The sequence below is a fragment of the Muntiacus reevesi genome, chromosome 1, assembly GCF_963930625.1.
Source record: "Muntiacus reevesi chromosome 1, mMunRee1.1, whole genome shotgun sequence".
Classification (NCBI taxonomy): domain Eukaryota; kingdom Metazoa; phylum Chordata; class Mammalia; order Artiodactyla; family Cervidae; genus Muntiacus; species Muntiacus reevesi.
Genome location: NC_089249.1, coordinates 175,363,917 through 175,642,560, shown reverse-complemented (window position 1 = coordinate 175,642,560; position 278,644 = coordinate 175,363,917). Strand labels below are relative to the sequence as shown.

General features: G+C 48.3%; 3 protein-coding genes across 43 annotated transcripts; all 3 read right to left on the bottom strand.

The window, feature by feature from the left end:
* Window positions 1-30,166: 30,166 nt before the first annotated feature.
* On the bottom strand, window positions 30,167-70,775 carry RAMP1 (receptor activity modifying protein 1). Of its 2 annotated transcripts, XM_065930808.1 has the most exons (3): window positions 70,641-70,775; window positions 61,340-61,478; window positions 30,167-30,776 (listed from the first exon to the last, which is right to left on the bottom strand). In XM_065930808.1, the coding sequence occupies exons 1-3, from the start codon at window positions 70,690-70,692 to the stop codon at window positions 30,521-30,523; spliced, it is 447 nt and encodes a 148-aa protein (XP_065786880.1). In that variant the 5' UTR covers window positions 70,693-70,775; the 3' UTR covers window positions 30,167-30,520. The 2 variants fall into 2 exon arrangements, with proteins under 2 accessions (XP_065786880.1, XP_065786887.1); XM_065930815.1 differs by lacking the exons at window positions 61,340-61,478; window positions 70,641-70,775 and adding an exon at window positions 53,907-54,115.
* Window positions 70,776-77,777: 7,002 nt separating this feature from the next.
* Window positions 77,778-106,506, bottom strand: RBM44 (RNA binding motif protein 44). 4 transcript variants are annotated; one of them, XM_065917154.1, is made up of 16 exons: window positions 106,374-106,506; window positions 103,162-103,252; window positions 100,524-102,127; window positions 100,183-100,238; window positions 98,178-98,354; window positions 97,149-97,332; window positions 97,031-97,053; window positions 96,817-96,898; window positions 93,846-93,959; window positions 92,833-92,962; window positions 90,903-90,982; window positions 90,730-90,803; window positions 88,581-88,869; window positions 83,221-83,366; window positions 82,951-83,095; window positions 77,778-78,658 (listed from the first exon to the last, which is right to left on the bottom strand). In XM_065917154.1, the coding sequence occupies exons 2-15, from the start codon at window positions 103,232-103,234 to the stop codon at window positions 82,972-82,974; spliced, it is 3,156 nt and encodes a 1,051-aa protein (XP_065773226.1). In that variant the 5' UTR covers window positions 103,235-103,252; window positions 106,374-106,506; the 3' UTR covers window positions 77,778-78,658; window positions 82,951-82,971. The 4 variants fall into 4 exon arrangements, with proteins under 4 accessions (XP_065773226.1, XP_065773228.1, XP_065773227.1 ...); XM_065917156.1 differs by having other exon boundaries at window positions 100,524-102,124; XM_065917155.1 differs by having other exon boundaries at window positions 106,283-106,377.
* Window positions 106,507-113,406: 6,900 nt separating this feature from the next.
* Window positions 113,407-274,391, bottom strand: LRRFIP1 (LRR binding FLII interacting protein 1). 37 transcript variants are annotated; one of them, XM_065917138.1, is made up of 26 exons: window positions 274,231-274,391; window positions 186,150-186,236; window positions 179,501-179,518; window positions 175,390-175,437; window positions 173,783-173,827; window positions 173,130-173,180; window positions 170,007-170,045; window positions 165,829-165,888; window positions 162,699-162,761; window positions 159,835-159,912; window positions 158,485-158,529; window positions 157,269-157,385; window positions 151,960-152,049; window positions 143,203-143,238; window positions 142,645-142,770; window positions 141,095-141,166; window positions 139,003-139,173; window positions 135,265-135,357; window positions 134,106-134,198; window positions 132,855-132,947; window positions 131,180-131,321; window positions 121,029-121,078; window positions 118,805-118,922; window positions 117,651-117,730; window positions 116,040-116,144; window positions 113,407-114,267 (listed from the first exon to the last, which is right to left on the bottom strand). In XM_065917138.1, the coding sequence occupies exons 1-26, from the start codon at window positions 274,324-274,326 to the stop codon at window positions 114,157-114,159; spliced, it is 2,127 nt and encodes a 708-aa protein (XP_065773210.1). In that variant the 5' UTR covers window positions 274,327-274,391; the 3' UTR covers window positions 113,407-114,156. The 37 variants fall into 37 exon arrangements, 36 of the variants coding, with proteins under 36 accessions (XP_065773210.1, XP_065773220.1, XP_065773211.1 ...); XM_065917148.1 differs by having other exon boundaries at window positions 157,269-157,334; XR_010660797.1 differs by lacking the exon at window positions 117,651-117,730.
* Window positions 274,392-278,644: the final 4,253 nt, after the last annotated feature.

Below are 278,644 nucleotides of genomic sequence, written 5' to 3'. Positions count from 1 at the left end.
AGCTCAGCCCAGAGCTTCTGGCTGAAGCACGGAGGGGGAGATATCCCCTATCTTTTCAGCTATCCGGTCTTCTGGACACAACTGTACAGGCTGCCCCAGAAGCTGTCCTGGCCAGTCTGGGACTCACTTTCCTGGTAATATGGTACCACCAGGTCTGAGCTCACCAGGGCTCTGGGCACTCTTCAGCCTGGGGCATCCTGCAAATTGGTTAATGTCACCTGGGATGAGGGCCCGGGTGCCTGTTGGGTTAAGGCCAGGCCTCCTGGGCAGGGAAAGCCTAGGGGAGCCCTAAGGGGGGTGCTTTCCTTAGCCGTTCACTTACTTTTCCCTCCCTCACCCTCTGTGGATAGAGCAGAGCTCTCTCATGCCAGCAGCACCCCATCAGGATAGACATTCCTGGCTCCTGGCTTCATTGGAGGATTGTTCTGCCCACCCTGTTCTGTGAACTCCAAGCCTTTGCCAGGGCAGGACCTCAGCGATATTCCCAACCCAGCCCCTTGTGTGGATTGGGACACAGCCCTGGCAACACTGGATGCTGAGGAGACATGGGTGGAAGGGTGCACCCCGGCCCTCAGCAGGTACCTGCTCCAACCTGTTCTCTGGTTATTCCAGGGCATGCATCCTTTCCTCTAAGAAGACCTGTGCTCCTAGGAAACAAGATCCAGGGCACTAATGAGCAGGCCTGGACACACACAGGTCTGTGTCCCTACAGGGGCCCCTGAAATCTATCTCAGCAAGTCAAGAACCGTGTGATGGGCTTCCCTAGTGCCTCAGTGGGTGAGAATCAACCTGCCAATGCAGGGGACCCAAGTTTAACCCCTGGTCCAGGAAGATCCTACATGCCGCGGAGCAGTTAAGTCCATGTGCCACGCTACTGAGCCACGTGGTGCAACCACTGAAGCTGCATGCCCTGGACCCGTGCTCCTCAAGAAGAGAAGCCGTCGTAACGAGGAGCCGGTGCCCCTACCGTAGTCTCTGGTCACTGGCCGCACACAGAAAAAACCCACGCACAGCAACAAAGACCTAGCACACCGGCTAAATATAGAAATTAATTAAGTTAAAAAGGAAAAGAACTGTACAGTGAGCATCTGTCAAGTGCTGACTGCCGGAAGGAGACAGAATGTTTAAAGCGCAGACCCTGCCCTCCGAAACCCTGAGCTCTGTGGAGAGCTAGTCCTGGTAACTCACTGTAGGATGGGGGGATACAACTGTGACTCAAGTTTGCCCCCACACAGGAGGTCAGAGTCTCTGCAGTCTCACTTGAGAGACTGCTGGAGGAAGGATGAAGGAAGGGCAGCTATACTGACCACAGCCCTGGCCTTAGAGTCCAACCGGGGAGGCTGGAAACAAAAGCCAAGGTCCTCCTGGTGCTTTCTGTTGTTAAAAGTGGAGATGGCACATTGTCATTGTTAGGAAAAGATTGACTGGGCCTTTTAGAGTAAAGGGCAGTGTGCTACTTTGGAGAGGGGAGGAGGAGGCAAAGATTAAACCACAGAGTGGCCGGCAGTGCTTCTAGTGTCCTGGCGGGGATGTTGTCTTAACCAAGACCCGTCAGCACGCTCAGCCAACCACTTCTGGGATCCTGTGCAACATAAGGAAGGCACAGGCCCCTTGTGTAATAATTGGGCCTGCTCAGGGTGTGGCTGGTGATGGCTGTGGTGCTGCTGCTAATGGAAGTAGCTATCCAGGAAGCAGACAGTTGGACTCTAACTAGTGTGACTTTAATTACTTATTGAATATAGTTAACTTTTGACTAGCCCCCAGGGAAAGCATCATGTTTCCTTTTATTCCTTTAAAAAATAGTGAAATGAGCTATGACAGCTCTCCTGAAAAGGGACTGAATCAAAGTGATGTTTTAAGTATTACAGGATTGAGATTTTTCTCACTCACCCCAAAGCCACACGGGGCACATTTTAACAGGGGCTGCGCTTTGTAAATGGAGTGCAGATGTCCGCACAGTCAGCGCCCTGTGGTCCCCGCCCCCCTGCCTGCAGGCTGCACTTCTGTGCTCCTTCCCATCAGATCAGGCCCCCATGTGACAAAGCCCTGGGTGAACCTTACACAGGAGAGAAGCCGCCTTCCTCTGAGCCTTTTGCTCTTGCTTTCGTAGGGAAATATACTAAAATCATCTGCCTTTGTCACACCCTTGTTTTGCATTGCATATTCTTTAGTATGACTCACTGACTAAGGCCCATTCATCTTTTCAGGTGTTTTTAATGCTACTGATGAAAAATTTTTTATAGTTTAGTTCTGGTTGGGGGCATAAACACTGTGGATGTTTGTGTGACTACACGTGTTAGGCTGAATAGCCCCTTGAAGATGTCCTTGAACTAATTATTGGAACCCATGAATATGTTACTTTACATGGCAAAATGGACTTTGCAGATATGCCTAAGTTAAGAATTTTTAAGGTGGGGGATGCTACAGATGGAATGTTTATGTCTCCTCATTTATTGAGATCCTAGCCCTCAAAGTGATGATGTTAGTTTAGGATGTGGGGATGTTGGGAAGTGATGAGATCATGGGGGTGGAGCCCTCAAGAATGGGATTACTGCCCTCCTAGAAGAGACTCAGACAACTCCCCTGTCTGTCCTGCTGTGGGAGAACACAGGGAGAAGGCGGCCGTCTCTGAATCAGAGAGTGGAACACATGACCAAATCTGCTGACACCTTGACCTTGGACTTCCAGACTCCAGAGTGATGAGAATTACATTTCTGCTGTGTATACCCACCCAGGCTGTGGTTAGTGCAGCCTAAATGGACTAAGATGGAGAGAGGGTCCTGGATTGTGCAGGGGGGCCGTCACAGTCACAGGGTCCTTCCAGGAGACTCAGGACCTCAGAGTCAGTGGTGGTAGACGTGGCAGCGGAAGCGGAGGCGGGGTGACTGAGGAAGGGGCCCGACCCAAGAAGTACACGTGGCCTCGAGAAGCTGGAAACAGCAGGAACACGAGTCCCCTGAATCCTCTGGGAGCAACGGGGCCCTGTCAACCTCCTGATCTTGGATTTCTGACTTTCAGAACTGCGAGAGAATAAATACATGTTTTAAACCCCTGTTGGTTATGGCACCCATAGGAAGCTGATGCACAGTACCTCCAGGAAACATGCCAGGAATGGTGGCTGGGGGCTTCAAGGGCAGCCTGGGATCTGGGCATTCAGGAAAACTTCCTGGAGGACTTGGCAGGTGCCGTCAGCCCAGGGCATGTTCACAGGGATGCAGGATGCTTGGACTGTGATTGTGGGAGGCTCGGCTGCCTATGTTATACATGTTGTGTAGCGCCTATCGTTTTCATTGTTCTAAGTATCTGACCATGTGCACTTCAGTGAGTGCTATGGGGGGTTGGGGGCGGGGAGGAGCCACAAAACACTGTTTTCCCTTAAAAAAACCAAAAAACAAAACCATGGCTGGACATGTATATCCATGAGAGTTTATGTAAACACTTGAGGGGAGAAGGCAGGGATGCAATCTGGAGTGGCCACGCTGTGTTCCGAGCATCTGTAGCAGTCCAAGGTGATGTCCATTGGTCTGTGTCTTGGGCTGCACCCCACCCCCCACCTCCGGACCACACTGGGGTCACCTGAGGCAGTCACCTGGCTCATCAGGGCAGTCCCACCTCCAGGGACAGCCACTCTCCTGCAGCCATGGCGCTCTCACTAGAGACTGGGGTGAAGAACCAACATTCCAGGAGCTCCTCTCCACACCCTCAATGACTGACGTCTGATGGCAGAACTCCAGTGACAGCCACGCTGCGGTTCTTGCTTCTGAAGAGGAGGAGCCTCCGTTCAGAGCGGACCTGGGCCACTGCTTGCTCTGCTGGCATTAGGTGACCCAGCACAGCCTTACCCAGCACAGCCCTTCAGTAGGGCAAAAAAAAGATCCTAAAAGCCTTCAGATCTTTTGACCCAGTAATTCCACTCTAGGGACTGATGTGGTGAGTAATCCAAAAGCAGAAAAAGCCCTGGCACAAAAATACCCATTGTTACAGAACTTGGAAGCAACTTCAAGCTCAGTATTGGGGGAAGGGTAACTAAATGACCGCTCATTTGCTTACAAGAATATGACACTGTGATTACATTTGATTGTTAGGCAGATTATGTAGACCCTGAACATACTTATTAAATTAAATAAACAATCAACATTCAGATTGTATAAATTCAATGACCATCGTTCTGAAAAACCAACAAATGGGCAGAGACTGGAACTAAATGAACAAAAGTGAACACAATTTTTGTGTCAGACTGGTAGGATTTTGAGTGAATTTTCCTCATTTTTTCCTTCCAAACTTTATTTTGTCTTCAGGACAATACAAAGCTCTCTTCTAAACATGATTGACCCTTACCTTGAGCACAGGTCATGTGTCAAATAAATTATTTTAATGCTGCTACTCACTAGAGAAATAAATATGAAGCAGCATAAGGCTTCCTTGAACAGATGGTTTTAAAAAAACAGGAAACACAGGGACTTTCCTGGTGGTCCGTGGTTAAGACTCTGCGCTCCCAAAACAGGGAGCACAGGGTCAATCCCTGGTTGGGGAACTAAGATCCCACATGCTGCACCCAGAAATAAATAAAAAAGAGAAAATTGTTCTGAAGTAGATGGTGACTAGTAGAGATCATATATTAGTTTTATGCCAAGTCTACATGATCGTTTGAGTGCTCCGCCTCCATCTGCAATGCATACTGTACAGTCAAATCCAACAGAATCCTGAACGTAACGTTTTCTACAAGAAAAGACAGTCTGCAGTACCCAAACACACATTGCAGCAAAAGTGGATGCCACCTTCATCTGAGAGGCCGGGAGAAAGACTCGGGGAGCACTGGGGCTGGTTACAATCAAGAGGGAGGAGGGAGAGGACACAGACAACAGGATGAAGGAAGATGCAAAGACACCCACGCTCACCATCAGTATTACCTAATATTGTTCTGGAAGTTCTGGCTGACTCCATACCAGAAACAGAAGACGGGCGATAGAAAGGACCAGGCAACATGATCAGACCACGTGATCAGCTCCCCAGAACAGATCCCGAGGCAGCTGAAAACCGTAAAAAAGTAAAACCGAACTGCCGACGTCCAGCCCCGGCGGGTCCAGGAATACCTAAGGGATGAGTGGCATCAGCGAGAAGAAGCGCACAGACTCTGGTTGCAGTACAAGAGCTTGTCTACCTTAATTTGTTTAACAGCTCAGATTATATAGAATTGTTTTTCTTGCCTCCCCCTTACCATTCCCCATGTTACATCAGATGTTGGTTTCATACTTCTGTAATATTTTTCCCTCATGTCTTTCCCAATGATTTCACCTGGAACAACCCCGATTACAGGGTTTTTTCCTTGAATGTTCCGTACATTAGTACTCTTGCCTCAAAGGTCTAACATTTTCACTCTGCCAAAAACAAAGTTCCATAGAATCTAAATATAATATAAATTCTTTGGACAATAAAACAATACATGGGAAGGGTTATGAAAAACATGTTCGACATTTCTGAGAATAGTACCATGAGAAAACCTTGATATTTTTCTTTGTCTAAGACCACAAAACCTCAGTCTACAATCTTTAACTATGAAGCAGCAAAACAACTCTGAAGCAGCAAAACACCTCTATTAACAGTGAGGTAATGGCAGTGAGGCTGGTTAATATAAATCTTCTATACTACTGAAATCGTTTGCTACATATTTTCCAATTCTACAAAAATACCCATAATATTCCATGTTGTTTAAAGGAAGGGAAACAATGGACAAATAGCAGCACTGAAATAGCAATAGTGAAAACCCTCCTGACCAAAGAACATTAACCTATCGTACATTCACTTCTGAATCTAAATGCCTCTACTCTTTTCTAATCTAGAACATTATCATCTTCTAAGCAAGCAGCCAATCTATGCCTGTGGCCTTTTCCTTTTTGGCTTGGTACAGTGCTTATGGTCATGTCCTGGGCCGAAGCAATTGTGAGCATTTTTATACCGTGGAAAACTACACTGACCAAATCCATGGCTACATACCATCCTTTCATATCTATTTGTTCAATGAGGAGGATCTGTGAGGTATCTAAATAAACCTTTCATTCCTGGCTGCTCATAAGGCTCTCAGTGACCTGGAGGCACGGTGGATCTAGGCTTTGGGGGATAATTCCTAATAGGCTTGGGCTATTCCAGGGAGGCCTGATTACTACATATTGCATTTCCAAGATTTAGTAGAAAGCACAATAACAGTAAGACAGAAAGAGAAAGGGGACAAACTGGGTCCCCGGGGTGACCCCGAGGGGAAGAGCTGCCTTGCAGGTTCCTCTCTTGTCTCGTAACCTTGTCACGGCCTGGGCGTGTCCTGGCGGCTCCCGACACTGAACACACTGATTTGTATGAAAAAAATCAATAAGTATGTTTTATGTACCAACACCAGCTGATAAGTTACCAAGAAGTTCTTTTCACAATGTCATGGGGAAGGAGCAGGGAGAAAGACATGTGAAATATTTAAATAAGCTTAATGGCCAAGAGGCATGACTTGGGTAAAGGAAATTACCAACTTTCTGTCTCTCAGAATGTAGATGTCTGGATCAGGGAAGGGTTCAAAGAGATGGTCTGCACGGAAAAGCCCACATTGCCAGAAGGAGCCACTGAGAACCAGCTACCAGGGAGGGGGTACCCAAGGCTGGTCAGAGGCCGCACCAGATGTCAGATGGAGAACAGGTTAACACCACCCCATCACTGCTGGTCTGTTCTCAGCACCATCAGCCTGGAAGCCACGCACGTCTCCACCCACAGGTCCTCGAGGAAATAGGGGGCGTCAGCAAGCCAGCCTGGGCAGCTGCTCACAGAACCAGCAGACAGGCACCCCCTGGCACGGAAGAGTGTCCATTGTCTATCACAGAATGGGAAACTCAGTGGCGCAATTGCCTGAATAGTATAATGACGTTGTGTCAAAATGGTCTGTTTAGATAGAGATAAGTTTAGAGAAGGAAACGGCAACCCACTCCAGTATTCTTGCCTGGAAAACCCCATGGATGGAGAAGCCTGGTGGGCTACAGTCCATGCAGTCACAAAGAGTCAGACACGACTGAGTGACTTCATTCACTAGAAAGTATTCAGGAGCATATTGTATTAGTTTTTCTAGAGCTGATGAAACAAAGTTCTGTGAAAGGAGTGGCTTAAACAGAAGAAATTTGCTGCCTGTCCGCTGGGAGCCGGGAAGCCTGGGACGCGGGGCGTTGGCAGTCGGCTCCCTCCGTCCCAGCTTGTGTCCCCTCCCCGTGTCCTCCCATCACCCCTCTGGGCCCGACGTCCCCTCCTTGCAGGGACACCACGCACGCTGGACTGGGCCCCACCCCAGTGGCCTCATTCTATTTCAACTAGCTCTGGAGAAGCCCTATCACTAAGGTCACATTCTGAGGCCCAGGGGGTTAGGACTCAACACGAATTTGGAGGGGACACAGTTCCACTCACGACACTCCCAGCAGCAGTTGCTCTGGGCTATGGTGTTGGGGGAACACACTGCCTGAAACCGCCCACCCTGGCCAGGCACCAGAGTAACCATCTGCGTGAGTCATTTTATGACAGGGGCTCCTGGTAAGGAACACGGAACTAATAAGCCACCACTAACTAACTGGAAGAGTTCGGGAAAGGTCAAAAGGAGACACCCCATGTCTGACCACTTCTCAGAATCCTTATCGCTAGCTTCCATCTTAGCTGAGCAACGCGTGCGCCACCAGGAAGGACTCTGAGTCAGAATGAGTGGCCAAAGACAATCACGGGGCCGACAGAGGATGAGATGGCTGGATGGCATCACTGACTCAGTGGACACGAGTTTGAGCAAGCTGCAGGAGAGAGGGAAGGACAGGGAAGCCTGGTGTGCTGCAGTCCACGGGGTCACAAAGACATGACTGAGTGACTGAACAAGGAGAGGAGCAGAGTCTTCTGAGGCAGGCCATCATGCATGATTAGAAGGCTGCTGCTGCTGCGGCTAAGTCGCTTCAGTCGTGTCCGACTCTGTGCGACCCCACAGACGGCAGCCTACCAGGCCCCTGTCCCTGGGCTTCTCCAGGCAAGAATACTGGAGTGGGTTGCCTTACCCTTCTCCAATGATTAGAATAACAAAACAAAAACAATGAAAAACGAGTCAAAGGAACAGTTTCAGCATGGAGTCAGAATTGACTTCTTTTCTGTGCTTAACCTCTAAAGAACAGTCCACTAATAAAATGAGCATTCTCCGTGCCTTTTAAAAATGAATAGTGTAGGTCACTGGGCTGAAAAGTGACAGAGGAACTCTGAAATTCTGCTGCTTCTAAGAGCAGCAAAAAATTAGCCCAAACAGTCACAGTACACTTTTTTGGACTCTGGAAATTAACCAAAGACTGGCAAAAGTCTGAACAAGACTCAACAACAAAGCGATGTCAGGAAGCGCTGATCCCAAGGAGCAGGTGAATCTCAATGAGAACAGTTGGAACTTGTGGGGTCAACGTGTGCTGGTCCTATCCCCTGCTCTCCAGCTCCGCAATAGCCGGAAAACTAGAGCAACTGAAACACAAACAGACAATGGCCATCCTGTGTAAAAAAATAGAACTCTGGCCACAACCTGCAGCAGCGGCCCAGGACCCTGATCCCCTCCCCACAATACACGGCCCAGGAAACAGCCTGCTCTAAGTCAGACTTGCAAGGAATGGGATTGTTTTCATTCTAGGAATCTAAACAATTACTTCCATAACAATCTGCCTCAAATGGCCAGGACCGGATGAATAAATGACAGCGTCCCTAAATTTTGTCCCCATGTCCAGTTCAGGACCAACCAGAGAAAGCCAAATACACTCATCACGTGGGCCACCCCAGGCCCACGGCCCCAGCAGGCACTCTGGAGGCTTCCTGTCTCCCACCAGAAAGCCCTCTCTCCTCTGCCTGCCTTTGTGTGTGTGTGTTTGTGCATGCTTGTGTGTGCACACTCAGCCATGTCCAACTCTTTGTGACCCCATCGTCTGCAGCCCACCAGGCTCCTCTGTCCATGGAATTTTCCAGGCAAGAACACTAGAGCAAGTTGCCATTACCATCTCCAGGGGATCTTCCTGACCCAGGGATCGAGCCTGTGTCTCCTGCATTGGCAGGCAGGTTCTTTGCCAGCTGAGCCACCCGGGAAGCCCTGCCTGCCTTTGAGTCTGCAAACACAAGTAATGGCGGCTGGCCCTCTTGCTACAGCCAGCTCTGAGTAGATAGGTTTTTGTTCTTTTTCTAGAGATGTTTAAAACATAACAACTTGCACTTAAGGACTTCCCTTGAGATCCAGTGGTTAGGACTCAACGTTTCCAGTGCGTGGGGTACGGGTTTGATTCCTGGTTGGGGTCTAAGAGCCCACAAGCCTCTCAGCATGGGCAAAAAAAAAAAAACCCAAACCTTACAATTATTAATAATTACACTACATATTCCTAAATATAGCAGAATATAATACTATGGAATGGACACATGTGTATGTGTGTCTGTTGTTATCCGTCTTTACTATCTACTTATTGTATACTTTAATGGATATGAGTGGATAGGCTTTGCTCTTCTCATTGGTTGGTCTTTCTTGATTTCTACAAAAATAACAGCCCATGTTCCCGGCAGGGGATGAACAGATCTTCATAAAAAATTGTCATCTTTTGACCTGTCTGGTAACTAACTCCCTGGAAGACAAGTTCAAATGATTTATCCTTATTTCCTGACTTGCACCTTGGCCCTGGGGTTTAAGGCACCATGTAGGGGGCATTTGTCAAAAATATTCACAGGCAAATTGTTCCTGCCTAAGGCAATAGTTAACACCTGGGGCAAAGGATGTGTGTACTAAATCATTTCAGTCATGTCCGACTCTGTGGGATCCTATGCACTTAGCCAGTCAGGCTCCTCTGTCCATGGGTTTCTCCAGGCAAGAATACTGGGGTGGATTTCTATGCCCTCCTCCAGGGGATCTTCCCGACCCAGGGATCTAACCCGTGTCTCCTACATCTGCTGCATAGGCAGGCATGTTCTTTACCACCAGCGCCACCAACCAAAAAGCTTTCTTCCTTTTCTTAGAGAATGGTATCAGAAATCCACATCTCGGTGCTGGGCATACCTGTCGCTACTGGGGTTCGGACCTGGCTGGAGAAGTTGTAGGTGCAGCCCACTGGATACCGGAGAGGTTTGCTGGTTTCTCCTTGGCAGAACTGGTCTGTGGTCACAGGGCGAGCAGGAAGCTATCCTCCAGAGGTCCGGCTGAGGATAGGCAGCCATCAGCTACGAATGGCCAGGCACACAGGCACACGGAGCGAGAGGGGCTACCGGGAATCCTCCAGGGTGCGGGTGGGCACAGGGAAAACAAGGTGAGGGGCCAGAAAGTGAGAAGAAAGAGTCAGGGCGCTGGTGGGGCAGGGGGCCTGGAGCTCAGGGGGACCACAGGGAAACTGTCACCACGTCAGGCAAGGCTGTTGAGCGTCCATGTGTTCTCAGGACACGCTGGGGACAGAGCACCACCCACCGACCCGTCCATCAGCCGTGGCAGGCAGGCAAGCTCCCCTTCATGTGTCCCTATAGCACCCTCTACTGGGGGACTTAACACTGTGTTCACTGTTAGAGGGGAAAGGCTCCAAGAATTCTTCCACCATCGCAGAGCCGGTACTGAAGGGTGAATATGGAGCTGGGAGGGGATAAATTGATCACTGGCATCAATCAGGACAACTCTGTAAATATTCCTGCCTATTAATTCTAACACGTGCATCAACTCTCCATCAGTTTCAATTCGTTGGTTTTGTTCATATCACAGTCATATTTTCCTGTTTCTCTGCATCCCTGGTAATTTTCGCTTGGAGCCTGATACAGCGAATTTCAAGCTGTCAAGTGGTAGATACTCTGTAGTCCTAGAAATATCCTTAGCTTTGTTCTAGGATGCACTGACACCCCATGCTGGAAACAGATAGATTCTCCTGGGTCTTGCTTTTAAGACTTGTTAGACAGGATCAGGGGGCTTCCCAGGTGGTGCTAGTGGTAAAGAATCCCCTGCCAATGCAGGAGATACAAGAGATGCAGGTTCGATCCCTGGGTTGGGAAGATACCCTGGAGAAGGAAATCTCCAGTATTCTCGCCTGGAGAACCCCATGGACAGAGGATCCTGGTGGGCTACTGTCCATAGGGTCGCAAAGAGTCGGACATGACTGAAGCGACTTAGCATGCAGACTGGACCAGAGCCACGCTCAGATCAGGGTAATTGTTTCATTACCGAGCTAACCCCTCAGGGTACTCTACCCAGCATCGCTGTCCGGGTTTGGCTGGTGGGAACTGGCGACCCCCAGGTTGATGTGAGCTCCAGGCACCAGTCCCCCTTTGGCTGTTTCCACTTTGGGGGCTTACCCACACCCATGTGCTGGTCACTGCTCTGCAGTATGCTCTGTAGGTCTCCGGGACTTCCTCTGCGCTCTCCCCTCCCCAGGGCTCTGTGCTGAGAACTCCAGTCTCCCTGGACTCTCAGCTCCATCTCCTCAGCTCTGGGTCCCTCAGGCTCTGCCTCTGCCTGCAGCACAGACTTCCCTCTGTGCTGCAAGTGGAAACCCTCCAGGCAGAGAGCCAGGGCCATGGTGGGGTCCCCTCTGTCACCCACCTCTCAGAGGCTACTGTCCCCGTTGTCTGACATGCAGTGTCTTGAAAACTATCTTTTGTATTGCACATATTTTGTCTGGTTTTATCTGTCAGTATTCCAGATGGCTGTGTAAATCTGGTCCCTGTGACTGCATTGTAGTTGGTCGGAGTCTCCTGAGATGCCTAGCAAACACCCAAGTGGAGATACTGAGGCCATAGTTAGACATGTGTATTTGGAGTTGAAGGAAGATGTTCAAGATGGAAGAATAAATTTGGGGGTCTTTTAGAAATAGATGGCATTTAGATCCGTGAGAGGGCTTCCCAGGTGACTCTAGTGGTAAAGAACAACCCTGCCAATGAAGGAAACGCGAGTTCAATTCCTGGATCAGGAAGATCCCCTGGAGGAGGGAATGGCAATCCACTCCGGTATTCTTGCCTGGAGAATCCCATGGACAGAGGAGCCTGGCGGGCTACAGTCCAGGGGGTCGCAAAGACTTGGGTACGACTAAAGTGACTTAGCATCCATGCATGCAGATCTGTGAGAACAACAGAGATCACTACGGACTGAGTGTGGATCCACAAGAGGATCAAGGACCAAGCCTTGGGTCACTTCGAAGTTTAGAAGGTGGTAAGATGAGGAGGTTCCAGGAAAGGAGACTGAGATGGAGTGACCAGTGAAACAGGAGGAGAAACAAGAGGCTACGACGCCTTGAAAGCTTCACAGAGATGAGAAAACTGCATTGGAAGTGTCTGATTGGTCAAGTCAGGTGATGTGATAACTGACCACAATGAAATCATTGGTGTCCCTGCAGGAACTATTTCAGAGGAGTGGTGGAGATGCAAGCCTGCCTTATGTGGCTTCAAGAGAAGACAGGGGTAAGGAGTTGGAGACAGTCAGGTTAGAAAAAGCTTCAGAGGAATTTTCTATAAAGAATAGAGGAGGTCTAGGGTAACCAAAGGGAGACATAGGGGTTTTCCAAGGAGGGTTCGTTAAGAGTGGGAGTTTTTGCAGTTTATTTGTAGGCTATCAGTAGGAATTGTCCCATTAGAGAGGGAAATGCTGGGGGTGCCAGAGAGAAGCAGAGGGTTGTTGATTGTGGGATGTCCTTAATAGGAGAAGGTGAGGCTTTACACAGAAGCGTGGCCAGCCCACTGCAGTGCCGGGGAGGGCAGGGCACGCGGCACGCAGGTGGACCTGTGTGGGCATGTGAATGTTCCCTGCGTGTGTCAGTGACCAGGAAGCCAGTCATCAGCTGAGTGTGAGGTGGGGGTTTGGGGAGTGCAGGGAGGAGCAGGGCTGAAGAATTCAAGGGCACCCGAGACAGGGCTGGTCCCCCGATCATGGCCCTGGAAGGCACAAAGGACCCTTTGTGGCATCACGGGTTTGTAGGACTGGACACATGGCCCTTCGCGGGATCACGGGTTTGTAGGACTGGACACATGGAGCTTCATGGGATCACAGGTTTGTAGGACTGGACACGTGGCCCTTCGTGGGATCACGGGTTTGTAGGACTGGACACGTGACCCTTCGTGGGATCATGGGTTTGTAGGACGGACACATGGAGTTTCGTGGGATCACAGGTTTGTAGGACTGGACACGTGGCCCTTCGTGGGATCACGGGTTTGTAGGACTGGACACATGGCCCTTCATGGGATCATGGGTTTGTAGGACGGACACATGGAGTTTCGTGGGATCACAGGTTTGTAGGACTGGACACATGGCCCTTCGTGGGATCACGGGTTTGTAGGACTGGACACGTGGAATTTCGTGGGATCACGGGTTTGTAGGACTGGACACATGGCCCTTCGTGGGATCATGGGTTTGTAGGACTGGACACGTGACCCTTTGTGGAATCACAGGTTTGTAGGACTGGACACATGGCCCTTCATGGGATCACGGGTTTGTAGGACTGGACATGTGGAGCTTCGTGGGGTCACGGGTTTGTAGGACTGGACACGTGGAGTTTCGTGGGGTCGCGGGTTTGTAGGACTGGACACGTGGCCCTTCGTGGGATCACGGGTTTGTAGGACTGGACACATGGCCCTTCATGGGATCATGGGTTTGTAGGACGGACACATGGAGTTTCGTGGGATCACAGGTTTGTAGGACTGGACACATGGCCCTTCGTGGGATCACGGGTTTGTAGGACTGGACACGTGGAATTTCGTGGGATCACGGGTTTGTAGGACTGGACACATGGCCCTTCGTGGGATCATGGGTTTGTAGGACTGGACACGTGACCCTTTGTGGAATCACAGGTTTGTAGGACTGGACACATGGCCCTTCATGGGATCACGGGTTTGTAGGACTGGACATGTGGCCCTTCGTGGGATCATGGATTTGTAGGACTGGACACGTGGAGCTTCGTGGGGTCATGGGTTTGTAGGACTGGACACATGGCCCTTCGTGGGGTCGCGGGTTTGTAGGACTGGACACGTGGTAAGAAGTTTTGAGCAAGAGAGTGCATTTCTTCTCTTAGGCCAGGGCTCAAGGAATTGAGTCTTTTGGCTCCTCACCTTCCTGAAATGAACCCCAGCACTGGGGGCCAGGCTTCTCAACAGCCACACTCCCGCACCCGCTTCTGCCTCTGCCAGGGGCACTGAAAGCAGGTAGTTTCTTGATCTTTTTTACTTGTAGGGTCCCTGCGAGTGTCCCCTCTTTCTTCCTCAGAAGTAGGACAGGCAAGAGTGAATGGAGGCCAAGGGTTGGGTAGGTTTGCAGACCGAGGAGAGAGCACAGTGCCCCAGCCAGGAGGAGGAAACCCTGGGAGAGGAGACATGGTGGGGGCAGCGCCCTCAGCCAGCAGTGCCCCTGTCCTGGGTCAAAGGTGGCCGCGTGAAAGCTACGGGAGAGCAAGACTCCATGTGAGCCAAGTCACAATGGACATTTTGCTTGGGAAATTGAGAGCCACTTTTTTGCTCCGTCTGTTTCCATTTGGCATCACGTATGTCAAAGAAAAAGTTAAAGCTGGCAGAAATCATTGTGCCAGGGAGTGCAAAGCAGGTGGTAGATCGACCATGGAAACCAAAGGGGTCCCGCCTGGTTTTCCGCCCATTGGTGATGAACCGTGTGCAAGTCCCAGTGGCCCACGTTCATGCAGGTTGGAGAGAGGAGTGTCGGTGTTAACCAGGCACCAGAGGATGGAGGGGACCCCGAGGTGCTGCCCATGTGGGCCCAGGTGAGGGATTGCACTCATAACACACAGGTATGGGTGTCCTGCAGGTGGAGCAGGCTCTGGGCCAGGCAGACCTCGCTGTCCCAACTCAGCCTTCCCTTCACAAGGGTTTGAGCCTCTCCAGGCCAAAGGTTGTTGTTTTTTCATCTGTGAATTGGTATTTATAATAGTGACTGCCTTAAAGGACCATGGGTGGGGGGGAACACGGAAAACACGGTAAGCGCTCCATAAGTGGGTAGCATTGTCATGAATTAAAGAATTAAGGATGACACAAGAAAATGAATCGCTGTCTTGAAATTCAGTTTATTGTTAATTGAAAAGCAGTCTTGGGTTGTGCCCAAGATGTTTGGGGGCTTCCCAGGTGGCTCAGCGGTAAAGAATCCGCCTGCCAATGCAGGACAGGCAAATTTGATCCCTGGGTCGGGAAGGTCCCCTGAAGAAGGAAATGGCAACCCACTCCAGTATTCTAGCCTGGGAAATCCCATGGACAGAAGAGCCTGGTGGGTTATGGTCCGTGGGGTCGCAGAGTCAGACACAAATGAGACCCCAAGGAACAACAGTAAAGATGTCTGGGAAATAATTTAACAGTTTGAGGCTTTATGTCGTAGTATCAGGGTCACAATATGCAACTGTGACACTGTAGCTGAAGCGTTTTATGAGGGTGGGCCATCCCCACCATGTCACGGCTGTGATGATCAGTCTCTGGAGAGATCAAAGTTTTCAATGGAGACTCCAACTCACGGATGCTCCATTTCTAGAGACTGACCCAGGAGTGTGAGAAAATAAACAAACTCCCAGAAGCTGTGTTTTGGATTGCCTCGGGTGAAAACAGTCAAAAGTTCCAGAGAAAATATTTCAAGCTTTCTGGATGTGTTGGAGGAATAGAAAAGTCAAGGACTAGCTGGGAAAGAGGGTGTAGTGTTAAGTAAACTCAGCTGCACAGACATATGGTCCGTTGGTGGAACTGGAGTCAGACCAGACATTAGTGAGGTACCGCTCTGAAGAAGCCTCTCACCTACAGATGTGATTCAGGGCTGCCAAGGACAGTTGTGCAGGTGTGCACTGCCCAACTCAGGGCCACCATGAATACTGCGCATAATCGTACGTGGCAAAAGCGGCCGTGGTGCAGCTTTTTGATCTTACCATGCCAGATGTCTTTTGCCTTTCTGAGCAAAGTGACTGTGAATCTGAGAGCCTACCAGGGCACAAACTCTGCAAGTATCCCCTGATCTTGACAGTGTGGCACCCCAGAACTCTTCCTCAAGGGCCCTCCCTGCAACAGCTTCAAAATCTCCTTGCGGGGAATGTGGCAGGCAGACCCTAGTGTGCCTCCAGTTCATGCATTGTTTGAACTTGAGAATGGGTGGAGTTTGTAACTTGCTTAGAACCCACAGAATATAGGGAAGGGGTGGAGTGTTACCCCCATGACTACAGTAGGATATGTGTCTAAGACTGTCTTACTAGCACACACTAGAGCATCTCCTTGCTGGCTTGATAAATAAGGAGCTGTATTCTGGAAGTTCACCTAGCAAGGAACCTAGCAAGGACCGAGGGGGGCCGCCAGTTGACAGCCAGCAAAATGCAGCATCTTCAGTCACTCAGCTGAACGGAGATGAATTCTGCCCACAGTCTGGATGACCTTGGAAGCGGGTCCTTCCCCAGTTAGGCCTCTGGATGAGAAGGCAGCCCGGCTGACACCTGGATTCCAGGCTGGTGAGATGCTGCAGCCTCAGAGGGCCCAGGGGGGTCATGCCTGGACTACGACCGGGTAAGAAACGTCTGTTGTTTTCATTGCTGAGTTGCTGGTGCTTTGTTACACAGCAATAGATAGCTGATGCAGGGGGTCTGTGCAACACAGTTCAACTGGAATCGGAAAACAGGTGAAAGAGGGGAGGGGGTGGGATGGATTGGGAGACTGGGATTGATGTGCATACACCAATATGTATAAAATAGATAACTAACGAGACTGATGGCAGAGCACGGAGAATTCTACTCAGAGCTGTGTGCTGGCCTAAGTGGAGAGGACATCCAAACCAGAGGGGACATATGTATATGTTTAGCTGATTCACTTTGCTGTACAGTAGAAATTAACACAACATTCTAAAGCAACTATACTCCAATAAAAATTAATTTAAAAAATAAAGAAAATAGGTGAAAGACACAAGGAAGAAACTTTCTTCAGGTGGTAAACATGTTGTTTTTTTGTTCAATCGTCTGTTTATTTGGAGTGGTGTTGCAGTGAGGATGGAATTGTGGTAGGTAAGGTCCCTATGGGCCACCCTGGGACGCAGAACTGGGCCCAGGAACCTGGAGGAGGGGGAGGCGGAGCTGGAACCTGGCTTGTGGATGAGTGTATGTGATTGGAGCATTCTTGTACCATTAACTGGTGTGAAAAGGGTCGTTGGTATCATTTTTACCTTTTGGACCCAGTTTGGTTTGGTTTGGTCGTTGTTGCTGTTTGGTTGCCAAGTTGTGTACGACTCTCTGTGACCCCATGGACTGCAGCACGCCAGGCTTCCCTGTTCGTCATTAGCTCCCTGAGCTTGCTCAAATGCATGTCCACAGAGTCAGGGACACCATCCAGCCATCTCATCCTCTGCTGCCTCCTTCTCCTTTTGCCCTCAATCTTTCCCAGCATCAGGGTTTTTTCCAATGAGTCAGTTCTTCTCATCAGGTGGCTAAAGTTGGAGATTGGAGATTTAACTTCAGCATCATTCCTTCCGAAGAATATTCAGGACTGATTTCCTTTAGGATAGACTGGTTGGATCTCCTTGCAGTCCAAGGGACTCACAAGAGTCTTCTCCAGCACCACCATTCGAAAGCATCAGTTCTTCAATGCTCAGCCTTCTTTGTGGTCCACGTCTCAGCGCCAGAGCTAGTTCTGTGTGAGACCAGGGGTAGGTGCTGGGAGGTAGGGGGTGGGAGAATCTTGCTACTTGCACACAGTGGACTGCCCCATCCTTCCCACCCATCTCTCCCCGCCCCCAAGCACGCGTGCGCGCGGGCACACACACACACACACACACACACACACACACACACACACACACACATTGTCCAGCCCCTTCCTTGCTTCAGGTGTGGGGTGCACCTGCAACCACAGAGGCCCCCCTGCCGTGCACCCCAGGAGAGCCTTAAGAGACACGACAACAAAATGTCACGTAGCGTCCTAGGTGGGATCTTGACTATAAAGAGGACTTAGAGGGAAACCAAGGAGATGTGAATGAAGTATAAACTTTAGTTAATAATGATTTGTATCCATACTGGCCGCGAGGTCTGTGTTCTTCAAGTTGCAGCCGTATATTTGGAGCCTGGAGCTGTTCTGGAGCTGTCTTGGAGCTGTTCTGGAGTTGTCCTGGAGCTGTGGAGGCCTGGGGCCCTGGTGTGCCTCCTCATCCCTCCCAAGGAGCCCACGGTGGCTTCCGGGACCCAGGCTGCTGGGCCATCACAGGCTGAGCTCCAAGTGCAGCTTCAAGGGAACTCTTAGAACAAAGATTCCATCACGCATGGACTGGGTCTCAGCAACCATGAGGTGAGCTAGCGTGATGTGACGTCCCACCCAGTGGGCTTGACTTCCCCAGCAAAGAAGGGAATGTTTGGAAAACCTCTCCATCAGTTTTCTCAGCGCCTCTCTCAGACCTTTGATATTTAAGTCATCCTCTTGAACCGCCTCCACACTCATTTTTGCATGGTTTGTAAATTGCTGCGTCAGATATTTCCATTTAATAATCTACAGGGACGCTGACTCACAGAGAATGGTGGGAGAGGGCCAGCCACTGTTTCTGTCTTTTTCTAAATAAATGTTTTTACTTCAAGATAGATTTAAATTTACAGAACAGATGCAAAGAGAATGCAGAGTTCCCACACAGCCCGCACCATCAGCCCTAGTTTTAACATCTTACATCAGTATGGTACCTTTGTTAGAATCAATGAGCCAGTATGGATACACATCACCATTAAGTAAAGTTTACTCTTTATTCGGATTTCCTCGGTTTTCCTCTAAGTTCGTTTGTATAATTTTTTTAGATTCCGTATATAAGAGATGTGTGTGTGTTAGTCTCTCAGGCATGTCCGACTCTTTGCAACCCCCTGGACGATACAGTTCATGGGATTCTCCAGGTCAGAATACTGGAGTGGGTAGCCTTTCCCTTCTCCAGGGCATCTTCCCAACCCAGGAAGTGAACCCAGGTCTCCCGCATCGCAGGCAGATGCTTTACCAGCTGAGCCACGAGGGAAGCCCTTTGGAAAGTGTGTACACACTCCAGTTGGGCAAGCAGAGTGCTATTGTGGCGTGTAATCCATAAATGGGTAAAGCGCCTGGGCAGTGATTTGCCCCAGAAGTCTCCTGTGGGCAGTACTGCACAAGAGGCTGGCCACGAGGGAACCAGACACGGACAACACCAACAACAGTACATGTGAATGCAGACTCCACTAGATGCTGAGGAGTGGGTGATGCAAGTGTTCGAAATGGATCTAGCAATATTCACAGAAAGCTTGCCTCCTCTTGCCCCGCAAATTCTATTTCTAAACATTTGTTTTAAGGACTAGAATAAGGACATGCACATCAGAACACTGCTTATAAATATGTATAAACAAAACAGACAACACCCCTGCCTGTAGAAACTTATAACTGTATAGTCATTTTGTTGAATAACGCCTTAAACACTGAAACCTTCATTTACAAAACAGTATGGGCCCATTTTTTTTCCCCCTTTGGTTTATCTATCATTCATGTGCTCAGTCACATCTGACTCTTTGTGGCCCCATGAAATATAGCCCTCCAGGCTCCTTTTTTCATGGACTTCTCCAGGCAAGAACACTGGAGTGGGTTGCCAGTTCCTTCTCCTGGGGATCTTTGGACCTTGGGGACTGAAATTGCGTCTCCTGCATTGGCAGGTGGGCTTTTTACCACTAGTGCCACCTGGGAAACCTACCATCCATGGATCTAAGTACAAATTGAAGTTTGGACGATTATATGCAAAACCTGTGTTAAAATTACCTGAGTGGTAAGAATAAAGACCTTCTATTTTTCTTTTTTTTTTTACATATTGTAGAAAATGTGCAGATTACTTCCCTAACAAAAGTGATTTATTACTGGCACGACAATGTGAAATAGAGGGATATTGCTAAACTGTTAAACACCTGACAGTACAGGACTGGCTGATGAAGTCGCGATTCACTGATACTAATTCAGTTCAGTTCAGTCGCTCAGCTGTGTCCGACTCTTTGCAACCCCATGGACTGCACCACGCCAGGCCTCCCTGTCCATCATCAACTCCCGGACCTTGCTCAAACTCATGTCCATTGAGTCGGAGATGCCATGCAGTCATCTCATCCTCTGTCGTCCCCTTCTCCCCCCACTCTCAAGAGTCTTCTCCAACACCACAATTCAAAATTTGATTCTTCGGTGCTCAGCTTTCTTCATAGTCCAACTCTCACATCCACACACAGCTACTGGAAAAACTATAGCTTTAACTAGATGGACCTTTGTTGGCAAAGTAATGTCTCTGCTTTTTAATATGCTGTCTATGTTAGTCATAGCTTTACTTCCAAGGAGCAAGCGTCTTGTAGTTTCATGACTGCAATCACCATCTGCAGTGATTTTGGAGCCTAAAAAAATAAAGTCTGTTTCCATTGTTTCCCCATCTATTTGCCATGAAGTGATGGGACCAGATGCTATGATCTTAGTTTTCTGAATGTTGAGTTTTAAGCCAACTTTTCCACTCTCCTCTTTCACTTTCATCAAGAGGCTCTTTAGTTCTTCTCTTTCTGCCATAAGGGTGGTGTCTGTTACTAATTACTGTTACTAATTACAGTGAGTCAATTGGATATGGATTTTTTGAGAGCTGACCATTTGCTGGGTACTGTTTTAAATACTAGGAAGTTCTTTAGCTGTTCTTTACTGTACATATGACTGAACCTTTAGTTAAAAAAGAAAGGGACTGCAATAAGGGAGAAAAAGTAAGCAGGCGTCCTGGGCAGATGCAAGGCGCTCTGACTCAGAGGACGGGTCACTTCCGGGCTTGCCCCCACTCTCCCCTGCCGCGCGGCTTCCGACTCGCTAGCGCCTCTAGTGGTGGGCTGAACACTCGCGGCAGCGTTTCTTACCTTGTCGGTTAAACCAGGCAACCGCCAGCCGGGCATGGCCTCAACTGCAACCATTGTCTTTCCAGGCCCTGGCCCTCCAGCTAGCCACGTCAGGACCCAGCCAGTGGCAGCGAGGTGTCCTCCAGGCCGATGAATGGGTAGGAAAGGCGCCGGGCACAGGCCGCAGTTAGGTGGAGCTGATCCAGCCTGTCTCTCCTGATCTGTTAGATCATTTTCAGGCTGTGCGTGACCTTCTGCAGGGCCAGGACTTGAAAACTGGAAAGCAGTTATCTTCTTAAAGTCACAAGGAAGGAAACAATGAATTATGGAAGCCCTCCATCCAAACCCAACAGAAATTCACTGTTTTTTTGGTACCAGTTTTTTTGGGAAAAAATTGCTTTAATTGAAAATTGAGGATTGAGAAGAAAGAAGGGTGATAGAAAGGACTTGGGTTTGGATGGGGGCTGGGAGGCCTAATAGGATGTGGGGGCTGAGTGAGGCAGCAAGGGGTAGGGGCTGTGGGAGGGCCCGTGGGAGGGGGCGCTGTCTGCCTGGCCCCTGCCTGCTGGGGCTACAGAAACATTCCTCCCTCGGACATTCTGCCTTACGTTCCCAAAATTTAAGGACAGTTTGCTCTGGTTGAGGGGCCAAGCAGTCATCCTTTCTGGGGGCACAGGCGTCTGAGAGGCAGGGAGACTTACAAAGAGGTGGCGTGGGAGAACCAAGAGGCCTCCCAGTCTGTTCCTCCAGGCAAGACGTAGCGCCTTCCTCCAAGCTGCTGGGCTATGGAGAGCCAGGGCACCTCGTGGGCTGCAGAGGCCTGGATGGGGCTCCCCACGTTGGTCTCCACCCCGTGGCTTCCCAAAAGGATCAATCTGAGGCTGCTGTGTGTGGGGGGGGCACGCCCAAGGGCAGAGGTGGCCCGGGAGGGCTTGGGGACGCAGGGGTATGAGTCCTGCAGAAGGGGGCCCACCTGGAGGTGCACACACCCAGTAGTGACCCATGCCTCCTTGCCCTCACCCTCCCGGAGCCCCCAGTTCCTGACTGGTCTCCCTCCTCCTGAACCAAGGGAGGCGGCACATGTGATAGAACTGGGTGTCTGGGAGCCAGAAGGCCCCCGACTTCAGACCCTGGGTTCAGCAGCCACACTCAGGGAAGCTGGCCATGTGCTGGCGTCTCTTTGTGCCTCAGTCCCCTTATCTGCAAACTGGACCCCGCGTCTGGGGCTGATGAGGCTAGGAGAGCAGAGGTGAGTTGAGTGAGCATCCCGAACAGCGGCTGGACACACGTTCGGTGCTTCCCCGGGCCTGGCCTGCTGCGGGTGGCTGGCTGGCATCTCTCGCCCTCACCCTCAGGAAGCAGGCCCAGGCTGCCCTTGCCCTCCCTCCTTCCCTCCCCTCACAGCAGGCTGATTCTGCCGGCATCTCTTTAATATTCTCTAACAGTCTTCCTCTTCTCCCTGCTCTCCTGATGCGTGACCCAGTTAGCTCAAGAAAAATATCTGTACTTTTCCCTCCTCTCTCCTTAACCCTTCATTTCTTTGTTCTGTTTCTAGGCCCCAAGAAAGGGAAAAAAAAAAAGAAAAAAAAAAAGAGAAGAAACATGATTGTGCAGGAACACCAGCAGAAGGCAAGAAGGGAAGTATCTATTTTTCAAGAAATGAGACAAGATGAAAAGTCTATGTTGCCAAGCTGCCAATGCCCTTGAATGCAGCAGCTCTGGATACCTCTTAGGAATCCCACCACGACCCTCCCCTGCCCCTGCAGCCTTGCTCTCCCCGAGCATGAATGTGATGCATCTTAAAGCAGGTTTTTATTAGATCTTGTGATGTTTCTGTAGCAATTGCCTTGCTACAACGCTCTTTCCTCCAAATTTTCATGGTGAATTACAGCGCTTTCTTTCCATCACAGCTTAAACTGGTTGCTGTGGCCCGCTGGGAAAGCCAACCACCATCTACTGGCAGTTCAGTGGTTGGGGAAGGTGGCCTCTTGTGAAACCTGAGCCGTGTGCCACTTGCTGCAGTTCATGTGTTGAAGTCCTGGTCCCCAGTTCTTCAGAATGTGGCTAAATTTGGAGACGGGGTCTTGAAAGAGGTAATAAAGTGACATGAGGCCATTGGGGTGGGTCCCAACCCCACACAACTGGTGTCATAAGGAGAGGAGATTAGGACACGGTTATGCACAGAGGGACAGCCACGTGAAGATGACCATCTACAAGCCAAGGAGGGTGGCCTCACGGAAACCAACCCCATGACGCCTTGACCTTGGATTTCCAGCTTCCAGGACTGGGAGAAAATACCCTTGTGCTGTTTAAGCTGCCCAGGCCGTGGTGCAGTCTTATGGGAGCCCCAGCAGACTAATACGGCTCTGTTCTGCATCGAATGCGGTGGACCCCAGCAGTGCGGGGGGAGTCCCTAATGTCACCCCTTGAACTGTCATCATCATCATGATGCTTGTCCCTTCCACACACCTCCCGCCCTCCATGCGCTGGGGCCGGAACCACCCAAGAGACAGAAATGGAGCCCAGGACGTGGGTTCAGGCACACCCGCAGCCCTCGGCGCCCAGATCCTCCATGAAGGTGCAGCACCATGGCCAAGTTAAAGAGTACGTGGGAGGCGTAGGACTCAGGGCCGAGGACTGTCTACACGACTCCCCTAAGTACCTAGAGCCGTCCATTTACAGGTGGGGAAACTGAGGCCCAGAGGGGCCGAGCACCCTGCCACACTGGTTTTACTGCACAGAGCTGGGATTCAACCCCATCACAGGCAGTTTGGTGCCATCGCCTCTATGCTGTGCGTGCTAAGTCGCTTCTGGCGCGTCTGACTCTTTGCGACGCTATGAACCGCAGCCCGCCAGGCTCCTCTCTCCATGGGATTCTCCAGGTGAGGACTGGAGCGGGTTGCCATTTCCTCCTCCAGGGAACCTTCCCAACCCAGTAATCCAACCCATTAGCAGGCGGGTTCTTTACCACTAGGGCCACCTGGGAAGCCGTTTTCTTTTCCAACATGGACTGTTTGTGGCAAGTAGAGGGTGCCAGGATGAGTGTGAGTAGCCTCCTGGTGTGACCTCGGGCAGCCTGGATGGACACTGGGACGCGGCTGCCTTTGTGATGATGGTTCACTGACCTGCAGAGACGTTCCCCCCCACCTGCCTCCTGCCCCCACTCAGAGAACAGTCAGGGAGCAGACCATCTGGCCTCCTGCGAGTAAGTGTGTCTGCTGGGAAGGGGATTCATCTAGGGGGCGGCCATCCACAGCCCAGGGGTTGTGGCTAGGGTGGGTGAGTGGGGGATGCTTTTAAGGTTGTACAGCAAAATGTTCCTCAGGTTGCCATCAACCTGCTGTCCTTTCTCCCTGTCCCACCTTTAGAGACCCGAGTCTAAAGGCAGGGAAGCCCCCAGGGAACTCGGCTCAGGCGGTAAAGAACCTGCCTGCGATGCTGGAGACCTGGGTCGATCCCTGGACCAGGAAGATCCCCTGGAGAAGGGATTGGCTACCCACTCCAGTATCCAACACACCTGTCTCTTTGAGGTTTTATGGACATCATCATGTGATCTACATACAATGGGCTTTCCAGGTGGCTCAGTGGTAAAGAATCCACCTACCAGTGCAGGAGATGCAGGAGAGGTGGGCTCGACCCCTGGGTGGGCGAGATCTCCTGGAGAAGGAAATGGCAGCCAGCTCCAGTCCTCTTGCCTGGAGAATCCCATGGACGGAGGAGCCTGGTGGTCTACAGTGCACGGGGTTGCCAAGAGGAGGACGCGACTGACATAAAAGACAGGCAACCTCCCAGCCCCTCTCAGCATGGTCCCGTGAAGAAGAAACCAGAGTCAGATCCAAGTTCACCTCCAAAAATAGCCTTGAAAAGTACCACAGATCTTTCCTAAAGTTATTCTGCAAGGAACCAAAGAGCAGTTATGCTCATAAAAGAGACAAAAGTGGCTTAAAACCTTTTTCCTCTCTCAAAGGCCCCCAGCCACAGCCTACCTCCACCTCCCCCCACAAACATGTGGGTCCTCTGGCCAGGAGCCTGCTCTCTGGTGCTTAAACACAGTCCTTTGATCATCTTTTCCAAGCACAGAAACTGGTCAGAGAGTGAAGAAGCCGCTCAGAGCCACACAGCTTGGACAGAGGTCCAAACAGACCCCAACAAGCTGGAGTCTGGCCCTGAGACTCCCAAACCACAGCTCTGAACAGACTCCCATCCCGGTGCCTGCAGCCTGAGGCTCTTCTTATAAGAAGAGAAGACACAAAGACACACAGAGAAGGTCGTGAAACTGGCGGGCCGAGCTGGGGGACACTGAGGGATGCCCACGATGACCAGAGGCCAGAAGGAGTCTCCCCTGGAGCCCTCAGTGAGACTGTGGTCCTGACAAGACCTTGGCCCTCAGACCTCTAGCCTCCAGAAAACTGTGAGGGAACACATTCCGTTGTGTTAAGCCACCTGGCTCAGGGAAATGTGCTAAAGACAGGCCTAGGAAATGACGGTTGTCACTGGGTGCCCACGAGGGATGGGGTTTAGGACCCCTGCACACACCCAGAACTGCAGAGGCTCGGACTTGGTCCTCCATATCCGAGGATGCAGAAGGGCCAGCCAAAATAAGAAAGTCATTTGTTTTTGCTTACATGATTATTTATAAGACAACCTCAAACTAATAATGCAGAAATTCCATTTTGGTTTTTCAGTTCTCACTAAGCACCTTATTTGCCGGTTTTGGGTTCTTTGCCCTCTGCCCTGTGATCTGCAAACACTTGACCATGAACCTGGACTAGATGAAAAGCCCCCTGGTGAGGGCAAAGTCTGGCCTCTATTCCAGTCAAGACCAGTGAGCTGATGAGGAAGAGAACCCTGAAAGCGCTCTGGTTCCCCCTAAACCTTCACAGCAGAGCTGTGTCACCAGCAGGAAAGTTCTAGTCAGGTGCACATGGACCCAAAGGTACTTACAAACACCCATTCCAAAGTCAAACCTAAACGTTTAGAAAGTACCCACATAGCCAAAGTGTGCAAACCAACCTGCATGTCCATCGAGAGATGAAGGGATAAAGTGTGGTTTATCCACACAGTGGAGTGTTACTCAGCCTTAAAAGGGAAGCAGTCCTGCTATCTGTGACAGGATGGATGAACCTTGAGGGCATTATGCTAAATGAGATAAGCCAGCCACAGAAAGGCAAATACTGCAGAACGCTATTTACTATGTCACTCAGTTATAAGAATGAAATCATAGCATCTGCAGCAACGTGAATGGACCTAGAGATGATCACACTAAGTCAGACAAAGACAAACACCATGTAATATCACTTATGTGTGGAATCTAAAACAAATGATATAAATGAACTTATTTACAAAACAGACTCACAGACATAGAAAACAATGTTTTGGTTACCAAAGGACAAAGAGGGGGGAGAGATAAATTAGGAGTTTGGGGTTAGTGGGTACAAACTACTATATATAAAGTAAGTTAACAAGATCCTGCTACATAGCAAAGGGAACTATATTCAATATCTTATAATAACCTATAATGGGAAAGAATCTGAAAATAATGTATATACATATTTATAACTGAATCACTTTGTTGTACACCAGAAACTAACACCACAGTTGTAAATCAACTACGCTTCAATTAAAACAAATTTGTCTCTAAAGTCAAAACCAAATTTCTGTGTACTTTAAGACATATTAGGGACTTCCCTGGCAGGCCAGTGGTTCAATGCAGGGGACGCTGTAAATGCAGGGGACGCAGTTCAATCCCTGGTCAGAGAACTAAGACCCTACATGCCACATAGCACCACCAAAAGATAAAAAACCAAACAAAAACAAAATCACTTTTAATAAACCTGAAAAATACTTAAAAGTTATCACTCTTCCATCGTTGTTGTTCAGTCACCAAGTTGTGTCCAACTCTTCACGACCCTGTGGACTGCAGCACACTAGGCTTCCCTGTCCTTTACTGTCTCCCGGAGTTTGCTCAGATTCACGTCCATTGAGTTGGTGGTGTTGCCATCTAACCATCCCATCCTCTGCCGCCCTCTCCCATCAGCCCGGATAATTTTAAAGTAATGACCGTGTTTAGTGTTCACACCGTCTGTGCTTTGAGGGGATGGTTCCTGAGGATGTTTTCTCCCAAACCATCACCAGAAGCGGGGCTGCCCTGGGCCCACTGACGGCTCTGGGACCCACCGGGGCTTTACCTCGAGGCCACACTTCACAGGGTTGCTCCCAAGACAGGAGGCGGGTGGGTCAAGGCAGGCCTGCTCCCCGGGACTCCAGGACACAGACATCGGTGCAGAGAGCCCTGTGGCTTTGCCGACCCTTCTTAGGTTATGTGGCATCTGGGACCTTCCCCAGCTCCTAAGTGCCGCCCTGACAGACAACCGCCTCACGGGGAATCCAGTCTGGGTGTCTCAGAAAGCCGGGGCTAAGACATTCTACTTAATCACTGCCTCACCCTTCCAGGAGGACCCCACCACCCTCCCCACTTTATGGAGGAGGAGTTGGAGGCACAGAGCCCCGGTTGGTGGGGACAGCGAGGAGGCTATCCTGAGGCTGAACTTGGCCTTCTCTGTCAGGGTTAATGTGATTATTTTTCACAGGCCATGATGACAGGAAATACACTTTCAAAGGTTTAAAAATAGATCCACAGTCGTTTCTCCAGAACACGTGACATTCTGACAACGAAATTAGGTGACAGCTTTCAGATTAGACCTTTCAGAGGCAAGTGCTTGGAAAACCCATTCTTCTAATCGAGCCATCCTCTGACCTGTAGTGACCAGTTCCCCGCAGTCGTTTTCTCCTAAGGGAAAATGGTCCTCAGGGGCTGCATAGGGCAATGTGAGGGACAAGTGGCCTGCCGTCCTGCAAAGGTTCCTTCCCTTGGTCAAAGCTGGAAGTCTTATTAATCGGCTGGCCGTCAGTGGTGCAGAAGTGAGCAGCCAGTTAAGGATGAGGCCTGTCCACCAAGTGGGCCCCTCTCCACACCCCTACCGGCCACCTGCCACCCCAGCACCACCCCATCACCCACTCCACCCCACCCCAGACTTCACACCTCACATCCCACACACCTCACACCTCCCCCATCTCCCACTGCAGCCCACCCCACACCTCACACCCCACACCACACCTCACACCTCCCCCATCTCCCACTGCACCCCACCCCACACCTCACACCCCACCCCACACCTCACACCACACACCACACCTCACATTTCCCCCCATCTCCCACTCCACCCCACCCCAGACCTCACATCTCACACCCCACACACCTCACATCTCCCCCCATCTCCCACTGCACCCCACCCCACACCTCACACCCCACACCACACCTCACACCTCCCCCATCTCCCACTGCAGCCCACCCCACACCTCAAACCCCACCCCACACCTCACACCCACACCACACCTCACACCTCCCATCTCCCACTGCACCCCACCCCACACCTCACACCCCACACCACACCTCATACCTCCCCCCATCTCCCACTGCACCCCACCCCACACCTCAAACCCCACCCCACACCTCACACCCACACCACACCTCACACCTCCCATCTCCCACTGCACCCCACCCCACACCTCACACCCCACACCACACCTCACACCTCCCCCCATCTCCCACTGCACCCCACCCCAGACCCCATACCTCACACCCCACACACCTCACACCTCCCCCATCTCCCACTGCACCCCACCCCAGACCTCAAACCCCATACCACACCTCACACCTCCCCCATCTCCCACTGCACCCCACCCCACACCTCACACCCCACACTACACCTCACACCTCCCCCATCTCCCACTGCAGCCCACCCCACACCTCACACCCCACACCACACCTCACACCTCCCCCCATCTCCCACTGCACCCCACCCCACACCTCACACCCCACACCACACCTCACACCTCCCCCATCTCCCACTGCACCCCACCCCAGACCTCAAACCCCATACCACACCTCACACCTCCCCCATCTCCCACTGCACCCCACCCCACACCTCACACCCCACACTACACCTCACACCTCCCCCATCTCCCACTGCAGCCCACCCCACACCTCACACCCCACACCACACCTCACACCTCCCCCCATCTCCCACTGCACCCCACCCCACACCTCAAACCCCACCCCACACCTCACACCCACACCACACCTCACACCTCCCATCTCCCACTGCACCCCACCCCACACCTCACACCCCACACCACACCTCACACCTCCCCCCATCTCCCACTGCACCCCACCCCAGACCCCATACCTCACACCCCACACACCTCACACCTCCCCCATCTCCCACTGCACCCCACCCCAGACTTCAAACCCCATACCACACCTCACACCTCCCCCATCTCCCACTGCACCCCACCCCACACCTCACACCCCACACTACACCTCACACCTCCCCCATCTCCCACTGCAGCCCACCCCAGACCCCATACCTCACACCCCACACACCTCACACCTCCCCCATCTCCCACTGCACCCCACCCCACACCTCACACCCCACACCACACCTCCCCCCATCTCCCACTGCACCCCACCCCACACCTCACACCCCACACCCCTCAGGCTAGCAAAGCACGCGGGGACAGGTGGGGCCTGTCCTTGAGGTCACCACAGCCCCAAAGCTGCCTCAGGAAGGCTCCCCGGGCCAGGGGGGCTCCCTCGGGGAGGGGCGCGCGCTCTCTGGAGCCGCCCTCCCGAGCCCCGCCCCCCTGCTCCGGGCCATCCTCCCCCCCACCCCGTCTCTGGCGCCTTCGCTGGACACCAGTGTCAGCCTCCGGCACCTAGTCCTCCCCGGGGCCGGGACTGTGGACGTGAGAGCCCAGAGGCCGTGGCCTTGGCCCCGTGCCTGGGCGGCTGTCCCGCTGGGCAGAGGGCCGTGGGCCTGAGAGGGTGCAGTTCCTGGGCTGGAGGCCCTGCGGCCGGCTGGGGGCTGTGGGGACCCCGGGGGAGCGGGCTGGGCTCTGGGGACATCTGGGAGGGATGGCGCAGGGCGCTCGCTTTGGGTTTCCAGAAACTTCTAGAAGAGCGGCAGTAAGCAGCAGCCTGGGAAGCACGTGCTGCTGCAGCCTGAGGGGAGCAGAGGACATGGCCGCTGAAAGCCTGGGGCCAGAAGGGACCTGGAGGCTGGCGCCATCCTCGGGGAGGGGCCTCTGAACACCCAGCAGACCCGGCCCCTCGGGGTGGATCCCAGCTCCCTGAGATCGGGTGTGTGGGGGCGGGCAGGGGTCACCCTCCCCCACTAGGTCCCTGTGAGGGCCCCTCCTGTCAGAGAAAGTCCAGAGGGGCCGGAGTGTCTGCCCGCTCCACTCCCGCTGGTCCACATCCAGAAAGAAGGACGCTGCTGGGATTCAAGGACGTCTTTTAATCACAAATATGTCTCCACAGTCTGGCCACAGGCAGGAAGCGAGTGCGGTGGGGGTTATTGGGAGACAGCTCAGACTGTCCCCAGCAAGACCAACAGCTGCGTCCGCTCCCTCCCGGCAGCTGGGCTGCCCTTCCCAGGCCAACGCCTATGCTTGACCACTCTGGCTGGCATCCCAGGGTGAGCTCTTCTCGGTAGAAGAGGGGATTGGGGGGTCTGCTCTGCCGTTGGGGCTCCAGAAGCCTTGGTCAGGCTGGGCCTCCATGCCTGCCCCCCCACCTGCTCTGCAGCTTCTGTGATCGGGGAGCCCTCCCCCCACCCCCCCACACAGACCCCGGCCTACACGATGCCCTCCGGGCGCTTGCTCCTCCAGACCACCAGCACCGTCACGAGCAGGGTCACCAGGATGGGGACCACGATGAAGGGGCAGAGGACGCTGCTGGGTGGGTCCTGCAAGGCCCTGCCTGAGACGGGGCAGTTTCTGAAGTAGTGCTGGTGGACGGCGAGGAAGAACTTGTCCACCTCCGCGTTTGGCCAGAAGCAGTCCAGGTTTTGCGCCACATGCCTGGTGCAGTTGGAGAGCTCCTTGTAGCTCCTGCAGGTGGAAAAGCAGGTCGTCAGGTCCTGAGGGGCAGAGGACCCAGGTGGGGACTCAAGCCGGGGCTCTCCAACCCACTCCCAACGTGGTGAGCTCCACCGAAGCCCAGGCCCTGAGGCGGTGACTCTGGTTCTAGAGGCAAGGGTCCTGGAAGGCTCCTGGGGGTGGGGGGAGTGGGGGGAGGGGTGGGAAGCGTGTGGTCAGACCACAGGAGGCAAGCTGGAGCTAAGGGATTCTAGGAGCTACGATGTCACACCAAGGGCAGACTAGAAGGTGGACCAGCTAAGCATCTTTAGAAGTCTGGAAAAACGAGCTTCAGCCCTTTGAGCGCCTTGCCGTCTCCACCACCCGTGCAGACCACCCCAGCCTGGAAGCTCCCCCAGCGGTACACAGGACTTGTCGTGAGGCCTCCCGCCCTACCTTCACCCCAACCCCTCATCTTCCCACTCTCTCTGGAATTGAGCCACAGCACTGTCATCCTTCACTCTAGTAGGTTATGCATTCTTTTTGCTTATTGAGTGTAAACACCATGAGGACAGGGATGTTGTCGGTCTGGTCACCTCTGTAATCCCAGTGCCTGAAAGAGTCCCTGGCACACGCCAAGAACTGATACATTTTGTTCTAAATAATGCTAAAATATTAATAACATAAAATTTACCATTTCAACCCTTTTTAACTGTATAGTCCAGTGGTATTAAGTATAGTGGCATTGTTGTGCAACCGTCAGCACCATCCATCTCCAGAAGTATTTGATTCCCAAACAGAAAATCTGTCTCCATTAAACACTCACGCCTGTCTTCCCTCTAGTCTCTGGCAACTCCTGCCTTCTATCTCTGTGAAATCTGATGACTCCAGTTAGCTCACATAAGTAGGCTCATACACTCTTTGTCCTTTTGTGATTGACTTATTTTACTGAACAGAATGTCCTTGAGATTCACCTATGTTGTTGCACATGACAGAGTTCTGTTCCTTTTTAAGGCTGAATAATATACTGCTTGTGCATACTTTATTTTGTTTATCTTCTCATTGATGGGTATTTGGGTTGCTTCTATGTTTTAAATGTTGTGACAAGTGCTGCTACTTTGAATATGGGAGTTCATGTAGTTCAATTACCTATTCAAGTCTCTGCTTTCAGAAGAGCTGAAAAATTCAGCTCTTTCAGCTGCATAATCAGAAGCCAGAAATTGCTGGATCATATTATAAGTTTGTGTTTAATTTTTTGAGTCAATTTTTTTTTTTAATAAATGAAGATTCAATGTTGGGGAAATGAAAATGTAGTTTCCAGAAGGTATCACTTCTGCTTCTGCTTAGGATGGAAAAAGCAAAACAGAGTGCTGATTCCTCTTGAATGACAACCAACAAAGCTGAAGAAACTACAGAGTCATAGATGTTCTTGACTTTATCAGAGAGCTGAGACTGCAAGTCAGCAATGTAACTTGGGTTTCAGGGAAGAGCCAGGCGGTGTGAGGAGGATGCAGCTGCTATAGCAGCTGCATAATAATGAGCTGCCCAGGGTTCAGTGTGGGCTGGGGGGAGGGGGCTCAGTCTGGAACTCCTGGGGCCCCAGGTGCACGGTGGTTCCGTGACTTTTTGCTCTTTCCCATGAGGCTCTAGGGGGAGCTCGTGAGAAAGGTTAGGGGCAGGCACAAACACCACACACTTCCCAAACCCTTCTCACAGAAACAGCAACACTGCCTTGGGCCCCTGGAGGATGAGAAACGCTGATCCCAATGAACAGATTCTGCTGCTTTGAACATGGGAGCGCATTTACCTATTCGTCTCTGTGACTGCAGCTAAACAGGACTGAAGCCCTCCCAGACCCTTATCTCCAGGAAGCAAAGCCTTGAGCTGCCGACTGTCAGCCCCAGGGCACAAGACAACACACCATGGCGGGGAGAAGGATGGGAGAAACTCTTTTCCCTTGGGAGAACAGCAGGAAACCATCCTGGACCTGAGAATCTGCATGATACCACACCACTGGAAGAGGGACAGGAATCTCCCACCCAAGCCCCCACAGATACAGGGCAGAGTCTGGCTGCCACCGGGAGGAGGCCGGCGGCATACAGCTTTTCTGAACTGAGACTGGACCAGAACAAAGGAACCCCTCTACCTCTCTCCCAAAACAAATCTGGCATAGAATAACAAGCAACAGTACTCTGCCGAAGGGAGCGGGAGGGGGACCTACCCTGTGGCACAGGTGTGCAGGCTGGGACAGAACACAGAGAGAAATTCTCTAGCCCCACCCTGAGCACAAGGCAATGGGAACCCATTGCCAGAGTTCTTCAAAGTCTATCGAGCTCTGAAGGAAACCACAGCAACAATAAATCCCAAACCCAGCTCAGCTCCTCACAAGATCAACTTGAATCCCATAATAACAGCCTGACACAAGAGGCTTAACAATTTCCAGATGTAAATACTATTTGTCTCAATCTCTTCCCTTCTACACATGCAAGTTCAGCATCCAGTAAAACATTAGGACTCACTGTCAAAACATAAAACAATCAATAGAATCTGACCCAGAGATGACCCAGATTTAGTAATTATCATACAGGGATTTGAAAATATTAACATGGTAAAGGGTCTAGTTGAGAAGGTAGACAATATGCACCAACAGAGAATTTCAGCAGAGACAGAAAAGTAAGAAAGTCAAAGAGAAATGCTGGGGGAGGGAACCCCACAGTATCAGAGAGTCCATCTTCGATGAGGTCATCATCAGACTTGGCATCTGAGGAAAGAACTAGTGAACTTGAAGATGGGTCAATAGAAATTACCCAAGCTGAAACAAAAAGAAAAACATAGAGCATCTAACAGTTGTGATAAATTAAGAGCACTGTCAATGATGTCATCTCCAACTTGTAACTGGAGTTCCAAAAGGAGAAGGGACGGGGCAGAAGAAATATTTAAGAGATAACGGCTGAAAACTTTCCAAAAATAATGAGATGAAAAACCATAAATCCAAGAAGGTCAGACCACCCCCCCCCCCAAATGGAATAAAAAAGCAAACCAACAGCAGCAACAGTCGCCTAGATATTAAAGTCAAACTGCTGAAGACCAACGGTGAAGAAAAAAATCCAAGAAAAAATCTTGGAGTCATTCAGGAAAAAAAGACATCTACAGAGGAATGTGTGGTGTGAACTGCAGCAGACCTCTTCCTGGGACTATGCAAGCCAAAAGACAATGGGTGGCATTTTTCAACTACTAGGTGGGGATGGGGGGAGGGGTAGAGGGAAGGGCCACAAACCCCTGTCTGCCCAGAATCCTTTACTCAGCAAAAATATCTTTGAGATATGAGCTTGCAATAAACACCTTTTCAGAAAAAAGCTTATAGATTTCATGGTCAGCAGACCTGTGCTACAAGAAATGTTAAAGTTCTTCAGTCAAAAGAATATAACAGAAGGAACTCTGGACCCACACAAAGAAATGAAGAGCTGGACCCACACAAAGAAATGAAGAGTTCCTCCCACTAAAATGAAGATTTACAAAATGTGCTTTTCCTTATTTTAGGCCAGGAAATGAGTACACAGAGCAGAAGCCATAACTCAACATTGAGGAGACACTCAGGCATGTATTGAAAAACCAAAGGGAAAAGGTTGGGGTCCCTCCAGCACCCAAGCACCCGTCTACCACAGCTCCTATCATATGGTCTCTCAATCACTAGGTCACTGTTTTTTCTGGACTGCTTACCCTTTGGGGCATGACCCCACATGCACACAAGGCCTCCCTCAGTCCACATGACCATCTAAATGGATGGAGAGAGTGGGCAGAAGAAGTGGAGGGTGTGCAGGAGCCATGCCCACAGGGGTGTGTGGTTTTTCTAAGAGAACAAGGACTCATGTTCCAAGTAGAAAATGGAAGTGGAAAAAGTCACAGGAAGTTAGGACAGACTGGGTCTCATTGTGAAAAAATGAATTAGTACATGTCTGAAGCCTGGTACAAGGTAAGTGAAAGTGCGTCAGGGATCATGAAAAACCAAAGACTTTGAGCTTGTGGTTGGCCAACTACAGGGCTGCATGTTACAAACCCTGGTTTGAATGGTTGTCTTCTTACCCACCTCAGACCCATCAGATTGACGGGTAGTTTTAGGTGTGGTACAGACAGTGACACAGTCAGTCCTAAATGTTGTCCCCTATGCTCTGCCTGAGGAATAGAGCTGGGATGTCCCTTGAAGGAGGCATTGCCAGAATGGGAAGAGCCCCTGACCCAGGAAACTGTGACATCAGGGACCACAGACCGGGCACACGTTGAGGCTGAGCCAGTGGTGGGCCCTTCTGGGGCCAAGCACTTTCTCCTTGAAATATCCTTCCAGTTTGCAAAGCCAACCCCCCACACCCGTCTAAAAATATCCCTCATGCGGAGTCCACTGCCCACTTCATCCTGTTTATTTATACAGAAGTGACAGCTGAAACTCTCAATAAATATTGTGAGCTCTGTCAGCAAGGATGTGATACAAGAATTCCCTCCAGAGTACAGACATTCTTCTGTTCAAAAGAACACTGTACCGACTGAAGGGGCCAAAATAATCATGAGGAAATATTCTTGCTTTAACCCTCTACTTTCAGTTCTCATGTAATGGAATCATTTTCCTTTTTTGGCCAGGACTTTCTATTCTGGGCCCCCACGTGAACTTTGCTTGGAATGTTCCTGAACACTGTGGTGGGAGTTTCCAGTATGTCTGGGTCCCACCAAGTCAAGGCTCCTGGCACTGCACTTGATGATTATTTACTTGTTGACAAGAAGGTGCCCACCACTGCCCACAGAGGGACTTGTCTGCTCTGGGGACACCCACCATCATCAGGACTGACTGGTCCCGACTGTGGAGTATCAGTATGGGCCCTGGTGCCCCGCAGAATTGGGTTCGAATCCAGCTCCACCTCTTAGGCTGAGTGATCCCGGGGCCTCATCTCTCCCATCCAAGCCTTATTGTGGTTGTTCAGTTGCTAAGTCATATCCGACTCTTTACAACCCCGTGGACTGCAGCACGCCAGGCCTCCCTGTCCTTCACCATCTCCCGGAGCTTGCTCAAACTCATGTCCATTGAGTAGGTGGTGCCATCCAACCATCTCATCCTCTGTGGTCCCCTTCTCCTCCTGCCCTCAATCTTTCCCAGCATCAGGGTCTTTTCCAATGAATCAGATCTTCACATCAGGTGGCCAAAGTATTGGAGCTTCAGCTTCAGCATCAGTCCTTCCAATGAATATTCAGGGTTGATTTCCTTTAGGATTGAGTGGTTTCATCTCCTTGTAGTCCAAGGGACTCTTATGAGCCTTCTTCAGCCTTGGTCATCCAAGCCTTGGTCTCCTTATAATCAGTGAAGAGACAGGTCCTGACCTGACAGGGTTACTGGGCAGATCAAGTTAAATGAAGTCAAGGACCTGATGGACAGCAGGTGCCCAGTAAGTGGAGGACTTCCGGACAACTGGTGTGTGGTCCCTGAAGGGGACATTTCTTGTTCTATAAACTCGAGTAAATGTTGACCAGGCGGTGTGTGTCCAAGTTTTCAGAGTATCTGAGGAGGAACCACTAGTGTGGTTCACTTTCTCTGGACCAGCATAGGATTCCATCTCCCCAGGACAGTTCACAGCCTGGTGGCTTTCGGCGGCTTTAAATACCTGCTGGCTGTCGGGGAGGTGGCACCACCAGGCGCTCGGGCAGCTGGGGCACGTGAAGGAGGCTGGGCCCATCTGAGGCCGGCCTGGGGGGCCTGTCTAAATGCTAAACTGACATGGTGTTGTTGTTCGGTCACCAAGTCCTGTCCGACTCTTTGCCACCCCGTGGACTGCAGCACGCCTGCCTTCCCTGTCCATCACTCTCTCCCAGAGTTCGCTCAAATTCGCACCTATCGAGTTGGTAATGCCATCCCACTGTCTTATCCTCTGTTGTCCCCTTCTCCTCTTGCTCAGTCTTTCCCAGCATCAGGGTTTTTTTTTTTCCCTCAGACTGATGTGGGGGGTGGTTAGATAGATAGGGAGGTGTGTGGGTGAGTCCAAGATACAAATAGTTCTAGAAATACAAATGGTTAACAAGCATCTGAAAAAAAAAGTTTAACCTCACTTCTAAGGAAGAAAGAAGCAAACATCCAAACAGAATCCATTTTCAGAATGAGAATATGCAATGCTGGTGAAGGTACAGTGACATGAAGCAGGTGTTTGTATCTTTACTAGTAGAAGATAAACTAGTAACAGTTTTCTGAAAAGCTATTTGGCAATTATGTCTGGAGAATTTCAAAATCATGGATACCCTTTGAGTCAGGAGTTCTATTTCTGGGAATTTTCCTAAATTAATAACATGAAATGTAGACCAAAGTCATGTAAGAAGATGTCCCCAGCAGATTTATAATTATGAAAAAGAGCAAACAATAGGGCAGTGACTAAAATCGCTTACAAGAGCCTCTGCTATGTAGCTATAAAAATGATATTCAGGAAGAAAATATTTATAAATGTTGAACAGAAGAAGCCGTTGAGACCAAGATACAGACAGTGTGGTTTCAGCAGAAAGTGGTCCATGCAGGAGGGGAAGACCCCAGAACGTTAAGAGTTGTCACCACTAGAGGTGGTGGACTTTTATTCTCCTATCTCTGCTTTTAGAAGGATTTTCCCACGTTTTCTCTACAAGCACATGTTATTTTTATGATTGTATTTTTTACAAGGCCTGTAGAAAGCTGGACGCTCAAGCGTCCTGCATTTGTAGCCGCGGGGAGCACGTCTCCTTAGCCTTTGGCACAGGGAACACTCTGAATCCCAAGCAGCTGGGAGGACTGCGTGCCAGCCGGGAGCAGGCTGGCGGGGAGTCGGGGGTGCGGGCACCCTCAGCCCCCCTGCCCGGCGAGGGGCACCTTGCTGGGGACATGGCCGCTCCACGTCTGCCACCCACCAGACTCAGAGGGGCTGCGGTGGCCCCGGGCTCCTCCCGAATCCTGCAGACCCCGCCCTGTCCGGCAGGCCCGCAGCCTGCGGCCTTCCTTCCGTCCACCCGCCTAACCTCTGCCCCACTTGGGTGGGGTCAGTCCCGGCCCGGGGACCACCTTGGGGACGCCCCCTTTCCCAGCCTCTGCTTCCAGCACGGGGGTTCTCCCCTCCCTGCCCCCTCCCAGGCCGCTCCGCGGTGGGCAGGAGCTCCGGGACACCCCTCCTCCCTCCGGGGGGTGGGCAGCTCTGCTCCAGGCTGTAGTCGGGGTGGGGGGCGGACCCCTCGGAGAGACACAAGGCGGAGGCAGTTCCGGGGCGCGGCCGGCCACTGGGCCCTCGGCTCCTCTTGGGTTCCACGCGGATGCTGCAGGGATGAGCAAACCAGTCTCCGAGGGGCGTCCGGACCTGAGGGCTGGGAGGGCCCCGAGGGCAGGACCCCCTTTGGCATCCATCCCCCCGCCGGCTCCGCGCCCCGCGGCGCCCAAGGACCCCCTGCTCCCTGGACCCTCCTTGCCGGAAGGACGAGGCCACCAGATGGCGCCCCCTCCTGGGGACTGCCTCTCCTGGGTCCCTCCTCCCCTCTCTTCCCCAGAGACCCCCTCCCTCGCAGTCAGCACCCCCACCCCGCCCTGTCCCTCGGGGCTCTCTGTCTTCTCGCTCCATCAGCGGCCTGGTTTGTTGGCCCGCCCGGCCGCCGGCCCTCCCCGCCCAGTGAGGGCCCTCTGCGCTCCGTCGCGCTCTATCACTCCTCTGTCGGGCCCTGTGGGCTGCAACCTCCGACACCCCTGACATCCTCACCCCCATCTGAAGCCTTGGTCCTGTGCACAGCGGGCTGTCCACGTACCTCACTCTCGGGGTGCCCCCAGCCTAGCCCCATCGCTCATGCCTGGCTGGCTGGGAAGCCTTGCCTTCTCTGAGTTGCCTTGGATTCCCCCCCCATTTCCAGGGGTACCCTCCCCTCCTGCAGCCCTGTCACTGTGACCAGGTTTCATTTCTCTGCACTGATCGTGGGCCAGGGGCATGGGCATCTCTGTGCCTCTTCTCCTCCCCCTACTCAGCTTAGCAGTTCAGTCAGTTCGGTTCAGTCGCTCAGTCCTGTCCGACTCTTTGCGACCCCATGGACTGCAGCACGCCAGGCTCCCTTGTCCATCACCAACTCCCAGAGTTTACTCAAACTCATGTCCATCGAGTCAGTGATGCCATCCAACCATCTCATCCTCTGTCATCCCCTTCTCCTTCTGCCTTCGATCTTTCCCAGCATCAGGGTCTTTTCCAATGAGTCAGTTCTTCGCATCAGGTGACCAAAGTGTTGTAGTTTCAGCTTCAGCATCAGTCCTTCCAATGAATATTCAGGACTCATTTCCATTAGGATGGACTGGTTGGATCTCCTTGCAGTCCAAGGGCAGCCATCAACTCCCTCCTCCACTTTCCTCTCTTCTGTAGCCTGGGCTCTGTCCACCATGGGCTCTTGGGGCCACAGCCCTGGCCTCTGTGCTCTCCAGTCTCAGCCCACTGCCCACACCAGGTCGCCCTTGCTTCATACGTTCAATGCTCCGGCCCCCCCCTCCACCCCATACCTGCACTGCATTCAAAAGCGCTCAAGCAGCCCATACCTCTCCACTCTCACTGTCCCCCTCCCTCTCCCTGGCCACCTGCCTGGCTGGTGTTCCTGCCTCAGGACCTTTGCACATGCTGCACTTTCTACATGGAAGACCGTTCACCCAGTCGTCACAAGGCTAGCATCTGCATGTCCCTCAGATGTCACTTCCTCAAACAGGCCTTTTTTCTGATGCTTCAACTCGTTAGGATCCCCAGCAAAGTAGGGTTTTCCTTCACAGCTGTGTCCTTCTTTGTATCTGAACTTTTAACTCGGGATTGTTCACTCACTGTTGGTCTCGGTGACTAGACAGCAAACACCACAATGGCAGGGTGAGTGTAGGCAGAAACAAAGCCCCACTCATCCTGTTCACAGCAGTCATCTCAAAGGCAAGAGAAACAAAAGCAGAAGGAAGAGAAAGAGGCAGCGCTGGCTGGAGACGTAGGAGGGTGGCAAGGGTGATGGAACACAATCCAGCACAGAAGACGGTAACCTGGTAACCCGGTAACCTGGTAACGCGGTAACCTGGTAACCAGGAAGAGAGGGGCGTTCACACCAAGAAGGGCGTTGTCACAGGTCCACAGGGTCCACACAGCCTACTGCTGTGAGTAATCATGACAAACTCTTCTTGTGGGGGGCTGTAACACACCTCTTCAGGTCCAGGGAATAGTAACTAGTATAAAAATGAAAAATAAGTTTAATAAACCTGATTTCAGTGACTACATGAGGAAGTTTCTATCCTGCAAAGAATCAACAACCTTTTTAAAAGTCCCAGGATCCTATTTAGGCCGCAAAGGAAAACCTGATACATTCTTGAAGGGCAGATTTTAAGTCTTTGACTACAATATTAGCTCAGATGGTAAAGCGTCTGCCTACAATGTGGGAGACCCGGGTTTGATCCCTGGGTTGGGAAGATCCCCTGGAGAAGGAAATGGCAACTCACTCCAATATTCTTGCCTGGAAAATCCCATGAACTGAGGAGCCTGGTAGGCTACAGTCTGTGGGGTCGCAAAGAGTCGGACATGACTGAGCAACCTCACTTCACTTCACAATATCAGAAACTAGAAATTAGTAAGAAAAGGATAAAATTTTTTAAAAAATGAACCCCAGGAAATGAAAGATCACTCTTATATAATTTCAGGGTCAAATGGGGTTTAAAAATTCAATTATAGGTTGTTAAGAAAAAATAATGGCAACATTGCATGTAAAAATTAATGAAATCAAGGCAAAACTTAATTTTGAGAAAAATCTACAGTTGTAGTTTATCTTATTATTACTAAAAATAAATGAAAATAAATGAAGTAAGAATCCAAATCAAGACATTTAAATAAAGAACCACAAAATAGATCTCTCCAAAGGGCAAATAATTTAAATGCATTACTAATTATTGAAAACTAATATTTATTGATATTTTTAAAAAACATAAAAATGAATAAATAAATTCAGCAGTTGATTCTTTAGAAAAATAGCTACAATGAAATGATCACATTTCTGGATAATCCAGAAAAAAAGCAGAGAAAACACCAACATACAAAACCACAGATAAAAGATTAGAAAAAGTATAAGAGACTGACATGCAAAACATGTATGTTAAAAGTTGGAAAGTCTTTGATGAACGGGAATGCTCTGGGGGAAACTACAAATGATGAGATCTTGACTTATAATGTAGAAAATTTGAGAGGAAAAAATTGCTAAAGAATTACTTTCACAAAAAGTACTAGACTCAGGCAGTTCTTTCAGATTCTTAAGGTCACAGAAAAAGATGTCAAGCGTCTCAGTTCTTTGAAAAAGTTAACAAAACCCTGATCCCAAACCTCTTACGATGGCCCGCCCACGTGCCTCGGAACAGGCAGGCTCATGCAACAGATGTTCACTTTCACTTATAAATAGACACAGATGTCCTTTTTCAAACACTAGCAATTTTAAGCTAGCTGTATAGAATAAAGTGGGTTTATTTCAGGAAGGCTTCAGTGCTATTACTATAAAGTCATACTTCAACTTGTCAAAGGAAAGCAGCAATCGTTTTGATACATGTTGCAAAGGAGTTTGATAAAACTGAACATTCATTTCTGATTTAAAAAAAAAAAAAGCCCAACTTTGTAAAGCACAAAGAAGTTCTTTCTAATGTGATTAAAAAAAAATCTCTCAAACGAATAGCAAACATCACATTTGCTACTGAGGCACTTTCATCACTGTTAGGAACCTGTTTGTGTTTTAGGTGGCCAGGTCTGTCTTCCCCCTGGTGGTTTCCACCTTTGCTCCCACCCAAGGTTTCCTAGTCACTGCAGGACCCTTCCAAAATTGGGAGGGGCTGACAGCTCAGCAGGCCACTTCCTCTGGTGGCAGAAAGCCATGGGCTGGCCCTTCCTACATCAGGCTCCAGGCTCGGAGCCAGTGTGCCAGGCCAGCTCATCTCTGCAAAGGGCCTCCGACCACAGACAGGAGGGGCTGAGTGGCCCTCGGGGGGATAACCAAGCCCACCTGGGGGACTGTTCCCCGGACCCACGGTGCCTGGAGGCTGCATAGGACGGGGCATCTTTTGCTTTTCTTGATGCTGCAGGGAGCATATAAGGAAGTCCTGTTAATGGCTGGATTGAAAACATTTCACTTCAAACCCTGGAGTCACCGGCAAACATGTGCTGGGCCGGTGGGACCTGAGCCAGCAGTGTACCTGGGCTCACCTGGATCCCAAGGACTTGCTATGGGGGTGGGGGGCAGGTGGATACCAAACTGCGAAGCCCTCCCTAAACTAGGGAGATTAGAGAGATTCCACCCAGCTGGAAAAATCCCCCGCGACCAAGTGATAGGAGTCTTCATGCATTTCTGCCGGCCTAGGGCTGACCCACAGGACACCTCGCCAGGAACGCTTTGCAGTCAGCATGACCACGGCGTGCAGATGCACTCCTGCAGATGTCTCCTAGGTTCCCACGACAGTGGGTCTCTGTCTGCTGTAGAACAGGGACTCCTGACGTCTGGGCAAACCCGTCTTCCCTGGGAGCACTGGGAACCGCGAACTCCATGTCTGTCCAGGAATGACACACGCTAGGAGGTGCCCCCTAATACTCCTGGGTCAATAAATAAACAAAACAATGCGACAGGCTTCATACCAAGCCTGAATAGCAGGTCAATGCCATCTCCCGTTTTCACGAGACCAGCTCCCTGGCTAAACGGTACCTTCCAGACCACCGGCATTCGCTGAGCGAGGCAGACAAATGCCATTCTTCTCGGAAAATGAATGATACAAATAAAGCAGAGAAAAAAGCACCTTGGAAGGGGGGCTGTTTAAGGTAAGAGGAAGAAAAGGGGAAACAGGCCGGTGTTTTCTCTGTCCCTCAGGAGACACCCCCCAGCCCATCTGGAGCTTCCATCAGCTAGACAGCAGAGGAAGTCAGGTGGTTGGGGGGACTGTGAGACCCCCACCCTCTTGGACAAGCCCTCTCTGGCCCCATTCTCACCGTCCCCTCCCACCCCAGGGCCTCTGGCTTCAGCTCCTCTGTCTTTTGCACTTTCAGTCTCTCTTCTCCGGGCTGGAAGCCAGCCTGACTCTCCCACCCCTGAGACATTCCACCAAGGCAAATGCCAGCAGTGTTCTGGGGTCCATGGAGCTTGGGGGACACTGCACAGAGGGGCGCCCCACTCAGTACAGACAGGCGCTGAGTTGCCAGGATTCCCTCCGGCCTGCCCTCCTAGAGACTCTTGTCTTGCAGACACAGGGAAGGGGGACTTTTGGGAATTTCTGAGCCTGTTTCCTCTCATGCGGTCATGTTTCTGGCTGCCTCTCAGGACCCACGTAGAAATGACCTGCTCCGTGACCCTCAGGCCAGATTTTGCATCTCCTGTTCTGGAGAAAGTGGTTCTCCCAGCCCCGGTCCACAGCAGGGACAGGGACCCCTTCGTCCGATGCCCCCAGTCCCATCCCCAGTTGCCTGCAGACATTTCTGTCTCCAGCTCAGTGCTTTGGGGGTACGCCCCTAAGGGCGGCCTCCGGGCCCTGGGCCCGCTGTGTCTCCCCAATCCCTGCAGGTGCTGCAGCCGCTCATGTGCTGTCTGTCGGCCCGGGGTGTGACCTCGGGTTCCCTGCTCTACCCCGGGCCCAGCACAGGGCACACCTTGCCCCTGTGGACAAAGCTGACGTGTCTGTGACTCCAGGAGCCACTCAGAGCCCTTGTTCCCTGAGCCTGGGCTGGGAGGGAGGGGCTACTGGGGGGTCACCGTCCCTTCCTGCCTGGGCTGTCCAGGACCCCAGTGTGGACACATGAGTCCTGAGGACAGCTGGGGTTCCCACCTGGATAGGGGGTCTGCAGCAGAGAGTCCCAGGGCCCCGGTGCACGCACCTCTCAGAAGCACAGGCCGTAGTCTCTGCCCTCAGAGCTGTCAGTGTACCACTCAGACCCCGCAAGCTGGAGGCACGCCTTGGGGAAGGACAGGGGACACCCTGAGCTGAACTTCACTCGGCATCCAGACCGGTCGGGGCTGCCTGGAAGCAAGGTGTGCAGCCATGTGGGGGCCGGGCTGTGGGGGGGTGCTGGGTGAGATTGGAAGGGTGCCCCCTCCTCCAGGCAGGGCACAGGGCTTGGGAAGCCGGATTTCCACTTATGCCTCAGTCAGCTGCCCTGTGAAGCTGTTGTGTGTCTTCAGGTGAGAGGCTGAGGGTCTCTGAGCTGTGGGATCCAGCTGGGCAGAAGGCCCAGGGCTGAGATGCCACCAGGAAGTCAGTGCATGTGGGACAGTCCCCACTCCCCGAACCCCAGTGGGAAAAGCGCCCAACCAAGGTGACGCTAGTAATGTTCAAAATTCTCCAAGCCAGGCTTCAGCAATACGTGAACAATGAACTTCCAGATGTTCAAGCTGGTTTTAGAAAAGGCAGAGAAGCCAGAAATCAAATGCCAACATCCACTGGATCATCGAAAAAGCAAGAGAGTTCCAGAAAAGCATCTATTTCTGCTTTTTGACTACGTCAAAGCCTTTGACTGTGTGGATCACCACAAACTGTGGAAAATTTCGAAAGAGATGGGAATACCAGATCATCTGACCTGCCTCTTGAGAAATCTGTAGGCAGGTCAGGAAACAACAGTTAGAACTGAACATGGAAAAACAGACTGGTTCCAAATAGGGAAAAGAGTATGTCAAGGCTGTATATTGTCACCCTGCTTATTTAACTTATATGCAGAGTACATCATGAGAAACGCTGGGCTGGAAGAAGCACAAGCTGGAATCAAGATTGCCGGGAGAAATATCAATAACCTCAGATATGCAGATGACACCACCCTTATGGCAGAAAGTGAAAAAGAACTAGAGAACCTCTTGATGAAAGTGAAATAGAGTGAAAAAGTTGGTTTAAAGCTCAACATTGAGAAAACTAAGATCATGGCATGTGGTCCCATCACTTCATGGCAGATAGATAGGGAAACAATGGAAACAGTGGCTGACTTTATTTTTTTTGGGGGGGGTCCAAAATCACTGCAGATGGTGACTGCAGCCATGAAATTAAAGGACACTTACTCCTTGGCAGAAAGGTTATGACCAACCTATACAGCATATTAAAAAGCAGACACACTACTTTGTCAACAAAGGTCTATCTAGTCAAGGCTGTGGTTTTTCCAGTGGTCATGTATGGATGTGAGAGTTGGACTATAAAGAAAGCCGAGCGCCGAAGAATTGATGCTTTTGAACTGTGGTGTTGGGGAAGACTCTTGAGAGTCCCTTGAACTACGAGGAGATTCAACTAGTCCTTCCTAAAGGAAATAAGTCCTGGGTGTTCATTGGAAGGACTGATGTTGAAGCTGAAACTCCAATATTTTGGTCACCTGATGCGAAGAGCTGACTCATTGGAAAAGACCCTGATATTGGGAAAGATTGAAGGCAGGAGGAGAAGGGGACGACAGAGGATGAAATGGTTGGATGGCATCACCAACTCAATGGACATGAGTTTTAGCAAGCTCCGGGAGTTGGTGATGGACAGGGAGGCCTGGCATGCTGTGGTCCAGGGGGTCGCGAAGAGTCGGACATGACTGAGCTGAACTGAACTGAAGGTGACTGCTATCAACTGAGGACATCACCGTTTTCCTGTGTTTCTGGAAGATGTCCAAAGAGTTTGGTGGACAGCCTGGAGCTTTGCCACCACTCCGGGCAGCTCTCGACCTAGCCCTGGTGTCCTGAGCTTGGCACTGGTCAGACCACACGGCGTCTGCTCGCTCTCCAGGCTCTGCAGACAGAGCACCCCCTCGTTAGCAGCCCCCAGGCTTCCTCAGCAGAGCCCAGCCTGTGAGACGCACCCACACGGAGGAGCAGGAAGGCGCAGAGGGGACAGGGGCTGCTGCGTGCTGGGCGGGGAGACTGGGCTCCAGGGACCCGGGGCTGCAGAGACGGAGGCGGGCAGGCAGCCGCCTGTCCAGACGCCCTGCTGCAGGCGGGGCTGGTCCGACACCCACAGTGGGGCCTGGGCTCCTGCTGGGAGCATGTGAGCACCAGGCCCTGGGGCAGGACAGGCCCAGTCTTGCCCCACTAGGTGATGGACACCCTGTAACTGAGAGGGAGAACGAGGACTCGCCTAGGCCGGGGTGCATGGCCTGCGCACCCCAAAGCTGGCTGTGACCTCCGAGGGGACACGCCCCATCCCTGTGACAGCAAAACCCTCTGCTGTTCAGAGGACAGGACATGCTGAGGCCATTCACACGACGCCCAGACTCCGCCCTGCCTTGCAGAACAGGGAGCTGGGCAGGTAACCAAGCGAGTGGTCCCAGGGGGCAGTGAGGTGGCTGGCCCAGGGATCTGACTTGGGGTCTGCTTGCCTCCTCCGTGTAGACCGCTAACCCCCTTGGGGAGGGGCCTCCCCCACTGACCCTGTGCATGGGCTCCGCTCCGGGCAGGAAGGAGTCTGGGCCCCTCTGCCCAAGCTGGGAGGAGTCCATCTCTGGCTCCGAGAGCAGCCACCCTGGCACCCGACACCGGCTGGGTGCTGCCAGGCCGGGCTTCCCGTGGGCAGCAGGGCATGCTGCCTCCTCAAGATCGGGCCATGGCAGAACTCGGCTCTGGGGGTCTGCGGTGCGAGGAGGGAAACTCCAGTTTCCAAATGCCGGTGGTGTCTTCTGAGGGCCGGGCAGGTGGGGCGTGAGTAACCCAGAGTCTTGGGACACCGGGAGCGGTGCCCACTGGTGGCTAGGCCAGTGGGACCCCTCTTCCCACTGCCACCCTGGGATCTCCCGGGACCACTGCGTGGACAGGCAGGTCCAGCGGGGTGAAGTCCCTGGCTGGCCGTACCCAGCCTGCCGGGGCCCAGGACCCTGCCCTCGCCAGGACATGGGTGAACATGTCTGTCTGAGCCCAGGATTAAGCAGGACTGCCAGGGCGCTATATTTGGACTCTAACAGCCCCCGGGAAGCCGGGCTGGCAGCCGGTGGGACGGGATTTCCCCTCCAGGCCCTGCGGCCCCGCCCCCGGGTCTGGGCAGGGCCCTGGTCCCCCTCGCCCCTGCTCTAGTGGCCCTTTGTCTCCCTGATGCCGCTGGATTCTCCCGGGACCGAGAGTTTCCCAAAGCCTTGACGGACTACCCTCCTCTCCTTGGCAGGGGCCCCCCGGCATGAGCTCAGCCCCAACCACATGTCCCGTCAGCTGCCTGTGTCCATGCGGCCCCTCCTGGCTGGTCCATCTTGTCCGGAGCTCAGGGCAACACCGAGGGTGGGGGCAGGGCCGCAGAACATTCTGCACCAGGGGACAGTGACCAGCAGTGGGCTTTGAGGACTGAGGCTCTGTGCTTTCGCCTTTAAAGTGGGTACAGTGGCCCCAGGCTCCCAGTAAGGGGGCGTGACTCCCCCACCCTGCCTAGTAGGAGGCAGTCATGAGCCTAAGAGGCCCCCACTGAGATGTCCACCCCACCCCACCAAGGCACCTGGCCGCCCTGACACCCTGGCCTGGTGATACTCTATCTACCACCCCAGAAACATGTGCCCATGCAGGAGGACAAGCTCCCAGTCATCTGCAGGGGCTTCTCCCTGGCCCCAAATCACCCTGGGACACAAGCCTGGTCCATGAGCACCCGGAGGATGGATGCACAGGGATACAGGTGTCACAGGGAACCCGCAGACCCACCTGGCTTCCAGGAGAGGGGTCTCAAACCTCCCCCACCTGCTCTGGGACCTGTCAGCTCATGTCCCCAGCGGTCTTGTCTGTCAGGGTCTGAGGACGTGTGTCTTGAGAGCTGCCTCCAGGCAGCCCTGATGCAGCCACTACGGCTCCAGGCCCATGTCCTGCCTGTCCTGCACCTCTGCTGTCTCCTTCTGGTCCCCTGGTTCTAGCAAGCCACGAACCTCTGAGCCAGAGAAAAGGAGCTCCTATTTAAAGACAAAGCAAAATCTCTTCTGCTTTCTCTGAAAACATGATGAAAAGCCAGAGACAATGGGAAAAAAGCAGCTTCGTGAACCTCATGTTCATGAACTATATGAACAAGGCTGCTCATCATAGACTTATTATCCTGTCAGGCTGTCACTCAAGTGCAAAGGCAGCAAAAAGCTCCTTGGAAATTTTTAAATTCTGAGAATGTACTAATCACATGGCTTATTTCTAGGATCTACTTCAAAGAGTTGCCTGAAGTTAAAACACGTAAAAAGGAATGATGATGTTAAAAATAGTAAGACATGTTTGAATTAACAGCCTGTCTGCAAAGATTAAGTAACCAAGAGCCCTATCAGATTAATAGCTATTGCTGATAAAAGAACCTGTGACCTGTGACGTCGCTCAGTCATGTCTGACTCTTTGCGACCCCATGGACTGTAGCCTGTCAGGCTCCTCAGCCCATGGAATTTTCCAGGCAAGAGTACTGGAGTGGGTTGCCATTTCCTTCTCCAGGGGTCTTCACAACCCAGGGATCGAACCCGGGTCTCCTGCACTCCAGGCAGACGCTTTACCGCTGAGCCACCAGGGAAGCCCAATAAAAGAACAGAGAGTACAAAATAAAACCAAAATAGAAAGCAGAAAGAAAGAAATAGGTTTTAGAACATTCTTTACCATCTGAGCCACCAGAGAAGCCCTTTAGAACATTAGCTGAAATCAATAAAGAGAGGCAGAGAGGAAGAGGTAGGTATATAAAAATATAGATACATGGATAGAAGGATACCTAGATAGGGAGATAGGTAGAATTAGACAGATAGATAAAGATAGGCACACAGAGGTAGACAGGTAGATGCAATGATAGATAAGTAAATAGATGGATGGATGAATGGATAGAAAGAGATAGATGGACAGATAGATAGATATGGAGGGAACCAAAACACCAGAGTTTTGAATGTAGAGTCCCAAAGAATAGCAGGGAGAGATAAGAAAGTCTTTCTCAGTGATCAATGCAAAGAAATAGAGGAAAACAATAGGATGGGAAAGACTAGAGATCTCTTCAAGAGAATGAGAGCTACCAAGGGAGCATTTCATGCAAAGATGGGTACAATAAAGGACAGAAATGGTATGGACCTAACAGAAGCAGAAGGTATTAAGAAAAGGTGGCAAGAATACACAGAAGAACTGTACAAAAAAGATCTTCACAACCCAGATAATCATACAGAGCCAGACATCTGGGAATGTGAAGTCAAGTGGGCCTTAGGAAGCATCACCACAAACAAAGCTAGTGGAGGTGATGGAATTCCTCAATAGCAGTTGAGCTATTTCAAACCCTAAATGATGATGCTGTGAGAGTGCTACACTCAGCAAATTTTGAAAACTCAGCAGTGGCCACAGGACTGGAAAAGATCAGTTTTCATTCCAATTCCAAAGAAAGGTAATGCCAAAGAATGCTCAAGCTACTGCACAATTGCACTCATCTCACACGCTAGCAAAGTCATGCTCAAAATTCTCCAAACCCGGCTTCAACAATATGTGAACCATGGAATTCCAGATGTTCAAGCTGGTTTTAGAAAAGGCAGAGGAACCAGAGAATAAATTGTCAACATCCATTGGATCATCGAAAAAGCAAGAGAGTTTCAGAAAAACATCTACCTGCTTTATTGACTATGCCAAAGCCTTAGACTGTGTGGATCACAACAAACTGTGGAACATTCTTAAAGAGGTGGGAATACCGTAACACCTGACTGCCTCCTGAGAAATCTGTATGCAGGTCAGGAAACAACAGTTAGAACTGGACATGGAACAACAGACTGGTTCCAAATTGGGAAAGGAGTACGTCAAGGATGTATATTGTCACCCTGCTTATTTAACTTATATGCAGAGTACATCATGAGAAACACTGGGCTGGATGAAGCACAAGCTGGAATCAAGATTGCCGGGAGAAATATCAATAACCTCAGATATGCAGATGACACCACCCTTATGGCAGAAAGTGAAGAAGAACTAAAGAGTCTCTTGATGAAAGTGAAAGAGGAGAGTGAGAAAGTTGGCTTAAAATGCAACATTAAAAAAACCAAGTTCATGACATCTGGTCCCATCACTTCATGGCAAATAGAGGGGGAAACAATGGAAACAGTGACAGAGTTTATTTTTTGGGGCTCCAAAATCACTGCAGATGGTGACTGCAGCCATGAAATTAAAAGATGCTTGCTCCTTGAAAGAAAAGTTATGACCAACTTAGACAGCATATTAAAAAGCAGAGACATTACTTTGCCAAAAAATGTCTGTCTAGTCAAAGCTATGGTTTTTCCAGGGGTCATGTATGGATATGAGAGTTGGACTAAAAAGAATGCTGAGCACTGAAGAATTAATGCTTTTGAACTGTGGTGTTGGAGAAGGCTCTTGAGAGTCCCTTGAACTGCAAGGAGATCCAACCAGTTCATCCTAAAGGAAATCAGTCCTGAATATTCATTGGAAGGACTGATGCTGAAGCTGAAGCTCCAGTACTTTGGCCACCTGATGCAAAGAACTGACTCACTGGAAAAGACCCTGATGTTGGGAAAGATTGATGGCAGGAGGATGAGATGGCTGGATGGAATCAACAACCTGAGGGACATGAGTTTGAGCAAGCTCCGGGAGCTGGTGAAGTACAGGGAAGCCTGATGTGCTGCAGTCCATGGGGTTGCAAAGAGTCAGACAGGACTGAACTGAACTGAATGAAAAACTGGGCCTTTTGGTTTCCCTTTGATGAATAAGGTGGCATCTAAATGAAGGAAAACAGGGGGAGAAAAACACAAAGATAAAACAAAACTTGGGACTTCCCTGGTGTCCAGTGGTTAAGAATCCACCTGCCAATGCAGGAGACATGGGTTAGATCCCTGGCCTGGGAAGATTCCATGTGCTGAGTAGTGACTAGGCCCATGTGTCATAAATTCTAAGCCCACGCTCTACAGCCTGAAAGCCACAACTACCAAGCCCAGATGCTGCAACTACTGAAGCCCAGGAGCCTAGGGTCTGTGCTCCACAACAAGAGAAGCCACTGCCAGGAGAAGCCCACATACTGCAACAAAGAGCGGCCCCTGTTCGCTGCAAGCAGAGAAAGCCTCTGCAAAGCAGCGAAGACCTAGTGCTGCCAAACAACAACACAGGACTCGGGTGTAGAGGACAGCAACATTTAAGGGAATACTACACACCGCTGTGGTTTAGTGAGAAGACTGGAGAATGTGGACCACATAAACACTGCTGAAATACAAACAGGAAACAAGGAACAGGAAACCTACCCACAGTGGAGGAAGAAACTGGAGAGAGAACTCCCCCAACCTATTCAGAGCTGAGTCCTCCAGTGGGAAGGACTCTTGCACACATCCTCTATCATCCCCTTCTCCTCCTGCCTTCAATCTTTCCCAGCATCAGGATCTTTTCCAGTGAGTCTGCTCTTCACATCAGGTGGCCAAAGTGTTGAAGCTTCAGCTTCAGTATCAGTCCTTCCAAAGAATATTTAGGATCTCCTTGCAGGAACAAATAATGCTCCAGGTACATCAATTATTTCCTACTCTTGACTCCAGTAGTCAGGTGAACACATATATTCCATTTGGCAAATAGGAGCCTAAGCCTTTGGGCTTCCCAAATGGTTCAGTGGTAAAGAATCCGCCTGCCCATGCAAGAGCTGCTAGGAGATGTGGGTTTGATTCCTGGGTTGGGAAGATCCCCTGGAGGAGGAAATGGTAACCCACTCCAGTATTCATGCCTGGAAAATCTCATGGACAGATCAGCCTGGTGGGTTACACAGTCCACGGGGTTGCAAAAGCATCAGATATGACTGAATGACTGAGCACACACACACACACACACAGCCTAATCCTAAAACCTGATTAAGGAAACTCACATAAAGGCAAATCAGGAACTGTCAGTCAAGAAAACGCTATTAGACTCACTTCACTTCGGAGGAAACAGAGGCCCAGAGAGTTTAAGTAGTGAAAGAATCAGCAGGTTTCATGCCCGATGGGTCCCATCTCGGCTCCATGCTCCCCCCACCCCAGCCCTATGCTTGTTTTTTGTACTAATCACTAAGAGGCAGCACCCAAATGGAACAGCTGGTCAACCCAACTCCACCTGCTGCCGATGCTCAGGACACCAGGGCCCACAGTGCCTCCCTGGGAAGGGCTCCTGCAAACAGGTGATGCTTCCTAAGTTGACGGATTGATACCAGTCATCTCAGAGTCTCAATATCGAATTTTTATGGAATTTGGCAAAATGGTTCTCCAGTTCTTTCAGGGAAACAGGTGGAAAAACATCAGACGGAACCCAGCCTAATGTGAAATATAATGAAAGTGAACACACTGGGATCAGATGAGCACTTCTAACTTGTAGAAAATATCATAAAGCCATGATAATCGAAGTGCTGGAATATGACCCCAAAACATAAGTAAAAATTACCTGAAACAGACTCAAATGTGTACAAGAATGTATTAAATGTATTAAACTAAGCATAACCAAACAATTGAGGGAGGAAATATCATTCAAAAAATAACGTTAGGATCACTGAGGTAGGAAAGACATAAATTTTCATTCACGTCTTAACGTAATGATCCACTGCATTGAGAAGATAAATGTTATTTCAAAACAGAACAACTAAATAGAAACAACTTACTATTGTGTCCACATGACTCAACTGAACCTGTGGAACAGACAGGACCTCGCCGAAATCAGAGCTCTGAGGAATGAGTCTGGGCACTTGTATTAACTGAATAATTAATTAAATAAAACATGGAAAATAAACATCACCAAGGGAAACATGAAGAGTAAGTATTTAGAACAAGATGACAAACAGCTAGTCTTTACTGTAGTCAAGAGTTTGTACAAGAAGATTAAAAATACCCCCAATGACTCAAGAGATAAACAGGGAAGGTTAAGGTCAGATAATTTGCATTTGAGGGGAAAAAAAAATTGCAAACAGCTATGGGAGAACAGCTCAGTCTTCTAACAGTCAAAGATAGGCAAATTGAAACTGAAGAGGAAATCTCATTTAAATCTGCAAAAATAAAGTCTTCCCAAACTCATACACAGGAACCTATGAGGAAATACATATTTTTGAATGTTGCTGGTAATGCAAATTAGTGAAATCCTTTAACAGGGCGATGGGGCCAAACCTATCAAGAACCATAGAATGTTCATGACACATGTTGTAGCAAGCCCACATGCAAGAATTCATAAAGAAATGAGTCGAAAAGAAGTAAATCTCTACGTACAAAGTTCTTATAGCGACATCATTTGCAATATCAAACCCCAGAAATGGCTCAACGTAAGTAGAAATGGAAACATCAGGATGTGTTAACTTGGCCTTCTTGCCATTGATATAGGCTGCCTGCCCCGCCCTGGCGGTGGGGTAAGCTCAGCTTCCCACCTACCGGAAAGGAGTGTGTTTTTAAGAAAGTGAGGTCTCGGACTTCCGTGGTGGCTAAGGCTCCTTGCTCCCAGTGCAGGGGTCCTGGGTTCGATCCCTGGTCAGGGAACTAGACCCCACACACCAGAAGTGAGTTCTCACGCAGCAATTAAATATCCCACATGCGGCAACTAAGACCCAGCACAGCCAAACAAATAAATGAAATACTTTTAAAAAGTCAAAAAAAAGAAAGTAGGGTCTCCATTTCTTTTCTTTTTAAATCTTATTTATTTATTTGGCTGCACTGAGGCTTCATTGAGGTATACGGGATCTTTAGTTGCAGCACGTGGGATCTAGTTCCGTGACCAGGGATCAAACCTGGGGCCCCTGCACTGAGAGCCCAGAGTCTTAGCCACTGGAACACCAGGGAAGGCCCAGGTATCCGTTTCTAAGACAAGGAGCCGGAGAAGAAGGATCTCAGACCTAAGGGCAGTCCCGAGTGTGTCCCACTGGGCATCTTGTACATAAGTGTCCAGGGCTTAAGTCCTGTAAGATACCTGGAGAGAAAGGTGACCTCGAAGTGACCTCAAAGGGGCTCCCAGAGCCCCTCCGCCAGTAGACCCGGCACGTGAATGACTGAGGGGTGGGCAGGTCCCTGGAGACCCTGTCCCTGGACTTGGCGGGGGCGCTGCAGGGGGCAGGGTGAGTGCTGGAGTGAGGTCAGCATTAAGAAGGGACATCTGCCACGACCCCCGCCTAGCCGCCCCTGCCCCCCAATGTACCCCATCACCCCGTCATAATCTCCCATCACCAGCCCGGCCCTGCCCCTCTTCCCGGCGTGCAAAGACCCCAGAGGCTATCCAGCGTGACAAGCCTGGCCCACCGCCCCAGACAGAGAAGTCCCATCTGCTCACAGCCTAGACGGTCCTGCGATTTCCGGGGCTGTGGGGAGGGGTGTCCAGGGTAGACAGGGAGGGAGGCGAGGAGCAGGGAGCCCCCAGCCCCAGATGAGTTCCATCTGCCTGCCCTTCCGCCCTGATGAGTTCCATCTGCCTGCCCTTCCGCCCCGGCCGGGGTACGCTGAGCGCTGTCTGCTTCTGACCTTCTGCGTTCTGACACGGCCTGACTCCATCCCCCAAGTGGGGAGATTGTGAAACTGGGCCTTCATCACTTGATGGAAAAAGACGTCAGAGCAGGCGGGGTGCCAGGGCCTGGCGGCCCGTTACCGCGCGTCTGGGGAGCATGTGTTTGTCCCCCCGCCCCAGGGGAGCCGTGGAGGTGGAGGGAAGCCGAGGACGAATCCTCCTCCCCGGTTCCCGCCCATGGTTGTTGGTCTCTTCCTGGGAGCTTTCTGCCTCTGACCCTCACCCCTCGGAGCCAGAAAGCCCCCTCCTGCCCTCTCCAGCACGCCCTGCACCCACCACTGGCCCCAGCCCCAGACCCGCCCCCCAGGTCAGCCCTGGCTGAGCTCCAGAGACAGAGCAGGGGGCTGGCAGGCCTCCTGAGACCCCCGCCCCCATGCCCGACAGGCCTGGCCTGGTGCTGTGGGATCTTGTGCCCAGGGTTTCGGGGTGCCCAGGGTCATGGGGTGCCTGGGACACATCTATGCCGAGAGCTCTACCCGGATGCCACCTGGATGGGGCTTCAAGAAGCTGCCTTTGGGGGGGGAAGAGTGCCCGCCTTCTTCTGCCCACCCAGCCCACCTGGGCACATGCTGGCCCCCGTGGCAGCAGAGCCCGACGCATCCTGGGGGGGCTCTGAGAGCCCGGGGTTCCCTCCCTGCTGCCCCCCAGGCAGCAGAGTCTCCTGCCCGTCCGCGTCACGCTCAGAAGGGCGATGGGGAGGTGACGTGAAGCTGGGGAGGCAGGGACTGGCTGGGAAGGCCCGTGGCCACGTGCTCACCCACCCTGCGCCCTGGTCCAGCCACCAGAAGGCCGTGTCGACGCCTGGCGCCCGCGGGCAGGAGCCCCAGCTGAGGCCGGGCCGGGGAGAGGGGGAGGCCTCCCCGAAGGACCCCAGAGGCCCCAGGGGGTCTGCCAGCTTTCTGCACCCCTGGGCTGGAGGCTGTGGGTGCTCTGGGACACCTGGAGGGTGCCCCCATCCAGGTGGGCAGAGGGTGGGGAAGCGGACCTCTGCGCCAGGTCCTCCCGACAAGGATGTGGCCCAGCACTCGTGGGCAGACCCTCAACAAACACTCACAGGTGCCCGGCCCTGCTCCGAGAGTGCCCGGCTATGGGGGGCACTCAGGTGGGCCGGCCTCCCCTCCAGGCGTCCTGCGGGGCGCTGGTGAGGGGCCTGCCCAGCACCCTGGGTGTGGGCCCCCCAAGGCCTGGGAGGGGTGGCCCAGCACTGCAGGAGCCCTGGGCGGGGGGGGGGCGCTGACAGCCGCTGCCCCAGAGAGACCTTGGTGTTGAAGGAAGATGCTGCTCTCGGGTCCTGTCCGAGCTGTTCCACCTGCTGCTGCTGAGCCGGGAAGCATCTCCTGAACTGACTCCTTCCAAGGGACACACGGGCAGGCCCGCGGTTCTGACAGTGTAAGGGGCACCGCAGCGGGCCTGGACAGACCCCGTGGCGGGCCAGTGACCCGCCGAAACCAGGTCTGCCTGGTAGAGTGCCCGGCTCTCTGTCCTCCCCGGGAACCCTCGTAACTGGGCCGAGGCTCAGGCCAGGCTGGAGGGCTTTCATGGGGCCCGCGTGGCAGGGAGGGGTCCCCAGGAGCAGGCCACAGAGACCCGGGCCCCTCGCACGCTGAAGATTCTGTGTGTTGAGGCAGACAAATGCGTGGGTGCGTGTGCGCTCAGTCGTGTCCAACTCTTTGCAGCCCCATGGACTGTAGCCCGCCAGGCTCCTCTGTCCATGGAATTTTCCAGGCAAGAATACTGGAGTGGGTTACCATTTCCTCCTCCAGGGGATCTTCCCGATCAAGGTATGAACCCACGTCTCCTGTGTCTCCTGCGTTGGTTGGTGCACTTTTTTTTTTTTTTTTTTTAATCTCTGAGCCCCCTGGAAAGCCCCTCCTGGGAGCCGGACACAAACCCAGAGGCTTCGGGGCAGAGACGTCAGGATGAAGCCGAAGTTCTGTCCCGTGATGACCACTCTCAGAAGGCAGTGCCCGCTGCCCTGGCCCACCTGTGACGCTCCCGCCCTGACACCTTCCCCAGCTCAGAGCCTGAAGCTGCGTGCAAAGTGGACGAGCAGGGCTGTCTCCTGGCCTCCTAAACCCACCCGACATTTCTCGGCTCGGGGAAAAAAATGATCACTGTCAACCAGCCCTCGGGACCTCCCTGGTGGTCCAGGGGTTAAGAATCTGCCTGCCAGTGCCGGGGGCCCGGGTTCAGTCCGTGGTCAGGGAGCCGGGTCCCGCGTGCTGCAACTTAAGGTCCTGCAGGCTGCAACGAAGACGCAGCGCAGCCAAGTAAACAAATATTAAAAAACAAATAAACAAAACCAGCCGTCTCCTAGCTGAGTCCTGCACAGATTCCTCCCTCCCTGACCAACAGCGCAGGAGGGTCTCTGACAAGAGCATCTGACAACACACTTTCCCATGTCCTCTGAAGCTTCCCCAATTAGATTACACCCCCAGTTAATGCTTCAAATCATGTTAGGTTCCCATTAGTGAACCAGGGCTGCAGTTTAATGAGCTGACCTCCGGGACGCGGTGGACTCGGCCTGGCGCACGGACAGGAGCCTGCTCTCCTGGGCCCAGCGGACCCACAAGGACCTGGTGCGGTGATGGGTCAGACCCCTGAGGAATCTGAGGCCCCCCAGGCATCCTCACACATGGAAGGACTGAGCGATGACCCCCAAGCCATTCTCAGGACAGAGGAGACAGAGGCCAAGTGGCCTTAAATACAGGAGATCATTCTTGATGATGCAGGGCGGAGCAGCAGGGGGGTCCCCTGCCTCACTCTCAGCAGAAAGGCCTTGAAAGCAAGTTAAGGAGCTCTGCCTCGGAGTTCCCCGGTGGTCAGTGGTTAAGAATTTGCCTGCCATTGTGGGGGACGTGGGTTTGATCCCTGCTCCCACATGCCATGGGGCAGCTAAGCCCGGGCACCACAACTACCGAGCCTGTGCTCTAGAGCCCACAAACCACAGCCGCTGAAATCCAAGTGGCCTAGAGCCCATGCGTTGCAGCGGGAGAAGCCACCACAATGAGAAGCCCGAGCCCGGCAACGAAGACCCAGCACAGCTATAAATAAAATAAAATAAAAATAAATTCCGCCTTGAGGCTGCAAGCGTCAGCTCTGTCCAAGACCTCCAGCCTCAGCCTGCCCCACAGGTTTCGGACTTTGCACACCCCACAATCAGAAGCCACTTCCTTGAAATAAATAGGGTTATATATAGCCTTGCCCTACACCAAGGTTAAAGGTGGATTCACCCATGTTCTTTCTCTTCTTGGACTTGCGTGGTTTCATTGGTTACGTCTCAATCCCTCATAGGAATATATGTGTATGTTTATGTTGGCCTCTGAACACCACTCTTTAATAAAAGGAACCAGGGCTCCCTGGAAAAATGGCTGATTCCAGGGCTGGGGCAGAAAACCCACAGAATGAGCCTGGAGAATCTCATGATGCCAGAAAGTCAGAGGATGAGGGGGGCAGCCCAAAGGACATCAAAGTGACTTTGAAGGTATTGTAATCGTCAAGTGAAAGTGTGAGTCGCTCAGTTGTGTCCGACTCTGTGACCCACGCACTATAGCCTGCCAGGCGCCTTGGCCATGGGATTCTCCAGGCAAGAATACTGGAGTGGGTTGCCGTGCCCTTCTCCAGGTAATCTTCCCAACCCAGGGATCGAACTCTGGTCTCCTGCGTTGCATGCAGGCTCTTCACTGTCTGAGCCACGGGGGAAGCACAAACCGCCAAAACTGGACAATTTAAGGAGCTTTGTGAGGGTGTTGGACCCGCCCAGATAACCATGTAATCCCTCATCCCAAGGTCACCTGGTTAGAAACCTTAGTCCATCTGTGATTTACCTCCCCCCTGCCATGTAATGTAGAGGAAAACAATAGAATGGGAAAGGCTAGAGATCTCTTCAAGAAAATTAGAGATACCAACGGAACATTTCATGCAAAGATGGACACAATAAAGGACAGAAATGGTAGGGCCCTAACAGAAGCAGAAAATATTATGAAGAGGTGGCAAGAATACACAGAAGAAAAAGATCTTCACGACCCAGATAATCACAATGGTGTGATCACTCACCTAGAGCCAGACATCCTGGAATGTGAAGTCAAGTGGGCCTTAGGAAGCACCACCATGAACAAAGCTACTGGAGCTGATGGAATTCCAGTTGAGCTATTTCAAATCCTGAAAGATGATGCTGTGAAAGTGCTGCACTCAATATGCCAGCAAATTTGGAAAACTCAGCAGTGGCCACAGGACTGGAAAAGGTCAGTTTTCATTCCAATCCCAAAGATAGCCAATGCCAGAGAATGCTCAAACTACTGCACAATTGCACTCATCTCACACGCTAGCAAAGTCATGCTCAAAATTCTCCAAGCCCGGCTTCAACAGTACATGAACCATGGAATTCCAGATGTTCAAGCTGGTTTTAGAAAAGGTAGAGGAACCAGAGAATAAATAGCCAGCATCCATTGGATCACCGAAAAAGCAAGAGAGTTTCAGAAAAACATCTACTTCTGCTTTATTGACTATACCAAAGCCTTAGACTGTGTGGCTCACAACAAACTGTGGAACATTCTTAAAGAGATAGGAGTATCAGAACACCTGACCTGCCTCCTGAGAAATCTGTATGCAGGTCAGGAAACAACAGTTAGAACCAGACATGGAAAAACCGACTGGTTCCAAATTGGGAAAGGAGTACGTCAAGGTTGTATGTTGTCACCCTGCTTATTTAACTTATATGCAGAGTACATCATGAGAAACACTGGGCTGGATGAAGCACAAGTTGGAATCAAGATTGCCAGGAGAAATATCAATAACCTCAGATATGGAGATGACGCCACCCTTATGGCAGAAAGTGAAGAAGAACTAAAGAGCCTCTTGATGAAAGTGAAAAAAGAGAGTGAAAAAGTTGGCTTAAAACTCAACATTCAAAAAACTAAGTTCACGACATCTGGTCCCATCACTTCATGGCAATAGATGGGGAAACAATGGAAACAGTGACAGACTTTAGTTTTTTGGGCACTGCAGATGGTGACTGCAGCCGTGAAATTAAAAGATGCTTACTCCTTGGAAGAAAAGTTATGACCAACCTGGATAGCATATTAAAAAGCAGAGACATTACTTTGCTGACAAAGATCTGTTTAGTCAAAGCTATGGTTTATCCAGTAGTCACATATGGATGTGAGAGTTGGACCATAAAGAAGGCGGAGCACAGAAGAACAGATGCTTTTGAACTGTGGTGTTAGAGAAGACTCTTGAGATTCCCTTGGACTGCAAGGCGATTCAACCAACCCATCCTAAAAGAAATCATTCCTGAATATTCATTGGAAGGACTGATGCTGAAGCTCCAATACTTTGGCTACCTGATGCGAAGAACTGACTCATTGGAAAAGACCCTGATGTTGGGAAAGATTGAAGGCAGGAGGAGAAGGGTTGACAGAGGATGAGATGGTTGGATGACATCACCTACTCGATGGACATGATTTTGAGCAAACTCTGGGAGCTGGTGATGGACAAGGAGGCCCGGTGTGCTGCAGTCCATGGGGTCACAAAGAATAATACACGACCGAGTGACTGAACTGAACACCATGCAATGTGTCATATTCCCAGGTCTCACGTTAGGGCACACACATCTCTAGGGGCCTTTATTCTGCCAACCAGCTCGCTAGCCCCAGCTGACTTGCTGAGAAGCTCTCACAACGGGGACTTCTGCGTCTTCCTCCTTCAATGGTCTTGATTTCCTTTTAAAATAAATAAATTTCCTAGCAACCTCACTCCCACCCCCCATGCCGATTTCCAGCTGAATCATGCCTGGATCAGCTGGGAGGATGGCAGACTCTGGGCCCGGTGATAATGACTTCTGTTTGCACTCTGACTACAGTCGGGAGCCATCCGCGGCGGCTTCATTTCTAGGAACCTGTCACCACTGCTTCGTTCAGAATGTCACCTGCCACTTGCGCTACCTCTTCTGCTAGGCCACTGGTTTGCAATCTGTCTACACAAGTTACTTGCACAGAGCTGGGTGGTGGTGGGGGGAGCGCAGATCCTCAGGGACCCCCTCGGCGTCTTCTCTGCATCTTAATAATGTGTGACCTTTCATTTAAACACAAATCCCTTAGAGAGGCGGGAGGCCCATTAGCCTGAAAAGCTGATTTTTAATAACCTGCCACCCCCTTTGATTTCTAACTCATGAGTGATTTCTCAGCTCAGAACTGGAGACCCTGAAGGCCGTGGAGGAGGAGGACGGGGAAAAGGCCCTGCTGGGGTGGCTGTCGCTGAGCCTCTGCTCAAACCCTGGAGGGACGTGCGGGCTTCACGTTAACTGCAGGAGGTTGAGGATCCCGCGCCCAGCTCCTGTGTGTCTGGGCCATGCTGTAAACTGAGCGGCAGACCTTGTACTGAAGACGTTGGAGCCTGGCCCGTAAACCCGCACACACACTGGGGACCCCGCGTGCCTGGCTGGGTCATCCACCCCGCTGCGATCTCGGTGTTTGGAGGATGTTTCTCTTTGCCTGTATTTGCCCACTGGAGCCCCCATGGTAGCAGAAACACAGCCTAGGAAAACTCAGCCTTGAATATCGACCACAGACAAGCTGATTGCTGATATGGCTGCCCTAGAAGATGAAGGAGCCAGGCCTGGGTGGGGGGAGACCCCAAAACCATTGAGTAGCGGGGGGGGGGGGGGCGCCAGGATGAACCCTGTAGGGCAGGAGGAAGGACGTCTCGGGAGAAGGACCGAGTCAGGAAGGAGAAGGGGCTCATGTCCAGCCGCCCTTGGTGAGGGGCGTGCAGCCACCCAGGGTTCTAGGAAGCTCCGAGCCTGAGCCCGCTGGGCAGGCAGGAGAACAGCTTTGGCTGGGCCTCGGGGATGGTGGGAGTCTGAGGGGACAGCCCTGCACTGGTGGGGGGAGGGCTCCTGTCACAGGGACCCGCCCCTGGGCATTGGACCTTGCTCCCACTACCAGCATCCCAGACTGGACCCAGCCCGACAGAGCCCTCTGCCGCCTGCCACCTCTGCCCTGCTACCCAGCTTGAGCCTGGTCATTGAGGTCACGACCCCCACCCTCCCCATCCACACCACCCTGGGGCAGCCCCTTCGCCCTCTCTCTGGCCCCAGCCTGTGGTGCGTCCACACGCTGGACTTCGGGGAAGAACGGCTTTTGGGGTTCGAAGGAGACCCTCTCACAGCACCCCCGCTGCCCCCCGGGACACACCAGACTCACCTGATGGTCTTGCCCCAGTCGCACCACAGCGTCCTCCCGACAGCCTCCATGTGCGCCTGGAACTGGAGCAGGCAGGACTCCCGGAGGAGAGCGCCGTAGTCAGCGTGCTGGCAGGCGGTGGCCACGCAGAGCTGGGTCACTGCAACGAGAGCCCCCGGACGGGTCATCCGCTCGGCTCGCCAGTCCAACCCGCCCATCCCTGTGGGGTCAGGGGCTGGCTCCATCCTCCACGGCCCACACCCGTCAGCACCGAGTGGCCCGTTCGACTCCGAGTTCCCCCGGATGCCCTGGGCGGGGGGCGCCACGATCCCGGGAGGGGGCGTCCAGGCTCCAGTGGATCATTGCATTATCAGTCGCTTTGGGGCCCAGCAAAGGCCCACCTGCTGATGCTGTGTCCGAGACCGCCGTCTCCCTGCTCCGGAGCAGGGACTGCACGTCCTCTGGTCCGGGGGACATGGACTGACATGCACACATCGTTTCGGCCTCACGCACCCCCGATCTGGTTCCTAAGCCTGCACTTCACAGACGTGGAAACTGTGGCAGCGAGAACAGCCTGCCGGGACTGGATGCAGGCTGATCATGCACGAGGCCCCTGCGCATCCGCCCGGGAGGGAGGGGAGGAATCAGCCTGCCCCAGGGAGGCTGGCGAGCAGCACAGGGTCTTGGAGACCCCGCCCCCCCTCCCACCAGCGTGTGCCGGCCCAGAGGACAGCTCGTGTCCTCTGGGTCTGGATGTTCATCGACTAGAAACCAAGCTGACAAGCTGTCGCCTGAGCTCTTCCTACCCTTCCACTCGTGAGGACTGGGGAGAGGAACAGGTGGACAGTGGTGATGGCTCCAGGTAACGAAGCCGATGGGCCATCCCAAACAAAGGCCAAGGGCAGACTGCCCCAGGGGCCAGGAGGGCGGCCGGGCAGAGGGCCCCTGGCAAGCAGGGGAGCAGACCCTGTCTCTGATCCCCCAGAGCCGGGGGGCATGTGGTGGCAGGGGCCCCACCCTCCTCTCCAGGGTCCACGTGAGCCCCCAAGTCCGCGTCGCCCGTCAGGGGCGGGAGACTAATGACTCCACCTATCTAAGTGACAGAGATCAGGCCGGACACATCTTGTCAGGGGCCCGAGCTAACAAAGTGACACTTCACAGCAATACAAGGACAACGCTGAGATTTGTTTGTTCAGTCGCTTAATCGTGTCTGACTCTGCGACCCCATGGACTGCCAGGGTCTGTGATTAACTCTGTGATTAATCACAAATAAAAAGCCAAACAACAGGCAGCCCACGGCACATGGAGCTAGAGGTGAAGCCGGAGGCAGGAGCTGTAAAAAGCCTCGGGCTTCACCTCGTGGCTCAGCTGGTAAAGAATCTGCCTGCAATGCGGGAGACCTGGGTTCAATTCCTGGGTTGGGATGATCCCTTGGAGAAGGGAAAGGCTACCCACTCCAGTATTCTGGCCTGGAGATTCCCACGGACTGTATAGTCCCTGGGGTCGCAAATAGTCAGACACGACTGAGCGACTTCTTCACTTCACTTCACCTGCCTGAGCGCCGAGGTCCCGGTCCTGCACCGGCCGCGTGGAGGGTGTCCCTCTGTCCCCCAGATCTGGACACGCAGGTTGGGCACCTGGAAGCCAGTCAAGCAGGGAGGACCCGGGTGGTTTTCAGCCAGAGAAACCAGGAGTAATGGGAGGTGGGTGGGGGAGATGAGAGGCTGGGAAGAGGAACCCCTCCTCCCCACCTCGGAGGAGCCCCAGGAGAGGACCTGCAGGCTGGGTGGCAGGCCGGCCCACCCTGGGTGCCCTGGGATGGGCCCCCCGCTGGGTCCACCCTGCGCAGCACTGTGCACCCGAGGACCAGCTGGGGGAAAGGGCTGCTCCCAACCCCGGCTCCATCCAGATGGCCCCCCGGCCCCAGGGAAAGCCCACCTGCGTGCACAGGTCACTCGCTCGGGAGGGCTGACACTGGCTCATGGAGGAGCTCCAGCCGCCTTCCGAAGGCCCCAGCCCGGTGCCCCGCCCCCTCAGCACTCTGCACATCCACCGGGGCTAGGCCCGCGGACTGCCTTTCACCCCACAAAGCCCAGACCCAGATGGGGCCCATTCTCCTCTGCAGCCTCCTCCCCGAGGTCCCCGCGCCCGTCTCTCCCTCCAGGCCTCATTTAGGGTGGGCAGGGGGATTTTCCTTTCCTTTGGCCACCCTCTGATGGCCCGTCGCCCTTCCAGGTAGCCAGCGGCTCTGCGCGTTATTATTTGTCCAATGAACAAGCCCGCGACACCCGCCTTTAGCAGAGCGCACTCTGCATGGGTTGCAGCGAGGCGCCTCAGAGCATCCCCAGGAGGTCAGGAAGGGCGCTGGGCTCCCCTTCTACGCTGGGAGGGCCAGGTTAGGGAGAAGGAAGACAAATGTGCATTTCCGTCAGGGCGCCGGGGGCAACCGAAAGCCAGGCGCAAATGTGGGCGCTGGAGGGGTCCCACAACGGTCCCCCACCATCGTTCCGGGCCTCAGAGGCCTCAGAGGTCACGTTCTAGCCCCCACTGTGGGTGCGAGGCCCGCTGTAGGGCCGGCCCTGTGGCCTTGCCGTGGCCCGGCTCTGGGCTGGCCCACGGTCAGCCTCTCTGGGAGCCACTGTCTGTGTCCCAAGGGTGGGCCCTCTGCTCCGGGGGGACAAAGTCTGCCCCTCACCACTACCCTTTCTTTCCTGCCTTGCAGGAGACCAGAGCTGGCTCTCCCGGCCTTCTGACAACTGGAATGAGGTTGGGCAAGCTGCTTGGGAATCTGGAAACCAGGTTCATTATTAAGCACAGGAGAAGGACGCTGGGTTTGTTTTTTTTCCAATAAAAAATGAGCCTGATAAAGTTTTTTTCATTGCAAAGAGAGACCACATCACAGCTTTAAAACTGAATACGCTGCCCAAAGTTTTAAAACCAGCTGTTTGAGACCAGATGGGTTCCATTCCTGGGTGACTGCGAGGTTAATCCTTCACAGTGCATGTCTTAAGAGACCAAGGGTGAGGCTGCCAGGCAGACAGCAGCAAGTCGAGGCAGGATTTGCCCTCGCATCTGCATCCATCAGCTCAGGGGGGGTTGGTTGGGGCTGGAGGGGCTCAGAGAAAGCACGGAGAATGCCCCTGGCCCCCACAGGGAGATCGCCATGGCAACAGGCCTGGGGCCAGAAAGACAGGGTGGCCGGCACCCCAAGGGGGCACTTGGGGCTTGGGGGCTTTCTAACGAGCGACAAGGGCCTAGGGGAGGGCCCGCCAGGTCTCTCTTCTCGCCCGTGCCCTTGGCCTGCGGCTGCACGCCTGCAGGACCGACCTGTCTTGCTTCCATTCATTCCACGCCGCAGTTGCAGAGACAGAGCCGCAGACCCGCACAGGCCTCCCAGGGCTGGGGTCACAGGTCGGGGACGAGCTGTGGGAAGGGCCCCTCCCTTGTTGGAGTAGCCGGCCGGGGAGCTGAGCTCAGAGCCTCCCCTGCAGAGCCTGTGGGCCTCCGGGCCCCGGCCCACCGCCCCCACCACCCGGGCTGGGCCCCCGGGCCCCGTCACCTCTGGGCCAGTTTCTTTCTCTGTGAAATGAGACCCTCCTGCACCAAGCGGGCCCACAGGGCTCGTTTCCTCGTGTCCACAGGATCAGCCCCACAGGATCACCCTCCCTGCAGGTGTGCGGTGTGAGCGGCCCTTAGCGACTCACAGGGTGTGGAGCCCCGAAGGGGTGGTGGGAGGGGGCAGGAAGGGGAGGCGACAGCGGCACGCTTTGGAGGTGGTGGGTACACATGCTTACAGTCTTCAGTCCACGTGGGTGCATACACATCCCAGGACCTTCTAAGTCACACACTTGAAATGCATTGTTTATTCTATGCCAGTTACTCCACTGAATTGAAGAAGTGAAGTCGCTCAGTCATGTCCGACTCTTTGCAACCCCTTGAACTGTAGCCTACCAGGCTCCTCTGTCCAAGGAATTCTCCAGGCAAGAGTACTGGAGTGGGTTGCCATTCCCTTCTCCAGGGGGTCTTCCCGACCTAGGGATTGAACCTGGGTCTCCTGCATTGCAGGCAGACGCTTAACCGTCTGAGCCACGAGGGAAGTCACTCCTCAAATAAAATCAGTAAACCTGAGGTAAATCGAGAGCGGGCGATCCGAGTGCTGTGGTTACAGCTGATCATGCTGCCTTCTGCTCTTCCGTATTTTCTATGGGTTAGGGAATGGGGTTTCTAAAGCGCCGCCTCTATACTGCCTGGACCTTCTCCTAAGAGCTGCGGGAAAAGCCTTGCTCGGAGTGCTCCAGCTGAATCACCTTCTCTCCCAGCTGGGCCCAGCACACTGGGAACCACCCACTCCCAGGACTCCGCTGGTTACAGACACTTGGGAGCCAGATGCCCAGGAAGCTACCTGCCTGGCCAGTCGCTAAATGCCCCAGAGGATGACGTAAACAGCACTTGGTTTGAATATGTTACCTTTAGCCTTTCTCCGTCTACTCTGGAAAGAAAACAAGAACCCAAAAGACAAAATGAAAAAAAATATAAACTCTGTGTGACCAGTGAAAACTCCTACTCAACCCTCGAGGCCCGGTGAACCATCACCTCCTCCGCCCTGCCCGGCACAGGGCCCTATCTGACTGTGTATCATGCCATCTTCTAACTGCTACCAGGAACCCTTCAACAGCCAACCACGGAAGGGGAGGGGAATTCAGAGCCTGTGCCTCCTCCTTACTTAGCGCCCTGCCTCAGCAGATCAGCTGGGAGACTCCTCACTCCCGGCCAGGGACGGCTCTCTCAACGTTCCAGGTCTGTTCTGGCTTCTCGAAAGCCCCTTGCAGGCCTGGCACCATGTGACCCTACTGTTAGGTACCAGGGGGATGTCACCAGGAGGGAGTGCTTCCCTCATCTGCGCTTCTACCCAGCCCACAGCATCCTTCCGCACAGACAGACCCTGGAATCTGCTCGAGGCAGTAATGCCACCTGCAGAGGGGCCAACCTCTGTTACCTCACCACGCCTTTGCCTTTCAGGCCTCTTCCCCCAAAACATGAGGTTTGCTAATGTTGCTGTTCAGTCCCTCAGTCGTATCTGACTCTTTACAACCCCATGGACTGCAGCACGCCAGGCCTCCCTGTCCATCACCAACTCCTGGAGCTTACTCAGACTCATGTCCGTGAGTCGGTGATGCCATCCAACCATCTTATCCTCTGTCGTCCCCTTCTCCTCCCGCCTTCAATCTTTCTCAGCATCAGGGTCTTTTCCAATGAGTCAGTTCTTCACATCAGGTGGCCAAATTATGCTGAGTTTCAACTTCAGCATCAGTCCTTCCACTGAATATTCAGGACTGATCTCCCTTAGGATGGACTGGTTGGATCTCCTTGCAGTCCAAGGGACTCTCAAGAGTCTTCTCCAACACCACAGTTCAAAACCATCAATTCTTCACCGCTCGGGCTTTATGGTCCAGCTCTCAAATCTGCTATCTGATTCATGAACTGCTTTCGTTCCAGTTGACAGTGGGCTGGAGTGTGTGACTGTGAGGCAGGCCTTATCACCAGGTCATTTGCCAGGTAAACTGCTGTCTTTGATCCTCCCAGGTGAGGTCTGGCTTAGGAGAATCCTTGCTAGTGATCCTCTCGGCTGTGGGGGTGCAGAGCCCTGGCAGCACACACAGGTGGGGGCTGCCTAGGTGGGTGCAGGGGGCGGCCTATGGTCCCTGGTCCCACAGAAATCAACGGAGAACTCCACCCGGTGGGAGGGGGGTGGGAGCGCAGAGGAACATGAAGGAGACACTGGGAGGCCTAATGAGGAGGAAATGAGGGCGGGCTGGCTGTGATGAGACGCCTGGGTCCCCTGCTCCCCTGCCGAGACTTGGCCACGGACCCTGCTTCAGTGAAGCTGCTCAGCATCCGTGTTTCGAATGATCACTGAAGTGATGTCTTTCGATGTCAAAGAAAATACTAACATAAAACAATCTTAGGGAAACTTTTTTGTTTTTTCTCCATGGACAACAATACCGTCATTATGTCACCAAGAATAAGCTCTTGTTTAGCTTGGGAGCCTCCTCTCGCTGCTGTGTTGACATAACCCTCCTGGCCAAGAACAGACGCGTTCTCTAGAAACGTTACCCAGCCCAAGGTCATCCATCCTGGAGCGGGGAAGGGCTGGTGCTGGGACATCCCTGTGGGCGCTCCATGGGGGGGGGGCTGGGGGACAGGGCAGAGCCCCAGCAGCGTGCTGTGGTCTCCACGTGCCAGGGGGACGCTGCAGAGCAGGGGCAGGTGGGCGGGGGGCACACAGGGTCAGCGGGGGTTCTGCCCTTCCCCCGGCCCCGCCCCAGGCTCCCTGCCTCCTCCTCGGGTCTCCCCTGAGTCCCCAGCAGAACGAGAGGTTCTCGGGCAGGGATCTCGCAGCATCCCCCCCACCCCAGCGTGTGCCCGCCATGAGTCCACCACCCTGCAAGGCACGCATCCGACTCAGATGCGACGGGTCACGGGCTGGAAACGTTCACCTCTCGGGCCCACTCGGGAGAGGTCTGTCTGTGTGTCTGTCTTGGAGAGGTGCTCTGCCCGGCCCCCCTGGGGCCCCTGTGGCTCCCAGGATGGAACCTGGATGCACGGCCCCCACGTCCAGCTGAGAGGACAAAACAAGCAGGACGCATTGGGCCTGCGTCCCGGGTCCCTCCCCGAGACCGTCCCAGAGGCAGGCGGCCCTCGGGAAAGATGAGCTCCGGGCCTGAAGGCGGCCAAGCCCGAGGGGCTGCCCTGCTGACGCCTCAGCGTCTTCACTGGAATTTAGGTCACATGGGGCGGCGCCATTGCACACTCTGCCAGGCGCCATTTCTGAGGAGAAGCTGCGCGATTGCTTCATCCTGGGGGAAAGCAGGAGCAACCGACTTCCCCCAGCTAGCTGTTTGCCCTGAGTAAGGATTTCTCCTAAAACTCTCCCTTGACATGTGGTGACCGCTGCTTCCGACGCGGGCATAAACGTCTCTCAACAACCCTGGCCTGGCACTGACCATGTGCAGACCAATGGGCATGCACCTGTGGACGGAAGACGGATGCCCAGAAACGTCTCCCTGCCACTGCACACACAGCAAGGGTGAACAGACACTGCGGACTCCAGGATGAGAGCCGCCTCCGGGCTGAGCAGCATGGCAATCCGAAGCAGTCACGTGGACTGCATTTCCTGGGATGTCCTGCTCGGTCCCAAACAGCTTCCCTTGTATTTATACAAAGTCACATATTTCAATAAACACAGTGTTAGTCACCCAGCGTCTGACTCTCTGCGACCCCATGGACTGTAGCCCGCCAGGCTCCTCCTCTGTCCACGGGATTCTCCAGGCAAGGATAGTGGAGTAGGTAGCCATTCCCTCCTCCAGGGGATCTTCCTGACCCAGGGACAGGGCAGCCTTGCAAGAAGCACCCCCCCACCCAGACGCCGGGGGGGTTGCTGTTTCCCAGGACAGATGACAGAGGAGTCCATACAGGCCAACGTCGGCCAGCACTGTCGAGTCAAGGTGGGCGTGTAGAAACAGGAGCTTACAACGAAGTCATCATACAGACTCTGGCTCCTCTGGAAATGTCCTTCTTTTCTGACTGATGAAAAATAAGAAATTCCACCTTTCTATTCTGGGTAGCAAAATCTTCATCACCAAGGGACTCTAGCTCACACTACCCCTTGGGAAGAAAAACATGTGCTCTCCTAATTCTTCTGATTACTGCTGGGCTCCAATGACACTAATTAGCTGATAACCTCATAAAGCTGTGTTTCTTCTTCCATGATATAACATTAGCCAGACCTCCCAGAATGTTAGGGTTCCAGGACTTTGACCTTCCACCAGAACATGTATTATTTTCTTGGTAAACAAGGAAGGTCTTTAATATGTGATCATGATAAAGTGTTTTATTTATATAAGCTTTAGAGGGTGCAGCTTGTGGACGGTAGGAATGAGAATTTATTTATGCTTAGGAAACTGACTCAGCCCAGCTCTCTACCTTGCTGAAAGAGAAATGCTCATTTCTTAAGAAACTAAAACAGTACGTTCCAGGTCAAACCCACAGATCCTAATGCAAAAGAAGAGAATAATATTATAAGATTCTGCTTTTCATATAACTTCAGCAAAAACGCTTAAGTGGCAGGATCAGCTTTCAGAGGACATTCTGTTGAAGTAGATGCTAAGGGTTTTCGGCAGATACAGCACTCCTTGGTGAGGTGTGGGAACTGGAAGCCTGGAGTGGCAGCCTCCCGCCTCCCAGACAAGCCCCGAAGCCCTTGGCTGCCTCTTGAGCAGCTACGCAGTGTGGGGTCCCCCTTCCCCAAGGGCGGCATCACTGCTCAGCGGCCAAGACACAGCTACCAAGAAGAACCATGCGGGCCTACCTGGGCCACTGGATTCTTCCACTTTACATGACTGATTTGGTTTTTATTAAAAGGTAACTAAATACACGAAATGAATACAATAGTTGAGGCAGTTCAGGAAGGTTGCTTAGCATTTTATGAAAATATCGGGAAGAGGGAACTGAAGACGACAATTATTGCTAAATTTTGCTAAGTCAGGTGCAGGTTCCTGCCACCTTTGTATCTCAGAGCAGAAAGCCAGGCGCGTTCCGCCACCTCCCCAAGAGTCCATCTCTGGACTGCTAGTAGACATACACACACACACACACACACACACACACACACACACCCAAGTCAACGCACACCCACCCACACACAGAGTGGCAAGTCAACACACACACACACACACCCAAGTCAATGCACATCCACCCACACACAGAGTGGCAAGTCAACACACACACACACACACACACACACACACACACACACACACACACACACACACACACACACACACAGAGTGGCAAGTCAACACACACACACACACCCACAGAGTGGCAAGTCCACACACACACACACACACACCCCCCCAAGTCAACGCACACCCACCCACACACAGAGTGGCAAGTCAACACACACACACACCCCCCTGTGGAAATGCCCCGAAGAGAACTGCCAGCCTCACTTCTGCAAAGGAGGCTTATCTACAAATCAGCAACCGTTGGCTGTGAACGAGTCAGATTTTCAGTTTTAGCCAGCTTTCTAGGTAAATGGTGCGTGGTTCTGATTCTGGAACCTGAAACGGCCCGCAGCGGGGGGCCAAGGTGCACGAGGGCGGTCACGGTTTCCTCCGGAACCTGAGCGCCCGGCGGCGGCTGGGGAAGCGCCCGCGCCCCGCGCCCCCGCGACGCCGCCGAAGCCGCCCCTTCCCCGGAGGGAGGCGCCCTCCGCCCGCGGCCGCGTCCCGAGCCGGAGCCGGGACCCCAGCCTACTCACCCAGGAGCAGCCAGAGGCCGCGGCACGGGAGGCCGCGCAGGCCCGGGGCCATGGCCGCAGCCGAGCCGAGTCCTGCCGCCCGCCGCGCGCCCCGCTGAGCACTGAGCACGCCGGCCGGCGCACCGGGGCGGGGGCGGCAGCGGAGCGGCGGGAGGCGGCGGCCGCGGGGCCCGGCCCACTGCGGCCCGCGGCGGGGGGAGGGGGGCCCGCGCGGGGACGGGGCCCGCAGCGTGCGAGCCGGGCTGGCCAGCACCTGCCGGCCAGGGCGCGGGGGCAGGCGCTGCACCAGCGATGCAGCCCGGTCCACGGGGCGCGGGGGCTTGGCCCGAGAAGAAGCCGTGCGCAATGTCTCCAGGACCCTACCCAGGGGACCCCACGCTCCGGCGGCGGCCTCGGTCGAGGCAGGGATGCTCCTGAAGTGTTGGCCGAACAAACGGACAACTTGTTTAACTGGGGCGGCTCGTCTCGACAGGGCCTCTCGATGCCAACCCGGGCACCCTCTCTCCTTCGCTCTGTGGGTTACAACCGCTCTACCTCGGGGGTCTACTTTGCAGAATACCAAGGCCACCCTGGTCCGTCCGCCTCGCCCGAGGTGCAGGCACTGGGTTTTCTGAGAGGACAAAACCAGCCCTGGCGCTTGGAGACATTCAGAGTAACCAAAAAAAGGCACCCACAGGTCCAGCGAGGAGCTGGAATGGAGCTGGAATGACGGGAATGGGGAGGTGTGGGTGCAGGGGAGGAGGTGCCTGGCAGGCATGTGTAGGTCCTGGGCTAGCGGGAAGAGGGCTCCTGGGGGTACAGAAAGGTGGCCCTTGTGGACTTCTTGCCTGACATGGGGGTGTGAAAGGAGGCTGGGAGGGCGTTTCTGACTCTGAACTGGTAGGAAGAGAAGGGCTCCCTGGCCGGGGGGGGGGGGAACACATGAGAGCCCTAGGAATCCGGGGAAGTGCAGGTTACCCGCATGCTTCCTCCTGACCCAGGAGGCACAGCCGGGCCTAGCTGAGCTGACCTGGGCTCTCTGAGGTCTGCTGTTGGCTGTGCTTCACTTTGCAGAGGTTCCTGCTTCTAACAGCCTATTCTGAGAACTCTCAGCAATTGAATACATTTATGCTCATGCTAAGGAATCAACCACTGCCCTTGGGAGGAGCAGGAATCACACCTTTGTTACCAAAGCTTCTGACGCCTAGCAGAGTGCCTAGTGCAGAGTTCTGTGGTCAGTCCATGTGTACCAACTCAACATACCCCTCTGCTGACAGCTCTGTGAACAGGCAGCAGCTGACAGCCGGCCGGGTGGGAGGCACCGAGGACCTGAGTGCCTATGGCCTGGAGCCCGAGGGGCCTGTGTCCCATGGGGGGAGAGCATGCGCTCGCTCGAGCCAAGCCCCTCTTCCCCAAACTTAGGAAGATACCCCAGCACATGGCCTGGCCTCCCTCTCTTTATTCATTTAAGAGACAGATGAGTCCCAACTACATGTTAAGACTTTGCTGGGTAAACAAGGCAGGTTGTTCTGCCCTTCAGTTGGTGAGTCCAGTGAGGTGCCTGCAAAAATCTCAGTAACACAGGAACCACAGGCCTGGGCCTGATGCGGCTGGCTCAGCGGCAGTGTGAGAAGCCTTGAAGGCTGGGCGGGCGAGTGTATGAGGCTGCAGGCCAGAGTGAAGAGCCTGCTGGGAAAGGCACAACTGTGGGGTGGGGGGTGGGAGTGGGGGTAATAAGTGAGGTCCCAGCCCCTCCCCGGGAAGCGCGGGATCTCTGCTCTCTCAGACTCCCCCTCCACTCACCCTTTCCCCTGTGGCTTGTGGGCCTCTCTGCATCTGCTTATGGTTGGGCTCTTTCTTCATTACCCAAGGCACCTGGGACCCCTCTCCTTTCACTGTTGGGGTTGGCAGGAGGCAGGGTCTGGGTGGGAAGCCCTCTGCCATTTCTCCTCTCCATTTTCTCATGCTCCCCACACTGACAGATACATGTACCCGACAAGACAGAGTGTACTTCTCAAGTCTGTGGACTTAGGAAACTCACAATTCTCTTGGGAATGCCATAGTTGGGGGTGTACCCACCACGGCACTTTCTCCCCTAATGGTTTTATCTGCACTTGGGTCTGGGTAAGAGATGCGCCAGTAATTACTGTGGGTTTTCCCTTTGGCAGAGGTAGGGAAGTGGGACAAACTCTAATGTCTTTATACCTATGATATCCTAAGAGTTGCCAGTTTTGCCCCAGTCATATTTCTTGCTGGTAGCATGGACAATCTTCTCCCTGGGCACCTCCATCTGCATGAATGTTAGGTTAAGCAATGGAAGAGTTGAGAAGATGGCCAAGTGCTTTACTACATGCACAGCAGGGTTAAAGACACAATCTAGACAGATCAACAAGACCTGGTCAACATGACTAAAAATTCAAAGTTAAAAGAAGACTTCAGCTTCCATCCATGATGAAGTAACAGGGACTGGATTCACCTTCCCCGCTTAAACTAAAATGTTGGACAAAACAGATCAAGAAACAGTTGTCACCCTGGACCGCCGGACAGAGGCCCCAAGAGCAGGGAAACAAGTGAGGCAAGCCGTATGACCGCTCACTGCCCAGTTTCCAGCCACAGTCTAGGGGCTCCCAGGGTTGGGGGTGGGGTGGCCAAGGCAGCTGGAGCTAGCAGGGTGCCAGAGTACCAGAGAGGAGAGAGCTGCACAGAGAAAGCTGCAGCTGAATACTGATCAGAGTATGCATGTAAGGACAGTATCTGAGGCAGGAAAACAAACCCCTGGCCAGGAGCAGGTTAGAACAATCTCTCAAGAGCTCACGCAGGGCCTGGAAAAGCTCCAGCTCCACCAACCATAGTGAAAAACCCTGAGATAAGTATAAGAGTAGTGAGAATTACTGCCTTTAGTCAGAAAAAAAAAAACCTATAAAGGCTGCCCTGGGGCCACCTGACAAGGCTTCAAAGCAAGAACTGACTAGATCTAATAAACTCTAAGTAACTACCACATCTCAGAACAAAGACTTAAGAGCACAAAACAGCAAAGAACCATGAGACAACTTCAAGTGGCTTAATATATGTGCAGCTGGAGTTCAGACAGAAATATGTGAAGTACTGTGTAAAAATCTTGATAAATCTATAAATTCAATAATATCAACAAACCCCAAGAACAAGAATGGAGAAATATACATCAAGGCACACCACAATCAAATTGCTTACAACCAGTAATAAAGAGAAAAGCTTTATTAAAGCGACTGGAGGAAAACTATGCTATGTACAGAGGAGCAGAGAGAACGGCCACAGCAGGGTTCTCGTGGGAAACGATGCGACCCAGACAGGATGGAGCAACGGTGGCGAGCAGAGAGAAAGCACACCCCGTGCTCTACAGACAGCTTTTCCGTCGTCTGCTGATAGAGGGGCAAGGTTTTGCTGGACCCCCACGCCCTGCGTGGCAGTTCAGAGGTGAGGCTCTAGTCGTCCTCAGTGAGGACGGGGCGTCCCAAAGACGTGCCTGTAAGCAGCGACAGCGCCGCCCAGTGGCTTGCTCACACAGCACAACTGTTGGACACACAGGAAACATAACCAGCGGCATCGTGGGAGCACTCAGCGTCAAGTTTGGGCACTCAAACCTCAGCACTGCTGTGTGCCTACTTCCCAGTTCTCAGTGAGCACTGTAACCATTCCTGCATACTCAGGAGTGTGTGTGTGTGGAGGTGGAGGGGTGGTAGGGTGGGGGAGGAGAGGAGGGAGAAGTAAGATGAGAGAAAAGAGGAGAGAGAAAATGGGAAGAAAGCAAAGGCTCTTGATCCAGTTACATCTGAATTCTTTTCTGGAGGTGTCAATTACGTGAGTTAAATTTTACTTTTCTGTGTGCTTTGGCTAGTTTGAGTTGTATTTCTGTCATCTGTAATCAGCTGCCCCCAAGTAACATACTAACTTATGGCCTGCTTCATTCTAAGAAACTTTAAGGCCGTGTACAGGCATTTATAGAAGAGGGAGAAGAAAAGAAAGTGGAATGAAAGCAAAGCGGCAGGACAGCACAAGTCGGGGTAGTCACTGCACAGAAAGACGCATCCCTGCACGCTGCTTGCAGAGGCCCTTCCAGCAGCGGCAAAGCTTGAAAGGCTCGTGTGCTGCGACAAGTACTGAGGCAAACGCTCTACTCCATCCCTGAGGGCAGCTGCTTCCATCTTCATCTGACACACCAGACAACTGAGGCACAGGGCTGTTACCTAACTTGTCCAAGGTCAGACACAGCTGACAAACTCAGCCAGGAATCTGAATCAAGGAAATCTGGCTTCAAAGCCTGCCTTCTTAAACAGTACACTGTTACAAGTGATGCAGGAGTTTGGCTCCTAGCTTCCTGGCAGGAAAAGCCAAGCCATTTTAAACAATCAATGTCCATAATATACATATTAACGACATTCTCTGATCTGTCAGGGGACTATTACCATCAACCCTAAGTATTATGATGTCATTAAGATCTAAAGTGTTAGCGTTAGTCACTCAATCGTGTTCAACTCTTTGCGACCCCATGGACTATAGCCCACCAGGCTCCTCTATCCATGGAATTATCCAGGAAGAATATTGGGAGTGTGTAGATATTCCTTTCTCCAGGGGATCCTCTGGACCCAGGGAACAAACCCAGGTCTCCCACATTGCAGGCAGATTCTTTACCATCTGAGCCACCTTAAGATCTAAGTTCTGTATAAATACTAGTAGCTAAAGGGTAGCTAGTCAAAGCTATGGTTTTTTCAATAGTCATGTATGGATGTGAGAGTTGCACCATAAAGAAAGCTGAGCACTGAAGAGATGATGCTTTTGAACTGTGGTGTTGGAGAAGACTACTAAGAGTCCCTTGGAAAGCAAGGAGATCAAACCAGTCAATCCTAAAGGAAATCAATCTTGAATATTCACTGGAAGGACTGATGCTGAAGATGAAGCTCCAATCCTTTGGCTACCTGATGTGAAGAACCAACTCATTGGAAAAGATCCTGATGGTGGGAAAGCTGAGGGCAGGAGGTAAAAGTGATGACAGAGGATGAGATGGTTTGATGCAACACTGACTCAATGGACATGAGTTTGAGCAAACTCCAGGAGATAGTGAAGCACAGGGAAATCTGGGGTGCTGTAGTCCATGGGTTGCAAATAGGCAGACATGACTTAGCAAGTGAACAACAAAGCTAGGGGGTTATTTAATACTCACAGCTCATAACTGCTTTATCCCCAAGAATCAAAATTCAGGCAGGAATCTTATCTTGTTCCCAGCAGCTCTTGAGAGATAACCCTTATAGCTGTATTAGTTTTCTATTGCTGAGGTCACACACTACCACAAGTTTGGTGGCTTAAACAACACAGATCTACTATCTTATACTTCTAGAAGTCCAAAGTTGGAGATGGGTTTCACCAGGCTAAAATTAAGATGTCTGCAGGGCTGCATTCCTGCTGGTAGCTCTAGTGGACCAGCCCTTTCCAGCTTCCAGAAGCCACTTGCAATCCCTTGGCTCCTAGCCACCTTCCTCCATCTTCAAAGCCAGTAACAGTGGTGGAGCCCTTCTCAAAATGCCATTTCTCTGCTTCTCTCTTCTGCCCGCAGATAATCCAGAATCATCTTCCCATCTATAAAGGTCAGCTGATTAGCAATCTTACTTGCTTCTATAACCTTAACTCCCTTTTGCCATGTGACACATTCACAGGTTTGGGCATGAAGACTGGTCAGTTTGGAGGGCCATTACTTTGCTAACCACAAGAGCTAACAGTATTAAACATTTTACTATTATGCCGGATAGATACTTCGTAATAAGTAACTGATCAATAATGAAAAAGAAGTTAAGTCAACATATACAGAATTTTGGCTGAAAAACTTTTTTTTTTTTTAAAAAAGAAACCACCTGAAATATTGAGCTTCTCAGTTACACATATTATCACTTTTGACCAGAATTAACACTGGCATTAGGCAGAGCCAATTTAGAATTTTCAGTCTCAATTTAGAATTTTTGGGGGCTAGTCTCAGGGTGTTTTACAACATTCTAGATCTCTGGTTATCTCTAAACGTAACTACCTATATATCCTAGCTGATATAGTTAAAGTGCTCTTTGGTGTCCCAGTAATACAGTATGAAACAAAAAATGATTCTGAGCAACAATTAATCATATTGAAATTATCTGAAACTTTGCTGAAGATATTTAGAAACTTGGATAATCTGACCAGTCTTTAAAATTCTCTAACAATTTTATATAATTAACCAATATCAAGTTAGAGAACTTAGAAAATAAATATTGCTTTTTCACTTGTAGTTCTAAAGATTCATGAATTATTTTAGTTTCTACATTTTACTTGGGAAGTTTAATAACAGGGATCAATTTACATGGTCATTGTTAAAAACCTTTTAATCTAAAATAAAAGCTGCCTGATCTTTCCTTTATGTTTTGAAGAGTACATCTTTATTCCAAAAAATCTCAATTATAATTTCAAGTGATCCTTTCTATATTTCCCCAAAATGAATTCATTAATTTGGTCTCTATGTTTTTTAAAAGGGAATTCCACTTCATTAAATCCTTTTAGAAACAAATGACTAGAGGCAAAAATTCCATGGACAGGGAGGAGCCTGGTAGGCTACAGCTATGGGGTTGCAAAGAGTCAGACATGATTGAGCACACGAGCACATACATATACTCCTCACTGCCACTAGTATGTTAAAAATAATGTCTGATCCATGTTTCAACCTTATCTAAAAAGGTTACTCTGAATGTAGCCTTTTAATATAAACAGTCATTATAGGAAGCAATTTGCATAATTCTAGGATTCTACTAACTTGATGTACAGCCCAAAGGAGAGAATCACTTACTAACCTGATGGTTATCAAATTTCATTTAATAGTGTCCTTTTAAATCATTATTATTACTTTCTGCATCCTGGAACTCAATTTCTGGTAAACATTTGGAGTGGATCTGGTAATAACTTGAGACAAATCAATATATGAAATAAGCCCAAAAATTCCATGGAAGAGAAAAAATTTGAAACCCAATAGTTTGATCTATAGCCTTACTGTCCATGTATATTTCATATAAACACTGGTAGGTTAATTTACACTTGGAATGCTGTCAAATGTGCAGAAAGTATTAAAGTTTACTATAGATTCTACTTTTATTAAATATAATACACCAATTGTAAATGTTAAATAGGTAACTTTTAATCAAGCAATACCAGCTACATATTGAATGCTATAAACATTTTAAACATTTGAAGAAAATACATATTTAAGTGTTCATCTTACTATTAGTAAGACTCTAACTTTATACAATATTACCTTTAAAAGTAAGCAATTAAATAAATTTATGTTATCAGATAAAGCAAAAGAATAGGTCTTGAAAAGTGTTCCAATGTATACTCTAACCTAACAGAACTTCTTACAAAATGAACATAATCAATACAGTGACCATTTTATATTTAAGTAAACAGTTTACCAGAGCACAAACAGGTTCACTCTTCCTAGTGAAAACAGGGAAAATACATCTAAACCTATTAATGCATCACAACAGTAATTATTTTGGAAACTTAAAAACAACATACACATTACAAAATGTGTATCTGCAGATCCAGTTTATCTGTTATCCTATGGTCCAATATAAGAGTCTTAAGACAACTGAAAACTGAAAATAAGAACTTCAGATAGATTATATTCTTCACATATAAAATAATACTTTCTATTGGTCAATATTTAAAAAACTGACTTAACACAGATTTTTTAAATTGACACCATTTTTGTCTCTGCTCCAAAACATGCAGCTTCAAGTCTCTAAGTGAGAAGTTTGAAATACAAAGTCTATAAACATTAAAAAGTATCTTTTAATTTATATATAGAGATCTTTATATTGTCAAAACAACAGTTGCTAGATTTTAAGAGATGGCTATATAAAGTAGAACATTGTAACAGCTAACCCCATTTATCGAGCCTATTTAATTATATCATTTTGCTATTACCACAATTTTTTCTAAGTGCGGAGAACATTCTCTGTAGGAAGGAACTCATGCTTTCCAAGGAAATTCTAGAGGTCAAGAGAAGAAGGAAGAAACCAACAATAAAATGTTACACTAAATCCAAAATTCCGTAAAAGTACGTAGTTATCAGTACACTTTACTACTAAACCAATCATTGTCAGTTAACTCATTTATCATATCAATTAATACCATATTTACTTATACACTTATATATGCTTGCCTGGTGGCTCAGGCGGTAAAGAATCCACCAGCAATGCAGGAGACCAGGGTTCAATCCCTGGGTCAGGAAGAACCCCTAGAGAACGGAATGGCAATCCACTCCAGTCTTCCTGCCTGGAGAATCCCATGGACAGAGGAGCCTATCAGGCTACAGTCCATGGGGTCACAAAGAGTGGGACACGACTGAGCGACTAACACTTTCACTTTTCATACTTATTTGCCATTAATTTCTACCCCTACTAGGCATATCACTAAACTCAGTAAATACTGAGATGTGGAAATACTGGATCAAATAATTCTATTTTAATATTTGGAGGAACAGTCATACCATTTTCCACAATGGCTGCACTATTTTACCTTCCTATCAGCAATGCATGGGGAAGTTTCCAATTTCTCCACATCCTCACCAACACATGTTATCTTCTGGTTTTGGCAGGAGGATAACAGTCATTCTAATGGGTGTGGAGTGAATATCCCATTGTGGTTTTGGTTGTATTTCCCTAATGATTAGTGATAATGAGCCTATTTTCATACGCTTATTGACCATTTGCATATCTTCTACAGAGAAATGTCTATTCAAATCCTTTGTCCATTTTTAAACTGGGTTGTTGCTGAGCTGTAGCTATTCTTTATTATATTTTGGATATCAATCCTTGTCAGATAAATGATGTACAAATACTCCCTCCTACTCTGTAGGTTGCCTTTTCACTGTTGACAGTGCCGATGCACAAAAGTTTTAAATTTGATGCAGGTTATCTATCTTTTCTTGTCTGTTTTTGGTGTCATATCCAAGAAATCAATGACAAATCCAACGGTGTGAGGCTTTTCCTCTATTCTTAGATTTTAGTTCTAGCTCTTGGTGTGGTGCTGGGGACCCCCAACACAGTACATTTTACTCTCTTCCCAAGTTACGCGGTGCTTAGAACAGTTGGGAGTACTTAATTCTCTCTCAACTTACATGCTACTATTGTCTTATATTAATTACATTAGACCCTATAAAATACCATTATTCTTGTTTTATATAGTATTAGTTGATCTATACACTTTATTGTTCAATTTGTCTGCATCTCTGATCTTTCATCAGAAATAAGTTTCCTTCTTTCTAGAAAACACTCAGTATTTTCTTTACTACAATGGGTCTTCTAAGTAACAAATTATCTTAGCTTTTAATTGAGTAAAAATAAATTTATTTCACATTTACTCCTGAAGGCTCTTTTTGTGAGTACAGAATCCTAGGTTGGTAGAATTATTTGACAGGTTCTATTGAAAATCAGATGTCAGTTTAATTGCTGTACTTTTTTTTCTCTAGTTGTTTTATGGCTAGCGTTTCTTTTTGTTTTTCAGTTTTCCTATGTGTATGTGTCTGGATGTGCAGGTGAGCACTGCTTTTTTTATTTCTCTTGCTTACTCCCTTATTCATAAAGCTTTGGGGCTCATTAAATGGTTTTGATTGACTTTCAGCAGCTTTGCATGGTGGTCACCAGGATCACATTCAGGCAGTTTTTCTGATGTACTGAGGTCTTTTTATTTTTCCTGATTAGCGTTTAAAAGTTTTACTAAATTTCTAATGTGTTATCATTTACATTTTTTTCAAATATTGCATCTGTTCTATTTTCTCCCTCTTTTTATTTTTTGGTTAAAATTCCAGTTGCACAAATTATTAGAGGTTTTCTTGGTATATCTTTGATTCTTCTCTTTTGTGTTTTTCACCCCTTTATCTCTGTGCTTCATTCCACAGTTTTTCTGACCTTTCCAATTGTCTAATATGCTATAGAACTTGTTAACTGAATTATTCATCTAAGTTATTCTGTTTTTCATTAATGGAATTTCCTTTAAAATATTTCCAGTTCTACCCTAAAATTCTTAACCCTGTTTTCTGTCTCCTTGAACATAGTACATCTGTATTAATTAGCTTTTGCTGTGCAACAATTAACTTTCACAGCTTAGTAGCTTAAAACAATGAGCATCTGTTTAGCCTCTGATTCTGCAGGCAGCAATGGGCTGGACTCCTCTGGGTGATTTGGCTCCCCTTGGTTGGGCTCACTCATGCCTCCACGGACAGCTGCCTGGTTGGTAGATTATCTGCTCATCTGTGCTAGGTTCTGTCACGCGTTCAGGGGCAGCTGGATGCAGGATGCCATGCCTCGGCTAGCCTCCATGTACAGCTGGCCCTCCATATCTTCACGTTCTGCACTTGCAGATGCAACCAACAATGGACTGAAAATATTTGAAAAAAAAATTCCAGGAGGCTCCAAAAAGCAAAACTTGAAATCTACTGTGCTCTGGCAAATATTTATAGCATTTATATTGTATTTACAACTATTCATAGTTACTTAGAATTATATTATTACATATTAGAAATAATCTAGAGATGATCTGAAGTATACAGGAGGATGTGTGTAGGTTATATGCAAGTCCGTGGGAAAGCAAGGACAGCAAACCAGTCCATCCTAAAGGAAATCAACCCTGAATAACTCAATGGAAGGACTGATGCTGAAGTTGAAGCTTCAATACCTTGGCCACTAATGTGAACAACTGACTCACTGGAAAAGACTGGGATGCTCGCAAAGACTGAAGGCAGAAGGAGAAGAAGGCAATAGGGGACGAAATGGTTGGATTGCATCACTGATTCAATGGACATGAACTTCGGCAAACTCTGGGAGATGGTGAGGGACAGGGAGGCCTAGCATGCTGCAGTCCATGGGATCACAAGGAGTTGGACATGACTTGGTGACTGAATAATGCTATTTTATATAAGAGGTTTGGGTGACCTCTAATTTGGTATCTACAGGGGTTCCTGGAACCAATCTCCCACGGATGCTGAGGGGTGAGGGGTGACTATAGTCTCTTGTTCTCTAGCAGGCATCCTGGGTATCCCTATGTGGCTGCAGTAAATTTCCGAGAGAGCACAGTGATCAAAGTCTCTTGAGGGCTAGGCTTGGAAAAGGCACAAGCAAGTGAAGAGGTCAGTCTAGATTCAAGTGGTGGGAGAAGAGACTCCACTTCTTGGTCAGAGGAGCGTACAAGTCACGTGGCAGAGGGGGCATGGTTACAGGGAAGGAATACTGTGGCCGTTTCTGCAAACCACCTACCACACGCTGTTATTGTTCAGTCACTCAGTCGTGTCTGACTCTCTTCGACCCCATGGACTGCAGCAGGCCAAGCCTCCTTGTGCATGGGATTTCCCAGGCAAGAACACCAGAATGGGTTGCCATTTCTTTGTCTAAGGATCTTCCTGACCCAGGAATCAACCCTATGCCTCCTGCATTGGCAGGCGAATTCTTTACCACTGAACCATCAGGGAAGCCCCAATCTTCTCTTACCCTGGCCCAATAATTCATAGTATCTTGATAGCTCTCTTGTGTCTTCAAGCAGGCACAGTCTTTATATTTATTCAGCTTTTCTAACTATTCGCTGTGGAAAGTTGGCTTTACTCACTCAGAGAGCTATAAATAGGAACAAGGCCTCATACATTATTTTATAAACAGGGATTCTATGTTTGTATGTGGTAATTTAAAGTACATACACAAATTCTTTGAAACACCTTTCTTCAAGAGTGTGGATTCACATAGTGACTTGCCCCTGACAGAATGTGCTAGAAATGATGGAGCATGACTCTTGAGGGTGGGGTCACAAAAGACACTGCAGCTTCCGTCTTGCTCTCTCTATGATGGTTCTTGCTCTGAAGGAGCCAGAGGCCATGCTGTAAAGACACTCAAGCAGCCCTACAGCAGGGCCCACGTGGTGAGAAACAGAGGCCCCTGCCCACAGTCATGGGAAGAAGCTGTCTCAGGAGCAGGTCCTCCAGTCTCAGTCAAGCCTCTTGATGACTACAGCCCATGCCAGCACTGTGATGCAACATCACAAGTCACAAAGCTAAAACCACCCAGCTATGTCATTCCTGAATTCTGACCTGCACACTAGGTGATGATAAAGATTGCTTAAGTCAATTAATTTTGGGGTAGCTAGTTTTGCATTAACAGTGAACTAATACAGTATGCTTGTTTTAGCTTTTGTAATATTATCTTATTATTTTCAATATAATTTTTATTTGAAAAGGAAATGGAATCCACAGCTTAAAATGTTTACTATTTAAATATGAAAGATATGACTGACTTACCTCCTATTGCTTCTTTTATTCCTAACTGGAAGCAGAGTTTTCCAAAACAGAGGAGGTCATTTCCACAATCATATTAATAGATAATCCATTCAGAAAACCTTTATGATTTACTCTTACTTCCTGAAGAGCATCTATAATGTGATCTCTATGCCAAAGGAAAACATACATGAGCATTTGTCTTTTCCAAAGTAGCACATTCTAAAGTTATTGAAAGAACTGTAGTTTTATACAAACTTTTAAAGCCAGTTAAAATATAACTGTAGTCATTACCTGCTAACTTCTGGATGTAGTTCAGCCAGTCTCTTCATGATCTTGGTAAAACTACGCAGGTTCAATGTATTTGGAGGTATGAATCGAATAGGTGTATCAGGTAATAATTTAGTAGACTCAATCTGTTTACAATTCTTCTTTACACCCTAAATAAACATTTTAAAGTTTTATTTAAATCAGTGATGATTACAGAGGCAATTCAGCCTATTCTGAATTTAAAAGTTTCAAATAGTAAAATCAAAATTTCTAAAACATTTGAGATTATTTTTTTTCTACCAAGTATATTTACTTGAAATGTATTCAGGGCCACTTATTTTAAAAAATGCCAAACACATGGCAAGTATATGGGCTATGTTGAAATTAGCCTTTTTCAAAAAGGATTACTCATCTGATCCACAGGACTCAGAAAATGTTAACTATTTTCTCAATTTTCCCTAAGATAGGACATAACCAGTTCTAGATGCATAGGAGAGAGGTTCATTCATTACATACAATGGATATCTTAGGCTTAGGGCATGAAGGCTTCATTCTTTTACCCAACCTGACAGAGAAAGGATAGTCTACATGGTAATTATATATACATATTTATGTCTTATAACCTGTGTCTTATTTACTAAACATTTAATGAACAATCTATATGCCCAGAACATGCTGGGGAGGGGGGAAACTAGTGCTATAAAATAGAACCATCAGTTATGTATCTTATAATTAAACTGAAGAGACAAAATTAAAATGATCATTTAATTACTATTAACCATCCAAAATATCAACTACTTCTGCTTCACTGACTATGCTAAAGCCTTTGACTGTGTGGATCAAAACAAACTGTGTAATATCCTTAAAGAGATGGGAATACCAGACCACCTTACCTGCCTCCTGAGAAACCTGTATGCAGGACAAGAAGCAACAGCGAGAACCAGGCATGGAACAACTGATTGGTTCAAATGTGGGAAAGGAGTACGTCAAGGCCGTATATTGTCACCCTACTTACTTAACTTATATGCAGAGTACATCATGCAAAATGTTGGGCTGGATGAATCACAAGCTAGAATCAGGATTGCAGGGAGAAATATTAACAACCTCAGATATGCAAATGATACCACCCTAATGGCAGAAAGTGAAGAGAAACTAAAGAGTCTCTTGATGAGGGTGAAAGAAGAAAGTGAAAAGACCGGCTTACAACTCGACATTCAAAAAACTAAGATCATGGCATCTGGTCCTATTACATCATGGCAAATAGATGAGGAAAATGTGGAAACAATGTCAGGTTTCATTTTCTTGGGTCCAAAATCAATGTGGATGGTGACTGCAGCCACAAAATTAAAAGAAGTTTACTCCTTGGAAGAATAGCTTTGTCAAAAAAAAAAAAAAAAAAAGAAAAAGAATAGCTTTGTCAATCCTAGACATTGTTTTAAAAAGCAGAGACATCACTTTGCCAACAAAGGTCCATACAGTCAAAGCTATGGTTTTTCCAGTAGTCATGTATGGATGTGAGAGTTGGATCATAAAGAAGGCTAAGCACTGAAGAATTGACGCTTTCAAAGTGTGGTGCTAGAAAAGACTGTTGAGAGTCCCTTGGACTGCAAGGAGATCCAACCAGTCCATCCTAAAGGAAATCAACCCTGAATATTCACTGGAAAGACTATGATGAAGCTGAAACTCCAATACTTTGGCCACTTGACTCGTAGAGCCAATTCACTGGAAAAGACCCTGATACTGGGAAAAATTGAGAGCATGAAAAGGGGGCAACAGAGGATGAGATGCTTGGATGGCATCACTGACTCAACGGACATGAGTTTGACAAAACTCAGGGAGATAGTGAAGGACAGGGAAGCCTGGCAAGCTGCAGTTCATGGGTTGCAGAGTCAGACACGCCTTAGTGACTTAACAACAACAATGCAAGTAGGCTATAAATTGTATGAAACCACTGTACATCCCATAAAAGTTCAACAAGGAAAGAGCTGACACTTTCAATCTAGATGAAAATTCATGGTAAGATGTATAAAATATTAGATCTCCCAAATCACAATGTTATATATTTTAAATATCTGCCTATTGCCTTATCTCCTTCATTAGATTTAAGCTCTTTGAGTTGATCAGTCGTGTCCAACTCTCTGTGACCCCATGGACTGCAGCCTACCAGGCTCCTCTGTCCATGGGATTTTCCAGGCAAGAATACTGTAGCGGGTTGCCATTTCCTTCTCCAGGGGATCTTCCTGACCCAGGGATCGAACCTGAGTCTCCCGCATTGCAGGCAGACACTTGACTGTCTGAGGCACGAGGGAATCACCTTAAGCTCTTTAACAGCACAGATTTTTGTCTGTTTCGTTCATTGCTATTTTCCCGCTGCCTGCAATAGTGTACACAGTTGGTATACTATTTGCTAAATAAATAATTCTGATATAATAGTTTAGATAGCAGTTGAAACCACAGAGAGGATGGGTTTTCCAAGAAAGCCAAGTTACTAGTAAATAACAGTTTGTGGTGGTGGTGTGTGTTATTCAATGTCGTGTCCAACTCTTTGCGAACCCATGAACTGTAGCCTCTGTCCATGGAATTCTCCAGGCAAGAATACTGGAGTGGGCTGCCATTTCCTTACGGACTGAGTAGACTCTCCATGACAGGTATTGTTCTGAGGAATTTTCTGTATTAAACTCATTTAAAGCTCACAACATTTGTGAGGCAGGAAAACATCCCCATTTTAAAACAAGGACGCTCAGACACAGAGGGTGGTAACTTGCCCAGTCCATGATGAGTAGGTAGTAAAGCCAGGTTATGAATCTGTTCTTCTTAATCATCAAGCTCTAGCTCTTGTTATAGACAATAAATACTTTATAAATGAATGAATATAATGAAAAATTGTTAAGAATCTGAGAAGAAAGGTGACAGGAGGCTGCTAGAAAAGTATGAGTACAGTTTAACAAAGACGCAATAAGAGCTGCCCTGTCCATAGACTCGAGGACAGCAGACTTCTGGCCTAGCCCACGGTGCCCTATTTACAACACATGACCTTCCCTCTACCAGTTCCAATGCCTGATGCCTCTGCTGACAGGACCAACAGTGCTGTTATTACCTGAACCCATGAACACCAAAATCCGGCTGGATCAGATTCCCTGTCTAAAGAATGTGGAACTGGAACAAAGAGCAAATAAGTTAGTTAAATGATGACAGGAGCTTGAACTGAAAAATACTGTAGTCAGAACTAAGCAAAATAAAGCCTCCCAGAGAGTGAGAGAAGTCATGAACAGACAGAGAAAGCCAGTGTGCAGAGAGAAGCAGAAGAAAGGCACTTACAGGGATGTAGAGGCAAGAGACCAGGTGAGGGGCAGGGAGGAGCCACAGCTCCCAAAGCCCCAGCTCAAGTCCCCCTGTATCCCAACTGTAGTCTGTTTCCTTCCTTCCTATTATGGATTGAAGTTACGCACCAAAAAAACCCATCCTAAACACCAAGTGTCACTAAATGAAAGGAAAAGAGTTTAAAGAAAGGAATGACCAACATCAAATGGGCTAAATGGTCAAAATGAAGGAAGACAGGGAGAAAGACCAATGATAATGTCACTAGTGACTACAGAAAGAGCACTATAAATAAAATTTTAAGAGACTGAAGTCAGATTATTATGATGAAGAAAAGGAATAATCAAAGAAACCCAGACATTGGATAGAACTACTTGTTTGGGAGGTTTGACAGGAAAAACACAGAACAAATAAGGACGGTCATGTCAAAAGAATGAAAAGTCAAGTGGAAATGTTGGCAGGATTAGGAAGAGCTGTGCATAACTCTAAGTGGAGAAAGGCCTGTGAGTAGAAACAGAGTCACTAATGGTACAGAAAAACAATGGCATAACTCCAGGAATTAGTGGAAAGGATGGGATACAGACACAGGGAGAAGAGATCCCTTTATCTTACTTTCAAGGGAAAAAAAACTAAATTCATTTACTCAACAAATATGTTTTCCTTTCATCCATTTATTAAAAAGGGATTTTCTCTGATCTCTAGAGTCCAGCTAACTACAGTAAAAATCCAAGTAGGATTTTTTAATGGACAGTGACAAGCAGAATTATGAGATTTATGGGCAAAGACCGTGGAATAGCCCAAAAAATTCTGGAAAAGAATAAAGTTGGAGGACTAATTCTACTTGATTTCAAGACTCACTGAATGCTATAATAATCAAGATATGTAGTACTGGTGCAACATTTGAGAAAGAGGTAGAAAAGACCACTCTAGAAATAGACCCACCCAAATATGGTCAATTGATTTTTGACAAAGGCACAAAGATAATTCAGTGGAGATCAGCCATACACAAAGCAAAAACACAAACCAAAAGCCTCCTCAATTTATATCTCATATATCATATAAAAATGAACTCAAAATCTTTGTGACCATGGATTATGCAGAGGTTTACGTAGAAATGTAGAAGCAACACTAAAAACACACTTTAAAAAACCTGATAATTGCAATTTGTCAACATTTGAAACTCCTGCTCTGAGAATACACTTAAAATAATGCAAAGTAAAGGCTGGGAAAAGTATTTGAAAATTTCATATCTATCTGATAAATGATTTCTCTTCAAAATATGAAAACCTCTTAGAACTCAGTAATAAAATGCATTAAGCTAGGTGAAAGAAGCCAGACTAATAAGGCTATATAATATTCTATTCATAGGATATTCTATAAAAGGTAAAATTATATTAAAAGGAACAGGAAACAGAGCAGAGCACAAGACTGTTTTGAAATGATGGAACTGATCTATATCTTGATTGTGGCAGTGGTTACATGCCTATGTACATATGTCTAAACTCAAGACAGCAAAAAGAGTGAATTTTACTGCATGTAAATTAAAAAAGAAATCTATGGCATGCCTATAGGATGCCAGGTATTTTCTTGAGCAGTACAGAGATAAGAATGAATAAGCCTCAACTTTCTCACCTTCCATGTGCCATTTAAAACCTCAACGAGGTAAAGAGGAGAGCACACATAATATAAATGACTGTATTTTATGGTTTTAATAATTATGAGATAAGGTTAGCTATGAAAAAAAGAGAATGACGAAAGTGTAAGTAGCCACTTACAGAGTAATACTGTCCAAGATAAAGAGATAAAAAGACTGCACAGAATTGACAAAGAGCCTAGTTAAGGAGAAATGAGTTTCTCTGCAACAAGGTCTGCAAAGATCTGTTTCCTGCAAGAGCAACTGGAGTTGTACAGAAGCAGCCTAGTCTGGAGTCAATGTTAGAAACTATTCAGATTAATGTCCTTATTCCCATTTCATGATGCTGTCCTAGAGTTATTTGTCTACAGAGTTACTTATTGAAATATAGCATACGAGACAACCACTTAAGGGTTAGGTCAAGAAAACTAACCTTTTGGTCAAAAGGGAAGAACTCACTGTCTTGCTCAGACCCCAGCTGTCTTGGCCGAGTTCTGGGCAGTCTAGCAATAGAGGAGGGTGAGCTGATTTCTTTGCTGGTGCTTTTTTCCCAATTACTGAAACTAACTTTATTTCCATTTTTGGAGGAAAGTGGTGATGTATATTCTCCAGGAGTTTTGACAAGCCGCACATTTACTGATTTCCCATTTATTTCTATACCATTCATTTCTTTCACAGCCATCTTTGCATCACTGTTTTTTTTAAAAGCAAGAGATGCATATCTAAAACACAAAAGCAGAAAACCAAAAGGTTCTTGTTAAGGACTTTAAATGGCCTTAACCATCATTCTGTAATAATTGGCTAGCGTGTATCTTTCACAATAACTACTGCTCTTAAAAATAAAAAAGTCACCACACTTACCTTGGGATCAGGAAGAATCCTTAAAAGACAACTAAATAAAAAACAACTCAAAGATGGAAAATAAAACAGCATTTCTTCTGAATTATCGATTAATTTTATATAAAAATTTAATGTAAAGCATTTGCAAAGTTCATACATGACAGAGTTACTACACAGATTAGTGTTCTCAGGACAATTAGTTATCCACATTAAAAAATTAAAATTAATCCCTATATACATAAATGTGTCTGAAAGATACATTGAATACATTGAAGGCTTGAATGTGAAAGGAAAAATTTAAAAACATTTAGCAGAAAATAGAAGAGAATGTCCTATGGTCTTGTACTGAAAAAAATACGTAGTCCAAAAAGAGTTGGAAAATCTAACCAGAATTTTAACTTTCTAAGTGAGAAGGCTGGGCAAGAGCCCTCCTTCTGAAAGTGCCAGCTCTAGACAGTGTAAATGCCAGAATATATATCAACTCTGAAGGGCAGATGTCTTCAAAAGATGGGACCATGATAAATCTTTGTAACCTCCTTATATTTTTGTATTTAATTATATTTCTTAAATTTTCATACAGAATGTATAATACTTCAAGGAATAAAAATACATAGTTTCTCTTTTTCAAAGGATTCAATAAGACACTAAAAGAATCTTTCACATCAAGTATAATAGTAATAATATTCCTAGGAGCACATCACTACTTTTAATATACTGAAATATATTAACATATTAATAGGTCAAAAAAAGCATATGATCTTAAGTCTATACATTTAAGACAAAATGAAACACTTACTTTTAATAAATTTCAACCTAACTACAAATGGAATCCTTTTAAAAAGTATTTTAATTTTTCATATCAGAAATAAAAAGCTATACTTTTTTGTGATAAAACACTAAAGCCATTTCCATTAAGCTATCACCATTCTTATTTGATACTTTTGAATGCTCTGATAATGTCACAAAAAAGGAAGTAGCAACATATGTATTAGAAATGACTATCTGTAGATAATATAGTCGTCTACCTAAAAAATAAAGTATCAACTGAAAAGTAATTAAAATAATAAAATTGAATATAATTTTCTGAGTGCCCATTACATGCCAGGCGTTATTTCTAAAGGCTTACTTATTTACTTCATAACAGTTTCACAGCAATGCTATGTAGGTACCATCATTATCCTCACTTTATAGATGAAGAGTCTGAGATACAGAAAGGTTAAGTAACTTGACCAAACTTATTCATCAGGTTGCTGATGGAGCTGGGAAGTGAATCCAAGCCATCTAACTGTAGAGCTTGTTCTCTTAACTAATGTACTCTACTGCCCCCCATGAAATGGTATGAAACAAGGTAACTTCAGAAAACTCAGAAATTCTCCTCTATCTCATTAGTAACACGTTAAAAAGTATAATGAAAGAAAGACTTGATTGAGAAGAGCACCAATTAATGACTGCAGCTATCTGTCAATGTGTATTCCTCTTCTGGGCTGTGAAAGTGTTAGCATTAATCGCTCGGTTGTGTCCGACTCTTTGTGACCCCATGGACTATAGCCCACCAGGATCCTCTGTTCATGGAAATCTCCAGGCAAGAATACCAGAGTGGGTTGCCATTTCCTACTCTGGGCTGCAAAACTCCTGGTTTAATCACCAAAGTGGTTGACATTTAGTACAGAGAAGACCCCTGATTAGACCTACACAAACCAGACACCCAGTAAAGGTACATTTATTGAATTTGGGAAACATACCTGTAATTAGGAGAAGAGTCATAAATTGAAATGTCAGAAATTTCGTATTTCTGGAAATAAGACCTTAAATCAGCCTAAAAGAAGATAAATAAAAGTTTGTGAAAGGCAGAACAATCAAAATATGAACACTGATAGATCTGAAAGTGAAGCTCACAAAATAAATCCTGGCATACCTCAGACACTGAAGGGCAGAGACCACCAACATGTATCAAGTAACCTTTATCTCTTCGTAAGGGTTCCACATTCTTTATTTCTGCTTGTAGATAAACATGATATACAGCAGAAGATAATCATTATTGTATCAATATTTTTAAGAGAGAATGTAAAAATTGTTAGATTTCATTTTTTATTATCACAAAGATTATTATAAAGCTATTAGCAAATATCAGTACTAGGCTGAAGAGTAATAGCCTGAAGTACAGTTTCAAAATTTCTGGGATTTAATCATACCATGTTAAAAATAAAGAGGTTGGATTGGTTGATATTTAGTCCCTTGTGGCTCAAAAATGGATCAATAACATCTAATTAATTACATCAACCACTAAAAAAAGTATACTCCATTTATCTCTGATTCAGAGAGTGCTATCTAGGATGTTGGATGCACCCAGGATGCTCTGTGTGGATGCTGGTGAGGGCTCTCTTTACATACATTCCTTTGCTAGCAAAACATCATACCAGGGAATCATCTAAATCAGACAAAAATATCAACAGCAGGTATTATTTTAAAAAACATAAATATCGGAATTATAGATTCATTTGATGACATTTTCATGATTTCTATTTTGAAGCAAACCTGGTCTGAAATCAAAAAGAATTTTGTGAACTGAGATTCTTTCAAGTTACCACCAAAATCTAAAACTGGCGCATAGAGGGTAAACAATAAATATCTGAGGAATAGATTCTTAGAGTAGCTCTATTTGCGATTTATAACTATTTATGAAATAGGGTATTGGTAAGTTTTATTTTTTCATTAAATAATAATAGTAGCATAACACTTCTTGAATGCTTTCCATATTCATGCAATATGCTAACACTTTATATGCACCATCTCTTGTAATGCTCACAGCTACCCTGTTAAGTTGCAACCATTACTGTGTCCACTTTCCAGATAAGGATACTGAAGTCTTGGAGTTTACACCACAAATCCAATAAGCAGTGGTGCTGAAATTTAGGCAGAATCCTTCATCTTTAGGCAATTAATACCTAACCTTCTTCATTAAGTTACTTTAACTTGTTATAATCTCTTTCGTTTATAATGTACTGTATAGAGAGAATGACTTACTTATCTTTGTAATTTTACATTGGGGTGTGGAGGGAGCAAGGAGCTAAAATATAGTAGAAAAGGCAATAAATAAGAATCAGGAGACATACATTGTACCCATCACCTCACCTTCACCAGTTTAGCCTATCTACTAAATACCCCACAGGTAGAATGCTGTACCTGGCACTGGGCATAGGCAGTGAACAAAACCTCAGAGCTGATATTTTGAGTGTGGGAAGGCAGTTAAAATATCAAGTAAGCAAATTACACAGCATCTGATAAGTGATACAGAGAAAAATAATGCAAAGAAAGAAAAAAGTACTTACAATAAAACTAGGCAATATGATGCCATTTATTTTAAACTATATATGTATATTAAACATAAGGATAAAGAAACACATTGAAGAATGGTAATGAATATTAGTAGTTATTTCAGGTTAGAGACAGTTCAGATAATTTTAACTTTTATATTTTGCTTAAAAATCTTAAACATTATTTATAAAACAGGGAAAAATAAAAGTATCCTATTATGTCAAAAGAACAAAAATCCACAGAAATATATAAAAGAAATAGGAGAAAACAGCATATCATTAGAAATGACAGAGGGGCAGTAATCTCAGCTACTAGAGGAAATTCCAACCTTCACAAGCAATTAAATGCCATCTAAAGATGAAAACATTCTTGAAGCAGACTAAGTTATTAGCATGTGGCAAGCAAACGGGAATAAAATGTTAAAAGAGTGCGCGCCCCCCCACCCCCCCACCCAATAATACAGAAGAAGGTAAGCACCGTCTTATGAATGAGCTAGGTTAGGGTTTCTTAGTAAACTGTTAAGAACCAACCAAGTGTAAACTTCGGGTCCCCTTTGTCTTGTTCTATCTGATTTTCTTGTATGCCTGAGAAGTCTGCTCCAGTCAGGTTCTCTTTAGCATCAAACCAGTCTTCATTCACTTCTCGGTAATTTTTGCAGTCAGAGAAATTGAACAGAATTAGCAATGAGTTATAAATAACGTTTAACATTGGGATGTAACCTGAGTGATCTGCCTCCCAGCTTTAATTAACACGGATTCCTAGCTTATTCAAAGTCTTATTTTCCCGATTACAAAAAGTTACTTATTTATGTCTGGCTGCACTGGCTCTGGGGCTGCCTGTGGGCTTTCCCAGCTGCAGTGGGCAGGGGCTCCTCTTCACTGTGCTGAGAGCTCCTCACTGTGGCGGCTTCTCCCGCTGTGGTACACGGGCTCTAGAGCTTGGGTTTCAGTAGCTGAGGTACATAGGTTCAGCTGCTCTGCAGCATGTGGGATCCTCCCAGGCCACGGAGCAAACCTCTGTCCCCTGCATTGGCAGGTGGATTTTTAACCACTGCATATCCAGAAAATTCCCATATTTTTATGATTTTTAATTATCCTTTACTGAAGAAGAAATATCTTTATAAACAGAATAATAGTAAACATCTGTAAAAAGAGGTTAAGCAGTGCTACAGGTCTTTATTTCATTAAAAATTGAATTAATGATCTTTCTGGAATGATCATAATCTTTTCATAGAGAAAAGTAAAAAAACAAACCAAAAACCACACAGTTTACAGAGATATAAACTGGACAGAAGAAAGAATTTTTTAATTGGAAAACATGAATCAAAAGAGTAAGTCTGTATTATTATTTGGCATTGTCAGATATATAAAGTAACCTTAAAGGTATCAAGTAGATGTAATAAGAACATACTTAACATTCATAATCAGAATTTTGTCATTCAGTTAATTAAAAAGTTTAACCTAATAGATGGGCAGAAGGGATATTTTAAATTTTATTATTTACTTTCTGGCAATAACACAAGACAAACATTTTTATACTAACCTTTATCATCAAGCTTTAGTTGACTCAAGTCTACATCTATATCACCATTTTTTGAACCACCCTTTTCAGGTGATTTATCTTGTTTAGGATGAACATTGTCAAGTAACAGAGGTGTCTGAGGATTAATAACAAAAACAAAAATAATAAATAAGGACTAACAGTTATTATGCACTCTTACTATGTGACAGGTAGCTTTACTGGCATTATTTATCCCTCACAATAAGAAAGGCTGAGAGACAAAATCATTACCAACCCAATTCACAGATGAACAAACTGAACCTAAGTAACCTGTTTATTTAGTCTTATGTCTGTCACACACGAGAATTATGATTTGAAACTAGCTATACAGTGGAAGCAACAGTTAGAACTGGACATGGAACAACAGACTAGTTCCAAATAGGAAAAGGAATATGTCAAGGCTGTATACTGTCACCCTGCTTATTTAACTTATATGCAGAGTACATCATGAGAAACGCTGGGCTGGAAGAAGCACAAGCTGGAATCAAGATTGCCGGGAGAAATATCAATAACCTCAGATATGCATATGACACCACCCCTATGGCAGAAAGTGAAGAAGAACTAAAGAGCCTCTTGATGAAAGTGAAAGAGGAGAGTGAAAAAACTGGCTTAAAGCTCAACATTCAGAAAACTAGGATCATGGCATCCAGTTCCATCACTTCATGGCAAATAGATGGGGAAACAGCGGAAACGTAGCTGACTTTATTTTTCTAGGCTCCAACATCACTGCAGATGGTGATCGCAGCCATGAAATTAAAAGACGCTTACTCCTTGGAAGGGAAGTTATGACCAACCTAGACAGCATATTAAAAAGCAGAGACATTACTTTGCCAACAAAGGTCCGTCTAGTCAAGGTTATGGTTTTTCCAGTGGTCATGTATGGATGTGAGAGTTGGACTATAAAGAAAGCTGAGCGCCGAAGAATTGATGCTTTTGAACTGTGGTGTTGGAGAAGACTCTTGAAGAGTCTGTTGGACTGCAAGGAGATCCAACCAGTCCATCCTAGGGGAGATCAGTCCTAGGTGTTCAATGGAAGGACTGATGCTGAAGCTGAAACTCCAGTACTTTGGCCACTTGATGTGAAGAGCTGACTCACTGGAAAAGACTCTGATGCTGGGAAAGATTGAGGGCAGGAGGAGAAGGGGATGACAGAGGATAAGATGGTTGAATGGCATCACCAACTCAATGGACATGGGTTTGGGTGGACTCCAGGAGTTGGTGATGGACAGGGAGGCCTGGTGTGCTACAGTTCATGCGGTCACAAAGTCAGACACGACTAAGCGACTGAGCTGAACTGATATAGTGACTGCATGCGAGGTGGTAGTGGTTTAGTCACTAAGTTGTGCTCGACTCTTGCGACCCCATGAACTGAAGCCTGCCAGGCTCCCCTGTCCATGGGATTTTTCCAGAATTCCAAGAATACTGGAATGGGTTGCCATTTCCTTCTCTGGGGGATCTCCCTGACCCAGGGATGGAACCCAGGTCTCCTGCACTGCAGGTGGTCTCTTGCATTGCAAGTGTATGCTTTGCTGACTGAGCCACCAGGGAAGCCCCTGTGTGTGAACACCATCATTATTCAGCAAAGTGTTACAGCCACTCACTACAAGTGCCTGAGACGACTTTTGGAGGTATGCATGTAAGTATTTTTCCACATTGATATTTAAGTTATATGCTTAATGTATGCTTATTTATACCTTTTTTTTATGGGGAGTCTAATATTTCTTTCCCACACATAAGTTACTCTTCACATATAATTTTTTTAAAAAAGGAGAATCATTTAAAAAACACAAGCAAACAACATTATAGATAATACAAGACCAAGAAAAATTATGAAGAGGTACATAAGTAGTTGAAATTTAGAAACACTACATACTTTCATGTATAACTTAATGAGACAGAAGAAGATAGTTTCAGAATAAAAATTAAGATTATAAATGTTATCCCTGCTTCTTGTACTTTTAAAGATTGTTCTGCCCAAATAAGCAGGTTACACCATTGCTACCTTTATAACGATGAAAAACAAAACCCCTCCAGAACATCATATATCATTAAATGGACAAGTTGTTTAAGCAAACTATTTAAGTTATAAAAATCTAATTTTAGACCTGTTAACTCTTTGTGGATAATTGAGACTTTCTTTTTTTAAAGAACAGAATGATGGAATAACTAATTTGCTAATTTATTTTTAATCATTTATCTTAATAAAAAGGAATATAAACCAATGAAGTATTTATTTCCCTTTTGGCTTTGGGATGCATCTTACTGTTTATAACTACCCAAATAATAATATAACCACAGGGTTAAGACCAAAGTCAGAAAGCAGAAACAAACTTCAGTTTTCTTACTCCATTGATAATGAATATAATTCATGTTTCTCTATTACTTCAGTTTTCAAAGTACTCTTACACAGACTGTCATCTGACAAACATCAATTAAGAAAACCTATGAAAAGCATTTAAAAACTATTTTAATCATTTTAGCAAAGAAGTAATGAAAACTTAGCTCCATCTAAAATGAACTGGATATTATTTTATACTACCTCATGAGATGAAGGCATAGCATATTAGTTTTCACTACCCTGGATTAACATGATGGGGACCATATACTATGATCTGCCAGAGACAGTCAAGTTTTAAATTAATTGTCATGGTGAATTATTAACATCACTACCTTTCATCCTCAAAGTCTCCTGATTTGATGACAAACTGTGTGGTCATATTACTCAACATATGCTACTGACATCCATTTGATCAGGACATTATGTTCCTTCTAATCAGCCACAGTCCGCAAATGGTAGTATGATTCTTTAGTAGTATGAACCACCAGGGAAGCCCCAAAGTAAGCCAGCTAAGTGAAAAGAAGGATGTGAAAGCTCCTAAAAATTAGTTTACTTTGTGCAAGCCATAAAATTAAAGACTTATACTGACGAACTACTTAAAAAAAAAAAATCTCACTTGAGAGAGTGTCTTCTTTAGGCTGGAAGAACCAACATCATGTGTACTTTGATTATCTAGTTCAGAATCTGCTCCTGAAAAGCTAAACAGATTAACATTTCATTAAAGCATTTATCAATATTCTGAATATGGAATGAAACAGAAAACAAAGTTAACTGAATTAACCAATTTTTAAGATTTAATAAATTTCAAATTAAATGAATATATAACTTACATAGGTGACTCTTCTTTCATTAGCTGCAAAGAGAGAGAAGGGAAGAAAAAGCTTTTAGTTTAAAGTGTTTCCTGTCCAAACAAAGTAAAAATTTTATTTGTAAAACATAAATACATACCCTGGAAGCAAAAGTAGAGAAGGCAGATAATAATCTTGATTCTATTGACAAGGGAGGTAGTTCTTCTAGTGGTATACCCTTGTTTATCTTTTCTTTCAAATTCATGTATCTAACTTTTAAGTCTCCTAAAACTGACAGTAGTGCTGGTCCTAATTCCTTCTTAGTAGAATTACTTGATAAATTCCTGTTCAAAAGTTAAGTTCACAGAACTAAATTATTTAGGCCCAAGCCATCCATTTAAAACTAATATCAAATTACACATCTATATATATTTACTTCTAACTCTAATAGATCTCTAAAATATTTTTATAAATGTTTAATAACAGAAAATGAATCACAGAAGATATGCTTTTCTTGGGCCAGTAAAAGCAAACCTCAGTATACAAATAAGCCAGAAAGAACGTGGTAGAATGCATTGAAAAACACTCCAACTGATTTCATCCACATTTGGACTTTATAAACACTGACTCTGTCTTTTTACTGGATTCATTATCCCAACACGCACTGTTGCTTGTCCATGAAATTAAAATATACTACATTCTAATTACCCTGATGCTTTGAAAAGGTCTTTGAAAAGACCCTGATGCTGGGAAAGATTGAGGGCAAGAGGAAAAAGGATGACAGAGGATGAGATGGTTGGATGGCCTCACCGACTCAATGGACATGGGTCTGGGTAGACTCCGGGAGTTGGTGATGGACAGGGAGGCCTGGTGTGCTGCAGTTCATGGGGTCACAAAGAGTCGGACACGACTGAGCAACTGAACTGAACTGAATTACCCTTAGGCTAGTGAAAAACCCAGTTACAATCTACCCTCTTTTTGCCCTTCAAAAATGAAAACTAAAGAAATTTTCTAGAATAAATTTATAATGATAGGTTTCTAGGAAAATACAGATTTAAAATTAACAATCACCTATAACTATAAATCAAGTATAATCTTTAAAAACTGTGAATCACTATGATATATACTTGAAACATATAATATTATAAATTAAAGAACAGGTAATAAACAAAAAAGCCCTAACAGTCACCTATTTAGTCCTTCCTCATCTTCCATCACAAGTCTGTAAATATCACTGCAATGGCGACGGCACAACTGATAGTGAACATTTAAAAGATGCGACTCGGCTTGGATGGCTCTCTGCATTATCTGCTGACAGCACTTCGATGGCAAATTCTTCTCTACCTCTTTAGGAAGCTGAGGTTCCCTTTGAAACAAAAAATTGGATTAGATAAGATTGCAAATATTTTTCTGTGTTAATGACAAAGAAAGCCTCCAGAAACAGATTTTAAATTTTTATTGTTTCTCTATTAAGTTTAAATCAATTTCCACTAAAGATAGAAAGGCTGTAGAAAACAAGGATGTCAAGAGTCAAAGCTACATATATTCTTTTTAGAAGAGAGTAAATAATTCTCAAATTCATACTTTTTTTTTTTTAACCAAGAAAATAATTCTAAAATAAAGTACTAACTTATTTATCCAGAATCAATAGATTTTCAACTTAAGCACTGGTTTTTAAGTTATAAATATTCTGGAGGAAATGGTTTTTACACATTACCATTTAAACAGAAAATATAATTTACATTTTAAAAATAATAATGCTTGTGTTATTATAAGTACTTTGCCATTATCATATCAAAAAGCTCCAAAATCACTACTTCTTTTGAATGTTAACAGTTCTTCCCTTCCTACTAGCTGCCACTTCTAACTGTTCCCAAATACTTCTGTCTCTTGAAACCAACTATTTAATTTTATACAACTGGACACAGGATTAAACTCATTAGAAGAAAAAGGATAAATGAAGGAAAAAGTCAATGACCTCAGAGCATGAAAACTAATTTGACTTCTCAGAGATCTCCCCCTTTCTTTCCTCTTCCCCACCACCTGGTTCTCCATGAATGCAAAGTAAATTATACAATGAATTAAAATCAGGACTAAAACACTCCAGTACAAGTATTTATTTATCCAATATATGATTTTTGTCCAAATGTGCTATCTTGTTTTGGTCTACAGGGGATTGAATGAGAAAACAAAGTAATTAAATCAGTGTGAGTCTGGGTTGGATAAACAAAGATGACATCAGCTTTCTGAAGGAATTATTCAGACTTAAATTTCAGTAAGTGAAAAGCTTTAATGTTCTATATTATTCTAATATTTATGTGTTTCAAGACAAAAGGCTGAAGCGGATGATCTCTTCAGATCCTTCTCAGCTATGATTCTATATGGTTAAGTACCCTATGGGCTTTCCAGGTGGCACAGTGGTAAAGAATCTGCCTGCCAATAGAAGAGTTGCAGGTTCAATACTTGGGTCGGGAAGATCCCCTGGAGTAGGAAATGGCAAGCTGCTCCAGTATTCTTGCCTGGAAAATTCCATGGACAGAGAATCTTGGCAGGCTACAGTCCATAGGGTCACAGAGTCAAATACAACTCAGACTGAGCATGAAAGTACCCTACACAAAAACCAAATTACTACTTTATTTCCTCCTGTATTTTGGGCTACCTGATGCGAAGAACTGACTCACTGGAAAAGACCCTGATGCTGGGAAAGACTGAAGTCAAGAGAAGGGGACAACAGAGGAAGAGGTGGTTGGATGGCATCACCAACTCGATGGGTATGAGTTTAAGCAAGCTCCAGGAGTAGGTGATGGACAGGGAAGCCTGGCATGCTGCAGCCCATGGGGTCGCAAAGAGTCGGACATGACTGAGTAACTGACCTAAGCTGATGTATCTGCAAGCATATATTCATTGGAAGGACTGATCCTGAAACTCCAATACTTTGGCCAACTGATGCAAAGAGGTGACTCGTTGGAAAAGACCTTGATGCTGACAAAGAATGAGGGCAAGAGGAAAAGGGGGTGACAGAGGATGAGATGGTTGGATGGTATCACCAAGGCAATGGACCTGAGTTTGAGCAAATTCTGGGAGATAAGTGAAGGAGGGAAGCCTGGCATGCTGCAGTTCATGGGGTTAGAAAGAGTCAGACATGACTCAGTGACTGAACAACAACAATCTGGAAGTATATACATCTGACTTACCTTTCAGAATGCTTCTTTAACTCTGTGAACTCCAATGTTTTTAACTCCAGGGAATCCTGAAAACATTATTTAAAATCAAATTAGACATATATGACAAACAATACATGTTGTATCTGTTAAGATGTAAAATCCAACTTCTAACTGATTTTGTGGCAATAACTGCCCCCAGAGAAGAACACAGTTGGTAACAATCTAGTCACCTTTTCCCTTCATCCAGCATTTTCTCACCAAAGCCTCAGAAATCCCTGACATAATTCAATGAACCAAAAAGTCTACATTAGCATACAGTACCTTTATAAAGTCAATATATAAATTTTTATTATTAATCATATTGGTTTTACCTTATTTGGGACATTTCTGTTAGGTTTTAAACTGTCAACGGAGAGAGATTTCCCTGAAGGTCCTTTTGTCATAGCCATCTGTGGATCTTTAGTATCTTGAATGTATGACCAATCTGTGTTACAAGCCACACTTCTTTGTTTCTCACTTTGCCATTCACTAGGCCGTTTTTTATTCATCATTGTTATCTCTGTGTTGCTTGATGTGGATACTACAGAAGATCTTGCACTTGTTGCCCTGCTTGTTGTAAAACAAGCCCTAAAATCAGCACTAACATCCACCGTCTGATTAACTGTGACTGTACAACCTGCTGCATCTGTCACTGATTTGGGACACGGTCCTTCCGTATTGCAAAAGTGTGCTTTACTGATGGTATTGCCATTAGCAACTTTCAGGGAGCCACTTTCTTCTACTGCCTGATTATCTCTGATTGCAGACCTTGGTAGAGTAATAGAAACATCTAAGGCTATGTTAGGGGTGCTTTGTAGGCTTTCATAATGTGAATACCCACAGGCAGAAATTACTGAATCATCAAAAACAGAGGAAGTCTGACAATCTTTACAAGGCTGGAGTAAACTCTCTAAATCTTTGTCCTGAGGCAATGTACCTGGATTGTCAAGGTGCTGTAACATTTTGTCCTCAACAATTAAATTTCCAGTAGAATCTTTACTTTCAGTTAATTGAGGGCTCATTTTGCAAGTATAAATTTTAGTTTTTGATGCTTTCTGAGGGTTTAGAAAACCCGAAGACTGAGACTCCTTGCGCTCAGGATGACTGCTCCTGAGCACAACTTCATCCAACACTGTGTGAAGCAGTAAACTAGCCTCTTGCTCCTTACCCTTTCCATGCTTAGGTGCGGGAAATGCTCTCAACCTAACAGAATTCTGAAACTTAGAGACACGAGGTGAATCTTCTCGTCCATAAACATCAACTGAATCTGAAGAGATGAAATTACTTTCCCATTTAACTTGATTGTCTTCTAGACTGCTAGCACATTTAACTTCACAGCCTGAATTTCTTAATCCCAAAACTTCCAGATTAGGTATGTCTAATGTTTTTGCCTGGTCATATGATAAATGGTTATTTATATTCTCTTGTTCTTCTGCACTGTGATATTCCTGCTGTGAGTCTTCATCTATATCAGGCTTTTGCACATCTTCAGCAGTTTTTTCATAGTCATCATATGAAATCTTGTAGATTCTTTCCAAGTCAGTAGTCTTATTACCTTGATATTCCAAAATATCAAAAAACACATCTTCTCTTTTCTGCATTTCAGAATCTAATTCTGAATTTAAATGAATAAGACTTTCATTCTTTAGTTTTGACTCTGAATAATGTACAGTGTAGGTTTCATTCAGGAAAGCATAGTCAGTACTATCTTCAAATTCACTTGACTGAGAGTGAGCACTCTCTATGTTAGTATCTGGACTTGTGGTAAAAGATGGCTCCAATAAATCTGTTTTGTCAATATTGCTGATTTCTTTGTCATTAGCTCTTTTTTCTAATGCCAAGGAATCACAGTAATCATTAAGAAAAGTCAATTTGGCTTCTTTACAACCATTAGGAGATAACAAATTTTCTTTCTCAGGATTAGAAGGTTCATCTGTTTAAAAAAAATAAAAAACGATAAAATGTTAGCAACATCACAGAATTTAAACATAAGACCTTAGTCTGGCCCAAGCGCTTCCCAGTGGAGGAATACTGTTTATATTATTCATGACAAATATCCCTAAGTAATTGCTACTATGGACTGAATTATGTTTCCCTCAATTTCATATATGTTGAAGCCCTAACTCCCCATGTGGAGATGGGACATTGGGAAGTAACCAGGCTAGATGAGGTCATGACCCTCAAAACGGGATAAGTGCACATAGAAGAGAAGAGACAGCAGACAGCTTTCTTTTTCTACCATGTGAAGACATTGCAGGAAGGTGGTCATCCATTGATACAAGGCAGGAGAGAGCCCTTATCATATCTGACCATCCTGACACTGATTTGGACTCCCAGCTTCCAGAAGTGTGAAAAAATAAGTATCTGTTGTTAAAGGCACCTCAATGGTATTGTGCTATAAGAGCTGACTAAGTAGAATAACTAAGGTTACTATTTGCTGAAAAATCCACTATTTCCCTTCTGACTTGAAAAAGAATTTTTATCATAAAGTCCTCTTAACAGTTAAAACTACATGTATTCATAAACACTTAAAGCTTAATCATCTTGCTTTTTATGCCCTTGTTATTTTCTCTTCTACCTTCATGACAGAAAGAGAAATTTTAGATCCACATAAAGAAAAAAATCTTCCCTTGGGTAGCAGAGGTCAACCTGTCCACTTTCCACTTATTACCCTGAAGGCAGCTATACCTGTCAGTAGTTCCTGAAAGCCTGGCTGGACATAAACCCTCTCTTCTAGCTCACTTCTCTTTCTTAAATTTTCCATCTACCTGAGAGATCCTGTTTAGGTTGCTCATATTTACCAGCAATCACCTGAGTGATCTGTCAAGTTAAAAACATGCTGAATCTCACCTTACTGGTAGGAAGGCTTAACATATAGCAACACTAGAGAGGGAACTATTAATATCAAGTCTAATTACACTTAATTATTTCTCTCCATTCAGAATAAAGCCAATCAGACTCATCTCTTACCTTTCTGAATGTTTCTTCCATTATTGTAGTAGCCTTTATTAGAAGCTGTCTCAACCACTGCAGTAGATTGCATCACTCAAGGATGTATATCCTAGAAGAGGTATAAACACTGAACTATGATACTCAGCATATATTTTAAAAACTATTAGAAAAACGAGAATTTGACATAGTAATTATAGTCAAATATTCTAATATCAGAAGGCTAATAAAAGAGCAAGACATTTGAATAACTTTTTTAAAGACATGAACAGAGGACTACAATAAAAGATTATATCATTTAAATATTGTGTGTGCATGCATGATCAATCACTCAGTCGTTTCTGACTCTGTGACCCCCATGAACTGTAGCCCGCCAGGCTCCTTTGTCCATTGGATTTTCCAGGCAAGAATACTGGAGTGGGTTGCCATTTCCTCCCCCAGGAGATCTTCCAGACCCAGGATTGAATCCATGTCTCCTGCAGCTCCTGCATTGGCAGGTGGATTCTCTACCACTAAGCCAACTTGGAAGCCCATTATTTAAACAGATAAGACATACCCTTTTAGAATTTTCAAGGAACATTTGGAAAATGTATTAGGCTACCAAAAGCAGAAAAGTTCTAGGCCAAGTGAACAAAACTCTAAGCTGAATCATAAAAAGAGTCATGGCTCCTCAATCAATTCCCAGACCTGTGTAGAGACCTAGAACTCCTTAAATGAAGGGGAGGCTGGGTCTTCTTGAGGAAGAACCCCAAATACGCTACTAAAAATACTCTTCCCTAAATAGCCCCTATAGCCTTCTTCTGGAGTAAGAGTACACTGGGGAAACAGTTGTTAACCTTTGGGGTTATAGACTTTCTGCAGATATTATAATAAAAGTCTCAGAAAATGCACATACATACACATATAATTAAAGGATTTATGGACTGCTATACTACATTTAAAAGCAGAAAGTTTATAACTCCTAGCTTAAGGGATTTTAATTAAGCCAATAAAGATTCTACTCTAGGAATGCCAGGTAAATATTTAAAATAAAGAGCAGATGTAAAGAAAGCCAGTTTATCAAAATAATTAACATTAAAAAGAAAAGTGATTTCTTTGCTTAGTTTGCATTCTCAGGAATTGTTCACATTCTTAAAAAGTATTGAGAATCCCAAGGAATATTTGTTTATGTGGGTAATATCTATTAACAATTATCATATTATAAAGTAAAACAAAACCTTTCAAAATTTCAAATACTTAAAATTTATTCATAAACAACCCACTACTTAACACAGTGTATGCTCAGTTGCTTCAGTGGTATCTGACCCTATGTGACCCTATGGACTGTGGCCCGCCAGGCTCCTCTGTCCATGGGATTCTCCAGGCAAGAATACTGGAGTGGGTTGCCGTGTCCTTCTCCATGGGATCTTCCTAACCCAGGGATCAAACCTGTGTTTCCTGCACTGCAGGCAGATTCTTTATAGGCTGAGCCACCACCATGTATTCAGTTCAGTTCAGTCGCTTAGTCGTGTCCGACTCTTTGCGACCCCATGAATCGCAGCACGCCAGGCCTCCCTGTCTATCACCAACTCCCGGAGTTTATTCAAACTCATGTCCATCGAGTTGGTGATGCCATGCATTAGGGAAAGGCAAATCAAAACCACAATGAGACAACACTTTACACCTACTAGGATGGCTATAAAAAAAAAAGAGAGAGAGAGAGTTAAGTATTGGTAAGGAATGGGGCTTCTCAAATAGCTCAGTGGTAAAGAATCCACCTGCCAATCCAAGGCGAGATTGATTCTTGGGTCAGGAAGATCCCCTGGAGAAGGAAATGGCAACCCACTCCAGTATTCTTGTCTGGGAAATCCCATGGACAGAGGAGCCTGGTGGGCTACAGTCCATGGGATACAAGAGTGGACACAGCTGAGCAACTGAGCCTGTGTGCGCACACACACACACACAGGCAAGGAAATGGAGAAACTGGAACCCTCTTACATTGCTGGTGAGAATTTAAAATGGTACAGCCATTTTGGAAAACAATCTGGCAGTTCTTAAAAAAAAAAAAAAAGAATAACTACATGATCCAGCAATTCCATTCCTAAGCATATACTCCTTTTTATTCTGCTCTCCCAGCTCTCATTTACCAAACCATTCCCTCCTTCCTGTGTTTTCAATCCTAGAACCAAACCAGAAACTGCTCTCCTTTGATACCTCCCTCATCCATACCAGGTCCTGTCAGTGACCCACCAGAACCTGACATCTTTTAGTCCAGGGACTGCTGCCTCTTAACGTGGATCTGGGCAACAACCTCTACCCGGCCAGAATAATCTTTCCTAAATGCAGATCTGATCAGTTCACCCTCCTACTTAAAGCCAAGCAACAGACTGGCATCATTCCCTGGAGAATGATTAAAATCTTAGTACCGTCTTCACCCCTCCACGGGCCTGGGCCACGCATTCACCTTGGCACTTGTGGGATACACACACACACACTTCCTCACACAGGCTGCGCCAAGCACGTTCACCTTGGCACTTGTGGGTTTCACACAAACACACGCACTTCCTCACACAGGCTGCGTCAAGCATGTTCTTCTCCTGGCCTTCAATCACCTACAATTCCTGCTCAACCTTCCGATCTCACTCGCAGTAACCGTTTCTTAGGGAAATTTTCCTGGCCCTTCACACAGCAGCAGGAACTTTTGTCAGTTTGGACAACACCCCACGCTTTAGCCATCATCCCCCGCATTTTGGAGACTAACGTCCAGCGTCCACTTTTGGCTCTGGACAGTGTCTCACTTGCTGCTGTACCCTGCCCGCCTGCTCTAGAGACTCCGCTCGTGTTTGTCACAACGATAAACACACGAGTGAATTTCCACCTTTCTCCGGAGAATTCAGCGTCCGGCCCTGCCACTCGGCTCTAAAAGAGATTTGGGAGCGCAAGACCCTGTCTCCGGGCCTGCTAAGTGAGACTGGGGGCCTCACTTGGAACAGAATGCAAAGGTACCAAATTGGGGGATTCTAGAACTCCAAGGCCATCCGACGGACGCGCAAACACCGCGGACCACGATGGCACCCCCAGACCCCAGCCGCTTCCCCTTGGGGCCCGCGGGAGGAGCCCTCGACTGCCTCCTCATACCGCGCAACCCTGGGCGGGGACAGACCATCGGCGGGGACCTGCCGCAACTTGGCTTCGCTAGCCCGTCTGCTCACGCCCCGGCTTCCGCTCTGACCAGCCGCAGCCGCCCGCCGCACCTCAGAACCGCGCTGTTGCCGCCGCCACGAGTGAAGCCTCCTGTCGCGAGCGCCGCTTCAGAGAAAGTGCTGCTCCGCGTGCAGCCGCGGGGCCCGTCGGGTAACGGCCGGGGACTCCAGCCAGCCGCCTGGTGGGGCGCTCCCATTGGTCAGCGTGCATAGGATCGGCGCCGTGATTGGCCAGGCGTACGCGGGAACGAGGTCGCCCGCTGTGATTGTGCGCTGGCCGGCGGCGGGAGCGGAGGTGCCGCCCGCGGGCTCAGCTCGCAGCGACGCCCAGCGGAACCTTAACTGCTCTGTAGCCTGCGACCTTTGACTCTTGTGTGGACGGCGCGGCTGTGCAAAGCCACGGGGAGAAAGAGCTGGGCGGTGCCACACCCTCGCGCAGAGGCCCCACTGCCTTATGGTTTGGGCTCGGTACTCTCCGAGTCCCGCTCCCACAGAGTTGGGACAACCACGCCTGATCGCCCTCCTCGGGCAGCTGTCCCCACAGACCTGTGTCCTTTCGTGTCTAACTCAACCTGTCCTCCCACGGGCAGTGTTTATCATGAGCAGAAACAGGATTGGGGTGAGAGAACTTGGCCTCGGGCTCAAAATTTGCGGGGGGGGGGGGGGCGGGCATTAAAACCCTGGGTAATCAAGATAAATGATATTGTAACGAGTCGTTTAAGGAAATCAAACATAATGAAAAATCCAAATTGGACAAAATAGCCATATCAGTACTCCTAATTTTTCCTTTTGCCTCCAGCTCAAATATGGCTCCTCAAGGGACCATTATCCTGTCTTTAAAATGAGCATTTTCCCATCATTTTGTGTGTGTTGATTTTGACTTTTGCTTAAATCATTTCGTTTAAAATCGTTTAATGTTGCAATGCCTTCCCGGGTGGCGCTAGTGGTAAAGAATCTGCCTGCTGATGCAGGAGACGCCAAAAAGAGGTCGGTTGGGTCCCTGGGTCAGGAAGATCTCCTGAAGGAGAAATGGCAACCCACTCCAGGATTCTTGCCTGGAAAATTCCATGGACAGAGGAGCCTGGCGGGCTACAGTCCATGGGGTCGCAAAGAGTCAGACAGGACTGTATGCACTCCCACCCCCCACCCCCCACACACATAGATTGCATTAAAATCAGTTTTTGGATGCCACCTCCAGTTATTACCCCCTAGCCTTGGGGCAGCGGGATTTTTGCTCCTAGTAGTTTCTGGTGTCTCCGTGTGTAGCCTGCAGCACCGCCTTTCCTGTCAGGCAACTCTTATATAATCGATTTGGGGCTTCCATAATTTTGATGTGAAGTGTTACATTTTGATGAAATTTGTCAATCCATTTGTGATTTAATGTAGTGATTTTATCCCATTTCAAGTACAGAATAATGGTATTTACACAATAGTTTTTACTTGGCTTTTATGATTTGATTAGTTTAGCATTTCCTTTATTTCTTATAACTGAAACACTTTAACTTACTAAAGTCACATGAATTTAATGTAGAAAAATGTAAAGAAGAGAATAGAAAGTCCTTGTAATCCTGCTTCTCACGGAGCCTCCCTTTGATTGTTTTTTGGGAGTGCTACATAGGAAGTTATAATTGGAATCTTCTCCCATGTGGACTTTCGTGTCCTTTTGCATATTTATCTCTATTCAGGAGCTGCTAACATTTTTTTTTTCTTATTCCACAAACACCTGCTGAGGTCTTACTGTGTATCTGGCAGACCAAGGAGTACAAAACTTAAGGTAGTTCCTCTGAAGGAGCATACAGTCTAGCTGATACCAGAGAGAAGTCACTGGGAGCTGAAATGTGTGGAATAGACTGAGATACCACAAGAGTGGGGCCAATTTGTAGAGCTCCTTTAATGGCATGGAAACCACACTCTGGGAATTCTCAGGAAATGCAGTGGGAAAATATGGTAGAGAAAAACCATGTGTGCCCTTGTGAGTTAGGCTGGCTGTCCAGGGACCTGTCTGTCATTTCACCTTTGTATCCGTAACACCTGGCAGAGGCTACTCACTGCCCCAAACTGTCTTTTATCAAAATTATCTAGATTTGCAGTATAACAGACAACAATTAGAATAATTTTGTGAGAGTACCTCCCAAAAACTCAAAGTGATTTTCATAAGAAACATGTTAAATCTATAAATTTAGGAGAAAGTTACATCTTTATGATATTTATTCTTACTATACATCTCTGTAGTTTTTCATGTCTTAACATTTCTGAGCAGAATGTATAGATTTCCTTGGGCTTCCCAGGTGGTGCTGTGGCAAAGAATCCGCCTGCCAATGCAGGAGATGCAGGAGACGTGAATTCAGTCTCTGGGTTGGAAGATCTCCTGGAGTAGGAAATGGCAACCCGCTCCAGTATTCTTGTCTGGAAAATTTCATGGACTGAGGAACCTAGCAGGCTACAGTCTGTGGGGTTGAAAAGAGTCAGACATGACTGAGCACACATACAGAGATTTCCTTAATATAGGTCCTTATATTTTTAAGGCTATTACTGTTTTGTTGTGGGGAGAGTTACTTTTCACCATTATGAATGAGATCCTCAATGAAATTATCTAAATCTAACTAGTCAGTGTTGATATATAGGAAAGCTATTGTTTTCTGTGCATGCATAACTTATCTTACTATTTTAAGGAACTTTATTTTCTTGGGCTCCAAAATCACTGCAAATGGTGACTGCAGCCATGAAATTAAAAGATGCTTGCTCCTTGAACAAAAAACTATGACAAACCTAGACAGCATATTAAAAAGCAGAGACATTACTTTGCTGACAAAGGTCCAACTAATCAAAGCTATGGTTTTTCCGGTAGTCACGTATGGATGTGAGAGTTGGACCATAAAGAAGGCTGAGCACCAAAGAACTGATGCTTTTGAACTGTGGTGTTGGAGAAGACTCTTGAGAGTCCCTTGGACTGCAAGGAGATCAAACCAAACAATCCTAAAGGAAATCATCCTGAATATTCATTGGAAGGACTGATGCTGAAGCTGAAGCTCCAATACTTTGGCCACCTGATGCAAAGAACTGACTCATTTGAAAAGACCCTGATGCTGGGAAAGATTGAAGGCAGGAGGAGAAGGGGACGACAGAGGATGAGATGAGATGAGATGGTTGGATGGCATCACTGACTCAATGAACATGAATTTGAGCAAGCTCCAGGAGATGGTGAAGGATGGGGAAGTGAATCTTCCCAACCCAGGGATCGAACCTAGGTTTCCCACATTTCAGGCAGATTCTTTACCAACTGAGTCGCCGGGGAAACCTGGGTAATGCTAGAAAAGTATTAGCTTTTGTAATATTCAGCCATCTACAAACCCTGTTTGTTGAAAAGTCTTTTACTATGTTGTAGAATCTGACTTTAAAATTTTACTTATGGTTTTCCATCTATACTGATAAATAAGATTGAACTGTAGCATGTAGTAGGCCATGAAATTGTATTCTCTGTTCTGCCCCCCTACTCTCATAAGCACTGTAATGAGTAGTCAAAAGCATTATGAAGGTTGTGATCAAAGTTAGTAACATAACAAGAATATTATTTTCATTTATGATTAGAAACAGTCTTGTTAATCTTTTAAAAGTGGGGAAAATTATCTTCATAAATTTGGATAACTGGCCTTTACACTTCCTAGATGGTGCTAGTGGTAAAGAATCTGCCTGCCAATGAGACGAGAGTTGATCCCAGGATTGGGAAGATCCCCTGGAGTAGGGAATGGAAACCCACTCCAATAATCTTGCCTGGAAAATTCCATGTTCAGAGGAGGCTGGCAGGATACAGTTCATGGTGTCACAAAGAGTCAGACACAACTAAGTGACTGAGCATAGGACTCCAAAAGAAAGAAAAATAACGGAACAAGAAAATTCTGATGAATAAGATGGTGAGGAGTGAGTGGTTTGATGAATTGTTATGGTTTTGCTGATGGGCTCGTAATATGGTGACCACAGTTGAAGAACACCTGGAGATGGTCTAGGTTGGTCCCCTCAAGCAAAAATGAGCCTCAGTTTGCAGCTTGCAAGGCCTTTTGTAAAGATTGAAGAATGGAATCTTGCTCTCTGGACAGTGCAGGGTCAAGATTTGAAGAACATCATGGAAAGGGATGCTGGGCTGCCTCTGGAGGCAGGCTTGGGAGCAGACTCAGGCAAGGAATTCACATGCTTATGCCTGGTCTTGTAGCCACAGCAGTACTTTCTAAATTGTGTTCTGCAGAGTCTTTGTCCCAGAAGGTTCTGAAAAAAGCAGTTTCCATGATCAAACAGTTTGGGATATTGTACCTCGTCCATTTCTCTTTTAAGAACGCCCAATGACATTCACAAGTAAATGCTCGATAAGCAAACTCTTTGACTGTTATCACTGTTACTGAGGAATATTTATTTATAGAATTCTTTTCATCTGGAGCCCTTACTAACATTCCCAGGAATTAGTGGTTATGGCTTGGGAAACACTGGGCCTATAGGAATAGTTGTAGTCGGAATAATGAAGAAGCAACATGTGCTACCATTTGTTGAATGCTGTGCAGCAAACACATCTGAGCATTGGACCCCTGATGCTGAACTAGCCCTTGATCTCACGGTGGAGCAGAATGCTTATGGGGAGGGGCTGGAGTCTAGTTCTAATCCAGGGCCCTCCATTTTGTTGCTGTGTCCCTTTAGGGAAGGTACCTGATTTCTCAGTGCCTTGGTGCCCTTATTTACAAAATGGAGGTAGCTGGAGAACCCACCTCAGTGGATGATTGCAAAGACTAAATACGATTCTAGATGTGATGGAGGTGGTGACATCATCAGATTTTTAAAAAATTTTAGCCTAGTAGATTGGAAGTGTGAGGAAGACTGGAACAGGGGCCCAGGGAAGGGTAGGCTGCCAGTGACAATGGCTTGGCCCAGAGGAATAGCTTGGCCCAGACGGGAAAAGGATGGACTTGTGACAACCTTTGTAAGCAGAATTGATAAAGCTGGGTGCCTGAGATGAGCATGGAGATGGGTGAGGAAGAAGGAGGGATCAAAAATGATACTTGGGCCTCTGACTAGAGTGGTAGCCTGGATAATGGTGCCACTGTAGTGATTAGAATCTGGGGAAGAGGAGCAGGCGACTGGGACGGGGAGTGGAGGGGAACAAGGAATTCAGTTTATGTCAGAAGACTTGGCTTTGCAGGGCGAACTAGATTTTATATTTCTAAACTGTTTATTGCCTTTTGTAATCTCTTCAGTAAGTAACCCTTTGCTGATCCTCCTTAGTGCCCTCTGCTGGCCCCTTCTCCACTCAACCCCCATCAGATTGTTCTTGGCTCTTGCGCCCTCTAATTGTTCATACTCTCTCCCTAGGCATGTCCATAAGGAAGGCTGAGTGCCGAAGAACTGATGCTTTTGAACTGTGGTATTGGAGAAGGCTCTTGAGAGTCCCTTGGACTGCAAGGAGATCAAACCAGTCAATCCTAAAGGAAATCAACCCTGAATATTCATTGGAAGTTGAATGAATGAAGATACTGAAGTTGAAGCTCCAATACTTTGGTCACCTGATTTGAAGAGTCAACTCATTGGAAAAGATCCTGATGCTGGGACAGATTGAGGGCAAGAGGAGAAAGGGGTAAGAGAGGATGAGACAGTTGGATAGTATCATTGATTCAGTCTACAAATTTGAGTGAACTCCGGGAGATAGTGAAGGACAGGGAAGCCTGGAGTGCTAGAGTCCACGGGGTTGCGAGTCGGATATGACTTAGCGACTGAACAACAACTAGGCAAGTCTAGTCCCAAGATTTGAAAAATCCCCTCTCTGCTGATGACTCCTAAATCTACACCTTTACCCAGGTCTCTTTCCTGGGTTCCATACTCAGTTCCCTGCCATCCTGGAGCTTACATTCTAGTGGGGGATGAAAGTAAAAGTGAAAGTTGCTCAGTTGTGTTCAACTCTTTGCGACTCCACGGACTGGAATTCTCCAGGCCAGAATACTGGAGTGGGTAGCCTATCCCTTCTCCAGGGGATCTTCCTAACCCAGGGATCAAACCCAGGTCTCCTGTATTGCAGGCGGATTCTTTACTAGCTGAGCCACAAGGGAAGTTCAATGAGAGCTGGTAAATAAAATGAGATCTCTTGTTTCTTAGACAATAAGTTGAGAAAAATGAGTCAGGAAAGGGAATGGGGATTGTTGAAGGCTGGCAGTTTTAAACAGAGTGGTCAGGAAGTAATCGCTCCTCCATCACACAGTTGTTTTTTTTTGTTTCTTTAGCTTCTCAAACTTGATTAGGCCTAAATGGAACTCCTTAGCCTTCCTCTTTGACTTACTGTGTTGACTACATTTCACTTTCCCTGTTTCATCAGGCAAGATCTTACTGTTGTGTTGTAGTGTGCATCTCAGGCGTGGGGGTCATTTCTGTTATCACACATTAGCACATCTGCTTGGTGTCAACAGATTGATTCTGCTCAGATGATTTTTTTCTATGTATTCCTATAATACCTCAATGTGTTTATTTGAATATTTCATGCAGATAGCACTGTAAAATATTCTTGGCACAAGGAGACCAAATTTCTCTTACCCAATGAAATGCAGCCTTGTGTACCCCAGATCCAGATAATTCTGGGGATGGACCTTTTTTGGGAATGTTTTCTTAATTATATACACACAACTCATGTCTCCTACCTCAGCACTCTCCAACTGTCTACACTAGGGATACTTATAGATGATATTATCTTGGTTTGCACTTGCTAATACCCTGAAAGCTGGCCTGCTAAACCAGCATTATATGAAACCCAACATATACAAAGAATAACCTGAAATCAGCAAGTACCAAAATGACTTCTACTTTTGTCCTTGAAGATATTAGAGTTGTCTCTACTCTGGTCTGTAACTTCTTCAGTTTACTTTTTATCCTAAGAGTGTTGATTCTTATTGTGTTCTATTCCTATTCACTGTGAATACACCTTCTTTTTTAAAGAGGGAAAGAAATATGGGTTGATTTGATAATGCTGAGAAAATGAAAAGTTGGCCCAAAATATATAGAAAAATTAGTACAAAATAAAGATCTTCTTTCTCAGTGGGAAAAATAAAAACCATATTGCTGAAGTCTTTCAACATTTCAATTTTTAATTTTTCTAATAGTACATTCTTTAAAAGAAGTTAACAACTTCAATTTTCCAAATATAAGGATTCAATAATGCGAATGAAAAGCTGTCATTTTTCAGTTAAGCTGTTGCCTAATTACCCTGGAAAAAAGTATTCTTTTGATTGAACTGATGCAAAAATCCCTTAGAAAAGCTTCATTGTTGCCTGGAAAGAGTCTTCTTAAGGTCACTTTTACTTCTAGACCATCCACTTGTTTCTAGTGAAAGAGTTTTGCTTGGTAATGGCTTGTGGTTCCACAGTGTTTTGTGTATGAAAAGCGTAGACTAAGAGATACTACTGAAGTCGCTCAAATTGTAGCTTCAGCCACGAAAGAAAGTCCCAACACTGAAACATTTCCCCTTAATGTTCAGCAAGACACATGGAAAGAGAACTCAAGTCCCACTTTTGTCTTTACTCCGATCACCACTTTAGACGGCGTGAAGAGGTTGCCGCGCCATCGGAAACAGAGCTCCATGGCCCACTGTGCTTATTAAACAGCCTGCAGGTGCAGAGTGGCTGCCCCAGACCGGGTCTCAGTCTGCAGACGCAGGCATCTCGTGGCTGCCGGGGCTCCAGGCAAAAGCAGGGTGCTCCCCGGCGTGTTCTCTGAGAAGCAGGTGAAGAAGCAGTGCTCCTGGGCAGCAACAGACCAGCCTACGAACCCGTGGTCTCCACCCACCCATCCGTGTCCTGTTCAGAACCGGCCTTCACTGTTGGGACAAGAGGACGCTCCTGCTGGCTTTCATCTTCTCCAGACGCTTCACTAAATGGCCGTTGCTCACCTCGAGCTCTTCTGTTTTGTCCAGTGCAGAGCGAAGCTGAAAACAAAGGTGAAAGTCAGCAAGCTTTGATTCTAGCCCCACTGAAAATCACACTGATGACCCAGACCCACCAAGATCCTGAAGAGACACACATACCTACAGGTGTGTTTGTGTATATTTCTGAATTTAAAAAGTAACACAAGGCACGAGATTCTGGCCTCATGAGTAACTAAACTAGGGACCCTCCCTCAGGAACTAGACCCAGGCATGGCACAGTCTTGGGGATCCTGGTGGTCTCACAAAAGGTGAGGCAAACAAACACAATCAAGTGCTGAGCCAGACCAGCTGGAGAAGGTGCTCCCCACAGCCCTGTGCAGCTGGGTTTCTGCATTTTGCAGCCAGAAACCAAAGCAAGAATGCCTGAGGCCAGGATGGTCGTACCCGGGAGCCAGGGCCATAGAGCCTGGGAGACACAGCAGAAGCCACGTCAGTAGGGAGCTGCCTGGACCAGCAGGCAGCGTGCAGAGTGGGGGCACCCCAAGGTGGGGGTTCACGGCCCTTTGACTGTAGAGATCTGCATCGTCGGAACAGAGTCTGCAGTTCTGGTTCTGATCCAAAACCCTCCAGGTGGCTGGGTGGGGTTCTGAGACAGGTGAAACTCCCCTGCCCTGGCTTTCACCAGGGCAGACACAGAAGCAAGCCCCTCCGTGGAAATTTCCCCAAGGCGAGCCTGCAGTATTCCTATACATTCAAATCAAGCACAACCTTACGAGACACCAAAGACAGGATGGGACAAAGCATTTGAGTCACAGAAGCAATAAACAACAGAAACAGGCCTGAAAGACTGAACATGCTTTGGTTGTCAGTGTGGAAAACAGAACAGCTGCATATGAAATCTTTAAAGAAATGAGGCTATGATCAACAAAGGAACTATCAGGAATGAGTATATTTCAGAAAACAAAAGGAGGCGAGCTGGAAGATCTCTAAAAAGTGTACATTTTGCAACACTGGGAAGTAAGGAGACAGGAAATGGAAAAGACAAATGGCAGAGAAATACAGAGGGGTCCATGAGCAGATCTGGTATCCTCTGATCAGAGTCCCAGGGGGAAGGCGGTCTTGCGGGAAGAGGAGTTACTTAAGGAGATCGTGGTTGAAAATTTTCCAACATTTATTTAGAAAAGAGACCTCACGAATCAAAGAAACACAACACATCTCAAGCAGAAAAAATAGCAGTAAACCCACATATATTAGTGTGAGATGTAGAAAATCAAAGGAAAGAGAACAGCAGAGCAGCTAGACAGTGGAAAAAAAAACCACCTAAAAGCCAAAAAATACTGGGCTTCCTCAGTGGCTCAGTGGTAAAGAATCCACCTGCAATGCAGGAGAGGCAGGAGACATGGGTTTGATCCTGGGTTGGGAAGACTCCCTAGAGAAGGAAATGGCAACCCACTCCACTATTCTTGCCTGGGAAATCCCATGGGCGGAGGAGCCTGGTGGGCTACAGTACACAGGGTCGCAAGAGATTGGGAACGACTGAGTACACACTCGAGCAAAAAACAGATTGATAGATTTTTTTAGGGGAACCCAGAGGATGGCAGCATGATAGTTGCAATCACTGTGGCCAGAAAAATGACTGATGGTTGATTTAAGCTCCTAACCGACTGAACTACAGTTTCCTTTATGATGTGAGCAAGGCCCTTCAGAGTGACCTGGAAGACGTAACAATGAATGGTTTAGCAGCAGATTTCCAGGCAGCAGATCCTCACCCTGCTCTCCCAAACAGAATATCATTACCCATTCTTTTCCTAGAAATAACCTAGAAAATTTACCTCTCTTTGGAGTTTCCGTTTTTCAGCCTTAAGTTCATCTTCTATTTTTTCAGCATTTTCAGCAGCCTGTTTATAACGTGATACTTGACTTTCTAACCTTATGACCTGGAAGGAAAGGAAAAAATCACGTGTATAAATTGATAGGCCTGTTTTCTCTCCCCGACTGCTTGCTTATATTTGCGATCCAAGGGTGTAAAGTAGTAAAAGGAGAGAAGACACTGCAGCACAAATCATGATCTAGCACGTGGAGCTGACCCATAGGTTCTAGCCACAAAAGCTGTTTGTTCACACTTACGAGCAACCCAGTACTGGCACCTATCAGGGACTCATTTCCTCTCTGACCCTTGTCCCAGGTGCGGTTCCCACCGTTCTGACCCTGGGACACCACCCTCTCTGATGAGGGTCAATCCTTCAGAACAGGTTGGCAAACAACAGCTCCCTCAGGACCTCAGCTCCCGTTCGATCTCTCCCAGCGGTGGTGGGGTGAGGAAGCAGGAGGGAGGAGAGAGACAAGGGACTCAGAGAGGGGTGACAGGAGGCAGCTTTGGGGTGGCACCTGGGGCTGAAGACAGATTCTGCTGCCCTCAAAGGCATGCTTCCAAACATGCATTGCTTTGGAGGTGGGCTTCTCATTTTTGTTTCTACAAAAATTCTCAGAAGTTCCAGCCACATATACCCACGATGGAGGGGACAAGAGGACCTGTTTTTATTTTTCCCTTCAGTTAGGACACAGTCTGTCCCAGGGCCCAGTATGCTAGAGGTATGAGTGCCCCAAATCAAGAGATCAGAGTGAGCCCTGGGCTGGGAGGGAAAGAGGGAAAACCCAGGCAAGAGGGACATGCCTGCATCAAGTGTTTGGTAATTAACCATATTTTTTTTCGTTTTTTTTAAAGAACTTTCAAGAAAACTCCCCATCCACATTAGGTACTTTCTTCAACTAACTTTGTTTATAAAAGATTGTTGTTGTTTAGTCACTAAGTCATGCCTGACTCTTTTGCAACCCCGTGGACTGTAGCCCACCAGGCTTCTCTGACCTTGGGATTTCTCAGGCAAGAATACAGGAGTGGGTTGCCAGTTCCTTCTCCAGGGGATTGCCGTGACCCTGGGATCAAACCCACATCTCCTGCATTGGCAGGTGGATTCTTTACTTCTGAGTTACCAGGGAAGCCCTATAAAGGATTGACATTGATTATAAGTGTCCCACTTTGTGACCCCATGGGCTGTAGCCCGCCAGGCTCCTCCATCCATGGGATTTTCCAGGCAAGAATACTGGAGTGGGTTGCCATTTCCTTCTCCAGGGGTTCTTCCCGACCCAGGGATCAAACCGGGGTCTCCACACTGCAGGCTGACTTTTTACAGTTGGAGCCATAGGGACGGCCCTATAACAGCCCAGATCCTAGCAATGACCTTTCCCTCTCTATGTTCTCTCCTTGTGGGAAATGCTTGGAGAGTCTTGCTGCCTTGTTTATCCTCCTTTGGATGTTTTTTTGGCTCTAAAATTCTCTGCCTCTTTCTGTCCTCAGCCTTTGAAGGGTGAGTTCTTTCTAGCATATAAAATTTCAGTTAATCATCGGCTGGGCTGCCCGTGATTGCTTAAAAGTGTGCACGTACATTTTGTTCTAATGCAGTTATCTCTTGCTCAGATTTTGCAAGTTTAAATTTGAGGTCGCTGATCTGTCTGTTGGCATCCCCTAAAGGTTGAAAGAGAAGGAAAATTTGTTAAGCTCTTGGGGCTTTTAAAATGTTAAAACAATAGTTACTGGGAACCAAGCCCTTAACCTTGTAATCTTGCCTGTTGTGGCCCCACAACTGAGGAGGCGCTCTCACCTCGCAGGGAGCGCACCTTAGAGCAAAGAAGACAAAGAAATGGTGGGGGAAGGGGGAGGAGGCAGAGAGACGGGGCATGCTTTTATCCCTTTAAGCCTCTTTCTAGTTTTGTTGTTGCTGTTGTTCAGCCGCTAAGTCACGTCCGACTTTGCAACCTCGTGGACTGCAGCCCTCCATTCTTCCCTGTCCTTCAGTATCTCCTGGAGTTTGCTCAGGCTCATGTCTATTGAGTCAGTGATGCTATCTAACCACCTCACCCTCTGTCATCCCCTTTTCCTCCTGGCCTCAATCTTTCCCAGCACCTCGGTCTTTTCCAAAGAGTCAGCTCTTCACTGATATATTCACAGTATCAGGCATGCATTATTTTGTAACTCTGGGTGAAAAATTATCTTTAAGGTTGAAATTCCTCTTGAGTTCAGGAGATTTTTCCATAAATAGTTTTAGTGTTTATCTAAACTAAGCATGCGTGCTTAGTCACGTCTGACTCTTTGCAACACTTTGGACTTTAGCCCGCCAGGCTCCTCTGTCCATGGGGTTTCCCAGGCAAGAATACTGGAGCAGATTGCCATTTCCTACTCAGTTTACTGGCATGGAAAAATACCTTCTGACTTCCCCCATACAGTCAGCAGATCCGAAGACTGTATCCAGCAGAGCAAATGTGGTTTCTAGCAGCAAGTCATCTGGTGGTACCCTGGTGCTCATTCTGGGGCACCTGTTCTGTTTCCTAGGCTCAGACAGAAACATGCTTGTCCTGCCCACTGCTCTTCCTTGTCCTAGCCCACAAAGAAACAGCTTTCTGCTTCTGTACTCAAGGGCTTCTGGGAGGACATGGGGGAACACTGGCCACTCCTTGCCATGATAGTTTTCTCCGCCTGCACCAGTACAATAAAAACCGCACACAGCTAAGGGATTCCTTCTACATGAGGATTGACATTTACTCTGTAGATCCATCACGTGCACGTCCGTCCCATTTTGTAAGACACCATCTTCCGGGTGCAGAGTGTCTAATCTGATATTCTTCTGTCTCTCTTCCAGCTGCCCCTTGAGTTTCTTAATCTGAAAATATCCACCAATAAAGTATATTAATTTCTCTATTTTAAATGAGACTAGAGCCTATCAGAAAGGAAGGAGCATGTCAAGTCAAACCCCATGCCCCACAAGTACAATCTGATGTTGTCCTGCCATCATTTCGTGATTCTCTAAGGTGAAGGGTTACATAAAGAAGGAGAGAAATACAGTAAAATGTTACAACCCACTGGGAAGATGGGGAGTGTCTCTCTTTTGATTTGTTTGTCAAGAAACAAACCCAAATAATACATAAATGAAAAACCTTCCACCAGTGAGCACTCTTCTTTGAGAGTAATAGTATAATGGATGAAAATGAGACTATATTCACAGTATCAGGCATGCATTATTTTGTAACTCTGGGTGAAAAATTATCTCTAAGGTTGAAATACCTCTTGAGTTCAGAAGATTTTTCCATAAAATGGTTTTAGTGTTTATCTATGTATGCATGTGCACTCAGTCATGTCCGACTCTTTTCGACATTTTGGACTATAGCCCACCAGGCTCCTCTGTCCATGGGACTTCCCAGGCAAGAATACTGGAGCAGATTGCCATTTCCTACTCCAGGGGATCTTCCCAATCCAGGGATCGAACCTGCATCTCCTGCTTTGGCAGGCAGATTCTTTATCAGCTGAGCCACCAGGGAAGCCCAAGTATTAATCTACAAGTTCGTAAATCTGTATACAATTCTGTTTGCTTTATTCACTAAAAAGACAGCTATGCCACCAGGAACCTTCCAGGCACAGAAGCACTGTCCCCAACAGAACCCCATCAGGTTGCAGGTTTGCCTGCAACCTTCAAGGGGTTGACCTCTACATGGCTTTCTTCCCTCTGAGAGACACCTAGAGTAGTTGGGATTGCAATTAACAGCCATGTGTGTGTGTGTTGTGTGTGGAATTTTCTGTTGTGCAATGGGGAGTCTCCCAGCCCTGGTCCTGTTAGCCTCCAATCTCTGTGGACTTTTTGGAAGTCCTCCCCACCGCCACTGACAGGGGCAGAACAGAACATTGATACAGACCATCGGTGCACACTGCTTTGAAAGCAAGTACAGAATTACCACGGACACAGGTTTACAGAAGATCACAGACACTTCAAGAGAGTCCTCTCACCACATTTAGTGGTTTACCCAATTTTGAGAGAAATCTTCAAAACTTGAAAAAAGTGAGGCAGATACCGTTGATTAGGCTTACGAGGGAAAAATGAGAAGAGTCGATTTTCCTTAGAAAGTGATTGTGGAATAATTTCTTAATAATACTACCTTGCATATGAAAAAGGGCTTCCCTGGTAGCTCAGCTGTCAAAGAATCTGCCTGGAATGTGGGAGACCTGGTTTTGATCCCTGGGTTGGAAAGATTCCCCTGGAGAAGGGAAAGGCTACCCACTCCAGTATTCTGGCCTGGAGAATCTCATGGACTGTATAGTCCATGGGGCCACAAAGAGTTGGACATGACTGAGTGACTTTCACTATCCCACTATGAAAAAGACCAAGGCATACTACTGTGTAGGATTTCTTGAGGCAGAAGAGATCAAGGTAGGTAAACAGCAGTGAAAATAACTTGGATCAGCTATAAGCAGGAAATACCTGCCGGAGAGGGGTGCTGATCACTGAGAGATTACAAAACTGACCTGAAAAGATTTTTGAATATGGGACCTTAATTCCCCAACCCGGGATTGATAGTGCACCCCCTGCATTGGAAGGTGGATTCTTAACCACTGGACCACCAGGGAAGCCTCAGAACTGACCTTTATGAGCAGGTAGAAGAGGAAGGGTGTTGGAATGTTTCAGAAACACCCTTGCCTCTCAATGTTTATTCAAGGTCTTCTACCCAAATCTCTTATTTAATCAGGAATTCATGTAAAGTGTGCCAAATTCAGAACATGGCCTTGAATCTTTGGGACACATGTCCCATAAGTCTAGTATGACTTCTGATGTCTTACTTGGATAAAAACATTAAGAATACTGGCTGGCTTGATAATTATTTTCAGGCATGATGTATCAGGGGTTTCCTGATGAAGCAAGAAGCTAGAGTGGGAAGGATCCCGGTTTTAGGTGCCCCATTCCAGAACTCAAAAAGTAATTAAAAAAAAAGATTGTTACCTGTTCCAATAAGCATTCCCGTTCGTCAACAAGCTTTTTCAACCTAATATCTAAAGAAATCAGAAAGATAACAGGTTTAGGAGACTCAGTGAATGCCCCTTTCAGCAGGTGGCTAAACCGCAGAATGAGCACTGGGGTTAGTGAAACTGATGATGAGGGTATTACGCACGTACCACAGTGAATGAGGCCACAGACAGGATGGGGAGGAATTCAGCCAAGGGAGGGCTGAGCCGCGTCAACCTCCCACACATGCTTGTCTCGTAGGGCAGTATCCGGCTGCATGCAAGCAGGCTAATCTTCTACTTTGGGTTAGCATGCAAGAGCTCTAAGGCCAAACCACACTGCAACACAAGATCTCACAGGCTTCACGGTTTAACATCATTAGCAAGGTATTACAAACACACCGAGAATCATGACCAGATATAACCAGTATTTTCATCAGCCTTGACTTTCCGAGTTTCTACCCCAGACGTGTGTATCTTCTTCATTTCTCTCAAAGACGCACCCACATCAGAGTTGTTTATGGCCCCTAAGTGTGCTGATAACACACCGGCTAACCCACTTGTAAGGCGCTGCTCTTCTTTTGCGGGTGGACGAAGTCACAGCTCAGGTTTCCGCCATTCCTCCCCCCAGACACAGAAGTCTGCATGTACGTAAGCACCCAGAGTTGGAGCAAGCTCCAGGAGACGGTGGAGGACAGGGAAACCTGGCGTGCTGCAATCCGTGGGGTCGCGAAGTCGGACACGACTGAGCAACTGAGCTGAACTGAAGCACCCAGAAATCTCCCCAATGTCTCTGTGAAGGGGCATCGAGGAATACAGTCTCCAGAGTACAGAGGGGGCAACGAAGACTGGGGCGGGTTTCAGGGGCAGCACCCTACACCAGTTTTTCCAGGCAAAATCAGGACGAGCTGATGATGGATGCCAGTGTGTGACGTGGTGCGCCCCGGCGACTCGCACCGCCGCCCACGAAGCCCCAGGGGAGGCACTGCCGCCTCACTGCCCCTCTACCGATGAGGACCCCAGCCCAACAGCTTTCCTGAGGCCCCCCGACCACTGCGCTCACTGTTTGCCTAAACCCGGCTGTCTGAGTCAGACCGCCTCCTGGCCTGAGGCTCCTCTTCCCGAGGGGCAGTGCACTCACACTGCCCAGATTGGATTAGATGTGTGAAACGGAAATAATTCATAAAAACACACCTTTGTTTTCATTTTTGAAAAGTCATCTATCCTCATTCTAATCCAAATTATATGCTTTCTCAATTCTCTTCCCAACATCCTAAGTTGCTATTTTGAAAGGCATAACAACCAAATAAATGAAAGCAGAAAATGTTGCGTGTAAGATACATTTATCATCCTTCTGAGTTCTGTTTTAATTGACATACAAATTGCTTCTGACAGATCTTTTGTCCTTTCCATAAATGCACCCAACACTGAAACAAAAATTTAAAAAAATTAAAAACCTGGCTCTCGTATGCAATATCACTTTTCACTTCATCCTGTATATACTCCTATATACAATAACACAGGCGTAAGAAACACTGAATATAACAGAAAGGGATTTGAGGTTCATGGGTCCATTTACAATTTTATTATTATTTTTTCTATTAGAAGTTTTCAAATAGCAAGTAAAAACTGTTAAAAATGTAATAATATTGCTAGCAATAAAAAAAACAAGGGTAATGTGACCTTTAGTCTTACAGTGGAAACATGAAAAATAAAGAGAAATGTGAGAAATTTTAAAGCAGAATTGGAGAAGATTAAAACTAGATAGTTTAAGGAAACTGGAGAAGAGAAAGAAGCAAAATTGCCTGATATAAAGAAAATGAGCACTGTAGTCAAAGAAAGACAAACTGTGTGTTATCACATACATGGGATCTGAAGAATAAAACAAATGAATTTAACAAGAGGGAAACAGACTCACAGGTGGTTATCACTGGGGAAAGGGAAGGGAAAGGAGCAAGATGGAGAAGATGAACAGGTACGAAATACCAGGTATAAAAAGGCTAAAGGATATACTGTATAGGTCAGGAAATAAAGTGTAACCTATAAAAATACTGAACTATGTTTTCATATATGTTATACATGTGGAACTAACATAGTATTGTAACTCAACTACACTTCAATAAAAAAAAAAAAATGAGTACCACTTTTTTACAGCTTTAAAAATCAACAAGTCTAACTTGTCAAGTGAATAGTGAGGCCTGACTGGTAATCACTGTGATACTCAGCAAGAGTGTCGCAAACCTATGCTCACTAAACAATCCTACTCATCACTGGTCTGTGACACCCAAAGGATGAGCATTTAAGAAAACTAAGTCACAAAGTCTCAGACTGAGTTTTCCTTTATATTAGGAAGTTAAAAGCAATTGGAAATTAAAGTTATTTTAGTAACAGTGTCAACAGTTTACCTTTTAAAAAAATCTGGTTTTTATATTGGGTTGGCCAAAAAGTTCGCTTGGGGTTTTCCATAAGATTGAATGGAAAAATGCAAACGAGATTTTTGGCCCACTCACCCGATATATTAAATCCCAACACACTCTCTGGTGTGAACTTTAGAGGCCTGTGAAACAGGGAACAAAGTGGCAGACCATGCATGCAGTCCGGGCGGCAGCAAGCAAGCACCAGGCCCCCAGCCCTGCCCTGGGGGCCCCGAGTGCTGTGACTCCGTCTGTCCCGGCTGCAGCACGGTCGACCACCAGCAACAACCACGCCTCTCTTTACTGCTTTACTTGGATCTAATCCTCATCGCCACTCTAAAAGGCAGGTTCTAACCCCAATTTCAGACAGTACAGTGAGGCACAGAAAAGGTAAATAGCTTACTTATAATGATACACACTCAGAAGAATAATTTTCATCCTTAGGTTAATTTCTCCCATCCTTAAGCCTCCTCGCCCCCCTGCAGAGAAAAGTGATCTCCCCCCATATTTGCGAAGATAATGATCATAAGACAGGTCTCGAGAAGTCCACTGTGTGTGGTCCTCTCTGCTTCCTTCTTGCACTGACTTAGTTTGATCTTAATCCATGTGGTCAGTTTCCATCTTGCCCAGGCCTAGCCTCCCACGCTAGGATCACCCCTCCTTCCTAAAACAGGGAGAACTGGGACAGGACAGGCTGCTGAAGGCGATTCTTTTTTTCTCCTGCTTATGGGGCCAAAGAGGTCTGTACAGATTCCTCGCACCAGCCGCTGTTTCAGTTCAGTTGAACAGCTGAAGCCTTTCATGTCTTGAAAAATACGCACGTCTTTGAAGTAAGAGGGGCAGAAAGGGTGAAAGGGGTTTTTCTCCTGATAGTTTTCCCTATGTAAGACCATCACACGGAATAAGTACATATTCCGAATGTAGCACACTCACAAACACCCCTTCCTTTCCTTTTGGATCCAACACTTGGAATGAGTCTTACTGCTGTGTCCTCGTTTCGATGGTCATGCTGGCATGTTGCACAAAGGGGACGCCTAGGAAAGGGATCTATTAACAGAAAACAGGAACCCTAAACTGTCTAAACTCCCAGAAGCAGCATTCCAGGCTCACAGTGACAGTGGAAATTTAAATGCTCAGGTCATTAGGTTTTCCTTTAACTAGAAATACTCAATGTTACAGAAAGTAATTCTTAAACATTCTTTTCAAAAATTTTACTGCTTCCCAACCTGTGTATGTGATAAAATAGCCTATAATTCAAAATTCTCAGTACCTTTCTCTATCTTTTAAAATAAACTCATAATTATACTTATTTATACTTTGAAAGGAAGATTAACATTTTACACATAGCCACTATGTTCTGGTTTGAGGCTGAAAAATATCCCCGCTTTTTGATTTAAAGAATCAGTGATCCATGTTTTTCTCTGTCCTTATTATAGTGAAACCTCAGCAGTCCAGGTTACTCTGGGGATGTGTTTGGCAGGTAACCTTTTGATTCTTTTTTGAGTCTGATTCATTTGACATTGCGATCTTTCCCAAACTGCCTTATATATTAGGTTGGGCAAAAAGTTCATTCGGGTTTTTCCATAAGATGGTATAGAAAAACTCAAGTGAACTTTTTGGCCAATTCATGACTCCCACACCTTCCAACACCAAATACACCAGAGGCAACCATTTCTTGGTAATTCAGGGGCCTTCACCTGCACATTAATTACTGGGTGAAGTAATATCATCTCGTCCTCGGAGCAGAGTCACTGATGTTCATAATGAAGGCTCTTAGATGATCAAGAATCGTTTGACCCTTTAGAATCCTTGTCTTCTCTTTTGCTCCCCTTTGCAATTCTCAGCTCCTGCTCCCCCTAGAGGCTGGTCCTATGTGCTTGCTCCCAGCGCCTTCTATATAGGAGGTGACCTACATGTTCATTGATTAAATGCAGGAGTGAACAGCTGAGACTGCTGAGGGATGGGAAGTGTATTGCAAGGCCCTTAAATGTGCTGTTGAATAACATGAGAAACAGAGGAAAGACTTTAAAAGGTTTTTATGAGCTCATCATGGAGTTCGGCTCTTGAATCACTTCCCCAGAGGCCTTGAAAGGTAGGAAGGAGGGCTGCTTCAGAGTGTATTCCAGTCCGAGCAGAGCTTTGCTAAAGTTAGAGACACCGACTTGCAAGTCTGTGGAGGCCCTTGGACCTGATGGTCTAGCAGGCCTCCTGGTTTCCTATGCACGTGGCGTAAGTGGATAGAACTGGTCAGTCCCATTGTCCCCTGCTTTAGGACGGGATGCAGAAACAGTGTTTATTTGAAGTTCCCATCATCCTCTTTGAAACAGTCCAAATGTCGGCACCTGGAAGCATGCGAAAGCACGGGATGGAGCCGCTTCTCAACTGAGCCCTTCGTCAGAGCCACAGGTCACAGGAGAGTCCCTGAGGAAAAGGCCTCGCTCAAGGGCGGCCCCACACTGGCCCCAGGGTGGGTGCCGGGAGCGGAGCTGTTCACCGTCGGCAAAGGCCATGAAGCAGGAGCTCTCTCTGGAACCCCGACTGGGGATCAGCAGCCCAGAAGCAGACAAAAGTAGATTAAAGACAGCATTATGCAGCCACAACCAGAATTCAAGTCGCACGAGAGTGAAATCACAGGTGTGTAAAATTATAAAACGTCTTTATTTCAACGACATAGTAACACTTCCGTTTGCCTCAAGTTTTGTTGAGGCTTTGGGTCTTTTTTGCACTCAATTACACCTTGTAACAATAATATGAAGTCATGTGATCTCATAAAGTGTCAACAGCATTCATACTGTACATCCCCTGGTAATATTTTACAATGATTTTTATTTAACTTTACAATTATTTTAAAATGTTTCTTCATATAGAAAATATATATTTTGTTTAGGAGGATCGAAACAACAAATTTTCACTAAGAATATACTGAAAACCAACAAATGAAAATATTTATACCAAAATAACCAAAAGTGATTCAACTATTAAAAATATCCTGTTAGACTCTACTCAGCAGTTTGCACAAGGGTCCTTTTGTGTTGCTCTACTGAATAATGATTAGACAAATACAAAGAGAACTAATTTTAAGGTTAAAAAAATAAATTTCAGAAATGATTCTCCCTGCCCAAATCCTGCAGTAGGAAATGCAATTACAACATATATCTCTTTCAGAACAAAAAAAGTCTTTGCATAAAATAACTTTGGTACATAATTGGCACAAAGTCAAAATCTCCTACAAAATAAATTCAGGTATCCTCAAGAATGAGATGGAAAAGTATTGGTCTGAGATAAGATACTTTTACGAGGTAAAGGCAAGTAAGCTATTTGCTATCCCTCATGTGATAAATTATTGTCCTAAGGTGCAAATCTCATGACTCAGTGACCTATACACTGCTTTGCTGTTTATGTCTTTTTAAATAAAATACCATACAGGTTATATTATACATATGAAAATCAAACATGAACGCACATATGTTTAAATGAGACCACTTAAATTATAATGTGGAAATCTCAGGATACTATTTGGTCCTTTCAGTTAGATGCTGATACATTTGGTCAAGAATATGCACATTCAAATCAGCTTAAGGCAAAAGCTAAATGTTTGGATTTTGATTTTAAGCAGAAACAAAACAGTATACATCGCTGCCTGATACTTTTGGAATGCTCCCCATGAGAACTTACTCTGATAACAGAAGAGTCCTTCCCATCAGGGTGATAACTTTAATGATGAAACAGAAATCTACAGGTAACAGTCTATGTAGCTTGAAGGAGTACATAACCTGGTGGTCGACTGTCCTTCGGGGCATCTGTACTGATCTAGAACATTCTCTGAGTCTCTCCCAGCGGACTTGCTGTGCAGCCCTGGGCGCTCCCCAGGACCCTGCCCCAACCTACGACATGGTGCAGTCCTCTTTGCTTCTGCCCTTCCCGGTCCCACCTGTCTTCTCTTCCTTGCTTTCTGAATTAAAGTCCCCCGCCTCATCTGTTGCTGCCAGGCCATCGTTTTCTAGATGCGCACTGTCTGAAAACTCTCTGCCTGTCTGATCTAGACTTTCTGACATCACATGCCCTTCTGTGCCTTCTGTTTGGGAGGCATGGTTAGTGTCCTTTGCAGGACTTCCATCTTCGAGCAGGGCACAGCTGGGCACCTCTATATTTTCTGGACCTGGAGGACCACTGGGAGCCCTGCCATCTTCCTCAGCCTCATCTTTTACAGCACCTTCGTCTAATTCTTTATTACTGGTGCCTGACGACTGAATCAAATTATCTTCAAAATCCAATGTGTCTCCATCAGCCTTAGTGTTTACAGCAGCATCGTCTTGGTTAAGTTTTCCATCCAATTCAATTTCAGGATTTTCTGGACCATCACTATTTTCACTGCCCTCTGCTACACTGTTCTGTTTTGGGGTTTTACTAACCTCGTTTTGGGCATCTACAACCGGTTTTTCATTAGTGACTTTTCCCTGCTCTTCTTTCACTTCACTTAAATCTGGGTTCTGAAATGTTAACTCTCTCTGAACATCTTTGATCTCTGCGGGTGCCAGTGATTTTTTCTTCTTGTTTTTCTTTTTCTTGCTCTTCGTCTTCTTTTGCGACAAATCCAATGCCTCTCCCTGTTGGTCATTCTCCTCATTGGGGTCTTTCGCATCCAGGGGTTCACTTTCAGCATCTTCCACCCTTGGGTCCGTCACCTCCTGAGGACTGCTTTCGGCTTCGGGAGAACGAGGGCTGGTTTGGCCCCCTAGCTCAGTTGGCTTCACCTCCCTTGAGTTCCTTCCTTCATCCTCCTCCCCCTCGTTCTCCCCACCTGCCTCTGTGCTCTGAGCTGGGGCCTCCCTGGGCTCAGCTACCTCCTGGCTAGCGAGTTCCTCCTCTACATCCTGCCCTGCGCTGGGGTCTGGCCCCTCCAGGGCATCTACCAGGCATGTTTCATGGTGACTCCCTGGGTCCTCACTACCACTTAGAGGACCTGAGGCTGTGCTGCCCCCCTGCTCCCCCAGCCCCGTGAGCCCTGCCTCTGGCTCAGCCTTTGTGGGGCTCCCACTCTGCTTGCTAGGGTCTGCACTGCTCTCCCGTTCAGCCTCAGAGATCTGCGGAGGAGCAGACTCCTGACATGGTTTTGTGCTCATCTCTCCCAAGTTGGTCTTCAAATCTTCCTGTTTTCCTTTTTCCTGTTCTTCAGCACATTCTTCCCTTTGATTTTCGATATCCAAAGCATTACCACTGCCCCGCCCAATCCCAGGATCTGGGATTTCACCAACTAGTTCACTGTTTATGACCTCACTTGACTCAACCTGCTGGGTGTCTGCAGGGAAGGAAACAGAATTTTCTAGAATTTGGCTTTGAACCTGTTCCTCATTCTCGGATCTGACTAAAGTTCCTGGGGCGGGGGCACTGTCTTCAGAGGTTTTCTGGTCCTCGGCATTGTCACCAGGATGTAACACCTCTGTGTCCACACAGTTCTCTCCCGGGTCCTCTTTGTGCTGTCTTTGCTCAGAGTTCTGCAAGATTTCTCTTTTCCCCTCATGCTCCACCATTTCATTTTTCACCTCCACTTCATTGGCTCTTCCTAAAAGACCATTGAGAAAATTGAAGGGACCCCATGATGTGGTTGACCATACAACACAAATTACAGTGTAAACACATGTTCTCTTTCCCAGCCAACCCCGATCCTAGAGAGAGAGAGCGCCATCAGAGAAGCACGCGGACAGAAGCCTCTGCCAGTTCCGTGCGGCAAAGCGGCCATCGCGTGAGCAAACGCTGGGTCAGCGGAGGCCACTGCCGCCACGCTGGTGCCATGTGGGGTGCACGGGCTCTCAGAGGGGAACTTTTAACAAACAAGGAAGAGCTCCGGATCAGACAGCCCAGCCGTCCAAGACAAGGGGTTTCAGAATGACTCAAGTTTCGTGGTCCCCGTTCTCATTTCTGGATGCACGAGGGAGCCACGCCTACTCTTCCAGCTGTCAAACTGCATGCACGTCACCCGGCTCTAAGAGCAGTCTTCAGATGACTTTTAAAGGAAACACTCAGTTCATCTGGAGAAACTCAGCCTCGAGGTCCATCTCAAGGAAGCCACTTTGGAAACCGCTCATGGAGGTAAAAAGAACTCCAGCCTCCGTCCCTAATCCCTGTCTTCCTGGGGAAGCAGACTGTGCCCTTTACACCCCTGTTCCGTCCCAGAGGGACGAGGGGCGGCCAAAGCAGGAGGCCAATGCCTCCGATCAAGAGATACTTCATCAAACATAAACCATTCATCGATTAAAGGCTTATGAATGAAAGAGTCTGTTACTGCTTTGAAATGAAGCATTGCATTTTGGGTTCTCAACACAAACAACACCCCAGTGTTGGAGCTGCCATGTCACTGAAAATCACAGCTTGGTGACTTAGGACCAGCAGTTTCCAGGGAAAATGGACAGACAAGCAGGATTCCATTTACAGTCACCTTTGCTTCATCCCTTAAAAATCTCTGGTATTGTGCCTGTTTTACATTAATTAAATATTACACATAGAAATGAAAAATAAACATACGTATTGGGAAGCTCCCACAATTCTTTACTATATACGATCCAAAAATATGTGCATACACAAAATGCATGTTTCTAGTTCTTTAAGTGTGTGTTACACAGCAGTTATCAAGGATTTATAAAATGTATAAGAGCAGCAGGGTGAATCCTAGCTGCTCAGGTAGGAACATAAAGAGAGGATGGACAGTCATCATTTACTTTCTTTCAGTAACTTCAACACGATGAAAAGAGCTGTGGCTCTTGAATAGCCATCAGATAATGAAGCACGTTCTGGAAAGGCAGACCTGGGAAGCTGGGCCTACAGCTTTCTCCACTTCCATGGAGAACCTTCCAAATGGAAATGAAAGCCATGGTCCCTGACCTTGTCCCAGCCTTGCTGTGAAAAGCCGAAACGCAACTGATCACCGGTTGCAAGGGAGGCTTTATTTGCCAGCTACAATTTTAGGCTGTCCATCAGATGCTGACCAAAGCCCAGTATTATGACAAATATTAACTGGTGAATCTGCTCAGGTATCTGCAAATTGTATAACATATTCCTACTATCTATTGGGTTCCTCAATTTATACTCTCTCAGAAGCAAAAACATGACATACAAGGGAACATCACCTCTGCCAAATGGGCAGACACAGTCAGACTCTTGTTTGTAAGGAAAGCTGTCCACACCAACCACACTCACACCCCAGGGCTCCCTGTCCATCTCCCCACCACCCAGGGCTCCCTGTCCGTCTACCGTCCACAGGCACCTCAGGCTCTCAGAACGTTTAACGGTGCACAGACTCACAGCACCAGCTTGCACATACGGTCGGCTAACTCACTGTACAGCCGCTGCTATTCTGCTCTTTTGACAATTCTGTAACAGAGTAAGTCACAATGCCATATTTGGCACATAACTGAGGAAAACCCTAATAGAAATGTCAACACTGTCACTGAATTTTGAGATTATTTTCCGTGTATTCACAGTCTCACTGGTAGCTTTGAGAAGCAAAAGAAACATATTCTTAAGCCTTTGGTGGTGAGAAATGAACAGAAGTACACGCCAGACAACACACGTGGGTGGTGGCACCGTGTGGTGAGGAAGTTCCCATGAAGTGACAGAACGCAGGGCATGCCGGGTGATGGTTAATCGATCAGTGATGACCACGTCAGCTCTACCAATGCATGGAGGTGGCCCAGTGCTAACTGGAAGATGGGAGGGTCAAAGGAAAGCACGAACTTACCGAGGGTCCCGTCCCCTGTCGCCTGGAGGGCATTCAGCTCTTCCTTCGTCATTTTTGTGGAAGTTTGCAAGGCAATGCTGTTCAGAGTGTCTGGCATCTCTCCATTGGTAGCTATTTCTGAATTTAGTATTATTCCATGTTTCTGGGAATAAAAACAGGCTCATCGTAATACTTACTAAGTGATACAGAGTTAAGCTTTATTTTATAAATAGTAATTGCAAGAAACCTCACTTTTCCCTAAGCAGAGGAAAACTCTACAGAGATAGAGAATTGCTAGGCTCCACCCCTGCAAATATTCTATCAACACACACAGATCTGGGAAGTCTTCCTCCAAGGGCCCTTCTTTCTTACATGTTCCCATCCATGTCTTAATGGACTGGTGACAAAATGCTTTCATCCGGCATTCCTTTTTAACTTCAGGCGGCCAGAAAGTGGGACATGAAGCACATCGCCATAAAAGGGTCTTTATCTCTAAAACTCCGGTTGTGTTCTTTAAAAGGAGACACAGAGGTAAAGAAAGAAAATGTACGTGTTCTGACTGAAAGGAAGGGTGAAAGTCGCCTGGAATGTCTGTTGTATTCCAAAGAAATACAGTTTGTGCTCACTTGATAGCTTCCCTCGTGGCTCAGCTGGTAAAGAGTCTGCCTGCAGTGTGGGAGGCCTGGGTTGGATCCCCGGGTTGGGAAGATCCCCTGGAGGAGGGAAAGGCTACCCACTCCAGTATTCTGGCCTGGAGAATCCCCTGGACTGTTCATGGGGTCGCAAAGAGTAGGACACGACTGAGTGCCTTTCACACTTTCTTTCACAAAGCAAAGCACTTTAAACTCAGCTGCACTTCACAGTGCCAGGATACCCGCTTCACCCCGAACCACCCCCTCCCTCCCGCCCTCCTGCCGTCTACAGCACTTTCTCTTCTGCTTTGGAGGAATTCCCCAACCCTCCATGTGTACTCACACCCTGGTGAGGAGGAGCTCTGTGACTCTGAGCTCTGACCCTGCTGGCTTACTGTTCTGACCTTGACCTTTCATTGTAAGTAGCTGACATTGATGTTTCTGTTGGCGATGCAGGAGCCAGTCCGTGGCCACAACCCCTAGACTCAACACCTCCTCCTATGGTGCCGAGAGTCCACCCAGAGCTCTGACCCCCGCTGCTGCCGGCTTGTTTATTTCACTCAGCGTCCAGCTGGCAGCAGAAGACCCCTAGACGTGGCCCAGACAGGACACAGGACTTCCTACAGTCCATGAGATCTCCCAGTCTGACCAGTGACACCTATACACTGTCCAGCTAGAAAGGTCCTTACAGTCCAGCCTTGATATATAAATACTTATATGAAGCAAAGATCTATTCTAACTTGGAGTAATGTCCTGGAGAATTTACTAACGAGTTTGAGAAAACATTTAGACAGTTTATCAAAACAAATTCTTGGAAATCAGAATTGCCTTCAAGATCAGATATGCTTGTAAACACCTACAGGCAATGGGCATGCCCCCACAGGATGTACAGACTTTACTTGTCTCTCTGGGGTCAGTCAACCCACGCTTTGATTTTACTAATGGAACAAAAATCAACGTCATGAAGTTAATGAACACCACTACCCACGCACACTCGTCCTTGAGGATCCTGGAGCCGCTGCTGCTGCCTGCTGTTTTTTTTAAACCGTACTTGGGCTTCGTACCTTTAATTCCTCTCTCAGCACGACTACTTCTTCTCTAAGATCGTCTCGTTCACTCCTCACGGAATCAAAGAACTCTTTCTGTCTCTCTAACGCCTGAGTGTGTAGCAGAGCAGAGAGACAGAAGATAGGCACAGGTGAGCAGATGACCTCAGAAGCAGGACTAGGAAGGAGGCTTCTATGAATACTAAGGGAAACGCTGACATCGGCAAGGCATTCAACAGACTACACTTAAAGACACAAACGCAGCGCAAGTGTGAAGCTTTTCATGTAGTTTATGCCAGCCAAGAAATGTCGCTGTGCGTGCTCCCTGAAGGACATCAGTATTTTGAAGGATGCTCTCTTTTTCACGTCCTGTCCTGGCTCACTCTGTGGTTTCACAGCATCGTCAGAGAAGTAACAGAAGCACTGCACCCATTTCAGTGAGGGGTAAACGGAGATATGCTTATGAACCCCCAGTGACAACTGTTTTATTTAATAGCAATCTGACTATTTTTGTAAGTTGATTCTCGGTGTCTGTTGTCACAGGTAAGCATAGAGTGGTCCTGAAGCAAGCACAGCGCACACACAGACATGCACACAAAATCCTCGGTAAGTGTCGGTGAGTGCGTCAGAGTCAAAGCAAGGCGCAGCCTCACAATGTAAAGGCGCCGAGCCTTGCTCCAACCTCTAGAGGTGGCCGTGAGTTGCTGTGGTCTGGAAGCTGTCTGGCATCACAGGGCAGAGCCGTTCCTTAGCTAAGTGGGCTCCTCTCTGCCCACCCAGCACTCCTAAAAGCAGGTGGACTGCCTCTCTCCTTGGGGAGGGAGACGCTGACACCTCCCTGGGGAGACCCGAGGGGGGGCTTCGAGGGGCACTGCCCCTGCCACCTTGCAGCTTCCTCAAAGCCCTCTGAGAAGGAGCCCGGGCGGCAGGGCGTTCCAAGAGGTCTGAGCCCACGTGGACCCGCCAGGTGCACGTCCTCGCCCCCCTGATCTCTGTGGGCCTGGCCGCTCACAGGCAGGCCAGGGCCCAGCAGTGCCGACAAAGTGGGAGCCCCCCTGGCTGGAAGTCAATTTCCAGTCTGGGGTTAATGTCCATTTGGGTGAATTCATGCAGTCTCTCTTTTATTCATTTCGTGTCACGTGGCGGGGCGGGGGGGGAGGCGCATGCAAACTCACACAAGCCTTTTTGGCAAACCAAAGAATCTGAAAGCGCTTAATTTGCTAGGCAGACTGCCCACTTGCGCAGATGTCAAAGGCTTGGGAGTCCTACCCCTATTTTTTTGTCTTTCCACTCTATTGTTTCCTGAAGATCAGAAATCTCCCTGATATAACTCGCCTGTTTCTGCTGTAGCTGTCGGATTTCCTGAAGAATAGGGACAGATAGAAAGAAAGCAGACACGGGGTTAGATAGGAAGGCATTCTGCAGTGTGGACAGCCCCGGAGCCAGCAAGTGCCCCGGAGATCCCAGCACCAGGTTTGCTCACTGATCCTGAGTTTGTTCTCATGAGACCTGATGTCATGAAAGTTGCCTTTGAAACTGATTCACAGTTTAGGAACAGAGAGCATATTCTGAATCTCACTCAGGTGGACGAGTACGTAACACATTCTAAATACTCCTAGTATGCCCTCACTTAGGCATCAGGAAGTAGACCAAGAGACCCCTGCTCCCACTGCAGGAAGAAAACCTGGAGTGAAATTCTCACTGACAGGTGCTAAAATTCTAATCAAGTTAAAAAGGTTAAAAAAAAAATCTAGCCTGTATTAATTTCCTATTGTCACTGCACAAATAACCACACATTCAGTGACTTAGAATAACACAGGTTTATTTTCTTACAGTTCTAGGGTTCGGAAGTTCAAGTCTTGCAGTGGCCCCAAGGTGTGGGCAAGCCTGGGGTCTTTTCTGGAGACCAGGGATGGGGCAGAGTGGGGACAGAATCTATTCCCCGCTTCCTTTAAGCACCTAGGGGAGCCCACAGTCTGGCTTGGGCCCCCCCCCATGGCTCTGACCTTCAACCCCGTGGTCACGTCTCCTAATCTACCTTTGACTCTGCTTCCCTCTTACAAGGACTCTTAGCATCACACTGGGCCCACCTGGACGATACAGGATCGACTCCCTTCGCAAGGTCCTCAATCCCATCTACAAAGTCCTCTTTGCTGTGAAACATGACTTACAGTTCCAGGGATTAGGACGTGGACATCTTAGGGGGCCATTATTCTCTCTGCCACACGTCCTGGAACAAACCCAAAACCACCAAAGAAACAGAATCTGCTCAAATAAAAGGTGCTGCCTCCTTACACAGGCATAGAGAATTCGTCTTAAGTCAGTGTCCAAGAAAACTGATTAACTTTGGTAGTAAACTGACAAAATGCTCCCAAGTCACTCACTCACACACACACACACACACACATACACACGAAAAGCTACTCACCTCAAGCATTTCTTCTCTTTGCTTCAGGGCCTCTTTCACTTCAGCAAACTGAAACTGGAGTATACTGTGGGCATGCTTTTCCCTTTCAAATTCCTGTAAAAGAGAGAGGAACATTTAAGCTGCAGTGGAATCACATTTTTCTGTCCCTCTAGTTCACATTCTTATGATTGACCTTCACCTGCTACTATGTCAACACAGTTTTCAAGTCTTTTTTAATGATAGAAGCCCATTTCTCTGGATTTTCTAGGAGACCCCCCTATGATTTACTATAAAATTAACCCAAGGAGCTGATGCAACTGACAGTTATCTCCTGATTTCTTTAAGGTAAGCAGTGCCCTGGAAGAGGTCCCTCTACAGGGTGTCTGCTGAAGTCCACAGGGTTGTCTGGGCTGAAGACCTGGAGGAGGCAGCATTGCAAAAGACTGTTAATAAAATTTGTAAAAGGCTGATGATAAAAATAAAAATCATTGCGGATGGTGACTGCAGCCAACAAATTAAAAGATGCTTCCTCCTTGGAAGAAAAGCTATGATAAACCTAGACATTGTACTAAAGAGCAAAGACATCACTTTGCCAACAAAAGTCCGTAAGTCAAAGCTCTTGTTTCTCCAGTGGCCACATACGAACGTGAGAGGTGGACCATGAGGAAAGCTGAGTGTCCAAGAATTGATGCTTCTGAATTATGGTGCTGGAGAAGACTCTTGAGAGTCCCTTGGCTGAAAAGAGATCAAACCTCTTGACTAAGGAGTTCCATAGTCGATCCTAAAGGGAATAAACCCTGAGTATTCATTGGAAAGACTGATGCTAAAGCTGAAGCTCCAATACTTTGGCTCCCTGATGTAAAGAGCCAAAAAGACTCTGATGGAAAAGACCCTGATGCTGGGAAAGATTGAAGGCAGGAGGAGAAGAGGGTGACAGAAAATGAGATGGTTGGACAGCATCACAGACTCAATGGAAGGGAGTCTGAGCAAACTCTGGGAGATTGCGAAGGACATGGAAGCCTGGAGTGCTGCAGTGCATGGGGTCACTGAAGAGTCGGATACAACTTACCGTTTGACTAAACGACAACAGATAATGAAATTATCCCTGATATTGAAATAAGCCAGTGAATAATCTTTGGGATAAAAAGGGGGTAAATGTGGTCTACTTTGGCAAGCTTATCTCACTAACAGTAGACAGCCAGCTCTGTACCCTAGAGACAAAATAGGGGCAAGGGGACATAAAGCACTTGTCAACATAAAGCACTCCCCCACCCGACTCTCCCCCGCGTGGAGCTCACCCTCACAGCTAGGCACTGCGGCTCTCCTGCCTTCTGCTCAGCTCACTACAGGAGCACAGTCCCTAATGACGGCCTGGCACCCAACCAGCTGCATGTCCAACTCTTTGGCAGCCCCATGGCCCCGTCAGGCTCCTCTGTCCATGGGATTTCCAAGGATTTCAGGGACAGCAGGGGACACCTTCCCTAGATGTGTTACCTGGCTATTCTAGAAGGGACTGGACCTTAGCTCACCGTGGCATCCTGAGAACACTCGTTTACTGGAGTTCGGGGGTGACTGGACCCTCCAAACCATGACAAGGGCTATCTGTTGGGTTTTTCTTGGTTTGTGATCCCCACTTTGGGGCAACATTCCAGGGTCACTCCACTTCTCTGGAATTAGATTTGGGGTCTCTTGGTCTACTTCCTGATGCCTAAGTGAGGGCATACTAGGAGTATTTAGAATGTGTTACGTACTCGTCCACCTGAGTGAGATTCAGAATATGCTCTCTGTTCCTAAACTGTGAATCAGTTTCAAAGGCAACTTTCATGACATCAGGTCTCATGAAAAGTTTCTCCTTCATTTCAGCATTCAGCTATCAGGGTCTTCATAGACAAAATTCTTCTTTAGCTTCTAACTCAACCACAGCAGTGAAATAAAGAGGCCTTGGAGTTGTTAACAGCACCTTGGGTTTAACTCCTTGGATTTAGAGGATATTTTTGTTGTTATTTTGTCACTAAGTCAGGTCTGACTTAGCGACTTTTGCAACACTATGGACTATAGCCCACCAGTCTCCTCTGTCCACTGCATTTTCCAGGCAAGAGTACTGGAGTGAGTTGCCATTTCCTTCTGCAGGGGATCTTCCTGACCCAGGGATCAAACCCATGTCTCCTGCATTGGCAGGCAGATTCTTTACAGCTGAGCCACTGGGGAAGTCGTTTAGAGGATATAACCAGTTAGAAAAAAAGATAATGACACTCACAAATTAAATTTTCTATTTATTTCAGCAACTCTTAGAAACTGGTCAGTACTCTAGGATTTGAGAAACCAACTAATTCCTTAAAATATGAAAAACAAGTATTCGTGTTCTCTGTCTCACAAAGAACAGTTAAGTCTGGCCTTGACCAAGTCAACCTGTTGCCATTAATTTCCAAACATGCTTATGCCTTTTGTTGGTGTCATAAATTAACACATTAACAGCAGTGCCTCTTAATGAAAGCCCAAATAAGATTCTCCTCTTTTTTGAGATTGATGACAGTGTTTAATTCTTAAATGGAGTAACTGTTTTTTTCCAATCAGCAGAAAACAGGTGAATATAATTTCCTTAAAACCCTTGACACTTGCAACTATTTCTATCTGGTGTTTAGGTAACAAAATAAAAATCCAGAAATAAATATTAACAGGAAAATCTTGAAGCATCCACTTATGCCTTATCCAAGCATTCTGGGTCTTTTGGAGGCAGGTTTTTCCATGGTTATGATTTTACTTTACATGCAAAAAACACAAGTGTCCTCCTAGTAAAATTGTCTCTAGTTTACATATTGAAATTTTGCATATCAATATATCAAGTACCTCAGCAAAGAGCATGGTATTCTTATTCTTAGATGTTTGAGCTTCCAGGGCAAGTAGAGAATGACTGTTTTTTAAAAAACTATATACATACAAATATAAACATAAACATGTATATATACATATATAATATATGTATGCATATACACACCATATATCAAATATATATATGTACACACACATATTCTGATTCTTAAATATACCATATATAGTTTCCAATCCTTACATATATCATATATATATTCTCCCATCCTTATACATATTATTACCATATATATGCATGTATTCTACCATAATTACATATACCATATATATGTGTGTGTATATATATAGTCTCCCAATCTTACATAGACCATTTACAAATATACTCTATCCTTACATGTATCATTTATATATATTCTACCATCCTTATATATACCAAATATATGTATATAAGTTCTTATTGTTGTTTTGTTGCTAAGTCATGTCCAACTCTTTGCGACCCCATGGACTGTGGCCCACCAGGCTCCTCTGTCCATGGGATTTCCCAGGCAAGAATACTGGAGTGGGTTGCCATTCCCTTCTCCAGGACATCGTCCTGATCCAGAGATCAAACTCCCATCTCCTGCATTGCAGGCAGATCATTGAGCCACTAGGAAAGCCCTATATTTATGTGTGTGTGTGTGTGTACATATGTATTGGAGAAGGGAAAGGCTACCCACTCCAGTATTCTGGCCTGGAGAATTCCATGGACTCCATTTAGCCTGTGGGGTTGCAAAGAGTCGTACACAACTGAGCGACTTTCACTATACATATATATGCACACGCATATACATTCTCCCATCCTTGCCTGTATCACTTATGTGTATGCTCTCCCACCTTCACACACACCATTACACACACACAGTCACTCTCCCCCACACGGGGGGCACGTACTTTGCTCTTCTCCTCGTACTGCCGCCTGGACTCGGCCAGCTGCTCTTCCAGCTCCAGCAGCATGTCCTTTAGCGTGTCGACCTGGTACATGAAGTTCGTCTTCTCATTGTCTAGCTGAGCATTGGAAACCATAGCCTTTTTGTATTTCTCCTCAACTTCTGCTAGTGAGTCCTGCAGAAACCAGGTCAGGTTTTTGAAATTGTAGAAAGAAAACAAAAACACGGATCAGTTCAGCATTTTTTAGCAACACCCCAAAAACTCAACTCTAAATTTACATTTTATTTCTTAGAGCAAATGAATCAGAAGAAGCAACACAGCAAGTTTTGATTGCCCAGAAAGTCCTCCTTTTAATTTGCTCAAATTCTCGTGGCTTGGAAAATTAGTTATTAACTATGCCTAGAGATGAAAGTAATTTACAGTTCTTAGGACAAGGGGGACCCCGGGTGGAAAGGGCGCTGGTCATAGAGGCTGCAGAGCCCAGCTGTGGGTTCTGAACTGGGCTGGGCTGTTCAACAGGCGCCTGATATGACTGCTCCACACACGTGATCAGGACCCGGGACAGCGCTAGTGCGAGGTGGGTATGGGGGAGAGAACCCTTGCCACCAGCTGCCCACTGTTCCCATGGCAACTCAGAAACTAGGAGAGGTTTAAGTGCAATTTCACATCTGCATCTCAGAGGGAAACTCAACAAGCCCCTCAGGCCTCCCTGGGCAGGTCCTGGAAAGGCAAACACTGTTCCTTTGAAAAGACAATGAAGGAAAGAGCCTCCAAAATAAACACACTCACACCCTGGTGGGGCAGGCCACAGGGTGTAGCAGCGTGCGGTTCCGGAACACAGATCAGGGGAAGGCGACCCCGGGAGAACAGAGAGCAGCAAAGGGCCCCGAGCTGCAGAAGGGCGGGCACCGCCGCGGGGGCCTGTTGGGTGCTACACGGGGCTCAAGGGAGACACTTGCAAACCAGGGCGAAGGTTTCAGGTGGGACCTGTAGTTCCTGGGCTGCTTCCCGGGCTCCCTATCAGCCCCACCGGGAGCTGAAAGCCAGAATCTTAATCCCCACCCTAAAGAGAGGTCACAGGGCTTCCCAGGGGGTGCTAGAGGTAAAGAACCCTCCTGCAGTGCAGGAGACATACTGAGATGCAGGTTCGATCCCTGGGTCGGGAAGATTTCCTGGAGGAGGGCCTGGCAACCCACTCCAGTATTCTTGCCTGGAGAATCCTGTGGACAGAGGAGCGTGGCGGGCTACAGTCCATGGGGTCACAAAGAGTTGGACATGACTGAAGTGACTTAGCACACACACATGAAGAGAGGTCACAAACAAGCAAGTGACCAGTCATGTGGCTTGGCACCCCTGGGACACTGAACTCAGGCTGTTTTGGGGGTACTTTCCTGGGAGTTGAAAAGGAAGGCACAGATTCACCCTCTCTCGCTGCCCAGTGAAGTCAGAACAGCCCCTGACTCCCCACCTCACCTTCAGGGAGCCTGGCCACTCACTCAATTTCCTGTTGGCACAACGCAGTAACTGCACCTTCTAAAAGTACCCGGTATTTACTCAAATAAATTCAGGATGATACATATTCAGACATTGCTTCCATTAGTAAAATGGCTCAGGATGCAAATAATTTGTGTGTTTCAAAAGCACAGCAACCGAACTTCCTTACTGGGAGACATCGAGGGTTTTGAGAAGCAAATTAAGATGAAGCAGTGTTTGTTATGTGAGGTCTGTAAGTGGGGAAAACTCCAAATCCTTCTCCAGGTGGGTTGGAAGTATACCACGGAGGGTACACTTCAGTGGGAAATGAGAAGGTGGTTTTAACTCGGGTGTGGTGGTGGGAGGACAGTGAGTAAAACACATGCACCAAGAAAACGAGTGAGTAAGTTTTTCTAGCAAGTTACAATTTTCAGATCTTGGCTTAAAAGCTGCTTTTGGGTAAACCATGGACACACACACCCAGGCTTCTAGCATTGCTGCCACTTTGAGGTCTACAGTCTGAAGCCTCTTCAGAGCAAGCATGCAATCTGCAGGCTTTCTGGAGGGGTTTTAGAGTTAAGTTGGGTTAATTCCATGAGCCCACACTTCCATAAGCTGGTACCTTCATCTCTTTCAATCCCTGCATGTATTTGCCTTCTACATCCTGAATCTGGTCCTTTAACTCATTGAGTTCCTGGGGGAAATGGTGAAAAAGGCAAATGATGTCAAAGGGGAAAAAAAAAATGAACAGAGATCACAGAGAAGGAGAGATGCCTCCCTTATTTGAGTAGTCGTAGCAGCATTCTTCTCTTCATCTGTTTAAGTGTTAAAAGAAAAAAAAGATGAATTCAATACTACAAAGATGAAAATTTTGGTGTGTCTCATATAATGTTTTCACACAACTTTATCAGACGTAGATGTCTTCGTGTATTTTGACACAACTTTATAAAACAGGCAAATGAGCTTCTGAGAATGGAACAAGTTAATTTGCTTACTCACATGTAAGAGTTCATTCACGCTCTTTTGAGTTCTACTCTGTGCTACAGAGCAAGATACTGAGGATGGAAACCAGCAAAGCCTTGCCCCGCCATGATGGAGCGCCAGGACTCTGCCTTCTGGCCTGGTCCACCCCCACGTTCCTGGGGGCCGGTGTCCTGTGAGCTGGAAGCTCAGTAAATCCTTGTTGATCAAGGGGATGAGGCTCACGAGCCAAGAGCAGAGGCAGAGTATGTCTGCAGCCAACGCTACCTCGAGGCAGGGAAGGACGCCCCAGGCTGCAGGAGGCCGAGGAGGGGTGGCTCGGGGGTGGGGACATTTCAGGAAGAGCAATCGGAAACTGTCCTAGAAAGCAGGGGAGCTGGAAGGGGTCTGCAGGGCAGGGGGTCCCCTGCCAGTCCTGATGCTCTGGGCTCCCTGGCAAATGACACCCCGCCATTCAGACAGCAGGAGGGGCGGCGGGTTCTCTCACAGCCAGCTTTCATTACTAGAAAGCGTGTCCATAGGTGGGGCCAAACCTGACCTGGAAGCACCTCGCTGGCCCTGGCTCTCTCTCCGGTGGACATGAGGTCTAGTGACTCAGCCTTCCCTCGGCCCGGCCTCCTATCCAGACGGGGCGTCCCCAGTTGCTTTGACAAGCAGAGGCCCCTTCTCTGTCACACGCTCGGTGCTGAGCGCTCACAGAACAGGGCACACATACCAGCGGGAGGAGGGAAATTGCTAAAGCGGCATGACGGGGTCGACTGGAAGCCCATTACGGTGGGGGCGGGAGGGCGTGCTGCAGGCAGAGGGCGGGGGTGCTCCAAGGGCAGGGTGGGACCCTCGGGGGTGTGAAGACTCTGTGTCCAGCACCTTCCAACGCTGAGGACGGGATGTCTGCGCCTGCCCTGCGTGCAGAGGGGGCTGAGTGCATGGTGAGTGCTCCCGCCCAGGTGTGTCCGGGGAGCTGAGGAATCCCCGCACAGGTGAGCCCCGCCGGGGCGGGGAGGTCAGGGGCGGCTCCCTGCAGGACACCAGAACTGGGCTGGACCCTGCTGCTACTGGAACACAGAGCTTCGGGGAGCCAGGGAAGACCTAACCAAGAAGAAAGAGCTGGGATTTTATACACTCGATCTTGATTCACTGGAAGACTGCTTTCCACACACGGTTTCTCTCAAGGTAAGCAGAGAGCCTTACCTTGATCTCCCGGATGGAAGCCTCGGTGTCAATGGAGATGGAGGTGTCCCCACTGCCCCTCCGAGAGGAAGTCCCACCCAGGGAGGCCAGCGTGGCTGCAGACAGGCCGGGCAGGCTGCGAGACCCCTGCGACATGGCAAAGAGCAAATGGGATTTCAGCCAAAACCACAACTGCTTCTCAGCCTACCAGATGGCTCCTTTACTTGGAGTCAGTCTCCAAATGGGAAAATCTCTGGTGGGTTTATGGCGAGCCACAAAGAAAGGGGCCTCATCTCAAGGGGCCTCATGAATGCTGGAGGTTTGTCTGGATTAACTGTGAGCTCCATGCCTGGGCCCATCATTGCATTCCTTCACTGTTCTGCAAGATTTAATCACACACTGGGAGGGGAACCCCAAAGGTGACGCTGGCTGGGGAGTCACTCACTAGTCCGCTTCACTCCATGGTGAAATTCTTTACTCAAGATCAAGAAATACATTTTCTGGTCAGTTTCACACATAAATTTTGGGGCCCTCTGGTTTCTACATGACATCATATAAAGCTCTACAGAAAATCTCTACCTTTTCAGTGAAGTCTTTTTCTGGTCTCTCTTCAACCTGGAGGGGAAAATGGACACATGTTAAATACAGAAATACATTAAACGGAGAATCTAGATTTAGGCGGAAAGAGAATAATAAAATGAAGCATTGGCTTCTTTCGTGATTCAAACACTCGGTGCCATGAGGCTCTCAGACACTCTTGGTGCCACATGGGTGGCCTGTGGGCAGCTCACTGTCCCTGGCTGAGGTCCGTGTGGTTTTTCAATTTTCACAGTTTCCACAGGAAGGTGATTTGTGAATGATCTGAATCTGAACAGGTTGATTTGACAGGTTTCTACACTGCGTGCGGAACCAAGTGTAGACCAGACGGCACCAGCCTCATTCACTCACCACAGTAACTGTGGTCGGAATGTGAGGATATAACCAGGGCTCCAGGGGCTGGAAGACGCAACCACACAGGGTTTTACTTTCGGCTATCACTAACCTTGGTCTCTGAGCAAGAGAAAGCAGTGGAGACAACGGCTGCAATTTTTCCGCTGCTCATGAGTAAATGAGCCGTGTCCTACTCTTTGCAACGCTATGGACTACAGTCCACCAGGCTCCTCTGTCCCTGAATTCTCCAGGCAAGAATACTGGCGTGCTTTCCCGTTTCCTCCTCTAGGGGACCTTCTCAGCCTAGGGATTGAACCCACATCTCCCGTGTCTCCTGCATTGGCAGGTAGACTCTTTACCAGTGAGGCACTGGGAAGCCCCTACTATAGAGCACAGGGAATTAAACTATACTCAATATCCTTGGAAAACAGCATGAAAAAGAACATATATATATATGTATAACCATCACTTTTCTGTATAGCAGAAATTAACACAACAGTGTAAATGAACCACATCTCAATACAATTTTTTAAAATATAAGAAAACAAGTTTATAGTTACCAAACGGGAAATGTGGTGGGTAGGAATAAATTAGGAGGTTGGGATTAACACACACACATACTACTATATAGAAAATGGATAACAAGTATCTTCTGTATAGCGCAGGGAACTATACTCAGTACCTTATAATAACCTATAAGGGAAAAGAATCTGAAAAAAGATATACATGCATACATAACTGAACCACTTTGTTGTACAGCAGAAATTAACACAACAATGTAAATCAACTGTACATCAATTAAAGAAAGAAAAGTGGTGCTATGATTTTTCCTGTAGTCACGTATGGATGTGAGAGTCGGACCATAGGAAGGCTGAGCACTGAAGAATTGATGCTTTTGAACTGTGGTGCTGGAGAAGACTCTTGAGAGCCCCTTGGACTGCAAGGAGATCCAACCAGTCCATCCTAAAGGAGATCAGTCCTGGGTGTTCATTGCAAGGACTGATGCTGAAGCGGAAGCGCCAAAACTTTGGCCACAAAGACTCATTAGAAAAGACCCTGATGCTGGGAAAGACTGAAGGCAGGAGGAAAACGGACGATAGAGGATGAGATGGTCAGATGGCATCACCGACTCAATGGACATGAGTTTGAGCAAGCTCCGGGAGATGGTGAAGGGCAGGGAAGCCTGGGGGGGCTGCAGTCCACGGGGTCAGGGAGCGACTGAACTAGTGTGCGGCCACTGCAGCCCCTCGCGTTGCCACCAGGTGGCAGGCTGTGTCGCGTGGAGGAGGACGTGCCCAGGGAGCCTTGGTGGGGCAGGGCACCTCTGACCGCCCCAAAAAGGGACAGACAAGCAAGGAACCCCAGCAGGGAGTTTAAGTTGACGTAAAGCCCAGCACTTTACCTTTGAAAGTAATATACAAAGAAACAGAACAGATGGAGGGCTTTCAAACACCGTCGTGGCTGCTGCACAAAGTGACCCAGAGGATGTTGTGGGCAATACACACCCCAACAAGCCGCAGCCGTGGCAGCACGGGCCCGGGACAAGCCACGGGACTCCGCGGACTTTGCCTCCTTGTCCCAGACAGGGCGGCGGCACCACAGATCTCGAAGCCTATTAACCCTCTTGTTCTCACTTCGGAGCAACACTGAACACCTTAGGTGGACGTGGAAATGTCACAGGAATGGGCTTCTGAAATATGCAAATCACAACAGAGTGTATACAAGGGGATCTTTTAAAATCTATGGGAGAGCACAAACATGGACATCGAGGAAGGAAAGGGGGGTGGGAAGAACTGGGAGACTGAGGCTGGCATGTATTCACCATATATACACTCATGTACACTGCTCCCCATCACCTCATGGGAAATGGATGGGGAGACAGTGAAAGACTGTATCTTTCTAGGCTCCAACATCACTGCAGATGGTGACTGCAGCCATGAAATTAAAAGACGCTTACTCCTTGGGATGAAAGTTATGACCAACCTAGACAGCATGCTAAAAAGCAGAGACATTACTTTGTCAACAAAGGTCCATCTGGTCAACGCTATGGTTTTTCCAGTGGTCATGTATGGATGTGAGAGTTGGACTATAAAGAAAGCTGAGCGCCGAATAATTGATGCTTTTGAACTATGGTGTTGCAGAAGACCGTTGAGAGTCCCTTGGACTGCAAGGAGATCCACCCAGTCCATCCTAAAGGAGATCAGTCCTGGTGTTCATTAGAAAGACTGATGCTGAAGCTGAAACTCCAGTACTCTGCCCACCTCATTCGAAGAGCTGACTCATTGGAAAAGACCCTGAAGCTGGGAAAGATTGAGGGAAGGAGGAGAAGAGGACGACAGAGGATGAGATGGTTGGATGGCATCACCAACTCAATGGATACGAGTTTGGGTAGACTCTGGGGGTTGGTGATGGACAGGGAGGCCTGGCGTGCTACAGTCCACGGGGTCACAAAGAGTCAGACACGACTGAGTGACTGAACTGAACTGAACAGTACTGTGTATAAAACAGAGAACTAGTGAGAACCTACTGCCGAGAGCAGAGAGCTCTGCTCGGCGCTTGCTGTGACTAAACAGGAAGGAAATAAAAAAGGAGATGTATGTAGCTGATTCACTCTGCTATACAGCAGAGATAATACAATACAACACTGTAAAGCAACCGCATTTCAATAACAATTAAAAAAATCTTTGGCAGAAAATAATTTCCAAAAAATTTCTTTTAAATTTTAAATTATGTCAACTCTTTCTTCCCTGGCGGCTCAGGCAGTAAAGAATCTGCCTGTAATGTAGGATACCTGGCTTCCATCCCTGGGTTGGGAAGATCCCCTGGAGAAGGGAATGTCTACCCACTCCAGCATTCTTGCCTGGAGAGTCCCACGGACAGAGGAGTCCAGTAAGCCCCAGTCCACAGGGTCCCAAAGAGCTGGATATGACTGAGCCATTAACACTCTCAGTTTTTCCTTCCAAAAACAAAAGCTTATAGTAGCACATTAAATATTTTATTAACTCCAACCTTCTAAAACGGTGTCTAAGCGAGCTTACTATTTAGGCTCACTTAAGTACCACGTGTGGTAAGGTTTTAAATTCCAGGTTTGGCATATCACCACCTCACTTGCCCACCTTCCTGGACACAGAGTGGGTGCAGGGAGACCCGAGCCAAGGGTTTGGGGACAAAGGAACTTCTCCTCGTGGTGTCCAGCCCCCAGGCAGGAAACGGGACCACAGACAGAAGCAGGTCCCCACAGCTTCCCTCTCGAGAAACCAATGGACAACAGTGAACAGTGCTCAGAAGACACCCCTCAAACGTAAACAGCAGTGAGGCCTACCATTAGACTGGAAACTCCTGGTTTTCAATTCAATAATATTGACCTCATCCGGATGACTCATCCTTCAACTATTGTATTCATAATTCAAGACCTGTTTTTTCCACCCGGTTCCTGCCCTCACCTCTTTACAAGACTTGAACATGAGTCACTACAGCCTTTTGTTTTCCTGGCTCACAGGGGGCTGAGGTTCCTGCTCAACACTCTTGCTTCTTTGTGAGCACAATGGCAGGTGAAGCTGGGCTCCACGCAGGACACCCCGAGGATGCTTCAGAGCCCTGGCAGCTCCACTGGGTCCGTGTGGGACCCTGAGGCGTGGGGGACAGGGCTGCACTGGCCCCTCCAGGCCTGGGTCACCCGGCCTCCTGAGTCCAGCTCTCCAGAAGCACCCTCCCCACCCTTCTCCGCCCACCCCAGAGCCTGCGCTCTGAGCTCCATCCTGCATCTCGCCCACTGCTGAGGCCTGCCTTCCCGGCCTGTGTGTCCCTGCCGGGGACAGGTGTATGTATTTCCCCTGCAGTCCTGTGCCTGGAACATTCGATAAACTTTGGCTGAATGAATAGGCCCCAACTTGCTCAAGAGGAAGACTCTGGGCTCGTCGGAGAAGGAAAAACAGCCGCCTACAGAATGTGACGGTAGGCATGAGGTCCAGAAGCGTGTGCCCTCCTGAGACGGGGCGGGGTCCTCTCTGCCCCCCCCCCTCCCCGAGGCTGGAGCACTGGCGGGTGGGGCACCCTTGGGAGGCGGAGGCACCTCTGTTTTCTCAAAGTGGGACAAGCTGTCACCTCCCCTCATCCTGGTTACTTTTGCTCTTGGATAGCACTCCCCTCGCCCACCCCTCAGGGCATCAGCCTGCTGTCCACACTCAGAGCCACCCAGAGCTGCCCCTGCATGGCCCATGCTTCCTTCCTGTCGCCTGCCCTGGCTCATGCCACCCTCCCGGGACCATATTCCTGCTGGATCGCAGCTGGGGACACTCCCCACGAGCCATGGTGGATAGCACTCCCACCCTTGGAAAACTTGCCCCAGGAGAAGCACGTTATCAACTCAAATCTCTTCTTGTTTTTATGTTTCAAGCATATCAATTACCAGGTGGAGCTCAGGAAATCTACATGCCTGGCCAGGTGTCCCCAGCCAGGAATGAGAGCTGTGAACTTTAGCCTGGGTTCTTGGAATCCCTCCTCCCTTCCTGCCCTGCGTCCCTCTGAGAGGCCAGGTGGGGACGATCAGTCGCCCCCAGGGTCCCCTCCCTGGGCCCCCGCCTGCCCCTGAGGCTCCTCCCTGCCAGGCAGGAGGGCCAGGGGAGTCTGAGCACAAGTTTCCTGGCCTCTTTCCAATCAACACAGCCAAGTACACCCACTTACACTCTGCCAGTCTTGCAAGCCCAAAATACAAACACCCACCCCTTTCCAGTGCTGGTACCGCCCAGAATTCAGAAAATAGAAACGAGCCGATTCCAAGGAAAAGAGCTCTGGAAGCACAGAGCCAAGGGCTAGCTCAGCTGCATCCTCCGGACTCTGCAGAGGCCAAGGGTGCTGCCCATGTTCTGGCCTTCCAGTGGCCAAGAGCCACTGTAACCACATGGCCTGGGGAACCGCCCTGCTCAGCCAGAGTGTCTCTGCCGCCTGAGGGCTTCACACAGAGGCGTCCCCAGCTCTGAGGTCCCCCCACCCTCCGCATCGTGAGGGGCCCAGATGCTGGCCTTTGCTCACTGACTGTGCCAACTGAGTCAGTGACCTTTATAAACTAGCAGATGACTCAGGGGAGAGCGGAGACCAGAACAATGACCTGTGTGCAGTGGACTGAAGGCTGGTGCAGCTCAGTCAAGTCCCTGGGAGTCTTGCAAACCCAGGGCTTCAAGGGACCAAGAGGCGGAAGGGCAGGTGTGGTTAGGCCCCACAAGTTACAAGAGATGCCCACCTCTCATTATCAGGCCCCAGGGGCACCGGCCCGATGAACGCTCACCTCTCTTGCATCCACTAAACCCAAATTCTGAGTAAACAGTTCTCAGGTTTAGGCAGCAGATGACAGAGGAACCTGTATCTGGTTTCCATCTCTTGGGGCTTCCCTGGTGCTCAGCTGGTAAAGAATCCGCCTGCAATGTGGGAGACCCCGGTTTGATCGCTGGGTCAGGAAGATCCCCTGGAGAAGGGATAGGTTACCCGCTCCAGTATTCTTGGAATTCCCTAGTGGCTCAGCTGAAAAAGAATCTGCCTGCAGCTCGGGATACCTGGGTTCGATCTCTGGGTTGGGAAGATCCTCCGGAAAAAGGAAAGGCTACCCACTCCAGTTCTGGCCTGGAGAACTCCATGGACTGTGTAGTCCATGGGGTGGCAAAGAACTGGACACAACTGAGCGACTTTCACTTTAGGTCTCGGGTCTGGGACGCCTGACTGAACTTCTCTTCTGTGGCTTCCTCCTGAAGCCCGAGTAAACCCGAAGTGGTCAGACCAGCGCTGCTCGCAGCCGCCTGCCCCACCGAGACGAGCCGGGCAGGGCACTGGTGCGGAGCCAGGCCTCGGCCTCTTCTGACAACCGTGAAGTTTCATTTTCCCGAAAGGTGAGCACAAGGGAGTGTGACACCCGACGATGAGCGACTCCACGTTCGTCATCGTGCAAAGTGTGACTCCTGCCGGGTCAAAGGTTTCCGGGCTGTGTGTGTCTGAAACACGCGACCGCGGGCCCGAAGGTGGAGGTGGGCCGGCCCTCGCAGGCGTGGGCTGCTGACCGTGGGGCCCCGAGCTCCCAAACGCCGCGCTTCGCTCAGCATCAGGGGAAGCGACCCTCCAGGTCTGACCACTGCGCTCACGTGTCACTGAGCAGCTCAGAGTCTGCGTGCCGGCCTGACGTGCCCTGGGCGCAGCAATAAGCAGGGGGCTTTGTGCGGCGTCCGTCACCCCACGTTCCCCCTGCCCCACCTCAGCACAGTCAGGACACGGCTTCTGTTCCCCTCATGGCTGGGGGACGGGGGCTCACAGGACAGTGAAGACGGTGGGGGCGTCTCACAGAGGGGGCGGCCTCCCTGCTAGGGGAATGGGGGGATGTCTCACTGAGGGGGCGGCCTCCCTGCTGGGGGATGGGGGGATGTCTCACTGAGGGGGCGGCCTCCCTGCTGGGGGGATGGGGGGGATGTCTCACTGAGAGGGCGGCCTCCCTGCTGGGGGGATGGGGGGGATGTCTCACTGAGGGGGTGGCCTCCCTGCTGGGGGGATGGGGGGGATGTCTCACTGAGGGGGACAGGGGGGCGTCTCACAGAGGGGGCAGCCTCACTGCTAGGTGGACGGGGGGCTCACAGATGGGGCAGTCTTCATTTCCACAGAGAAACAGGCTCTCCTGTTCTAACACTCAGCTTCCTTATCTGCCTTCTGCTTCTGCACCCTCGATATGCAAACGGTGGAGTGAACATTCCTATCAGGAAAGCACCCGTACAGCCCAGTGAGGGACGCCTCTGGCCTTGGTCTTGGCAGCAGGCAGAGCCGGGCAGGCGTGGGGGTACGGAGGTCCTCGACTCAGCAACACAGGCTCGGTCTGCAAGAGTGATCCTTTGGCCTGCTCCCCCAGGAGCCGCAGAAAACCTACACAGGGTGAAGAACCTCCTGGCTTTCAGAGGCGGCCTCTCGTTTAAAAAACAAAGCAGCAGCGCCCACAGGTGCGCCTGGCCAAGGAGGTGAGTCACTCCACGTCTCTTCTTGATGACCAGGAAGTCTCCCTAAACCTTAGCCAGGTAACAGCAGGCTTGTGTGAGTGTGCAGAGCCTCAGTCAAGCTCTTCTAGGATGCAGGAGGGAGGACAGAGGTCAGCTCTGCCCACCTGCGCCTCCTCCGCCCAGGGTCTATCGGGAGGGGCACCCGAGGTGTGGCTCAGCACGCAGCCCCAGCCCCTGCCAACTGAATGCCCCTCCCCTGGCCACCGGGTCAGCCCCCACCCACATGTCCCTCGGACAGAACTGCCCTGCCAACCGCTTGGGTCAAAAGAACAACACAGTTGCCTCCTACAAACCATCAGATGCGGAGACACCGTCTAAAATTCCCAAGACCAGGGGAAAGCTGCACAACAGCCAGACTTAAGTGATGGGGGACTAGACGGCGGGGCCCCTGTTCTCTGATGGGGCCCTGGGGCCAGCTCTCGTGCGGAGTGACAGACAGCAGAGCAGCTCTGAGATCACTTTCCAGGCTCTGAACAGAGGACCCAGAGCGTCGCGGGGATGGAGCAGGGCTGGGGTGTGTGGCATCCACTCTACCCTAAAAACCGTCAGGTCCAAGAACAGACAACGTTCCAAACAGAGGTTAAAGGTGAATCCTCCAATGTAAAAGAGTGGTACAAACGAACTTACGTACAAAGCAGAAACAGATGCACAGAAGTGGAATACAAACCTTTGGTGACTGGCGGGGAAAGCTGGGCAGAGGGATAAACTGCGAGTTTGGGATGGACATATACACACTACCGTCTGTAAAACAGATGACTAATAAGGACCCCCTGTATAGCACAGGGAACTCCACTCAGCACTCTGTAATGACCTGTGTGGGGAAAAAATCTAACAAAGAATAGATGTATGTGTATGTATAGCTGATTCACTTTGTTGTAGAGCAGAAACTGACAGCACATTGTAAATCAACTATACCCTAATAAAAGTTAAAAAAAAATAAAGTTAACTGGGACAAATACAAAAAAATAAAAAAGTGAATCCTTCCCATTTTTAAATCGTAAAAAACAACACATCTACGCACACGTAAATCGTAAAAAACAACACATCTACGCACACGGCTGCCTCTCTTCCCCACCATGCAAAGTTCCCTCCTCCCAGGAAGGCCCGTCAGAGACTTCCAAGATGGTCCTTCAGAACTTGAGGAGGGCAATTCTGATCTCACTGAACCGTCCTTTTCTAAATTTGGAAGCATCTTCCCCAACCCCATGTTTTAAACTGAGACCGGACTAAAGCATGGAACGCCTTCCGGCTTGCTCGCGGGTTCAGGCATCTGGAGGTTGGCGGGGGGGGGGGGTCTTCTTGGGGGTCAGAGGATGGGGGTCTGAGGGCAGGAGGCAGGGAAGGAAGGGAGGGGACAGGGGCCAGAGAGAGACCCACTCACCACTGGGCTGGCCCGCGCAGAACTGGCTCTGGAGGAGGCGCGGGAGCTGGACTTGAAGTGGCTGCTGAGCTCCGAAGCCTGCCCACCCAGCTGGCCGCAGGACGCAGAGGCAGAAACAGAGGAACAGGTCAGTGAGGTCAGCGAGGATGCAGAGACAGAAACAGAAGAACAGGTCAGCGAGGAGGACGGAGGCCTGGTTAGCGGCGAGGTCAGCCAGGTGCAGCTCAGGGAAGAAGGAGAGGTTAGTGCGGCCAGCGGTGGCCCCCCAAAAGAAGGCAGTGTCGTCCCAGCTCCCAACCCACGGCCACTCAGAACACACAACTTAATCATCCTGTCAAAGAACGTGGGGTTCCCGCTCGGTAGGGTGCAGGTCACACACAGCACCTGCTCGGCCGGGGGTGGGGAGACACCCAGTTTCTGCGCAGAGAAGCTTGGGCGACGTGGAAGAGGCTGGTGGGGGACCAGGACAGTGAGCTCCCTCCCGGCATGGGACCAGAAAAGGGGGGGAGGGGCACAGGCCTGGCTTTGGGGCAACTGAGAAGTCTGCTTCTCTACTATCTCTGCAAGTGGATACAAAATAAGATCCAGGGCCAATACAAAATCAGCCACTGCTTGTTCAAGTGCTACAGGACCTTCTCTCTGGTTGCCTGTGTGTGTGTATCTGTTGCTGCTGTTTAGTCGCTCAGTCGTGTCCGATTCTTTGTGACCTCGTGGACTGTAGCCCCCCAAGCTCCTCTGTCCATGGGATTTTCCAGGCAAGAAGACTGGAGCGGGTTGCTATTTCCTTCTCCAGCGGATCTTCCTGGCCCAGAGGTCGAACTCGAGTCTCCTGCACTGCAGGCGAATTCTTGACCACTGAGACATCAGGGAAGCTTGTATGGATTAACGCGTATCCATCTTCCCTAAACTTTCTCTTCTAGTACAGGAAAACACCAGCAACTCGTTTATCTGGAGGCTCTGCCCTCTTAACTTTGATCTGTATTCACATTTGTTCCAGCCCTACAAGATCTTACCTGCCTCTTAAACAAGGCAGGGTAGGGGGTTGGGGTGGGGGAGGCAGGATTTGAACACCATTTAGGACCGCGGGCGTCAGCAGACTGAACAGCAGGTCCAAGAGGCCTCCGCTGACTGTCCCCTCCTTGCCACCCACCCCACCCCCACCCTGAGACCCACAGGCATTATCCCAACTGCAGGCTACAAGGAGTCATAGCTTCGGAGGTTCTCCTGATCCTTATCGTAAATACTATTGCTCCATCTGCCTGTTTTCCATCAGCGTGGAATTCTTGAGGGCAGAGTCTGTGTGTATTTTGTTCCCTGTTGAATCCCTGGCCACCAGAGGTGGCCTGGCACACAGGAGGCACTTGAGAAATATTTGCTGAACGAACCCCTTCAACTTTAGACTGTAAATAGCCTTGATCAAGACGGGTGAGTTCCCCAGGCTGGTTCTGCCTGGACTCACCCCTCTGCTGCATAAACACTTCATGTATATTTACACATAGGTAAAAGATGCTTTCTTAGATGCACAGACACGGCTGCACGTACAACACGTGTAAGAATCACTGCCACATACGGCACATACAAGAAATTCACCAGCATCACTAGCCTCACCTTTCAGCTTTCCTGTTCAAAATAAAGAAAAACACTTGACGTCAGCGCCGTAAAGCAGTATTTTGCCTTTGGGGTTTTCCTCATGTAAAAGTGAGGAAAACTTCCTCATGCAGACAAATCCTATTATATTCTATACCGTTCACATCCTGGTTTATGGTGCAGAGATGTGACGGATTATCATTAATAAGGCTTCTTTCTGACCCAAGTTTCCCCAACTCCTGAGTCAAAACCTGCTCTCAAATCACCCGAACTGACTCGGTGCAGAAAAGTCAAGTGTAAGGTCTGCGTCACGTGGTCCATGCGGCACCTTTGGGGCCGCCTGGGCTTTGGAGTCAGCGTGGCTGACTGTGTGCTGACGTAAGTAGAAAGGTCTGAGTTCAGGGTCCATTTCCAATCAGCCGGGAGGCCCTGGGAAAGTGACGTAGCCTGTCTCCGGTGGCATCAAGCAGGGCTACTGACCACACGGGTGGGGAGGATTATGCAAGAGAATGCAAGCTGGGCTTTCCCCCTCCTGCCTCTTCCAGATAAAACAATGTGCACGGCTCCCAGACCGGGTGGCATTGGGGGTGATGACCGAGGGTCAGAACAACTTAGAAGGTCATGTCACACAGGGCCAGGAGTCCCCCCTACAACCTACAAACAGCTTACCAATGGTAAGGAAGGTACAAAATAGAAAGGTTTCAAGGGATGGGATGGGGAGAGAGGTGGGGGGTGGTTCAGCATGGGGAACAGATGTACACCCATGGCTGATTCATGTCAATGTATGGCAAAAGCCACTACAATATTATGAAGTAATTAGCCTCCAATTAAATAAGTTAAAAAAAAAAACTGATCTACTTTTAAGAACTAGTCATTAAAAAAAGAATCACTTAACTGCAACCATGATAAGTCATTTATGAATAAGTGGGGTTTCCCAGTTGGCGCCAGTGGTAAAGAACCCTCCGGCCAATGCAGGAAACATAAGAGATGTGAGTTCGATCCTGGTTCGGGAAGATCCCCTGGAGGAGGCAGGGGATGGCAACCCATTCCAGAATTCTTGCCTGGAGAATCCCATGGACAGAGGAGCTGGGCAGACTATGGTGCACAGGGTTGCAAAGAGTCGGACATGACTGAAGTGACTTATGCACGTGGTAAGTCGTTTGGCTGTAAACACACCCTGTGTCTGAGGCGAACTTTCTGGGAGAAGATGGGGACTCGTCTTTCAAAGGGGGCTCAGGGCTGGCTTATGTGGGCTTGGGGCCAGCCTGGACTCTGAGGTCAGAGCACCACCAGCCAGGATAGAAGAGGCCCCAGAGGCACAGTGTCCTGACATCTCTGTAGCGTATTTATCAGCGGCCACAGCTCCTATCTGGAGGGAGAACCGGGAAAGCTGCATTCCCCCCCTGGAGGGCTATTGTGAGGGTGTGAGCGGAGCTGGGGGAGAACGAGCGGTCAGTGAGACTTCCCTCCCGCCCAGCCCGCGACCGGCACAGAGCTCGCTTCTGCAGGATTGTGTCCCAGGGTTCAATGTGTCCCATTTAATCTAGCAAACACGTGCTGTGCCCCTTCTGCAGAGGAATGCAGTGTTAGGTGCAGAAAGACGCCCTTCTATTCTCTTTTATTTCTCCTGTCTGGAGTGACACCAGCCACAGGAGCCCTGTTTGAGGCTTTCTGCTGCAACGACAAAAAGATCTTTCACCTCCTTAAGTCCCTAAAGCCATCCCCCCCGGTGGTTCCTCCAGGAGGCTGAAAGCATGAAAGTACTGCCACACACAAGAGCAATCCGCAATACTGATCGCTGCACTCTGAAGGCCAGGAATCAGCTACAGGGAAAGTCCAGCTACAGAAGTAACATCAAAGAGAATCTATGAGACGAACATCCCACCAGACAGTAGGAGTTCTGCTTCGGTGTTTCAGAAATTTCCTTCTCTTAAAGAGTTAGGATGCTCTTACTGATGAAAGAAAAGCATTTACTTTGCATTGTATCTGTCAGATAGGCCAGAGCTATTTTATCCAGCATGTATGGTCTGTGAGCTTTTTAAGGGCCTACGAAAATATTTAAGAACTGGGAAGAAGATTCCACTGCATCAAAATTTTATATAGTATAAAGGTGTTCAATGCAAGTGTTTAGTTAGATGTCAGCAAAAACTCATTCTACATGGGACTAACAGATACACAGTTCTACATATAAAACAGATGGCTGATAAGGACTTACTGCGCAGCAGGGGACTCTACTGAACACTCTGTAACAACCTATATGGGAAAAGAATCTAAAGAAGAGTGTACGTGTGTGTGTGTGTGTGTGTGTGTGTGTGTGTGTGTATTAGATTCCTTTTGCTATACCCCCGAAACTATCACAACATTGTAAATCAACTATGTGGCTGGTGTTTAGTTGCTAAGTCATGTCCGACTCTTTTGTGACCCCCCACGGACTATAGCCCACCAGGCTCCTCTGTCCATGGGATTTCTATACCCCGATAAAAAAAATTTAAAAACCCATGCTATCTCTATTAGATTTACTATCTATAAAAATTACATTCTGAAGAAAACTGTAAGTTATGCTGACTTTCTTTACAGGAATTCCTAAATATTCATGATGACTGGAGAAATATAATAAATCATAAAGTTGGATGGTTTAGCCCATCAATTAGCTAGTAAAAGTGTTAGTTGCTCAGCTGTGTCAAACTCTTTGTGATCCCATGGACTGTACCCTGTCAGGCTCCTCTGTCCATGGAATTCTCCAGGCAAGAAAACTGGAGTGGGTTGCTATTTCCTTCTCCTGGGGATCGTTCCAATCCAGGGATCGAACCCGAGTCTCCTACTTTGCAGGCAGATTCTTTACCATCTGAGCCACCAGGGAAGCCCTTAATTAAGTAGGCAATTATTTCCCAAAGCAAGTATTTCCTACACCATCCTATCCCATGTGAGGCCTGAATGCATCTTTCCAGGATTTGAGGAGGAGCCCCGGGAGGCAGAAGCTTCTGCCCTGGGGAGGGCTGAGCTGGGGCTCAGGCTGTTTCGGCTGGTCCTCAGGACAGGCCACCAGCTTCCTCACTTCCATGGGCTGATCTCACTTTTCCATTTTGTCTACCTTTAGCCTTCACTCATTCACTCATCTTTTCCATGCAACAAGTATTTCTTATACAATCACTACACCTTTATCGAGAAAGCCCATCACTTCAAATCCTTCGAAGAGGTGAAAGGACAATAAAATAAGGAGATTCCATATGTGTAAAAAACTGAGTCCTTATGTGTTCATGTTCCTCAACTATCAAGAGGTGAGAATATTCTGTGGCCTGTTGAATTCCCTCTTGTCGTCTTTTATTATTGTAAGATCACTCCAGCTTTGCTACAGGGAAAGAATGGATGCAACTCACTGAAGGTCAGTCTATCTCCTCTTGACGTCAACATACATTGATGAGTGAGGACTCCGGGACTTGGTGATGGACAGGGAAGCCTGGCATGCTGCAGTCCATGGGGTGGGGTCACGAAGAGTCGGACGTGACTGAGCAACTGAACTGACTGACTGAGGACAGAAAACTGACCACTAAAGGCTATGTGACTCATGTTATCCATGACCCTTACTAGCATGGAAAACTGGGACGAGATAGTGCTTCCTCCCTATAATTCTGGTTAGTTATCTCCCAGGGATGGAGCTGTGCAGAGTGAGTCACCCCTGGGTCATGCAGCAGAAAGCTCAGGAAACACAGAAAGTGCCTTACAGCCTGAGAACTGCACGCACTGCCCCGCCGAGCCCCACCGAGACTGCTCTCGTCGGACACAGACGCCTGTGGGAGAAACACACTCTCAGGACAGGGTGCCTTCCTCTCCATCGGCGCCTGGGAAACACTGAAACGTAAGCTAGAGAAGAGTGACATGTGCTGGGAACAAGGCCTCAAAACATCATGATGGCAGACATGCATCAAAGGCTCAAAACCACCTCCACAGGCAAAGACGGTGCAGCAAAAAACAGGGTCGTGCAAAAATCTGGGAGAGAGGAGTTTTAGTTGCTGTCAACGGGCATGCAATAGAATTTCCAATAGATCCTTTAAATTGGATTCTGAAAAATATTCCTTGTTAAGTAAAAAGTTGTTAATACAGACTTAAAATGAGCATATAGTTCAAATATTCTGAATTTTATCATGGCATCCTCATACTTGACTCTTAGGAAGTTACTCCAATATGAAGTGACTTTGGAATAAAAACAGCATGGTGATTAGAACTCAATATTTTATCATTCTTTGAGAAGTGCTAACTAAAGAACAGAACATTTCATCAACTTGAAAATCCTATGTAATTAATCACTGAGGGCAAACAGGAGTTTACAATACGATAAATGGAACTTAATTTCCCCCATTTTCCCTGGAGGACACAGTGGGTTTGCTGGGCCAGTCAGAACATCTAATTCATAAATGTGCAATTGGATGGTAATTCAGAAAGTTATTAACAAGAAGAATACAGCTACTTTAAATACTTAAATTCCCTGCAGGGTATTAATACCTTGTATTTAAAACTGCAAATTCCCCAAAGTAATGTAGAATAATGGATTCATATCTGTTAAGGATAGCAAAGCAATAAAGAGCTTTGGTTTGGCCCACAGATTAAATGTTGCCAGTTAATTCTTCCCTGCCTAACCATCTTACGCAGACACGTGTCTTCCCCAGCTATGCCATCTGTCAGAGATGTAAACCCCAGATCTGGGCAGCGAGGGCTGCACGCGTTTAAGCTCCGAGTAAAGGGGTGATTCACGCTCAGAAGGGAGGCAAAGAGGTCAGTCCGAGGCACTCGGAGCAGGTGCTCGGTGGGGGAGGGGCGCGCATGCGCGGTGAGGGCGCGGAGTTGGGGCGGGCTTGCGGGGCGGGTTAGGAGGGACGGGGTGGGGGCTTTGCGGAGAGGCCAAGGGGGCGGCAGAAGGGACGGGGTGGGGGGAACACGCACCCGGTTACTCCCCGCCGGCCGGGCAGCGCTGTACAGGTAGGAGGGCTGCAGGATGAAAGCAAACGGCAGGTTTTTAAACCCGTGAAAAAGCAGCAGCAGTCAACAGTGACAAGGTGGTCACGATGTTTCCAGTGATCATCACAGCCAAGCAGCTGTACCCTGCTTTCAGTAAATCTGGCAGAGGGAAATCCACATTTACACGGAAAATAAATAGGAGGGGATTTCTGGCTTTAAAAATAGTAAGCTTCCCCAGAACCTTGGGAACTACGGCTATTTTCTCTTCATTTCTTTTCAGGCATTCCTGGAAGAAAGGGTCAGGGAAGGAGACAGATGGTGACAAGGTCAACAGCACCCACAAGAGCCCCAACCCCGCGAGGCAAAAGTTCCAGGTGAAGAACGCGTGGGAGCCTTTGATGCACAGACGCCCCGGAGGAGGAGCGGTGCGGCGGGAAGAACCTGCTTCTTTGTGTCGGAGGATCCGTGTGACCGTCTCCAAGACAGAGGAGGAGCTGTGAGGCTCTCAGCTGCCCAGGGGTTGGGGGGGGCACGTCCTCGTCACAGGGGAGCCCACACCCGCAGCCAGGCCCACGGGCTCGCTGGGACACACAGGCGGCATGCTGGTGTGGCCTGGGCCTCGGCCCAGAAGAGCATGCTGACCGTTCGCAGGCAGACTCTGCCCAGGAGAGCCCGAGGCTCGGGGCCACCAGTGGGTCAGGGGAGGTGCAGGACTGGGGAGGAATCACTCAGGGGACATGGGGATGCGAGGACAGGGCAGCTCAACCTCCGTGACGTGATCCGTTCCTGGGGCCCTGACTCCGACTTCCTCCCGGACCACCGGCCTCCGGTACCTGGGGCTGAAAACGCCAAGCACCTCGCAGGCCTTGTACAAACAGGAAACAGGGCGGGGAGCCAGCCAGAGAAATACGTCCGGGACGGAGGAGTCCGGTTATGCACAGAAACCTTCCAAATTGCTTCCTGCACACATTTACAAGAGCAAAATGTTTTTTTAAAAAACAAAGGAAACCCCAAATGGGGCACAATTGCTGGAAAAGGAGGAGAGACCCAAGAGACCAATTTTTTGGACTAGAGCTCTTGAAAATATACATTCAGTAGATCCTCCTTTTCCCTAAGCTTCTTTAAAAAAAAGAAATGTAAGGTCTTAAATTATTTTTGATAATGCTTTAAATGGTTTGAGAAAAGTCTTCAGCAGTTAGGCCAGTGGAAACACACTACTAAGCTTGGCTCCTTGGACGTCACATGCAAGAGGTTGAAGCGTCCGTGTCCATTCACTCAGAATTAAAGTCACAACAGAGGGAGAAGGAGAAGAGTGAGGTAAAAAGCAGAACAGACCCGGTTTCCATTCTGGGCAGACAGGGGTTTGGGAACCAGGCCACGACTGCGAAGCCTGAGGTCTGAGCAGGAAAGTCCCTGGAATCAGAGAAAACGGGCTGGAGGTGGGGAGAAAGCTTACAGCTTCATTTAATCTCAAAGGCATCATCAAGGCACATCAAATCGGCTTCCACAACAACATCGGGAAGGGACATGCACTTGGGGGGCAAGAGAGAGGCGAGAAGGACACCGAGACAATTCAGTGAAGTGACAAAACTGTGACCCGGGACCAAATCAGGGCTTGGAGTCTATGTCTACGCACAGGCAGAGGCAGAGCTCATCACTTTGAACTGACAGCAAGGCCCTAGGGGCTCTGAAGGTCTTTTTAATGCAAATTCTAACATTTAACATTTGGTGGGAAAATCTCAAAATCAGGAGTTGACAGAGATGGTAATCTCCCTTCTATGCAGCCAGTTGGAGACGATCTGCAGCTTGGGAGTCCTTGGTTAGGTATGTACTTGCCACATGTGCTCAGGGCTCACAGAAGATATGACTGACTCAGTGGTACAACTCTGAGGCCAGCAGTCTATACAACATTTCTGGGGCATATTACTAGATAGATGAATAGTTTCTATCCAAAGTGTTCTATCCAGATGGAAGGATCCTTGACGAGGGTGCCAGCTGTTTCTGATCCCCACCTCAGCAGTATCTCCTGATGGTACAAACCCTGGGCAGTGCTTGAAGGGGATGAAGTGATGCTGTTGAAACAGCCTGACGTCCCTAAGATATTCCACTGGGCCTTGGGGATCCCATAACTGGAGCCTGTCGTCCATGTGCCTTGAAGAAACTACCCTAGAATGACCTGAAGGACAGGTGAGTGGAATTTTGAGGTGGGCAGGTAGAAAGTTTCTAACATTTAACGTGAATCCGAAAACTGTTTCAGAGTTGAGAGAATGCCCTGCATAGAAACCACCCTGTCAACCCCTCAGGGTCACAGAAAGAGCCCAAGGCCTACACCTGACACTGCAAGGTCACGTCCAGGGCTGGCTTCTGGCAAGTCTAAGACGAGACAGGGTCTTCAGAAGGGAAGACAGTATCACAGTACTGAAGACAGTAGCACACGGCATGATTCCTGCCCATCATTAGAGTAAAATCAAATCAAACCAGCCAGTGTGTTTGCAGGAATAGCTATGGCGGCTGCAGAGCCCAGGAATTACCAGGAAGCCTCCGAGGGTGGTGAGTAAAATGTGGTCTCAGGCAGCTTCACGGTGGGGACACAGGGCCTTTGGGAAGTTCTGATGTTTTGGGTTTCGAACGGGCCAGCTCTACTTTTTATATGAGTAAGTGTGTTGGTCAGGCGTGTCTGGCTCTTTGTCATCCTATGGACTTTAGCCCACCAGGCTCCTTTGTCCATGAAATTCTCTAGGCAAGTATACGGAGTGGGTTGCCATTTCCTCCTCTAGAAGATCTTCCTGACCCAGGGTTTGAACCCGGGTCTCCCTCACTGCAGGCAGATTCTTTACCATTTTAGCCACCAGGGAAGCCCCTTATATGAGTAAACCTTTTATTTATTTTTGGACAGCTGTACTTTCGACCTTAATACTTTGGATGTGGGTTATTTCAACTGAATTTAAAGGAGTCAGATATATGCTGAACTTTGGTGACTAAATCACATCCGAGTATTAGATTTCTTTCATTGTCTTCTATGTTAGAGAAAGTATTTAAGCTTGGAAAACGTGGAGGAAGTTAAGTTTTCCGAATGACAAAGTGCTCTTTTCCGCAGCAAAATCTCCCACTGAATTAAGAAAATGCCCCCAATACACACAAAATTCATGGTGTCAAACCCCACCAGTCCTTGGGTATTGACAGTTGATCCTGTACTCAGTCGGAATTCTCCTCCTCGGGGAAGGAGGGGATGGATATTCATCATTACAGGGGGCTGGGGGGCAGCCGTGGGGGACTGGAAGTGGGCAAGCTGACGGGGTGATGGAGGAGCTGGAACCCCTGCCTCCCTCACAGCAGGAGCAGAAAGTGGGAAGGGGCTGAGGACAGGGGTGAGGACCACGGTTAGAATACTGTGGCTCTGCCAGGTTAGTTTCTATTTATTTTTCCCCTCCCCATGTATTCTTTAAGAGTCAGTTGACATCCTTGTGTTACGACTTCCTGGCAAAATTAGTTTCCTGGCAAAATTAGTTTCTGCTCCAGTGTATCCCATACAGGGATCTGTCCTGTTCTAGAAGTAAATGTTTCCAGAAGACCTAACGCGCCTGCCTGTCTCTGTGATTGTCCCACTTAAACTAGTCCCCTAATGTTTGCTGAGTGGATACAAGCCTTACCTAGGCTAAACGAGCCTTACTCATTAGGGCTCTTCAATAATTGAGAAATATGTGCCTATCAAGGTTGATTGTGTCTTAAAGTATGGGAAGGAATGCTCCTGTGCAGACATTTGGACTGGATTTTCATTTCAAGTCTAGTCTGTTCCTGTAAAACTACCCCATGTGTACATTTGCCCTGCAGGCTCAGTCTGCTTTCAAGAACTCTCAAGGAAAGAATTTCAAGGCTTTCTTCTTTTTTTCCCCTTTGATTAATTCTAACTACTAAATATCCACCTATTTCCTTTCACTGTACCTCGCCTGACACCACAATGTGTATTCCAACATTCAAATCTGAAATCAAAAGCACGGTTAGATAAATCTGAATTAAATCTGAATTAAAGATATCATGTTAGTTACTGCTCCTAAATGGACCTTAACAGTTATGCAAATGAAGCTTAATAGAACAGACATTACAAGGGAAAGAGAGCTGAGTTTACACACACAAGAGCACATGCTACAAAACCTGCAACTTCTGAAGTGAGGATGGGAAAGATTTAGGGGGAAACCAACCAAGGTGTCCTCTCTGGATGACGACAAAGTGGAGAATCGGCTATCACCGCTGTAGCTGGAATTCTGAGCAGCAAAGAAGACAGTGTAAGTGATGAGCACTTTCTCACTCCCCGCAAAACACCACCGGTCCCGGTTAAAAGGCGACTATGCGATCACACAGCTAGACTGGTGTTAGTACTCCAGGACTGGCAGGCAGCTAGAGAACGGACGTGCTCCTCGACAGCAGAAACCCTTAACCATTAGGGGCCTAAGCTTTGTTCTACATTCCAGTGTTTATGTCTCAGTGATGTCGTGTGATGATTTAACTATTACCATTATGGGGTCACTATTTATATTTAAATGTACGCGTTTATTATTATTTGTAACTACTAACTAAATCTCATGGTGGACCATCTATAACCTCTTAGTGTAGACTTCCCATACTATTGGGTTGGTCAAAAGTTCATTTGGGTTTTTCTGTCAGATGCTACTACCTTTTTGGCCAACCCAATGCACTTCTTCATCGGTAACTGACACTCCACTTACTGCAGTTTGCACTCTCTGCTCAGCTCAGCACATCTGAGGGTACAGCTCAGCTCTGAAGCTCCAGGGAGGCGAGTGGAGCCTGGGGAAGCGGCACCCTCTTGCAGCTGAGAACCAGCCACAGAAGGCTGGGCCCTGCCGTCCCCCTGTGGGGTCTCAACACACACTTTATAAAGAGAAGATCCCACCAAGACTGTGGCTGGGGAGGTGGTGTGTGTGAAGGTTACAATGCACGCACGCAAGCTTGACTACGCCAGTCATGTCGGACTCTTGGCCCCCACAGACTGCAGCCCGCCAGGCTCCTCTGTCCATGGGATTCTCCAGGCAAGAATGCTGGAGTGGGCTGCCGTGCTTCCCTCCAGCGGACCTTCCCGACCCAGGGATCGGACGCGGGTCTCTTACATCTCCTGCGTGGCAGGTGGGTTCTTTCCCACTAGTGCCACCTGGGGGGCCCAAGATGCTGCTTTAGAGGTAGGCTATTTGGTACTTGGGTCATCCTATTTCCTGATTATTTATTAAATCGATTTTATATCCAATTTTGCTCTGCAGTGAACAGTTTGATGGTCAAGTTATTTTCTATTTAATTTCTAGAGGCATTACTTAATCATGAAAGCAGAAGGCGCACCTTTATTGTTTCAATATAAAAATCAAAGATTAAAATGTGTGGATATAATATATAATATAGAGCTTGATGCCACCTGTGCGTCACAAACATGCTGCCAACTACACGTTTGGGACGCTCTAGAGAAGACTGTGATGCTGGGTAGAAGTTGGACTAAGAAACTTCTAAAGTTAACTTCCAACTCTAAACTGTGAAGCTTTGTGATCAACATAGTGGAATAACGCCTCTAGGGTGGTAAGTTGCTAACTAGTCAGTTTAACCCCAACAAGCAGTAGGGCCATCAGAGTTCCTGTCCTGTGATGTCCGCCCTAGACAGCCTGCAGGGACGCTGAGCACAGGAAGCAAAACTGTCAACATCCCACGAAAACAGAATGGCTGCAACCTGCTTCTGTCCCTTGAGTGCTGTATCACCTAAAAGGAAAACAGAGCTGGAGACAGTCCAAGGCTGTCAGTGCAAAAAGCAACATAAACAGGAAGACAGAGCCTTCAAAGTGGGAGGATGCTTTAGCTTGGAATGAGAAAAACTTAGATGAGACAGAAGTGTATGCAATCCTTAATAGGGACGAGGCAGTAAAACCTGATCAGCTAGTTTCAGAAAGCTAAGAGAGTGCTGAGTTACCCTTTGGAAACTGAAAATGTGATTTTAAAAAGTATATATAATATTTCTTAATAAAATATAACTAAGATAAATGAAAAGAAATACTATTTTACACAACTAGTAAAATTTATTGTTAATTCACTTTAGTCGTGTCCAATTCTTTGTGACCCTATGGACCATAGCCCACCAGGCTCCTCTGTACATAGGATTCTCCAGGCGAGAATACTGAAGTGGGTTGCCATGCCCTCCTCCAGCGGGTCTTCCTGACCCAGGGATTGAACTTGGGTCTCCTGTATTGGCAGGTGGGTTCTTTACCACTAGTGTCACCTGGGAAGCCCAAAAAGTCCCTTGGACCACAAGGAGATCCAACCAGTCCATCCTAAAGGAGACCAATCCTGAGTGTTCATTGGAAGGACTGATGTTGAAGCTGAAACTCCAATACTTCGGTCACCTGATGTGGAGAGCTAACTCATTTGAAAACACCCTGATGCTGGGAAAGATTGAGGGCAGGAGGAGAAGGGGACGACAGAGGATGAGATGGTTGGATGGCATCACCGACTCAGTGGACGTGAGTTTGAGTAAACTCCGGGAGTTGGTGATGGACAGGGAGGCCTGGCATGCTGCAGTCCATGAGGTCGCAAAGAGTCAGACATGATTGAGTGACTGAGCTGAACAAGAAAATAAATGAAGTCAAGAAAAACAGGAAGATTTTAGATAATCTAATGTATAAGAGATGTGCAGCAAAAAAAAAAAAAAAAAAAAGAGATGTGCAGCAGGTGAGGAAAATTAAATTCAAATGTGCCCAGTTTAACCACCTGAAATCCCCAATGACCTCCTTGGCAAATCCTAAGACCTCCCCCACTTCTTTCTACCTGCTCTGCTCTTGGTTCCTTTCTTCTCTCTCCACGTACAGCCTTTCTCTGCTTCTCTCCTGCTTCCCACCCCAGAGCTGTGAGCACTGCAAGCATCAATGTTTAGCAAAACACAGGCTCTAGTACATGTGTCTTTGAAGTTACAAAGGATCAATGTGGAGAATTGTGAAAATGTCGAATTTAAGTGTATTCGAGAGCTGAATATATTCATATGCACATTATAGACATACACCCAGGGCAATAAAGAGAGAGCTAATATTTAATCGACCTTTTAGTACCTAAGAGATTCCTTTCAACATTGATCTCTTAAACTAACATTTAGAATGTTAGAAGACAAACAGTCCAAGACCGGTAATCAGTTGCAAAACATTAGCTTTCATTCTGTCATGCGCACACACAAAAAAAGGGAACTAGTGTAACACAGAGAAGAACCAAAGAAGCTATTAGCAGTCTTTTTAAAAAAAGCTTTGCAGCAACCTGCTTGAGTCTTGTGTCATGCACGTTTACTATACGAACCCTGCCAGATCTTCTACTCAGGGACTGGGATCCATATAAGTCTCCATCATACCCATTTGTCTGTGTCAAGGAAGAAAAGGAGAGAAGCTGACATCAGTACACAAAGGAAGCGACAGGGACAGACTGGCAAGGAAGAATCAGCCAGGTGCAGACTGAGTTTTTGGAGTGGAGCAGATGGGCACACCCACAGAGCCCGAGTCCCAGCAGGCCCCCACCGGCTCCACGCTTCTGAGCGGCTCCTCTGCAGCTCAGGAGAAGCCGGCCCTGTTCGGGAGTCAGAGCTGTCCTCTTAGGGTCAGTGGAGACTACAAGGCACTCACTCAGGGATGGGAAGCAGTGCCACGTCTTCGTGGACTGAGGCGCACCGGCGGAAGGCACTCGCGTTCCAGTTTTGTGGGGGTACTGCGGGGATCCCAGCCTTCGAGAAGCCGGAATGCCAGCCAAGCCGGCTGACGCCTCTGTCTGAGTCAACTAGTTTTCAGCTCTTGCTTTGGCATGACACCCTTAAAACTGTGGCTCATTATGAAGCTGTGCTCAGAAGACTCAAAGAGAGTGGTCTACTTAATTCGTAATTAAATGCAAACGTTCATCATGGAAAAACTAATCTATATTACGTTTATCATGGAAAAACTAATCTATATTAGGCTTTCATTCATCCAGTCTTCCTACTTTTTCAAAGTGAAATCTGAGGACGTATTTCATAATTTGTTCTCCAGTAAAAAAAAGAGAATGATTAAGAGTGTGTCTGTCTCCCTGTCCTCCAAAGGCCTAGTCAAGGTTTGCTCGGGATTCTATAGCTGCTCTCATCCACCTATAAGGATGCCTGCTGCTTCAAGATGAGAGCCGTCAGGTGTCAGGAGCACAGCCAGCTCTCGAGTCGGAAAAAGGAGGTGCAACGGCGAAAACCGGAAGGTGATGCCGGGGGGCACACATGAGTCCAGACTCCAAGAAGCAGCTCTGTCACGTGACCTTAAGCAAGTTACTTCATCCACTGGAACTTCCACCGCTTTGGCTGTGAAAACGTGTGGTGTAATAAATACTCTACAAGGCCCTTGTGAGGATTAAGTCTGATTAAAATGAGTGCCTAGATCACGGCTGACTGTGAAGGACGTGCTGATCAGATGGGTGAGCCCCAGCACACAGGGAGGACCAGGGCATGCCTCTGTGTTGGAAGGGCGTGGGTAGGCAGACACTCTATGCAGCTGTGATGGGAGGACCAGGGCATGCCTCCCTGTTGGAAGGGCGCGGGTAGGCAGACACTCTATGCAGCCGTGATGGGAGGACCAGGGCATGCCTCCGTGTTGGAGGGGCACGGGTAGGCAGACACTCTACGCAGCCGTGATGGGAGGACCAGGGCATGCCTCCCTTTTGGAAAGGTGCGGGTAGGCAGACATTCTATGCATCTGTGATGGGAGGATCAGGGCATGCCTCCCTGTTGGAAGGGTGCGGGTAGGCAGACACTCTACACAGCCGTGATGGGAGGATCAGGGCATGCCTCCCTGTTGGAAGGGTGCGGGTAGGCAGACACTCTATGCAGCTGTGATGGGAGGACCAGGGCATGCCTCCCTGTTGGAAGGGTGCGGGTAGGCAGACATTCTATGCAGCTGTGCTGTTGATGAACATCAATACATGGATTTCCAGATATTATAAATCCAGGTTCAGGAAACCTTAACTATAAAACTATGTATTTACTTGTGTTACAACTCAAAAACAAGTCAATATGAGGTTTCCAAATGAAAAGGAGTATGCAGAAATCCTTCAAAAGTAAAATTTAAAACTACGAGTACATTAAAACATTTCTGAAATAAATCTGATAATAAAAAATCTTTAGAGGTTGGCAGACATTTTATTCAGTCTACCTTCCTTTTTTTCTCTTGACTGATGAGATTATTTGAAATAATCTTAAATGTCAAGGACTTTACGTTGCAGATCTCAATTTTATTCCTTTGATATCTGTTTAGAAACTAGTTTCTGGAAAAAAATTAATATAATATTGAAGGCTAACATCAATAAATTTTAGGTGACTTTTACTTTAGTAATAAATAAGGAAGAAAAAGTATTGCATACATAAACCCTCTGGCTGTCCATTATTGCTTACAACATACATACTGCTTTAGATGAATTTTTCCTTTCCTCTTCTCTCTCTCCAATTTAGCCTGCAGCATGAAGCAGAGGGCGGGTGGGGCCTGGGAGGGCAAAGGCACTCCTTCATTTGTCCCTGTCTATTCAGGCCTTCCATGAAAATGTGGGAAAAACCTTTCTTTTGAAGGCTTTGTGGAATATCCACACTTCTCTGTTGTAATGAAGTTCTGTCACAGAGAATGTATTCCTACAACATATCCTCAACCCAGAGATCTCACTGACAGCATCTCTAGAGTGAGAATCTCTCTAACGTTCTTAGCGAACACACCAACTTACTCCTCTTGGGTAGTTTTTCTGTGTTGAATTCAGGTCAGTGGAACCATTTTTAGTGGCATAAGAGGATAATAAGGAGAGTTGAAAATTAACTATCACGACATTAGAACAGAAAGTCCAAAGGAGGCATATCACCTTCATCAGGTCTCTGATGTTCACCTAGCTTTGCTTTATAGAATTTTTTTTCAGCACTCTTCACTGCACAGACCCCCTGCATCCTGGTCACCCCTAAAACATCGGAATCCCCAGAGGCCTGGGAATATGCATCTTAACAAGCTCTCCAGGTGAATATTTCATACAGTAAGATTGAGAAGCACTGCTCTTAAGAGACAACAGAGGAAAGAGACATTTACCAACCAGCATTTTCTGGAAAAAGATGAGCAAGACACAAAAAGAGATGCCCCATCAAAACCAATGAATCTAATGGTAACTCCTAATTAGTCATCTAATAACATGCAGTGCCATTAAAGCATCAACCAGTTCCACACATGACCATGCAAAAGGCAACAGTTATTAGATAGGTTTTTTAAAAAAATTAACGTATGTGTGTGTTTATGTGCTCATTCATGTTTGACTCTGTGATCACATGGACTGTAGCCCACCAGGCTCCTGTGTCCATGGGATTTCCCAGGCAAAGAATATTGGAGTGGGTAGCCAGTCCCTTCTCCAGGGGATCTTCCCAACCCAAGGATTGAACCAGGGTCGCCTGCATTCCAGGCAGATTCTTGACCATCTGTTTCTACTAGGTCAGAAGACGGCACCTTCAAGGGCACCAGAGACGGGAAACAAAAGAAGAAAGGCAAAATAAAAGCTTTGAAGGGCACTCAACGCACTCAACTGAGTTTTGAAGCGGAGAACAGCAGCCCCATGGGGCGGCTCTGGGGACAAATGTCTGTGCAGATGAGCTGTGCTGTGCCCTGTTAATTATCATCTTAAGGGTAAACATGTATTTTAAAAACGGGAGTTTGCTGAATAATTTTTCAGCACAATGGAATGAATGAAGCACAAAATCTTTCTGGAAAAAAATCCTTCAAGCAGAGAAGTGTATGATCCGATATAATTTCAGTGCTGAGTCATTTTAATGCTGAGTGTGATTAATGCTGGTGAGATTACATTTTTCTACCTTGGAGTGTAATTTAAATTTATAACTTTAAAGAACGCATAAGCTGCAGAAACTCTTCTAGACAGATGTCAGAAGGGAAATGCTGAAGTTAAAGGCTTCGTTTTTGTTACTGAATTTGGGGTCTTTCTCAAAGAGCACTTTCTGGCCAAAGAGCCATCTGGGACATTTAATTTGAAAGGATACAGATTAGGAAATAATAGATTTTTTCATTAGATAAAATGACTTTAAGTTTAATCTGTTACAGGAAATGTAGACGCTTGGGAATTCTTGATCTTATTGGAGTTTCCTGCAAGGAGACCCCGTCTCTTCCATCTGGTGCCCAAGGCTGCTACCCCAGAGCCTGGCAAACGGTGATGTTTACAGGCTTCCCGGTGAGGGAGACGGTCAAGTACCCACACCGGGACTGCGGACAGGCGGAGGGTCAGAGCTGCAGGGAGGCTCCGGGAAGGACAGCTGTGGGCACACCTGCGGCGCTGTCTGCCCACTGGCCTCAGTCTCCAGGAAAGGGCTGGAGGGGGGCATGTGTGTCTCTTCGCACAAAGATGAACTCGGCTTTTTAGACAAACACCCACAATGTTAGCGGACACACCACAGGTTATTGTCTGCCAGGCAACACTATTAGGATCAGAGCACATCTCACCCAGGCGTAGGGACCCCCGTATTCCAAGTCAGGCTGCGACTGTCGGAGGAAGGATGGAAGAGAAAAACAACAGAAGAGAGTTGCCCAAAATCAGGTAAAAAGGTACGTACAATGTAACAGAAACATAAAACAAAGCAAGCAATCTTGAAAATCTTAAAATTAATTTTCTTCATGACTTCTAGGAGCTCATCTGAGTTACAAACGCAATTACGATAGCATGGCAGCTACCATAAAAGCCATTAACGTTAAATAAAACTTCCATGGCAGATGTTGCTATAATTCGTGAAATCTGAAGCATTCTGAACAATCCTATTTCCTCCCCTACCTAGTGCATTCCATTTACATTAGACAGAAGGTCCATAGATGCATCACTATCAATTTTTAAATAAAGAAAACTTAGATTTATGATATCTAAATCTAGATTTTCTGAGGCTGTCCATACAAACACTAGAAAAAAAATTTCTTCCATCTTTAAGGGTTTATCATCACTGGGAATAGAATGAAGATGGCCTGTGTTTTGAGAAAGACAGGAGATAAAAGATATGGTTTCTGAACTTTGCAAACTATAAAGATTTTCAAATAGTAAAATATGTAAAACAGCAGAAATTGGTCCTACCCAGAGATGGACTGAGGCAAATTGCCCTCCGGAGGCAGTGGGGAGCCTTGCTCACCCGCCAACCTGGAGAGACCAGAGCTTCTGGGCCCCTGAGGGGCTTGAGACGTGATGCTGTCACAAAACCTTGTCCCTGAGTGGCCTCCTCAATTGCTCTGGGCTTTTTCTATATTGATAAAAATTAGAAGGTTTGACTCTTATTCCCAGGATCCAGGTTCTCAAGGTCTGTGGTTTTTATCTTTAAAATCTTTAAGCTATTCCTTTAGATCCTGGAAGTATCATGGGAAAGCGTCATGGAACACACTCCCCAGCTAACGAAAAACACCACCCACCACCAACTTTCCACTTTCTCCCCTCTCTTACTCAGCATCCTAACTGTGGAGGTCCTCTAAAATTTTATATCCTAAAACAAACACACTTGATATCTTGGCAGAGAAAGGTGTCCAGCATAAAAACTTAGCTCATTTCTGGTTAAAATCCTTAAAAATGAAATAAATGCTGTAAACAGCCAAACAATAACTAATAATACAACAGTTTTAAGGGGGTCAGGAAACCCTCTGAGAATCTTAAAGTGAACTGATTATTTTCCCAGAAAAATGCAAGTACATAAAAAATCTTGAATACAAGTTCAAGGAGTATCACAGATGGAAAATGCAGTTTTGATAGATTTGGGTCCCCAAATAATCAGGCTTTGCTCTATTTCCATCAAAAGCTCCCTTGTGGACCTCCTCATGGTGTGGAGGCTAACGGTCATGTGAGTCCTGCGCTCACATGATCACCCCCCTCCTCCCTGAAAAAGTATCCTCTTCACTTAGTTTTAACGACCTGATCTTCTCCTGGTTCTGCTCAACAGCTGTAATTTCTGTCCCTTGTCTACAGATTCTATAAACTGAGTTTTGCGCTGATACTGTTTGGGTTACATGAATCGTACTTCCTCTTGCATGAATCATGTCACAGCACAGAGGAGGAATTTATAAGTAGGTGGCTAAGGAGAAGGTTTCAAACAGAAAGGAAGCTCTTTGACTTCACCTTTAAACTGTAACTTTCTGGCAAGATCACCATGTATCTGCTTTTGGCACTTTAAGGACAATGACCACTGCTTATACCAGAGCAACAATGTACAGCCGTCCTTCAGTATCTGTTGGGGGGTCGGTTCCAGGACCCCCACAGACGCCAGAATCTGCACATGCTCCAGTTCCTAATTCAAAATCGCCTAGTTTTTGCATATAACCCATGGACACCCTTCTGTATGCATTCATTCAGTCATCTCTAGAGTCCCTACAACACCGAATACAATGTAAATGCTATGTTGTCGTTCAGACACAAAGTCACAAAGTCACCTCCGACTCTGCTATGTGAATAGTTGTAATTGCAATGTCAAATGCTATGTAAATAGTTGCCAGTGCAGCAAATTCAAGCTTTGCTTTTTTGTAACTTTCTGGAAAGTTTTCTCCTTGGCTATTTTTAATCTGTGGTTGGCTAGGTCATGTAGAACTTGGGGATAAGAAAAGCTAACTGTTATCATCTTTGTAGTTTTGTTACAAACAGCCGAATTAAACGCACATTTAGTGCAAATATAAGAAGGTTAGGCGTGATATCATAACTTAGTCATCACAGTGATTAAAAGCGAGCCTTCTGCTCCTTACAGTCCTTCAGTAAAATGAGAGGCTGTGTTGAGACTGAATTATTACCAGGGAGATGCAGCTCTAACCCAGTGGCAAATGACAATGACTCCATGTCGGAGAAAACTCCGGGAGCTGGTGAAGGACAGGGAAGCCTGGTGTGCTGCAGACCGTGGGTTTGCAAAGAGTCGGGCACGAATGAGTGACTGAACAGCAAATGACACTGACATGCTGAGTTTAACTCGCTGAGTTAAAGGACCAATGAGCCAAACACATTTTCTCTACTTAACTTCCCAAAGCACACCATGTTTTCAAGTATAATTAAGATTTTTGGAATGTTTAAGGAAGGATGTGTATTTGTGTTTATCAACCATCAGGCTGTCCATGATGAGGATATTTCATTACAGTTGATGAAAGGCAAGGCTGCTAAAGGCCCCATGCTGGATAGATTCAATGTGCTCCGACTTTTCACCAGGCAGCCCACAGCAGCTTTCAAGGAGCCATGCAAAGCCTCACTGCATAACAGTTACTTTAACTTGTAGTTACTTCGCTGAGATTCCAATTGGATGGGAGCCTGCACTTTCATAAGGACAGAATGTGTCTTCTGCTCCTCTCATACTAGCAAGGAGACGACCTAATCTAAATGGGGCAGTCTGGCGATGCGGACCCAGCATGAAAAAACGATGACTTCCACTTTTGGGAGAAAGACACAATGAAAATGCTTATGCACGTCAATCAACTCTCTGCATCACAAAGAAACATCCCGCCATTGGATAGGTTTTAAATAAGCATCTTGACAGTGAACGAGGACTTTGAACACAGGGGTGGGAGGGCAAGGACCACGGACGCAGACTGTACCATGCAAACCCAGCCATCCTGGTTACTGACCCTCAGACTTCCGCGGCTACCCACTGACATGCGCTCATCTTCATCAGACGCCTAGTGAAAGAAAAGTGAAAACAACCATGAGGAGATATGGTAACAAACATGACATGCCCAGCTCTCAGAGGAAAGCGGCCGACCTGACACACGGCTGGGGGGCAGATCAGGACCCTCTGAGAACCTGGGCGTTCACCAAAAGGGCTCTGTTTGTACACAGTATCACAGGACTGTTTCTGGATAACACGGCTTTACATTAACTTCATTAAAGTGGTGGTGTTCACTTCGCTGGTTATCTACAATTATATAGCTTAATGCATATGACTGCAAATTATTCATGGGTATTCAACGGGAAGGAAAGCACTAAGACTGTAATGAACACATTAATACTCATTAAAACACTCATAAATACTGAGGAAATTTTCAGTCTCCTCTCACCAAAGTCAAGTCAAAATGCTAAAAGCTGAGTTTACTGGCTTTGTATAGGTAATCGTATCAGTGTTAATTTCTTAGATACAGATACAGACACAGATCTGTAGACAGATATATATACTTATAGATAGGTGGGCGGATAGAGAGATAATGAATGTTATTCCAGCCACTAGGACGGCCAAGCAGACTTCAGTGGAAACGCCGAGGGAACGAAGGAAGACAGTACTAACCGACGTGTTTCTTCTGGATCTGTGAGAGTAGCGCTCGCTGTCTTCCTACCAAAGCAATGAGGAGACAGCACAGAAAGGTTAGAGGCAGACAGGAGAAGCCTTCAGACAGTCCAACCGTGTCTCAGCACAGTGTTTCTGATATAAATGTCACACAAATATTTACTTTGCTTAAAGGCTTCAGTTAAACCACTGGGGGAAAATGTTTTCTTCTAAAGCGGGTGGGGGTGGAGGGAGAAACTTAAGCACACAAATCATTGGGATGTTTCATTCTGGCTTTAAAAACAAGCATGTGTTCGGTGAAAAGCAGGCTCTTCTTCTTTTTTTTTTTTTCCTCCTAATCGAATCTGATGTATTTAAATCAACCTACTTCTGACATTCAAAACCTACTCACTTCTGTTCAGGAATCAGAGAAGAAACCATTTCTGTAAGAGATCCAACATGGATGCCACCCTATCTACTACCTTTTGTGCATCCTAAGATGCTTCATTTTGCATTTGGACTTCTCTGAAGTCGGGGTATATCTTATAATCAAAGCTGCTCACAACTATAATTAGCATTTTCCTTCTCAGTGATATATAAAACATGACACATCTTTTAACTGTGTCTTAAGATTTGGTAAATTTATACCTATGCCATATAAGCTTAAAATGATGGTTTACACATAACAGAGATTGAAGTTAATTGTTTAAATAGAGGAATTGTGTGCTCTTTGTATTTCAACAACTGTTTTATACTATACACAGATCTCTGAGATGTAGGTAATTTTCTATTTCCTTAGATCATTTTCTGTATAAGGGACATTTAATGGGACAGCTGCATACTGGCCTGGTTCTCAGATGGTGGAAGGATGCGATGATGTCTGTGAGGCCAGCAAGCATGGTGACAAGGACAGGAGAGGTGGGGGCCCTCGGGGTGAACTGATGGCCAGCGGACGGCTCTCAGAGCCCACCCCGCTTCCACAGGCTCCCACTGTGGAGCAACATCTCTGCCCGAGAGGCTTGTAAGGACATATCGTGAGGGGCGGGCCAGCTCTTAATTGACGAAGGAAGGACAAGTTGTGCCAGGAAACAGGGTGAGAAGGTAAAGGCATTTTCTGAGCGGGAGGCCTCTGCAGAGACCAGGAATTTAAACCCCATGAACCGTGGTTTCTCAGGGACAGTGCACGAGGTGAGCAGGGCCCAGCAGTGAAGGATAAAGGTCGGAAGGAGAGCGACGGGGCTGACTGCAATCGGGAGTGGAGGCCACACAGCACGTCCTCTGGGTTCTGGCTAAAGCTGGCTAGACGGGATGGTCACGGGAAGGTTCTCACGCTGGGGGGGCCCTGACCCAGCCTGAGTGTCCCCAGTGGGGATCCTGCTGAGAGGAAACGGGGGAGGTGGCGGGGCTGGAGATCCCCCCACACTAGCCTGGAGGCCCCAGGAGCCAGCCGCCTCGCCGGGACCGTTTCTAAGCAGCCTGTAAACAAGCAGACCAGATGCGAACATCCCCGGAAGGCAGCCTCTCAGTATTAAATTAGGGGGCAGCCGGGATCTAGCTATGCAATTACACTGTGGGAGAATGAAATCACAAACCATTCCAAGCTTTGAAAAATCATATTTGAGGCCTACCATCCACTGCTCGATGTCGCCCCATTTTGTATCCAGCCCATAGTATTTCTGTAGACAGAAGGGAAAGAAGATGAGGCAAGAAGTGACACACGGTCTGCGTAAGACACTGTTCCAACATGCATTTCCCAAGCTGCTGCCCAAGCCCCAGGGTCAAGGGAACATGCCGAGGCAAAGCGAGGAAGAACAGGCCGGGCTCTGCGGGAGGCTGCAGACCCCCCCACGCCACCTGTGAGCCCAGGAAGACGACCCTCCCCACCCAGGCAAGACAGGCCAGGACAAAGCATTGCTGGGGCGAGGGGGAGGCCTCTGCAGAGACCAGGAATTTAAACAGCCCGGCAGTATGTCAAGCCTCACTGTCAAGCTGGTTGTGCCTTCAGAGAAAATGTACTGCAGCAATAAAACACCGTGTGTGCGTGTGTGTGCGCACGTGTGCGCGTGCGTGTGTGCATGTGCGCACATGTGCATGTGTATGCGTGTGTGCACGCATGTGCGCGCACATGTGTGTGTGTGTGTGTGTGTGTGTGCATATGCGTGTGTGTGCGCGCACATGCGCTCAGTGGCTCAGTCGTGTCCGACTCCTTTCGACCCCTGTTTAAGAGAAGTCAAACCGGAGAGCCATTTCTGTGTTGCTACAACAGGGATGAGAAAACCAAAGGAAAGGGGCAGAAACGATGTCCTGACCCCTAGATTTCTGATACACTTGCTCCAGCCATCTGATATCTATGCTAAATTTAGGCCCTTGAGAATTTCTGGGCTGTGGACGTCTTTATAATATGCCGCTGGTGGCAAGATGGCCATGCAGCCTGCTGCAGAAGAGGTCTTGGTACAGGGGGAAAAAGAAAAAAGTTTGGCTTTTTCTTTACCCATTATCTCCAGGCTTTCACCCTGCCTGTCTAAACTGCAACTGCCCAAGTTAGAATTACAAAAGCAGACGCATGATGGCTACTGTTGTCACCAAAATACAGCAATTCCTAATTTAGGTGGGAACCCCGGTGGAGTCTTAAATAAAGGGGCTTTGCTCTTCTCCTCACTTTTCCCTCCATTTCCAATAAGAAAACCAAGAAACCACCATCTAAACCTCCGTATCATATAACACAGATATGATTTTCCTTTTGCACACGAAAAATTTAAAATCAGAGGGAGAAAACTGCATGTGAGAAGCGCACGACAACACTCGAAATTGTTTTACAATGACCCAAACAGGCTGCTGTTGTTGTATTTGGTTTAGTTTCTGTTTATTTTGAAAGTCGGCCAGATTTAAAACATACGGCTTTTCAATGGTCTCGCCCCTTTCTCTTAGAAATGGTGGTAAGTAGAAAATTTGAAGAAGAAAATTAGGAGAGAACTTACCAGTGCTTTAAAAATTCAACCAATATAGAACCTGAGCAGCTAAAGCACATGAGCCAAACACTTTTCTGTAAGTTCCTTACCTTAGACTATAAATTGAGAAAGGAAATAAAAGTAAATACTTCCCACAGTCATGTTTGAACATCAGTGTAAGTTAAACACAACAGCTTAAAGCTATTTTGCGTTCACTTCATGCTAGCCCCACTTTCACTGTCAAACTCCAGGTATAAAAAGATTCATGCCATCAACCTTCCTTTATCTCATGCTTTGATTACAAAGATAGAAAATATGGCTTTTAAAAAGGAGTGGCCTATAGAAACAGACAAAAAGTAAATTCCAAAAGAAGTCTGTGTTATCTGTTTTTCTGTCTTTTTCTTTTTGGCCAATTCTACACCTATATCAAATACTGCATTCTACCTGTTGCTCTTTTTAGGATAAAAATAAGAACCAGTATTTGAAACCTTTCATTGAGTTCACAGGTGGCCTTATAAATAGCTGCAGTAACTCTAGCTACGTTTCCAAGCCATCCGTGGGGAGAGGACACCCCTGGAAAAGCACGGTTAGGGAGTCATCCTGGTGTTAGTAGCAGGGGCGGGACAGCAAACTCTAGAAAGTGCACAACACTGCACACGCAGGCTGTGTGCGGAGATGGTGAGCCATGCAGAGGGGAGCGAAAGCCAGACGGGTGCACAAGAGCTTGACTTTCAGAAACAGCTTTGATTCAACACAAGAGAAACTGTGATGCAGACAGCTGCCGGGCGGGCACCGAACCTTCCTGCCTCCTTCTCCTGCGTCCCGGGTCTCAGCGACGAGGAAAGACTTCCCTTCCCGCGGACACACCTTGCTTATAATAATGGACATCCGCTTTCCCGTGGAGGGCTCCCTGAGGTCCCTTTAGTTGTACTGGGTGTGTGTGCTGTGCTAAGTCGCTCAGCGGTGTCCTACGCCGTGTGACCCCGTGGACTGTAGCCCGCCAGGCTCCTCTGCCCACGGGACTCTCCAGGCAAGAGTACTGGAGCGGGTTGCCGTGCCCTCCTCCAGGGGATCTACCCGACCCAGGGATCCAACCCAGGTCTCTTGCATCTCCTGCACTGGCGGGTGGGTTCTTTACCACTAAGGGCCACCTGGGAAGCCTGTACTGTGTGTACACACGACCACTCTGACCAGATTCTAATGGCGTATCCCTGGAAATGAGGAGGAGATATTCTTGATCCAGCATCAGATAGGAATGAGTCAAGGGGACGCGACCAGAGAGGAGTCCCTGTCTAGGTTTTAGCTGACTCTGTCCTATTCCGTGGGTTACCATGACAGTTCCCAGCCTTGCCTTTCGCCTGTGAAATTCTGACCTGGATTCTCTATGTGTGGTTTGGAACTCTAGCCTCAGTATACACTTCCAAGTGGACTCTGCAAAAACTAACAAAGTTCAAATAGATCCTGGCACCTTCTTAACTGGTCTCTTGACACTTTGGGGGATAATACTTATGCAGAGTGAGGGGGGCCAGGGTTGGGGGAGGCAATTTGGAACTGCAGCTGGTAAAGGAATCCAGAAACAATTTTATTTTTTTCAAAATTAACACTGCATTCAATATTCTTATAAAGTGCTGGGTGGCTCCCAGAGGGCTAGTGAAGGCTGAGGAGACGTGTGCAGAAGGAAATGGAGATGTTACTCATTTTGTTTGTCTGGTGTACACTTCTTTGAACTCTAAATCCTGGTATACGGGCATTTTCATTGAAGAATACCAAATGGAAATTTGGGGAATTGCTATTTGAGGCAATTCAGGCTCTCCAGAGAAGGTTATGATTCTAAAGAAGTCAGAAGTGGTTCCGGGTTAGGGTCTAACCAGAGAGCAGCACCCGGGGCCGGAGCCTCTGGAACTTTAAATGCACTGATGTACGGTGTTAAAAGGGCTTGCGTTTTCTAACCCATGAGATTAGGTCACCTTGTTTTGATTTTCTTGGTTGCTCTCAAAGACAAATATAACTCTTCTTTATCTATAAGCTAAATGTGTTTGTAAACAAGAAACTATTCCAATTCATTTATGGGAAAGACTTCCTGTCAACACTTTTCTATAAATCCTCAGGGAACCGTTCACGCCTTCCTTCATTACTGTTGGATCAGGAGTCAGTGACTTGGTTGTTTTTATTTTCTGTATCGGGACAGCTCAGTGCATTTATTTCTAAACCTCAGCTGCCTTTACAAAATACCCTTAGGAAACAGAGATGCGTGTTAGCACTCTGAATATTAGGGATGGAAGGCAGGTTGTTTTAAACTACTGGGTTTTATTGTTATATCATCATTTTCTTTTTTTTACTCAGTTTTAAATCAGTATGTAATAATCTCAATGTATGATAATATGTACTGAAATTTTCAACACTTACTACTAATAATAAAATTACATGCAAGGATAGTCTTTCTTTTCAAATGTCTGATTCTAAATGGTTTCCCAAACTCTGAAGTGTGATTTTATTTTGTCTTAGAGTTAATTTTTTTCTTAAAGAAACAATTTTCCAATTTCTTGAGAAAAATGGAGATAGAAAAAGCATTCAGTACACAGAAATGTGTGCTGATGGCTGCTTTTCGTGAGGGGCTAATGTGAATACCTAAGCATTCGTGCTCAAACTAATTCACTAATATGACAGTAAAAGAAGCAGTAAGCACTTTAATGAGTTCTCAATCAAAGGCATTATTTCTGAAAGGTGACCAGGTCCTTGGCAAGGGGAAAAGAGTACATGCAAATCAGAAAATAAATAAGGAAGAGCCTACCTTTTGAACCTGATAGATCTTCAGAGAAGGGCAAAAGAAATCAGGAAAGAAATACAAAATCCAATTACAGAAGTAGAAAAATCAGAAAAAAAGCTTCTATAAGGACCTAGAAATATGAATCAAAGCCATATTGAAACAAAGCAAAAACTGGTAAAATGAGAATGAAAAAAATGCTCTTGTATTCTCACTGAAATAATCAGTAGTTTCATAACAGATCTTACATTCTATTTTAGATATGCTGATGAAATATAGGCACATCCACACAAGTCTATGATAATCCTGTTATTAGTCTAATGCAAAATTTTGTGTTAACTAATACCATTAATGGGAAAAAGAACTTCATCCCCAATATAAAATTTCTTTTCCCATGATCAAAATTTAGCAAAAAAGTACAGAAATTTAACTGGAAAGTCAGCTGGTCAAATTCACAAAGAGTTAAGAAAATTTCTTTCATGTTCTGATTCATGCAGATACAAATCAGGAAAACTTCAGCCAAACAGATTGGATCATGAGGATATAACTGAAACAAATTTTTTTTTTGAAACAAATTTTGAAAAGCTTATTATCATACCGGGACATACTAGTTTGCTCTAGAGACTTCTCCTAATTTTGCAGTAATCCCTAGGTAAGACTGAGATGCCTATTCCATCACTCATTCATTCATTTATTCATTCATCCAACAAAACTTTTGCTGAGGCATGGTCCAAGGCACTGCTACAGCTATAAGACTTCAGACTCCATGCTTCGAGTTCTACACAGGTGAGCAGAGATCAATATATCCAACACCCGTACTACATTAAACATTATGTCTCCAATAGAAATGTTGATCAGGTCAGTAACAAGAGACACACCCTGATCATCAGATCGCCTGGTCATCATGCCACAATTTTTTTCCCCATTCATTAAAGGCTCTCAGACAGAGTTAAAAATTTCCTAAAGAACATCTGCATATTCTCCCTAATAAATCCATTAAGAAGGAGCTCATAGTCCTCTGAGACAGCCCCAAAGCACAGTCATGCAGTCGGTTCTCAGCATCCGCAGGGGTGAAGAGAACCTCCGAACTTAGTTGCAAGGCTGGGGCTGCCTGCACCACCTGGATGGATCGGCAGCCTGCTCCCAGCCCCCATGTCCTCCGGGTCTGCTGGGTCTTGATGACAGATCCACACTCCTCCGGCACCAGCGCTGGTGGGGGGGAGGGGGGTGGGGACACTCGGCTCAGCTCTCCCCTGTGTGCCTCCTCCATGCCGGCCTTGGAGGCGCCCAGGCACCAGCGTGGCTTCAGCCGCCACCCACCTCCGACACCCTCCAGTGGTGTCGTCAGCTTCCTGCTCTCAGGAGCCTGCAGGGACCTCACTGCTCTCCAGGCGTTCACAGGCTCTGTCTGCCTGCTGCCAAGCCCACCTCCGTGTCACGGAAGGCCTTGGCCCTGCTCAGAAGCAGCGGTGGGGTGGCTGGCCACCAGAAGGAAAGAGGGGTCATGTTTCTCAACTTTTATACCGAAATACCAATGCGACAGGTTAAACATGGGTCTTCCAAAGCATATTCATTTCCACTTCATCAACAACTTAAAATGCCAGTGCACCGGGCTATCAGATTGTGTAACACAGATTGTGGGGCTGGATCTAATTATAGCCAGGTCCAGAGGCCTGATATGCGAAGGGGAGACCCAGGGGTATGCCTGCACGCTGTCCTCCCTCCTGAAAGCACAGCCCCAAACCTGAAAGCCGTCTGCCTCCTCTCTCCAGATGCGCACATTTGTGGGCACACGCACGGGCACACCTGTGCACACCCCCCCAGCCCTGGACTTGGGTCACGTTAAGAATCAGCCAGACCAACAACTGCTGTCCGTGTCTCTCTAACATTCGGGTGGACACCACGGCCTGTTCTGTGTTCCTAAGATTTGCCCCGAATCAGCACCAAGGGAAAAAAACTGGTTTCTCAAGGTGCGCTTCCGCTTGTGAACCACTGAGGATTATGTGGGTGTTTGCACTCCCACGCCACGTGAGCGCCAGCGTGCGCCCTACCGGTGTTAATCCCGAGATCAACACACTAGCGAGGCCCTTTGTTTTTACCGGTGATGACACGCCTGCTTTGGAGGCAGAGGGTGAAGATTACAGGCTCTGCAGCTTTTTCGGTTCTAGCTTTGAATCTTGGCTCGGCCACCTTCTCAGCTTCTGTCTAATTAACTGTCTAATTAAGGCCTGCTTTCCTCACCTGTCAATAAAACCCGGAGAGACCGTGTTCCAGACGGTGAGGGCACCCAGGCCCAGCACCACCACATGCCGGGGAGCTCCGGGAGGTCCCTGACGACCCCCTGCGCCACTCCAGTCCGCTTTGACTATTAATACACATCCATGTGTTTTATCTTAAACCTTCCAATCCCTTAGTTGAGGAAGCAGACAGAAACGGTCCATGGCAATGCTCTGCTGCCCCAAGGACGCTGGATCTATGCGAGCGAAGCTGTCCTTGGTGTGAGTGAGCGCTCGTGGGCTCACAGGTCGATACAAAGCTCGGGCCGAGCCAGGGTCCCCCGTCCGCCCTCCAGCCTCCGCCATCCGGCTCTCTGCCCACAAAGGCTTCTTGCCCGTCCTGCCTTTCTCCACCGGCAGCTTCTCTGCTCAGTGTCTACACTCGCTGTGCTGACCAGAGGTAGTTTCTCTGCTTCCTCCCTGACACAAACAGGGCCCCCCACTCAGGGTGTCTTTCTGCACCCAGGTAATTCGCAGTGTGGGGCGGGGTCGCCAGGCACGTGGTCTGACCCCGCGTTCAGCAGAGAAGGCGCCCTCGCAGTTCCCCTGCCTGTCCCCGAGCTCAGGGCAGGGAGAAGGGTCCCCAGAGGAGCCCCACACAGGGCTCGTTGAAAAAGGTGACCTTTACCGAAGGTACCTTCAGGCAGCGAAGGACGCTTTCCTCTGGGTCCTCACACTCAGACCCACACGCCCTGGAAACCTGTTCCCACACCTGAAAGTGTCCCTGAGGGGCTGAATGCTAAGAATTCCCCGGCCAGCACACTGCTTTCGTAAAAGATGTTCTCTGGAACATGAATCACAACAAAACAGTTTCACCCTGTGACCACGTACATGTCTCTACTGTAAGAATACAGAGTTTCAGTACAAACTGCTACATAAAGAATGGATAAACAAGGTCCTACTATATACCATAGGGAACGATAATCAGATCCTGTGATAAATCACTATGGGAAAAAAAGACGAAAAAGAATATAAAGGTAAAACCGAATCACTTTGCCATACAGCAAAAATTAATACAATGTTATAAATCAACTATACTTCAATAAAATTAAAAAAATTTTTTTTGAAATTCTAATGGCATCTATTAACCAACGGCACTTGTGTGTCTGACCAAGGGAGGCAAACTGTGGCATTTTTTAATCAGATTTCCCAGGTTTTAATCAAATTCTCTCTGCGAAGCCTGAGGTCCTTAGCAGTCACCAGACACCCGAGGGCAGGCCACGCCACACAGGAGCTGGGCCAGGATGTTCAAGTCCTCGGGGCTCCTCTGTCCCGGGAGCGCGGTGGGCTGGGGGCAGGGCTGTGCCTGGTGGGGGTGCGGTGGGGGGAGACGCCACAAGGTCACTCCTGCTGACATGCAAAGTCCATTTAACGATACCGAGATCAAACGGCTCGGACTTAGTTTTCTATCTTTGGGGAGCAGCTGCAGTTTTGCAGTTCGACGTACTGGAACTGCAGGGCAGGAGTTCAGCAAGAGATCATTCTGCAGAATTAACGTGGAACAGAGGGGGACTTCCCTTGACTCAAAGGAGAAAGGGGTGCTTTGCTTTTAAAGGAGGCACTTCAAATAGTTTCTTACTTAGCTTAATTCCTCTTAACCTTTATTTTCTAAAACAAGAACTTCTGCCAAAGAACTTTGTGAATAACACACTGCTCATATGATCCAGTAGGGGCTGGCCAAAAAGTTCGTTTCGGAGCGCCTGGGAAAACTGGGATGAACTTTCTGACCAGCCTAATATATATTTAATTCAATTCTGCCCATAATTAAGGATAGAATATGTTATAATTTGGAGGATAGATATGTACACACATACTATGTAATTCACTTTCACCTTGATTTTGTATAAATTTTCCCTTTGTGCTCTTGGTGAGAGTAACTTTCTCTTATTTTGTGAGACAAATGGTAAAATGATTACTAACACCACCATGGAAACCAAAGCGAGTCCCCCTGACAGGTTCAAGGTCATCTGTCCTGAGCCCAGTGGCTCAGGGTGGAGGGGACAGCCACAGGCCACCAAAAATACTGACCACCAGCGGAGGAGGGTGCGGTGTGGACACTCAGTCAAAGGTGGAGAAGCAACCCACTGTGGAAAACTTCTTACAGCCCTTCTAAGGCCTTGATATAAAAAGGCGGGGGTCTAGAGGAGAAGCAGGGGAAGCAGACAAATGAACAAGACACCGCTGCTGCTGGAGGCTGGGGAACGCAACCCCCGCCCCAGAAACTGATGAGGCCGCTGCACTGACCCCTGGACGTCCCTGCCCGTGGGCTTCCCAAGCACAGGGGAGGGGCTGCCGGAGGCCCGCACTCGGGGTTTGCAAGTAGTTACTGTGTGAACAGCAATATTCTACATAGACATCAACACCGGGCAGTCTGAACAATCAGTCTGTCACTTAAAATCTCTGACTCGGAACTGCCTGGGGGTCCAGCGGTTGGACTCAGCACTCTCACTGGCGGAGCCTGGGTTCACCCTTGGTTGGGGAACTGAGGCCCCATAAACTGTGCAGGGCGGCCGATAAATAATAATAAACAAAATTAAATCTAAAATAAATAAATAAAATCCCTAACCTAGAAACCGGGGTGGCCTCCAACGAGTATGCTTTATGTCAGAGTCTAGTGCCGGCTCTTGGTGTCAGGGTGATTCCTAAAGCCCAGGTGACATGTCTCAGACAGAAGGTGACGAAGGCCCAGGAAACAGTGAGGTCTCTGCCTTTTCTCCACCTCCCAGTCCAAACACTTCTCCCTGAAGCCTCTCCTGAAAATGCCTCTTTGAATGTCCTTTAACAATTACTCTGGGTCAGGTCCAGTCCCCAGAGTTTGTTTACAAAAGAATATGAGTCAGGCTCCCACCCTCACCCTTAACCGACCTCAGGGCAGGGGAGGGGCTGCAGGTGACCCAGTCTTAAGCAGTTTCAGCTCAAATGCAGAGTTCAAATAACTAACTTGAGAATTCGGGAGGCTCTATTTCCAAATTTAAAACAGTAAATGTGATTCTAGGTGGGAGAGGCACTGGGAAAACATCATACCCAAGCTTCTCCGAGTAAATAAATAAAAAAAAAAGCCCCCCAAATTGAAATACTAAATTAATTTCTAGAGGCAAATTAATTTCTAGAGGCAAAGTATCATAAAAGCTAGAACTTACTTACAATCACATTTGTATTTCCAGCAAGGAGGGAGGACGTGGTGATCTACTTTCAAATATTTGTTTAGTCTTTGTTTGCATGTAAACGCAGGACAAGTGATGCCCAAGAAAGGTGGCTGCTGCCCTACTGTGGGATCACTTCCCAACACCACTGCTGGCCTGGGGGGTGGCCTTTCTCTCAGGGACATCACGCCTTCCTTGATGGCTTTCAGCTTTCCACCACTGGGACCCAGGTGTGACTCTCCTAACTAACCCCCGGGGCTTGAGTTTCTAGGAACCTCCAACCCGTTCTCAGCCACTTGGAAGAGGTTTCCTCCTCAAGTTCAGACCTGGCCACGCCCCTCCCCTGAGTTCACACGGAAGGGGCTGAGAGTGAGCGACTCACCCCCACGGGGAATGTGACCTTGGGAGCCTGGCAGAAACTGCGGTTTCACAAGAGGCTGGAAGTGCAGGGTTTTATATGAAGCCTGATGAGTTTTAAAACACTGGTTCAACTTAGAAAATTTGGCTACGTGAACCAGAGACCAGACTCTGTATGAAAATCAGCCATGAGAAGGCATCTGGCCCCCTCTCCAACACAAAGTTCAAATCTTCCCAACAGAGAGAGCCCTCCAGGGGCCCTGGAGTGGCTGCTCCCCAGACCCCCAGAAGCTGAGGCCCACAGGAGACAGTGGAGCCCTTGGAGAGGGACTCCTCCACCCACCGCGTGAGCCTCAAGGTCAGGGGAAAGCCCACCCCTCAAACTGGGAATGAGCGAGTCCCCATGCCGCCCACGTGGCTTCTGGCTCCGGCTCAAGGTGGTGAAAGAGAGGCAAACAGCATTAATGGGTGTGTAAACACAATGCTATCCACTTCCCAGGAGGGCCATTTATCCCCCTGGCTTTTTCATCCGGTGTTTATTCTGTTCGCCGTATACTTAACAGGGCTTCAGGTCTTACGAAACCTATTACAGAGTGTAAAAACCGCAAGGGAAGTATGTTTAAACGGGACTGTTGGGATAGCCTCAAAAAATAATAATCCGTTCTTTCACGTTTTAATTCAGAGAGTGGGAACTGTGGCTCCACAGTTGGAAGCAGCATTTCTTGGCTCCTTTCGGCCGGGAGGCTGGTCCGGGGCGATCCACACGGGCAGTGCACTGTGCGGATCCGACAGGTCAAGTGTCCAGGATGCCGCGCCTGGCCTGACCCTAACCAGAGTCACAGGAGGGGTAGGTTCCTGGAAGGGACCCTCCCGGGGGCCTGCCGGGCGGCCTGGCCTTACCTCCTTCTGCTGCCGCTCTAGCTCCTTCATCCTGATCTCTCGGGCCTCCGCGCGAGCTGCACGCTTCGCCGCCAACCTGGCCTCCGCCTGCAACAGACCCGGAGATTGTGTTAGGACATGGACCAGTGGCTCCTTTCCAGGCTACGGTCAACCACGATGCTCTGGTTTGGAGGTCACCAAACACATAGTAACACAGACTCGTACGTGTTAGAAAGGGCCCAGGAATCACAGTATTTTGAGCAGTCAGGATTGCTCCCTCTGCTAAAGGCCAAGTGGGCTTCACGCGGGCTCATCACAGCAGGCTTATTGTGGCGGTCACGTTACCACACCCAGTTAACAAGTAAGAGACCCAGGGCACAAAGAGATCAACGCACCCAAGGTCACACAGCCCATTAAGTGGAAGGACTGGGCGGTCTGCATTCCTCTGGAGGGACGACAGATTAACGCAGGAACAGAAGTATCAGAGCTGGACAAGACCCTGGGGTCACTGGTTCAAGCACTCCCTTCACAGAGCAGGGAGCAGAGATCTGGAGAGGCTGCCAGACCCATCCAAGGTCACAGCGCCAGGATTCTGCCCCGGTTTCCCAGAACTCCAGTCCGGTCACCCCTCACTGTTCCCTGCTGCCCCCAGGCTCAGTACCCCCAGGCTCAGCACCGGAGCCTGGACAAGCCTCACCTTCTCTCAAAGCATCTCAGACCAGAGCTGAGTGGCTCCAGCTGTTTAGAAAAAAGGTTACAATAAAACAAAATATACCTCCATTTAACTACTTGTCAACTTGCAGCTGATTTGCCCTATTCTATTTAAAACCTTTCCAAAATGCTTGACCAAGACTAACCAGTTCCGTGGGACCTGGCACTTGAACCCTGTTTCCCGTTCTACAAATCTTGAGCTTATTCATTGCTGCAGGTGAAAAGCCCGCCCAGTGAGCGAAATGGTGCAAAGGTGCCAGGATCCAGGCTTCCTGCTGTTAAAACAAATCCATTTTCCTTTCCACTTAAATTTTTATGGGAATTCACTTGTAATGCTTCCAACAGTTCTGACCCAGCTTTCACTGCTCCTTAGATCATCCTAAAATGAGGCCACTGAGACGGCCGGCATGCTTCTGGTGTGGTCACTGCGGCTGGCTAGCTGTGAGGTGGCCTGAGTCCTATTGTCCAGTTTCTTCCTGAGGGCGGGGCACCCTGCACCCCAGGCTCCCATCAGGATGGTGGGTCCTGACGTCAAGGATGCCCCTCACTTCCACCCTGTAATTATACTGCATGTGTGTGTGTGTTAGGCGCTCAGTCGTGTCCGACTCTCTGCGATCCCATGGACTGCAGCCTGCCAGGCTCCTCTGTCCATGGGATTCTCCAGGCAAGAATACTGGAGTGGACTGCCATTTCCTTCTCCAGATTATATTGCATAGCACTACAAATTCGTTTTCTTTCTAAATTCTAATCTAAGTTGAAAACTGACTTTAGTTGCCCTGCCACAGATTGGCTGGCTAATGTCTACAAGGAATTTATTCTATAACCTGCTTTGTTCATGTGGTTTCTTGATCAACCAACCCAAGCCTGAGTCCTTCAAATCAATGGTGTCAAAAATCACAGCTGCAACAGAACTTTGATACTTCATTGCCATTTTCAGTTTTCTAAACCATGTTACACTGCATGATGAGGCAACTTGGAGGGCCGGAGTGTCCTGCGGTGGGGGGAAGGATGGGGGGGAGGTCCAACAGACTGACACGTGGCCACACAGAGTCCCGACACCCCACGGACGCGCCAGCAAGAGATCTGCACCCACGCTGAGTGCAGCGGCCTCCGCAGCCCTGCCTGGGGATCCGTGGGCTCCAGATCTGTTGGCTCAGGATCTACGCCAGTGGAGAACCAGGCAGTCAGAGCCCATCAGCTTGGGAGGAGGGCGGTTGGGAAAAGAGAAGGGAGGGCAAGGAGGAAGAGAAGGGGGATGAGGAGTGAGGATGTAAGAAAGAGGCCAGGGGCTGGAGAAGGACGGGCTGCTGGCGGGGGGCAGCGAGAGAGGTGAGTGGCGGGCAGGACCCCAGGTGGTCCCCAAGATGCCTGTCACCGGTGTACACGCTCCACACACTTCTCGCCCCCGAGTGTAGGCAGAGTGCGTCCGACGGGTGTCACTCTGGGACTGGGCTCCATCACACTGCAGAGACAAATGCCCTGGTGAGCAAGGTCCCCTCATCTGCTGACTTGAGTTCTGGGTGGGCCTGACCTCACCAGCGGAGGCCTGGAAAAGTGGGTCTAGAGGTCAGTCTCTTGCCCGTGAGGGGCCACGCGGCAAGGAGTGTGGGGGCCTCTGAGAGCTGAGAGCAGCCCCAGCGGACGGAAACACTGCACCCCGGTCCCACACCAGCAGGAGGAGAATACCACCAACGCCCATGGGAGCTGGGGCTCAGGACCCTGCGCTCCAGAAAGGACACAGATCGGCCAACACCCTGACTGCAGCCTGTCTGAGACCCCAAGCAGAGGACCCGGGAGGCTGCGGCCAGACTCCTGACCCTCGGAATCTGTGAGCTGATAACCATTGCTGTTCCAGGCTGCCATGTCTGTGGGCATTTGTGACGCAGCAGCGGAGAACTGACCCGAGGGGGTGAGGCCTGGATGGCTCCTGCTGACACAGGGTGGGAGCCTCTGCGATCCGAGGGAGCCGAGCTTGGTCACCCACCTCCTCCCCAGCCTGTCTGTCCTGCCCCGCTCGGGACAGAAGCAATTGATCCTCAAAGGGACCTGTCTGAGCAGGTAGCTCCTGCCTCCTGGGGTGACCTCCCCACCAGACTGGCAGGTCTCCCAAATCAAGGCCCATCATCAGGCCCAGGTACTCTGGTGGGTCACCCTTCCCCCAGGAAAGGGCCCGCCCCCTCTCTGGTCCTTACGTCCATCCAGCCTGTCTGTCCTGCCCATGATCTGAGGGACCTGGGCCTGTGTTGCTAAAGGGACCACGTGGATGAACCAAGTCCCAGGACAAACTCCCTGCGAGGACACAAGCTAGTCAGCCTTGCGGACAGATCAACACGGCCACGCTTCACCTTAGATCAGAAGGCGGGAGGGAGGGAGAGGGTTCAGCACAGTTTCAAATGCTTGCGGTCACCACCGTACAAAGCCCCTTCATCTCATGGATTCTGACGTGACTCATATATGGAGAACAGGCTCTCATGATACAGGAAGTGGTAACAACCATGCCTGCCTTTGGGACTCTGGCTAGAAGCTGACGGATACACAAGCCAACGTTTCAAGTGGCGCAGAACCTACGCACAGCCAACTTCACCAGCACAAAACTGGTACCAGCAGAACAACCCCAACACAGCCCGAGTTGCCTGAAAGAAAACCACACAGATCTCTGATAACCCAGTGCATCCTAAAACACTGATGTTGCCAAGAACACAAAACAGACAGAGCATCCCAAACACCCACCATTCAGGACAGCAGCAGAGGAAATCCTCACTAAGATCAAGCTGTCCAGTGAACCAAAAAGTACCAACTAGCGATGGTCCACCCTGGTGACCTGCAGGCATGAGGTCACTCACCCAGCGTTTCCAGGGGGGCCCAGCCCTGCCCTCTAGCTGGCAACCATCGGGTAGCAGTTCCAGGGGTCGGTGTGCCCCCAGCCAGAGCCTCCATGGTGCAGGACAAATCCACTGCAGACTGACACTTTGTAAAATATCATTTCACACAGCTGGGGTCACAGCCACGGCGGACTGTTCAAGTTTCCTAATGCACTTTTACTTTCTGCCCCGCGCCTGTAGGGGACTGCCTGCAGGATGGTCGCCACCAGCAGCCCAGGCCACATAGCACTGCTGAGCCGGCCAGGGAAGGGCTTTCACAGTGCAGGCTGCGGGCCGTCTCAGGGGTGGACACAAAGCAATCGGGGGGCTGTGGACAAGGGACGAGCGCTACAGTGCGTGAGAAAAAAAACGTGCTGGGCTGCTCCGGAGGAGAACACAACCCACCCGGGGATCAGCAGCCCTGAGCCCAGCCTGAGGAGCAAAGAGGAGAAAGCTGGGGCGCGGGGGCGGGTGGCGAGGCGCCAGGACGGGGCCGGGTGGGGGGGGTCCCCAGGGATCGGGCGTCCCCCGCAGCTTCAGCCCTGGTGTCTGGAACCTTATCTCCAGGAAGGAATGCAGAAGCACTGACGGGCTTGAAGGAGGAGGAACACAGTGGGGTCCGACTTCTGCTTTAGAAACAGCGCTCTGGATGAGAGTGGGGAGCGGGGGGCGGGGGGGGGTCTTCGGTCAGGGAGCCTGCGGGCATGAACCACGTGCCAAGGATGACGCTGAGCAGAGAGGGGAGAGGATTCCGGAAGGAGGTCAGCAGCCTGAGGCCCCAAGGAGGCCCCGAGGCCCCGGGAACCAGAGAGCTGGGGACAAGAGCCCAGACCCCAGACCCACGCAGCACACCCACCCAAACTCACACAGTCTGCGGATGCCCCCGGCCTTGAAGACGGCTTATTTCTCCACCTTGACCCCCTGCCTACCAAGTTTCCAACCTCACAGGAGATGATGACCAAGGCTGAAGGGGAAGGATGGAGAGGGGCTGACAGACCCACGGAATTCAGAGTACAGGCTCTCTGGAACAAAGCACTTGTACACACCGCAATGATGCAAATGGACAACCAAGGAGGACCCACTGTGCCTGCCATACAAGGAGCTCTGCTCAGTCGTGAGGCAGCCTGGATGGGAGGGGAGTTTGGGGGGGATGGACACGTGTGCACGTGTGGCTGCGTCCCTGGGCTGTCCCCCTGGGACTATCACAACACTCTTCATCGGCTGTGTGAAGTGAAGTCGCTCAGTCGTGTCAGACTCTTTGAGGTCCCATGGACCGTAGCCTACCGGGCTCCTCCATCCATGGGATTTTCCAGGCAAGAGTACTGGCATGGGTTGCCATTTCCTTCTCCAGGGGATCTTCCTGACTCAGGGATCGAACCCAGATCTCCCACATTTCGGGCAAACGCTTTACCGTCTGAGCACTAGGGAAGCCATCAGCTATATTCCAATACAAAATGAAAATTTAAACACACATAGAAAAGCAATCAAACAAAACCCCTAAAAAGCGAATCTGCAGAGGCTTCCTCTCCCACCACCATCCCCGGCTGTCAGTGGTCGTCCTTACATACCCACTGGAGGTTAAAGTCTCCCACTGGTCACTGAGCCCCAGGCCAGCTGGCTGTGATCCCAGGGCACCCCAGGGCTGCGGTGCCCCCCCCCCCCCAGAGCTTGGCCATCGGGCCCCACCAGTCCTGCGGCTCGTCCCTCAGTCCACTGTCCCTGGAAGGGGCTCCGGACCCCAGACCCTCCTTCTTTGACCAAGAGCATCTCTGTCCAGGTACATTCAGGGCCTCAGGCAGGCTGACAGCTGCGGGGGCTGGTGGTGCGATGGAGGGTAGGGTCTCGCTCCCCAGCAGCAGCAGGGGTGGCCCCCTGCCCCTCGGGGCTTGTTAAAGATGGCAGAATGCCCAGCCCCACCCAAGACCGCTGAGTCAGAGCCTCGGGCGTGGCCCGTCTGGGCTGCAACATGCCCCGGGGGTGCTGGCTGCTCCTCCAGGGTGATGACCTCTGCTTTCTGTTATGCCATCTCTGCTTGGGTATGTTTGACATTTTTCATAACAAAGAGCAAACATTTTTGAAGGAGGGAAGGAAAGGGTGGGGGAAGGGAGCAGAGGCTGAGAGGGAGAGAGGGAAGGAAGGAAGGAAGGAAGGAAGGAAGAAAGTGAAGGAGTCTTGAAACCAAAACCAAGCTCCCTGCAGCGAGAAGGCGGCCTTGGTTCTGCCACTAAACACCCCCGCAGTGTTGCCCCCCACCCCCGACCTGGGCCCCTTTCCCTGTCCCGCTGCGCCTCCAGGACCAGGGAGGAGGGGAAGGAGGAGCTGACCCAGTCAGGCTTCCTCTGATGAGATCCAGGCTCCCTGGCTTTCTCAGGACAGTCCAGGGCTGGTGGGGAACGAGAGCCAGAGGCCCAGCCCCTCCCAGGAGACACGGCTCCCCCATTCCCGGGTCCCACCTGACCTGGAACTCCACAAACGGAGCCTTACGGATGCTGGGCTTTAAAGCAAGCCAGCCTTTGACAATGGAGATGGTTGGGAAGAGAAAGTTTCTTTTATCGCCCAAGTAGCCTTATAATAATTCTCAAAAGTTGAACCCCTGATTCCAAAGTTCCACTTGCAACATTTTATTTTATTGGAGACAAACAAGACAACACTCTGCCACTGAGGCAAACAGTATGGTCTGAGAGATGCTAAAAATACACAAAGCGGCACAAGTCTCGAGTTCGGGGGACTTCTGAACAAAGGGTTAATTAAAAACAGCCGGGCCCACCCAGCCAGAGCCTGGGATGCCAGCCCTACAGCCCCACCCATGGTCCGGAATGGAGGCACGGAGACCTCCGACCAGCCGCCCCGGCCACAAGGGCACATGGGCTGGCTGGAGAGACAGACAGCCAAAGTGTTGCTGATGAGGACAGAGTAGAGGGACAAAGCAGGTGATTAAACCATTAATTTCACTAAGGGACTGTAAGCAGAAAAACTATGGGAGACCCTTGTAAGTTAATGATCACTCAGGAAAGCAGGCTTGCTTAACCACAAAACCAAGCAGGCTTGCTTAGCAACAAAATCACACAGCAGAAGCATGAGACATGTGCCCAAACAATAAAACAATGGTGGCAGGAGACCCACATCCTGCCTGGTGAGTTCAGTAAGCTGAAGATCCCTAGGCTATGCTCAGACTTCACAGGTGGTAAAGAGCACGCCTGCCAATGCAGGAGATGTAAGAGATGTGGGTTCAACCCCTGGGTCGGGAAGATCCCCTGGAGAAGGGACATGCTACCCACTCCAGAATTCTTGGGCTTCCCTGGTGGCTCAGATGGTAAAGAATCTGCCTGCAAGGCGGGAGACCTGGGTTTGATCCCTGGTTGGGAAGGTTCCCATGAAGGAGGGCATGGCAACCCACTCCAGTAATTTTGCCTGGAGAATCCCACGGACTGAGGAGCCTGGAGGGCTACAGTCCATAGGGTCCCACAGTCGGACACGACTGAAGTGACTTAGCATACAGGCACGCAGGACATGCTCTCTGCACACATAAAAAAAGAATAATTTGTGAACCTAGTTTGACCATGTAGGGACAAGAAAACTCCGCTGCTCAACCTGGAGGAGGAGCTGATGATGGAGGCACGACATCTACTCAAAAAAGACAAAGATGGTCTCCCTCTTCCCAGTTTTCATTTGATTATAAAACTGTAGCCCAGTCGATTTTCATTAAGTTGTGCGGTATGGCCTTGCCTGCCCACTTCTAAGCTTCACAAGCATCCTATTCTAATAAATCATTTCTTTTTTTTTTAATTGAAGGTTAATAACTTTACAGTATTGCATTGGTTTCTACCAAATAATAAATTATTTCTTATCTATAACTTTTTCTCTCACTGAATTCTTTCTGCGCTGAAACAGAAAGGGCTACAGTACCCGAGCTCTTTGGAGCCCCTGAAATGACACCCAGTGATTTCAATGCTTCTCTGTCTCGACGGAGGCACAGACCCAGACTGGGCTAGAGACAGGCTGGCGGGCTATGTGAAGATGTCACCAGCAAAAGCAGGAGTTACTTGGGTGATGGGTCTCTGTGCCAAGGGCGCGATGGGCTCTGGTTCTAGATTGGACCACAGAGCAGAAGTGGGTTCTACCAGGATGAGACACAGAAGTCAGTGACCAACAGTCAGATGCACCCCTCTCCTATCAGGGACCCCGACAGGCCTCCTGCTCTGAGCACCAGGAATCCCAGCTGTAATCAAAGTGCTCCAGGGACATCAGCTGCTCCTCTCTTCAGGGAGCTCAGGGACCGCCCAGCCTGGCCTGGGGCCCGAGCAGAACTAAAGCAGAAGTGTTCACCAAGGCAGGAGGAGAGAGCCCTGGGTGAGGCGTGCCCGGCCCTCGTAGCCCAGCCCAGCACAGTTTCCTTCCTCCCCGCCCTCCCGTCTGCGGTGGGGGTTTCGTAAGCAGGAAGGGGAGACCCTGCCCGAGGGTGGAGCGACCACACACCACCCCAGTACCCTGCACCCGAATTCCAGGGGCATCTGGGGGGCTCTAAGAGCTCTAATACTCTTTGTAGCCTTTTGTGGCTCCTACCAATTTAACCCCAAGTCTTCAAAAACCAGAAATGTGATAAATGCCGGTGGAACCCAAGTCCTGCCTGCTTGGAGAGGACAGAGGTGCTTGGAGGCAGACTCAATAGTTTTCGGAAAAGCCTCACAAGAAGTCCAGAGTCCTGATTCTGCACACTTTCTTCTGAGCTCCAAAGCTTTGCTGGGATTCAAGCAAAGTGTGGAATTCTATATCCCCATTCCCTTATCCCATATCACAGAAAAGCTCTTCCTCTGCTCTTAGACTCTCCTGGGGCTCCAGAATTCTACATGGAAAGGGGCAGGGATTTATGAGCTGTAACTCTGGGGTGACTCTTGGGAAATGAGCTTGGCGGCTTTGGTCATCTCCTCCCCCTCCGCGGAGAAGCCCCGGGGCCTGGAAAGGGGTGCCGCTGCTGGAAGCAGTTCCTACCCCACCCCGCAGAGCCCAGGAGACTTACTGCTCCGGGCTGACATGCAGATCAGTGACTCCAAAGCTCTCTGATGGGAGAGTTTTCCTCCAGCCACGGGACAGGTTACCACTGTATTTACCACCTCTTGGGAAAAGTTAAAGGACTAAAGTGCACGCACGTCAATGTAAGAGGGATACCAAGCGGTTGAAGCCTGAAGCGGGACAAAGAACCGGTTTTGTTTAGGAACAAGCAGGGGCCCTCCCTCGGTCGACATGAGAAAGGAACGGAGCTCCTGTCGGGCAGGTTCTCAGACTCACGGGAGCACACACAGGGCCCCGGGCTGAAGGGACTTCCAACGCTGCGCTCTGCAGAACCACCGTGAGGCTCTGACACAGAAGCCCTTCCCTGACTTGCCTTAAAAAAAAAAAATCCTTTTTTTTCTCGAAGTAGAATTGATTTACAGTGTTGTGTTAGTTTCCGGGGTACAGCAGAATGATTCAGCTATTTTTCATACTTTATGCTATTATAGTAATAGGTTACTACGAGATATTGAATACAGGTCCCCGTGCGGTACCGTAGAGCCTTGTTGTGTGTCTGTCTTACATACAGTACTTTGGATCTGTTAATCCCTAACTCCTAATTTGTCCTGCCTCCCTGCTTTTCCCTCTGGGTAGCCAGAAGTTCGTCTTGAGGTCTGAGAGTCTGTTTCTGTTTTGTGTACAAATTCTTTTGTATTTTTTCAGATTCCACACATAAGTGGATATGTCTAGGAGTGGGATTGCTGGATCACATGGTAACTCTATTTTTAGTTTTTAAAGGCACCTCCACATTGCTTTCCATAGTGGCTGCACCAATTTACATTCCTACCCACAGGGTAGGAGGGTTTCCTTTTCTTCACACCCTATTCAGCATTTATTATTCGTAGACTTTTTAATGATGGCCATTCTGACGAGCGGGAGGTGATACCCCACTGGGCTTTTAATTTGCATTTCTCTAATAGTCAGTCATGTTGAGCATCTTTCCATCTGCCTGTTGCCATCTGTATGTCTCCTTTGGAGAACGTCTATTTAAGTCTTCTGCCTATGCTTTGATTGGGTTGTTTGTTTCATTGAGATTGAGCTGTATGTAGGAGCTGTTTGCACATTTTGGATATTAACTATTTGTTGGTCATACCCTTTGCAAATATTTTCTTCCAGTCTTTTCCTTTTGTTTATGGTTATGTTTGCTATAGAAAAGTTTTGAATTAGGTCCTATTTTATTTTTGCTTTTATTTCTTTTGCTTTGGGAGACTGATCTAAGAAAATATTGCTATAATTTATGTCAGAGAATGTTTTGCCTCTTCTAGGAGTTTTATGGTGTCATGTCTTATATTTAGGTCTTTAAACTATTTTGAGTTTATTTTTTATATGGTGTGAGGGAGTGTTCTAGTTTCACTGATTTACATGCAGCTGTCCAGTATTCACAACACCACTTGTTGAAGAGACTGTTTTGCCATTTTCCATTCTTGCCTCCTTTGCTGAAGTTTGACCATAGGTATGTGGACTTATTTCTGGGCGCTCTGTTCTGTTGATCTGTGTTGTTGTTCAGTTGCTAAGACAGGCCCGACTCCGTGCAACTCCATGGACTGCAGCACCCCAGGCTTCCCTGTCTTCACTGTCTCCCGGAGCTTGCTCAAACTCATGTCCATCGAGTCGGTGATGCTATCTAACCATCTCATCTTCTGCTGCCCCCTTCTCCATTTGCTTTCAATCCGTCCCAGCATCAGGGTCTTTTCCAATGGATCAGCTCTTCGCATCAGGTGGCCAAAGTATTGGAGCTTCAGCTTCAGCACCAGTCCTTCCAATGAATATCCAGCACTGATCTCCTTTAGGATGGTCTGGTTTGATCTCCTTCCAGTCCAAGGGACTCTCAAGAGTCTTCTCCAGCACCACAATTGGAAAGCATCAATTTTTCGGCACTCAGCCTTCTTTATGGTTCAACTCTCACATCCATACACGACTACTGGAAAAACCATCGCTTTGACTATATGGGCCTTTGTTGGCAAGAGCTGGGATATCTTTTCATTTCTTTGAATTATCTTCAATTTGCTTCAGTTCAGTTCAGTCAGTTCAGCTGCTCAGCTGTGTCTGACACTTTGTGACCCCATGGATTTCCTCAATTTCCTTAATCAACACTTAATAATTTTCAGCATACAGCTCTTTTACCACCATGGTTAAGTTTAGTCCTAGGGTTTTTTTTTGATGTGATTTTAAACAGGATTTTTTTAAACGTTATTTTCCTGATATTTTCTTATTAAAGAAATGCAACAGGTTCAGGTTTCTAAATATTAATCTTGTATCCTGCTATCTTGCTGAATTCATTTATTAGTTCTAACAGATTTTATGTGGAGACTTCGGGGTATCTATATACCTCTCTATATAGGGTATCATCCTATGTACAGACAGTAGCAGTTTTACCTCTTCTCTTCCAGTTTAGACACCTTGTATTTCTCATTTACCTATTTTTATTTTGGCTGTGCTGGGTCTTCACTGGGGCCTGTGTATTCTCTGTAGCTTTCTAGTTTTGGCGCACAGGCTCCAGAGTGCACGGGCTCTCTAGTTGTGGGGCATGGGCTTAGCTGTTGATATGTGGGATCTTCGTTCCCCGATCAGGGATCAAGTCTATGTCCTGTGCATTGGAAGGTAGATTCTTAACCATTGGACCACCAGGTAAGTTCTGTATTTCTTTTTCTTGTCTGATTGCTATGGCTAGGACTTCCAATATTATGTTGAATAGAAGTAGTGAGAGCAGGCAACTGTGTCTTACTCCTGAATTTAGCAGGAAGGCTTTCAGCTTTTTACCATTGAGTATTACGTTGATGGGCTTCCCTGGTGGCTCAGAGGTTAAAGCGTCTGCTTCCAAGGCGGGAGACCCGGGTTCAATCCCTGGGTTGGGAAGATCCCCTGGAGAAGGAAATGGTAACCCACTCCAGTATTCCTCCCTGGAGAATCCCATGGACGGAGGAGCCTGGTAGGCTACAGTCCACGGGGTTGCGAAGAGTCGGACATGACTGAGCGACTTCACTTTTCTTTTCTTTCTATTACGTTGAATGTGGGTTTATCATAAATGGCTTTTATCACATTGAGATATGTTCCCTCTATAACCATTCTGGTGAGAGGTTGGATTTTGTCCAATGCTTTTTCTACATCTACTGAAGTGATCATGTGGTTTCTATCTCTCCTTTTGTTGATGTGATATATCACACTGATCAATTTGCTGATGTTGAGCCATCCTTGTGACGCTGAAATGATTCCAACTTGATTGTGTGTATGATCCTTTCTATGTATTGTTGTATTTGGTTTGCTAATATTCTGTTGATGATTTTTGCATCTACATTCATGAGCGATATTGGTCTGTAGCTTTCACTTTTTTGTAGTGTCTGTTTGGTTTTGGCATCAGGGTGTTGTTGGCTTCACAGAATGAATGAATCTGGGAGTGTACCCTCTTCTTCAGTTTTTGGAATAGTTTAAGAAGGATACATATAAGTTATTCCTTGAGTGTTTGGTAGAATTCCCAAGTGAAGTTGTCTAGTCCCAGACTTCTGTTTGCAGGGAGGTTTTTCCCCCCTAAATTTCAGATTCTATTTAACTTCTAGTGGTCAGTCTGTTCAAACTAGTTGTTTCTTCCCGAGTTTTGTCAGGTTGTGTTTCTAGAAACTTGCCCATTTCTCCTAGGTTGTCCAATTTATTGACATACAGCTGCCATAGTATTCTCTATGATTCTTTGTATTTCTGGGGTCTCCATTGTTATTTCTCCTCTTTCATTTCTTCTTTGATTTGGGTCCTGTCTCTTTTCTTCCTTGGTGAGTCTGCCTAGAGGTTTGCTGATTTTGTTCATCCTTTCAAAACACCAGTTCTTGGTTTCATTGAACTTTTCTGATTTTTTAATCTCTTATTTTACTTATGCATGCTCTGATCTTTATTATTTTGCTGAGTTGACTTGGCTACAGGAACTGACAACAGCCACCAACTTTTGTTTTCTACATAAACCCCCAACTCCTCACATGCAGTAGATTCTAAAAATAGCATGCTATTCAAAGCGACCAAGTAGATGGGGCCATGTGTTCTCCCGCACAGGCAGGAGCAGGAGAGGAACATTCCGGCTGGCGGTTCAGACTCAGTGGCCATCCGTGTCTCTGTATGTGTGTCCACGGCCCTCCCCATACCTCTCAGTTTCCACGGGCATTGTACTCCAGTCTCAAAATTACATCTTTCCAGCCCCCTAGCTCAGGCAATCATGGTAAGTCTCTCCACGAGGGGGCCTGCTTTTTCCAGCCACGACTGTAATTATGATCGTCAGGGAGGAGAAGGCACTTTGGGATGATGCTGTCAGGGAGCATGTGCCAGCTCTCAGAGGGCATTTAGGAAATGCTGGGGTGAGGGGGCAGGTGTTGGGAAGTCACAGTGATTGCAGCAGAGACCGAAGGCATCTGGGGGCAGGGCATGGCATGCCAACCATCCTGTCCTCGGGCAGGCCTGCACGATGAGGAACTTTCCCACGGGCTACTCAAGCAGATCCAAAAACCACATTTATAACTTTCAGACCTACAAACTGATTTCGACTCACACGTAAATTTAAAATACGTCATGAGTAGTTTCAACATATTTTGAATATTCCAGGAATGCAATCTGCATGGAAATCAGGAAAGATTATATATGACTTTGTTCTGAACCTTCCCAAGAGTTAGTCACAATATTCACATTCTGTTCCTGCATTTTACTTTCATTTGATTTCTTTTTAATGTTACAGTTCAAACATTATATTGACTTGAAATTATGTGTGAAGGTAGTTTCTACCACCTAGGAATTTCATTTCAGGTTTAGTAACAAGGATATTAAAAACTTTTTATAAAAAGGGACATTGGGCCTGACATGACTAGGAACACCTTTTTTAAAACTCTGGGGTGCGATGGAGGTGCTGAACCTATCTGTTGCATGTCCACACTTGTGGAAACAGCCTGACCACAGGTTCAGGGCACAGCCCTGGGGGCCAGTGCTGAAGCCACAAAATAAACAAGTTACCAATTTTACTTGACGATGTGGAGGACATACAGCTAAGGATTAATCAGGTTAAAGTTTAATCAGTTATTTAAAACACCATGTTGCCGTCAAAATCAAATCAGATGAGTTATGGTCTATAAAACGATTATGGAATTTTACAATAAAACAGCAGCCTTCAAACAAGCTTTGACCTCACAAGGCCACCCGTGTCTGGGCCCAGAGATGGAGTCCTGGCATCGCATTCACTGGTCTCGGGGGACCAGGCATAGAAACCACCTCTCCAGGTGGTGGTGTTCTCAGCAGGGTCCAGGGTTTCCAAAGCCTGAGACTGTCCTGAGAGGGGTCTCAAGACTAGGCTGGGAGTTCTGGCTCTGCCGCTGGCCCATTATGAGAACTTGGACAAATTACATCACTTTGGAAACCAGGTGACATGAGCTCTGGGAGCTTGCTTTGCCTCTGAAATGTTCGCTCTACATAGAGGTGAGTTATCTGTTACACTGAGTAGGTTCACTTCCTTCCAGACCAGTGAGACAGTCCACAGAGTTCTCTTTCCCCATTTTGCTACTGGAAATTTCCTGACTTTGCTTCTCAGAGAAACACACCAAGAGAACAAACATTTTAATCAGGAACGAAAGTATTCATGTTACTTAACAGACAGCAGGCTAATAGCAACTACCTATTCAAACTTCACAGAACAATCTTCAGGTTAGCACGACCCGCACTCAAGCTGATGAATAAAAACAGCGCACACTTAGGGCTTCCCTGGAGGCTCAGCGGTAGAGAATCCGCCTGCCAATGTGGGAGACACGGGTTCAATCCCTGGTCTAGGAAGGTCCCAAATGCCGTGGAGCAACTAAGCCCGGTGCCACAGCCACGGGGTCTGTGCTCCGGAGTCTGAAAACTGCACCCACCGAGCCCACAGGCCGCACGGCGGAGGCACGTGCACCCACAGCCCGTGCTCTGCAGCGAGAGAGCCACCGCCACGAGGAGCCTGTGCGCCGCAACAAAGAGCAGCCCCCGCGCTGCAACTAGAGAAAGTCTTGTGCAGCAAGACCCAGCACAGCCAAAAATAAAACTAAATAAATAAAAACTGAAAAAAAGCAGCGCACAGTGTCGTCCGTGCAAGTTCTCTTCTTGCTGTTCAGTTCAGTTCAGTTCAGTTGCTCAGTCGTGTCTGACTCTTTGTGACCCCATGAATCGCAGCACGCCAGGCCTCCCTGTCTATCACCAACTCCCGGAGTTTACTCAAACTCATGTCCATCGAGTCAGTGATGCCATCCAGCCATCTCATCCTCTGTCGCCCCCTTCTCCTCCTGCCCCCAATCCCTCCCAGCATCAGGGTCTTTTCCAATGAGCCAACTCTTCACATGAGGTGGCCAAAGTATTGGAGTTTCAGCTTCCGCATCAGTCCTTCCAATGAATACCCAGGACTGATCTCCTTCAGGATGGACTGGTTGAATCTCCTTGCAGTCCAAGGGACTCTCAAGAGTCTTCTCCAACACCACACTTCAAAAGCATCAATTCTTTGGCACTCAGCTTTCTTCACAGTCCAACTCTCACATCCATACCTGACTACTGGAAAAACCACAGTCTTAACTAGACGGACCTTTGCTGGCAAAGTAATGTCTCTGCTTTTTAATATGCTATCCAGGTTGGTCATCACTTTCATTCCAAGGAATAACCGTCTTTTAATTTCATGGCTGCAATCACCATCTGCAGTGATTTTGGAGCCCCCCAAAAATAAAGTCTGACACTATTTCCACTGTTTCCCCACCTATTTCCCATGAAGTGATGGGACCAGATGCTGTTAATACATTTTAAATGTTTTTCTGAGATGAGGGATGCTCATACTTCCTTCAGTGGTCTCAACATATTGGAGCTACAAGCAAGGACACAATGGCCGCAAATAACCTCGTGTGTGACTGACAAGTGACGGGTGAGAGCAGCCTGGCCACATGACAGGCTCCCCCCGGGCCACGCATCGGGGCTCCATGCCCTTCGCTTCACCTGCCCCGTTCAGGTTCTTCCTTGTAAACCACATACTTCTCTTGCTGTTCAGTCACTAAATTGTATCCGACTCTTTGCGACCCCATGGACTCTAGCCCACCAGGCTCCTCTGTCCATGGGATTCTCCAGCCAAGAATACTGGAGTGGGTTGCCATGTCCTTCTCCAGGGGATCTTCCCGACCCAGGGATTGAACCTGTCTCCCCTGTATTGCAGGTAGATTCTTTACCAATGAGCCATCTGGGAAGCCCCTCCCCAGCCCAGACCACACACACACACACACACACACACCTTTAAGGTGACACAAAACACTGACATTGTTCCTTCTCAAAGAGAGACTGGACGCGCCAGCAGCCCCATGCTTTCCCACGCTGGTGGCACAGTTACTAACGCCCTTTCCTCCTGGAGCCAGTTAGGAAAGAGCCAGAAGCTCTCATCCCCATCCTCAACAGGTTCGTCTGCTTGGATGGTGGGGAGGAGCTTTACAACACGTGGGAATGAGGCTGGTACCCAGCAGTTCCCGCTGTGGGCTGACCCAAGTGATGGCTAAAACATGGGTACGGCATGAACTATAGAAAAATAAAAACGCTGGCAGCTATGTGATTTCTATTCATGTCCTTATTTAGAAAAAATAACCCATTGAGTGTTCTTTTGTCTGAAAAACTACCAGAAATAGAAAGGAAATGTTAATCAAATCAAGACTTCAGTTGCAAGGACATGTGTCTGAAGAGGCTGCCTTAGCAGAAAGAAGTCCTTCGGCCTGACCCCGGGGCTGTGCAGGCCCAGGGCTCACGAGGCAGGTTGACAACAGCAAGGGTGCTCTCCGCCGCCTCACCAGACCTCACCCGAGCAGGCAGTGACCAGCACCAGCTCTGAACCAGCCTGCCTGGGCCCAACGGGCCCCGCGGCCTGTGGCTGTGCAGTCTTGGGAAAGTCCCCTGAACTTTCTGAGCCCATCTTCTCTTTATGTGTAAGTGGAGATAACCCAACCGCCTCTGAGATCCGCCAGGGCACGGGAAGACTGCTACAGGAAATGCTGAAGAGTGCTGACACACTGGGGGCTTGGGAAACGCTGCCCGCTGTGTCCACCTGCACAGCGTCTGTCACAGCAGAGGGAACTCAGCTCAGAGGAGGCTTAGGAGACGAGGGAGGAGACGGGCATGCCGAAGCACCCACCAGCAGTGAGTCTGCTGGGGAGACACCCCACCCACACCCAAAGCCCACTCCTGCTTCTCCCCCCCAGCGAGAATTCCAAACCCGCTGGCCAGAGATAAGAACACAGACCTGAGGATCAGAAGCGATGCTGCTCTGATAAGAGCCAGGAGGGAAGTCCCAAGCTCTGTGACACAAACACATAAGTGAAACATTTTGTTAAAACGAAAAGTAAATCTCTACAGTAATTTAAATTACAAAGTAGCTCTCCTTCAGAGTCCAGACCAAAGTATTCACACAGGTTTTAAAGTTTTCCACTTAGAGCAAGAAGGAGAAAACCACTTGAAACTCTGGCCCTCCCCTAAACAAAAACACCAGTCTCAGAAAGGGGATTTAAGTAGTGGTCCACTAGCAAACGCACAGGAATTCTGAATCGCTGAATCTTGGATGTAGTCAAAACAGTGCTTTGTTTAAATTAGAAGTTTATTTACTTTATTTTTTCTAGATAGTCTGAGCAGTAAAATTCTGGTAAATCGACTCCATGAAAATATGGAAATAACCTGCTTTAAAACACACACACACGCTAAAATTGGGGTGTCCCAGAGTAAAAGCAGTGAAGTAACAAAAACTCCTCTCTCTCTGACCCATACAGTGAGATATAACAGCCTTCCTGCTGTAACAGGTTAGTAACCCGAACCCTGTGGCCAATGGGGCACCGAGGTTAAAACTTTTAAATATGATCGGATATTCTGGAAACACTGGCATATGAGTAACCAATCGGTCATAAACATTTCCTTTGCTGAGTCACACAGCCTGATTTTTCAAGGATAAGAATTTCCTCCTGAACATTGCCTTTTGAGGAGCAAACACATCACACCAACATGCGACCTCGTAATTCTGTGGAGACTAGATAAGAACCTCGCTCTTAATCAGGTAATACTCCAATCAACTTTGTCTGAAAACACTTGAGCCGCTATAAATAACGCGATTTCCTGTGCTCAGTGTAACCAGCAGCTTAGACTGCAGGATCTGAAAAAAAAAACCAAGTGTGCAAATAAGGCTTCCGCTCCGCTGACATTAGTTCAGGTTGAACAGAAACTAATTCTTAAAGAAAAGGGGAAATTGAGTCTCCATCTTTGCCCCAGTGGGACACCCTTACTACTAAGAGAAAAGACCTAACTTACTGCTTTTACATCTTAAGTGCTTGGGGAAATGATCCACCTAGAACAAACCTGGATTCCAACACCCAGAGTCCCGGGCTAAGCCGGGCCGGGCACCCTAGCAGTGTGTGTTTCTACTCGCCAGCGCCAAGGGACCTGGCACAGGTACCTACAGCGAGATGAGACTTGGGGGGCCCACGTTCCCCCCGACAGCCTCTCTCAGGCTGGGGCTGGTTGTTTGTGGGGACTCAGTGCTGCTCAGTGTGTGGAAAGCAGCCAGCTGACACAACCCGGCGTGGACCCAGGGAAGTTACCCAAGTTAAAGAAACATGGTTTCCACACCGTCCACTCCTGCAAGGAGCCTGGACTTCCTGCTCAGATCCTGCTTTTTGCTTTGAGGAGGAGCTCGACAAATCCACGTCCTCCTGCCAATCCCAGCTCTGGCCTCACCTCCATGGGGCTCCGGCCCTCCTCCTCCTCCAGTGGGGACCCCTGTTCCCGGGACACAGGGTCACTTAGCACTGAACACAAGCCGGCACAAACCAGTCTGAAATGCCCACCCTTCTCTGGCTGGAATACTAATGCCCAGGGTGGCTGCTGGCTAAGTCCTTCAGACACGGCCCACCCAACACCCTACCCCCACACCACCCCTCCCCACCCCACCCCACCCCACTTGTTTCCTTTCAACCACTAGCGTCATAAAATAAGGACTGTATTTTACTTCTGTTCCCCATGTTCTACTTTAAAAAAAAATTTTTTTGGCTGTTTTTTAATTAAAAACAAACCCCTCCCCAACAACCCCCTTCCCAAACAAACAAACACTCTTACAAGTTCACAGCTGATTACTGAAGATCCCTGAGACCAAGGATGTTTCAGAATTCATCATTTTTGGGTTTTAGAAGGGTAATAAGAGGCATACATCATATGTTCTGTAACAACTCAGAGTAATCCTTAATCAAGTACCTTAACAGGGCTGCAGAGAAACGTACGTGCGTTCACACTAAGAAGAATAAAGACTGAAAATAGCCTCCCATCAGCCAAATAAATGGGACCTGGGGACCTTGGCACAGGACCCCACAATACGATGAGACTTGGGCGGGGACACAAATAGCCTTCCATCACTGCCAAACGAATTCTGCTCACAACTTACAAAAAAGGGAAACAGCCTTAGTTTTCCGACTGTCCTGGACCCTGGAATCGCCGGCAGGAGGAGGTGGGCGCCTTCTCACTGAGCAGCTGCTCCCGTCTCTCCGGCACCAGCTCCCGGCAGCATCTCTGTGAGGCACACATCTCCACCAGGCCCGATCCCGGGGTAACTTAAGGCTTAAGGAGACGCTGCATGGCGTGCCGTGAGCAAGAGGGGCTGTTTCTACTCAGACCCCGCTCCCCACAGCCACTCTGTTCCTCTCCGTGCCCAGCAGTTCATTCCTCTGAGCTCAAATCTTGCCCAGGACTAACATCAGTCTGTTCTTGCCATCTATGGCTTGCCTAGGCGGCTCCTGAAAGCACCGGCCTTTCTCAGAGCATTCCCATCCTTCTTTCTTCCAAGGGCCCGTCCCTGATGCTGACGCAAGGCTCTCTCTGCAGGTTCCCAATTAGGGGTAGGAACCAGCTCCAAGGGTCTGGTTTGAGGCTGGAACCTTAAGTGAGGCCAGGGGAGCACACAGAATGTGGACATTAAAAATAAAACCCACCTGACAGTCCTCAGGAAGGAATGCAATTTTCAAGGGTGTGTTCACCAGAATCTATTGCTACACCTTTCTGGGGTTGACCAGGAAGCTCAGAGCAGAGCAGTCTTATTCATCTTGAACCTTCCAGAAATATTCAGTAGGTGGTTAATTCCCACCTGGTGAAGGAGTAATTATTTGGGGCTCATGCTTCGATTAAGGTTCCACAAAGGCCCAATAAAGTGGATATCTAGGGTCTCTCTCTCTACAGTATTAACTTCATAAAGTATGTCTTTTCCAAATTGCACCCTTTCACTTTTAAATATTCCCATTCATGATCAGCCACAAGGCACAGGAAAATGGGTTATTACAAACCCTCCCCACTTCATCCCCTGCCGGACTCTATCTAATGCCTCACATCCGAGGTCCCAATACTGGGTGTTGAGCTGGATAACTGCAACAGCCTACAGATGAAAGGTCCCCTCCAGACGCAGAGGCCCCAGGACCAGCCAAAGAGGATCTGGGAACTGAAGTACTGGGAACTAGAGAAGACTCTACGGCGCAGAGAAGGGTAAGCACTCCAAACCCCCAGCCACTGGGGGTGCCAGCCTCAGGGCGAAGGCACCGCCCCTGGCCACCAGAGCCCAGGTGCTATGTTTTGTAAAACACCAAACTATTAGCTCTGAGTGAAACTCTAGACCACGCGCAGGTCTCAGATCTCGGCTGGATCCGCGGTCGAAACACTCAACTGGGCCGAGCCCGTCAATGCGGCCAGAGCGGACTAGACGGAGCTCCTTTTCGCCTTGGCGAGGAACGCCGTCCGAGAAAACGTGCTTTCCGGGGCGCAGGGCGGGCGGCACAAACGAAACTGCTAACTGAACCGAGCACATCCCACCCCCGCCCCGCCGCACATCCTCGCGAGGGGACGGACTTTCGCTTGAGGGGGTCCCCGGCCAGGCGGGGCCCACCCACACCTCACCAGGCACAGATGGCTGCGGTGGAAGGTGGTGCCCGCCCTCGGCCGGCCCCAGCACATCCACAAGGTCCAAACATTCGCAGTCAGAACCAGACGTTTCGAAGACGTGTTTTCCTCTTACCAGTCTCTGAGCTTCTGGGCTCAGGCAGTCTATCTCCTGGTTCTGCGCGGCCGCAGGGTTGGTCATCCTGCCGGCTAAAGGCCACCCTCTCACACAGCCAGCAAAGATCCTCAGTGGACGCCGGGCTCCCGGGATCCGCGGGCGTGCTCTCAGCGCAGCCGCATGCCGAGAACGGCTGGATCGCGGTGCCGGAGACGACACGCGTGTCGGGACAGCAACCTTGCCCTCGCCCGGGCGCAGCGCGCCTCCGCGGTTCCCGGGCTCGGGCGCGGCCGCAGGGGCGGGGCGCAGGTGGCCGGGGCCGGCGGGCCGGGGCTGGGGGCGGTGCGGGGAGCCGAGGAGACAGGGCCGCCCCTTCCCGCGAGCTCCGCCCCTGCGCTCCGCCCTCGCCGCCCTCCGGGTCCATCCGGCGCGCTCCGCCCTCACGCCGCGCCCCCCGGCGCGGTCATTAATCACCACGCTGCCGTCTCCGGCCCCAGCCCGAGGAGACCCCCTGCCGGCCCCGGTCGCCCACCACCCGCGGAGGGAGGGCGAACCGAAGGCCTTTGGAAAATGCGGGAGTGGGGAGGTGCGCGCGGGGACCGGTTCCCCTTGGGGAGGGGTCGGTGCGGGGGAGGATTCTGCGCGGGGGCGGGGTCCTGGGGGTGGGGGGGGCGGAGTCCTGGGGGCGGGGTCCTCTGGGGGCGGGGTCCTCTGGGGGCGGAGCGGACAGCCTCCCCAGGCCCGGCCGCGCCCCCGCCCGCCTCCGCCTCCCTCTCCCTTCGCCCCCCCCGCCCCCGCGCTGTCGGCGCTGGGCTGCGGCCCCAAATTCAGGCCAAACTGAGCTTCTACGGACACTGCAGCCTCGCCCGAGCTCTGCAGCATCTGCTGGCCGGGGTTCCCCGTTACGCGTCCCCCGGAGAAAGGGCCGCCTTCTAGGGCGACCGGAATGCGCGGCCCGCGGGGGTGAGAACAAGCATCTGAGGGCCGGGTGCGCCCCCTGCCCGGCTCCCGCTTAGGAAGCCGCGGCGGAAGAATGAGGTTCGGCGCGGATCCGGGGTCTCAGGGCCGGGGTTGGTGGGGGCGGGGGGCGGGGAGGTTGGCCGCACCGTCCAGGGTCCTGCGGGAGGTCGTGCGAGGCCGGGTCCGCGCGGAGGGGGAGTGTCCGCGGCGGGACGGGGCCCCCGCGGCTCCGCACGCGCCTCCTCCAGCCCCAGAACACGCGTGACTCGTTCTTTAAAAGTCCTACAAGCAAATCATGGAAACGTGTCCCAACCTCGCCAGGCCGGGGCGGGAGCCACGGGAAGGAAGGACGCAGCTTTTCGTCAGAATGCCAGCCTGTCCTGGCCAAGCCCCGCGCCCGCGGCGCCCCCCGCTCCTACCCCGCGTCCAGGCGGCCCCGGCCCCTGCTGACCTTGCCCAGGGGGCACGTGTTCGGAAGCCCTTCTCAGAAAAGACCACCTCCCCGCCTCAGAATGAAAGCTTTCAACCGGAAGGCGGGGCCGAGGTCTCTGCAAAGGCGGCTCCAGCAAGCGTCTTGACAGACCACCAATGCGCATTGAAATGTTACCGTCGCCGGGTTCCCGATCTCGATCTCCGCCGCCCTAACCTAGCTCCCAGTAAAGAGTCAGCGCGCGGCGGCCTGTGTGTGCTCACCTTTCCGCTCTGGCTTCAGGGGATGGGGCTCTGGAAGGAAGGGTGTACATGTGTGGGGGGGACGGGGTGGGGTGGACAGAGGAGGTTCTGGGGGAATGGGAGGTTCTAACCTAGGAGGGAGCAGGGGCAGTAAAGAAAGGCAAGGCCAGTAAAGACCCAGAGTGGCCGCTGTGGGAGAAACAGCAGGTGTCAACAACTTTGATGAGGTCCTGAACACAGCCGCCAAGCTTTAATGCACAGCAGTGTCAGGTTCGCAAGAATAATTTTCAGAAAGACTGAAATGCATACCTTTAATACCTTGTCTTCTTGCTATAACACTTTTAAAACCTGTTAGTGTGTTAACAGTTTTTGATTAAACACGTTGGAGAAAATAATTGTAAGTTATTTTGTGTAAATACTTATGGGATTTGGGGAATCTCTGGTGGAAAGCAAAGATAATTTGAGTAACAGGTCCATGGATGAGAAGGATAACCCGTTAACAAAATCGCCTTCTGGGAGCTTTCAGTTGGACTATTCTGATGTAGATCAGCAGATTCTATAGCTACTTGCCACGTGGAACCCTACGACCACATCTCCCTGAGCCGGGCACAGGGAACAGGCTTCATTTGTCCTGCTGGTCTCAGGGCAACGCTTCTGGATACCTGCACTCCCCGCCCCACCCCCCCACCCCCAACTCCCAGGTGGCCTTCCAGTTGCTGCTGCTGCTGCTGCTGCTAAGTCGATTCAGTCCTGTCCGACTCTGTGCGACCCCATAGATAGCAGCCCACCAGGCTCCCCCGTCCCTGGGATTCTCAAGGCAAGAACACTGGAGTGGGTTGCCATTTCCTTCTCCAATGCATGAAAGTGAAAAGTGAAAGTGAAGTAGCTCAGTAGTCTCCGACTGTTAGCGACCCCATGAACTGCAGCCTACCAGGCTCCTCCATCCATGGGATTTTCCAGGCAAGAGTACTGGAGTGGGGTGCCATTGCCTTCTCCGTTCCAGTTGCTAGTTATCAGCTTTAGGAAAACTGCATTGGGAAGTGGGCCCTGGAATTAAACCCTCTGGCTCAGTTCTTGGCCCTGTCACTGACTGTAGGACTGTGACCAAGTTCCTTAGCCCCTGTGTCTCGAGTTTCATCTGAAACGTGCTAGTGATAATGAAAGTGGCCAGGGTGATGGGGAGGGCCCCTGGAGCACAGTCGGTGGAGCCACCTGGCTGCCTCATGGCCCCCTGTCTTCCCCCTGCCTCCAGAAACCCCCCGCAAGGCACCCGGGCCTGCCTGCCTTGCTCTGCATCTGCAGGGAAGCTGGGCAACAACGGGCTGACGGCTGAGAATTGGGAGAGATCGTGAGTAGCCCCAGAGAAGACAAAAAACCCACAGACCCCACAGAAGCTATGGGAAGGCCCAGCTGCAGAAGCCCCAGGTGGCAGGACACTGTCGCAGAAGAAGCAACTGGCTGATTAATTTTAGTCCCAGTAACACACTAACAACACCAACAGTAAGATAATAATAGTAAAGGCACAAGAGATTTCTGACCCCACCCAGTAGCAGCAGCAGCTGTACCAACATCCTTCTAGATGAGAGGTCACGACATTCTGACATGTGTTCCAGCCAGCCACCCTGGGGGGACAGCTGAGATCGGTCCCAGCTGTAGGGCAAATGTCAGTCTGTATTTCAAGTGCTGCAAAATTGACACTTCTCTGTGTTATTTAGACCCCAGGGCCCCAGAACACAGTGTAGCGGGTGTAGTTGCCTTCATTTTGATATAAGCAGCTCTCCAATGAAAAGGGGCCCTCCTGGGGCCCCCTCCCGGCAGTGGCCCCTGGCTCTTGTTTTTTAAACTCACCAAGGACACTTGTGAGGATGACTACTGAGTGGCACCTACACACTTGGGGCTGGGAAAGTCCACGCAGAAGTCAAAGAAAGTGACACTTTGTTGAATGGAAACCATGGACGTGCACTGCATTTTCACCCTGGTGCTCACAGCTTTAGGTCACTAGCCGTGTGTGTGTGCTCAGTCGTGTCCGACACCGAGACCCTGTGTACTGCAGCCCACCAGGCTCTTCTGTCCATGGGATTTTCCCGGTGAGAATACTGCAGTGGGTCACCATTTCCTCCTCCACTAGGCAGAGTAATCTAAATCCTTCATATTGGGAAAGACAAAACCAGAATCACCTAAGAGCGTCAGCTAAGAAGAAATCAGACAAGAAGCCCCCAGGTTCTATCTTCAGGGAGGTTGGCAAAAGAAACCCAGGGCACTTTTGAAAGATCCGAGCTACAAAATGGGGGAGAGAGACGGGGGAGGGGTCAGGAAGAGGGTGGCCATCCATCCTGACTGCTCCAGTGTGGGCCCAGGGTCTTTATATAAAGAACTGTGAGGTCAGTGACACAGGTTCCATTTTCCCTTCTTTTGGTCAAGATCCCTACTTTCACTTCTTCCAAGCTGCTGGCAGCCACTCACCTACAAGCACCCAGGTACTGTCTAAACCCAGGGACTCTGTCCTGAGAGGGGCCTTGGGTTTTGTGAAAGCTCCAGTTGTCCCAGGCATTCCTAAAAGCCACCATGCTTATGCTGCTTGGAGCCATCCCCCCAAAAGTGTAATGTCCCAGATCTCAAAAGCAGTTCTCCAATGCGCAAGAAGATTACGTGCAGGAACTTAACTTCTTAAGGGACGCCTAATAAAGGACAAAAAGGTAAGTAGAATGATCTAACTTTGTTCTGGGAACATCAGACTCATAGCTCACCAGCAAACGCCACAACATTTAACCACTTTGGGGCCACACCCTAACTCGTTTACTGGTCTCCATGGTGTTGGGCTGTTGCTAGGTTCACCAGCATCGCCTGCTTCTGTGGTTTGGTTCTGAAAGCTACAGCAACCAAGACAAACCCTTCCAGGTTTGCAGGACAAGGCAAAGGGCCGGCAGGGAGAGCAGGGTGGTTCTTGGCCACCTCGCTCTTTAGATAACTCACACAAAACCATTTTTCCAAATCATAGCCATCACAGCTGTTTTTCATGAACGTGAATCACCAGTCATATTGGTTACAGCAGAATAAACATTTCTATATTACTTCTACAAACAGTGAGCTTACATGCATAACTTCCCATGGATCCCTTTGACTAAAATAAAAAACACTCCATATAGTAAAGCTGGTTCATGAAGCGATTACCCAGATTTGCACCACACCTTTCAGTTTACAAAGCATTTTACACAGGCATGCCTTGGAAATACTGTGGGTTTGGTTCCAGACCATTGCAATAAAGTGAGTGTCATAATAAAGAGTCACAAGAGGTTTTTGCATCCTAGCAAATAAAAAAAGATGTTTGCACTACACTGTAGTCTATTAAGCATGCAAGAGCCTTATGTCTAAAAAACAATGTATGTGCCTTAATTTAAAAATTGTCCTTGTTGTTCAGTCACTCAGTGATGTCTAACTCTTTGCGACGCCATGGACTGCAGCATGCCAGGCTTCCCTGTCCTTCACTATCTCCTGGAGCTTGCTCAAAGTCATGTCCATTGAATCGGTGATACCCAATCCAACCACCTCATCCTCCGTCATCCCCTTTTCCTCCCGCCTTCAATCATTCCCCGCATCAGGGACTTTTCCAGTAAGTTGGCTCTTCACATCAGGTGGCCAAAGTATTGGAGCTTCAGCTTCAGCATCAGTCCTTCCAATGAATATTCAGGACTGATTTCCTTTAGGATGGACTGGTTGGATCTCCTTGCTGTCCAAGGGACTCTCCAGAGTCTTCTCCAACACCACAGTTCAAAAGCATCAATTATTCAGTGCTCAGCTTTCTTTGTGGTTCAACTCTCATATCCATACATGACTACTGGAAAAACCATAATTTTGACTATATGGTCAGCAAAGTGATGTCTCTGTTTTTTAATAAGCTATCTAGGTTTGTCATAACTTTTCTTGCAAGGAGCAAGTGTCTTTTAATTTCATGGCTGCAGTCACCATCTGCAGTGATTTTGGAGCCCAAGAAAATAAAATCTGTCACTGTTTCCATTGTTTCCCCATCTATTTGCCATGAAGTGATGGGACTGGATGCCATGATCTTAATTTTTTGAATGTTGAGTTTTAAGCCAGCTTTTTCACTCCCCTCTCTTATCTTCAAGAGGCTCTTAATTTAAAAATACTTTATTGCTAAAGAAATGCTAATCATCATCTGTGTGTGTGCTCAGTCCCTCAGGCATGTCTGACTCTTTGGACCCCATGGACTGTAGACTATCAGGTCCCTCTGTCCATGGGATTATCCAGGCAAGAATACTAGAGTGGGCCGCCATGCCCTCCTCTAGGGGATCTTCCTGACCTAGAGGAGTTGAATCCTAGTCTCCTGCATCGCAGGCAGATTCTTTACTGCTGAGCCGCTAGGGAAGCCCCAGCCATCATCTGAACCTTTGGCAAGTCATAATCTTTCCACTGGAGGAGGGTCTTGCCTCTGTGTTGAGGTTGCTGAAGGCTAAGAACTGCTGTGGCAATTTATTTTATGGGTTTTTTTTTGACAATTTCTTAAAATAAGATGACAATGAAGTTTGCCACAGTGATTGATCCTTCCTTTCACAAACAATTTCTCTGTAGCATGCAATGATGTTTGATAGCAGTTTTTGCCCACAGTAGCACTTCTTTCAAAATTGGAGTCCTTCGTCTCAAACTCTCTTTATCAACTAAGTTAATAGAATATTCCAAATCCTGTGTTGACATTTCAACAAATCTTCACAGGAGTAGATTGCATCTCAAGAAACCATTAACATTGCTTGTCCACAAGAAGCAAACTCTCAGTCATAAGTTTTGCCATGTTGCTGCTGTTCAGTTGCTAAGTCATGTCTGACTCTTTGCAACCCCGTGGACGGCAGCATGCCTGGCTTCCCTGTCCTTCACCATCTCCCAAAGTTTGCTCAAACTCATGTCCAATGAGTCAGTGAATGTCATTTAGTCATGACATTGCAGGAATTCAGGCACACCTTCAGGCTAATTCTAATTCTAGTTCTCTTGCTGTTTTCACCACATCTGAAGTTACTTCCTCCACTGAAGCCTTGAGCTCTCAAAGTCATCCATGACGGCTGGAATTAACTTCTTCCAGACTTCTGTCAATGTTGATATTCTGAGTTTTTCCAATGAATCACAAACGTTCTTAATGGCATGTAGCATGGTGAATCCTTTTTAGAAGGCATTTAATTTACTTTGCCCAAATCCATCAGAGGAATCACTATCTATGGCAGCGATAACCTAATGAAACATATTTCTTAAATACAGGGTTGCCACAAACCTTCTATTTGTAAGAGAAAAAAAAGCAAACCACAGTATCTTTGAAGCGCCATAAAGTGAAGCACAATGAAAAGTGGTCTGCCTGTACAGACTGAGGCCCACAAAGGTGGTATCAAGTGTCCACAGAGGAACATTGGAAGAGTGGAGTCCAGTTTTAACCCAAGTCCAAGCCCTTAGTGTCCAGTACACTATCTGACACAGAGGAGCTCCGTGCCCGAGCCAGCCAGGGATGCTCACTGGGACAGACAGTCAGCAGACAGGCTGCCTCCCTGGGCTCAGTCTGGACCAGTAGCCCCATCTCCCGCTCCATGGGTAGTGACAAAGTAATGTACCCAGATCAAGGTCTTCTGGTAAGACCAGGGCACTGGTAGGAGCGTCAGGTGAGGGAGTCAGGCCCTGCATGCCATTCACCTCCCAGTCAGCTGGCCCAGCTCAGGCCACAGTGGACCTGGCCCTCGAGCCAAGATCCTGACAGCCTCCGGTGGACACAAATATTGGGGGCAAGTGACTGGACAGCGAGAGAGCTCGTTTCTGGCACACAGACAGCTCTTGCTTACTGAGCACCCGACCCTGGGCCAGGGGTCCTACAACCACATCCTTCAGCCTCACTCCTGCCTGTGTGGTCCTCACTGTCCCCCAGGACCGAGTGGGCTCTTCAGGGATGGGCGCACTTGCTCACCTCGGGGAATGGAGGGCAGTTCATAAATGACGGATGGATGGATGATTCTCCCAGGAAAACAAGGGACTTTGATAGTTTCTCATCAACTCTCACTAATCTTGTGTATTTTATATGTTTGCAGCAACTGAGAATGGAAACTCTTCTAAAAGTGACATGACTAGGAATTTTTTTTTTTTTCTGCATAACTACCTAGTACCCAGCAATTCACCACACTTCTTTTTCATTTAATATATATGTTTAAAATTCCTTTGGATTTTCTAAGCAAGGTGATGAGTGCGAGTTTTGGTTGGGCTGAACAGGAAGCGGGGGCAGAAAGCCTTATTACAGGTATCCAACAGGCGCTTTGGCACCACGAGTATGAACTGGTTTAAGGTGATGAGGAAAATGGTAGCATGCATATAACAGAAAGTAGGCTGAAGGAAGGAATCTGGGGATCCCTACATTTCATGAATAAGAAAAGTGACAAGAACAAGCCGACACAGGACTTCCCTGGTGGTCCAGTGCGTAGGACCCCACGCTGCCGATGTAGGGGGCCCAGGTTTGACCCCTGGTCGGATCCTGGAAGCTGCGACGAAGACTGACAATCCTGTGTGCTGCAATTTAGACCCAGGGCAGCCAAATCATCATCATCATAATAACAGAAGAAGTCAACACAGACAATGGGTAGGTAGAGAAACAGATAACAGAAGTGCCTTCTGGAAGCCACTATTCAGAAGGCTGGTGTGAATACCGGTGTTAAGCAAGGCAGATGTAGTGATGACAACGGGGCCCGGAAAGCCTTTAATTTGCAACTAGATAAACACTGGCTATTGTATTCTCTTGCTGAAATTCTGCATTTCAGCATTTTCAGTGGTTTCTGCTCATATAGTACCTGACACATTACAGCCCGGGAGGAAGACAGAAACCAGAAGAGGGTTTTGGGCGGGGAGAGACGTGTTCACCTGTCCATCTGTTTTTAAGGATGGAAGAGACTTGAGCCAGCTTGGAGACTGCAAAGTGGAGAGTGAAAAGGAGAGGGGGGGAAGAACAGAGGGGGCGTGGGCGAGACCGCTGACTAAGGGTGGTGGAGGTGGGCTGGGGGTTCCTCCGGACTTTCAGCATCTGACCTGATTCCGAGCTAAGATGGGGAGGAGAAAACCACAGCGTCCAGCAGAGGACAGACAGCAAGAACCACAGGCCTGGTGCAGAGACCGTGGACACAGCTGAGGAAGGAGAAGAGCAAGTGGAGCGGAAATGGCAGGACGTGTGGGGGAGCCGCATCTGGCCCGGCCTGGGCGATGCTGGTCTCAGGACCCGTGCCCAAAGCCTTCCACGAGGCTCCAGACAGCCCAGTAATGCTGGCACAGGGTAAACTCTACCCATGTTTAAAGTAATTTCTAGCTTATTTCACTCTGGGATTAAGTTCATCTCCAAGAGTGCCCGGGAATAAGTCCATAGCAATCTTGGGGGGAAATGTATCAGTTTTTTCAATCCATTCCTCAGAATGGTTGACCCTTAAGACCAAGATGAGAGTGATCACAGGAACACTCCTCATGTATTGTGGTCAAGGAAATGGCCACAAACACCTTCAGTAAAGCATCTCTTAGCAAAATCAATTCTGTTTTTCATGAACACAACACACTGCAAATATCAGCCAATTATTTTCTAAAAATATTGAGGACAAAACAACTGAAATCCATTACATACTTCTCCATCATAAAGGAAAAGGCTGAAAAGTCCCTCTAAGTCAAAACCCTAATTCAAAGAAAAAATATCTCTACATGCACTTGGAAGAGTACATTTAAAATATTTTTGATCAGAATAGACAGAAAAAATATGCTTTACTTTCAACAACTGTATTTAGTAGCTAACAGAACACTGTCTGGTAAGAAATAAAGGAAATGTTTCATTATATATCTAGGAATATAAAATGATTAAAAATAAAATAAATATTTCTTCTAGATGCTCACTGATTTATTTGGCTCTGGCCTCAGTAATCTTGCCTATCAGTTTAACATCAAGGAGAGATAAAAAGTGCCTAACAATCAGAACCATGAAACAAACATTTACCCTGCTCACTGAAAAATCCAGATCAGTCAGGCTACAAATATTATTGGCAAATGTCACGCACAGAAAGGAAGTATGGGGAACACAGGAGTTATAACCTAAATTTAAACAGTACCCACAGCAAACATGGAAATTTGAGGGCACTTAGGATGAATTCAAAGGTTTAAAATCAGGCATTCCTGCTGAACAACTTGACTTGAAGACGACCCCACTTCAGGATAAATGGAAACATCAGAAGTAAGCAACCTTCTAACCTAAGGTACAGAAATCTCTACAACAGCATCCCCAGAATAATCTCCCTAAGAAAATACATATTTCTAAAGGAAAACAGAGACTGTAACACACTGTGTGTGTGTGCTCAGTTGCTCCGTTGTGTCCAGCTCTTTTGCGACCCCAGGGACTGTAGCCCGCCAGACTCCTCTGTCCGTGGGATTCTCCAGGCAAGAATACTGGAGCGGGCTGTCATTTCCTCCTCCAGGGGGTCTTCCCTCCTAGGGGTCGAACCCACATCACTTGTGTCTCCTGCGTTAGCAGATGGATTCTTTACACTGCACCACCTGGGAAGCTCTAAAAACACATGTCCACAGCCTAAAATAAGGGTTTCCCCTTCTGCGTTTTAGCCCCTGAAATACAGTACAAAGAAAACCATCAACTATTAGCCTCCAGAAAGGTACCAGATTATGGGTACCTCGTTTATCACCAATTTGGATGAACCAGATATCTTTTCAGAAGACTTAACATAGAACATAAAAACCTCACCTCTGAAAAATGAAGACTTCAGATGAACGTCAAGAGAAGTTTAAGGAAGAGCCAAGAACAGCCGTCTGGAGAGACATGTTCGGCACGAGAGTGGAAATTCTGGAATAACTAGAGATCAAATAGCACTCCTGACCACGTCAGCTCTGAGTACCAGCCGACAGGTCAATTAGAGGCACCTTTACACCCGACACCTCACCGGGCAGCTTCGACCTGCCTTCGGTAATGGGAGGGCGTGGCTCCCTAAGCCCATTGTAGGATTTCCAAATGCCTCTTCGGACCTGTGGGTTTGATTTTTACTTACTCAGATTACATTGCAGTCCCTTCGTCTTATTCCCACTTCCACTGAGGCATGTGTATGAAATATGGGATTAGACTACAAGGGAACTTTTCTTTATCTATTTATTTTATCTTTAATTGAAGGATAGTTGCTTTACAGAATTTTGTTGTTTTCTGTCAAACATCAACATGAATCAGCCAGAGGTATACTTATGTCCCCTCCCTCGTGAACCTCGCTCCCATCTCCCTCCCCAGAGGGAGCTTTAACACAAATACAGGGCAGGGTTTCATAACCGTGGCTCTACTGACTTCTGGGGTGAAGTAGTTCACCGGGCGCCGTCCTGTGCATCCGACGATGGCCAGCAGCATTCCTGGCCGGCACACGCTCGACGCCGCAGCATGTGTGCGTCACCCTGCTGATGTGACGGCCATGCAGAGCGCATCACGCGAAACGCCGGGCTGGGTGAAGCACAAGCTGGAATGAAGATTGCCGGGAGAAATTTCAACAACCTCAGGTATGCAGGTGACACAACCCTTACGGCAGAAAGCAAAGAGGAACTAAAGAGCCTCTTGATGAAAGTGAAAGAGGAGAGTGAAAAAGTTGGCTTAAAGTTCAACATTCAAAAAAGGAAGTTCATGGCATCTAGCCCCATCACTTCATGTCAAATAGATGGGGAAACAATGGAAACAGTGACAGACTTTATTTTCTTGGGCTCCAGAATCACTGCAGAAGGTGACTGTAGCCATGAAATTAAAAGACGCTTGCTCCTTGGAAGAAAATCTATGACTAACTCAGACAGCATATTAAAAAGCAGAGAGATCACTTTGCTGACAAAGCTGTGGTTTTTCCAGTAGTCATGTATGGATGTGAGAGCTGGACCATAAAGAAGGTTGAGCACCAAAGAATTGATGCTTTTGAACTGTGGTGTTGGAGAAGACTCTTGAGAGTCTCTTGGCTGTAAGGAGATCAAACCAGTCCATCCTGAAGGAAATCAGTCCCGAATATTCTTTGGAAGGACTGATGTTGAAGCTGAAACTCCAATACTCTGGTCACCTGATTCGAAAAGCTGACTCATTAGAGAAGATCCTGACGCTGGGAAAGATTGAAGGCAGGAGGCGAAGGGGATGACAGAGGATGAGATGGTTGGATGGCATCACCAACTCAATGGACATGAGTTTGAGCAAACTCTGGGAGATGGCAGAGGAAGGGAAGCCTGGAATGCTGCCGTCCATGGGGCTGCAGAGTTGGACGTGACTGAGCGGCTGAGCAGCAACAAGAATACCTCAGGTGCCAGGATCTGTGATAACCTGCCTGTGATAACCAGAGGTGTCTCCAGACACTGACAAATATCCCCTGGGAGGCAAAGTGAACTTGTTGAGAACCCTTGATCCAGGGAGCTTGTGCCTTCATCCAAGACACCCATGCTATAGAAGGACTTACTGACTTACACAGAGAAGTCACACCCCAACAGAGCCACAGCTCAACGTGCACAGAAGTAACGGTCACGACAGAAATATTTCACCATGTCCTCTGATGTCCGTGGCCCTCTGTTTTTCAAGTAAAGACTCGAAAGTGGGGCTGGATGTTATGGTCAGGAGCAGTGAGAAAGTCAGCACTGGCCCTGAAAGGTAGGAAGCGGGGGCCACAGCGTGGGAAGAGAGAGATGGAGCTTTTAGAGGTGGTGCAGTCAGGCCAAGGGCAAGGGTGTGACGGTGCAGGTGGGCGGGAAGGAAGAACGCAGGAACTGAGGAGGTCAAAGAACTGAGTTTGGTTTCCTGGACCCTCTGGGAAGGGCTGATCCGAAAGGGGGGCGAGATGGGGAACACAGCTGGGGCAGGCGGCGGAGTCCACACAGAGCAGGGGCCCTCACACCTCCAAAGCCTCCTGAGTGAAGCAAGCCAGGCAGACAAAGACAAATGTCACACAATGAACCGTATATGTGGGGTCTAAAATAAACCATCCGGGATTCCCTGGCGGCTTACATGGTTAGGAATCTGCCCGCAAGGCAGGAGACCTGGGTTCAATCCCTGGTTCAGGAAGATCCCCTGGAGAAGGGAATGGTGACCCACCCCAGTGTTCTTGCTGGAGAATCCCATGGACAGAGGAGCCTGGCGGGCTATAGACCATGGCGTTGCAAAGAGTCAAACATGACTGAGCAACGAACTACAGAAATGAACTTATTTACAAAACAGAAATAGACTCACAGACACAGAAAAGAAACTTTGGTAACCAAAGGGGGAAGGTGGGGAGGAGGGATAAATGAGGAGATTGTGATTAAGAGATACACATTGTTATATATAAAGAAGATAACCAACAAGGGTCTACTCTACAGCACAGGAAACTATATTCAATATTTTGTAATAACCTATAATGGAAAAGAATCTGAACAGGATATATATATATATATATACACATATACATACACATTTATGTATAACTTAGTCACTGTGCTCTATGCCTGAAACTAACAAGATATTGTCAATCAACTAAATAGTTCAATAACAAAGAAACCAAAGTGGAAAAACCTTCAAAGCAGAGGTTTGGGAGAAAAGCTGGATAGATTTCTTGCCCTGTTGCTCGCGAGGCTGCAGGTTCGGGCCGCTCCTGTGACCTCCGCGGCTCCCCGTGTGACACAGAATAGACGCAGGCAGAGGGTAAGTGGTGAGACCCCAGGCTGGCACCTGCTGCACACTCTGGCTGTTATTCTGAAGTACTCGGATTATTTTTTTTTTGCAGATAACGGACTCTGGAATTCACAGTTCACACATAGGTTGAGAGAAGCTGCAGGTGGAGTCCTATGTCACTTAATTGGCTGGCATCAGGTTGAAAGCTCTGGTCAGCATTTTTGAGCACCTGGTGCTTCGCCCTCTTTCTGGAGCCTCCCCCTTCCAAGTCCAGAATTTTGGCTTCACTCTCGTCCCTAAAGCCAAGCTTTCCGTGTTCTTGATGTACCATGAATAGGACTCTGTGAAAACGCAGACAAAGGCGGGAAGGAAGCACAGTAAACAAGAGAGCTGCTCTATTTAAGTGCTAGAATTGTACTGCTGTTCAGAATACCCTCCGATACTGTTAGAACGCTCTTTTTATATAATAGCTTAAGGAACTTGAACTTTATTCAGGAGGCAGTAAAGGGCCCACTCAAAGTGTTTGAATAGGGAAGTAGAATTTTGTTTGAACAAAGAACTTGTAGGCAACAAAAAAAGGTTAAAAATCACCTTTGTTATTCTTTTCCAAAAGTTTCTTGGCTGATTTCACTATTTATTCTTCCAGATCAGCTTCAGAGTCTACTTTTTAACTTTAAGTCAACCTTGTCCCCTAAACTGGGATATTATTTGAATTACTTCATGGATGTATTAACATCTTTTCAATAGAGTCTTCTAATTCAGAAACAAGGTACCTCTCTCTCCATTTTTAAAATCTATGTCCTTTGGTATGTGTCTTCATATAGGCCTTGCATATTTCTTTATTCCTAAATGCTATTTTGAATGAAATCTTATCTTCTTGCCATTATTCAAAAAAACCCAAAAAACTACAGTGGTGTATGAGAATGATATGGTTTTTTCGGGGGAGGGGAGAAGTAGGGAAACTTGTTCTCTGAGCACACTTAATTAATTAATTAACTTTATATTGGAGTATAGATGATTAACAATGTTGTGTTAGTTTCAGGTGTAGAGCAAAGTGATTCAGTTAATTACATACATGTATCTATTCTTTTTCAAATTCTTTTTCCTACTAGGTTGTTACAGAATATTGAGCAGAGTTCCTTGTGCTATACAGTAGGTCCTTGTTGGTTATCCATTTAAAATATAGCAGAATATACATGTCCACCCCCAACTGCCTAACTATCCCTTCCCCCCTCACTCTTCCCCTCTACTATGGATGTTTGTTTATATAATCACAGACACTGGACTCGGTTTTAGGCTGAATTTTCGGATTAGCGTGCAAGTAGTTACAAACTCTATTTCTTTTCAGTACACTGCTGATTTCTTTATCCTGTCTGAACACCAACACTCCCATCATCATAACGGTAAGCTAGCCCCGGCCTGCCGTTTCTTCTTCCATCGGATGCTCTGCAATTAGGGGAGCGGTAAGGACTCAGCAGCTTTGTGAGCTTGTGCCTGTACCCTAATAACACAGGACAGGACAGCAGGCTTATTAGACCTTAAACAGCATTAACGTTGCCTAGGAAGTAAACAGAGACTGTTGTCAGCCACCTACCTGATAAAGCCCCTGAAAGGAAAGAAATTATAAGGCTCAGAAAAAGACACTCTTGCTTAAAGGCCAGAATCTAATTTTAAACAATAAAAGATAAATAGGCAAAGCGACTTGAAGGAGGATTAGCACTGAAGTCAGGGAAAAGCTAATTATTATTGTCAGCATCGCCATATGATTCTTTTCTGCAGGGAGACGCACCGAGGAGGAATGGCCTTCAATTCCGGGGCCAACACTGCCCGTGCGGGGAGCTGCGCTCTGCCAGGAGCTTGGTGCCAGCCTCGGCCAGTTCCATAACCTCTGTCTACCCCTCGGTTTCCTCATCTGTCAGACAGGAGTAACAGCGGTGGTAACCTAGTGCACGCGGTTTATAAGGATTCAGTCCGTGATTATGCAAAGTCAGTATTTAAATAAATAACATGCTGGCTGTAGGTGCAGTGCGGGTGTCTGGTTTATAAAGTGCACAGTGTTACAAAGTACTTCAAGGCACATGTAACCGCAATCTAATGGAACCAGTCACCGTTCACAAAGCAACGTGAGCTAACTTTTGTCCCGGACCAGCTGCCCCTCCCTCGTGCCTTCCGGCCTCACCCGGCTCTGTCTTCTATTTCTGCCCGTATCTCCGAGGCTCAGAAGCCACAGCCTGCTGAGGAGCTCTGGTGCAGGGGAAACACACAGGCTTGCGAAGCCCCTGCAACCAGAAGACGAGCTGGAGCTCTAAGTCGTGAGCTGGAGTAGGAGGAATCGTAATTTCTTTTCTAGAACAAGTGGCCTGAACTTTGGGAAAGTTATTTTCCTTCAGACACTCTGAAGGAAGTTCTGCTCAGCTGACTGGACTTGAACTTCACAGCCCAGATAAGGAGATACGACTGCGTCTCCCAAGAAGGGGATTAGGCAACAGAAGCCCACAAACTTCTCTTTTTTTGGGTAAAGAGTCTCTCCTTTGGTACAATTTTTGAAAAAGAAGAACTTGTCCTACAGTGAAGCAACTAAGAGTTTTGAATAAAGATATTCGAAGTTTTCAGTTTGGATATTCTATGATTATTTAGAACATGTGTCCTACATTTAGCATAAAATATAATAAAACTGGGGCTTCCCTTGTGGCTTAGCTGGTAAAGAATACACTTGCAACGAGGGAGACCTGTGTTCGATTCCTGGGTTGGGAAGATCCCCTGGAGAAGGGAAAGGCTACCTACTCCAGTATTCTGGCCTGGAGAATTCCACTGACTATAGTCCATGGGGTCACAAAGAGTCAGACACGACTGAATGACTTTCACTTACTTGCTTACTTACTTATAATAAAACTGTATCTTCTAGCATCTTTATCTGTGGAAGGAGGCAAAAGCATGTGTACGTAGGGAGTGCACACATGCTAAGTCGTTTCAGTCGTGTCCGACTCTTTGTGACCCTGTGGACTGTAGCCCGCTAGGCTCCTCTGTCCCTGGATTCTCCAGGCAAGAGTACTGGGGTGGGCTGCCATGCCCTCCTCCAAGGGATCTTCCCAACCCAGGGATCAAACCCGCGTCTCTTACATCTCCTGCATTGGCAGGTGGGTTCTTTACCAGCAGCACTGCCTGGGAAGCTCGTAAGTAGGGAAGAACAGGAGAAATTAAGGAGAAGCAGATTTACAGTGGGGAGGGGCGGTGAAATTCCAGTGGCTGCTTCCTGGTGGCCACAGGTGAGTGTTCCCAAGGGGCCTGCACTAAAGATTTCTTATTGGCTAGTAATGTCAGACACCTCAAGTGTTCACTGATATGTGAACGGATAAATACATGTGGTATATCCATACAATGGAATATCATTGGGCCTTTAAGAAAAGGAAATTGAGATACATGCTGCCATGTGAATAAAACGTTGAAAACACTGTGCAAAGTGAAATAAGTGCACTGCCAAAGGACAAATATTATATGATTTCACTTACATGAGATACCTAGAAATGTCAAATTTGTGGAGAAAGGAGAAGGTGGCTGCCAAATGGAGGGGACACAGGAATGAGTGCATGCTGCCAAGTCTCTTCAGTCGTGTCCAACTCTTGACCCCTGGACTGTTACCTACCAGGATCCTCTGTCCATGGGATTCTCCAGGCAAGAATACTGGAGTGAGCTGCCGTGCCCTCCTCCAGGGAACCTTCCTGATCCAGGGAGCAAACCCTGGATCTTATGTCTCCTGCATTGGCAGGCGGGTTCTTTACCAGCTAGCGCCACCTGGGGAGCCCACAGGAATGAGAGTTAGTGTTTAATAGACACAAAGTTTCAGTCTGGGAAGATGAGAAGGGCTCTGGAGATGGTGGAGGTGATGGTTGCATAACAGTGTGAACGTACTTAATACTACTGAGTTGTATACTTAAAATGGGTAAGATGGGGAATTTTATGTTATGTGTGTTCTACCACATTAAAAAATAATTTATGTTGAAAGTTCTAGACCATGAGAAATGGCCAAATTGATCTTGGGATATCTACTTTATGGCATTCTGTCTGGCTATAAAAATGGTGTATTTGATGAGTATGTAATAGAATGCAAAGTGCTTATGACAATGCTGAGTGCACATACACTCAACATACACACTCCAATAACATCTATGAAAAAGTAAATAACAAACACCCTAACGAAATCGGGCTTCCCTGATAGCTCAGTTGGTAAAGAATCTGCCTGTAATGCAGGAGACCCTGGTTTGATTCCTGGGTCGGGAAGATCCACTGGAGAAGGAATAGGCTATCTATTCCAGTATTCTTGGGCTTCCCTTGTGGCTCAGATGGTAAAGAATCTGCCTACAATGCAAGAGACCTGGGTTCAATCCCTGGGTTGGGAGGATCCTCTGGAGAAGGGAAAGGCTACCCACCCTAGTATTCTGGTCTGGAGTATTCCATGGACTGTATAGTCCATGCGGTTGCAAAGAGTCAGACACGATTGATCAACTTTGACTACTAGACCCAAGGAAATAAATTAAAATAGTGCCATGGTTGTTTTTATGTTATAATGAGAGTATGGATAGCTTTTTGTTTCCTTCTATTTTCCACTTTTTTTTTTTTAATACACATGTACTACTTTTAAAGGGGAGAAATAACACAAAGTTTCATTTTCCTTTGTAACTTTATTTGAAAAGAAAAGAAGAATGTAAAGAAAAACCTGTATGTTTTTATTTCCTAGAGGCTTTTAAATATAAAAGGAAACTGCAACTAATCAGGCTGCTTTTACCACGTTCACTTCTTTCCTACTTTTCTATCATACCACCATGGGTGCCCCTGGTGAAGCAGGCTGGTGAAGCCTGTGGCCATTCTCAGCATGGTATTTGTAAGTGCTTAAAACAATGTATACTGTTAGTCACTCAGTCATATCTGACTCTGCGACCCCATGGACTGTGGCCTGCCAGGCTCCTCTGTTCATGGGATTGTCCAGGCAAGAGTACTGCAGTGGATTGCCATTCCCTTCTCCAGAGGATCTTTCCGACCCAGGGATCAAACCTGGGTCTCCTTCATTGCAGGCAGACTCTTTACCATCTGAGTTACAGGGAAGATCAGTAAAACAAAGTATACACAGTTACAAAGGAAAGTGATTATTATGAAATATACTGTCAAGACATACTCTAAAATTGTGATACAGTATCAAGCACGGGCTTCCCTGGCGCTCAGTGATAAAGAAACCGCCTACCAAAGCAGGAGATGCGGGTTCAGTCCCGGGGTTGGGAAGACCCCTGGAGAAGGAGACGGATGCTCCCTCCAGTATTCTTGCCTGGAGAACTGCATGGACAGAGGAGTCTGGAAGGCTATAGTCCATGTGGTTGCAAGAGTTGGACATGACTTATTGACAACAACAACCAATCAATCACAATACAGACAGGGAAAAAAAAAGAAATTATACCATTTATGTTAATAGGAGTAATTTAATATATGGGGCCCACTAAGCAAGTGTTGAATGACTTAGAAGGCAGAAGAGACTCAGGTAACACAGAGGTAATAATTTGGGGAGCAGCTAGGGCTGGAGGAACAGCGGGGTGAGTTAGTGTACCCCAAAGACTCAGAAGGCAGTGTGCTCCAGAACCTCCATGGGCTCCACAGCAGCGGTTTCTGAGAGCATGAAGAAAGCTAGAAACAGAACCAGCCAGGGCTGCCGAGCAAGGCGGTTGCTGGGGCGACGGCTTACAGAAACAGGAAGCAGACAGGGCGGAGCAGACGTGTCTCCTTCCTCCGCCTCAATGTCTCCCCCTAGCGCCTCTGGGCAGAACCCTGGGGAGATGAGGTGTGCAGAGCCCCGGCCCCAGCATCTGAAGGCTGGGAATAACTGGCCCCATACCAGCTTATTTCCCGGTGCCCTGAGTGACCAGAGCCAGGTCTACCTTAATATCCACAAGACCATGTGAATGTCCCCAGCTGTCTGCAACTACCGAAAAGTTTCACAAGAACAGTCAGTACTCGGTGATGAAGCCACGCGCACTTCCAACTCTGCTCAGGTTTGGGGCTGACACTCATAACGGGAGGTGATGTTGCTCTTTTTTTTTCTGACCCAATTTCAGGGATCCTTTGAAATCTAACCAAAGGCCCTTAGAGGGTGAGGGGACCCAAAGTTAAGAATCCTTCTGGGTGTTAAAGTGCTTTTTCTTCTTCCTTAAATTTTGCTTTAAAAAGTCACAGGCTTGATCGCATGATCACAGGGTGAATCAGTGATGCCAGGTTTCTCTTTAGGCTTTGCAAGATGTAAGGTCATGTCTTTGGCGCATGTCTCTCTTTTTACTGACACGGCCAACCCATCTTGCAAGCAGTAAGCAGCAATTGTTGCATTTTTATCCATCATATTGTACCTACCTCTGAATGCCACAGAAAGGAAAGAGAGTGAACACACAGCTGCGGTTACATCCTCGCCCCATGCTCCTGGGGGCACGGATTTTAGGATTCCCGGGAAGCCTTCAGAGTTCTTTCTCGTAAGGCCCCTAGCCAGCCCCGCCTCGTTGACCGTGACCCAGACGTCCCCCAGTCCAGATCTGTATTCCTTTTCTCTTGATTTGTCCAAGGTTCAGCCCACCTGCCAGGTGGACATCTCCGCCTGGAGGGCCCAGTCACCTCAAGCTCGAGACGTATTCAAAATGGAATTCCTGTCGCCTCCAAAGGTCTGTCCCTGCACTTTCTGTTCCGAGGGGGCGCTACCGACCAGCGCCTCTCGGGAAGGCTTCGTGTACGATCTCTGGGTCTCAGCTCCCCCACCAGCGAAGGAGAGGCGGTGACAGAGACAAGCTTCTGGGCTGGCGGAAGGACTGAATGACCCCGCAGGTCTGGACATCAGCAAACGCCACCGAGTGAGGCTGGCGCCGTCCCCCCGCACAGCCCACCAGCAAGCGGGCTTCCTCTCCGAGTCACGTCACGGTGCCCCCAGGGCCCCCGCCTTAACCCGGCCTCAGCGAGCCTCCTCAGGACTGTCGCAATTGTCCCCAGTGCCGCCCCTCCCCTGCCCATTACTGTCACGTCGCCCACTCGCTCACCCTGTCACCACGGGGGTGGGGGCTGGCACGGGTCACAGGGGGCAAGGGCAGCCACGCCTCTGGGGGGGCTGACGTCAAATAGCTGCACAGACAAGTAACCACTTATAACTGACAGGTGCCACGCCATTCAGTGAGAACACCCCCACACCCTGCCCGGCGTGGGCGACGCGGGCAGACACACAGCTTTGGGTTTCCGAGAAAACGAGAAGTGATTCAGGGTGGGGGGAGACGGAGCGCCCTCCCGTCAGGCCGGCGGGGCTTCCCACCCCGAGAGCCGGACAAAGGGCGAAACTCCGCGTCACCAAGCCTGCTGGCGGCCGACTGGCCACAGAGGACTGCCTCCTGGTGGTGGCTTCAAACCTTGGAGGCTGAATCCCCACGTTTCTTTTTTTCCACACTCAGTTTATGTGTGGGCTTAGTCACTCAGTCGTGTCCGACTCTTTGTGACCTCATGGACTGTAGCCCACCAGGCTCCTCTGTCCACGAGACAGTTTATAACATGTTAATAACTGTATTTGTAATAAAAGAGGACCGACTCTCAGCTGAGGAACTTCGGTAACAAGCTCATCTATGTCAGAGTTTTATCTAACATAGAAACAAGATCACTTTTCTGTCTCACAGATGGAATATACACGTGTTGATAAGTCTAAATCTATAAAGTTTGAACAGTGCTACCGATTGTAAACACATTTCACTATGCTCTGTGAAGAACTGAAAAACTGTAACAATTTATTAAAGACACTGAAAGTCAGCATTTATAGCAATATTTGAAAAATATAAGATGAATCACATTGCAAGCTTTTGTTTATCACTTCAAGCTAAGAGAAATATTTTAAAATATGTATCATCCATTCTAAGATATTTGTAAGGTCTTATTTTAATATAAGATAAAGTATATATTCTTTTAGAATAACCAGAATAATAAACCAAGTATAGAACGAGCTTAAATTTAGGTCAATATTTTTTTAAGGCAAGATAAAATTTGTCTCATAGGGCACAGAAAAATTTCTACTTTCCAGTTTGAACAAGTAATATGATCATAATGGTTATCTAAGAATTTTTGAATATCTTATTTGTATTCAATTTTTAATTTTTCAAATATTAAAGTCTCACTGAACACAAAAGTATAACTCTCTTGCCTAAGAACCACGTTTTCCGTCTCTACTTTAGGAAGCTCTATGTTGTCTGCACGTTTAAAGTCATTAACAGGACAAGAAATGGGGGGCATTGACCCCTCATCTCTAAGGGTCTATCCGTGACTCCACGTCCTGAGACTGACCTGCTAGTTGTGTGCTTCCATAGACTTCTAGAAACTTGAGGACCTACTACAGTACCGTTCATCTCATTTAGTAAAAGATGCAGAGATTATAATGAGGAAAAGAAACTCTCAACCTGATGAACAGCGAAAAAGCCGTAAGAGGTATGTCACCAGCCTGGTTATGCACGTCCCCTAATTTACTTGGAGGTGGTCTGAGACATCTCACAAGGGAGACAGGCGCACACGTGCAGACACACACCACGCCAGGGCTGGCCGTGGGCCCTGGGCCCTGGGCCTGGGCTGCTTTCTCGGGGGGGACCAGGGAAGCGGGGGGAGGGAGTGAGGAGCTGGTGTGCTGCCCGCCGCAGCCCCTCAGCCTTCGCAGAGCCCCCTGGCCCCCAGCTATTCTCTATAGTTGTCCTAAGAACATAAAAGACCCAACACAAATGTCATCACTATCGTATGTGTAAGTCGCTCAGTCACGTCTGACTCTTTGCAACCCCATGGACTGTAGCTGGCCAGGCTCCTTTGTCCATGGACTTCTCCAGGCAAGAATACTGGAGTGGGCTGCCATTTCTTTTCTCCAGGGGATCTTCCCAACCCAGGGATGGAATCTGGGTCTCCGGCATTGCAGGAGGATTCTTTATTGTCTGAGCCACCGGGAAAGCAATGGTTTACCCTTAACTGGAAAGTGTCTGACTTGGATGTCCAACAGCAGAGGGAATCTATTCTGTGCCGTCTGGGGTGTCTGACGTGTGACAGATGAATTAGCTTTCGTGGGACCATTTGTTTTCACCGGTTGGGATTAAGGGCTTGGGGACCTGACTTGCTGTGAAAAGCCTCTGGCTCTCGGATCTGAGTCTCTGGAGCAGCGGAGAACCACCCGCTACTGCTTGTCGAGTCTGTGCGTGGTGCACGTTGTCACACGATCCATGACCGATGTCACGAGCCGATGCAAGGCCACTGCTCGTCCCTTACAAAGGGGGAGAGCAATGTTACGGCAGTAATTGCCTCGTGAACTGGAAGGGGTTCCCTTAATCCAGGATCCCAGGACCTTTTTTAAATGCAATAGAATAGACTGGTTCTCCATATAGGACCTGAAGATGTTGTGTGTCTGTTCAGATAAAACAAGGGGTGGATGAGAACCTTGGGAGGGGAGGGTTCGCTGTGAGAACCCCACCCCACTCCCGGCCCCGTGTGCTGTGCTCAGCATCTCTGCTCAACTCTCAAGGGAAACATTTTCCTGTGAGGCTGATGACAAAAACAACCACTAACCCTGTGTACCAGAGGCTATCGAAGTGCCTCACATGCTTTGTTATTTCTCACAGAAGCCCCATCAAGAGAAAGGGGCTTACTCTCCAATTTCGGATGGAGGTAGAGACAGGGAGAGAGTCTCTTCGAGGTCCTGGAAACAGCAGGCAGTGGGGCCACGTGAGCCCAGGACCGGTGTGAAGGGGTCCCCAAACCATCACAAGACGGCCACTGAACGCTGTATCAGACACTGCGTTGGCACTTTCTGGGTTTATCTCATTTAAGCCTCGACAGCCCTGAAAGGTGGGTATTATCATTCCCGGGCATCTTTTTGGAAATCATGGCTCAGGGTTGAGTGATAGATTCCAGCTGACGCAGGTTTGAGATGGTGCAGCCACACCAGGAGCTCAACAGCTCTCTCCCTAGCCCCGGCTCTTTCCTACCCCACCCCTGCCTCCACGGGACAAATGTTCTCTCTCCCCCTCTTAAAACCACAGCTGGAAGGGCCTCCGGATGTGATCTGGCCTGGCTGCTGCTCTCTGCGGACGTCACTTTTCCAGTCTTGACAAGTGACCTGTCCAAGACCACATGGCCGAGCACCACACCTAGGACAGAGCCACCTCTGCTTCAGCCTCCGCGTTCCACCCCGCCAACTGTGTTATGACGATGGCAAACAGCTTTATTGGGGACATTTCAGGCTTTTTCCTCTCTATGAAAAAAACCCAGTTGACAAATCGTCCTTAGAGAATGTGTTATTTTTTCCCTTTCGGAATTACAACCATCTACCACCATTTGTCGAGTGTCCAAGAACACAGGAAACCTACTCCTCCCAGCTGGTTTTTGTTAAATGGCTTGGTGTCTAACATTCAGAGTTGTCCAGACTGTCCTGATCTCCTGCCAGAAGCTGACTCAAGCCCACTTTCTAGGCGATGTGGGAGACTTTGTGCCTAATGGACACATCTCAGCTGGGTGGAAGCTAAGGAGACCTTGCAGGATTCTGCTCATCAGCAACTGTTGCCTAGGGAACAGTGTGATGGAACAACCAGGCGGTGTTTAAGGAGATCATGTTCTTTTTAAAGAGAGGAGTGCATGTACGCCTTTACCCGAGTTGGAGTCCTTTTTATGGTCCCACTTAAGTCCAACTTTCTGCCCTCATTTACCTGCCTAACACACTGTGTCGGCTTCAACGTTTTATAAGATAAGCCTGGTGGAGAACCTATTTTAGGCTTATCAAGCACCTGGGCAGGCATGTTTCTTGCAGGCAAGGAGGAAGATGTTCAACTCCTGATATTGGACTTCCCTGTGATCCAGTGGTTGGAAGTCCTGATGCAGGGGACCTGGGTTTGATCCCTGGTGCGGGAAGATTTCATAGGCTCAGGGCAACTAAGACCGTGCACCACAACTACTGAAGCCCACGCACCCTACAGTCTGTGCTTGGCAGTAGGAGAAGCCACCGCAATGAGAAGCCCACACACCATAACTAGGGAGCAGCCCCTGCTCGCCGCAAGCAGAGAAAGCCCGTGGGCAGCAACAAAGACCCAGCACGGCCAAAGACACTCTCCTAATCTCAACCAAGAAAACAGAATTGCAACAGGCAATGCAAACGGGTTAATAAGTAATCTCTAAGTCACCAAGACGGAGAAGGCAATGGCACCCCACTCCAGTACTCTTGCCTGGGAAATCCCATGGACGGAGGAGCCTGGTAAGCTACAGTCCATGGGGTCACTAAGAGTCAGACAGAACTGAGCGACTTCACTTTCACTCTTCACTTTCATGCACTGGAGAAGGAAATGGCAACCCACTCCAGTATTCTTGCCTGGAGAATCGCAGGGATGGGAGCCTGGTGGGCCGCTGTCTATGGGGTCACACAGACTTGGACTCGACTGACATGACTTAGCAGCAGCAGCAGCAAGTCACCAAGAAATAAATAAACACTAACACTGCAAGGCAGGCTTTGACAGTGTGAAAAAGAGCTTTCAAGATTGACAAATCAGAGTCACCAGTTTTTAGCTCCCAGATTTACAAAGGCTGAGAATCATCACGGCACCGCCTCTTGTGGGGAGATCCTTCCAGACGACACAGACGCCAGCATAAACTGACACAGCCTCTCAGGCAGGTAGTTCGATAACAAGTATTGGGACCCTCACATGTGTTTGCGTGTTTAAAATCTTTATTTGCGCTTCCAATATCTCATTTAAGGAAATCAGCTTCCCTGCTGGCACAGATGGTAAAGAATCCACCTGCAATGCCAGAGACCTGGGTTTGATCCCTGGGTTGGGAAGATCCCTTGGAGAAGGAAATGGCAACCCACTCCAGTATTGTTGCCTGGAGAATCCCATGGACATAGGAGCCTGCTGGGCTGCAGCCCATGGGGTCTCAGAGTCGGACGCGGCTGAACCACTAACACTTTCCTACAAAACATGATTTATTCTTAAAGACATTCATCTGCCGTGTTATTCACAACTGAGAAAAGAGACACCTGTAAAACACCTTTTCACATCCAACGAGAGGAAAACAAAGACACAATGGAACAACCTCAATGCCGTATTCTGCGGCCACTTAAACATTTTACAGAACATTCGGTACCAAGGTTGTGCTGATTTCTTTCCTTAAAGAATAGAACAAAAGATGCAATATTCCTAAACATATAATTGAAGCCATCTTCAAAAATACCATTGATAAAATAGAGGGGAATAGAGCAAAATGACAACAGGTCTTACGCTAGGTCACAGTACAGGGCATCGTTTTTATTTTGTGTGTTTGAATTTTCCTAATTATTTTCTACAATGAATATGTACTACAGTTAATGTAATAAACATTTCCTTTCATCAGCAATTATTACCTTTGTTGGTAATTTTTTCATTTTTTCAGCCAAAAACTTGTTGTAAACCAAATTTTAGGATAAACGCTCTCAGGAGAATATGCAGTGAGTGTGAATGCTCTTACCCCAGCCTGTGGAAGTCAGGGAGGGCTTCCTGGAAGAAGGGCAAACTGAGTATAGAAGGATGGACAGTGATGGGAGAGACTGTTGGGTAGCTCAGTACATCTGCAGTGCAAGATGCTGTGGGAGAGAGGGGAGATGGGAAGGGGAGCTAAGAGGCCCCCGGTGTCATCCCAAGAGCTTTAAATTGGTCCTGGACACTATCAGTTCAGTTCAGTTGCTCAGTCATGTCTGACTCTTTGCAACCCCATGGACGGCAGCTGGAAGCTATAGGGAGACCCCATGGACTGTGATCCTGGAAGCTATTGGGAGTCATTAAGGATGGTGAAGGCGCTTCCCCGGTGGGTTAGACGGTAAAGAATCTGCCTGTAATGCGGGAGACCTGGGTTCGATCCCTGGGTCGGGAAGAACCCCTGGAGACGGGAACAGCTACCCACTCCAGAATTCTGGCCTGGAGAATTCCACGGACAGAGGAGCCTGGTGGGCTACAGTCCATGGGGTCGCAAAGAGTAGGACACGACTGGGCGACTTTCACTTTCTCAAGGATGGTAAAAGAGGGAACCTGTGGCATGAGGTCTGCGTTTGTTGGGACACCAGGGTGAAGACAGGTTTAAGGGGAGCCAGTCTTGGAAGCCCACAGGCCAGGAAGCTACTGACGCAACCACATGAGCCCTGTTCACAGCTCCGCAGACGGAGGGACGTGGAGGAGGTCGGGGTTAGGGTGAGGGATCCTGGCTCAGGCGGCCGTGGCGGGGTGGGAACAGGAGATACAGGGGGGCAGGGGCTGGTAAGGGGTGAAATTGCTCAGCATTGGGGATGTAGTGTCATCAAACTGAATTCAAAGGAGACGGGGTTCAGGGGAGGACATGGAGAGGTTTGAGGGGGGTTAAAGCTATGGGAGCGGCTGCACAGAGAAGAGCCTGGGATGTGACAGAGAAGAAAGAGGGGAGGTGGGAAACACATGGTCTGAGGGTCACAAGGCAGGAAGGGAGGCCGAGGAGCCGCCCTGCGTCAGAGCGCGGCTCCCCAGCCCTGGGTAGCTGGTTTCTGGTCTGTGTCCATCCCGGATGGACGCCGCGGGTACCACACTGCGGGTGGTGACGGGTGGATGAGTGAGCCGTGCTCCCGTTCACAGAGACAGGAAGGCAGCTTCTGGCCTCTGCAGTGGCAGGGCTAGCCTTCCTCCCCGGCACCCTCCCTGCCTCCTGCTCCATCTCCAGGGAAGAGAAAAATGCCAGTGTCTGAGAGGAGGGGCAAGAAGAGTGAAAGGCCAGTCCGCAGGGGCCGCCTGGCACCGGGAAGCAGGAACACGGCTGAGCGGCGCCCGCTGCGCTGCATGGCTGCTCCATGCCCCTCCAGACAGCCATGTGCTCCGCGTGGGGGGCAGGCGTCTGACTCCAGGGCCTGCTGAGTGCTGAGTCTCTCACTGAATTTCCACCCCAGCCATTTTCCAAGGAACATTATGGAGGGGGAAAAAGGTGAAATATTGAATAAATCGCCCCAAGTCATGTGGTTGGTGGGTGGTGTGGCCAGGATCCAGGGTTTCCTCCAAGGGAAGGTCTGGGAGCCTGGGTGTTTTGAGTCAATGACCCTTGGGGTCAGGGGCCAGGAAAGCAGCAGGGACTTGCCATGGAAACCCTCTGTCCTGCAAATCCAGCCAGTGAGGAAGAGCTGGCCCCAACGCCCCTAGTGAGGACCTCAGTCCCAGCCCTTCCGCCCGTCAAAGACTGCCACAAGCAGGGGGTGTCACCCGCCCAGGTTGGGGGGTTCTCTCTGCTACACCAGCCAACTCAGCTGTGCTGAAATTGCCACACACCCCCCTCCACAAACACACAAGATCGCTTCTACAGAGCGTCCAGTTTTCATACTAATGAAGCTTATAAAGAGCATAAATTTGTTGCTATATACCCGAAACTAACACAACATTGTAAATCAACCATAGTCCAATATAAAATAAAATTTTTTTAAAAGAGCATATTATTGCTTTATTTTTGTAGTGCCTTTGGTAGTTTATGGCAGGAAATGAGTTAGGGTAAAAATTCACTGAAATATTGTGCTGATAATCAATAAAGCATCAGACTATGCTATTCTGCATTGTAGCTACCTCTGGGAACCAGCTCAGCTTCACAGGAAGACTGGATTCCCATGCTGACTCTCGAAAATGTGAGAAACACCAGGATTCCTGTGTTTCAGAGTTCTCAGGTCATTTATATGTTTTATTCAAAATTGCAGGCTATTAAATTAGAATCATTTCAAAATATAAATATGTCAGGAGAACAATTCACTGCAGTAAATAACAAAATCAACATCTCTTTCTTTTTAAACAAAATTCCCATTGTGTTTTATGTTAACCTTTATTCGAAACCCTTAGGCTTTAGTTTTAACTTCAAAAAGCATCAGTAAATAGTTTATTTCACCATAAGACTTCCTGCATTATTTAATAGTAAGAAGTTTATTTAAATGTTTCATGAATTATTAAAATTGTATGCGTTCTTTAAGATACGTGAGAAACTCAAAAATCCTTCAGAGTCAGCACAGTGCAGTGGGCTGATGACAAGCCTGAAGTCATTTATTAGCTTCCAGAAAAATCCCTACATGCAGTTTTGTGAATGGAAATTGCTGGCTGTCATGAAATTCTGCAACGTAGTGGAAAACTAACTCAAGGGGGCATGAGATGCAGTATGCTCAAGAAGTCTTCACAAAAGCTCGCATCCTCTGAACTGAGTGATTTCACCTCCAGCCATGCCACAGAAGCAGGCAGAGATGGCTAAACGTGGCTGTTTATCTCCGTGTTATTTAGAGCAGAGGGAACGAAGGGCTTATGGAATGGACTGCGGTAAATATGGGTAGAGCACGGTGCAGCCAGTGGGTAGAAAAATGTACATTTACAGTGATTATTTTATAAAGTGATACTTGCTCAAAATTCTAGTATTCAAACAAAAAAGGTCAAAGAAGGCAGTAAAAACACACTTCCAGATACCAGACCTCACATCTTCAAGGAAGTCCATTCAGTTTCTGAGCAGCATAATTTTCCATTTTGTATAGAATGGAGCCTTGCCAAAAGCCCCCCAATCATCACCAGCAGGCTTCCTGACCCCAAACTAGGCAAAAATACCCACCCCGGTACTCATCCTACAGCGCCCAGTGCTAAGTCGCTTTAGCTGTGTCCGACTCTTTGCGAGCCCATGGACCGCCCATCAGGCTCCTCTGTCTGTGGGATTCTCCAGGCAAGGATACTGGACTGGGTTGCCATGCCCTCCTCCAGGAGATCTTCCTGACCCAGGGCTCAAACTCACATCTCCTGCATCTCCTGCACTGGCAAGCAGGCTCTTCACCACTAGTGCCACCTGGGGATAGCACCGTTACCAATTCCCTGATGCTACTCTTCTAGCAGGAGTTTTGTCTTGAGGCTATAATAGTTGGGTACTAACGCATGAAAACTGTCTGCTCTCCTGGGCCTGTTAAGGAGGTCAGTCTGCCATGCTCGCAATGCCCACAAGCTCTCCGCTCTCTGTTCTTAACAAACTCACTCCTTTCTGAGATACTCTGTGTCTGGAAATTCTTTTGCAACCTGTGTTCGGACTGCCGCAACACCTATGCCACAAACCCTACCTCCATCTGCACTCCTGCAACCCAAGGTTCAGTCCACGGCGGTCCTTCCTGGACCCCTAGGCTAGGCCACCAGGACCTCCCTCCCTCCAGGCCCCCTTACATCCTCTAACTATGCCCCTTGGGTCTTCCCGAGGCATGAGATGCTGCCGGTCTCCCTCCTGAGTCTGGGTGACTCTTCTCTGGCCCTGTCTGTCCACCCTCTGCCCTACTCTCCCCATCTACTTAGGAGATTTCATGGACCATCCCCAAATGAGACAATTCCCAATTCCAGGTCACCACGTCTGAACATCTGCTAGACCTTTCCATCTGGGCAGCCCTCAGCCACCTCAAACACAACGCTTTCAGACGGAATCTTAACTCATCCCTGTGCCACCCTGCCCACCAACCTCCTGCCTCCCCGGTCTGGATAAATGGTACCATGACAGCGCACCCTCCTTCCCCTCGCCTGGAAGTCTAGCTGTTCACCTCTTTCCCTTCTTGTCTTACAGAACAGTCACGGTCTTTATCCATCATGCTTTCAAACCGTTGTATCAGAATGGTCAAGTGGTCTGGGGTGATAGGATCAAACCGAAAAGTCGAGTCCTTTTAGTTAAACCAGCTGTTAATGGTAACCAGTGCACTTTAACTCAGAGAAAATAGGTTTCACTATAAATAGCTAGACTGAGAAAGGGAGCATAAAACTGTCCTAGTTACCAGGTATTATTAATGGATTTTACTGCAGAACAGACAGGTATTTTAGGTCAGTTTATCAGTTATACATCTTCAAGTCCCAAGATAAAGGGAAAAAATACATTCAGTGGTTGGGCCTGAAAAAAAAAAAGGTTTTTCTGATCTTGTTGAAGGGCTTCAGAGCACAAGACACACATTACGCACTTCAGCTCCGAGGGACACGATCATACTCGTGAGCTTAGGAGCACTGTCCCAGGTTGTGTACTGTCCTCCCAACGATTACGTCCACCCAGAACCTGTGACCGTGACCTTCCTTGGAAACAGGCTCTCTGCAGATGCAGTCAAGCTGAGATGAGGTCATCCTAGATGAGGATGGACCCTCATCCTTGTAAGCAGAGAGAACCTGGACACAGAGACACAGACAGTCAGGGAGAACGCGGTGGAGACAAAGGCAGGGCTTGGAGGGGTGTGTGTACATGACAAAATTTCAGCAACTCCCAGAAGCTGGAGAGAGGCAACAAACAGACTCTCCCCAAGACCCTCCAGAAGGAACTGACCCAAATGACACCTTCCGGCCTCCAGAACTGTGAGAGGATGAATTTACACTGCTCTCAGCCACCCAGTGTGCAGCAGCCCCGGGACATAATACAAGTTCGCTGTCGTAGGCTGCCAGACTGTACATTTTGCCCACAGGAATCCTGGTGGCTCCTCCTCTGGGGATTCACAGGTACCCAGCTGGCACATCCTCTGCCAGGCAGTCTGGCCACTTAACTGCAGGCGGGGACGCGGGAGACAGAGAAGAGCTGCCATCGTCTTTCTGGAGCTGTCCCCGTGTGGGGCAAGCGGATGAACTTGCCATGACCGGCACATGCCCGGCACAGACCTCGGCTTCATTTTAAAATCCCACTGACAGCGACGAGGCCATCGGTATCTTCTTTGCTCTTTTGCTTCTGCCCAAGAGGATCAGCAGTGAGGATGAAGCTGGCCCCATGCTGAGAACAGGGGCATCCACACAGCCATGGGCCCTGGGCAGGGATGGCAGGTGGACCAGGGCCCAGAGCAAGGTGGGGGGTGGGGTAAGTGAGAGCGAGAGCCAGCCAAGTCCCAGCCTCAACTGGGATCCAGAGGCGGCAGGGATGCTGGAGAGAGAAGCCCGCCAGCTGGAGGGCTTCGAAGAACCAACACTCCTGGCTGCCCACCCTCCTGCGAGCATGGGGGAACCTGCAGTCAGAGGATGAGAGGGCTCCAGGCGTGGTGCCCTCCGGGCTGGCTGGACGCGTGGTCCACTGCTTCCCCCACAATTAGCAGCGGCTGGGAAAGTGGACTCTCCATCCGATGGGAAACTCCTGGGGCCTTTTTCTGTTGGTTGACTGTCTCTTGACTTATTTTTAACGTTGGCTTTTGCCATAATGACTCCCCTGGTGGCTCAGACGGTAAAGCATCTGCCTACAAGGCAGGAGACCCAGGTTCGATCCCTGGGTCGGCAAGATCCCCTGGAGAAGGAAATGGCAACCCACTCCAGTACTCTTGCCTGGAAAATCCCATGGACGGAGGAGCCTGGTAGGCTACAGTCCACGGGGTTGCAAAGAGTTGGACACGACTGAGCAACTTCACTTTCACTTTTGCCATAATGAATATATTCATGTTTACTTTAAGACAAATATAAGCATCTCTTGTAACTTCTGTTTCATATCTTACTTTAAAAGGCTTTCCAATATTATTTCAAGATTCTCTCATTTCTTCTTATAATTCTATGATTCATTTTTTTTCTACTTAAGTCACTGATATTCTTGTTATTTTTGATATAAGTTGCAAAGCATTTACTGACTTTATCCCATACAATTTGCTATCTGTCCCCAAACAATCATTTAATAATATATTTTTCCCCACTGGTTTGAAATGCTCCCTTGGCTATAAATAACAGCTCTTTATTTCTGCATTTCCTGCCTTGTACCTGACCTGCCTATTTTGAGATGTGCTAGTACTATACAGCCTTATTTATTACAGATTTATAATGCAGTTAATAGTTTAAGGATAATCTGCCTATGAATGTTACTTTTTTGGAATTTCCTGGTTATTATTGCTTGTTAATTTTCCCATATGTATCTTAGAACCAGGCTGTCAATCACATATCAAAAGAAATCCTATTGCTATTTTGATTGGAACTGGGATTCTGCAGATTGATGTGGGAGGCTTGATATTTTTCTGATATTAAGTCATCCTATTTGAGAATATAGTATGCCTGTCCTGCTATTGAAGTCTCTGGCATCTCTAAGTGGTGTTTTAAAGGTTACTTTACATAAATTGTGCTGGTGTTAACCTTATTTCTTGTTTTTCTTTTCTTTTTTTTGCAGTTATTAGACGGGACTCTTTTTTTCCATTATAACTTCTAACTGGTCACTGCCTGTGTATGTGGAGGTTACTGATTTCAGTGCAGTTCTTCACAGTCAGCTTCCCTACTGGATTCATTCCCTGTTTGTAATCCTTTTTTTGGGTGGTCCTCTGGGTTACAGCACTTCCACACTGGTTTTAATCTTAGTCCTACAGCTCAATAGGCACAACGCTCACGTTCAGGCCTTTTGTGTGGTGTTTTACTCTCTTGGTTGCACTGATTCTCAAACTCAGGATTTTAAAAACTACCGGTCACTCGGTGCAGACAGCAGAGCACCTGACTTAATGAGTGTGGGGTGTGGCCTGGGAACGGGGATTTGTAAAGGATCTCCAGGTGGTTCCACTGAGCAACATTACATCGAAAACACCATCTCCAATAATTTATTCAAGAAGAGGTTACGGGAGTGATATTCCTGAATTCTTGCATTTTCAAAAATGGAATTTTGTTTCCATACACATCTTTTCAGAGAAACTCGATGCATATATAAATGCATACAACTTTTTTCCTTTCTAAATTTGAATGGCAGTTTGGGGTATACCATCCTGGGTCATCCTTCCTGTCCTTGGCTTTGTGGCCATTGCTCCAACTGTCTTTTACTTTGAATGTTACCATGGTGAAGTCAGGCCAGCGTGAATGTTTTTCCTTTCATGTGTGACTTGATCTTTTTGCTTAGCTTCCCATGGAAATCTTTACTGTGGCGTCTAGTAACTTTATTAGACTGTGCCTTGGTATTGACTGCACTATGACTATTTTCTGGATCAGCAGTGAAAATTCAAATCTTCTTTTTAAGTTGTTTTATTAACCTGTATTTTGAAATACCTATTGCATTCCATTGATTTTGGCTTCTTCTTTGAGGATTCCAATTTTGCATATGTTGAATCTCCATTGCCTGACTTATTAGGGACAGTAGCATCTACAAATGCTTGAAAAGTAAGTGTGTTCAGGTATAAGGCAGACTTATCTTTGTCCGGTAGGCAAAGTGAAAGGTATGCTCTTCAAATTATATTTTTTCTCATCTTCTTTTAGTTTCTATTTTTTATTTGTACTGTACAAGGAATCCACTTTTATTGTGGTTGTTGTTGTTGTTCAGCTGCTAAGTTGTTTATCTGACTCTTTGGAATACCAGGCTTCCCTGTCCTTCACAATCTCCTGGAGTTTACTCACGTCCATCGAGTCGGTGATGCCATCCAACCATCTCATCCTCTGTCATCCCCTTCTCCTCCCGCCCTCAATCTTTCCCAGAATCAGGGTCTTTTCAAATGAGTCAGCTCTTCGCATCAGGTTGCCAGAGTATTGGAGGTAGTGCATGTATAATTTATGAGTAAGTAACCACACGTGTGTTGGATAGATATTCCATTTGAAATGTGCTACTGTCCTCAACAGTGATTCATGTGAATACAAGAGTACTGAGCACTGTGACTCTGAGGGGTCTGTGACCCACAGCCAAGAACCACTGCTTTCAAAATCTAGCCAAAGTCTTGTACATATAGTTGCTCAATAAATATTATTTGATTTACTGACCTTGAAATGTATTTAAATAACATAATAAACCATGTACCTCAACTTGGCCAAAAAGGGGCATAAATGTAATTTGAGTAAATCTATTCAAAGATTTAAAAATCCATGTCTCTTTCCTGCCTAGGAAGTGCCTTTTCTTTAACTACTCTTACTTTAACCATTAAATGCATAAAAAAGAAGGCTTCGATCTCAAACAACCGAAAGGGAACTATATAGGCAGCACTGATTTGCTTAAGCAATTTTTTGCTTCAATTTATTTAGTTTTTTAATATATAATAGTGCTGTTGCTATTTAGTCGCTAAGTCATGTCAGACTGTTTTGCGACCCCATGGACTGTAGCCTGCCAGGCTCTTCTATCTATGGGATTTCCCAGGTAAGAATATTCGAGTGGGTTGCCATTCCCTTCTCCAGGGGATCTTCCCGACCCAGGGATCAAACCTGAGTCTCCTTCACTGAAGGCAAATTCTTTACCCCTGAGCCATCAGCCAAGCCCAAATACATAGTACGATTGCCACCAAAAATTTTGTCTTCTTTTTTTTTAAAGGCTACATACGTAATTCCCGGGTTCAGCTGTGAAGAATTCGCCTGCAATGAAGGAGACCCAGGTTTGATCCCTGGGTCAGGAAGATCCCCTGGAGAAGGCAATGGCACCCCACTCCAGTACTCTTGTCTGGAAAATCCCATGGACAGAGGAGCCTGGTAGGCAGAAGTCCACGGGGTTGCTAAGAGTCAGACACGACTGAGCGACTTCACTTTCGCTTTTCACTTTAACACATTGGAGAAGGAAATGGCAACCCACTCCAGTGTTTTTGCCTGGAGAATCCCAGGGACGGGAGAGCCTGGTGGGCTGCTGTCTATGGGGCCGCACAGAGTCGGACACGACTGAAGCGACTTAGCAGCAGCAGCAGCCAGGATTCTTGTCTGGAGAATCCCGTGGACGGAGGAGCCTGACGGGCTACAGTCCCTGGGGTTGCAAAGGGTTGGGTCAGACACGACTGAGTAACTAACCCTTTCACTTTCAGGTAATTTCTGCCAGGTAGGTTCGCGTCCTTCCCATCCTCTCAACCCCTTCACCCAGATTACAGGCCCAGGGAGTCAAGGTCAAAACCAAATGAAATAAAAGAGAAACAACTTCAATAACAAAACTGACAGTTTACTACATGAATAAATCTGAGACTGGGAACCAAAAGTTTACATTTCAGAAAACAAGATGAGACCAGAAAGGGATACCTGTCCTGTTGGTGGAATTATGCATCTTTTTCAATAACAATTGGAGGAGAAAAAAGTAGTTTTTCTCTTATTTTTTGATTATTTCAACTGAGGGTTTGCATATTTTTGGATTCAATGGTGAAAACCTCAAAGCATTTCTTCTAAGATCAGACACTAGATAAGGATGTCCACTTTTGCCACTATTATTCAACATAGTTTTGGAAGTCCTAGCCACAGCAATGAGAAGAAAAAATAAATAAAAGGAATCCAAATTGGAAAACAAGAAGTAAAACTTTAAGTCACCTTTGCAGATTACCTGATACTATAAACAGAAAATCCTAAAGATGCTGCCAGAAAACTATTAGAGCTAATTAATGAAGTTGGTGGCTTCCCAGGTGGCTGAGTAGCAAAGAATCTCCCTGCCAATGCCGGAGACACAGGAGATGCTGGTTTGACTCCTGGGTGGCGCAGATCTCCTGGAGGAGGAAATGGCAACCTGCTCCAGTATTCTTGCCTAGAAAATTCTATAGACAAAGGAGTATTGTGGGCTATAGTTCATGGGGTCACAAAGAGTCAGACATGACTTAGCACTCATGCAATGAATTTGGTAAAGTTGCTGGATACAAAATTAATACTCAGAAATCCCTTGCATTGCTATATTCTATAGAAAGATCAGAAAGAAAAATTAAGAAAACAATCCCATTAACCATCACAACAAAAAGAATAAAATACCAAGAAATAAGCCTGCATAAGGAAGCAAAAGACCTGTACTCAGAAAACTCTAAGATAGTGATGAAAGAAATCAAAGATGAAACAAACAGATGGAGAGATATACCATGTTCTTGGATAGGAAGAATCAATATTATGAAAGTGATTATGCTACCCAAATCAATCTACAGATTCAATGGATATTTTTGGATATAAAAAGACATAAAAATATCTTCAGATACTTTCCCTTTTGTCTACATGATTGGATGTTAGTCAACACCAAGCTGGCATGTTTTCTACAGTGAGTACACAGACTGTTTTGAGTTAAATCATATTACGAGTTTAAAACACTGTAGTGTATACACCCAATTACAATGCAAAGAAGCAGATCAGCATCTGTGAATGTAGGAGGTTTAGACAACCTGCCCTGCGTGCTTTCTCACTCTGCCAACAGATTTGTACGGGACTCAGAGATCACCAGGAATCCCATTTAGCACCTAGCAGTGGGGGATTTTAGAGACATCTGTGTTGCCACTGTCAATTCAGCTTCCAAGAAAAACTGTAGACATCTGTCTTCCTTTTAAACACAAAACCCTTCTCCCTTAGAATGTGAGTGGTGCTGGGTTGGCCTGGAGAGTCTTCTAAAATCACTGCAACCTTGCTATGCAATTGTGATTTCAAAAAATTATTTTTGATTGCTCTGTCCTAGAAGAGTAGTTCCTAAGTCAGTCTGGGCACAAGAGGAGTCTTTTCAGGCATCGAGATGTCCAACCAGGGCTCGCCCCCAGCTCTGAGTCCCCTTGGCTGAGTGGCCCTCCCAGAGAGGCCACCCCTCAAAGCCTCCATGTCCTGGTTTCCAAGCTGGTGACTCACATCATAAAAGAACAGCAAACAGTTTAAAATGCCTTTTATGTGTCAGACAACCTTGACACTGAAAAAAATCACTTGTAAACGGACACCAACTAAATGCATAAATAAACTGATAAAACATTACACTCATGTGGGTGACAACCTAGTCCACTACTAGGGCTGACACAGTTGGATCTGAAGTGATTTCACTCCAGATTAAGGCCTTACTGCCATCACGGGTCACAGCCATTTGTCCATTTCCTAAGACTGTCAAGTTGGTCTAATTACGGAGGTGTAAATCACCTCGTCCCTGAGCAAATGGGCCTTGTTGGAGCTACAGAGCTGTAAGCACCTTCTTACTGAAGCATTTAAATATACTAAGGGGGGCTGGGGGTCATCGGGCCTGAGGGAGCCCAGCCAGGAACAGGGCAGAAAGTCTGAGTCCTGACCCTGGGTGGTTGTGTATCCTCAGGAGAGTCCTTGGCCCTCTGAGTCTCGTTCCTCAGATAAGGGCGATGGGAGAGAAATGAAGAGTCTCTAAGGCCCCTTCCAGCTCTCAGTCACTGTGGTCGCTGCATTTTAGTTCCGTGAAGCGCCCAGAGCCCTTAGCAACGGTCCCTGCTGAGTCTGAGTAGAGAGTTCAGGGACGCATTATGCCCCTTTTATAGACTCAGACCCCGGTGGGAACAGCTGCCCCTCCAGTCACCCGGCCCAAATGCCTCCTCGAGAGCAAACACCAAGGGCTCGGCCCTGCCCCCGTGGAGTCTGGGGGAGGCATGGGGGCTGGTGGCAACATGGATAGAAATGAGGTGGTGAACAGCTTGCAGACAAAAAGCTGTGCTCAGGGCTACTGCAGTCTCAGGAAAGCCTGGGGCCTCCTGCCGGCTCTGCTGACCCAGCTGCTGCCGCCTGGGGAGGTGCTTGGCACGGCGGCAGGGACAGCAGAGAGCCAGGCCAAGTGACCGGGGTGGGCGGGGGGGTGTGTGCAGAGAAATGGGCGCACCCTCACACCTCCCAAGGGCTCACCACCCCACGACCGACAAGCGTGGATGGCACCCGAGAGCTGGCCTCGTCCTGGTGACCCCCCCCATGACGAGGAAGTCTTCCCCACGGGTGCCCGGGAGCGGACTGCTGAGTCGCCCAGCCACCAAGGAGCCACCCGTGATGAGGTCACACATCCAGATTAGAATGCTTTCCAGGCGTAAAAGCGCGAAGGGTCCCAACAGCTGAGACAGCCCACTGCCCGCCACCACCCTCCTTTCCTGGTGAAATGGACAACGGACAGAGTGCCTCTGGCTAAGGGATCAGGTGGGTTACAGGAAGCCATGATCATTTCTGCCTGTGTGCATGTTCTAACAGCTTTACTGGGGTACAGTTTCCACACTGGTCATCTCCTTCAAGCGTACAATTCAAGGATTTTCAGCACACTTACAGGGCAATGCAAACATTACTGCAATCTAATTTTAGAACTTTTCCATCACCCCAAAGATATCTGTTTTATATAATCTGTTTGGTATGATCTGTTTTTGAGGACACACTCCCTGGAAGCATTTAGCCTGGCCTGAAAATTTATATCAAGAGTTTACTGGATTTTGTTTTTTGCTTTTTTTTTTTTGCTGCCTCCAAGGTCACCATAGAGAAGTGGCCCAAAGTGGCTACTTCCTCTCCTTAACTTTGACACATTCTCTATGTATCACCCTTGAACATCTATATAGCTAAACTCCTGTGTGGAAGACCGCCCAGTTTTTCTTAATTCCATTCTACCTCCACCTGCCATCTGACTCTCCCGCTCCACACCTTACCCCTACAGTGTAGACCCCACCTCAACTTCCCCCTCTCCCCACCCCCTTTTCTTTCATGGTAAAATATACAAAACATAAAATTTACTATTTTAACCATTTTTAAGTGTATACTTAAGGGATATTAAGTACAACACATTGTTGTACAACCATCACCACCATCTCATTCCAGAACTTTTTTCATCTTCCCAAACTCTGTCTATTAAAAATTCCCCACCCCTCACTCCCAGCCCCGGGCCCCCACCACCTGCTTGCTGTCTGTCGATCTCCCCCCATGTAAGTGGAATCACGTGGTTTTCGTCCTTTTTTGATTGGCTTAGTTCCTTAGCATCATGTCATCAAGGTTGATCTGTGTCCTAGCCTGGGACAGAAATCTCTTCCTTTTTTTCAAACTTAAGACTATATTCATCATTTGAAAAGATTCTGATGCTGGGAAAGATTGAGGGTGGGAGGAGAAGGGGACGACAGAGGATGAGATGGTTGGATGGCATCACCGACTCAGTGGACATGAGTTTGGGTAAAATCCAGGAGTTGGTGATGGACAGGGAGGCCTGGCGTCCTGCAGTTCATGGGGTCGCAAAGAGTCAGACACGACTGAGCGACTGAACTGAACTGAAGACTATATTCCCCACACTGTACATTTCGTCCCCACGACTCATTTATGGTGTAACTGGAAGTTTCTACCTCTTAATCTCCCTTCCATGTTTCACTTGCCCCTCCATGCTCCTCCCCTCTGGAGAGCACCTGTCTGTTCTCTGTATCTATGACTCTGTTTCTATTTTGCTATGTTTGCTCATTTGCTTTTTAGATTCCACATTCAAATGAAATCACACAGGACTTGTCTTCCTCTAACTGACTTAGCATAATACCCTCTATGTCCATCCATCATCCATGTTATCTACCCACAGACACAGGATATTTCTGTATCTTGGCTACTGTAAATAATGCTGCAAAGAGCATTGGTGTGCACATGTCTTCTTCAATTAGTGTTTTTCTTTGGAAAAATACACAGAAGTGGAATTGCTGGATTGTATGGTAGTTCTATTTTTAATTTTTTAAAAGAAACTCCATATGGTTTTCCATAGTAGTTGCACTAGTTTGTACAATGGTTCGTTTTTCTCCACATCTTTACCAGGTCTTGTTATTTGTGGTCTTTTTGGTAGTAGCCATTCTGACAGGTGTGAGGTGATATATCATTGTGGTTTTCATTTGCATTTCCCTGATGATCAGCAATGTTGAGCAATTTTTCACGTGTCTGGGACCATCTTATAAATTCTTTGGGAAAAATATCTATTCAGGTCATCTGCCCATTGTTGAATTAGGTTGTTTGCCTTTATATATCGAGTTGTATGAGTCCTTTATATATTTTGGATATTAACCCTTCCTTGGACACGTGCTGTTGTTCAGTTGCTCAGTCATGTAGAAAACCCTTTGCATCCCCATGGACTGTAGCACGCCAGGCTTCCCTTTCCTTTACCATCTCCTGGAGCTTGCTCAAACTGGTATCCATTTTGTCGGTGACGCCATCTAACCATCTCATTCTCTGTCATCTCCTTCCCCTCCTGCCTTCAATCTTTCCCAGCATCAGGGTTTTTTCCAGTGAGTCAGCTGTTCACAATATGCAGCCAAAGTATTGGAGCTTCAGCTTCAGCACCAATCCTCCAATGAATATTCAGGATTGATTTCCTTTAGATTGACTGGTCTGATCTTCTTGCAGTCCAAGGGACTCTCAAGAGTCTCCTCACAGTTCAAAAACATCAATTCTTCGGCGCTCAGCTTTCTTTATGGTTCAACTGTCACATTCATACATGACTACAGGAAAAACCATAGCTTTGACTAGATGGACCTTTGTTGGCAAAGTGATGTCTCTGCTTTTTAATACACTGTCTAGGTTTGTCATAGCTTTTTTTCCAAGGAGCAAGCATCTTTTAATTTTGTGGCTGCAGTCACCCACTGCAGTGATTTTGGAGCTCAAGAAAATAAAGTCTGTCACTGTTTCCATTGTTTCCCCATTTATTTGCCATAAAGTGATGGGACCAGATGCCATGATCTTCATTTTTCGAATGTTGAGTTTTAAGCTAGCTTTTTCACTCTCCTCTTTCACCTTCATCAAGAGGCTCTTTAGTTCCTCTTTGCTTTCTGCCACAAGGGTGGTGTCATCTGCATATCTGAGGTTATTGCTATTTCTCCCAGCAATCTTGATTCCAGTTTGTGCTTCATCCAACCCAGCATTTCTCATGATGTACCCTGCATAAAAGTTAAATAAGCAGAGTGACAATATACAGCCTTGATGTACTCCTTTCCCAATTTGGAACCAATCTGTTGTTCCATGTCCGGTTCTAACTGTTGCTTCTTGACATGCATACAGATTTCTCAGGAAGCAGGTCAGGTGGTCTGGTATTCCCATCTCTTTAAGAATGTATCACAGTTTGTTGTGATCCACACCATCAAAGGCTTTAGTATCAATGAAGCAGAAGTAGATGTTTTTCTGGAATTCTCTTGCTTTTTCTATGATCCAACATATGTTGGCAATTTGATGTCTGGTTGCTCTGCCTTTTCTAAATCCAGCTTGAACACCTGGAAGTTCTCGGTTCATGCACTGTTGAAGCCTGGCTTGGAGAATTTTGAGCATTACTTTGCTAGCATGTGAGATGAGTACAATTGTGTGGTAGTTTGAGCATTCTTTGGCATTGCCCTTCTTTGGGACTGGAATGAGAACTGACCTTTCCCAGACCTGTGGCCACTGCTGAATTTTCCATATTTGCTGGAATATTGAGTGAAGCACTTTCACAGCATCATTTTTTAGGATTTGAAATAGCTCAACTGGAATTCCATCACCTCTACTAGCTTTGTTCGTAGTGATACCTACTTGACTTCACACTCCAAGATGTCTGGACATATCATTTGCAAATATCTTCTTCCATTTAGTAGATGACTTTTTGTTTTGTAGATAGTTTCCTTTGCTGTGCAAAAGCATTTTAGTTTGATGTGGTCCCATTTGTTTATTTTTGCTTTTGTTTTTTGTTTCTCTTACCTGAGGAGGCAGCAATAAAAATATTGCTAAGACTGATGTCAAAGAGAGTACTGCCTACATATTCTAGGAGTTTTATGGTTTCAGGTCTTATATTAAAGTCTTTAGTTCACTTTGAGTTTATTTTTGCATATGATGAGAAAGTAGTCCAATTTGATTTTTTTTGCATATAGCTGTCCAGTGTTCTTGACATGACTTATTAAAAAGACTGTCTTACTCACTGTATATTCTTGTCTGCTGTGTTGTAATTTCTAGACTCTCCATTCTGTTCCATTGATCTACTTGTCTGCTTTTGTGCCAATACCATACTGTTTATATATATATATATATAACTGTGGCTTTGTAGTATAGTTAGAAATACGGGAGCATGGGTCAAGAGTAAAGTTAAGCTGTTTTGTTTTTATAACTTTATTTTGTATTGGGGTATAGCTGTTCAGCAATGTTATAAGAGTTTCAGGTGAACAGTGAAGGGACTCAGCCATAGCTATACACGTATCCATTCTTCCCCAAACTCCCCTCCCATCCAGGCTGCCACACAACACTGAGCAGAGTTCCATGTGCTATACAATAGGTCTTTGTTGGTTATCCATTTTAAATACAGCAGTGTGTACCTGCCCATCCCAAACTCCCTAATAGCACTGTTTACAATAGCCAAGACATGGAAGCAACCTAAATATCCATCAACAGAGGACTGGATAAAGAAGATGTGGTACATATGCACAATGGAATAGTACTCAGCCATTAAAAAGGATGAAACAGTGCCATGTGCAGCAACATAGATGGACCTAGAGTGTTATACTGAGTGAAGTAAGTGAGACAGAGAAGGAGAAATATCATATGACATCCCTTAGATGCGGACTGTAAAAAGGGATAGTTAGGTTAGGTTTTTACTTGAGATTTTTCTTGTGTCCAGAGGTAGGCTTGTATTGCTGCAAACTTTCCTCTCAGAACTGCTTTCACTGTGTTCTATAGACTTCAGTTTCCTGTGTTTTCATTTTCATTGGTCTCCAGGTTAATTTTTTATTTCTTCTTTTATTTCTTTAGTGACCAATTGGCTATTCAGTAGCATATTGTTTAGCCTCCGTGTATTTGTGATCAGTAAAATCTGCCCAGTGGTCAAGCGATATTTGAAAGTGAGGTTGCTGTGATGAGGACCACATCTCCTTCTCTGGCCCCAGCACACTGTTGGGGCTGGTCAAGACTTGATGGCCAGGTCAGAGAAAGAGTGAATACATAAGCCAACAGGAAATGAACACAAAGACAACCCAGGGCTCCCACCAGCCCCTGGGGCTGTTCGGAACCACATGCGGAGAGAGGCGGCAGTGAACAGAGGAATAAATAAAATGGAAAGTAAAAATGTCATGCTTCTTTGCGGTCTGCTAGCAACAGTGGCCTGAAAAACATCATCTTCTTTTTGAAAATAAAATCTAAAAATACGTAGAGAATGCCCTCAGTTTGACCTGGTAATTGCAGCTACATCACCATGCTTTCAGCTGGGCACAGCTAATTAAGTAGTGCTCACTCCATGGGTGGGGAGAGAGGGGCCTGATCCGGGGCCGGGTTAGCTCTGGGCCGAGCGGGGGTCTGCAGGGGGGACCGTGGATGTTCTTAGACTGTGGCCCCCGCTTTCCCTCTGGCTCCTGCAGAAGCCAGGGGCCCGGCAGCCACGATGCTGACTGTGGAAGTGAGGCGACAGATGAAAGCCTCCTCTGGGTTTTCAGTTCTTCCTGTTTTGAGAATCCCTTTGGGGCAGCCAGAACAGTGGAATGGATGCATTTCATGGCACTGTGGTACCCAGAAAGGAGAAAGGGAAAAATCCTGGAAAGATGTGTCTTTTAGGAATCTGAGAAAATGAGGCAAAAGTAACAAACTATGTGATCTCAGTGCATTTTCCTTCCTTCCTGAGGAAGCCTGCCAGGCCTTCTTGCTAGGCGGGGACCCTCTCCAGGTAATTCCTCCCTGACACACTGCGATGGGGATGCAGGTAGTTTCCAGGAAAAAACGGCTTTGGTTGTTCGTCACAAGAAGGCAAGAGAGGCCAAGAAAAGTTGAGTCATGTGACTTGTCCAGGTTCGCAAAGCAAATATCGTGTTGTTGTTGTTCAGTTGCTCAGTCGTGTCCGACTCTTTGTGACCCCATGGACTGTAACACACCAGGCTTCCCTGTCCGTCACCATCTCCCGGAGCTTGCTCACACTCATATCCGTTGAGTTGGTGATGCCATCCAACCATCTCATCCTCTGTCACCCCCTTCTCCTCCTGCCTTCAATCTTTCCCAGTTTCAGGGTCTTTTCCAATGAGTTGGCTCTTTGCATCAGGTCGCCAAAGTACTGGAGCTTCAGCTTCAGCATCAGTTCTTCCAATGAATATTCAGGAGTGATTTCCTTCAGGACTGACTGGTTTGATCTCCTGGCTGTCCAAGGGACTCTCAAGAGTCTTCTTCAGTGCTACAGTTCAAAAGCATCAATTATTTGACTCTCAGCCTTCTTTACGATCCAACTCTCACATCTGTGCATGACTACTGGAAAAACCATAGCTTTGACTAGACGGACCTGTGTTGGCAAAGTAATATCTCTGCTTTTTAGTATGCTGTCCAGGTTTGTTACAGCTTCTCTTCCCAGGAGCAAATGTCTTCTAATTTCATGGCTGCAGTCGCCATACCGAGAGGCGAGACGAAACATCAGGTCTTCAGAACTCAGGGCGATTTTACAGCAGCCTGCAGGGGGCACTGTGGACACCGCTGGGGCGCTGCTGCAGGCTCTCGGAGACGAAGAGTCCAGGATGGCGCCAGGCACGGGCCGGCAGGTGTTGGGAAGATGCGCTGGGCAGCCTGGCCGCGGTCAGGAACACAAGTGCCACACGGACATTCAGGAAAAGGCTGGGCTCGGCGCTTTCCTCCACCCACATTAGGTCGTTCAAATGTAACTTGTCACAGGGGAACAGAATGAGGGCAAGGAGGGCAATGTTGCTGAGAGCAGAAGCCACATAAATGACTTAAGCGGTCGTTTAAACAGCAGTCATGGAGGCTGGAAGTCCAAGACCAAGATGCCAGCAGGTGTGGGTAATGGTGAGGGTGCTCCTCGTGCTCGTGGATGCCACCCTCTCCAGGGTGCTCCCGTGGTGCGAAAGCTCTTCATGTAAGGACACCAGTCCTATCGGGTCAGGGCCTCATCTTGAAGAGCTCATTTATCCTTAACTACTTCCTCTGAGCCCCCATCTTCAAACACAGCCACACTGGGGTAGGGCTTCAGCATGTGAGTGGGGTGCGGAGGACAGTCATTCAGACCATACCCTGGCTTATAGTGTCGCCGGGAAGATTTAGTGAATTAATAATCAAAGGGTCTTAACCACTCAGTAAAACCTGCTACCACTCCCTCCGTTGTTGTTACCCTGATCTTATTACCAAGGGCGCCCACAGTGGATAATCAATCTCAGGAAAAGATGAAAAGAACTGAATCACAGGATGAAGAGCTAGGCCAGAGCTTAGGGAGAACTGCAATTCTGAGAGCTCCCTAGAATCTGATGAGTGCTGCTTTGTGTAGATTTCAGGTTGACATTTCTAGGGAAAGGTTTATAATTCTCTGCAATTTAGACATTTGGTCTTTTAATAGTCTGGTCTGCATCCCACCCCACCCCCCACCCCCGATTTTTCTCACATTCTATGGCTCACCGTTATTTAGGATAATTTCTAAAAGGCAGGTGCCGTATTTGCCCTTCTTTCCATTAGACTTTTCCCCTTAAGTCTTCGCTCACTTTATTGGTAAAAAAGCAGGGAACAAAATTAGCAAAAAATAAGTGCACTGAACAGCAACTATTAATATTTAGGTTTAACTGCAAAACAAGCTTCAGCTGACTAAAGGTAATTGCTTTCTGCCAACAGATTTCTTTACAAGGTGACATGTTCAAGAGTATGTCTACGCCAGATCCGTGCCTTTAAAAACAGATCTCATCTCAAACTGACGCAATAAATGTCTCGACTATGAAAAGCGACAATGAGTGAAGATGAAAAAATCATTCTTCTATCCATCTTATGCGTGTATGCTCAGTCGTGTCTGACTCTTTGTGACCTCCTGGACTGTAGCCCGCCAGGCTCCTCTGTCCATGGGATTTCCCGGGCAAGAATACTGGAGTGGGTTGCCATTCCCTACTCCAGAAATTCGTTATATAACCTTCATTCAGTGATGATCCACTGTTTAGTCTCCTTGAAATGCCTTCCAAAAAAAAGAGAGAATTATCTTCCCAAGCAAGTCTCGTCCCCTTGGGAAGGGAGCGTGGCCTCTCTTGGCTGCTCTATGAGAAAACTGGGGAATGGATCTGCTGCTCAGAGCACGTACCTGATGGAAGGTGGGAGAAAGGGGCCAGGTGCAGGGCAGGGAGGTGTTGGAGCATCCAGTCCACAGCAGTGGGTGAGCGGAACGCTCAAAGGGGGTGGTGGGACCCAGAGAATCCCCCCCACCCCCTGGCCAGTGTCCGTACAGTGAGGAGAAACAGAAAAGGCCACAGGGCCGGGTCAGGAAGAGGCAGGGTCAGGGGCCACAACCCCTGACCAAGTTCTATTCTTGGGTTCAGTGGTTACACCAAATACAGTAAGCCCCCTACATGTGAACCTTCAAACTGTGACCTTTCAAATTCTGTGTGTTTGCATGTCCATGTCCAGTTCTAACTGTTGCTTCCTGACCTGCATACAGATTTCTCAAGAGGCAGGTCAGGTGGTTTTTCAGAATTTTCCACAGTTTATAGTGATCCACACAGTCAAAGGTTGGGTATAGTCAATAAAGCAGACACAGAGGTTTTTCTGGAACTCTCCTGCTTTTTTGATGATCCAGCGGATGTTGGCAATTTGATCTCTGGTTCCTCTGCCTTTTCAGATCAGGAAGCAACAGTTAGAACTGGACATGGAACAACAGAGTGGTTCCAAATAGGAAAAGGAATACATCAAGACTGTATATTGTCACCCTGCTTATTTAACTTATATGCAGAGTACATCATGAGAAATGCTGGGCTGGGTGAAGCACAAGCTGGAATCAAGATTTCCAGGAGAAATATCAATAACCTCAGATATGCAGATGATACCACACTTATGGCAGAAAGCAAAGAAGAACTAAAGAGCCTCTTGATGAAAGTGAAAGAGGAGAGTGAAAAAGTTGGCTTAAAAATTCAGAAAACAAAGATCATGGCATCTGGTCCCATCACTTCATGGCAAATAGATGGGGAAACAGTGGAAACAGTGACAGACTTTATGTTTTGGGGCTCCAAAATCACTGCAGATGGTGACTGCAGCCGTGAAATTAAAAGACGCCTGCTCCTTGGAAGAAAAGTTATGACCAACCTAGATAGCATATTAAAAAGCAAAGACATTACTTTGCCAACAAAAGTCCATATAGTCAAGGCTATGGTTTTTCCAGTAGTCATGTATGGATGTGAGAGTTGGACTATAAAGAAAGGTGAGTGCGGAAGAATTGATGCTTTTGAACTGTGGTGTTGAAGACTCTTGAGAGTCCTTTGGACTGCAAGGAGATCCAGCCAGTCCATCCTAAAGGAGATCAGTCCTGGGTATTCATTGGAAGGACTGATGCTGAAGCTGCAACTCCAATACTTTGGCCACCTGATGCGAAGAACTGACTCATTAGAAAAGACCCTGATGCTGGGAAAGATTGAAGGCGGGAGGAGAAGAGGATGACAGAGGATGAGACAGTTGGATGGCATCACCGACTCAATGGGCATGAGTTTGAGTAAACTCTAGGAGCTGGTGATGGACAGGGAGGCCTAGCATGCTGCAGTCCATGGGGTCGCAAAGAGTCAGATACAACTGAGCGCCTGGACTGGACTGAACTCGCATGTCCGATCATGTAAGTGATTCGTGTGTCTGGTGTCCATGGTCACGTGTGTGGATCCTCCACAAGTGGAAGCGCTTTTGCGTACTTTACTGTGGAGTACTGTACGGAGGACGCAGTAGCACAGGATGTCAGGGAGCAAGTGTGAAAGCAGCGATGATGCTGCTGGAACTGCTGTACTTTTCAAGGTAATGCAGTATAAGATTAAAAACGTTTTCTTTATTTTCTTGTGTTTGATTTTTAATGGTATGTATTATTTGTGTGAAAAGTACTATAAACCTATTATAGAACAGTACTATATAGCTGATTGTGTTCGCTGGGTAGGCTAAATGTGTTGGACTTTTGCTGTTGCTTAGTTGCTAGAAAGTGAAAGAAAGAGAAGTTGCTCAGTTGTGTCCGACTCTTTGCGACCCCATGGACTGTAGCCCACCAGGCTCCTCCATCCATGGGATTCTCCAGGCAAGAATACTGGAGTGGGTTGACATTTCCTTCTCCAGGGGATCTTCCTAACCCAGGTCCTTCCAAACCCAGGTCTCCTGCATTGCAGGCAGATACTTTACCCTCTGAGCCACCGGGGAAGTCGCTAAGTCATGTCCAGCTCCTTGAGACCCCATGGACTGCAGCACGCCAGGCTTCCCTGTCCTTCACCATCTCCCGGAGTTCGCTCTAACTCATGTCCATCAAGTCAGCGATGCCACCCAGGGCTTAAGAACATGTTTTCAGGGTGGAACTCATTTCTATTGTAGAGTAATTACTAACTCGATTTTGATACTCACATTTAAGAAAGAATGCCTTATCCACTGATAAACTTTAGGATAGCACAGGATATCTGCATATCCTGAAAGGATTGCCCTCAAATTTGCTAATTACACTGATGGTTTCAACCTAGGACTACATATTCTTCGATAGTCCTCCCTCTAAGATGTGGAATAGATGTCCCCTCTGCTGAGATGGACTGGGTTTAGGGATGCACTTCGTGAGGACAAAGCAGGGAATCGGAAAACCAGTAACGTTGCCATGGACGAACCTGGCAGACTCCCTCTTAGCCCTGGGGTCAGGGGGGACATTGTCAAGGATGTCATGCTGACATGAGGCGCCCCTGAATTCTCCCCTAAGTCCACAGCTCAGTCTAATCAGGAAGATCCAAACTGAGGAACATTCTACTGCATACATAGCTGACACTCTCCAAAAGTCCCTGGAAACCATCACAGGCTGAAGAGACAAGTGCAACACAAGGACAAAATGCAATGTGGGATCCTGAGACAGAAAGAGGACTTTATTACAAACAAACAAACAAAAAAAAACCCCAACAAACAAGCAAGCAAAAAAGCTGGGAAATCTGTCTGAAGTCTGCAGTTTAGCAAACAAAACTCACTTAGAACAGGTTAGGCCTTCTTCTAATGACCAGTCTAGCTAAGTTTTTGGTTTTACAAGGCATATCTCCAATATTTAATCCCTTCAATTGCCTTCTGTGTCCCAACGTGCTTCTCATGTGTTACCACAGCATCAGTCTGCTCCTGCCAAAGTGCTCAGTTCCTCCTGGTGCGCACAGGGCCTTTTGGAACTTACATGGGGTAAGGTCAGGCAAAGACAGCTATTTATTGCACCTGGCAGGATACATGAATACACCTAAGTTCCTCCAGCCCAAACCCTGCTCCCCAACAGGGAAACCGCAGTGGAGAATGTTCTACAAACCTGGTCCAAGTTACTTCAGCCCCTGGTAGGGTGCCACCAGCCTTAACGGCTTCCCTGGACACAATGAATGCCTTTTTAGGGACTGTGAGCTCGGGGCACTGGCGACTTGCGGTGGAACCTGATCGCCCATGCCCTGTCCAAATGCCCATCACTAGGATCATTCAAAGATTTTTTCCAAGTGCCAACATCACAAAACAACACAATGGAGAAACGCGAGGGGGCAAAGTCTGAAAAGGAGGAGTTGGGAAAGGGAACAATTGTACACATCACCGGGAAAGAATGGAAAGTTTCCTGCTTTATTTCTCCTTCCATCTCCTATTTCGCGAAAGGGGGACAAAGTCACTGACCAAACTGCCCAACGTGGGGCTGTGGGGGGCAAACAGAACGGACATTTCAGGAGTCAGTAGCTTGCCAAATTAGATCCTGTGAGCAACAGCTTCATTCAGTAAATGAAAATCTTCATTTACACTCAAGTAACCATCAAAAACCTTTAAAAACCTTGTTCTAGTTTCAAAAGAATCTGTATTTTCAAATGTTACTTTGAAGTTGGGCTAATTCCATCCATCCATCCAATCATCCATCCATTCAGGCGTCCATCCATCCATCATCCATCCAATCATTCATTCAGCCATTCACTTGTTCATTCACTCACCATTAACCCTATTAACTGAGCACCTGCTCTGTGCCAGGAGGCTGACCCTCAGGGCTGGCAGCCACACCAGGATCTCATGGAGAGGGGAGATGGGGTGGGGAAAACCTGTGAGAAGGGTCAGCTCCTCAGCAAGCAGGTTTACCCAGCCTGATTGACTCCTCAGGCATTTCAGCAGGAAAAGGTCCCACTACTTTAATCAGGAGTATTAGTATAAAGGTTATTCCTCATCTTTAGGGGACTCCCTGGTAGCTCAGATGGTAAAGAATCTGCTCGCAGTGCAGAAGACTCGCGTTTAATCCCGGGGTCAGGAAGATTCCTTGGAGAAGGAAATGGCAACCCCCAGTAGTATTCTTGCTTGGAGAATTCCAAGGATAGACCATGGTGTTGCAAAGAGTTGCACATGACTAAGTCACTTTCACTCACTCCCTCACTTCTTTATAATCAGAATCATTAATAGCATCATTTCATCTAAGGCAGAGCTTCTCAAACTTCAGAGGGTATCAGAACCACCTGGATGGCTTTCAGGACAGGTGGCTGGGCCCCACCCCAAGGCTCTGATTCAGTTGGGTGGGTGGACTGAAAACCAGCATTGCTAAAGAGTTCAAGGGGTGTGGATACTGTGTTTGGAGGCCACGTTTTGAGAACCACTGATCTAAGATGCTACCCATCACCTTCAGTTCCAGCTCAGTGCACTTTGTATACTCAGAGTTGGTTTGAGTAACTTAACAGTCACTGTTTCAGAGAAGCTCTGTGAACATCCCTCTCTGAGGGACCAGAACCCATCGGGGTGACAGGCTGACTTGACTCCACCCCATGAGGACTGGTGGTTTTTGCTGGTTTGCTGTACAGGTGATTCTGCAAAATGCAAGAGGCCACAAAGCCAAAAGGCTCTCATTTACTGCAAAATCCAGAAAAAAGTCTACGAGTCCAGCGCGCTCCTTTGTCCTTGAGAAAAGGCTTGATTCAGTAACTGTGTAAGTGACAGGACGCATGTGTGCAGAGAACAGGGGCTGCTTCCTTATATGAGATCGGATCTTCTATCACTTACTCCCCTCCTGTTCTATGCAGATGGCACGCAGGGCCAGACTGCAGGGAATTAAGGCAGAAGGAGATTTCAAGAGAGACTAGAAAAGGTTAGGAGGGCGCCCTTGCTGGCCCCTCCGACACTGCTCCCTGAGCCAGGGCTGGTGGGGATCTGTGGTTGTCAAGGTGATGGCGACTCTGCTCCATTTCCTCCTCCTCTCCCCAAGGACCTGAAAGGACCAGAGGCCTCCAAGCCCAGACCAGGGCTGCATGTGGACCACTTCTGGGCCACGGCTCCTGTACTTCCCACCATACCTCCACCCTGCTTCTTTCCTGATGGACATGCCAGGCGCGCAGAGCTTCCTCCTCCAATCTTAGAAGAAAGCAACATCACCACCAAAAGAGACAGTCACACAACACTGTAAATCAACTACATCCCAGCAACATTTAAGAAATATAAAATAGAGAGGGCCCCACGTGAAGGAAAATGCACGGCCCTTGCCAGTGAGCACTCCGTTCCCAGCCCCAGGAGCAGCTTCAAGACAGCCTGAGACGCCCCGATGTTAAGCATTTATTTCCAACTTTTCTGACAGTAATACCACCATCTGACGTGTGCAGAGCCCTTTAGGGCTTGTGAGCACGATCTTGCGTGCCTTCTCACCTGGGCCTCACGTGAACTCTGTGAGGCTGGTGGGTGGGGGCCATCCCTCCTTATAGTAGTTAGGGAGACCAAAGCCGGGGTGGGGGGTACTTGTCCCAGGCACACCCCATCATGCATGCCCCCCCACCCACCACTTCCCCCGCAGACAGCCTGGAGCAGCGCCTGGAGCTGGAGACAGCAGCAGGCTTGTCTCAGTCCACATCTCATCTAACGTGGGTGGCAGGCAGGCGACCCCTGCGTACACCCGGTCTGGGGCCCCATGACCCCTGACCCGTTTTCAGAGCGTCTGTGCACGAGGAGACCTGGATGCCCCGATGGAGGGCAGGAGTGCTCAGTCCGGAGCCCCTCACGTGGTCCTCACCCCACGGTTATCACTCACCTTACAGGTGGGGACAGCGGGGCTCGGACAGGCTGGGTGGTGTGTCCAAAGTGGCGAAGGTAGGAAATAGTGCCCTGGGGACTCGGACCCGGGTCTCCTGACCCTGACCTCCTGTGCACACCTTCTCCGCAGGGCTCCTAAAGATGATCTTGTGTCTCTAACCTCAGGAATGAGGAGGACAGTGCATTTCCTGCAACACTGTCTGCCACACTAACGGTGGACAAGAAGAGCCCGAAAGGAGCTGACGGGGACCTGGCCTCGGCAGCAGAGCTGAGTGTGGTTCTGGGGGTGCTGGCCCCTCACTGATGAATGCTGATGACGCTGCCAGCATGCGGACAGAGCGGCTCCGGCTCCTGACCTATTCTGGGGCCTGAGGAGGTTGTCAGGACGTAGAATGAATGGCCAATAAACCCACTGCATGTAGTAAAGGCAGTTGAAACTAGTTGGAAGAAAAAGGCCACATTCAAAGGCTCTCCTTTTAATCAGAGGATACTAGTCACCAGCAAACTGAAGAGGAGCGCAGGTTTATGCTTTGAGTTGCATTCAGTCACCAGGCGGTCTGTGAGGGCCTCCCGTGTGCCTGGTGCAGGGGTCCCCTGGGGACTGGACGTGGTACAGCCCCCAAAGAAGACAGCACACAGACTTGCAGGGGGCAGAGGGCGGAGACAGGGAGGCAGCAGCCGGCCCACAGCTGCGGGGACGGGGGGAGCTGCGACACTGGGGAGGATGCTCATCTCGGGCCTGGGGGTGGCAGACGCGTGGGCCCGGGGCCTCCCAGAGGAAGTGACCTCGGGAGGGTGAGGTCAGAGGGAAGTCAGACCCCGGCCACCGACAGGTGTCCTCTCCTGAGTTCTCCCAACACCACATCCTCACCTTACCGCCCGGGACCTGGAGCTGCAAGAACAGTGAAGGACCGCATCCCAGATCCAGGGGGCAGCAGGGCTGCGCCAGCTTATACTTCTCTGGAAGAAATGGATCATCTACCACGGAACACAGCCAGGGCCCGAGACAGGGGGCACGACGACCCTCTAAAGGATGCCCGTGAAACCCACCAACAGGCCAGGCGCATCCTCACCCAACAGAATTCAACGTGTGAAAAGCTGGATACAGAGCAGTACAGACAGAATGAACTGTGACCGTACAGTATATGATGTATCTTATATACGATGTGCTTCTTACCTGCTATATTTTTCTATATTTAATCATATTTAAAAAGCAAGCGATTGGCTAGTGTTGAGCACAACACCAAACTGCAAGGCAACCCGCCTACGGTATCCGATATTCAGGGTAATTTATTATCTGCCTCATCCTGTTTAGGGAAAGTTGGAAAAGATGTTTAGGAAAGATAAAAAAATAGATGAAAGTTGTGGCACTGTTCACCAAGCAAAAATCTAACTGAAAGGAATCTTAAAGTTGAATTTTCCAAGCATGAGAGGGATGCTGCATGTCTGTGGTTTTCTTTGAAAACTATACATTAAAACGGAAGCCAGAGCTCTAAACCTCGGAGGGCAATACGACACAATAGAGAGCATCCCACGGCTAACGGTCACTTCCTGCCTGGTCTCTGCAGCCTCCGGGGTGACTCACAGGCCTTCGGCCCCGGGGAATCCAGAGGGAAGTGAGGCCCTGGATGGCGGGGGAGGTGAGCCCTTGGGACGGCTGATTCTCCCAGTTCTCACCCTGGAAGAACGGGGAGACAGAGGCTGCACAGAACTTCCTAAAGAATAAGACGAGGAAAGACCCCGGCACACAGAGGGGTCCTCACAGGACCCAGGACTGGTCTTCTGTTTTAAGAAGTTCAGCTACAAATGGCAAAAGCAGCTGTGCCTCTTAGGAGACACGGGGACAATTCTAGCCCTATGGAAGTGTGCTGGTCACCTGTCTTCATGTCGTCCGACACCCAGCCTCCTTCTGATCTTGGGGGGGCCTCCCTGGGGGTTTGGAGTATTAATAGGCAGCCAGCACCGCCCCCACTGATGAGGCTGAAGTTAGGGTGTCCTCCCTGCCCACAGCACACCTGGGATTTCGAAAGAGCAGGTGATGCAGGCAGGTGTGCTAGGGTCATACCAGCCACGGAGGCCTCCTGGCTCTAGGGCAAGGTGGCAGCTTGGGCTCCCTCCCTTGGCCAGATGCGCTGCCCCGTCCCTGCCCTTTGGGGAACATCAAGTCAACCAGAAGCATCATCCCAGGCCCGGCCACTTCCTGGCCCAGGCTGCTTCCCCTGTCCCGGGGGGTGGGTGCTGTAAGGAGATGCCCCCCTCAGGGTTACGGGATGAGGGGGTCGCAGGTGGCTATGCTTAGCCGTGTCCAGGCAGCGCCCAGCAGCACCTCTCCGTCTTCATGTCTTGCTGAATCCCCAGCATGGGGCCGGCAGGCACCAGGCAGAGCCCGTGGGCTGTGGGGCTGGGACCCCAGCTGGCTGGGAAGGTCAACCCTGCAGTGCCCCGCCCCAGGGCAAAGCCGACTCTCCGCAGTGCGCACCATGGTGACGGCGTGGATGACGCCCCCTCGGCTCTGCTGTCCCCAGAGCACACCTGAGCCGTGGGCCTGGGGCTTTTCTCAGAAAGACAGGCAGACACGGCCAGGTGGCCTGCAGTCTGCAGTCCCGGCTGAACTGGGCCTGATGTTGGCCTGGCTGCTCTCCATATCCAGAGGGCAAAGGGCGTCTCCAGCGGGCAGAAAGGAGCCACTCTGTCCAGTAGGATGTAACACAAAAGACCATCTCTCACCAGCCCCCACCTTCGTGCCAGCCCACCTTCTGTGGACGCAGCCAGAGTTACTGCTGTACCTGCCTCTCAGGGTCCATTCCAGCCCCCGGAAGCCTCTCCCCACGCCCCTCCCACCCCATCATCGACTCAAGGGCCCCCCTGGCACTCAGCAAAGGCTCATTGAATTTGCTGCGAATGTCCCAACTTCCTGAGTCTGCACGGCTACTCCTAGAACAGCTCCACCACAGCTTTCCAGAGTATGCAGACCCCTCCGACTAACTTCAGGAGGTTCCACCGGGAAAACTCCCAGGACCATGTGGTTTGGTCAGCCGGTGCTTTCTGCCCTCCTGGGGAGTGGCCGCAGCCACCAATCAGAGGTGAGAGCCAAGGAACCAGGTTTCTGGAGAGGAGGCGTGTGGTCCAGAGCTAAGGTACAGACCCAGCGGAGACAGGAAACGCACAATGGTTCTCCATGGGACCGTTCTGCCCCCTGGGGCCCTTGTGGTTGTCACTCCCGGGTGGAAGCCAGAGATGGTGCTAAATGTTCCACCACATCCAGCAACCCTCCCCCGACCCCTGCATCCGGCCCAATGTCAGTAATCCTGAGGCTGAGAAACCCTGACACAAAAGTAAGAGGAAAAGCCTGAGAAAGTGGAGTGAAGATCTGGAAGGCTATGTGGTCACCACCTCATCGCGGCTCATGTGGCCACTTCATTCTGGAGCTGGCTCCAGACACACGTTAAAAATAGGCAGGTAACTTAGTGGCTTCTGAGAGGTCAGACAAACCCAAAGATAAATGGCGCGGGACATGGCCTGGGTGAAGTGAGCCGTCATCTCCAGTACGTTAACCAGAGGCCTGACACCAGGGGTTGGCTGCCTGACAATAAAGAGGCTTGAAAAATCTGACGGCGTCTTATTACTGATTCTTCAGTTCAAAGCCAAGAAGCAAAAAACGATCGAAAGCAGAGGGTCCTTTCCATCTTATGGCCAAAGAATTGAAGACAAGCTCTGACCTATAAGAAAGCACACGGGGTTGTGATACTAAACAAAGTTTATGCAGTTAGTGTATTTAAAGGGGCAGCGGCGAGGGCTTTTCCTCTGAGTTCACTGAACCAAAGCCAAGGGCTGTTTGTTTCCCCCCAACACATAGGAGATCATCTCCTGTATTTTTCTCACATTTTTCCTACAGACCACTTTCTTTCTATCTTGATCCCGGTCTCTCTTTCCAGCCCTCATCTTATGAGGGAGAGTGGCTCAGTGGTAAAGAATCCACCTGCCAGTCACCCCTGTCTCTGCATCAGTGACGCCTGGGGCACATCCCCAAGGCCAGTAATACTGCTGCCCCTAGGTAGAGAGGAACACAGCCAGCAGGAGGGAGAAAATGACCACTATCCAGTTAGCGCCCACCAGGCACCCAGGTACCCATCAGAACCAGCATATATTTCCTGTCTCCAGCAGATGCTCTCCATTTCCTGGCATGGCTCATTACCACGTGCATGCTCAGTCACCCAATCATGTCCAACTCTTTTTGACCCCATGGACTGTAGCCCGCCAGGTTCTTCTGTCCATGGGGATTCTCCAGGCAAGAATACTGGAGTGGGTTGCCATGTCCTCCTCCAGGGGATCTTCCCGATCCAGGGATCGAACCCGAGTCTCCTGCCTCCTGCACTGGTAGGTGGGTCCCTCACCACTGGGACACCAGAGAAGCTCCACTCATCACTACGACCACACGGAAAACGCTATTCCCCTGTCACAGACAACGGGAAGGAGACTCGGACACACTAACTTGCCTATGGACACACGACTTCAAAAGGCTGACTGTGCTTCTTCCACTGCCCGGCGCGTGCTCCCTGGGCTGGACTCACTTCCGGCCTGCGGGACGCCGGCCTGTCCACCTGTCACTCCTCTCCTGATGAGAATCAACAGCTTCTGCAATAGAGAGCACACCTCCAGGACAGCAAATCTCAACAAAGAATAAATCACTGCTCAAGGGCTGTGCTGTCCAATACGGCAGCCACGAACCAGGGGTGTCTCTTTATATTTAAAGGAATCAAAATGAAGTATGAATTAAAATGCAGTTCCTTAGCTGTACTAGCTGCATTTCAAGTGCTCGACAGCAATGCAGCACAGACACGGAGCATCTCCATCATCACAGAAAGTCCTGCTGGCCAGCTCTGCTCTGACGGCTTTAAAACTACATCAGGGGTGACTTCAAGCTGTATTTTAGGGCATCCAGGGTGGGGTCATGTTAGTTGTTCAATCAACACAGAAATTCCATCTCTCCCAGTGTCAGCTTGGAAAACTCCACATCTTCTCATGTGCCTGAAATGGTTGGAGAGCATCACTGACTCAATGGATATGAATTTCAACAAACTCTGGGAGATAGTGAAGGACAGGGGAACCTGGCATGCTGACGTCCATGGGGACACAAAGAGTCGGACATGACTTAGTGACTGCACAACAAGTTCAGTCAGTTCAGTCGCTCAGTCGTGTCCGACTCTTTGTGACCCCATGGACAGCAGCACGCCAGGCCTCCCTGTCCATCACCAACTCCCAGAGCTTGCTCAAACTCATGTCCATCAAGTCGGTCATGCCATCCGGTCATCTCATCCTCTGTCATCCCCTTCTCCTCCAGCCCTCAGTCTTTCCCAGCATCAGGGTCTTTTCCAAAGAGTTGGCTCTTTGTATAAGGGTGGTCAAAGTATTGGAGTTTCAGCTTTCAGCATCAGTCCTTCCAATGAATATTCAGAACTGATTTTCTTTAGGATTGACTGGTTTGGTCTCCTTGCAGTCCAAGGGACTCTCAAGAGTCTTCTCCAACATCACAGTGCTGGATGAAACACAAGCTGGAATCAAGATTGCCAGGAGAAATACCAATAAACTCAGATGCGCAGATGACACCGCCCTTATGGCAGAAAGCGAAGAACTAAAGAGCCTCTTGATGAAAGTGAAAGAGGAGAGTGAAAAAGTTGGCTCAAAACTCAACTTTCAGAAAACTAAGATCACGGCATCTGGTCCCATCACTTCATGGCAAATAGATGGGGAAACAATGGAAACAGTGAGAGACTTTAATTTGGGGGTTCCAAAATCACAGCAGGTGGTGACTGCAGCCATGAAATTAAGACACTTGCTCCTTGGAAGAAAAGCTATGACCAGCCTAGACAGCATATTAAAAAGCACAACAAGAGACATCACAAAAGAAGATAGGAAATAAAAAGTCATCAAGGGTAAGGGTGGAAAAATGGATAAACTTATGTGAGGGTGGTTAAAATCCTAATAAACAACTTTAGATCTCCTAGTTTCTGTTTGCTGAAATACTATTGTGACCACTGCGGGATTCTTCACTCACTCCCCCGAGCCAAGGAGTGGGTGGAAACATCGCAACTTAATCTGCCAGCGGAGGCACTGGACGGCTCTGGCTCTTGCACTCTTGCTGATCCAGGGGTTCACCCACTGCCAAGACCATATCACATTCTGCCTACCTAACCCCTCCAGGTATTTTCTATTTGTTTTATGGAAAGTATCTCTCAGATCTTAGAGAATTTTCCGAACCAACAAATGAATTCTTCTTGATGCCTGCAGCTATGAAAATCTTATTTGTTAAAAAAACGTTCTCTGTTTGCTCACCTAATTTGACATTCATTCCACTCTGAGGAAAGCACGTTGTCATGGCTAGTTCTCTAGTTTGGGCTGTATGGACATTACCCCTTCCTTGGTATAAGCCCCAGATTATTTTTCAACTTTCTTCTCAATCTCTTCTACCCACTTCATCAAAAACAAAACTCCACCTCTAGGTACCAGATTAGAGAGGCTTGGTTTGTTCGCGCTAAGCAGCATTTGCTCTGAACACTGGCCCTGTGGTCAAGGCGCTGGCCTTGACTGTGTGCGGTGCTCTGAGGAGCTACTTACCGTCTGATGCCAACACCTCCGCCACCCCACCACACCCCAGGAGGTGTCCTGGCCGAATCTCGGTGTTCACCTCCTATGTGCTCAGCTGTGTGGGGCTCTGCGATCTCCCAGACTGTTGCCCACCAGCCTCCTCTGCAGCTCTCCCCCTCTGGATTCTCCAGGCAAGAAGACTGGAGCGGGCTGCCACTTCCTTCTCCCGTGGCTTCTGCTTTGGCAGCTGGGTTCTTTCCCACTGGTGCCACCTGGGAAGCCCTCTGAGCCTTCCCTCAAGCTGCCTCACAGCTTTCTAGTGCCCCATCCTCACACAGGAATGGATCCAGGGTCACCACACCTCTGGGAGGGGCTCCAAGGCTAAAGACACAGGCCGAAGAACACAAAGGACAGAAAGGAACAGACCACCACACAGGGGACAAAAGCGATGTTTAGGAAAAACCAGAGAACCAAAACAAATACTCCTCAGAATGACAGAAAAAGGTACTGCATTAGTGACTCAAAGAGGATGCTATTAAAAGGAACTACAGAACCAAAACAAACAAAAAACTCTTAGAAATAAAACATAGAACAAATAAGTTTAGCAGAAGGAGTGGAAGATAAAGCTGAGTAGTCAGCCATAAAGTATCACCAAAATACAAAAAGCTAGAAAATGAGAGGAAAAAGGAAGTTACTTCTAACAACAGGAGTTTCTTTAAAAGAACAGAGCAAACGGTGGGAAGGGGAAATTTTTTAGAAAATATCCCAGAATTTTAGGATGCACATTTCCAGATTGAATGAATGTAAAAATAAAATCCAGAATACTGAGAATCAAGAGAGGATCCTGAAAACTTGTAGAGTGTAAAAATAGATGTTACACAAGATACTGAGAATATATAAGGCATCAAAATGATCAAAGCAATCCTGAAAGCTAGAATAAAATGTGAAAAAGATGTCTTTGAAATTTTGGTAGAAAATAATTATACTTTTTTGATATTTATTATTTTATTTTATTAAATAGGTAATACAGGGCTTCCCTGGTGGCTCAGTGGTAAAGAGTTTGCCTGCTAATACAGGCGACATGAGTTCGATCCCTGATCCGGGAAGATTCCACACGCTGGGGAGCAACTAAGCCCATGAGCCACGACTACTGAAGCCACGTGCCTAGAGGCCCAGCTCCGCACCAAGAGAAGCCGCTACAATCAGAAGTCTGCACGCTGCAACTAGCAAGTAGCCCCCGCTTGCCACAACTACAGAAAAGGCCATGCAGCAAGGAAGACCCAGCACAGCCAGAAAGAAAGAAATAAAATAATATAAAAAATATTACAGTCACAGGGTTCAAATATCAAAAGAGTATAAAAAGTTACACTTAACCAATCTACATTTCCACTGACATCTCCACATTGCTCTTACTGTACGTACTTTCTGCCAGATCTTTACGCAAATGCAGGCAGATCACAGGATTCCTCACCTGAGAGACGGCATGTTGTCTTCATCTTCTGCACATTGCTGCTTCTCAGTTAACAACACACACTGGAAATAATTTCAAAGTATACATAGAGATCTCTGCCATTCTTCGGAAAAAAATTATTCTAACCTAAAACTCTATACTCAGCCGAACTATCAAGTGTTGAGGGTACAATAAAGACATTTTCAGACATGCAAGCCTTAGAAAAGGCGTTCTCTCTCAGAAAGCTACTGAAGGGTGTATTCCAACAAAATGAGTTAGTAACTCAAGAAAGAAGACAGTACAGAATGCAGTGTACATGGATCCAACAACAATAACAAAGAAGCGGCAAACGGAATTCTCAGAATGGTGGCAAAAGGAGGGTCAGCTGAAACAAACCCTGAGAGCACTCACAGCAGGCTGGACAGAGGTCTCGGGGGGAGATTTCCAGAAGGGAACAAAACGGAATTGATAGATTCATTTAACCTCATAGAAAATAATATTGCAAAGGTTTCTGTTCAAAACTTTGTGATAAATTAGCCATGAGAGATACATAAAGAGATGAGCGATTGGGGAAAAAAGGAAATAATTAACTCCAAAAAAGCAGAAAGTTGGGTAAGAAAAACATTATCGTATACTTGTTGGCGGAGAAGGCAATGGCACCCCACTCCAGTACTCTTGCCTGGAAAATCCCACGGACGGAGGAGCCTGGTAGGCTGCAGTCCATGGGGTCGCTAAAAGTCGGGCAGGACTGAGTGACTTCACTTTCACTTTTCACTTTTATGCATTGGAGAAGGAAATGGCAACCCACTCCTGTGTTCTTGCCTGGAGAATCCCAGGGATGGGGGAGCCTGGTGGGCCGCCGTCTATGGGGTCGCACAGAGTCAGACACGACTGAAGCGACTTAGCAGCAGCAGCAGCGTACTTGTTGGCTCCGTAGTTAACACCATCACACTACATCATTGCCAGTAGTGTTTACTGAGCATGTGTTGGTCATCCTTCTGAGGCCTTTTCATGAAATACTTCATTTACCCCCATAAAACCCAGGAAGAAGCATACTCTTAAAATGTTCCCATCTTACAGATGAGGGAACAGAGACACAAAGTCACAAAGTGGTTAAGGAACTTGCCTGAGGTCATGGAGTAAGTGGAAGGATCGGGAACTGAACCCAGGAGAAAAGAAAGCTGACTCGGGCCCCCACACTCTTAACCAGTCTATTCTGCTAGCGATCATTTATGGATCTATAAGCACAATGTCACTATGATGTGAAGAAGAGGGGAGAGAAACCGAGGGAGTGAACCTGAGCTAGACCCACAGATCCAAGTCCTCCTCCTCCCATCAGGAGGCCAGCACATGGTGCCTACAGTAGAAAAATCAGTGAATAGTGCATATGCAAATTATTTACAAATGGGAAGTCCATTACCAGATCATTTAGGGACTTATAAGGCCATTAACCAGTCAATCCTAAAGGAATTGAATATTCATTGGAAGGACTGTTGCTGAAGCTGAAGCTCCAATGCTTTGGCCACCAGATGAGAAGAGCTGACTCATTGGAAAAGACCCTGACGCTGGGAAAGATTGAGGGCAGGAGGAGAAGGGGGTGGCAGAGGATGAGATGGTTAGATGGCATCAGTGACTCAATAGACATGAATTTGAGCAAACTCTGGGAGATGGTGGAGGATAGAAGAGCCTGGGTGCTACCATCCATGGGGTTGTTGAATGAACAACAACAAAGGCCATTAAGAGCTTGGCTTTTACTGAGGGATATGAAAAGCCATTATGACACAATCTGACATGTTTTAAAAGGACCACCCATTGGATGCATGAGACAAGTGCTCGGACCTGGTGCCCTGGGAAGACTCAGAGGGATTGGGTAGAGAGGGAGGTGGGGGGGGGGGATCGGGATGGGGAATACATGTAAACCCATGACTAATTCATGTCAATGTAAGACAAAAACCACTACAATATTGTAAAGTAATTAGCCTCCAACTAATAAAAATAAACGAAAAAAAAAAAAAAGAAAAGCAAAAAATAAATAAATAAATAAAAGGACCACCCAGCGTTGTGTGGAGAATGGCCTGAGAATATGGGACCAGGGTGAAAAGTTACTTTAATGACATAAAATTAATTTTTAAAGATGAAAGAATTAAAAAAAAAGAGAGAGAAGGTGGTGAAACAGGGAGAGAAGAATATGAGGTTCTCTCATGAAATGTTAAGCCTGATGGTTCAGAGGTCAGTTGAGGACGACAGTCCCTGAGATGGGAAGCAAGTCAGCTTAACTCCAGGGCACCGCCTGGAATAGGGCCTTGCGTGGAGCCAAGACACTGATTCAGGAAACAGCCTGGATGATGGCCTGGCACCTCTGAGTTACTAGATGACCTCAGACAAGTCGCCGAGTATCTCGGAGAGGCTTCTCCATGTCCAACAGAGATGCTCTACACTCTTCCGATGGGATGGCTTCCACTTACAGGGCAGAAGCTTCTGGGGGTCCCTGACACACCTCAGACCTTGTCCCTCCTGAACCCTGACAAGGCCCACAGGTGACAGGCTCAGTTAGAACCCAGGTCCCTCTATGGAGCAGACGCTTCAGGTCCTCCACACACGTTCTCAGCCCCAACTACTAAACCTGTGAGTCATCACAGAGTCGCCCAGAAAAGGGACAGTGAGACAGCCGGCCCTCTGACAGAAATAGCCGAGGGGTGGGGCCCACAGATCATGGGAGCCCAACAGGACTGCCCACCCCTCAGCCAGAACCGTCTTGTCGGGAATCAGCCCCAGGTCACAGGCAGGGTGCAGGCCATTCCCCTGACAGCTCAGACCATGACGCACATCCACTCGGAAGGCTCGTCTTGTCATATTTCTAATGCCTGCTACTGAGGCACCAAGATGTGTGTGTGAGTCTCAGGATGAGCCAGGGAGGGGCCCGGGGTCACCCCACGTGGTTCTGTTAGAACTGGGGGTGGGGGTGGGGGGTGTCTGGAGGCCCCTTACCTCTTCCCACCCTGGAAGGAGGGGCTCTGACACCACCCCAGTCCCAAACCGCTGGCCACACTGGATAGATTTCACCCTCCGGTCCAGAGGGTCTGCATCCACCGGCCAGCCTCAGAAAAGCAAACTTGTTGGGAAGAAACGAGTGAAGGTGATGGTTCAAGCAGAGGGAAACCAGCTGCAAGAAGCCCGTGTTGATGCTGCCCCCGTGTGATCTCACCCTAGGACACCAGCAGCCTGCGTCAAGCCGTCGGGGCTCACCTCTGACTCCAGAGGAGCCAGACCTGCCTGCCAAGAGCCGGAAGACGGGGAAGCGGGGGTCCGACGGAACCAGACCTCCGGGCCACTCTGCACAGAGGCTGGGGCACCCCATGCCCAGGCTGGGCCCTCAGATGGCCTCAAGGCTGGAGTGGAAAAGCAGTCAGGGCAGGACAGGGTGCTCTCTAATAGCCCCAGAGATTTACCGGGAGTTGTGAGAGCAAGACCCTTGCACTCCTGGGAAGGATGAGGGGTGGGAGGACAGCAAGTGACCAGGGGCTTTAGGACTGAACATCTTGTATCTCTGGGACCACCCAGAGCGAGGCATGGAGGCTGTCCTAAGCTGGGTGCCCAGAAGCAGAGTCCAGGGCCGGGGTTTGGAGGTGACTGCTCCGTCCAGGATTGCAGAAGGAAATGGCAACCCACTCCAGTGTTCTTGCCTGGAGAATCCCAGGGACGGGGGAGCCTGGTGGGCTGCCATCTATGGGGTCCTCCCTTGGGGGCCCTGGAGTGTGACCTGCACCCCCCTCGTTGGTTCCTTCAGGAGGCAAGTGGGTGGCGTGGGGCTTCCGGCGTCCTCACTCCCCTGGGTCAGTTGCTGCCCCTGGGGTGCGAGGTCTTAACCCCCCTCCCCTGAAGGGTGACCCTCATGGGGCCATGGGCGCTCCTCTAGTGAAGGGGAGGGGTCATAAACCCAGAACAGCTGCACTCACAGGTCAGGGGTCAACTTCCGCCAATAGCGGGGGGATCTGGGAGGCACCCTAGGGGGGTGCCCCGAGGGCAGCGTCCCAGCAAGACCACTTTGGAGGGGAGGCCACAGTCGTGGGGGTCACTGTGCTATGAGAGAGGAAGGGAATCCCACCAGAGTTCACCGGATGCTGAGCTCACCCAAGGGGCGGTCTCCCGCAGCCTGCAGAGCCGACTTCCTTGAGCTGGAGATGCAAACAGCTGGGTGTTTTGAGACAAGACCCTTGCACTCCCGGCGGAGCTCAGGATGAGAGGTTGCTACCTTTGGATGCTACCAGAATCCTGAGCAGAACGCTCAAGGCAGTGGGAGAGAAAACTACATCCACTTTCAGACTCCCCTCCCGGGGATGAGAGACACGCTGCTCCCGCGTCTCAAGGTAGCTTGCTGGACCTTCTTCCTGACAACATCTTGCCTGAATCCCACCTCGGACAGCGAGAAACAAGCCACTCCTGCAAATGCATCTGCAGCGTTTTCAAGTTACAGCTCCATTTACTATCAACTTGCCCGGAGTGAGGCCATAAAGGAACTGCGGAAATATGAAAGCAGAGCTTCCACTGGGTCCCTGCTTCCCGTTCCTGCACAAAGAGAGTCTGAAGCCATCAAGGGGGGTGCAGCCGGCTCTCCACCGTGGCCTCCCCCGGCTCCCCCCTCCATTGCCCCCAGTCCCCGCCTGACTCCAACACTGCTGCCTGGAATTCTCCACTTATCCACAGCCTGCTATCACAGCCTGCACATTCCTGGGGGCCTGACCCAAGCCCGACCCAAGCCTGACCCACCCCCTGCCACTCTTGTAACGCCTCTTGATTTTTTCCTTTGGGCCCTCCGCATGTCCCCAAGAGCTTCGGGGGAGGCCAAGTCCCCCCATTTCCCACTTCCAGGATGGGCCTGATTGATCACCGGGTAACCTCCCCTGCCCCGCCCCTGTGCTGGGGAGTCCACTGTCCTGGTCAGAGTGCTTGGCTCAGGAGCGGTGGGGGAGACTCGCGAGATTTGTCAGGGAAGATGCTTCCAGCTCTCAGGACAGAGCCAACTGCAGAGGTCGCCCAGCAGAGCCGGCTGCAGAGACGCCGTGGAGGCCAGGGGCCACTGCGCTGGGGACGCTGCCCGGAGAATCTGCCCTCCGGCCAGTACATTTCCCCGCGTGGAGGCCAGTCCGGGTCAGGGTGTCTGTCATTTCAAGAATAACTCAAAATGCTGCTTCCTCCAGGGAGCCGCCTCTGATTGCTATTGTTAGTCCCATCGATAAATTGTCACTCTCTCATTTCCAAACCTTCAGGGTCCAATATCCTTTTAATCTCAGATCTCTTCCTGTCTTCTATTACTGTCATGCTCTAAGTCAGACCCCAATTCCTCAAGGGCAGATGCTCTTTAAGTCCATCCCTGAATCCCAGTCTCCCTAGGACATGGCTTCAGAAAGAGTAGTGTGTATCTGCTGAGTCAATGAGCAAATGAGAAAGTTTCATATGAAACTTTAAGATAATTTTGTTGATTTCTGTAAGAACTCCACGGTGAATAGATATTTGCCATTTGAATAGTGATTCTAATATTCACAGTTGGGAGACAGAATTCAGTTTGCAGTAAAATGTATTTGCACCGGCTCCTTCCAACACAACAGATACCTGCCACTCAGCACTCGGAACAGCTACATGGCTGGGTTATTGGGACGATGTGCACTCGAGTAGTCCTTACAACCGGCCAGTGACTCACTTTACATCTGCTGCGCACTTTCTTTAATCCTGACAGCCTCAGGGGAGGTCTCTTTTCCCATTTTAAAGATGAAAAAACAGAGGCCAGGAAGAGGCTGACTAGGATAGCACAGCCTGCTATCACAGACAGCACAGAGGAGCTGTGTGTAGCTCCCAGCCTGGGTCTGACACCCGTGTCTGAATTTGTCACCGCCAACTGCATCCCCAGGTTGAAAGGGGGCCCGTGGGTTCCCAGTTACTCTGCACCTCAAGGCTCCCCCCCAGGAGCATCCCTTGGCCTTTCCTTCCAGTCTGTTTTAATAAAATCCAGCAGATGTGTGGTGGACTTCAGGACCCTCAATCTCCTTCCTCTGTCCGCAACCACTGCTGGAAAGACAAGGCGCATGGATCATGTCACCTCAGGCCTCCCAGAGAACACCTGTTTGGTTTTATGTTTAAACACTTACTTACATGACCGTCTTCACAGGGGTGGGGATTATGTTCAGGCTGCTACATTTAGCAAGCGCCTATATTTAGCCACATGTACTGTAAGTGCCTCGTACCCCTTCTGTTTTTTAGGCAATATAAAAGAGACTTATCAGCACTTACTATGCGCCCAGCTCTGTGTTGAGCGCTGCAGATACAAAATAAGACAGTGCCTGCCTGGTGGTCGCCTTCTACGGGGGACAGACAGGTGAGCGGATGTGGCTGAGGCCACGTGATGCCCACAGCAGGTGTAGGGAGCAAAAGCTAGAGGAACACAAGTGCAGGCAGGGAGACCTCTGCCTGGGCTGATGGGGGAGGTCTCACACAGGACACAAATCTACCATGGGTTTTAAGGGGTAAATAGGAGTTTTCCTGGAAAGCCCAGTTTCTTCCCACATGGAGAAAAACAAACGCCTTTATTCATTCAATATTCAGCAAATACTGAGTAACAGCCACGAGTCCATAAAAGCCAATCATCTAAGAACTGGTACTAGAGTGGACCTCCATAAATAGCTGAGTGAGGCAACCAGACACCACAGTCTACACCGCCTGGAGGTTTTTCCACGTGATGATAATGACATGTAGACAGCCTCTCCATCACACTCCAACACTTGGAAGAGGGTGGATGGGGAGGGGGGCCTGTCTAGAGTGAGCACGCTGGCTAGGCAATCCAGAAGGCGCACAAAGGTGTCCTGTGACATGACAAGCCAAGCTCTGTCCCCTGTGGGCCCGAGGAATCTCGCCCCTTCCCAGGGAACCTGCTGCCACCGGTCTCCCTGGCATCTTTCCCCTGCGGTTTGTTTAGCCCGAAGGTTGAATTCTTGTGGGAGGAAAAAGGCGCTTGTACAAGGCACCCTAGCGGGACTCCTTTAATTTGCACACTTCAAGTTCATCACCGACCGTTATAATAAACTCTGCCCTGGAAACTTTGATGAGAACCTCTCAGTGTGCCTGGGCCCGCTCTCAGCCTGGGTCCAGAAAGGAGATCCAGGGAGACCGCGGTTCGCGCCCCAGCTGCGCCCTGTGTGACAATCGAGACGACAGCGGGTCACACACAGGAGCGGGTTCATTTCGCCAGGGCCATGTGGCCTCCGGGGACTGTCCGCAGGCCTCCGGGGATCGGGCCTACATCTCCCCCACGATGCGGCGCACAACCCAGCCGGGCGCTCGCCCCCCACCAGGCCGGCCCGTGCGTGCGCGGGGGGGCGGCACCCCAGTCCCGCTCGGCGAGGGGGCGGCGGCCAGACGGGGCCGGGGGCCTGGGGGAAGGCTCGGCGTCGCCGGCCGGTCCTCTCGGCGGAGGACCCGCGCCCGGCCCACCGAGGTGCCGGCCCGGCCGGCGCCCCGCCCGCCGCGCCGGCGGACGGACGCCCGACAGCTGCGGTGGAGCCCTGGCGCCCGCGCCCCGCTCCGGCGGGGCCCCGCGCTCACCTCGCGCGCGATCTGGTTCAGCGCGTCGTCCTCCGCCGTCAGCCGCTCCCGGTTGGGGAGCCGCTTGCGCCCCGACCCCTGCGTGCCCATGTCCATCGGCCGCGCCGCCCGCTGCGCCGCGGGACCCTGGCTCCGCCGCCCGCGCCCCTCCGGCCGCCCGGCCCCGCTCCGCCCCGCCCTCCGCCGGCGTCATGGCGTCAGCGGGCGCGGGCCGGGACGCGGGGACGCGGGGACAGGGGCTGGGGACAGGGGCTGGGGACAGGGGCTGGGGACGCCCAGGGAGGGGGATGCGGGGACTGCGGGGACGCCGGGGCGCACCACATGGGGACCCGGGAGCTGGGGCCTGGGTCTGGGGACGCCCGGGGGAGAGGGGCACGGGGACCCGGGCTGCGGGGACTGCAGGGACGCGGGGGACAGGAGCTGGGGACGCCCGGGGAGGGGGACACGGGGACCCAGGCTGCGGGGATGCGCCGGAGGGGGACCCGGGAGCCGGGTGCGCTAGGACTCCAGCGGCCAAGGGTCCCGGTGCTGGGGGCTGGGGGCTCAGGGAAGCCTGGGGACCGTGAAAGTGGAGATGCAGGAGGTTTGGGACGGCTGGGAGTCAGGGGAAGGGCGTGAGGATTCGTGCGGCAAGGGGGCTGGGGGCGCCGGTGGGAACAGGGGCTCGGGGCGTGAGAGCTAGGCGGAGGCGCAGGGACACGGGAACCAGTTCACGGAGACCTCAGGGGCTGGGGGTTCCAGTGGGGGTCGGGGATGGGGGTGCGGGGACGACGGGGGGCAGTGAACAGGGAAATGGCAGGAGGCCCGGGATGGCTCGGGGTCGGTAGCTTGTGGGCGCCGGGGAGGGGGTGATGGGGGCTTGGACGTTGGTGGGGACCCGGAGCAAGCCATGGCAGAGGATTCAGACAAAGGAGGCAGAGCCAGAGATGCCTGGAGCGCCCAGGGTTTTCGTTGGCTGGGAGGTGGGGAACCCTGGAGGGTAGACTTCCCTGGCAATCCTGGGCTGACCTCCCCAGGGCAGGGGCTACCCCTCAAGCCCAGACCTCAGAGAGAATGCTGAAGAACTCGCAGTGGTTGGGTTGCAGAGAGGGGTTTATACTCACGGGTGGGTGCAGGGACCTGGTTCAAATCTGTGCCCCAGGTGAAATGGAGTCTGACCTCACAGATAGGGTAAGGCCCCAGTTCAGTTCAGTCACTCAGTCGTGTCTGACTCTGCGACCCCATGGACTGCAGCACGCCAGGCTTCCCTGTCCATCACCAACTCCCAGAGTTTACTCAGATTCATGTCCATTGAGTTGGTGATGCCATCCAACCATCTCATCCTCTGTCATCCCCTTCTCCTCCTGCCTTCAGTCTTTCCCAGCATCAGTTCAGTTCAGTCCCTCAGTGGTGTCCGACTCTTTGGACCCCATGAACCGCAGCACACCAGGCCTCCCTGTCCATCACCAACTCCCAGAGTCCACCCAAACCCATGTCCATTGAGTCGATGATGCCATCCAACCATCTCATCCTCTGTCATCCCCTTCTCCTCCTGCCCTCAATCTTTCCCAGCACCAGAGTCTTTTCCAATCAGTCAGTTCTTCTCATCAGGTAGCCAAAGTATTGGAGTTTCAGCTTCAACATCAGCACTTCCAATGAACACCCAGGACTGCTTTCCTTTAAGATGGACTGGTTGGATCTCCTTGCAGTCCAAGGAACTCTCAAGAGTCTTCTCCAACACCACAGTTCAAAAGCATCAATTCTTCTGCAGTCAGCTTTCTTTATAGTCCAACTCTCACATCCATACATGACTACTGGAAAAACCATAGCTTTGACTAGATGGACCTTTGTTGGCAAAGTAATGTCTTTGCTTTTTAATACGCTGTCTAGGTTGGTCATAACTTTTCTTCCAAGGAGCAAGCATCTTTTAATTTCATGGCTGCAGTCACCATCTGCACTGATTTTGGAGCCCAAAAAATAAAGTCTGTCACTGTTTTCACTGTTTCCCATCTATTTGCCATGAAGTGATGGGACCAGATGCCATGATCTTCATTTTCTGAATGTTGAGTTTTAAGCCAACTTTTTTTTTTCACTTTCATTAAGAGGCCCTTTAGTTCTTTTTTGCTTCCTGCCCTAAGGGTGATATCATCTGCATATCTGAGGTTATTGATATTTCTCCCAACTCTCTTGATCCCAGCCTGTGCTTCCTCCAGCTCAGCGTTTCTTATGATGTGCTCTGCATAGAAGTTAAATAAGCAGGGCATTCAGCTCTGACTCTAGTCTACCAGGCTGCAGGATCTGGCCACTACCAACCCCCCATCCCACCACCCCAAGCCTTAGAGCACATTCAGAAAGCCCGTGTTGATGGTGCTTCCTTCTTCAGGTACATGTTTTCTGGGACCTGTGACTTCATTTCTGTGTCCCCAGCTTCTAGGAAAAGGCCTGACAGATCAGTTATTCTCAGGAAGTAGATGTTCAAAAAGGAGTGACTTTACCTGAGCTTTACCTTCCACACTCTAAAGATGGTTTAAAATGAAGTCAGAGGCATGTTTATTTATTGGCGTCCCTAATGGCTCAGATGGTAAAGAATCTGCCTGCAGTGCAGGAGACCCAGGTTCGATTCCTGGGTCAGGAAGATCCCCTGGAGAAGGGAATGGTAACCCACTCCAGTATTCTTGCCTGGAGAATTCCGTGGACAGAGGAACCTGACAGGCTATAGTCCATGGCATTGTAGAGTCACATACCATTGAGCAACTAACACAACTATAGTTTATTTGGTACTTAGCAGGTGGCACAGTAGTAAAGAATCTGTCCTGCCAACGCCGGAGACACAAGCAACTTGGGTTCAGTCTCTGGGTTGAGAAGATCCCCTGGAGGAGGAAATATTAAGCTGTCTGGTATTCTTGTCTGGGAAATCCCATGAACAGAGGAGCCTGGTGGGCTGTAGTCCATGGGGTCACAAAGTGTCGGACACAATTGATGAATTGAGCATGCATATCAACTATCCTATACATCATGTATCAACTATACTTCAACTTTAAAAACAAAATAAAACTGGAGGATCAGGTAAGATTTACAAAGCCATTGCCCTCTCACTTAGGGTAAAGACCTGACTACCTGTCAGTATTGGATTAGGGAAGAAGAAATGCGCTGGTGGAAACGCAGGGTCCAGAAGTTAGTGCTCTATTTGGGGTGTGGAGAGAACGTTAATGCTCCAGGGAAGAAGGGAGGGCAGGCCCACCCTGAAGTCACCTGTGACTCCTGACCCTGCCCCCTGCCCCCTCAGAGGTAAGTGTGGTTAACAGTTTGGTATGTTTCTAACCAGTGATGTGCCCAGGTAAGTCTGTGCTCTTAGGAAGTCACCTGGGAGTCGGCTGGGAGAGGGGACAGAAAGGGGACCCGGCAGCGGCCGAGAAAGATGCTGGAGGTTTATTGCGGGGAGACGACGGTGGGGGAGCGACCCGGGAGGTGCTGTTGCCCAGGACATCTTAGGGGGCTGCCGTGGGGTGGGCCAGCAGGGCGGGGGGCGGCGACCTGGTTCCTTGTGGTATTCCTGGAGCTTGCATTTGCCTGTCACAGCGGAGGGACTGAGTTTCCTGCATCACGTTTTACACCGCTTAGGACCGCAGAGTCCTTAGATGACGCAGTCCTGGATGGAAGAGCATCCCTGGTCTGTCTTCAGTCCTGCTGGAGGCTCACTGCTCCCCCAGCACCTGATGCCTTGTGAAGACTCTGTCTTTGCTCAGGCTGGTGCCCATGGCTCCCCTCACTCACTCACCCACACCTGCTGCCCCCCAGAGTGCCAGAGGCTGGGGCAGACCCACCAAGGACTCAGACAGAGCCGCTGTTCTCTTGGAACTTACCCAAGATACTGGGAACTGCTCATCCAAAGACACATCAACACTCCAACATCTCCTTCATTTTAATTTTTTAGTTAAAATTTTAAACATATTTCTTTTTAATTTTTAAAAAGTTAAAAATGTTTTTCTTTTTGCCATGCTGCATGGCATATTGGGATCTTAGTTTCCCGACCAGGGATCAGACCTGGGCCCTCTGCAGGGAAAGCAGAGGGTCTTAACTCCTGAAGCACCAGGGAAGTCCCCAGCAGCTCCCTTCTGGAAGAAGTCTCTCCAGCTCCTCAAGGCCGCTCCTGCTTTCCTCACCCGTCTTCATCAGGACGTCAAGCCGCTCTCTATGCCAGCTCTGAAATTCTTCTGTGCTGACCTTATCTTGCTCAGCTGTCTGCCCTCACTGGGGACTGGATGTTTCACTGCTTCAATCATAATGAGAGCATCTGGCTGAACTTGGGGACTGAGGACAGGTTCCGACCCCCCTCCTGACTGTCCCAATTGGGTTTTGTCCAGAGACAGGACTCACTGCCTCAGGGACTGGCTGGAGGTATTTCTGAATAATTCAGTCCCTACGCAGTGTCCTC

Bases quoted from the DNA above. Each gene is read 5' to 3' on its own strand.
- RBM44 (XM_065917154.1), bottom strand. From the start codon at position 103,234: ATGCAATCTACTGCAGTGGTTGAGACAGCTTCTAATAAAGGCTACTAC. The intron at 102,128-103,161 runs GTAAGAGATGAG...ATTTTTTTTAAA, and splicing joins TGGAAGAAACATTCAGAAAG to CAGATGAACCTTCTAATCCT. The intron at 97,054-97,148 runs GTATGTATTTAT...CTCTCTTTGCAG, and splicing joins TCTCTACTTTTGCTTCCAGG to CTAATGAAAGAAGAGTCACC.
- RAMP1 (XM_065930808.1), bottom strand. From the start codon at position 70,692: ATGGCCCCGGGCCTGCGCGGCCTCCCGTGCCGCGGCCTCTGGCTGCTC. The intron at 61,479-70,640 runs GTGAGTAGGCTG...CTCTCGTTGCAG, and splicing joins CGGCCTCTGGCTGCTCCTGG to TGACCCAGCTCTGCGTGGCC. The intron at 30,777-61,339 runs GTGAGTCTGGTG...TTCCACCTGCAG, and splicing joins GACTGGGGCAAGACCATCAG to GAGCTACAAGGAGCTCTCCA.
- LRRFIP1 (XM_065917036.1), bottom strand. From the start codon at position 274,326: ATGGACATGGGCACGCAGGGGTCGGGGCGCAAGCGGCTCCCCAACCGG. The intron at 186,237-274,230 runs GTGAGCGCGGGG...GGTCTGTTGCAG, and splicing joins TGAACCAGATCGCGCGCGAG to GCGGAGGCCAGGTTGGCGGC. The intron at 165,889-170,006 runs GTGAGATGTGCT...TCCTTGACACAG, and splicing joins ACGGGGGTCCCTACGCCTGG to ACAAATGGGTATGATGGAGA.